This window comes from Mesoplodon bidens (genome assembly GCF_964165515.1).
Source record: "Mesoplodon bidens genome assembly, chromosome: 15".
NCBI classification, from domain to species: domain Eukaryota; kingdom Metazoa; phylum Chordata; class Mammalia; order Artiodactyla; family Ziphiidae; genus Mesoplodon; species Mesoplodon bidens.
The window spans coordinates 12,806,228-13,091,921 of NC_138171.1; the positions used below are offsets into that span (position 1 = coordinate 12,806,228).

At 49.9% G+C, this 285,694-nt stretch overlaps 1 protein-coding gene and 1 pseudogene across 3 annotated transcripts; one reads left to right on the top strand and one right to left on the bottom strand.

Annotated features, from left to right (window-relative positions):
• The first annotated feature begins 6,226 nt into the window (after positions 1–6,226).
• PREX1 (phosphatidylinositol-3,4,5-trisphosphate dependent Rac exchange factor 1) lies at positions 6,227–200,721 on the top strand. Of its 2 annotated transcripts, XM_081255328.1 has the most exons (40): positions 6,228–6,579; positions 84,599–84,670; positions 90,797–90,919; positions 99,919–100,023; positions 106,047–106,148; positions 123,912–124,073; positions 132,081–132,214; positions 138,265–138,383; positions 139,909–140,058; positions 142,239–142,386; positions 149,354–149,454; positions 149,989–150,092; positions 150,286–150,335; positions 152,587–152,662; positions 158,342–158,414; positions 163,439–163,581; positions 165,317–165,409; positions 166,473–166,621; positions 168,325–168,410; positions 170,198–170,334; positions 171,029–171,140; positions 174,638–174,825; positions 175,116–175,277; positions 175,963–176,173; positions 176,618–176,894; positions 179,690–179,896; positions 181,250–181,338; positions 182,632–182,714; positions 182,875–182,965; positions 184,854–184,982; positions 186,830–186,871; positions 188,074–188,291; positions 190,362–190,461; positions 192,244–192,387; positions 192,482–192,596; positions 194,053–194,119; positions 195,666–195,838; positions 196,274–196,376; positions 196,635–196,702; positions 199,000–200,721. In XM_081255328.1, exons 1-40 carry the CDS (start codon positions 6,367–6,369, stop codon positions 199,040–199,042), a joined length of 4,962 nt encoding a protein of 1,653 aa, XP_081111454.1. In that variant the 5' UTR covers positions 6,228–6,366; the 3' UTR covers positions 199,043–200,721. The 2 variants fall into 2 exon arrangements, with proteins under 2 accessions (XP_081111455.1, XP_081111454.1); XM_081255329.1 differs by lacking the exon at positions 84,599–84,670 and having other exon boundaries at positions 6,227–6,579.
• LOC308628444 (ADP-ribosylation factor 1-like) lies at positions 37,920–39,148 on the bottom strand (annotated as a pseudogene). Its single transcript has one exon. The product of its transcript is annotated as an ADP-ribosylation factor 1-like (transcript).
• Positions 200,722–285,694: the final 84,973 nt, after the last annotated feature.

Below are 285,694 nucleotides of genomic sequence, written 5' to 3' on the forward strand. Positions count from 1 at the left end.
GTCTTGTCACAATGTCTATCTTTATCCTAACTAATATAGCCACCTTGATCAGGTTCCTTTCTGAGCCTCAGTTTTCTCATCTGTAAAAAAGGGACAATAATAACTACCACAAAGGGCAGTTGTGAAAATTTGATGTCACTTCTTAGTAGTGCCTGGTACATAGTGAGTGCTCAAAAAATGGTAACAGTTGGTATTAGAACTTTCTCCCTTTCAACAAAGGCTCCAAGAATGGAATTTGCCCAGGAAATTTGGAAGGCAGGCTGCAGTATAAATGGCATTGGAGAGGGTGTGGCTGCTTGTGTTTCTGCTGGCTAAAGAGGAAACCATAAGTTTTCAGTAAAAGTTACTACTGGGATTGCCAGGTGTCTGGAATTGGACTGGGTAGCCCTATTCTTGAGCTTTCAGTCCAGGAAAGAACCTGAAAAAAAAAAGAACCCAGACATATAAATGTGTGTCCAGTATGTCTGCTAAAACCATCTGGCATCCCTCGCTGCAGAATTTCAAGATACACCATCCAGGTCAATTTCCAGGCTTGACTAAGTTGTAGAATTTACCCTTTATGCACCAATCTCTTCCTGAACCTTTTTCTTAACTTTTACCCCCAGTCCAGGCTTCATGTTACAAATCTTAGACCTTTGCTTCATTGGGAAAGCAATATGGTGGAGAGCAGTCCTCTCTGGGGCATCTGCATTTTAAGAGAGAAGTAGGAAGTGGGCAATGCTTATTTCAAAGGATTGGGTGACCATAATCATCCAAACGGGGATCTTATTAATAATAGTTATCCTGGGACAACAGGTACAAACTGGGACTGTCCCATGCAAACTGGGGTGTTTGGTCATCCTATGAACAGAAGATTCAGGTCATCCTAGTGGGGAGAAATCTAGGGGAAGGGAAGCATGTCAATTAGGATGCTTTTGGCTTCAAATAAAGGAAACTTAACTGGCTTAAACAATAAGGAAATTTTATTATCTTATAATACAAGAAATGCAGAGGTAGGATGGCTCTACAGTTGGTTAAGTTTGGAGCACACTGGCATCAAAGATCCAGGTTCTTTCCATCTGTCATTTTTGCCATCTTCAGCTGGTCAGCAATGTCCTCCCTCATGGTGTCAAGATGGCTGCCACACCTCCAAACATCATGGCCTCACCCAATTATAATAGCTAACACTCAGTTGAATATCAGGCAGCATCCTAAGCACTTTGGAGCTATTAAGTATTTTAATCCGCACAATAACCCTGTGAGATAGGAACTCTTATTGGCTCCATTTTACAGATAGATACATCAAAGCCGGAAGAGATTAAGTCACTTGCACAAAGTAACACAATGGGAAATGGTGGGGCTGGGATTTGAATCCAGGCAGCTGGTCTCTAGAGCTACAACAATGTCCAAAGGCTGGAAAAAAAGAAGGTACCATGTCAGTGGCCAAGCCAGGATTGGAACCAAGGGTCCTAAGCATTTCCTTCTCTCTTTCCTCTGGGCTTTCTGGTGGGAATATGATTTGGCAAAGCTCTGGAGCCCTGACTTAATCTGATATCTATTATGTTCAAATCAGACCTTGAACCAGAGCCTTCTGGGGGTATCTGCTTCTAAGAGCAAGGCTTTCTTTGGAGAAGTTTTGACTTGGGGAGTTGTGGGTGGCTCCACCAAGAGTAGCAGGAAGAGAATTGTATTTTGGTCTGAAGAAATGAACCCTGGCCTGCATGTCCAGCCTTGTGTCGGGTTGTCGAGCTGTTCTGTCCAATACCAAGGGTGGAGACGCCTCTCTCCTCTTCTCAGAAAGCTGCTCTTGGTGCTTAGAACGGGGAAAAGACTCTCTGGGCAGCTGGCCTGGCTTACTGAGAACGTATTTGCATTTGAGAAATGATTGGCTGTCCTGGGCAGTCCGATAACTCAGTTCTCACCTGGCTCGTTCAACTTGGGATGGAAAAAACCACCCCTTGTTTTCCCTTGCTTTATCTTAATTCTTATTATCATTTTAAAAAGCAGAGCTTGGGAAGGGGGCGCCTTCAAATCCTGAGCCTGCAGAATCTGAGAGAGTCTCATCAGAGAATAAGGAACTATCTGTCTAATGATTTCAAACAGCATTAACTTCTTCCTCACAATTGTGAAACTTATGCAACAGAAATGAAATGGTATTTCCCGCTATTTGCAAAGTACGTGGTAACAGAAACTCTAAAATTGTCCCTGTAGAAGAGAATTTCCCTATCATTACCATTGCTTTTTTTTTTTCTTGCTGAACTGAGAGCCTTTATTTTTTTTTTCCTCCTTTTTCTCTGTTCTTTTGGTGAATGTTTCCCAGCTATAGCCTATTTTAGGCCCTGCCCTGGAGATAGACAGGGATCTAAGGGCTCCCCACTGAAGATCCTGGAGGGTGGGGATGGAAGTGATGAGGAGGAAGGGAGAAGAGGTCAGGATGACACCAGGATAGATAAAGGAAATCTCCCTGAGCTTTTGATTCCTTAGTCATGTTTGGTTCAGTGAGTTGCTCTGTGCCAGGATTAGCTGGGAGGCAGCCAGCCCTGGACCAAGGGAGTCCCCATTGATCACACCAGTGCTGAGGTCTCTATCTGAGTAATGAGACCTGGGTAGGCAGTGACCTGAGGCAGAGGCCTGGAGGTGCCACCAAACAACCCTGGAGAAGCTGAAAGGATCTCGTTTATTTGTTTGCTTGTTTATTTTATTTTATTTTTTAATAAATTTATTTATTTAATTTATTTATTTTTGGCTGAGTTGGGTCTTGTTGCTGCGTGCAGGCTTTCTCTAGTTGCAGCGAGTGGGGGCTACTCTTCGTTGCGGTGCGCAGGCTTCTCATTGCGGTGGCTTCTCTTGTTGTGGAGCATGGACTCTAAGCACGTGGGCTTCAGCAGTTGTGGCACGCGGGCTCAGTAGTTGTGGCTTGCGGGCTCTAGAGCACAGGCTCAGTAGTTGTGGTGCATGGGCTTAGTTGCTCTGTGGCATGTGGGATCTTCCCGGACCAGGGCACGAACCCATGTCCCCTACATTGTTGATTTGGTTATTGTTTTTCTCCTCCTGCTCTGGATTGGAAGCACCAGGAGGGCAGGAACCTTACCTGCTGTGGTCACTGCTGTATCCCAGCCTGGCACATAGTAGGCCTTCAATAAACACTCATTGAATGAATGACAGAAGGAACTTGCTGTCTTTAATTCATCACTGTCTGCTCCCCCTGCTGGAATGATGCCAGCTCCAGGAGGGCCTGAATGGTGTTAATCTTGTTCACTTCTGCAGTCCCAGAACCTCACCCCATGCCTGGCACATAGTAGGTGCTTGTGGTAGACGGTTCTCTCTTAACAACAAAAGCCTAAGTTGTTCAGGCAGCCATGTCCCAGGAGATGGAGCAGGACTATTCTAAGTTGATGGTGACAACCCTGCTCTTGGTCAGGGAGTATTTAAAGGTGGCCACGTGACCCAGTCTGCCTGTGAAGTGTAAGGGAGAATCTGCTTGCTGCGGGCTTTGGGGCAAGTTTTCTCCCTCTGATAAGAGAGAGGCACAGAGGAGCACCCCCTTTACCCTCTTCTTTCCTGCTTTGGAGTTGTGTTAGCAGGTGATGTGGCCAGTGCAGCAGCCATCTTGTGTCTCTGAGGTCCCAAACTTTGGGAGAAAAGCCACCATGATGAGGATAGCAGGGTCGCAGGTGCCTTGATCCTTGATGATGTCACCAAGCGCTCAACCAGCCTGAGGAGCCAGCCTCCTCTGGACCTCTTGTTAAATAAATGACGTCCTATGGTTTAACCCATCAGTAGCCCGTTTTTCTCCTCCTTGCAGCCAAATGCATACCAGTGGATTCAGCACTCAGTCCACAAGTTGACTGATACTGACTGATACTGACTGACTGATACTGATACTTTGTATCAGTGGTTCTCAACTGGGGGTGATTCTGTCCCTCTGGGGATGTTTGGCAATGTCGAGACACTTTTGGTTGTCACATCTGGGGAGGGAGTGCTACTGGTATCTAGTGGGTACAGTATGACTCTAAATGTCCTACAGTGCACAGGATGGTCCCTCACAACTAAGAATTATCTGGCCCCAAATGTCAATATTCTGAGGTTGAGAAACACTGCTTTACATACATTTTTCTCTTACAAAGATTCCCATTTTACAGAACAGGCAACAGGCTCAGAGAGGTGAAGTGTTTTTTTTTTGTGTGTGTGTGTGTGTGTGTGTGTTGGTACTCGGGCCTTTCACTGTTGTGGCCTCTCCCGTTGCGGAGCACAGGCTCCGGACGCGCAGGCTCAGCGGCCATGGCTCACGGGCCCAGCCGCTCCGTGGCATGTGGGATCTTCCTGGATCAGGGCACGAACCCGTGTCCCCTGCATCGGCAGGTGGACTCTCAACCACTGCACCACCAGGGAAGCCCAGGTGAAGTGTTTTGACCAAGGTCACCCCAGCCAGTTAGATTTGGAACTGGGAAACAAATGCAAGCCAGTTTCATTCCACAGCCAGGATGCTCCCACTATGCTCTCCCCTTGTGGTGGATAGGATTAATTTAAGGACAAGGCAAGTGAGGGTCAGAGAGTTGCTGTGACCAGTTGAAGGTCACAGAGCAGAGTTACACCAGAGCCCTCTTTCCGAGAACCTTGGGAGCCAATCACCTTTTGGACACAATTGATTCCACTACCCAAACCTGGCAGGCTCATCTACCTCACACCCTTGACTACCTGTCCAGGGGAACTTCAGTCACCCAAGGCCCAGATCAAATGTCATCTTGTCCAAGATCACAAAGAAACAGAGCTCTGAGAGGGCAGAAGACACCCCACTCTCTCCTTGTGTCCTTATGCACTTGCAATATTTACCCAGAGGCCATTGGGAGAATAACCCTGGGTGTTCGGAACGGCCTAAAGGATGATTACAGTCTACAGGGGGACATTACATGAATCAGCCAATCCACTGCAGAGACACAATCTCTGGCCCTTGAACAGGGGCAGGTTAGGAACTGTGTGGACAGTATGGAGAGTGGGGCTGGGCTTAGAGGGCTGTTCATACATGCAATATTAATTAATAATAAACATCTATAGAGAAATTTCTAGGTGCTGGGCACTGTTCCAAGTACCCCTATGGATTAACACATAACCCTGTAGGACCCCATTAGCTAGGTACCATGATTATTCCCCCTGTAATGATAACACTGAGGGTCTTGAGGTAAGGATACCAGGGCAAGGTCACCCAAGGAAACTAGCAAGCGCGGGAGCTGGGATTTTAACCTGAACAGGCCCCAGAGGGATCTTTCCTTCACACCTTCTAGTGCGGCAGGTGAAGACATTTGTCTAGCAGTTTGCTGATTATCAAGGTCACACAGAGCAGCCTAGACTAGAAGCCGGGTTTCCAAAGGCCTTATGAGGGCTCGGGGTGTATGGAAGGAGGCACGCGCAGAGCAGCTGCCACTTGATTAGTGACTGGAGAGCAAAGAATAATTTCCTCTGGGAAAGGTTGTAAAGGGCAGGCTCATCTCATGGGGGGCGTAGAAGTTATAAAGAAAAAGAGAAGAAGGAAAGAAAAAGGAAGGGGAAAGAGAAAAGAGAGGGTAAGAGAGAGAACGAGAGAGCCGTGCGTCTTCCTTCCCAAGGTCGTGGCAGCGCCCGAGGGCACCCAAAGGCCTGGGTGTCCCAAAGGCAGGGGCTGGGGTCACCGCTTTCTTCCTGGGGCCGGCGGGGGCGCGCGTGGTGGGGAGGGCTTGCTCCTGCGCGGCTCCGCTGCCAGCTTTTCCAACAGGGTGTTGACTCAGCCCGAGCAGCGGCTGCCGGCGACCGGACCTGCGTGTTTGTGCTGCGCGCGGTGGGTGTCGCGTGTGTCAGGGTGGGAGTGGCGTAGCCCGCGGCGGACGGGGGGGCGCCACGCGTCCGGGCGCGGAGTTGGTGCGTTGGCCGCGGAGGCCGCACTGCTTCGGACTCTCGGGTCTCCGCGGGGCGCCTCGCGGAAGACTCTCGCCCAAGAGCCCCGGGCGCCCAGCTCTGGCCGGGCCGAGCTTCCGACGTAGCAGCCCAGGGCCGCGGCACGTCTCCAAGGGGCCCAGTGAGCGCGCGGAGCGCCTCTGCGGCCCGAGCGCGGCGTGGCACTTGGCAGACGCTCCCTTGGCGGCGGGGAAGGCGGCGGCCTGGCCAGCCGTCTGGGAGCCCCGAGGGCCGGCCCCCTCCCGCCCCTTGTCCAGCCTCCGCGCGCTGCCTCCGCCCCCGGACCGGGCCGCCCGCCCCCAGTCCCGCCTGCTCGCCCGCCGCGCCATGCGCCGGGCCCGCCGCTGAGCCCGGCCCGCCGGCGCGCCCCGTCCGGGATGGGGTGCCTGGACGCCTGAGTCGCTGCTCGGCGCGACCTCCGCGCGGGGGAAGGAGCCGGTGCCGCGCGGCCGCGCTAGGATGGAGGTGCCCGGCGGCAGCGGTCCCAGCGGCGACGGGGCTGGGGACGGTGCCCACCTGGACCCCCGGGCACCCGGCGCCGCTGCACCCATCTCCGGCCAGTGCGCGGCCGCCCGGGAGTCGGAGCGCCAGCTGCGCCTCCGCCTCTGCGTCCTCAACGAGATCTTGGGTACCGAGAGGGACTACGTGGGCACCTTGCGCTTCTTGCAGTCGGTGAGTGTAGCCCGAGGAGCGCGGGGCCAGCCTCCGCTCCGGCCGCCAGCCCCGCTGCGGAGCGCAGGGGCCTCCGGCGCGGGGTGGTCCCCACAACCTGTGGCCATGGCCCCCGGGCGGCGCGAGAATCGCCTCAGACGTGGGGAGGGCGGCCTCCTCCAGAGCTGGGCTGTCGCCTCCCTGGCCGGCCCCGACCCGGGGTCTCCCTGACTCCGTTTCTCCCCACGGCATGCTGCCCTTTTGTCTTTTTCTTTCCCCCTCTCCGCCTTTCAAATAGTTTTAAAATTAGTTACATCCGTGAGGCAGGGTCTCTGGGAGCCAGGCGCCGGGAGCTTGGGCTTGCGGTTTTTTCCCCCGGGGATTTCTTCGACACCTAGTGCATCACAGACTACTCATCTAGGACGGACCCTAGAAATCCCAGAGTCCCTAAGCGCCCAGTAGAATAGGATAAAACCCAAAGCCCGGAGTAGGGACAGAGATCGACAAAACCCCGGGGTAGGACCCCTCTTTCCCGCGCACACGCTTTTGCTGGAGCTTGGGGACAGTGGGTTTCGAACTCACGACTCCGAGGTTCAGTCCCATCCTCCCCATCCCCAACTCCAAGTTGCAAAACCACAGCGTCAGATTCTGTAAAATAACTGAGCGCTTATTATGTGCCAGGCGCTTACGTTTGTCATGAGAAGGTTGAACCTTCACAAGTGGCCCATGATGTAGGGACGAATATTTCCCTCATTTTTTAGATGGGAGAGTTTAGCTCCAGAGAGGTTGAGTAACTTGCCCAGAATCAAACAACTGGTTAATTGGGGATACCGGATTTTGAACCAGGGCAGTCCGAGCCAGTGCTCCAAACCCCTATTCTCGGCTGCATTTCTTTTTTTGTTTCTTCTTCTTCTTCTTTTTTTTCTCTGTGAGAGGGAGGAAGGGGCCACTTCCCTACTCTCCTAGGAAGTGAGAAAAGTGGCTAGGGGGTGGGAGTGGGGTGAGCCTTGCTGGAAATTAGGAGACTCCGAGGGCTTTAATCTCCAAGCCTCCTGCTGGGACCTCATTTACTCCCTTCTCTGCTCTAGGAAGTCTTTTAATCCTGGTTCAGGAAGGGCTGGTTGTGGGGGGGTGGTGGCGGGGGCGGTTGGTGTTTCCTTCAGAAACCCCAGAGCCAGGCTCTACAGCTCTCTGTCTCCGGGGGAAAGAGGGAGACTCTGGCATCCTCTGGGGTCCCCCGTGGCTTGGGGGCGCAGCTGAGGCTGTGTGAGGTCCGAGTTTTAACTCAAGGAGTACAGAGCCCTTCTCTCTGTGAAAAGAGGTGTGTGTGTTGCGGGGTGGATGGGCGGGGAGGAGAGTTGTGCAGAGGCATTGAAAACCATTTGGCTAAGGACCCTTCTAGAAAGGCCTGTGAGAATGAGGCAGGGTTGGCCTTTCTTTCCCATCCCTCCCTCTCTCACAGTTAAAAAAAAGAAAAGAAAAGAAAAGAAAAGAATCTGCTCAGTTTGAAGCTGGCAGTTTCTGAATTAAAGATGTAGACAGCCCTGGTATCTCTGAGCAACGTCAGATTCTAGGGAACTCCTCACTTCTCCTTCTAGCCACTCCCTGCTTCTCAGTCTGGAAGGGAAAGAGGAAAGACGAGCCGATTTTTATATTAATAGGAAAGAAAATATATGTCTTCCTCCCACGTCCTTGCTCTGGATGGTGTGGTGCCTTTCAGAACAGATAGAGATGGCATTTGGGTTAACTGTGGTTTTAAATTGTTCACGTGTAGGGTCTGAGGAAGCTGGAATGATGGAAATTGATTGGAATCAACCATCCTTATTATTAAAGAAACAGGAAAAAAAGATTTCTCTACTTCCATATTATCTCCTTGACACTTTGAATTTGATGAGCTCATCAGTTTTTTTTTTTTTGTTTGTTTGTTTTGTATTGACCTGTCAGTTTTGAGATGAGCTGGTTCCAACTTGGACGTCTTGGATCAGTCGTGCACATGTCCTGGCCTCAGTTTCCCCACTTGTCAAATGAGGGAAGGGGAATCCAGGCTTTCTTTCTGCCTTGTCCTTTTGGGTGTCCCCAAGCTGGTGCCAGAAACAGACTGGTTGTGTAACCTGACTAGCGGTACCTCGTTTGTGAGCTGTAGGAGACCTCTTCTCTCTTGTTTGGCTCCATCAGAAACGGTCCCTAAACAACCCAAGATCTTTCAGTTTTGAAAACCCAGGGCTTAGAGCTTCACGAACTGCTAATTACCAAGGCTTTCCATGGCAGCGAGGCTGGCAGCTTGCAGGTTGTGATTCTCTCCTGTCTTCCCACTCTCTCCTCCCAGCCTTTATACTTACTAAGGGCTTGTTCCCGCTCGGAAGAATGCTGGGTAATCCCTCCCTGCTTTTAATTCCATGTGGCAGAGGCAGGTCTCGAAGGGTTGCCTTGGCCTCCTTGTGTCCCTTGTTTTAAGGTCCTGTCGCCAGTAGAAATGAAGCCTTTGGGGTAGACTGAGCATTGTGCAAAATGCAGAAAAGCCAGTTCTAAGTTCCTGCTCTCGAGGAGGGCCAGGTTCTAGTCAAGGGTGGCAAAATGGGTGTTTACAGAAATCCAAGTAAGAGGCTGGCCTCGAGCCAGACTGCTTGGGGTCGGGTCCTTGGGCTGTGTGACCTTAGGCAAGTGGCTTGACCTTTCTGAACCTCACTTTCCTCATCTGTGAAATGGAGAATGATAATAGATCTTATAGGGTTTTTTTTTTTTTTTTTTTTGCGGTATGCGGGCCTCTCACTGCTGTGGCCTCTCCCGTCGTGGAGCACAGGCTCCGGACGCGCAGGCCCAGCGGCCACGGCCCACGGGCCCAGCTGCTCCACAGCACGCGGGATCCTCCCGGACTGGGGCACGAACCTGCGTCCCCTGCATCGGCAGGTGGACTCTCAACCACTGCGCCACCAGGGAAGCCCCCTTATAGGGTTTTTAAGAGGATAAGTGAGTTATATAAATATATATAAAGCACTTAGAACAGTGTCTAGCAGGTAGTAAGGCATTTCTAAATATTAGTTATTATCATTAATTGTTATATGATAATTAAATATTACAGATGATTAAGATGATAGGATTCTAGCATCTAGCAAGCAGGAGTAGTCAGGGAGGGCTGCCTGGAGGAAGTGAGATGTGAGTCAGCACTGAAAGGAGGACAGGAACTCTGAGTGAATTTCCTTTTGACCATCTACACTCCAGAACCAGTGGCTTTGTTTGGTTCCAGGCCTGGGGCTCTCTGGTTCCGCTAGAATCTCCCCATCATTGCCCACCTCCTTCAGGATCTGGACTGCACCTCCTCCCCTATCTCCGATGGGGACTGATGACTTTGGTGCTGTATTTTGTGTGTTTATTGAAGAGTCATGGAAAGGCAAGGACAGCCCTCTTGTATGGATGCTGGATCTCTCTTGGGGGACCCCATAGAGATTGTGGGAGAAAATGCCCCGGGTTTTGGCTGAACCTTGGATCTCAACATCTGGAAGCCCCGGCTGTGTTGGGTGCACCATGTGTACTCTTGGGCAGTGTTAACAATGATAATAACAATGACAGTCATTACTGTGTAGGAGCTGACACTGATTCATCGTTTACCCTTCTATTGATTCATTTGATCTTTCCAACACCCCTATGAAGGAAGTGCTGTCCTTATCCCCATTGGCAGATGAGGAAACTGAGGCATAGATAGTTTAAGTGAGCTGCCCTGGGTCATGTAGACAGCTGCCAACCCCAGAACTCATGTCCCTAGCCACTTCGCAGACTACCTCTTGCTTATAAAGGGCTTGACACCTGCCTTATTAGGGTGGCAAAACTGGGATTCGAACCCAGGTCTCTGTGACCCTTACCCTCTGCCTATGCTTCCTCTGGTTACTTCCCCTCTGTGACTCCTGTTCTCTCTTCCGCACAACGGGCAGAACTTAGAAGAATGGAAACATCAGGCTGCTGGGTTCCTCCTTTGCACTCTGTGTCTGTTCATCGCGTGAGGGTTGAATGTGGGGCTCTGGAGCCAGGCTGCTGGTGTTCAAATCCTGGCTTTACTCCACACCGCCTGTAGGTGGCCCTGGGCAGGTCACAGCCTACTCTGTGCCTCAGTTTCCCCATCTGTACAATGGGCATAGTATAGCACCTGCTGCATCATAGGGGTGTTGTTGAATTCTCAGTGAGCCTGAGGTTAATGCTCTTAGCACTGTACCAGGCACAAGTAGGTGCCCAGAATGCTGTGCCCAGAATGCTGTGGTGGCTTTTGGGGGGATGTGCAGCAATGGGGGGCAGTTGAGATTGTCTCTTTGGGGCTCAAAGTCTTCCCCCTTAAAGAGAGGCCGGGTGAGCCTTGAACCCACTTGCCTCTTGGTTGGATTGGTTTGGGGTCTCTGCCTGCAAGGGGGGTGGGGGTTCTGATGCCAGGGGTAGGTGCCAGTGGGTCCCCTGATGGGTGTGCTATCCAGCCTGGGCTGATGAGCTGAGAGACTCCTGTGTGGGGAGTGAGTAGTCAGCAGCCCCCCCGAAGGGCTCCCCTTGGCTGAGGACAGAGACCTGTCACTCTCAGGCACCCAGAGGGTCTGCCTGAGCTGGCTGGGCCAGGGTCCCTGAGGATCAGGGGGGTGTGGGCAGAAAGCTCCCAGAATATTTTCTGTGGTTCTGCTTTTGGGGTTAGGAGATGAAAGCTTTTCTTTTCATTGGAGCTCTGCTTGCCAAAACAAGAAACTGTGTGGTTTTGTGTTGTCACTATTTTTTTTTTTTTTAAGATTTTGTAGTGCTAGTCTGACACTAGGGAGCAGTGCTGGGGAGTGGGGCCGGGGGGGGTACGTTTTAAATTCCACGGTCACTGAAACAGAATGACCTAACCAGTGATGTGGGGGGTTTTCACAAGCTTGTGTTGTGCAAAGTAGGATGCTAAGAAGTTCCGTCTTGGGAAAAACACTAACCATAATATGATGTACGTTGTATGTATAACATTACAGGAGTTTGGAGAAAAAGATGGAAAGACGTGTATCTTGTGAAGAAAGGCAAGCAGAAAGATGAAAAAGGAACAAATGTTCTAAGAAAGGCTGTTTGTAATGCCCTTTCCACGTAAAATTATGCATATGTATGAGAATATATTTTTTACAAATCGCCGATGGAAGTAATTGTATTTTCAGCATGATTATTAGATGAATGCAAAGCGATAGTAATAATAATTTTGCTAACATTTATGTAGTGCTAGATGTTTGTAAGCCCCGTATAAAGCATTCTCTGTGTATCAGCTCAAAAGTTCCAGGTATTATTGTGCTTACCATTTTACAAATGAAACAGAGGCACAGAGAAGCCAAGTCAGTTTCCCAAGGTCACACAGCCTGACCCAGCTGGGATTCAAACCCGGGTAGTCTGGCTGCATAGTCCCCATTCTTTACCACTACCCTTAACTGCCCCAACATGGTGCTGTGTTCATGACCCAAATTACTGTCTTTGTGAGGCCTCTGGGCTGCCCAGGTGGGCAAGAATTAAGCCAAAAGGTCCAAATTATCTGAGCTCAGGATGCTAGAGGGCCAGGACCAGGCCACTTTGTATTGGGCTGAACATTTTCAGGAAGCAAGTGAAAATTTTGTGCTGATAAAAACCTAAGCATCAGTAAGAGTTAGATGAGGCCCATCTTTTGTGTATTGCAAACAGAGCTACGTATAGGTAAAGCCATAAAGAAATTAGACTGTTTTTCTCAGCATGTACGTGTATAGGGAGCACCTGCTGTATATTCCGGGCAGTGTTTTAGGCCACAAAGATGCAGCCATCAACAGGGCAAACGTGGTCCTTGTCCTTATGAGAAAGATGACTCAGGGAGGCTAGAACTCGTGCATTTGAATGAGAGCGCTCTTCAAATAAGCATCCCGGACATCCATTCACTATTATTTTGGTGTTTGCTCTTGTGACCATTTCTCTGTCACTTTAAGAAGAGGTGGATGGGGTTGGTGTCCCTGGCTTCTGGAGGCTTCAAGGGGCATCTCTTTCTTAGAGGGTATCCCCCCTTTATCAGGCCAGTGAGCAGAAGAGCTGTTGGGCTTGGGGCCACACCCTCAGGTTAAGAAACCCACATCCTTTCTGTTTTACAGCCGCTCCTGTCTTAAAGCTTTTGCAAGAGTTGAGTCTTTGAAGTAAGCCATGCCTTGCTGCAGAACTTTACCTCCCAGATTTTTGTGATTTCTCTTCTTTTTTCCAATAGACACAGGTTCTCTGGCTGGAACCCCAGTGAGAGGTGGGCAACCAGAGTATGGTGTCCCACTGGCTTTGTTTCGCAGGCACCAGGTGAGGTCAGAGCTGGTTCTTGCCCCAGAATTTAGGAGACATAGAACTTGCGAGCAAGCCAGGGGGTGGAAGGTCTGAGACCCGCCTGGAGGGACCCCCTGAAGCAGTTGCGGCCCCAAGGGGGAGGTGAGCCCTGGTGAAGTGTGGTAACTCTGCAGCTGGTCAGGGTTCCAACCTGAGAGTTCTGGGGAGAGAGGGCTTGGGGGCCTTCTCTGGGGATTTGTGTTTTAGCCTGGATTCAACATCCTCCTTAAACAGGTTCTACAGGGGGCATTTCCAGCCCTAGTACCTGGTCTGGGGTGAATCCCCCCATCTTCCAACCTTCGGCACTATTGACATACTGGGCAGGATTATTCCTTGTTGTGGGGCTGTCCTGTGCATTGCAGGATGTTTAATAGCAGCCTTGGCTTCTACCCACCAGATGCCAGTAGCATCCCCTTCCCCCAGTTGGGACAATCAGAAGTGTCTCTAAACATTGCCACATGTCCCCTGGGGACAAAATAGCCCCGGGCTGGGAATCACAGGCTAAAACCTCCTTTGACCACCAGCTCTGCTTTCAGACCATTTTAGGGCATTTACAGGCCTACATAGCCATGTATAGCATTGATGTGTATGTGTAAATGTGAATGTGTTTACATAAATGGCATGGTACGGTTTGTTCTTTTCACTCCGCAGTGTGTCTTGGGTTCATGGTTAAGAGCACAGACTCTAGAGACAAATGGCCTGGGTTTGAAACCCAGCCCTGTGACCTTGGACAAGTCCTTTTGCCTCTATGAGCCCTGGTTTCCCCATCTGTAAGATGGTCGTAGCCCTCCTAGGGTGGCTGCAGGGATTGAGTGTGGTCATCCACGCACCTGGCACAGCTGAGTGCTGAGGCAGGGTCAGCCTCCCTGAAGTCCTTGCCACAGAAGGAAGCCCTGAGGAAGGAGGGGAGCCCTCCAGCCTCCCAGCCGAGTGTGGAGTTTTAGGTTTATTTTTATTTTCTCGGCTCCTGGAGGACCAGGAGAGGATCTGCCTGCCCGCCCCTCTTTTGTCTTGTGGTCAGACACACAATCGGTGTTTACCCGCCTGGTTCCTTCCCCAGGGTGGAGCTGACAGCCGATCCCTTGTTTCTGGGCCAGGGGAGGTGAGGCTATTTCAGGCTGGCGGGACTAGGGCCACTGAAGGTTGGTAGAGGCAGGTGGCCAGTTGCCACGGAGATCTGAGGTCTTTCCTCCCCTCGCTGGAGAGGGTGGGTGACTTCTGCAAGGGGCTACTCTCAGGAGGGGTAAGGCCAGGGTCAGAGCGCGGTGTGGGCAGTCAGTGCTTACATTCACAAATTCACTTGTTCACTCAATAAACAGACGTTAAGCACCTACTAAGTGCCAGACACTGGGCTAGGTGTTGGCATGTGGCCAGTACAAGATGGACAAGGTTCTTGCCCTCATAGAATCTTCGGACCGTACAAAAAGAGGTCACTTGGGAAAGTGACAAGAGGTGTAATAACGATAAACTAATCCACTGAGGCCCTGCTGTGTGCCAGGTACTATGTGAATTATCTCTTTGGACCCTTGCAACAACCCTCTGAAGTAGACACCACCATTACACCTATTTTGCAGGTGGGGAAACTAAGGCCCAGAGAGGTTGAGTGACTTGCTCAAGTCCACACAGTTTGAGAGTGGGTGCACCAAGGAGAAAATAAAATGGGGATATGTTGGTGACAGGGACGGTGGCATCTATTTAGATGGGGTGGTCAAGAGAGGCCTCTCTGAAGAGGTGGCATCTGAGCTGAGTCCTGTGGCAGAGAAGGAACCAGCTGTGGAAAGAGTCGAGAGAAGTGTGTTCCAGGTAGAGGGAATGGCATGTGCCAAGGCCCTGAGGCAGGACCATGTTTGGCTTGTTTGAGGAATAGCAAGAGGCCAGGGTGACTGGAGGGGAGGTGAGGTTGGCATGGGCAGCGGGGGCCTGGTGGCATGGGCCTCACATACATGGTGAGCAGTTTGGGTTTGAGTCTTAGTGGGCTGAGGAGCCCCTGGGGGGTGAGATGGCTTCCTGCTTCCCGGGAGGGAGGGGGCACCCCTTGTTTTCTGTTCAAGAAACTGCTTTGTATGATTAAAAACTGTTAGGTGGCACCTTGGACTCCACCCTCACTTACAGCCATCATAACAGCACTTTGTCTGGTGTCAGCTCTCACCCCTGCCCTTGGGGGAAATGTCTTTTTCAGACCCACTTCACAGATGAGGAAAACTGAGGCACAGAGGGTAACTTGCCCAGGGACACACCATCTGGAACTGGCCGTCGCCTCCTCTGCTCTCACCCTTGCCTCCCATGGTCTGTTCACCATACACAGCCTGAGGAGTCTACTTAGCACTTAAGTTAGGTTGTGCCGCTGCACCGCTCAAAGCCCTCCCGTAGCTGCCACCGCCCTCAGAGTAAAAGCCACGTCCTTAGAGTGGCCTGGAAGGTTCTGCATGTTCTGCCCCTGTCCCTTCTCCCATCCCTCTCCTAGTCATCTTTTTTTCTCAATACAGTTTTTTTTCTTTAATTGAGATGTGATTCATACATGGTAAATTTTACCCCCTAAAGCGTACAATTCTGTGGTTTGGGGTGTATTCACAAGTTGTGCAATCATCACCGCCATCTAATTCCAGAATCTCCTGTTGGCCCTTTCTCAGATGCACCTGGCATGCTCCTGCTTCAGGGTCTTCTCACTTGTTCTTTCTGGAATGCTCTTCCTCCAGTATCCCTGTGGCTCACTCCTTCAGGCCTCTGCTCAAACGTCATGGTCTCCATGAGGTCTTTTCTGACCACCTCCCCCCAACTTCTAATTTGAAATTGTACTCCACCCCCACTCACCACTTCCTGTCTCCTTTTCTCTGGGTGGTTTTTAATTTATCCTGTCTCTCCAGCACCAAGAACAATGCCTAGCACATAGTAGGTCCTTATTAAATATTTGTTGAATGAAGGGAAAAAAAAGCCTCTCCTCTGTATACATGTTAATATATTTTTTAAATAATGTGATTATCTTGATTTATATAACTGCTAAATATTTTTGTGTGGACTTTTGGGGTCCAGGGTCTGGCCCAGACTGTCTGGGTCTGAATTGTGTCTCTGCCCCTCAGTGGTTGTGTGGCCCTAGGCAAGGATCTTCCCCTCTCTGGGCCTCAGTTTCCTCATCTGTAAATGGGTTGGGACACTTTGCTCAGTGTCTGGGACATGGCCAGGCTCCAGTCAATGGTGGTCGTTCTTTCATTAAAATTATTATTATATTTTAAATTCTTAGTATTTCCCTATTTTTTGTACAAGGACAGTTACAGGGCCTCATCTTGAAAAAAGTGCCTCAGATCATTCCTGGGGCTTGAAATAAGCAACTGAATTCATTTTGACCAAGTGGCCCCTTGCCCCGGACTCCTGGTCTCTGTACTCTGAAGGCAGTTGGGAACAAGGGCATCTCTGGGATGACTGGCATTTGGAGCTAGAAGAGAATAGCCATCTCCTTCCCTAAGGAACCCACTCAAGGATAGAAAGAAAATGGTCAACTTCTCAAAAATGCGTTAAGGCCCCCCCAGCACCCCACTCTGAGGTCCCTCCACAGATTTGAGTAGACATGGAATAAACCATTCCCTACTTCCTGGGTGAGGCTGTTACACATCCTGCTTCCTCTGCATTCTCACAGTTGTGCAGATGAAGAAACTGAGGCCCAGAAATGTGAGGCCACTTGCCCAGGATCACAAAAGAAGACGTATCCGTTATCTATTGCTGCGTAACAAATTACTCCACAGTTGGTCGTTTGAAGCAGCCCTATTGATAATCACCTTGCAGTTTCTGTGGTCAGAATTCCGGGCATGATGTAATTGGATTTTCTGCTCCAGGTCTCACGCGGCTGCAGTCATGGTATTGGCCAGTGCTGTGGTCTTGTCTGAGTCTTGGGGGCCTCTGCTTAGGTTCTTGGTCGAATTTAGTTTCTTGTGGCTGTAGGACTGAAGTCCCCATTTTCCTGCAGGCTATTTGCTTGTGATGACTCTCACCTCCTAGAGGCTGCCCTCGGGTCCTTGTCATGTGCCCCCTTAAACATGGCCCCTTCCCATAACCTAATCACAGGAATGAACTCAGCTGCATGGTCCCACCTATTCAAAAGGAGAACAGATGCTCCAGGGCATGTACACAAGGGGGCAGGACACCTGGGGGCCATCTCAGGCTTCTGCTTACCACCATGGTAGGTGGTGGATTTGAACTCAGATTGATTCCAAAGTTCATGTTCTTGACTACTGTATGTTGTTTTTTCCCCCAGAATGGACCCGAGTGAGGTGGATTGATTGGTTGGTGGAGTCATTGGGTTCATTTTAAGCGAGATGGCTTAAGTGGGATGTCGGTGGGATGCCACTTCCCTCCCTGGCAGGACCTGGTCTCTCTAACACAGACCCCTGGTATGTCTTGAAGTGATTTGCTGATTGGGTTGTTGAGGATGAGCCCGGAGCATCTGCTCCCCTAGGTCCCCTCCCCCCTCCTAGTGGGGGTTTAGGCTCAGACCTGGCCATGGGGCAAGTGCCTGATGGCTCCCTCCTTTAGGAGACATTTGTGTCATATGTTGTCACCCTAAGGGTGGAACAGGGATTGCGGCAGCCATGCTGGTTGGTATTGATTTCTAAATATTGGGGCTTTTTCAGATAACTTACTATTTAGTGATTTTTAATTTAATTCTGTTGTGCTCAGAGGATATGCTCTGTGGATTTCCAGCCCTTTGAAATGCTGGTTTACAACCCAGCATACGTCTGCCTTAGTGACCATTCCCTGTGCACTGGAAACGAATGTGTGTAGGCAGACCTCAGAGATATTGTGGGTTTGGTTCTAGACCACCGTAATAAAGTGAATATCGCAATTCAGGGAATCACACTAAATTTTTGGTTTCCCAGTGCATATAAAAGTTATGTTTAGGGCTTCCCTGGTGGCGCGGTGGTTGAGAGTCCGCCTGCCGATGCAGGGGACACGGGTTCGTGCCCTGGTCCAGGAAGATCCCACATGCTGCGGAGTGGCTGGGCCCGTGAGCCATGGCCGCTGAGCCTGTGCGTCCGGAGCCTGTGCTCCGCAGTGGGAGAGGCCACAACAGTGAGAGGCCCGTGTACCGCAAAAAAAAAAAAAAAAAAAAAGTTATGTTTACACTATACTGTAGTCTATTAAGTGTGCAATAACATTATGTCTAAAAAAACAATGTACATACCTTAATTAAAAAATACTTTATTGCTAAAAAACGCCAAAACAATTGCAATAGTAACATCAGAGATCACTGATCACAGGTCACCATAACAAATATAATAATGAAAAGGTTTGAAATATTGTAAGAATTACTAAAAGTGACCCAGAGACATGAAGTAAGCAAATACTGTTGGAAAAATGGTGCCTACAGACTTGTTCGACACAGGATTGCCACAAACCTTCAATTTGTAAAAAACACAATATTTGCGAAGCATGATAAAGTGAAGCATGATAAAACGAGGTCTGCCTGGACTCCTCTGTTGTTGGGTAGAATGTTCAGCAAATGTCGTTTAGATCAGGGTGGTTTATAGTGTTGTTCAGGTCTTCTGTGTCCTTACCGACTTTTGGTCCCCTTGTTCTACCAGTTACTGGTAGAAGTCTCCAACTATGGTTGTAGGCCTGTGTATCTCTTCCTTGAATTCTTTCAGTTTTACTTTAAAGTCCTTTTGTTAGAACATACACGCTTATGATTATGTCTTCCTGATGAATTGAGTCTTTTATCATCATGAAATACTGCTCTTCACCCCGATAATGCTCATTGTCTTGAAGTCTCTTTAGTCTGATATTAATATAGCCACGCCAGCTCACTTATGCTTTCTGCTTTCCGTCTCTTTCCTGTTAGCCTCTTTGTGTCTTTATATTTCAAGTCCATCTCTTACAGGCATCACAGAGCTGAATCTTGCTTTTTTATCCATACTGACAGTCTGTGCCTTTTAATTGGACTATTTAGCTCACATACATTTAATGTAATTACTGACAGGGTTGGGTTTAGGTCTAATATCCTGCCATTTCATTCTGGTTTGTTTGATGAGGCAATGGCAATCAAAAAGGATCTCCTTCTTCCCCGTCCCCATTGTGCTAAAGGTAAGGGGACCAGGAAATTGAGGTTGATTGAATCCAGACTCCTTGCTGTGGCTTACAAGGCCTCTGTGATCTGGACTCTGCTCACCATGCCAACCTCATCTCTCCCTACATTCACTATGTCCTGGTCCCATCAGCTTTCTTTCTGTTCTTGAACTTGCTAGGCTGGTGAACCTTTTCATTTGCTGTTCCTCTTGCCTGCATCACCTTTAACTGTGCCATGCATAAGGGGTCCTTCCCTCTTGTTCAGCTGTAACTCCGGTGTCACTTCCTCAGAGAGCCTTCAAGTCACGGTCTCTGTATCACCACACCTGTTTTCTTCTTGGTACCTGTCACTCCCTGAAATAATCTTGTCTGTTTACTTGATTAGTGTCTGTCTACTCCCCTAGGATATGTCATATGGTCTGCTGTGTTCACTGACACCCCTCCAGCACCTAACACATAATGGGTGCTCTGTTAGTATGAGTCGAGGGAGTGAATGTGTGAGTGAAAGGGATCGAATGTATATATATATGTCCATGCCTCTCTTTCGCTTTGTCACAGCTTACCCTTCCCCCTCCCCATATCCTCAAGTCCATTCTCAAGTAGGTCTGTGTCTCTATTCCTGTTTTACCCCTAGGTTTTCATGACTTTTTTCCCTTAAATTCCATATATATGTGTTAGCATATGGTATTTGTCTTTCTCTTTCTGACTTCCTTCACTCTGTATGACAGACTCTCGGTCTACCCACCTCATTACAAATAGCTCAATTTCGTTTCTTTTTATGGCTGAGTAATATTCCATTGTATATATGTGCCATATCTTCTTTATCCATTCATCCGATGATGGATACTTAGGTTGTTTCCATCCCCGGGCTATTGTAAATAGAGCTGCAATGAACATTTTGGTACATGACTCTTTTTGAATTATGGTTTTCTCAGGGTATATTAGGCAGCTGAGTTTGAGATGCATCTTGTAGTTTGTGGGTGGTCCTTCTATTCTCTGAGGTGAGTAGAGGGGGAGAAGGTTGTTGTCTCTTAGAGAGGGTGACTCTCTTATCCTGACTTCCATTTCCTGTGGCCTGTGGGCACTCATTCTCTTTTCCTTTGCAACATCAGCTGTTGAACTGGAGGTTGCCACATTCATCTGTCCTACTTCCTGAATCTTGTTCTGTACTTATGCTCCTTTGGGAGATCCTGGGGTGCAAACCCCAGAGAGGAAGCAGTGAGCTCCTACAAGGGTGTTAGGGGTTCCCTCAGCTACCCAGTAGCTCAGCTACTGGGGCCTCCTCTTGGACTTCAGGATCCTGGTACCATCCCAGTCGGGCTTGGTGTCTTCCTGCGCTTGTGCAGCCCCGTGGAAACCTCTCCCCTGCTTTGTTTCTCCCAAATCTAGAAGATTTTAAAACAACAACAGTAATAGCAACAACTATAACAACAACAGTAATAGCACTGCTCTTGCTCACAAGATGAGCAAATGCTGGTTGTCAAGATTCTTTGGTTGCAGGTGACAGAAAACCCAGCTTAAACTGCCTTCAGCCGAGACGGGAATTGCTTGGCTTGTGTTAAGGGAGGGTCTGTCTGTTGTCCTGGGGTGGCCTCTGATTGGCTGCCTTGAGTCATGTGCCCATCACTGAGACTGACTGGCCAGGTCTGGGTGAGGGGCCCACCTGTACCACATGGCAGTGGGGGAGCCATGGTTCCTGGAAGGAAGACTCCAGGGTGCTGGGACCAGAAGAAGGGGAGGGATGCCAGCTGGGAGCATCTCTCCTCCTCTGTGCTGGTACCATCATCCCAGATTGGAAGCCTTTACCTTCTCCCGAGTCTTGGGTCGCAGGGAACCCTGTTGTCACTTGGGCTGCCTGCAGTCCCCCGTGGCTTTTCCACATCCTACCTCAAAGCCTTGCTCATATGCTGCTTCCTCAAGAGGTCCTCCCTGACTGTTCTGGCTCTTTCCATGGATCTAATAATAGCATCAGCATCCACATGTGTGAGATGTCTTCAGTGGACATGTCTCAAGCAGCATAACCTCCCAGGAATCTGGCGGGGAAGATGTTCCAACGTTGCCTATTTTATGGATGAGGAAACAGAGGCTCAGAGAGGTTCAGCAACCAGAAAGGCTTGAGGGTCACACAGCATCCTTTTCTCTCATTGGAGGCTCCATCGTGTGTGTTTTGTCTTCTCTAAGGCCATACAACCTGGATTTGAATCCAGGTTCTGCCCCTTCTAGGTGTTGTCACCTTAGGAAAATGGCTTAACCTCTGTGTCTGGGGGAAGAACATTCCAGGCACAGGGAACAGCAAGTGCAAAGGCTCTGAGGCAGGAGCATGTTTCAGGAACAGCAAGGAGGCCAGAGTGGCTGGAGTAGAGTGAGCCAGGTGAAGCGTGAATCGGAGGTGAAGTCAGGGAGGTAACGGAAGGATGGGGGAGGCTGGTGGGCAGCTCGTACAGGGTCTTATGGGCCATTGTAAGGACTTTGCATTTTACTTTGAGTGAGGTGGGAGCCCTTGGAGCTTTTGAGCAGAGGAGGGACAGAATCTCACTTAGTTGTCACAGGATCCCTCTGGCTACCAGTGGAGAATGGACTGCAGCGGGGCAGGGTGGAGGCAGAGGAGGCTGCATGGTAGCCCAGGTGGAACAACATGGCAGCTGGGGTCTGGGGTGTTCCACAGGTGGCTAGAGGTTAGTTAATTGCCCCTCCTTTGTGTTCCTGTGTTGTTCGTTAGCTGTGTGACCTTGGGTCCTGGCTTTATCTCCTTGAGCCTCAGTTTTCACATCTGTAAAATGGGGTTAATGGTGTTACTTCTCTTATCAGGCTGTGGGCATGAGTTACACGCGATGATAAATGTAAAGTGTTTCCCGGAGTGCCTGGCACGTTGTAAGCTCTCAGCAGACATTTGTGGAATAAACCAGTGAGTGAACGCCAGGGAGTTTGGGGCTGCTCCAGCTCTGCTCAAGGCATCTACCCATGAGGTAGCCCCAGAGCGGGAAGCATCCCGTCCCCCTGCCCAACTCTACCCTCCTCCTCCCCACACAAACGGAGATTTGAATGAACAGAACCCAGAATGTTCTGGCAACAGTCGCTCCCTCTTTCCTAGTGACAAAGACATCTTTGTTATGCCTGGGTGTGAAATCCATCTCAGAAATGAGGATGGTGCAGGCTCAGGAGGCAGCTCGCGAGGAAGGGGAGGAGCTTGGGAGGAAGGCATCTCAGGGCCCTGTAGAGGGACAGCCTGCCCCCGCACAGTCATCTAGCCTCGTGTGGGTCCAGAATGCTCTTGAACTGGTAGTGCTTTGTGGAACGAGCACTATGTGGGGCCACATTTCTGCTGAGTAACCACGTCAGTCGGCATTACCTTCTGTAGCATTACCATTATCTCTCACACACAGAAAAAGTGATAATACCTAGTGCTGGTGTGCCTGCTGGGAAGTGCACAGTTCCATAGGATTGCTGTCAGGAGTATTAATGCTGCTGTCTTTTGGGAAAAATAGTCTGGCCATGTTTTCTTATTTACTTATTTTCCTTCTCGTTTCATTGAGATATAATTCACATACAGCACTATGTAAGTTTAAGGTGTACAGTGTAATGACGTGACTTACGTCATGAAATGATGATCCCAGTAAGTTTAGCGAACATCCGTCAGCTCACAGATCTACAAAATAAGAGAAGTAGAAAACATTGTCCTGGTGATGAGAACTCTTAGGATTTACTCTCTTGACAATTTTCATATCTAAAGTACAGCCGTGTTAAGGATATTTATCATGTTGTAGTCTGGCAGTGTTTTCAAAAGTGAAAACCCAGGATACCCTTTGAATCAGTTCCTTTGGGAATCTCTCCTGTAGAACCAAGAAGAAAAAGTATGTAAAGATGTCAGAAAGTTGTTTGTTCCGGTTTTGTTTATCATGGCCCTCCCCCGCACAAAAGGCAACCACTTGGGTATTCATTCGCGGAGAAAAGGCTAAGGTTTTTGCTCACCCATGGTTGGGATGTTGGGTAACTGTTTAAGAGAATGAACTAGATCTCTTCTCTTGATGTGAAGGGCTATACCTGCTGTACTGTTGAGCAAGAAAGGTTAAGTTGCGAGTCAAGTGTAGAGGGTGATCCCAGTTTTGTAGGAGAAAACCCAACAGACAAAAGACCCTCTGGATGGGTATTTACGAATGTCAAGAGAGGCACTGTAGGATGCATCCCAGGGTATTAACATGGGTGGCCTTGGGCTGAGAATGGGGAGGGTTTTAGAGAAAGATATTTTGTTTATCTTTGTATTTTTTTTTGCATTGTTCACTAGTTATAATGAACACATTATTTTTCAAATTAAGATAAACTGACAATTAAAAAAAGACAGTTCCTGGCTTCTCACTCATGTGTGGCGGACCCGTACATAACATTGGGTCATATAAACCCTCCCATGGTCCTTTGAGAATCAGGACAAAGGGGTGGTTGAACAAGATTCTGAATCCAGGCCCCTTATGTTAAATCTGGGACCCAGATTTGACCAATGGACAAAGATCTTTGCCCTTGTGGAGCTGACATCCTGGTCAGTGTAGAACTGTGCCTAGAACAGGGGTTTCCAAACAAGGGCACGTTTTGCTCCCCAGGGGACATTTGGCAAAGTGTGCAGATGTTTTTAGTTGTCATAACTGCAGAGGAAGGATGCTACTGGCATCTGGTGGGTAGAAGCCAAGGATGTTGCTAAATAACCTACAGTGCCCTAGGACCACCTCCGTGGCATGAATTACCTGGGCCTGAATATCAGTAGTGCTGAGACTGAGAACCATGGGCTAGATCAGAGTGTCTGGCACACATTAAAAGCTCAACAAATAATTAGCTGCTGTGATGAAAAGATGACATAAACAAGTCTTTGTTTGCCGCCCATCTTACAGACAAGGAAATCAAGGCTTGGAGAGGTGAGGTGCCATCACCGAGGTGGGAGTGGGATGCCCCATCCCTGGGGGAGGGAGGTGGAGTTCGGGGCTCGGGGCTGGCCTGTAGGTCCAAGAAGTGGGAGACATCGATGCTGGGGAGACTCTGGAGACCCAGGCCTGAGCTGGGTGCTGGCCACCCCTCCTGACTCCCTAGCTTGGTGCCAGCACTGTCGTCTGCCAGTCACCACGATGTCTCGGGCCAAGGTATGTTCTCAGCCCCCTCCCCATGTGTCAGTCTTTGTCACGTCCTCTGTGCTGGCAGTCCTGGAAGGTGGGGCGGGAGGGGGGGAATCCTTTTTATTTCCCCTCAGGAAAAGCTGTGTTTAGTAGCAGCACGTGGTGTCAACAGCCAGGGGCCTGATTCGGGCAGCTCTGCCAGGTGACAGCCTTTGGATTACCTTGCGACAGCCTTGTCCCTCCCCGAGCCTCAGATTCCTCAGCTGGGTGATGGAGTGGAGCGGGCAGTGCTGTATCCTCCCCTGCCTCTTTCTTGGACACAGGTGAGATGCTGGATGTGCAGCTCCTTTGTCCACAGCAGGTCATTCTAGAAGGAGGAGCTGACGTCATTATTACTCTTTATCACCTGTGGGGGTGGGAGCCCAGTGTCAGGGGGCTGGGATGGCTCCTTCCTTCTCTCCCTCTGTCATTTTATCCTCATTCTGTGATTGAGTTCGTCTTGTTCAATCACTTTAACTGCCATCCCTTTGCTGACATTTCCCAAATTTATATTTCCTACTCTGACCTCTGCCCTGACCTCCAAGCATCTGTATCCAGATGATGAGGACATCTCTCCTTGGGTGTCTAGCGGGCATGGCCAACACCCCATCTTCACCAGCTCGCCCCGCTCACAGCCCCTTCTGTCTAGGTGATGGTCCCTCCATCCTTCCACCTGCTGAGACTCATCCCTGGGGCCATCTCGATTCTGTTCTTCCTCTTACATCCCGCATCCAAACGATCAGAAAGTCCAGTTGGCGCCACTTTCAACAAGCATCCAGAGTATGGTTACTCCTCACCCCTCCGCGGCTGCCACCATGGTCTCGGCCACCATCGTTTCCTGCCGGGACTGTTGTGGTCACCTCCTCCCTGGTCTCTTGCTTTGCCCTTGCCCCGGACAGGTGGTTCTCCACACACATTGTCTGTAAGTCAGGTTACGTTCCTCCTCTGCTCAGAACCCTCCTATGACTCCCACCTCACTTGCTGTAAATGTCAAGGCATTGATGATGACCTAGGAGGCCCTTCAGCATCTGTTTTTCCTGCTCCACGTGTCTGTCTCTCTGACTTCATCTCCAAACATACCTGACACATTCCTGCCTCAGGGCCTTGGCACTTACTGTCTGCTTGCTCTAGAACACTCTCCAGGTATTCTTGTGGCTTGTTACCTCTTTGGGTCTCTGCTCTGATATCCCACTTTCTCAGTGCGACCTTCCCTGACCTTCCCATCTAAAAGCACACCTCTTCCCCATGTTCCCCCTCCCCCTTCTCCATTGCACTTGGATTTTACTTACTTGTTTGATAATTGTCTGCTCTCCCCTCACTAGAATTTAAACTCCTGGAGGGCAGGGATTTTTGTCCCTCTTGTTCCTTGCTGCTTCCAGACCTAGAACAATGTCTGGCGTACAGAGGGTGCTCAGTGAATATTTGTAGAGTGAAGGAAGGAAGAGCCACCCATGCATTGTCCCATATCTCTTGAGATTATTTTTGTATGTCAGGCTTTCTTCTAGGCATCAGGGACAGCACTAAATCAAACAATGGTTTGTGTCCTCAAGGAGTTCTAATCCAGGCGAGAGAATGGACACAAGTAATGACATTACAGTGTGGTAAGTGCTTTAACAGATATATTAGTCAGGACTCTTTGGGTTGTGAATGACAGAAACTCCAAGTCAGAGTCTTAAGGAAAAAAAAAAAAAGGCTATTATGGACTCAGTTGACTCACTAAAAATGGCTTCAGGCATAGCTGGATCCAGGTGCTCTCTGGCCTGACCCTTAGGCCATGTACCCATCCATGAACCAAGTATTGCTTATCTAGGAGCCCAGAACTCGGATTGCCTGGCTTGGGTCACGTGTTCATCCTTATCGATGGAGGTGAGGGATCAGCTTCTCCACAGGTACATGTACCAAGAGCAGGGCTCAGGGCTGACTTTCAGGAGGTCACATCTCCGGGAGCTGCGGAAAGGGTGGATTCACATAGATTCTAAGCAGTTTTTGGGGTGTGTGGCCCTGTCTGTTGCAGATGGCTGGGAGGTGGAGGAGGGGGTGCTGCAGGTTGCCTGGTGACAGGTGGCCCCCTGCCTCTCCCTGCACTTACCTCCTTTGCCCCCTTGCCCCATGCTTTGTAAGTATTTCTGGCTCGCTGCCTCTCCACTGTCCTCCCTTCCCTGTATCACAAAGGGGCTCCAGATGGTGTGGCTCTCGGGGAGTCTGCCACACAAATCTGTTGGGTTCTAATCCCCCTTCTCCCACCCCACCCACATATGCAAGGCTCTGGGCTTCTCGGATCCTATTTCGGGCCTGAGGGAGGAAGGATGCTCAGGGACCCTGATGGGCCTCACCACTCTTTCTGGCCTCTGGTGCTGGGAGGCCACTTTTTATATGAGGGTGGCTTCATAGGCCTGCCCTGGCTCTTTTGGTTCCCGGGGACACCCTGAACCAGACATGCCTGCTATTGCCTACTCTTCCTGGGGTCTAACCCAGGATGTCTCAAGTTTTACTATACATAGAACTGCCTGGGGTAGGTCTAATTAAAATGCAGATTCTGGATCAGCAGGTCTGGGGTGGGGTCTGAGATGCTGCATTTGTAACAAGCTCCCAGGAAATGAGATGCCGGTGCTGTTGGTCCAGGGACCACACTCTGAGGGGCGAGGGTCTAAAGTACTTTCTACTCCTTGGCTCGTCCCTCCCCCTCCCCAGGCTGGGTCAGATTCCCCATTGCTCTCTGCACTGCCTGTCTTCTCTCAGAGCCCTTGTCACACAGGGAATAGGTGATCTACTGATTTAGATACATTTTAAGCTCCAGGAATCTTATTTTCTAATGTCTTCATACTGTCAGGAAATACTGATTAAGGTCCTACTAGGTGCCAGGCATTGGAGAAGCAACAGAGAGCAAAGCAGACAAAATCCTTGCCCTCAAAGACCTGGCATCAAAATAGGAGGAGATGGACAATAAACAAGAAAAATCCTGCAAGTGACAAGTGCTACAAATACCGTAATACAGGGATATAAATTAGATAGTGTTGGGGGCTGTTTTGGATCTGATGATCAGAGAAAGCCTGTCTGGTGAGATGACTTTTGAACTGGGACCTCGTTGCCAAGAAGCCAGCCATGGGAGGAAGGGCAGGAGGAATTGTGTTCCAGGCGGAGGGAGCAGCCTGTGCAAAGGCCCTGGGGCAGGGATGAGCTTGGCCAGTTTTAGGATCAGCAGGGAGGCCGGTGTGGGGCTGGGGTGGAGTGAGTGAGGGGACAGTGGGTGGGGGAGGAGGTCTGAACAGCGTTGTGGGGTCTGCATCACATGGAGCCCAGGGGAGGAGCTGGGCTTTTATTCTAAGAGCAGCAGAGGGTTTTTGGCCAGGTTGTCACAGTGAATGAGTTATCTTAGAAGAATCCCTCTGGCTGCTGTGAAGAAACTAGATGGGTGGGGAGAAGGGGAGAGGAGTGGCCAAGTTCAGGATTTGGGCTGGTTTCTGAGCAGAAAGCCAGTTTCCATGTGGTGGAAACTGTTGTCTTGGCTCTCACCTACTAAAGGATCGTGCTTTGGCCAGAACGGATCCCATTAATGGACGGTTTTAGGAGCCTTCTGGGTGCTGCTGAGTGGTGGGCCGGTCTGGACTTGCTTCTGTGGAGATGGCTATTGCTGGGTGGGCGGCTGGGAGGGTCTCATCTCAACGCTTGTCAGCGAGGGGGAGGGCCCGGCTGGGCCTGGCCTCTCACAGTTTGACATCATTTATCCACACAGACATGGAGAGTTGCTGAAAGAGGGAGTGTGCCTTATCTTGCTTACATGGTTTCCATAAAACTACGCTGCATGTGATGTCAATACATAGTGATACCAATACTACTACAGCCATTAATAATAATAGCTGATACTTATTGTTTCCTTTGTAGATCATGTTCTAAGCCCTGCAGTGTGATCTCACTGATGCTCACTGTCATCTGTGAGGAGAGGACTCTTATTATCCCCATTTTACAAATGAGGGAACTGAGGCCCAGAGAAGTACAGGAACTCGCCCAAAGGCCACCCAGTTTTTAAGTGGCACATTGTAAGTTCATATTTTTAGAAAGCCTGTGACGATCTGCAGCCACAATAGTTTTGTCCCATGTCATGTATGTTAAAGGCATCGCTCTCATAAAGGTCAGTGCTAAAAGTGGACCATGGTTCCTGGGGTTGTTTTGGCCCACTCCAAGAGCCTCAGGACGTGGCGAGTGGGACCCTTCTGCCATCCGAGAGGCTCTGTGCCCTCTACTTGGTGCTGACCGTGGGCAAGTTGTGCAGCCTCCCCATCCTCAGTTTCCTCATCTGTGAAATGGGGGAGGAGGGGAGGCGAGCAAAAGCCCTGCCTCCAGGCCTGTATGGTGAGGAGTCTTTGGGGGTTTGGACAGAGGCTGGCATATGTAAGTGCTCAGTGGTTTTCAGCTGCTGTTACTTTCACTGTTACTATTATCTTTATTTTTATTGATGGGTAGAGTGGTAAATAGAGTGACCAGCTGCCTTGGTTTGCTTGAGACTGTCCTGGTTTTAAAACTGAAAGTCCCAGGCTTCCCTGTGGCGCAGTGGTTGAGAACCCGCCTGCCAATGCAGGGAACACAGGTTTGATCCCTGGCCCGGGAGGATCCCACATGCCGCAGAGCCACTAGGCCCGTGCACCACAACTACTGAGGCCACGTGCCACAACTACTGAAGCCTGGGTGCCTAGAGCCCGTGCTCTGCAACAAGAGAAGCCACGACAATGAGAAGCCCGTGCACCGCAGTGAAGAGTAGCCCCCGCTTGCCTCAACTAGAGAAAGTCCATGTGCAGCAACGAAGACCCAACACAGTTAAAAATAAAACAAACAAACAAGTAAATTAAAACAAAAAAAACAAAAAAAAACCCAAGAAAAAACCCCTAAAAGTCCCTCATCCCAGGAAGCCCCTCAGTCTTAGATAAACCAGGATGGTTGGTCACCCTCTGGTTAAAGTGCTTATAAATAAGTTTAGGCCTGCCCTGGCATCAGCTGAGCCTAGATTTGAATCCAGCTCTGCCACTTGAGCAGGTCACTTAGCCTCTCTGTGCCTCAGTTTCCCCACCTCTAAAATGGGGAGTGATTGTTGTACCTAACTCGAAGGATTTTTGTGAGGTTTAAATGTGGTCAGGAGTAAAAGGGTTTGGTGGAACAGTTACACTGAAACTACCTGGGGGGCCCAAGTGGACTGGAGAGAGGCTGAGACCACGTTGAAGGCTGGGTGTGGGTCTTCCCCTCCCCCACAGCTGGCCCCGGCTTCTGAGTCAGGCCGGCTCCATCCTCCACCACATCAAAGTTCTCCCAGGGCCCCTTTATGGCAGGGGCTGCTGGGCCCCTGGTGCAGCGGCTGATGAGAGCAAGATCCTATCTGCATGGGTGGAGGTGCCCGGCAGCGGGGAGGCAGCCCCTGCCCCTCCCACACAGGCCCTCACTGGTCCTCTTGGGGTGGACAGAAGCCTGCACGCCAGCAGGACCCCAGACAAGCTGGTCAATCTCTCTGCTCCTCATTTTCCTCCTGTCTAAATGGCGATGCTAGAGTCTCCCCATGGGGTGCACGGGGGTGCCCCTCCAGTCTTGGGCTGTGTTAACAGAATGCATCTTGGACTGAACTGGGTCCCAGATGGTGGCGTTTGAAATACCTTACTGTGAACCAACTGATGCTTTGAAAGCACACCAGCTCCAGGGCAGTGGTGGGACTGTGCTGCTCAGAGAAGGGTTACAGGGTTTATAGAAGCTGCTCTTTATTCTTAGGAGGCTACAGACAGTGTGTTGGGGAGCATCTTAAACTCGGTGGTTGCGAGGGTCTCTGTGCAGTGAGCCCCTGCCACCCCCAGCCCAGTGTGCAGGGGAGTGTTGAGAATTAAATGGAGGAAAATAAGTGGCTTCTCAATAAATGGTAGCTGCTAAGCTTTTTAAAATTAAACTTTTTGGGCTTCCCTGGTGGCGCAGTGGTTGAGAGTCCGCCTGCCGATGCAGGGGACACGGGTTCGTGCCCCGGTCCGGGAAGATCCCACATGCCGCGGAGCGACTAGGCCCGTGAGCCATGGCCGCTGAGCCTGTGCGTCCGGAGCCTGTGCTCCGTAACAGGAGAGGCCACAACAGTGAGAGGCCCGCATACCGCAAAAAACAAAAACAAAACAAAAACAACTTTTATTTATTTATGTTTACAGATTGAAGTCAGAGATCTGAAAAGATTCCAACGTAATCCCAGTAGGAGGACAGACACACAGCCCTCTGCAGACTCATTTAGTCAGATGACAGTGACTACAGGAGATACGTTTTACTGAGCACGTACTGTATGTGAAAGCCCCAAAGTCCTTTCTCTCCTCTGGGTTTGCTCCAGGGACCGACAGCATCCACAAGGGAGTTGGGACCTACTCCAGCTCCACCGTATCAGAATCTGCTCCTAACAGGCCCCCCGATGATTTCCAAGCACGCTGCAGTTTGAGAAGTGTTGGTTTGGCTGTTTTTCCCTCCTTCAGTCCCTCTGACTACCCTGTGAGGTAGAGCTCCTTAAAAAAGGGGAAACTGAGGCACAGAGAGGCTCAGTAACCTGCCCAGGCTCACGCAGCCAGTAGAGTTTCTAAGAGTCTATGACAAGAGGCAGAGGCAGGATTCGAACTCAGGCCTCCCTGCCCCAGAACCCTGCTGTTGACCATCATGTTACTGCTCAGCGGTGCAGCAGCTGAGAATGTGGGAAAGGAGTGGGTGATTCTGGCGGGGGAAGGATTGGCCTCTGGGGCACCCTGATTGAGTTGGACCTGCAGAGAGGAAGAGGTCTTGGCCAGCAGAGGGGTGGGGTGATCAGTCCCCAGAGCGAGCCTTCATTTGCCCGTCCCCGCCCGGCACCTGGTAGGAGGCCCCCGCCCCTTCTCTCTGCTCCAGCTTCAGGAGCTGTACGGAAACCCTGAAATGCAGACCCTCCTCATACTGCAGGAAGATCTTGGCTGGTCCAGTTAGTAGCCCAAGAGCTGGTCAGTAGCAGTTGGTTAGTAGTGCCTGCTTACTGTAACAGAGCATGAGGCAGCTCTTGAATTAAATGCAGTTAAAGAAGAATAGGAGCAATCTTTTGCTAATTAATCAAATCCCCCATCTTTATTGAGCACCTCCTATTTTCAAAAAATAAATTTATTTATTTTATTTATTTATCCTTGGCCTCCCTGGTTCCCCATCGCTGGGCGCGGCCCTCTCCAGTTGCGGTGAGCTGGGGCCACTGCTCGCCGCGGTGCGCGGGCTTCTCATCGCGGTGGCCTCTCCTGTTACGGAGCATGGGCTCTAGGCTTGCGGGCCTCAGCAGGTGTGGCTCGCAGACTCCAGAGCGCAGGCTCAGCAGTTGTGATGCACGGTCCTAGTTGCCCCGCGGCATGTGGGATCCTCCCGGACCAGGGCTCGAACCCGTGTCCCCTGCATTGGCAGGCGGACTCTTAACCGCTGTGCCACCAGGGAAGCCCTGTTGAGCACCTCCTGTGTGTCAGATGCTGTACTAGGTGCTGGGGACACAAGAGTGAACAAAACAAAGTCCCTGCCCTGGTGGAGCTGATGTTCTAACAGGGGGGTGACAGAGAAATAACAAGTGCAAAGGAGCTGGACCATTCCAGATTTTAACGCCTGCACGCTGGGATGGAATCAGGGTAGGGAGGATGGTGGGTGTGATGAAGAGCGACCTGGAGGAGGTTCTGCCTTCCGCTGGGCGCTCAGGAAAGGCCTGACCTAGGAGCAAAGCCATGAATGATGCACGGGAGCCAGGTATGTGACACTTTGGGGGGAAGAGAGTTCCAGGAGGAAACAGCAAGTGCAGAGACTGGGAGGTGAGAGCGAACTTGGTGAGTTTGAAGTGCAGCAGGTGCTGGAGTGGAGGGAGGGAGGGGAGGAGATCAGGTGAGGAAGGTAATGGGCACTTGGGCAGAGCCTGGCAGGTAAAGGTGAGCGGGGGTCGGGGAGGCCCTTCCTCCTGGCGCGGCGGGCAGACCTGGAGGGCTGTAAGCTGGCGGGAGTATGGTCTGATTTATGTTTTAAAAGGGACTGCTCGGGTCAGAGTGTGGAGGCTGGGCTGTAGGACCAGCAAGACTGATTGGGTGGCAGTAACTGGCAAAGGATGGTGGCAGCTTGCACCAGGAGGTGGTACAAAGAGAGGGCGACAAATTCAGGATGGTGATAGAGCTGGCTCAGACTTGAATGGGTGGCGGAGGAATGTGGGAGGTGAGGCTTTTCAGCAGAGGGGAAGTTAGACCTTGACTGGCGTAACCTGGAAGGCTTCCTGGAGGAGGTGTAGGCGGTCAGGATGGGCGTTACAGGCTAGGGGACATTCTGGCAGTAGAAATCCATGAGCAGGGGCCAAAGTGGGTTCATGTGAAGGGCAGTGGGTTCATATGGCTTATGTAACCTCCTTCCCACCCTTAAAGGTCACCGGCTCAGAGTTGTCCCTGGGGTTTCCAAGCTAGAGAAGGGATTAAGGGTCAGAGGTTTAGGTCGCCCCCTTGAGGGCAGGCAAGAAGACAGCTAAGGGAAAATCAGGACACCCAGGCAGTGGAGTTTTGAGGCTCTTAGCCCTGGCCCTGGCTGGACGGCAGGCCTGTCACCCACTGTTCCTGGGCCTCGGTTTCCTCAAGCATCAAGTGGGGTACCAGGGAGGTGCAAAGCGAGCCTGCGGCAGCCTGGCAGGTTGGAACAGAGGTTGCCATTCCAGGGCCTGCCGCCCCCGTGCCAGGGCCCAGAGCAGCTTGGTTTGCAAGGCGGCACTTTCTGGGTGAGAACAGAGTTTTTGAGGAGGTTGTGGAGGGGGGAGGAAGGGGGGCCCTTTCTTTTTTCTCTCTGGACAGATCATTGAGGAGGAGCGGGCACACAGAGGGGCAGTGAACAGAGACAGCGCTGTGGGCCTCTTTTTTGGGGGGCGGGGAGGGGAGAGGGAGCTAGGTCAGCTGTATGGGCCACTTAATACCCATGAACTTGCAATTAAATGCGGAAGTGGGAGACAAGGGGGTGGTCAAAGGGGATATTGTTCCGGCTCCGGAGAGGAGGGCGGCTGGAGCCCTGGGGAAATGGCCAGCTTCCAACATGAATGGGCTTCAGTGTCCTAGGGGGGCTGGAGGGGGCAGGGGGCCGTCATTTGGCCCTTTGTCCTGTTCTGCTGGACCCGGCCACAAAGACCAGCTTGATTCCCGTCTGGTTTCTTTTGGGGGGCTGAGGGGGAGGGGGTGCCTCGACCCCAGCTTGGCCCCCTCCCAGGACCCCAAGCAAAGTGTCCCTCTAGCCATGAGGGGCTCTCTAGAAATCCCCCTCACTGTGATTGAACTTTGTTTTTTCCTGAAAATTTTTTAATTTTAATTTTTTTAGGCATGTCTTACATGCAAATGTTTTTAGGCATGCAAAAATTAGGCACCTAATTTTTTTAGGTACAATATTAAGTGTACAGCTTGATGAATTTTTACATGCAATTTATCTGTGTAACCTTCACCCACATCAGCTAGTAAATATTGCCAGCACCCCAGAGGGTGTTCCCTCCCAAGTCAGTATCCCTCAAAGTAACTACTGTTCTGATTTCAGTCATCACAGATTAGTTTTGCCTGCTTTTGAACTTTATGTAAAGTAGAATCATACAGTATATGCTCTTTTGTGCCTTTTAATTTTTAAAATATTATAAATATACATGTATACATAACTATATATGTATATATGTGTGTACCTAAAAATTATATATATGTATACTATATATTATTTTTATATGTATTGTATGTAATCATTTCCATGATTCAAATTAAAAAGGCATAAGTAATGCAGATTAAAAAGTCAGCCTCCCAGAACTATGGAGACAGTGAAAAAATCAATAGTTGCAAGGGGTTGGGGTATGTGGAGGAGTGAAAAGGTGGAGCACAGAGGAGCACAGTGGAACTGCTCTGTGTAGTGGCATAGTGATGGTTGCATGTCATTATGCATTTGTCCAAACCTGTAGAATGTACACAACATAATGTAAGCTATGGATTCTGGGTGATTCTCGGTAATGTATCAGTGCACGTTCATTGATTGTAACAAATGCACCGCTCTGGTGGGGGACGCTGATAATGGGGAGGCTGTGTGTGTGTGGGGCAGTGGGTAGAGGGGACATTTCTGTACCTTCTGCTCCATTTTGCTGTGAACCCAAAACTACTCTAAAAAAATAAGTCAAAAAATAAAAGTCAGCCTCCCCAAAGCTAGCCGCTGACCTTGGGCCCTTCAGATAGTCTGGACACACCCCTTTTGTTACACGAAAGTGATGGCTTGTTGTACTCACATTTCTGCACTTGGCTTTGTCCCCCTTTTCACCCTGTATCCTGGAGGTTGTTCTATAATAGCACATAGAATTCCGCTGGATGGATGCGTGGTGGATTTTTTTAAGCTGGTCTCCTCTTGATAGACACTGAGGTGGTTCCCATCTTTCGCCATTACAAACGATGGTATGACAGATGCAGACTACTTCACACCTGTAAGTTCATTCATTTCTGGGAAGGGAACTTCTGGGTTAAAGGGTATATACATCTGTTTTAGTATTTATTTATTTAATTTTCCCTTCCAGTTTTATTGAGATGTAATTGACCTACAGCACTGTGTGTTAGGTGTGCAGCATAATGATTTGACTTACATCCATCATGAAATGATGACCAGAATAAGTTTAGTGAACACCCATCATCTCCGGCAGATACAAAACAAAAGAAACTGAAAAAAATGTTTTTCCTTGTGGTGAGAGCTCAGGATTTACTGTCTTAACAACTTTTATGAATAACATACAGTGGTGCTCATTGTACTCATCATGTCGTTCATTACATCCCTAGTATTTGTATATCTTATAAGTGGAAGTTTGTACCTTTTGACCCAATTTTCTCTCTTACCCCCTGCCTCTGGTAACTATGAATCTGATCTGTTTTTCTGTGAGTTCCCTTTTTGAAGTATAATCGACCTGCAGCACTATGTTAGTTCCTGGTGCACATCGTAGTGATTCAGTATTTCTGTACATTACCAAGTGATCACACCAAAGGGTCTGTCCATGTGTAATTTATCACTCATCTTTAATTACATGACAGATATGAATGCAAAATCTCCTTGTAGAAAATTACAGACAAGGGAACCTTTTCCTTCCTATCCCTGGTTGCCCCCACCTCCAGTGTCTCTTGTTACTAGTCTACGGTGCAGCGTTCCAGATCTTTCCCTGTGTGTTTGTGTCGTTGACGTACATAAACATGAACCTGTGGAAAAGACAGGGTGTGTTTTTAAGTGTGTGCATTTGTTTAAGTAAAAGGCCTCAAACCGAGGCCATGTTTAAAGCTGTAGGCTCCGGAGCCAGGCTCCTGGTTTAAATTCTAGCTCCGTCCCTTTACCTCCTCCCTGAGGGTAATCTTTTGCGATCACCCAGTATTCCGCAGCCTTGTTCACTGTCTGGGGGATCTTTTTATGTTGTTTTGCACACTTCCAGCTCATTCCTTCTAACTTCTGCCTACTCTTTCACAGGACGATTATACTGGAGTTTATACATCCGTTCCCCTCTTAATAGGTATCTAGGTGGTTCTTTTTCTTTTATATTAGGAATTCTCAACCTTCACGTAATTGATGGTTTGGGCTGCGTAATTGTTTGGTGTGGGGGGCTCTCCTGTGCACTGTAGGGTGTTTAGCAGCATCCCCGGCCTCTACCCACTAGATGCCAGTAGCAACCCCGCCCCCCCCGAGTTGTGACAACTGAAAATGTCTCCAGACATTGCCAAGTGTAGTGCTGAGAAGTGCTACAGGGAGCATCGTTCTTCAAGCCTCCCTGTATGCCTGGGCAATGGCATCATTATTGTATTGCTATCTCACAGATAAGGAAATGGAGGCCCAGAGAGGTTGAGTCATTTGCTTAAGGTCACACAGCAAATACATGGCAGAACCAGGATTTGAGTTCATGCTTCTTCCCATTTTGAGGGCACCCACAAAGTGCCAGGCATGGTTCTAGGCTGAGCTGGGTGTTTAATGGGTGCCAGCACCGACCCAAGCCCCTGCCCTCATAGAGCTAGCATTCTTGTGGGAACAGCAGACAGTAAGCTAGTCATCTTAACAGATACCTGACTCATCTGGTGGTGGTTGATGGGTGAGGGTGAGGAGATAGAGAGTCACAATAACAATGCCACATGACATTTAATGATATTTTACAGTAATAACTGATGTTTAGTGAGGGTTTAAATACAGTTACCATTCTAAAGAGTTTCACAGGATTGACTCATTGAATCCCCACCAAAAACCCCTATGACATACCATTAGTCTTATTCTCTTATTGCAGATAGGGGAACTGAGGCACAGAGGTATTGAAGTCCTTTGCCAGGAAGTGGCAGGGCCGGTACAAGGACCTGGGCTGCTAGAACTCTTAACCATTGGGCAGGCCGCCCTCATGCCTACTCTAGGACCTACTTCCTGGGTGGTCGTGAGGGTCACCTGCCCTAAGAGTGTGACTCAGTGTGGTTTGCATGGAGATAAGGACAGAAACTGAGAGTAAACGTTTAAAGTTTTATAGCAATTTCACAGAGTAATTTTATGCCAGTTTAGTCCAGTACTAGAAAAATTAGGCATGTAGTCTGCCTTTTTACTTTGTTTTTCTAGTAATTCACTTTTATTGCAATTTTCGGAAGTATTAGTCTCAAACGGATTAGAAATTAAAGACAAAAATAGTTCTTCCCAACAGATAGTTGGAGGAATGCTGTGTTAGGATGGGGAAAGTGCTAAGAGCAGGCCCTGGCCCATGGTATGACCTCCATAAATGTGAGCTTTATTATTAATCTGTTGTTCTGACATTTGGTTCTCTCCATATAAGCTCCTTACCGCTGGGAGCTAGAATGAGCTGAGGGATCTTCTTCCCATTTAATGGATGAAAAAATTGAGGCCCAGGCAGGTTAGGTGTTTAGGATTGGCTGGCAGGGTCTAGATGCTTGGGGATGTTTTCTTTGCCGACCCTGCCTGGGCCATGATTTTCATGCCCCTCTCCAACCCAGGCAGCTGGATAGGCCCTGACCTGCAGGCTTCCCCGTGGACGTGCAGTTGGCCAACAGCCTGGAGCCCTGGTTAAGCAGGTCCTAGAGAGAGACTGGGCTTCTCTGGGGACTGTAGGCGGCTGGGGCCCCTCATCAGCCCCTCTCTTTGTCTCCGTGGCCATGACAACCTGGCTGGACGCTTGGCACATCCAAGCCCAGCCCCCAGCCTGACCAGCCGGCTTCCTCCTTGGCTGAGGCTGCCCTGGCAGGCTGCTGCCTGGCTGGGGGAGCCTCCCCTCAACCCCCATTCCCCTCTCTCCCACTGATGGGGGCTCCTGGGCAGGCCTGATGTTGCCATTTCTTTTTTTGTTTTTTGTTTTTTGTTTTTTTTGATTACTAATTGTGTATTGAAAGCAGTAAGAGGTTCCACGACACCAAATAAACCTGTTCTGAGGTTTTCCCCAAGATAAAGTTTAACAGCTTGAGCTTCTTCAGTGTTTATCAAAATACAAAAGAAAAAAGTAGAGGTTATCATTTTTCGATGGCAAATCTGACCCTCGCAGGCTGAGGGAGTGAAAGCACACGTAGACAGGGGCTCCGAGGGACTGGGGCTCAAGGATGACCACCGCGCTCCTGCTGGTGAGACTCCAGAGAGCCCGGAGCAGGCAAGCAAGGGGACTGCAGGGCTCCCGCTCAAACCAGAGCGTTCCAGCCAAAGTGCCCATGCTGACCCCAGAAAAGGCTGGGGTTCCTCCAAGGGGTCTGAGAGCGGTGGCCCATCTCCTGGGCAGCCACATAAGCACAGATAGAAGCACAAACGTTATGGGGTGTGGGATGACCCAAGACAGAGCAAATCACAGGGACCCTATTGTGACCATGCAAAATGGATCATAGCCCCGTTTCACGTTCCCAACGGGAAACAGACCACTGGTGGACTGGACTCAGGCCATTACTGCAGAACCTACACTAGACACATTTCTCCTTTCTGTGTGTTCACGTGTTCTCCTTATCTTGTATTTGTAACTATTTTTAAAAAATGCACTGAGTTTGGGTTAAAAACCAACCACCAAAATGGATCTCAACACAGATGTAAAGCCCAGAAGAGGAACATGGGGCTTTTCTGACACAGCGACTCCTGGATGACCCGTGTGCCTAAAATCCCTCTCAGTACTAAATAGTGGGTTGATTTTCTTTTTACAAAAAAAAAAAAAGCTGAGTAATATTGCATAGGAGTACCAGAAACTGCCTCATTGGAAACAAACACTATTTACATTAAATAAAAACCCAGTTGCAGGCTGCGTCTGCACATTTACAGCATGGTGAAGCACACTGTGACCGACCATGGAGACAGCTTCTGGCACTCACACCCCAGGGGCACGTTTGCCACATGGGAGTAAAGCGAGAGCAGAAGGAGGGAGTGTGAGGGGAGGAGAGAGGAGTTCAGCTCACTTCTGGTTCCGGAGCTGACTGGACAGTCGGTCCAGTCCCTCATAGAGCCCGTCCCCGCTGGTGGCACAGGTGGCCTGAATGTACCAGTTCCTGTGGCACAGAGAGTGCAGACCCAGCTTGTCCGTGACCTCAGCTGCATTCACGGCATTGGGGAGGTCCTGTTTGTTAGCAAGCTCTGAGCAGAACGGCGTCCCTGAGCGCGTCTTCTGCCAGCAGCCTCCTAAGCTCCGCTCGAGCCTCATTCACACGTTCTCTGTCATTGCCGTCGACCACGAAGATGAGACCTTGTGTGTTCTGGAAGGAGCGGTGCCACAGAAGCCGGATCTTGTCCTGGCCGCCCGCGTCCCACACAGTGCAGCTGATAGTCTTGTATTCCACGGTTTCCACGTTGAAGCCTATAGTGGGAATGGTGGTCACGATTTCACCCAGCTTCAGTTTGTCCAGGGTGGCGGTCTTTCCCACAGCATCTAGGCCCACCGTGAGAATGCGCATTTGTTTTTTGCCGAAAAGGCCCTTGAAGAGGTTTGCAGAGGTATGCCCCACGCTGTAGACCTGTGGGAGCAACACTGGCCAGAGAAACCCTCGGCGGCCGCGGCGCTGGTGCTTCCATGTCACGTGGGAGGGACCCCCAAACTCAGGCCTCTGGGGGGTCCTCCCTCTGCACCCGGGCCTCTTGGCTGCTGGCTTCGAGCACACTGCTGCTGGCTTTGTGTTCATTCTCCCCATCTGCTTTCTGTCCCCAGCCCCGCCTCCAGCTTCCTCCTGAGCTCTCTGTCAACCCGGGTCTGTCCCTTCCAGCCCCTTCCTTCTGCTTTTCCTCCTCGGTCATATCCTCTGTTTCTTTCTCTTTGTCTCTCCCTCTCTCTGTCTGGCTTCTAATGCATCATCATGTGCACATTGGTCCCTGCATCTGAGAATGGGGCTGCCTCAGAGACCCCCAATGCAAGGGCATCCTTGGGGACCCTTCTGTGCTCAGAGAAAGGACTGCACTTTCTAGGTGCTTGTTTGCAGAAAAGCTGCAGCTCCAGCCGGCACCAGCCCAGTGAGATCCTGCTGCCCCAGATGGGGTAAGGATGGTCTTCCCATCTTGCGAGGGAGGAGTTTCTGTTGTCCCATGGAGGGGTCTTCCAGGTGAGGGAGGGGTGGTCCTCCCACCCTGTGAACAAGAGGCTTCTCTTGTCTCGTGGGGTTTCCTCCTGCTGAGGGAGGTGATCCTCTAACCCGGTGAGGTAGTCTTCCTGCCTGGTGAGTAAGGCATCCTCCTCTAATGGGACGGTCCTCCTGGTCAGACCCTCTTAGGAGGAGGTGGGCTGCTGAGCCCCCTTGCTCTGACATTTGAGCCAGCCGTGTGAAGGGCTTGGACTCAGAAAACCCAGAATGTTTTCTTCCCGTGCACCTGGGAGAGGGCCACTTCCCACTGTGGGTCGTTAAAGTCATCATTTATTAATGGCCACAGCTGTCCCTATAGATATGAATAAATAATGTTCCACTACAATGCCCTCGTCTTGTAGGATCCTTGAAGACCTTAGAGGGATCTAGATAAGAGTCATCTCAGTCTGGCCTTTGACTGGAGCTCAGAGAGAGGAAATGATTTGCCTGTGTGAGGTTACAAACCCAGATGCCCATGGGTTGACAGGTAGAGTAGCCAGGTATAGGAAAAATTATGTCACCTCACCATCTGTCTTTTTGTTTCTCTTGTTTCAGCATCAGCCTGGATATCTTTAATCTCCGTGTGCCTTGGTTTTTTCATGTATAAAACAGAGATAAGAATATTTGTCTCATAGATGTTTCTTAAAAATTTTTTAAAATTGAGATACAACTCATACACTGCAAAATTTACCGTTAACAGTGTCCATACCACCGGCTTTTATATAGTCACAAGGTTGTGCACCATCACTGCTTTCTAATTTCAGAACATTCCATCACCCCAAGAAGAAACCCCAAACCCATTAGCAGACCCCCTCCATTCTTTCCCTCCCCCATCCCTGGCAACCATCGATCTATTTTCTGTCTCTACAGATTTGGAATTACACAATGTGTGGCCTTTTGTATGCGGCTTCTTTCACTTAGCATGACTTTTTCAAGGTTCATCCATGTTGTAGATGTGTCAGAATTTCATTCCTTTTTATGGCTGAATATTAGTCCATTATTGGATATATCACCTTTTTTTATCCATTCATTAGTGGATGGACATTTGGGTTGTTTCCACTGTCTGGCTATTATGAATAATGCTGCTATGAACATTCGTGTACAAGTTTTTGTACAGACATAGGTTTTCACTTTTCTTGAGTATGTATACACCTAGAAGTGGCCTCATGGGTTTCTTGGGAAGATTAAATGAGCCCTTAAAAATACAACTCTTGGGACTTCCCTGGTGGTGCAGTGGTTAGGAATCTGCCTGCCAATGCAGGGGACACAGGTTCAAGCCCTGGTCCAGGAAGATCCCACGTGCCATGGAGCAGCTAACCCCTGTGCCACAATTACTGAGACTGCACTCTAGAGCCCGTGAACTACAACTGCTGAGCCCACGTGCCACAACTACTGAAGCCCACACACCAAGAGCCTGTGCTCTGCAGCGAGAGAAGCCACCGAATGAGAAGCCCACGCACCACAACGAAGAGTAGCCCCCACTTGCTGCAACTAGAGAAAGCCCGCGTGCAGCAATGAAGACCCAATGCAGCCCAAAATAAATAAATAAATTTATAAAAAAAGGAAAAAAAAAGTACGACTCTTTGGACAGGTCCGGGCAATAGCAAGTGCTGTATGTGTACTAGCTCTTAGTATTACAAAACAGTACCTCAAGCCTTTGGCCTTGATGTTGGAGAGACAGCGATGCTATTGAACACTTATTGAGTGCTTACTGGGTTCCAGGCACCTGTCCTATTGGGTGGCTGCTCTTTTACAGATGAGGAAACTGAGGCACAGAAGCAGTAATTGGCCCACGATCACACAGTGAGGACATGGCAGAGCTCAGATAGCAGTGAGCCTGGCGGGCGAGCTCCAGAGACCATGCTACTGACCCCATGCCTCCTGGAGGACCGGAGGTCCCGTGTCCCACGTCCCGTGTAAAGGGGCAGCTGCTCCTTATCCCCGAGCAGCAGTTCCCGTGTGGGAACACAAGCCCAGTGTTGCCAGATCTCCTGACTTTTTAAAGATGTTTTCCAACAGCCGGAAATGTGGAGCTTTGTGTATGAAATCACTCGAGTTTTAAAAGTTGGCAACTCAGTCATATTTTTAACAAACACTATGTTGGCCAAACAAAACACGTCTGTGGGCCAAGCCCATGGGTTGCCAGTTTGCACACTCTGCCCTTGGGGCAACTTGTTGGGTGGGGAGGGGGCGTCGCTGGGCCCCCGACCTTGACTGCGGCCATTTCTGGACCTTCCCTGGGGGTTTCGGGCTCATGTCTGTGCCAGTCGTGTTTAAATCTGGCCCCTCACTGGCATGGTGGGCTTGGTGAGGGCCCCAATGGCATCTGGTCATTTGGGATCCCTGCCTCTCACCCGCAGGGTCATGAAACCATGGCTCGCTCGTAACGGGTGCTCGCTGTACAGCCGCTGCCTTTGACTTCAGGAGTTAACTACCTTTCTACAGCTGGAAGCCCCCTGGCGCATCAGGGCCTGGGATCTAGAGTCAATCTCTGGTTCCAACCCCAGCCCTGCCCCTTCCCAGCTGTGACCTTGGGCAAGTTGTTTAACCTCTTGGTGCCTCCGTTCTCTAATCTGTACATCCACAAAATGGGGCTAATCCATTATTTCAGGAATTAATACATTGCTGGTATCAGGGTGCATGTGGAGCCTGGCTGGTTGCAGCAGCATAAAGTAGTGACGTGGGTGTAGGCTTGGGAGCCGGACTCCCTGGGTTCGAATTCCAGCTCTGCCACTCACCAGCCGCATGATCTCGGGGCAAGTGACTGCCTCCGTGTTTCAGTTTCCTCATCTGTCAAATAGGGGTAATAATACCTACGTTATGGGGTTGATGTAGCACGTAGGACAGTGCCTGGTGCATGGCAGGAACCCAGTAACATCAGCCATCGTTAATATTACACACACACACAATCTCAGACAGACGTGCAGACAGATGCAGTAACCACCAAGCCTCTGCCATCTGGCAGAAACAGCGCGAAGGTGCCTATTTCCGCGTGCGTTTCTCTGTGTGTTTACTGCAGGGAGTGATGTTAGCGTGTGATGCGCAGGCGTGAATCTGCATGGGCCTGAGCTAGTTAGCGGGGGCGCTGTTTTCTGCATAGGCATCGCCATGCATTAGTAGAGGGTGTACATTATGTGTGCATGTGCTCGCTCTCTCCTTGGCACCTTTCCGGAAATAAACACACGCTGGGGTTCTCGGGCAGTGAACCCAGCCACCTGAGCAGCCAGTGATGTTTGAGCTGATTGGGGAGGGCAGGTGGCCACAGGTGGTGGGTGGATGGAGGAAGTGTTTGCTGCTCCTGAGGTCGGGATGTGGCAGGGAAAGTGTTGGGGGTGCTGAGGGCCGGGCTGTGGGCCGTGGGTGTGACCCTGCTGGCCGTGGCCTTGGGGGAAGGCTCCACGATTTGACTTTGACCCTTTGGGCAGTCAGCGCAGGTTTGGCAGGCCCAGCCGACTCTGAGTCTTTCTCTGCTTCTCCTCACCTTCCCTTTCTTCTCTGCGGCATATTGCAGGCACTAATTTAGGCAAAAGCCCCTTGGAGGCTAAGAAAAGCTGAAGCACGCAGAAGTCGCAGAGCAGAATTTAGCTATCTGGAGAGGCAGCCTGGGCTCCTGAATTTAGCCTCTTTTTCTCCCCCAGCCCATGTTCTTTTTTCCCTGTTAAACCTCTCAAATTACCTTGCTGCCCACTGCCCTCCTTTTCCCATCGAGCCTGGGGGCTGTGGAGGCCTTTGTTCACCTCTTTTCTCTTTCATTCTTGGAAAACTTTCTGGGGAGGCCAGTGGGACTTCAGGCTGCTTTTGAAAAGGTGAAGTGGTGAGATTTGGGGTCATTTTCCTGTCCTGGTCTGAGGATGGATTCAGTTAGTTTTTCTTACTATTAGCTGATACATATCAAGCTGTGTGCTGGGCATTCGACACCCATGAGCTCGCTTATTCCTTCTGACACCTTAATGGAGGTAATTCTTATTGTTTCATTTTACAGATGAGGAAACTGAGGCACAGAGGGGTTATGTCACTTGCCCAGGGCCCCACAGGGAGGAGAGGCTGAACCAGGATGTGGCCCAGCAGTGTGGTTCTAGGGCTCTGGCTACTCACCACAGCACTGTGCTTCCTTTGCTGACGGGTTAATTCAGTATATTTTTTGAGCCCCTACTATGTGTGTGGCCCATTTTTCTCCTTCTTTCCTCCCTTTCACTTCATTCTTTTTCTCCTTCCCTCCCTCCTGTTCATGCATCCATCCACCTATCCATCCATCCACCTATCCATCCATCCACCTATCCATCACTCCAGCCACCCATCAATCCATCCATCCATCCATATATATCTATCCACCCGTCCATCCATCCATCCATATATATCTATCCACCCATCCATCCATCCATCCATCCACCCACCCATCCATCTACCCATCCATCCACCCACCCATCCATCCATATCCATCCATCTACCCATCCATCCATCCATCCACCCATCCATCACTCCACCCATCCATCCATCCATCCATCCGTCCATATCCATCCATTCATCCATTTATCCATCCACCCATCCATCCGTCCATATCCATCCTCTGTCCTATCCGTCCATCCACCCATCCATCCATCCATCCATCCATCCACCCACCCATATCCATCCATCCATGTCCATCCATCCATCCCCCTATCCATCGCCCTATCCATCCATCCACCCACCCATCCATCCATATCCATCCATCCATCCATCCATCCTTCCATCAATCCATCCATCCATTAGTGTTTCCTAAGACTTACTGCAATATCAGTCTCATGATTTTTGTCATATTCATATACCGGCTACAACATGGTTTATATAATATTTTTACTTAATCTGACCCTCCTTCCTTTTTTAAAACTTCAGTCTCCTCTTTTTTTTTTTTAAATAGTTTTAAAATATATTTATTTATTTGGCTGTGCCAGGTCTTAGTTGCAGCATGCGGGATCCTTGATCTTTGTTGCGGCATGTGGGATCCCCAGTTGTGGCACACAGGATCTTTTAGTTGTGTCATGCAGCTTCTTCGTTGTGGCATGCGAACTCTTAGTTGCGGCATGTGGGATCTAGTTCCCTGACCAGGGATCAAACTCGGGCCCCCCCACATTGGGAGCGTGGAGCCCCTGCCACTGGCCCACCAGGGAAGTCCCTAAAACTTCAGTCTGCTCTTAAGCAAGGGTGTTCATGACTCATGGATTTGATAGGAGAGTCATAGTTACTAAGATCAAGATAAAAAGTATTCTTGAGTGCTGCCCCTAGGTCACCTCTCCCCACCCTTGCTGGGCCCACCGGGAGAATCCTGTCACGAGGTGAGACAAAGCTCGCAGCTCCACGCCAGGCCCAGGGTGGCTGGGTGTCTTTCTGACCAGAACTTCCCAGCTGGAGGACAGCGGGGAGGGTGCCATGCTGTGGTAAAGAACTCTGGGAGGCCACCAGAGATCACCTCTGGCTGGAGCGTCAGGGAGAGGTGACATTTGAGCTGGAACCCAACATAAGAGTTTAGATTTTGATTCTTTAAATATTTTTCTAGTTCCTGGTATGAGTGTGTGCTGGGCATACGTGGTTAACGGGAGCGTTATTCCTGACCTTGTCGGTCTCACAGCTGGGGTGCTTGGGGTGGGTGGGAGACAGACAGAAACTGAAAGAATGAGTCACAGATCACCTCAGACTGTGTCAGGGCTGTGAAAACTGTAATGCAGGGGGTGGGGTTGATAGCATCAGGGGTGGGTCTGGATGGTCTGTGTTAGGAGGGCAGGCAGGGAGGCCCAGCAAGGAGGTGGCATTGTCACTGAGCCTTGGGAGGGAGCAGCAGAGTACCTAGAGTTGTTTGGGCAAAAGGAATAGCAAGTGCAAAGGCCCTGGGGTGTGAGGTGGGGGTGAGGAGCAGTGTGAGTGGGGAGGTGTCTGGGGCCACATCTTTCCTGGCGAGGTAAGGAATTGGGATTTGTTTCCAGGTGCTTGGGAAGCCGGCCTTTGGCGGGGTGAGAGCAGGGGAGGAACACGAGTGGGTCCTGTTTTTATAGGATCCCTCAGTTGCTGTGTGGGCTGGAGCAGGAGGGGCAGCAGGCTGACCAGGGAAGAGGCAGTGCCGTAGTCCAGGTGGGAGATGGTGGTGGCCCTGACCAGGGAGGTGGCAGAGAGGGGACAGGCGCTTAGACGGTGGTGCCGACAGGATTTGCTGGTGGTTGGATGTGCAGGGAGACCCAGGAGACGAGGGTGAAGCAAGGGGGATGTACCTTTAGGGGCTGACCCTACCTTGCAGGGCCCTGAGGGTGAGCCCCTCCTCACCCACCTCCCTCTTCCCCCATAGCTGCCCCGAAGATGACTCCAGGGTTTGTCTGAGTGTCTGAGTTGGAGACTTCAGGAGGGAGAGAGATCTTCCAGCCAGAGCTCCATGAGGGAGGAGTCACAGGGCATTTGTGGTTCCCACGGCGGCCCGGGGACCCCCTTCTCTGAGCTCCTCAAAGGAGGGTCTTTGTGGGGCCTCCTCCTTCCATTCATCTGTGGACTAATGCTGTGGCTCTTTTTTCTCTCATGGACAAGGGTTGTCTTCCTATGACTGATCCGTGCATGAGAGAGGCTGAGTTTGAGACAGCCCAAAATGGATTGTGAGGCCGCAGAGATGCTCATGCATGCATGCATTCATTCATTCACAGACCTGCCTACCACCCTAGGTGCTATGATAGTGAACAAGGCCAGGAGTTCCTCACCCTCCTGGAGCTTGCATATGGGTGGAAGGACAGACAGTGAACAAATAAACAAGTAAATACACAGAGTGCCAGCTAGTGATACATGCTAGTGAGAAAAACAAGGCAGAGACGGGGATAAAGGGGTGGGAGTGAGTTGCTCTTCTTAGGTAGGCTGAGTGGGGATGGCTTCACAGAGGTAGTGATGTTTGAACAGGGGACTTTAAGAAGTTAGCCATTGTAGCATCCAGGGAAAGCATTCCAGGCTGAGGGAACAGTAAGTGCAAAGGCCCTGGGGCGGGGGGGGGGGTCATGCTGGTGTGGTGAAGGCTCATGTGGCTGGAGCAGCTTGCATGGAGAGTGGCAGGAGGTGAGGGCTGGTGAGGATGTTGGACTTGATTCTCAGTGGGGTGGAAGCCACTTGGAGCAGAGAAGGGACATGATCTAAGACTCAGAGAGGCTGAGGCTGCTTGACTGGACAGCAGAGAAGTAACTGATAAGAACAGAGTGAAAGCAGAGGAGCTCTCAGCTGTTGAGGGCTGGAGCGCTCCACGCAGGCATGGGTCTGGGCAAGGGGAGGGGTGGGCAGTTCCTGGCAGTGGACAGGTCAGCGTTTGGGGTGGCTGGGTGTGGGCTGGCTGATAGCCTGGCCCTGCCACGGACAGGCTGTGTGACCCTGGCAAGTGACTTACCCTTCTGCAGCTCAGTTTCCTTATCTGGAGCATGAGGATGATAACAATACCTACCTCTGAGGGTTTTGTGAGGATTAAATGAGATACTACATCAAAGTGCTTATGCCTTATGCTTGTGGCTGCTCAGCCCACCCTGAGCTCTCAGGAAGAGCTTCCTGTTGATATTCCCCTCTTCACCCCCTCCCCTCCCCCTCCTCCCCTCCTTCACCTTCCCTCTCCCTTCTCCCCCTCTTCTTCTTCATCTCTTTTCCTTCCCCTTCCCCCTCCTTTTCCAGAAAAGCACTGTGGTGAGGACTAGGGTCACGGTCTGAGACTCAGTAGGTTGTCCTGGCAGTGAAAGTGGGTGCAGACATTGAGGAAGCCGTTGCCAGATTTCATCGTGATGCTGGATGAAGCTGGACACTTCACCCATGACACATAAAGGACTTGTTTCATTCTGAATTGGTGGTTATTTGGAAGGAGTGGGCATAGCTAGACTTCGAGTTCGTAGATAAGGTCAGGGTTTTATTTAGTCAGTGGATGGTGGACTCTCTGTGTGAGTGACTGAAAAGGGAAACCAAACTGATTTAAACAAGAGAGGAATGTAATAGCTTATGCACCTGGGATGTCAGCTTCAGGTATAGTTCCATCCAGGTGCTCAGCATCTGTCTCTGTTCCACTGCCCTTCCCATTGCATTCATTCTTATGCCCTGTGTGGCTCAGGTGGAGGTCAGGTAACCCCCGCTTAAGCTGCATTGGGGTGCTTTACTACAAAAAGGGGAAACAGAAGCTGATGGCAAAAGGCGAGATGCTTGAAAGAGGGGAGAGCCCTGTGTGAGGTGGGTGTGGGTGGGTCTCTGGGTCTAAGCCCAGTGTTCTGCAACTGAGATTTCTGAAGGATATTTGAGGACTGCTTTCATGACTCATTCTTGGATGAATTCACTTTACCCAGGTTACATCATATCCTCAAACATCTGCCCTCCATCCTGCAAAAGGCTCTAGGACACTGCCTGCTTGGTCCTTGGGTGGTGAACCAGGGCTTCATGGTGGGTGCAGTCTTAACAGTAAAATGTTCTCGGCTTACAGAACACTTCCCATGGGTCCTTTAAACACATCAAGTGAATTGCAAGTTCCATCTGGGTTTGCACACGACCTCTCGTGGTCCCCTCTCCAGCTGTAGAGGTTTGGGTCTGGGTGCGTTCACCGTGAAGCCTCTGGCAGTCCGCAAGTTAAGTTTAGTCACCACGTTGGCAATTTTCTGAGTTTTTCTTTCCCTGGGTATTTGTGACTTCCCTAATTTTTAGGTTTCTTAAAAACAAAGAAAATAAAACAAACCACAGTCATATTTCCAGACCCCAGCATCTGGTGGCCACTTATAATTTGGGATGTTTGGGGAAAAAAAGTGTTTTGATCATTCTTCAAAATTAGACTTTAAAAATGTATCATTGGGTATTTCTATATTAAAAGGTTTTTTTTTTCTTTTTAAAAACATTTTGCAACCAGGCTTCTTTAGGGATTTTCTTAGTCCTTCCCCTACTCTGCAGATCTGCTTATAAAATTCCTTGCAAAAATGGGTTTTTCTTTTTTGCAAGAGTTTTTTTTTTTTCTTTTAACCTTTGTATAAATCTATAATGTTGTAAGCAGCAGAAAGAGGAAATGAACTAGAAAAGTGCTCAGGTCTTTGAAGCAGTCTCTCGTGGACCCTGGTTGGCCAGAGGCTCTGCTGCCAGTGGGTATTTGGGCATCCGTTGCCCCTTCAAACACTTGTTACGTGTGATGTTTTGGAATCAGCCTTTTTTCTTTTTTTTTTTAAAAAGGATCTTTATGATGCCTTTTAATAGAACTCATTGGAACCGTTTCTCCTGGTTAGAAGATTGGTATGTTCAGAGGTGACGTGTAGTCCTGTGGGCTAGGCAAGCAGATGCAGCTGTCAGTGTTTCCAGGGTTAAAAGAATTCTCTCTGCCCTTCTTCAGGACGCTGGTGCACTGCCCACAACCATGGTGGGGAAGGAGGGCGTCCTGAATGGCCCACCCAGCTTTGCGAGACTTGCTGGCCACCAGTGAGGCCCAAGGAGTGAATCCCCAGGGGGTCATCAGCATGCTGTGCTCAAGGGGGTTTCTGAGATGTTCCCGGAGTATGGGGGGGGGAGGGGCGGCTGGGAGGGTCATGGGTCATCGGCCAGAGATGCTCTGACCCATCCCAGTGACCTCTTGCCCTTCCCACCCCTCCCCTCCCCCCTCCCCCACTCCCTTTCCTCTCTTTCTTTTCCCCTCCCCCTCCCATCTCCCTCCTCCTCTCCCCGCCTCTCTCCCTGCGCTCTGCCTTCAGAATCCTTGCTCTTCACGCCTTGGCTCTCTGCCTCTTTGCATGTAATGTCTTGGGTCACAGGTGCTGGGTGGTCTCTGTAGGATTGATTCCAGAAGGGGATTGGTTTGCTTCTTCTGAGGACACATGGATTTTAGATTTTGGTAGTTGTTGCTCATTTGTCCTGCAAAGGGGTCTCACCACTTGCCCTCCCCCTTCCAACGTAGCACCAAGGTCCCTTTTCCAGGGAACTTTGTGCAAACCTAGATTCCTGGGTCTGCCGAGTGGCGCTCCCCTCCCCCCATCCTCCCCTCTGTCTGGGGGCACCCCAGGCACAGTCCTGCCTCACCCTCTTTCTGCTGCTAACACCCTCCCCCAGGATCCACCGAACCGTCCTCCTGTAGGCCTCTCTCCCCTCAAATACCCTCTGCAGAGAGGCCCTCCCTGGCCACCCTGTCTGAGAAAACCCGCCTTCCCCAGCTTTATCCTTCCGGGTAGCGCCTCTCCTCTGGGTCCCTCGGGATGTTTGTCGGCTGGTTGATCATGTGTCTCCTTTTACTAGAAGTCAGCTCGGGGTTTCTCTTGTTCCTGCAACTCCATTGCCTGGCCCGTGGTAGGAGGCTGATAAATATTTGTGGAAATAATTTGGGGGAATGTCCTCAAACTTTTTTCTCCTGCTGGGACATTGGGGGATCAAAAACCTCAGAGGTACACAGGCTTAAAGGGGGAGAGAAGAGGGGCCACTGGCCGGGGCTTATTGGAGGAGGTGAAATCTTGAAAGTTGGCCGTAAAAACCCAGAGAGGCTGGCCAGTTGGGGTGAGTCCTCGTGGCCGAGGTGCTGTGACCATGGGGTGAGAGGAGGAGCCCCAGAGTTTGTATCTCAGCAGTGATTCCTGAGCTTGAAACTGGCTGGGACAGCTCTCCTGCCCTGGTGCCAGGCCCCCTGGAAGGAGTTTTGGGAGCCCTGGGTGGCACAGTGGCTGGAGCTAAGCCTGAGCACCACCAAGGGAGGTAGGACAGCAGTGGAAGACCAGTGGCTCTTAGCGTCCTTTGCATTTTTATGAATGAATCTTAATGGTGCTCCTTGGGGCTGTTAGCCCTCATCGATTACTGGTGGGGGGCTGTTACAGGAGACCCCAGGCAGGGTGCTCACAGGCAGATCAACACTTCTTAAATATATAAACTTTATTGAGATACAATTTACGTAAAATAAAATGTACCCATTTAAAGGCATATGCCTCTATCAGATTTCACCAGGCTGGGCCCACTGGCTACAGGCAGGGAGGGGCTGCTGGGGGTCAGATGGGTTCAGGAGAGGCGCTGGGCACTTGTCACTCAAGGTTTCACACCCGAAGGTCCACTAGGCTTTCTCTTCTGGTGGGTTTGTGGTTCCCGTGGGCAAATCAGCTTCTTGCCCCTGGTGACAAGGTTTCTCCAGGGAAGGCGGGGAGGCCTTTAGGTCCAGGAGGGCCCAGCAATCTGCATATCTAGGACAACCTCACTGTCCTAGAACGATTTGCACCAGGAAGAGGACTGTGACCACGAATCCACTGGAAATAGACCCTAACATAGCAATATTGGGAGTGGGGGGGGGTGAAGGGCTAGATGAGGACTTTACCTGGTGGAGGTATCCTAAAAATAAGTTGAATTTTATCCTTTCATTAAGTAGGATATAGGATTTAGGATACAGTAGCAACTTTGCATGAATTCTTAGATCAGTAAAGAGGGACTCAAGTGTTGGTTTTTTTCCTCCATTGGGGGATGCATAATTTTTCTGATGAAATTAAATGGTCTGATATGATGTCATTTCACGTGAAGTTGCCCTTTTCAGTGTGATGGTAAAGAGTCATTCTGCAAAAGCGTTAGAGGGTTTTGGGTGCTCACGCCTGCCTCCCTTTGATGGTCTGACCGTCTCCTGGAACTCTGCTGTCTTGCCTCCTTCCTTTCTGTGTGAAGTGGTCTACCTGCTAGGTCTTTATGTGTTTACAGCTTTGTCTGGCACCAGGTGCTGTTTGCCAACATCACTTTCATCGACGTCATGAAATCTAGCATCTTTTGCAAAACTTGCAGTTTCACTTTGCAACTGATTTGCTTTCATTTTGCCTCGTATTTTGACTGTGGCATATTCGGGACCGCAGGAGCTGCAAAGATACGGAAGGGATGCTAAGTAGAGTTTGCTGTTTGGGGGATAATTTTAGAAGTGGTCAGCTTGTTTGGAATATTTGGAATACAGGGTGACCGTTCTCCCTGGGAGGACTTGGACGATGGGCGAATTGGAGTGGACCTTGGAGCATTTTAGGATGTGTCTCTGTTGCGGAGAAGTTGCAGAGTGGTCCAGGGGACCAGTCTCATTCCTGAAACGAGCGGGGATGATTAAGGGGCGGTGCCAGGATGCCGTGGGTTCCTGCTTTTCCTTCTGTGCTACTGCTCAGTCTGTTTGCTGAATCCTTCTCTTCCTCCTGGCCTCTGATTGTTGGGGTTTGCCAGGCTCAGCCCGTGGACCTCTTTCCATCCCACTACTCTCATCTCTCCTGTGGATTTCACATTCGTGTGGTTACTGCCTCCTTACCGTTGCCACGCACGTGGATATCTTATAACACCTTACGCTAAACCCGTACCAAACCGAGTTCCTCATCTTGCCCGTGAAACCAGCTCCCCTCTGTCTTTCTATCCCAGTTAACGTCAGCTCCATCCTTCCAGGTGCTGAGGCCACAACACTCCCAGGGCTTGTGAATACCAGGAGAGGGCTTTCACTGGGGTCCATCTCAGAAGCTGCTGACCTCACGGCTCTCTTGAGCAACGTTGCTGTGAACCTTGTTGAAACATCTCCTGGTGCCTATGTGCCGGAGGGGTGGAGGTGCTGGGTTGTGAGGCCCCCTTTGCTTGTCTTTGTCTTATTAATGTACCTTGGAGCTTGCTCTCTATCAGTACATAAAGAGCTTCCTCATTCTTTTTCACAGCTGCACAGTTTTCTGTGTCTTAAATGGACCATGATCTGTTTAGAACTGTTTAAATTGTCCTGTAGTTAATATCCTTTTTAACAGCATTTTTGTGCCTGTGTGTGAGGATGTCCCCACTAGGAACTGGGCTGGGTCGCCTTCAGCTGTCAACAGGAGATCATTGCTCTGCCTTGCATCCTTGCCTTGCAGAGTTCTGATGCTCATGGAAAGTGCTGCAGGCGAAGTGGGATGTGACTGTGCCTGTGTTCAATTTGAATTTCCTTTTCCTCTCATAAATCATAGATGAAATGTACCCGTCCTTTAGCCCCTGTATGTGTTGATGTAATGAGAAAATTAACAACACCCAACATTAGTGGACTGTAGCTTTCATAGCAACTTCATAGCCAGGCACTTTTCATCTGAGCTTCATGATAACCCCTGAAGGTTGACCCCCTGCCCCATTTTCAGAAGAAGAAGGGGAGTCCCTTATCCAGGATCCCCCAGTGAGTGTGTAGCGAGGCCTGGGTTTGAACCCAGATCTTATTTGTAGGCCACTGCCCTTTTTGCTACATCCTCTAAGTCTGGCCATAAAAAGCCAATTGAGAGGATGGAGCTGGGGAACCTGACTTGGGGATTCTTCTCTGCACAAGTTCAGAGAGTTCTATCTTGGGCCTCCCTGGGAGAATGGTGGTGTCAGCCATAGACCAGTGTATTAGTCTGCTCAGGCTGCTATGACAAAACACACAGGCTGGTGGCTTAAACATGACGTCTGTTTTCTCACAGTCTGGAGTCTGGGAAGTCCAAGATCAAAGTGTGTGCAGATTTGGTCCTTGGTGAGGGCTCTTTTCCTGGTTTGTAGATGGCTGCCTTTAGGCTGTGTCCTCACCTGGCAAAGAGAGAGCTCTGTTGTCTCTTCCTCTTATAAGGACACTAAACCTGTGTTGAGAACCCCATCCTCATGGCCCTATCTAAACCTAATTACCTCTGAGTGCCCCACCTCTAGATACCATCACACTGGGGAGTAGGACTTAAGCATATGAATTGGGGGGCAGGACACAAACATTCAGTCCCTAAGAACCAGGATTGCAAACCTGTGGTTTCTCGGGCTGCATTTGTTGTGTAGATGTGTGTTATTTGGCCAGTAGACGATTTAGCGTGGTCAGCACAGGGTTTTTTTTTTTTTTAATATCTTAAAATTTTTTTAAAAATATCTGTATTGGAGTATAATTGCTTTACAAAGGTATGTTAGTTTCTGCTGTATAACAAAGTGAATCAGCTATACATATACATATATCCCCATATCTCCTCCCTCTTGCGTCTCCCTCCCACCCTCCCTATCCCACCCCTCTAGGTGGTCACAAAGCACCGAGCTGATCTCCCTGTGCTATGTGGCTGCTTCCCACTAGCTATCTGTTTTACATTTGGTAGTGTATATATGTCCATGCCACTCTCTCACTTTGTCCCAGCTTACCTGTCCCCCTCCCCGTGTCCTCAAGTCCATTCTCTACGTCTGCGTCTTTATTCCTGTCCTGCCCCTAGGTTCTTCAGAACCTTTTTTTTTTTTTTTTTTAGATTCCATATTTGAGCACAGGGTTTTTTAACTTTTGATTTTGAGATAATTTTAGATGTCTAGCAAAGTTGCAAATATAGTAGAGTTCCTGTATATCCTTCACCCAACATCCTCTTATGTTAACATTTTATAAAAATGTAGTGCAATAAGCAAAACTAAGAAATCAGTCTTGATATAATACTGTTAACTAAACTACAGAATTTATTTGGATTGCGCTCATTTTCCTACTGATGTCTTTTTTCTTTCCAGGATCCAAGCCAGGTCACCACGTTGTAGTTACATATCAGGTCTCCTTAGTCTTCTCCGAATCTGTGATGGTTCCCCAGTCTTTCCTTATCTTCATGATCTTGACACTCCTGAAGAGCACTGGCCAGGTGTTCTGTAGATTGTCCCTCATTTGTGTTTGAGGTGGTGCGTTATTGGGAGGAATACCTCAGGGTGATGTGTCCTTCTCGGTTCGTCCTATCAGAGGCACATGGTGTCAGTATTTACTGCTGCGGATGTTAACCTGATCACTTGGCTAAGATGCTGAAAGTCAGGATTCTCCAGGGCAGTTACTATCTTTTCCTTTGTGATGGCTAGGTATTTTGGGGGAAGACTGAGACTATGGAGATATCCAAATTAGCTTAAAGTTTCACCCACAAAGTTTAGTATCCATCAGTGTATCTTGCCTGTGTCAGTTCTTACTGGAGTGTTCTAATGGTGACTTTTTTTTTTTTTTTTTTTTTTCGGTACGCGGGCCTCTCACTGTTGTGGCCTCTCCCGTTGCGGAGCACAACAGGCTCCGCGGCATGTGGGATCTTCCCGGACCGGGGCACGAACCCGTGTCCCCTGCATCGGCAGGCGGACTCTCAACCACTGCGCCACCAGGGAAGCCCTAATGGTGACTTTTTATTTCCTTCCTTCCTTCCTTCTGCTTTTATTAACTGGAGTTCTTCTGGAAGGAAGAATTCTCCCCTGTTTACTTATTTATTCATTCAGTTATTTATATCAGTATGGGCTCATACACCAGTGCTGTCATTATTTATTCTGTTCAAATTGTTTCGACTTTGGCCATTGGGAGTTCTCTCTGGTTGGCCCCTGTGCTCTTTTGATATGCCTCCATCCTTTTCTTTTTTCTTTCTCTTTCTTTTGAGCATTTCTTTACTTGCTGGTACTGTGTGATATTCCAGGTTCATCTTGTATTTCCCCTGTTAAGATAGGGCTAAGGCTAAGGCCCTGGAATCAACTGCTATCTGAGGAGCTCTGGTTCCTTTTATTGGAAGATGGTATTTAGAAACCGAGGTCTGGGGGCCAGGTGTGCTTGTTGCTACTCTGACTGCATGTCACTGCTTCTGGGCCCTGTTGGTGGATAGAGCTAGGAAATGTACATATATGTACTATGCACACATGTGCACACATCTGTATTTCTATAGCATTCTCTCTGTATATAGTCATCCCTTGGTATCCAGGAGGCATTGACTCCAGGACCCCCGCAGATAGCAAAATCCGAGGATGCTCAAGTCCCTTATATGAAACGTCATAGTATTTGTGTGTAACCTTTGCACATCCTCCCATATACTTTAAATCATATCTAGGTTACTTATAATACCTAATACAATGTAAATGCTATGTAAATAGTTGCCAGTGCATGGCAAATTCAAGTTTTGCTTTTTAGAATTTTCTGGAATTTTGGGGGAATATTTTTGATCCATAGTTGGTTGAATCCCCAGATGCAGAACCAGTGGCAATGGAGGAGTGACTGTACATTAAAAAACCCCTCCAAGTTCGTATTGATACCTAATGCAAGTCTTCTGAAGATTTAATTTAAAAAATTTATATACAATAAAAATGACTTTGGGGGTGTAGAGTTTTATGAGTTTTAACACACTTAGAGAATCATGTTACTACTGGATATAGAACAGTTCCGTCACCGCCAAAAAACTCTCTCGTGCTGCCACCCAGAGGTCACCCCCTCCACACACCTACACCCCTTGAAAAACACTCATCTGGTTTCTATCCCTATAGTTTTGCCTTTTCCAGAACGTATATCTTCCATATAAACGGAAGCACACAGCATGTAGCATTTTGAGACTGGCTTCTTTCACTTAACGTTCCTTTTCATTGCTGCGTCATGTTCCATTGTTTGGATAGTCCACAGTTTGTTTATCCATTCATCTGTCGAAGGACATATTATTTGTTTCCAGTTTTTGACAATTATAAATAGAGCTGCTATAAACATTTGTGTACAGGTTTTGATGTGAACGGAAGTCTTCATTTCTCAAGGGTGAATGCCCAGGAGTGGGGCTATATGCTAAGTGGATGTTTAACTTTATGAGAAACTGCCAAACTGTTTTCCAAAGTTGCTGTGCCGTTTCACATTCCCAATGGCAATATCTGAGAGGTCCTGTGGTTTTACATCCTTGCCAGCACTTGGTATTGTCAGGTTTTTGGGTTTTTTTTCTTTAAGCCATTCCCATAGAAGATAGTGGTATCTTATTGTGGTTTTAATCTGCATTTCCCTAATGGCTAATGATGTTGAATATCTTTTCATGTGCAAATATACCATCCATATATCCTCTCTGGGAACGTGTACCCATTTTTTTTGGCGGGGGGTTGTTTGTTTTCTTACTGTAGAATTTAGAGTTATATTCTGGATACAGATCTTTTGTCAGATAATGTCATTTGCAAATGTTTTCTCCCAGTCTGTAGCTTGTTTCTTCATTCTCTGTTTTAACGGTATCTTTGGCATAGCAAACGTTTTAAATTTTAATGTATCATTTATTTTCTTTTATAGATCTTGCTTTTAATGTCATATCTAAGAACTTTTTGCCTGACCTTGGGGCACAAAGATTTTCTCTTATGTCCTCTTTTAAAAGTTCTGTAGTTTTACATTTTGATCCCCCTGATCCATTTTGAGTTAACTTGCATATAAAGTATGTAGCTTAGGTTGAGATTAATTAATTTGCATTTAATGTCAGTTGTTCCAGCACCATCTGTTGAAAAGACTATCCCTTCTGCACTGAATTGCCTTTGCACCTTCATCAGAATTCAAATGGTCGTATTTGTGTGGGTCTGTTTTTGGACTGTATTCCATTCCTTTGATCTATGTGTCTGAACTTCACCAGTACCGTACTGTCTTGACAACTGTAACTTTATAGTAATTCTCAAAATTTAGATAGTGTGAACCCTCCAACATTGTTCTTCTTTTTCAAAATTGTTTTGGCTATTCTAGTTTCTTTGCCTTTCCATGTACATTTTATTTTTTTAATTTATTTTTTTGAAAATTTATTTATTTTAATTATTTTTGGCTGCATTGGGTCTTTGTTGCTGCATGCGGGCTTTCTCCAGTTGCTGCAAGGGGGGGCTTCTCTTCATTGCAGTGCATGGGCTTCTCCTTGCGGTGGCTTCTCTTGTTGCCAAGCACGGGCTCTAGGCACGCAGGCTCAGTAGTTGTGGTGTGCGGTCTTAGTTGCTCCGAGGCATGCAGGATCTTCCCGGACAAAGAATCGAACCCGTGTCCCCTGCATTGGCAGGCAGATTCTTAACCACTGCGCCACCAGGGAAGCCCCGTTTTAGATTTAGCTAGTACAGGGTTTTAAAAGTTGGAAAAATTGTTACAAATATGTAGATTTCCAATTTCTCTTGGAAACCAGAGAGATCTACCTCTATTTCTGCCTGGTGACAGCCGATTGGAGCAGAATAGTGGTCGCCCTTTTAGATGAGCATCTGCTGTCCAGTTTGCCACAGTCCCTACCCTCTCCCTTTTGTCCTTCACCTGGCCAGCTTCACTTGTGCACCCTTCTTGCATGGTTTCTGGTATTTGCAGTCCCTGGTGTAGACTTCTTGGGCACCTCTGGCTGTGGGATGTGACCTACTGGTAATCCTGCTGCTGATGATGGAGCAACAGAAGTTCCTCTCAGAGCTTTGTTTTTTTTTTTTTTTTTTGCGGTAGGCGGGCCTCTCACTGTTGTGGCCTCTCCCCTTGCGGAGCACAGGCTCCGGACGCGCAGGCTCAGCAGCCATGGCTCACGGGCCTAGCCGCTCCGCGGCATGTGGGATCTTCCCAGACCGGGGCACGAACCCGTGTCCCCTGCATCGGCAGGCGGACTCTCAACCACTGCGCCACCAGGGAAGCCCTCAGAGCTTTGTTTTTGGTGCTATTCTGAGCCCCTGGTCCGTGATCTCTCCTCAGATCTTTGCCACTATAGGGTACCACTCTCATTATGCCCATTTTACAGATGTGGAAGCTGAGTCTCAGAGAGGTAGGTGAGGCTGCTGGCCCCAAGCCATAACAGCTTGGGTTTGCTGTGACCTCAAGCCTATGTTACATCAGAGTTCATTGTTTGTGGTTCTGGCTGCCTGGAGGCTGAGGGCGGAGACCTCGTCAGCATCTCGGTTCTCACTTCCCCACCCGGCTCTACACTGTCAAGGTTTGTTCTCAGATATTTGTAACGTGACATTAAGGGGCCATTCATTTCCTCATAGTAGCTATCTGTAGATAATTCTGGGTCCCTCATAGTAGCTATCTGTAGATAATTCTGGGTCGCAGGAGTGGGATGAATATCCAGCCTAGTGGCCAGCCCCGAGGGACACTTGGGTTAGCAGCCTTCTGCGTGGCTTCTTTTTTTTTTTTTTTTTTTTTTGTGGTACGCAGGCCTCTCACTGTTGTGGCCTCTCCCGTTGCGGAGCACAGGCTCCGGATGCGCAGGCTCAGTGGCCATGGCTCACGGGCCCAGCCGCTCCATGGCATGTGGGATCCTCCCAGACCAGGGCACGAACCCGTGTCCCCTGCATCGGCAGGCGGACCCTCAACCACTGCGCCACCAGGGAAACCCTGCATGGCTTTTTGAGGTTGGGGTCCACTGAAAGTATAATGGTGGGGTGTGGCCAGGGTCCCTGGGCCTCAGGCTGGAATCAGGAGAGTCAGAGAACTGAGTACTTGGAGACTTTTCCAAATTCAGACCCAGATTGTGATTATTGAACACCTGCTAAGTGCCTAGTGTCGTCTGGCAGGTTTTGGTGTCTGAGTGCCTGCCTTTTTGCTGCAGTTTCACCGCTTCTTAGTGAACCTTCTTAGGCAGGTTCTTTACCTCCCTGGGCCTCAGTTTGCTCCTCTGTAAAAAGGGCTGTTCATAACGGCCACCTCGCAAGTCTGTGAGGATAAAGTGAGCCAGTGCAGTCGAGTGCTTAGAAGAGTGCTTGGACCATACAACATGCTCAATAAACATTAGCAACTATTATTACCATCATTATTAATGCTGTAGAAATTCTTGCTGACTGGACTAGTGGGTGAGGGAAGCACCCCGGGCCCTTTACACACCAGAGACAGGATGGTGGCATGGGAGAGAGGCCTGGCGTGGAGGTCAACCTCGCTGACGCTGCCCCTCCCTAATTGCGTGTGATGCTGTCCTTCTCTGTGCCTCAGTGTTCTCATCTGTGAAATAGGATTAATCAGAATACCACCTACCTCGGGAGAATTAAATGAGATAGCGGCACATAAAATACATAGCCCGGAACCTGGCACACAGGCCGTGCTCCCTATAAATGCTTGCTGTTCTTATCTGTATTTATTAATGCTGAATTCTCACATGTCCCCATGGGGTAGGTGTTGGTCTTCCTTCTGGAGACAAGCAAAGTGAACCACTCTGGGATCCAGTGCTAGGCAGGTGAGTGAAGCCTGGGCCTCCAGTCCTGCAAGCCGTGCCTGCTGGCTTTTCTGAAGGCCCATGAGTCACGCTGCTTTAGAGAGGAGCCTGGGAACCCTCCCTTCCCCATTGACTCCCCCTCTGAAGCAGTGCCCAGCCTCAGGCCCCAGCTGCCGGTTGCCATGGAGTCCGGCTGCCATTCCAGCGCACCGTTGCTAGGCAGGCGCCTGGTTGCCAGGCACCACCTCTTTGGACACCTTAGCTCTCAGAGAGCCTATTTCAGGCTGTCTGAGGGGGGTTGGGTCCCTGGGGATCCAGCATTTCTGTTACACACTGAAACCTGGGAGGTTTGTTCTAGGGGGCAAAGGGGTCAGAGCAGCTGTGAGGCTGGGGTCTGGGAAGCCCCAGCCTCCAGTGCCAATGTCTCAGCATGTTCCTCATTGGGCCCCTACAGGAGGCTGGGCAGGGCTTGCATCTCTGTTTTACAGATGGGGACAATGAGGCTTGTGGCAGGGAGGGGAGGGCCCCAAGGGGGCTGTGGAGCCCTCTGCACTGTCCTAGGGGATGAGGCATTGCTCTCCCCCCAGCACTGAGGAGTAGGGTCTTTCCCCTGCTTGTCCAAGGTGCTGGGTGACCTTCTTCCTCAGGGCCTCGCCCATCATGCTTAGAGCACAGTCCGTCTCCTTAGCCTGCATGGTCCGGCTCCTGCTTACCTTTCTGCCTGAGTCCATGGCCCACCCCCGCCTAGGTCACCTTGCCTAGTCCTCCTACTCACCTGTTTGCTCTGTTCCAGCCACAGCGGTTTCCTTGCTGTTCCTCAGACACACCAGGCAGGCCCCTGCCTCAGGGCCTTTGCACTTGCTGTCCCTACTGCCTAGGCCATGCTCTCCCCTGGTATCCCACGGCTCACTCCCTCATTTCCTCAGGGTCTCAACTGGACGTCCCCTGATCAGGGAGGCCTTCCCTGGCCACTGCATTTAAAATAGCACCCATCCCCCCGCTTTATATCTCCCTTTGCTGCTGAGTTTTCTTTGTAATGCTTAGTATATTGTTTATTGCCTGTGCCTCATCTATCAGCTCTCTGACAGTGGAAGCATCCTCTTTGGTTTATTGTTCTATCCCCAGGACCCAGAACAGTGCCTGGCCCTTAGTAGGTGCTAAATGTGTTATTTGCTGAGTGAGTGCATGAATGACTTCGTAGGGTTATCAAGGATGCAGAAGCAGTGTGTTCTGGGCTGCAGAGTGGGTGTGAGCCAGAGTGTGGCAGCTGGCTTGCAGAGGAGCTGGCCCGCGGGTATCCCGTGCCCCCAAAGCTGAGAAGACATTGGGTTCTGGTTGCCCACTGACCAGTCCCCCTCCTCTTCCCCAAAGGGCAGTGGCCCCTGCTGCCCTGCACAGCAGTTTAAGACTAGATTCAGCCTCACTGGAAAAAACGCCCCAGCCCCAAGGAAGCTGTGCATTTTCAGAGAGTCCCATTTTTTTTTTTTTTACGGTATGTGGGCCCCTCATTGTTGTGGCCTCTCCCGTTGCGAAGCACAGACTCCGGACGCGCAGGCTCAGCAGCCATGGCTCACGGGCCCAGCCGCTCCACGGCATGTGGGATCTTCCCAGACCGGGGCACGAACCCGTGTCCCCTGCATCGGCAGGCGGACTCTCAACCACTGCACCACCAGGGAAGCCCAGAGAGTCCCATTTTGAACTGACGGAAAATCCCAATAGGACCTGCCAGGGCCGCGGGGGGGCGGGAGGCTCCCCTGGAGCCAGTGCTCCGGGCTGTGGTTTTAGCCCTGCAGGTCCCGCAGCCTCCCTGACAAAGAAGCTTTCACTGAGGCTAGGGGGAGGCACGCCGTGTGGTGGTGCAGGGGGCTGGCAACCCTCTCTGGGTTTCCAGAGCTTCACACCGCACCCCCTCCGCAAGCAGGGACAATCACCCCCTTTCAGAAATGAGGAAACTGAAGCCTAGGGGGGTGAAGTTGCCAGCTCAAGGCCACACAACAAGAAAGAGGTGAGTCTGGGATTTGACCTCACTCATCTGACCCCACAGCTCAGCCACAGAAGCCATGTTGCCTTCGTCTGTGGACTCTTTCCCCACCGGGTGAGAAGTGGGAGGTGAAGCGATGGGGAAAGTGGAGAACACACGGAGGTAGCAGCTTTCACCGCCTCCCTCGCATCCCCGGCTCCTCAACCCTCTTGCCTTAGCTCTGATTGTGCCTCCTCCAGGCAGCCTTCCCTGAATGCCCCTGCCTAGGTCACTTCTCCCAGTCCTGCTTCCTGGCACTCAGCACGATTGCCGTTGAGTCCCCGCTGTGCAATGTTTTGCTGACCATCTGTCTCTCTTGCCAGACTGGCTTGCATGACAGACACTTAAAATGTCCCCAGTCCAACTCTTGTGCTGCATGCTCCCCCCGCGCCCAAACCACAGTATTTCCTGTCTCAGTAAGAGTGACCTCCATCCTGTCCGTGTCGCAGGCCAGACACCAGGGAGTCAGCCTCTTCTCCCCTCTCTCACCTCTCATATCCCATCCATTAGCACAGTCCTATGGGATCTGCCTTCAAAGTGCATCTAGAATCTGACCGTTTCTCCCACCCCCACATCACCACCCTGGTCGAGTCCACCATCATCTTCCACCTGGACTCATGCCGGCGCCCCCCTCCCTGGGCTCCCTTTGTCCGCCCCACCCCCTGACAACTGCAGTCCACCAGGATGAAAAACTTGAACTTATGAGGGACATTTGTGGAGCACATGCTGTGTGTTGGGCCCTGGGCCGGTAAGTGCTTTACAGGTATTGTCTTATTTAAATCGTCATCGTAGCCCTGGCGCATAGGCACCATTTGACTCGTTTTATAGATGAGTAAAACCGAGGCCACTGAAGGTAGCGAGTGACCTGCCTATGGACACAGTCTCTGAGTAGACTTGTTTGATTTCTCCAGACAGGTTCTCCACCTGCCCTGGCGCGCTGCCACGTGGTCATCCCTGGCTGGACGATGGCGGCCAGAGGAGCCCTCGGCCAGTCCGAGCAGCCTCTTCCTCTTTCCTCAGCAGATGTGAAATGATTTGTGTTGCCGTCACCGTTCCTCCCGGTGGGAAGCTGACTTCCTTTTTAGCTTGATGCAGCGGGAAGTTCCGCAAAGAGAAAAAGGGAACTGGAATGTTTGTGTGCAGCTGAGTACAGGCTTCTGGGTCTGTGTCGCATGGCTTGCAGCTGGTGGTCGGGGTGAGGTTCGGGGCACTGGGGCGCTCTTCTCCAGGGGCGCCGCCTTGCCCGCTGCCGTCTCTGCAGACTCGTGCCTTCCTTCAGTCATTCGTTCTCTGCCATCCTGAGCACTTGGCCCCAGGCCCTGGGCCACGGGCTTGGGCATCTCTTCAGCAGGCAGAGTCCAGCCATACCCATGGATACATGTCACCCAGTGTCACAGGGACCAGGGCTGGCTTGTCACCAGCAATGGCTCTGCCACAGGTTGTAGACTGATGACCTCTTGTCCCTTCTCGGGGGTGTGGGTGCCCTGCCAGGCCATCTCCTGTGCCACCTGAGAAACCCAGCCAGCTTCCTGGAACCCTGATCTTGCTCAACAATGTGGTTGGACAAATCATTTTTTTTCCATTTATTTAATTTTTATTGGAGTACAGTTGCTTTACAATGTTGTATTAGTTTCTACCGTACAGCAGAGTGAATCAGCTGTACTTATTGGCAAAGCAGAAACAGAGACACAGATGTAGAGAACAAACGTATGGATACCAAGGGGAAAGGGGGGGTGGGATGAATTGGGAGATTGGGATTGACATACATACACTATTGATACTATGTGTAAAATAGATAACTAATGAGAACCTACTGTATAGCACAGGGAACTCTACTCAATACTCTGTCGTGACCTAAATGGGAAGGAAACCCAGAAAAGTGGACAAATCATTTTTATAGGAAAATTGAGTACAGGTGATGATGATGGTGATGAAACATGCTTACTGAGTGCTCACTGCAGGCCAGGACGTGGTCGTCAGCCCCAGCCCACAGGGTTGTGGTGAGGGTCACAGGAATTCACGTTGGTGAATCACTCAGAACTGCATCCAGCATAAAGTCAGTTTCCAGAGAGCGTTAGCCACGGACACTTTGCTCTCTGGGCCTCGGTTCCTCCTCTGTAAGGTGGTGGGGCTGCACCTCTGATAAGGCTCTACCTTGTGGCCTTGGGCATCATTTGGGGGCAGTAAATTGGTGCAAACTCCTTGGTGAAACATTTAGCAGAGTTTGCAGGAACCTCCCAAACATAATGCCCTGGGATCCCTGGATCTCATACTGAAAATGGAGTCCGAGAAAAAGTCCTAAGCATGGGGGAAACCCCAAGACACTTATGTGCCACGATGTTCATCAGAGCACCTTGTGTGAGAACTCGACGTTGGAAACAACCTAAAGGTCCCCACATGGGGAAATGGTAAGGTGACCAGGCACGCCCCCTTCTCTAGCTGCCGCAGACTGAGGAGAAGGTGACACGCCTGATTGTGTACAGTCTGTGATGGCTTCTGTGCTTTCAAAAGTGCACAGAAAGAACCATTGAAAGTGACACACCAAAGTATGAGCGGTGGGTGTGGTTGGAATGCATGATTTCCAGTTTTCTTATTGTGATTTTATTAAGTTTCGCCTTGAAAGGCAACTGTACATATTCAAACCAGAAGATTAGACTCAACTCCTAAACGTCAGTGCCTGCCCCAGGCACCTGGGAAAGTGTATTACAAATGCAGATGCCCGGGCTCCATCCATCCCACTGCATTGGAGTCTGTGAGTAGCAGTGCCCAGGAATCGGCTTAGTCTGATTTTGGCTGTTTGTCAGGATCCTCTCTGTCCTCCTCCTCTGAGCAGCCCTCCTTGACTGCCTGCCTGCTCCTGAGTTCCCCATGCTCCCTTGATCCCTGCAGGGTATCTGGGAGCTTCTACAAAGGTACAAGTTCCCTGGCTTTCCCATATCTCTTGAATCAGATTAGCACTTCCTGGACAAATGTGTCTTTTGAAAAGCTCCCTGGGTCATTTTTACACCACCCTTTGGACATCAGACCCCCTGACCTAGGGATTGCCCCCACTTGGCTTTTACAACCAGACTTCTAAGGCTACCCTGGTGGCGCAGTGGTTGAGAGTCCGCCTGCCGATCCAGGGGACACGGGTTCGTGCCCCAGTCCGGGAAGATCCCACATGCCGCGGAGCAGCTGGGCCCATGAGCCGTGGCCGCTGAGCCTGCGCGTCCGGAGCCTGTGCTCCGCAACGGGAGAGGCCACAACAGTGAGAGGCCCACGTACCGCAAAAAAAAACCCACAAAAAACCCCCCCAGACTTCTAGTTGTGCCTTAATTTTAAATTGTAGAGATAACACGTGCTCATAACATTGAAAAGGATTGAAATGAGGCAGAAAATTATAGGAAAGTCAATCCTGTGATAAGCCTCTGGTTTATCTCCTTGTGCCTGTAAGCAATCTATTGGGCATGTACTATGTACCAGGTGCTGGGGATGCTGCAGTACACAAGACAGACAAAAGCCCTCATCCCCATTGAGTTTATAGTGAAGCTAGACCACGAAGATATTAAGGAAGAAAAGTCTGTAGGGTTAGTAGGTGATAAGTGCTGTGGAAAAAAATGAAGCAAGGTAAGGGCAGTGGGGTACTGGGAAGGAGTGGTCAGGGTGGGCCTCCCTGAGGAGGAGATGTGGAGATGTTTGAGCAAAGACCTGAAGGAGGGGAGGAAATGAGTGTGTGGCTACCGGGGGACAGGTGTTCCAGGCAGAGGGGACAGCCAGTGCAAAGGCGCTGTGGTGGGAGGCTGCTGGGTATGTTCCTGGAGCATCATGGGGGCCCGTGTGGGAGGAGAGGAGGGAGAAGGAAGTCAAGAGGGGTTAGGAAGCGAAGTTGTGTCAGGCCTTGAAGGCTGCCGTTGGGAGTGTGGTTTTATTCTGAGAGTGGTAGGCGCGGTGGGAGGGTTTTAAACAGGGAAGCACCATGCGGTGGCTTGTGATAGACTGTGATGCACGGGGCGTGCCCACATCTGGGGCTCCTGGAGGTGCCCCCTCAGCAGTGGTACAGCAAACGTTTGTGGATGTCTCTCTGCCCATGGTGGGTGGGGGACACCTGTCAAATACCTGGATAGGATCCTCCTACAGTGTTCAAGGCACTTCTCATTCAGTGGGGACCCCTCCCTGCTCCCAGCTCCCCCCTCCCCTGCACTACCACCCTGAGCTTTTTGCTTCAGGACCTCAGAGCAGACAGTCTTCCTGTTCGTGCATCTTCTCGGAAGCTGGGCCGTGGGGGGCAGTGAAGGGGTGTGTGTGTGGGGCGGCTTGTCCCTTTGGCAACAGGCCCCACCGAAGCCAGGGCCGCGTGGGTGAGGGCCCGGTCTGCCTGAAGCCAGAGGGACGTGTTGGCTGCCAGAGCCTGGGAGACCCACGTGTGGGCAGGTGGATGAACCAGAGTGGATGGGAACAGTCTCCTTTCCATCCGTTTGCTAAAAAAAAAATGTTTGGAATAATTTTTAGAGCAGTATAATTACATCCATTAAAGTACACAGTCTTAAGTGCACATCTCCATGACTTTTTACTTGTGCGTCACCAAGTGAAGTTCTAGAACGTGTACTCACCCCTGAGGTCACTTCATGCCCCTTGCCAGTCAGCACCTGGAGAGAAAAAGTAATGTCTGTGGTTTTTTGATGAGAAAAATAACCATTTTGGTAACCTCTGTCATCAAAGATGCATTTTGCCAGTTTTTTGGCTTTTGTAGAAGTGCAATCCCACAGGATACACCCTTCTGTGTCTGGCTTCTTTGGCTCGGGCAGTGTTTTTAGGACACACCCATGTCGTCGTGTGTGTCAGCAGTTTTTCTTTTGATTGCGGAGTTGGATTCCACTGTATGAATGCACTACAATTTGTGATCCATTCGCCTGTTGATGGGCATCTGTGATTTTTTCAACTCTGAGTTTTTATTGTGTTCTCTTCCCCATGCTAAGCACTTTATGTTAAACGTAATGTTTCCTTTAATCCTCCAAAGAAACCTAAGAGAAAAAGGCTCTTATTTATCCTGTAGAAATGAAGGCTCGGGGGCTTATGTAACTTCCCTTCCTTTCTTCTCTTAATAAGTATTTTTTCAGCATCTTATATCTACCTTGTACCAGTCTAAGTGCCGTGGAGACAGTAGTGAACCAGACACACAGAAATCCCAGCCCTCGTGGAGCTGGCGTCCCATGGAGAGAAGGACCACTCGTCAGTGTATAAAATAACATGTAGATTGTGATAACTGCCTTATAGAGAATTAAAGCAAGGTGTGGTGGCAGAGAGTGTCCTATGCTGTAATAACCTGGAGGAGGCGCCTTCCAGACTGAGAGAACAGCACATGCAAAGGCCCTGAGGTGGGAATAAGCCTGGCGTGTCCTAAGAAAAGGCAGATTAACCAATATGGTTGGAGTGGAGTGAGACACCCCGTTTTGGGGAGATCTGAGGAAAATACATTGTGGTCTGTGTGTTGGGGGTGGGGGTTCTTCTCTCATCACGCACTGACAGATAAAAATAACATCAGTGATGGGGATGTAGGTGCTGGCATTTCACGAGGCCTCACTCTGGCACGATGCTGAAGTTGAGGTCCATTACTGTTTCATCTCCTGAGGTAGGTGTTTGAATCTCTGTTTACAGAAGAGGAAGCTGAAGTTAGCACTTTGGCACCTTCTCCCACTGGTAGGTGGGGTCTTGAACCACAGCCTCCCCCTCCCATCCTCTCCCCTCCCTCTCGGGGTCTCTGGGTGGTGGTTGAGTCCCCCAGGAAAGGAGCTGTCGAAAGACTCACTTGGAAAAATCTCTGGTGACCTGTCGGACCTGTCGGTCTGCGGTGGGGCTTGTTTTACTGGCAGGGTGTGGGGTGATTAAAGTATGTGGGTCTGACCCCCAGTTCCAGATCTGGGGGGTCCTTAGGGAGCCTCTCGTCCAACCCCTGCTATCCCCATTTCACAGAAGAGGGAATAGAGGATGGAATATGGGAATGGCTTCCCCAGGGTCACACAGTGAGTCCATGGCAGGGTCGCATTTGGAAACCAAGTCAGAGGGTCCTGAGCAGTGGGCACTGTGTGGTCCCCATTGTGCGGAGGGGGAAACTGAGGCCCAGAGAGGAGTCAGTCTCCCCAAATCACCTAGCTAGTGTGCATCATTTCTTATAATCCTCATGGCGATCATTGTGGTTGGCACTATTACTCTTCATGTTTTATAGATGAGGAAACTGAGCCCCAGAGAAAGGGATGTCTCATTCATTCATTCATTCATTCATTATCACCTATTCATTCATCAGAAATGTATTGAGTGCCAGGCACTAAGTGCTGGGGCTGTAGCTATGAATAAAACAGAGTGAATGAAACAGGAATAAAAGTGTGACTAAGCAAGACCTCTAGGAGTTCTGGTGAGGAAGACAGGCATGAATTGAATAATCTTTTAGGTTATTAGAGCTACGAGGGCTCTAAGAAGGGTTTACGGAGCTGCTGGAGCCTGTATGTGGGCTTTGACCTGGTTGGGAGGGCAGGGAAGGTGAATCAATGTTAACTGGGTAAAGGGAGGGCAGTGAGCCTTGTGGTTGGAGGGAACTGCATGTGCAAAGGCCCAGGGGCAGGAGCAAGCTTGGTGTCTTTTTGGAACAGCCTGAAGAGCCTAAAGGCTTGGTGCTGGTGGCGAGGTGGGGTCCTGCATGGCCTTTTTGGTTGTTATCCTTGGAACAGTGGGGAGCCATTGGTAAGTGTGGCAGGGCAATGGTGGACCACATTTGCATTTTGTAAAGATTCCCCTTGTCACTTGCCTAGGGTCACTCCAGCCAGGGATGCCTAACTGACCTAGGCCTCCCGACTCCTGGTCATCCCACCAGACCACACCACTCCCCCACCCCCAAGTAAATTCTCCCCCCTTTTGAACCCAAGAGGCCACCTAGTCCCACGGGAAAGACCCTTGACTCTGGAGCTCCATGGGCCTGGGCTCAGTACTGGCTCCGTCCCTTTCTCCCTGCATGACCTTGAGCAAATGACCTGAGATCCCATTTCCTTGTCTGTGAACAGGGCTACAGCAGTCACCTCCTCATAGACTCTTGGCGTTGGCATACAGTAAGCACTTAATTCATGGTGCTGCTGGTTCTTGTGTCCTACTCCACTGGAAACGTGAGCATCATATAGTTCAGATATCTCGGCATCCTGAGGTCTCCCACATCTGATCTTACTAAATGGCTTCTTGCGTTCTAAATTCAGGAACTGAATAGAGCTGGGTAGTTAAGGAGAGTTGACATTATTATAATTATTATGATAATTTTTGTTTTCAGACCACCGGTCCTTAATGAATATTTGTTAATAGAGACCATCAGTGGTAGGGAAAGAAGACATTTCACAGCTTACTAATTATAAGACTAAGTGGAAACGTATGAACTGTGTAGCTGTACTACGTACTAGTATCTGTTGTGTATTCGTAATAATTAACAGTGGAGTATTAGGATTGTGTCAGGCTATTGATGGAGATGTGATGGAGGTTTTGTTTTCTTTTGTATATGTGTCTCCAGGTGGGTGGTTGTATCAGTTTCCCTTTGCTGCTGTAGCAAATTGCTACCAAATTGGTGACTTAAAGCAACACAGATTTATTATCTTAGATTTCTGGAGGTCACATGTCTGCAGTGGGACTTACAGGGCTAAAATTAAGTTGCTGGCAGGGCCTTGTTCCCTCTGGAGGCTCTAGGGGAGCATTCATTTACTTGCCTTTTCATTTGCTGGAGGCTGCCCACATTCCTTGGCTCCAGGCCCCCATCCATCTTCACAGCCAGGGATAGCAGGTCTTTCCCACACTGTATCACCTGACACTCACTCTCCGGCTTCCTTCTTTCTCTTTTAAGGACCCTATGTCCTCAAAGGGCCCAGTTGGGTCATCTGCCATGATTTCCCCATCTCAAGATCATTACCCAGATCACATCTGCAAGGTCCCTTTTGCCATGTAAGGTCACATATTCATAGGTTTGGGGATTACGATGTGAACATCTTTGGGGGGGTCTTTATTCAGCCGACCTTGGTGGTCAAGGGCAGCAGGGGCCTCTCTGCCCCCTGGCGTCCTCAGGCTCCCCTTGCAACATCTCCCTCCCTTTATCTCCTGGACCTGGAAGGCCAGAGGCTGTGCTGGACCATGGGGACAAAGGTGATGGCCCTTGTGGAGCTAGGAGGGAGAGGACTTCAACAAAGTGGCCCCATCACAAGTGGGATGTGGGTGGGTAGTCAGTCAGGGAAGCTAACAGCACAAGACTAGGTCAGCAGATGCAGCAGAAGGCCAGTGTTCGGACTCTGGTGGCCCAGAGGTCAGATCCCAGCTCTGTCCACTTAGCTGTGTGCTTCATCCACTGAGAACCTCGGTCTCCTTTTCTGAAAGACGGGGGTGAGGTTGTCTGGGATAAGGCAGTGTGTGGGAAGCAGTGGGAACAGAGCTGACACTCCCTAAATTTAAGACCCCAAATCCATCTGAGCAGTAAATGTCAGTGCTCTTGAGACTGGCACGGCTGTCAGCAGCCTCTTCGAGCGCCCGGATTCCTTCCCTGGGGCCTGAGCAGGCGCTGGGAAAAATAAACCGGAGGAAACCTCCACGCTGAGACCCCTCCCCGGCCAGTCGCTGAGTGCCACTATTTTTACATTCTCTCACTTTTGTGCATTGTTTCCTGACTCTCCAAAGACAATTCTTCACAAGCCCGGGGGGGGGACCGCTCCCCCACCAGCCCGAGGAACAATTGTTTAGGGAAATGGAAAAAAAAGCCGGCCGAGGAAAAAACAAAACCTCTTGAAGGTCATTGTCCTCAGATGTCAAGTGTCAGCTCCGTGGAGAGGAGACCACATTCCACCCATTGTCCTGCCACAGACAGGCACAGGGACCCCAGGACGTCCAGCCGCCCCACCCTGCATCCTGGGGCCCCCGAGTGACTTGGTTTGCTTTGTCTGGGACATTCCGGCGGGAAATACCACCCAAAGTGGAGCCCTTTCCCAGACACCACTGTCTCAGTCATTGCGGGCTTTTCCTCGAAGCTGCCTGCCCATCTGCATCCCCTGATCAATGTGGGCTGATGCTGATAATATGGGCTAAGTCTCATTTTGCGCTTACTAAGGCACTTTATCCTAAATCATCAAATTCTCACAATACCCCTGTGAGGTAAATACCATATGTGTGTGTGTGTGTGTGTGTGTGTAACAGCTTACTGAGATACAATTCACGCAGCATATAATTTACCCACTTAAAGTGTGTAATTCAGTGGTTTTTGTATATTCACAGAATTGTGTGACCATCAACTACCCATCTAATTTAAGGACATTTTCATCACTCACAAAAGAAACTCCATACTCATTAGCAGTCAGGTACCATTTTTGTTTCTGCATTTTGCAGAGAAAGAAACTGAGACAGAGAGGCTGCCCAGAGTCACACAGCCAGTAAATGACAGAGCCAGGATTGGCTTGGCTCTAGAAACATTTTCTTAACTATGATGTAATACAGTGGTTCTTGGCTGGGGGAGATTCCCCCTTTGTCCCCACAGGAGATTGAGCAATGTTTGGAGACATTTCTGGTTGTCACAACTGAGGGTGGGATTTGCTACCAGTTTCTAGAGGGTAGAGGCCAGGGATGCTGCTAACTATCCTATAATACACAGGACAGCCCACACAGCAAAGAATTATCTGCTCAAATACCAGTGGTTCCAGGGTTGAGATACCCTGCTCTAATCCCACTCTGATGAGCCCATTCTTCAGGAAAAAAAGCTGAGGGGCCCAAAGGAGAAGGGGGAGAAGTTGAGGTTAGAATAGGAAGAATCTCAGATCATGTTATGGGTGTGGGTGATAACAGTGAGGGGAGAGAGATTCTCAACAGTGTAGAGAAGACTCAGCAGGAAAGAGATCTGTGCTCCATCAGTGATGTCTGCTCTGGGTACCGGTATGGGGAGAATCGGTAGGCGTCACATTTGCCAGGTCTAGGATCGGGGTCTCACATTCAAATGCCCACAGGGCCAGGTAGGAAGATGACTGTAGCAAGAAGTTGGGTAGTGGAAAAGGAGCAGCACCTGCCCTGGGTAAATTTGGTAGCTGCCACTCTCCTACAGCCAGCTGTGGCTCTGTGGGCTTTGGAGACCTGTGGTCAGCTTTTTCAGGAGAAGCTGAGATTTTCGTGGGAAATCTGATATTCAAATTTAGGCCTGAATTTCCTCAAAGCCCATTGCTGGTCAAACTAAACATGCCTGTGGGCCACCAATTTGAGACCCATGAGAGTAAATTATAGCTTGGTAGCATGTTGGGGGCACTGGGTGTATTATTGCTGAAGGAATGACGGGTCACGGGGGAATTCAGGGAGATTGCAGGACAAGCCCCAGCCCCTGGAGTGGGATCTGTGTGGGGAAGAGTGTTGGCTTCCCCTCTATGGCCCCTCTCCCCACTCTATTGCATCAGACCTGTTCACAACGGGTTGTAGCAACTCAGTTTTTGCTTTAACTTCCTGCATGGTGGGGAATGGGATGGGGCTCCAGAGCTCGTGGGCACCTTTTTTCAGGGCCTAGAAGCTGTGTGGTGGGTAGCAGGAGTCTTTTCCAGATGATTAGTTGATTAGTCAATAAAACACGTATTTGTCAAGGGTATTCTGTGTGCTGGGCCCAATCCCAGACTCTGGGGATACAATAGTGACATAGACAAAAACATCATTGCCTTTCTGGAACCCATATTCTGGTGGGCTAGAGGGACAATAGACAGATAAATGGACACACATAGTGTCCACAGTGACCGGTGTTGTGAAGAAAACAGGCCAGGAGTAGGGACAGATATTTTATTTTATTTATTTATTTATTTATTTATTTATTGCTGTACGCAGGCCTCTCACTGCTGTGGCCCCTCCCATTGCAGAGCACAGGCTCCGGACGCACAGGCTTAGCGGCCATGGCTCACGGGCCCAGCCGCTCCGCAGCATGTGGGATCCTCCCGGTCCGGGGCACGAACCCGTGTCCCCTGCATCGGCAGGCGGACTCTCAACCACTGCGCCACCAGGGAAGCCCGGGACAGGTATTTTAGTTAGGCTGTTCTTAGATGGATTGAATATGCCTCAGGGACTTTGCACTGACTGTTCCCTCTACCTAGAATGCCCTTCCCTCGGATGCCTGCAGAGCTGCTTCTTCACCTCAGTCCCCGAGTATCTGCTCAAATGCTAGCCCCTCAGAGAGGCTTTCCTTGAACATCTCTGTGAAATACCTCCCTCACTTGATCCCTCTCTGTTGCCTCATCTTGCTTTATTTTTCTTCATAGCGCTCATCCCCACCTGCCATTTAATTTTAAAACCTATTTATGGTCAGTCTTGCCACTGCTCCATGAGGGCAGATTTGGTCTGATTTGTTCATTTACCGATGTGTCGTTGGCTGGCAGTGCCTGGCTCACAGTAGGTGTGCAGTGAGCGTTGAGTAAACAGGTGAGCGCAGGAGTAATCGATCCCCCCGTGGCAAGGTCATGTCTGTGTCTCCAGCGCCCAGCTCCATGTTTGGCACACAGTACGCCCCAGGTCATGCTTGTTGGCGTGGGTGGTCCTTGGTGACAGCCTTCTCCCCCGAGAATACAATTATAAGCAAGTTCCTGTTTCCTTGCATAGTCCAGCCCACCTCTCTCTGCCCCGCTTCTGTGCCACTTCTTCCAGGAAGTCTTCGTAGTTAGTTTTTACCTGCGTCATCTTGCTTACGCCTCAGCAACTGCCTCTTTTCCTTGGACGAAGGAACAGGCTCCAAGGAAGTTCAGTGACTCTGAGGCCACGCGGTTGGCAGGCGGATGGAGCAGGGTGGCGAGGTGCCGTGGCAGCAGCGGACGGCTTTGCATGGTGCCAGGCAGATGCGGTGGCACAGTACAGTCTGTCAAGCCTTCCATCTCATCTCACCCCGGAGCCGGGGAAGCCGTTGATAATAGGACTGTTTTTAGGGTGAAAAAGACAAATAACAAGTCAACATAACGTAGGATAAATGGAAAAGTCTCTGGCGCATAGTAGGAAGTCTATAGATGGGGTTGCTCCAATTCCAGAAGCTTCCTTAAGAAACACAGGGTATTCATGTCTATCTCCCTATCAGCTCGAGATGGGGCTGCGGAGGTTATAGCAGCTGATGCTTGATTGAGCACTTACGGTGTATCAGGCACCTTTCAAAGTGCCTGCTGTGTGTGTTAGGGTCTGTAATCCTCGTTGGAGTCCTGTGTACTCATTTTACAGAGGTGGAAACTGAGGCAGAGAGAGGTTAAGTGAGTTGCTTAAGGTCACACAGCCTGTCAGTGGCAGAGCTGGTGTTTGAGCACTTTGTCTGTAGTATTTCATTTTAACCTCATGGTAGCCTGTGGTGTCAGTAACTTTAGTATCCCCATCCATTTCATAGATGGGGCACAGAGAGGTGGGGTCACTAGTCTAAGTCACACAGCGGTAGGTGACAAAGGCAGGATCTGAACCAGATGGCTGGTTCCAACCTCTGAAGCTCAGCCCTTCTCATATATACTGCTTCCTTAAGAGATGCAGGACCCTTCTGTCATTTGAGAAGGGAGAGTTTCTCAGAGCTGGAGGAGACCTTGGGATGCTGTGGCCTCATGGCGGGTATGTGCAGATGCCCTGTGACACAGCCGCTGTGTGAAGTCCCCTCCAGGTCTGACTGGGCTTGCCCGCGGCTTCTCAGCTACCTCCTCTGACCTCAGCTCCCGCACACTGAGAGATGTTGCCAGTCACCAAGGTATTTCACAACCAGGAGGGTCATCCTGGAGCAGACCAAGAGAACATCAGTTTGACCTGGGAGGCCCTCTGTCACAATAACCAGCTGGTGCAGCCTTCATTTTTCAGAGTCTGACCTTGTGCCTTGGAGCAGACACAGCTGCTCCCCGACCCTCGGCGGCCCTAAACCCTCTTTCTTCTGGAGGCTCCTTTTGGCTCCCCAGCCACTCAGGGCACTCCAGCTGGACTTCCCCCTGCCAGTACCTGCAGTCCTCCACCTGGTGGCTTTATCTGGCCAACCGAGCTGCTTCCACACTTACGGTGCAGGCTGGAAGTGCCAGTGAGTTAGTACCCTGCCTCCTGCCCTCCGTCCAGTGACCAACAGGATGGGTGTATAAATGCCCTGCCCCAGCTCCCTCGGCCCCCTCTCGCCCCACCCCGGGGATCACTCAGAGGTGACCACTCTGGTTCTCAGGGGGCCTCAAAGGGATTGAGCCCCCATGGTCCACCCTGGCCACTTGCTTGATCTCATACCCTATATCGGCTGCCCTCTCTTCCTGGGCCCACTTCTCCCTTCTCCTGCCTGCGTTTGCCAAGGTCACCTCCCAGATCAACTACTTGTCTCAGATCTTTGTCTCAGGGTCTGCTCCTGGCGAGCCAGCCCAGGACTCCCGTCGTGGTAAAGCTACTAAGACATGCCCGTGCTCCCCGTACGTGCAGCTATGAGGGGAACTGATTGGTACTTGATGCGCTGACGCAGGTTATGCTTTGCAGACATTTAAATCAAGATTTAATAATTTTGACAGCAGAGTTTTCTTTCTGTATTTGGGGCCAACACCTGTATTTTTAAAGGGCCCCAGTGTTTTTGTAGGTCCAAGCAATGGTACTGCCTGTGGCCAGAGGCTGGCGGGAAGGGGCCTCTTCTTGTTCAGGGGCGACATGGAATTAAAAGTGCCCACCCCTTCCATGCTCATCTATTCACCAGGCACCTCCTGTGAGCCTGGCACCGAGCCTGATTGGGGGGTCCCTGCGTGGGGTGGGGAGAGACCCTAGGCAACGGATTGACCTGCAGTGTGGCATTTAATCCTTACTTCAGCACCTGGCAGGGTGGGGCTCCAGGCACAAAGCTTGACCGGCGGACTTCAGAGCCCCGTTGGTGATTCATGTCCTGGTTTCCTTTTTCCTAAAAAGGGGCTACTCACAACATACCTCATGGGATTGTTACCACGGATAGGCAGGCTGGTCACCAGTCGCCCGCTGAAGCCCTTTTTACTGAGCACCTGCTCTGTGCCAGGCATTGGTCAGGCCCGCGAGGTGGATGCTGTATGAACAAGCCACTGCTCTGCTGGAGCTGATGTTGCAGGGGACACGTAGCAACAAGCAGAGATGTAGATCCGTGTAGGTGGAGGCCAGTGCTATAGCGGGGCTAGAGAAGGATAAGAGGGGGAGGGGGGAGGGGGGGCTTCTGCTTTAAAGCGGGTGGTGGGAGAAGGCCTCTCGGAAATGAGCAAGGGGCCCTGCAGATTTCTGGAGAGAGTCTTCCAGGAAAAGGGAACAGCACATGCAAAGGCCCTGAGGTGGGATGGTAAGGACGGTGCCTGGGATGTTCACAGAATGGTCGAGAGGCCTCAATTGTAGCTCATTTTTAGTGCTGAAACGGAAGTCTGTTGAAGACACAATACAAGGCAGCGTATTTGTGCTATTACTATAAAATATCATGATCTATCGATACATAACGTGCTATGTGAGATGTGAGGCAAAGGAGGAAGTCTGAAGTTGTAACAGAAACGTTATCTTCTCTCAATCCTCTTAGGTAGGACTGTGGGTGAATAGGTAACCTTCCTTGGGGATGACGTCTCAATTCTGAAATTTGGGTCTCTTGGGAAAGCTAGTTCTGGGCCAGTGGCTCTGTGCTCCTGGCATAGGCCTGATGAAAGGGGGTGCTTGTGGAGAATTCAGTGGAGAGGTTTTTAATCTCTGCCTGGGTGGTGGTAGTGGCTGCGGGTGGGGGAAGCTCTTATGTTCTGCTCCAGGCCAGCTCCTGGGGGGCTCGGCCAGTGTGGGCACCTTCCTGGGGAGCCTGGTAGTTTCCAGAGTCTACACGGAGAAGGAGGGGTGGGCAGCTCAGGGGCCCCACTGTGGAAGGAAAGCCTTCTCATCTCACATGTGTCTGGTTTCGTCTCTGCCAGTGGGCACTACCCTTTCCACCCCAGGACACATGCCCTCCAGGAGGAAAATGCAGACTAGTCTTCCTGATGCTGAAGAAGTGATAATTGGGGTGAGAGCCTGGTACGTGTAGTAACCCCTCCTGTCCAAAATTAAAAAAGGAAACCATACATTTATGTTACAAAATGACTTTTGGTTTGAAAGTAGAAATTTGGAAAAAAAAACAGAAATGAAGAAAGGAGAAAATTTAAATGACTTCTAATTCCACTCTCAGAGTTAGGTTCCATGGCTAGTGATAAAACCCAACCAACAGTGCCTTAAATGATATGGAATTTTCTTTCTTACTGAATTATAGGCTGCCCAGGATAGATATGTTGGCTCCACTGTCATTAGGGACATAAGCTCCTTCTGTATTGCTGCTCCATCTTCTTCAACCCCTGGCTTTTACTTCGTGGTATAAGATAGCTGCCTGACCTCCAGGCATCACATTTGCTATCCAAGCAGCAGGAAGGAGGAATAGCAAGAGAGAATCCCTGCCCGTTCCTCTCATCATCTCCAAGGATACTTCCATGATGTTGTGTGTAATACATCCACTTATACCTCCCTAGTCCAAATTTAGTAATGGGACCACACCTAGTTGCAAGGGAAGCTGGGAAATACAGTCTTTATTCTAAAATCTGGAAAAGGAGAGACCAGATATTGGGCAACAGCTAGTAATCTTGGCCATACTCTCACACAGTTCAGGGTATTTCATTCCATACTTCTTTTGTCTATGCTTACGTAGAAATAATTTATTTAATAAAAAATGAGACTATATTTTATGTACTCTTCTGTAACTTGGCTTTTTTCCCCCTAGAGATACATTAACAGTCTTTTTCTGTATCATTATATGGATTTCTGCAAACCATTTTTAGCACGATATCCTTTTGTCAAGATGGACAATAACTAAACCCCAAGTATTAGAATTTTAAATCAGATACTAAAGTTAAATCTTGATGCCACATGTGAGATTTAGTTTTTCCTGTAGGATAAATGCTGAGAACTTAAATGGATGGAGCATAGCACTTGGGCTTTGTAGGAGTCACTGCGCGTTTGGGGGTCTTCCCAAACTCTGGCCTGTGTGGGGCTGCTTAGTGCAGGCTCTCAGAAAGCCCCTTCTGCTATTGTTATTGTTACTTTATTATTATTACTTGGATTCAAGGCTATTCTGTGACACTCTGCTTCCCTGGACCCTGGGCCACCCAGATCACATAGGGGTTTGGGGTCTTCAGGGCACCGCCTTTCCTCTGTCCTTGTTATGGTCTGGGGGCTGCCCTGCCCCCACCTCCCCTACTTCTAGCCATTCCCCTGGCCCTCTCAGGTTTCGCCATATGTCTGATGAGGTCACCCCAGCCGAGGCGGGGGTGTCCTTGGGGGCAGGCGGGCCCTCTCCTCTTAGTGATCAGGTTGCTGGCATCCGTCTCAGAGAGTACCTTCGAGGCCTCTTTCCCTCCTTTTTATCTCCAGGGAGAGAATTATCCTCCCAAGGCTGTGGCTACAGGTTCCAGACAGATGGAGCCTCCCCAGGGGCACCCCAAAGGGCAGCTGCTACCTGTCTTATGCTTATGTGGTTTATTGTGTACAGTTACTCACTGCGGATGCATGTTGGAAATGGATTGGAGACTCATCCTCGGGCCAGACTGCCTGGGTTTGAGGCCCAGCTCTGCTACTTACTAGCTGTGTGGCTTTGGGTAATCTCTTCACTACACTGGGCTTCAGTTCCCTCCTCTGTAAAATGGGCACAGTAATAATAGTACCTACCTCCTAGGATTGTTTGAGGAATAAAACACTTAGAGTAGCACCTGTCACATAATAAGGTCCAAAGGCGTAAGGTATGATAATAATTGCTAAAAAATAGTAAATCTGTTATTATTATTAATGTACTTTTCAATTCTGTACCTGTTACTTCTGGAGCCTATTCTGGGGCTCCTTCCTCAGTTTTTCTCCCTCTCTCCCACCTTTCCTCCACATGTTTCTTGAGCACCTACTATGTGTCAGACAGTGTTCTGGATGCAAGGGGACAGCAGTGAACGAAACCATCTTCCACTGTGAGAGGGTGGACACTCTCTGGGGAAGATGTTACCGAACAATCAGATATATACAAAACTTAGCTGATAAGAGCGCTGCCAATAGTGATGAATTCTGTGAAGGGTAACAGAGTTCAGACGGCTGTGAGGAGTGAGGTGAGACCCTCCTTTATACGGAGTCTGAGAGGGAGACCTCCTTGACGAGGGGCCTCCCCTGCCACTTGAACATCTTGCAGCAGTGGCTTTATAGGCAGAGAGCTGCAACGGCAAAGGCCTGGGCGGGAGGACAGGGCCAGTGTGTTCAGGAAACAAAAAGGAGCCAGCACGGCTGCACCTGAAAGAGTAAGCCCGAGTGGGGTGGGAAGGGCCCTTATCCTACTGGATCTTGTTGGCTGTAGAAGGGAGCGGATTGTTTCCTAGGTTTTAGTAAGAGCCACTTGTAAGGCAAGGGTTTCTCTGCACTGGCACTATGCACGTTTGGGACCAGATACATCTTCGTGGAGGCCGTCCTGGGCATTGTAGGATATTTAGCAGTATCCTTGTCCTCTACCCTTGAAATGCCAGCAGCACCCACATCCCCAATTGTGACAACTAAACATGTCTTCAGACATTGTCACATCTCTTCTGGGGGATAAAATCACCCACCCTGGTCAAGGACCACTGCTCTAAGGCAAAGTGGGGCAGGGACAAGGCTGGCCTGGCATCAGGAGACCTGGTTCTGAACTGTGGCTTATCACCAACTTTTTGTTTGAACTCAGACCTGTGTCTCTCACCCTCTGGGTTTCTCAGTCAAGTTGGAGCTCGCTAGACATGGCAAACGCACAACCCCGCTACTCTTCTCCTTCCCATGGCCGTGGCAGACATCACTAATCAATTATGCTGTGTCTTCCTGTTCAGCTCAGAGCTCTGGGGACCATGAAGGCACTTGGGTTAGGAGCTCTAGTCCCCTCCTCCCAAGCAGCAAGCAGGAACCAGACAGTCCTGGGCTCAGGTTCGGCTCTCTTGGTTTCTGGCTGCGTGACTTCTGTTAGGTTACTTCACTTATGAGCCTCGGTTTTTCTTATCTATAGAGTGGGACCAAAATAGCTACCCAGAAAGCTGATCATGGGGGTTGCAATGAACTCATGTCGGGACTTTGCAGGTCTCAGCAAATGTTTGTTGCATGAACGAATGAGAACATGTGGGTCTTGTTCTGGGTGTGGAATGGTGGGAACTCTCATCCGCAGCTGGTTGCAGTGGAGGTTGGTACAGTCACGTTGGAGAGCCACTTGTCATTAACTAGTCAAGTTGAACATGTCTCTAATCTACGGCCAACCATTCCACACCTAGGTGGACACTTGGAGGAACTTGCACACCTGTGCTCAGGAGACTTAGGTGCGCCTAGAGGATCTTGAGCACCTGAGCCCCAGTGGGCCTCTTCATCATAGCATCATTTATAGAGAGAACATTTGAAACAACTTAAACATCTGCAGCCTGGTAGTGGTTACTTACATCTGCTCAGCAATGAAATGGACAGCTTGAGGTCTTTGTGTGGGGCTCCCCGGAAACAGGTCCTGAGACTGATTCAAGGGCGAGCAGTTTCCTTGGGAATTCACCCCAGGAAGCACCAATAGCAGAGTCGGGGAGTGAGGCAGGGAAGGGAAGGCAGCTGAGAAAGGTGTGTCATCAAGCAGGTGACCAGTGCGGGCCCCTGGGGCCCTCGGGGAAGCAGGCCCTCATGTGCCTCAGTCCTCGTCTGTCTTTGCAGCCTGCTCTGCATGTGAGAGAGGGTCCTCATGCCAAGAGACGTGGGTGCTGGTGGCTGAAGTGGTGCTGGGGCGCACCCCAGGGCTAAGAACCAAGGGATGTGGGTGGGGTTTGGGTGGCAGGCGTTGCCAAGTGCACGTATCGATGTGGGTAAAGGTGGAAGATGTGATGTTGAGTGAGAAAAGGAAGTTGCTGAAAGGACGTCATTTATTAAAATGTCGTAAAAGCACGCAGAACGGTGTTCTTCACTGCTTGTCAACTCACACGTGCCTGGTAAGCGGGCGAAGGCACGTGTGGGAGTGAGGACTGCATATCCAGGGCAGTGGGTGCCTTGCAGGATGGGCAGGTGCACAGGTAGCTCACCTCTCTCTGTAATGATGCCTTTCTTCCCGTGTCTCCATTGAGGTTTAATATTTACAAGGTACATGGGTAAAGTGCACTGATCTTAGGTGCGCACTGATTAGGCTTTGCATACGCATTTGCCTATGTAACCGCCACTCAGATCAAGAAGTAGAATATTTCCAGCCCACGCCCTGAGGGCTTCCTCGTGGCCCTTCCCTGTCTGCACCTCCTCCAGACTTGATGAATTTCTTTTTGAAAATGGTTTAAAGCAAATTTGACATAATGCTAATAAGATTTGCTGAAACTGGGTAGCGATGCGTTTGTGGGTGTTTGTTAAATTTTCCTCTGTCCTTTTCTGGCTCCTTGACGTATTTCATCATCATCATAAAGAGAAGAGGCGGACTTGGCCAGATGCAGGGAAGCAGCCCAGGCAGGGGTGCGGCATGGACACGGCATGGACAAAGATTCCAAGGCCGGAGGAGGGTTTCAGGCAGCCCTGGAAACCCTGAGAACGGGCTTGTCTCTAAGGGAGGTTTCCAAGATGAGAGCTGCTTTTGGCCGAGTGTTTCAAAGCTGTCAAGGTTTGGACACGGAGTCACCCCGGAGGGTCCCTTTCACCATCCTGCCTGCACAGAGGGCATTGGCGCCGCCTGGAAAAGCCAATCATGCCGTGGGCAGCACGAGGGCTGGGCCCAGAGCCCCTGCCTGCCCATTCTTTCTGGGTCACGAGCTGCCCATTATGCCCATCACACCAGCCTGTTTGCGGCTCCTCCGTGGGTGGCCCAAGCCTCGCATTGTCCCAGCACAATAGTGGTGGCCGTGCTCTTGTGGAGAAAGTGGGACAGGAAGCTGTGATCTAGGCCAGCCGAGCTGCGCTCCCAGCTTCCTGCTCTCCCTGGCAGTGCTGGGTGAGGCTGCCTTTGTCGCTCTCCTGTCTGAGGAGGCTGGAGGCTGGAGGCTGGACTTGCCGGCAGCATCACAGCCCCTGTTAAAACATCCTCTAGGAACTCCTGTCTCCTGACCCCTCTACCTGTTGTCCTTTAAAGAGAAAGATCATCAGGCTTCCAAGTAGCTCGAGTTGAGGTTCCTGCCATGTGTCGGTCACTGTGTCAGGCACATTTTATCCTTCCTTTGATTTGTGAGGTTACTGTGTTCCAGGCACTAGTCTAGGCCCTGGGGGTACAGCTGGGAAGCAGACCCTGCCCTCATGGAGCTCCCATTCACTTTAACCTAGTACATTCTGAAAGGTAGGACGACAGTATCACTGTGATCTATGTATTTGCGAAGAGTAAACTGAGACTCAGAGAGGCCAATGCACTTTCCTGAGGTCACCCCACACGAAGGAGGAGGAATGCAGTTTAAACCCAAATCATTAGTCTCCAAAGCTGGCCTCTGTTGTTGGATTGGGATAAATGTTTCATTCCAGCCACGCTCCCTTCTTATTTTGGTCTTTCCCTCAGGCGCTGGTGTAGACTGCTTAATCTTAGTCTTTTTATCTGACAAATGGGCTCTTAATGCAAGATGAGAAGGTGATACGTGCATGAAGACAAGGAGGGCATCCTGGAGAAGGGGACATTTGAGCTAAGGTCTGATGAATGAGAAAAAGCTGGCTCAGGACAGAGCTGGGAGAGAATATCCTTGCAGGTAGGAACAGCATGTGCAAAGGTCCTGAGGTAGGGATGTGCCTGGCAGGTGGAAGGAATAGAGGGGTTGAAGATGTGGCTGAAGATTATTGAGGTGTGGGGTGGGGGTGGAATGCTGGAAGGTGAGTTCAAAGAGATTAACTAGTATAGGTCATGGGGACCTGTAGCTGTGGATTTTTTTTTTTTTTTAAGTGTATTGAGTAGCCATGGAGAGTTTCAAGCCATGGATTGATAGGATGTGATTTACATATTTAAAAGGATCCCTCTGGTTGTGTATGTGGAGAAAGGAATAGGGATGAGGTGATCGCATTAGTCCAGGCAGGAGGTGTTGGTGACTTGGACCAGGTGGGTGGCTGAGGAGGTGGGGAGAAGTGGTCCAGTGTTTAATACATGTTGAAGGTGAAGCTGATAGCATTTGCTGATGGATGGAAACGGAGTGTCAGAGAAAGAGGGGGGTCGAGGACGACACGGCCGGGTTTTGGCTGGAGCACTTGGAAGGCAGAGGTGCCATTCCTCAGGCTGGGAAGGGCTTGGTTGTGTGTGGATTTGGAGGGAAGTTCAGGAACTAGGTTTTGGATGCGTTAATTTGAGATGCCCCTTGGACATCCAGGTGGAGTTGTCGAGTTGTCAGAAATCCAGCTGAGTCCAGGCTGGGGATATACACTTGGGCTGTAGGGACTGGTCGAGAACACGCTGCGGTGAGTGTGGACAGAGAGGCAGGGCCACTTTGCTCTGTGTCCCTGACTTTCCTCTCTGTGACCTGCCATGTGGAGTGTCAGCGCACCTCTGCCTAGGAGAGCAGAGTCTGCAGGTGGCCGGCTCCCCATAACATCCATGGATGTCCCTTCTCATGATGGGAAAGGGTCCAGCACCCTCCTCTCGGCTGGCCTGCCCCTGCGTCCCTCCATCCTGGGCTGTCCCTTCCACCTCCCCCCCACTCAGAGCTCTCCCCTTTGCTCTGACCACCCATGGCAGGGAAGGTGACTGACAGGCCACCGTGCCTCATCGTGGCCAGTGGACCGTGAAGTCATTTTCGCAGGGGACTCCATGTGGTCAACCTGGGGACAAGCCCTAGGGTCGGGGCAAACCCGGCAGAGTTTGCTGTCAGCGGGGCTGGCCTCAGTCTCCCTCCGATGCTCCCATGTCTTCCTGCCCACGCCCATGTCTGTTCTGTCTCCCCGGCCTGTCCTCGGGATCTCGCAGTGGCTTGTCCTCTGCCTGCTCTGTCCCACCCATACCAGTGCCAGGCCGCTGTCGTTGCTCGTCAGTGGAGAGGCTGCACCCCTCCACTCTGGTCCGTCCACTTTCATGCTTGACCCCTAAAACCTAGTTCCTCACAAAAACACATGGCTCTTTTGCCACCATTTAAAAGCTGGGAGACTTTGCTTAAAAAAAAAATCCTAGGGCTTCCCTGGTGGCGCAGTGGTTGAGAATCTGCCTGCTAATGCAGGGGACACGGGTTCGAGCCCTGGTCTGGGACGATCCCACATGCCACGGAGCAACTAGGCCCGTGAGCCCCAGCTACAGAGCCTGCGTGTCTGGAGCCTGTGCTCCGCAGCAAGAGAGGCCGCGACAGTGAGAGGCCCGCGCACCGTGATGAAGAGTGGCGCCTGCTTGCCACAACTAGAGAAAGCCCTCGCACAGAAACGAAGACCCAACACAGCCAAAAATAAATAAATAAATAATAAATAAATAAATAAATAAAGACTCCTGTTCTCTGTTTAAAAAATAAATAAAAAGGGGGGAAAATAAGAATATATGTGTATGTGTATATATGTATATGTATATACATAAATATATTTGTGTTTTTTTCCTCAGCTTCATTGAGATACAATTGACATGTAACACTGTGTACGTTTAAGGTGTGCAGCTTGCTTTAGTGCATTTATATATTGCTAAATGATTACCACCATAGTGCAACTTTAAGTATATAATAGAGTATAATTAACCATAGTCACTATGCTGTACATTAGATCCCCGGAACTTATTCATCCAGTAACTGGAACTTTGTACTCTTTGGTCAACCTGTGTATGTTTATTTGGAATGATACATAAGCCACTAGGAGCTGTGGTTCCCATGGGGGATGGGAAGGACTGGATGGATGGGGCCTGCGGTATAGGAGACTTTTCATATTTTTGACGTTTTATATTTTTGATTTTTGAGCCACGTGAATGGTTATTATTTAGAAGTTAAGTTTTTAAGCAAGAGGAAAAAAAAGGCAAATGAATTGTAGTCTGAGAGGGTCCTGCGGGTGATGAAGCAGGTGTGAGTGCAGCTCACGAGGGCAGGGTTTGTGTTGGTCTCTGCAGAGCCTGGTGGAGTAGGTGCTCCATAAACACATGTTGGCTGAAGGGCAGAGTAGGTTTTTGCTTATTTCCTGCCCACGTCCGTGGATCGTGGTGCCTCCCAGGGCCTAGTTGGCATTTGAACTTGTAACCCTTTTTTCGGGCCACCTCCGGGGGACTGGAGGCGTGGACGCTCACCTCTCCCTGCTTCTCTCCTCCAGGCATTCCTGCATCGCATCCGGCAGAACACCGCGGACTCGGTGGAGAAGGGCCTGACGGAGGAGAACGTCAAGGTGTGGACCCGGGGCTGGCCCCTTTCCCGACTGTCCCTGCCGCTGTTGTGTGGAGCTGCCTATTCCTCCCGGGTGATGCTCAGAGGGTGCCCGGGTCCACCCCGCGGGCAGCTGCCTTTGGCCTCCCAATGGCTTGCTCCCTGCAGCCCCTGGAGGGCTCTGGGTCCCGCGAGCAGACAGTGCTTGGGGGATGTGAGGAGGAATCAGCCTCAGGGCCCCACTCCCTACCTCGAGGCTCTCCCCTTGCTCAATGCAGCCATCCTGTCTTCCAGCCTCCTCATGCCAGGGACCCTGGCTTGGAGCCAGTGGAAAATCCCTTCCCAAGTGCCGCTGGGAGCCTGGCACCTCCATCTGCCCTCCTGGCAGCCCTGCCCCCTGCCCTGCCCTGGGTGTTGAGTGTCGAGGCTGGGCGGATGAATAATTGGGTCCAGGCTAAGTCTTGGCTGTGGCTCTGGGGAGTTTTGAAAGGAAGTCAGAAGACCTTCTGTGTGCATGGTGGAGGCCCCAGCGGTCCCCAGGCCTGGCTTTCTAATGTGGCCTCACTCTCTGGGAAGCCACCTCCAGTCCTTGGGGCTCCAGGGTCCTGGTCCTCAGAGAGAGGGGAGACGGGGCAGGGTCGGGGTCAGAGGTGCCAGCATGTACAGCATATAAAGGGCTTGGTCAAGCAGGACCCTTGTGTATGTCCTGGTTAATAAGGATACCTTGTACATTGGCAACTCTGAGTTCAGTATTTTGGGTAAGAAAGCTGAGGCTTAGAGATGTAAAGCGACCTACACAGGGCCAGTGCATGGCAGGTCCCTGGTAGGGCTGGGATCAAAGCTTTTCATTCATTCTTTGGGCAAATACTTACTGAGTACCTACTGTTTATTAGGTCTGTTTATTACAAACTATTTATTACAACTTAAAAACTATTATAATTAAAATTTATAATTTATTACAGTTTGAAAAAATTACCTTTTTTATGAGGTATAATTCACATACAGTAAAGGGTACAATCCTAAGTGCAGGCTCCTCTGTGCCCCCCCAGTACATGCCCCCACCCCAAAGACAACCACTGACTTCTAGTGGCGTTGATTAGCTTTGCCTGTTCTTGAACTATATATAAAAATGAGCTCTTTCGTCATGGCCAGCATCTTTTGCTCACTGTTATGTCTCTGAGATTCACCCATGTTGTTGTATGTAGCCGGAAGTCATTCTTTTTCATTGCTGTGTAGTATCCCGTAGTATGACTGTGCCGCAATTGACTCATTCATTCTCCCGTGGGTGGATATGTGTGCAATTTCCAGTTTTTGGCTGTGATGACTGTTCTTGTCTATGTCTTTTGGGGGATACAAGCTCTAATTTCTTTGGGGTATACACTCAGGTGACAGATATTTATTTTGAAATTCTGTAGCCATTCCTTGAAGTAAGGATAACAATAGGATCTATCCTATGTGTCTTTACCATAAGCAGATTTAACCATGTGAGCTGGACAGAAGAAGAGAGAGAAAAATAATCCAACAGTGTGGGTGATTCTTCCAGCCACTTCATGTGACAAGTGTCCCTCAGGGCGAGTTTGAGGAGGACAAAGAGGGACCCTGACCTTCTGGGACTGCAGCTTTGACGAGTGGTCTCCTGCCCCTCGGCCTTCCCTGCCCACTTTCAGGGCTCTCCCCCTGCAGACTGTCTGGTGCCTCCATAGGGTCCATGGAGTTGGTCTTCATTCCTTGGGACCTTAACTCAAATGTCACCTTCTCAGAGCGGTTGTCCCTGGCCTTTGTTGTGTTTATTTATTTAGTTATTGATTGATTGATTGATTGTTTTTTAATAACATCTTTATTGGAGTATAATTGCTTTACAATGGTGTGTTAGTTTCTGCTTTATAACAAAGTGAATCAGCTATACATATACATATATCCCCATATCCCCTCCCTCTTGCATCTCCCTCCCACCCTCCCTATCCCACCCCTCTAGGTGGTCACAAAGCACCGAGCTGATCTCCCTGTGCTTCCCACTAGCTATCTATTTTACATTTGGTAGTGTATATATGTCCATGCCACTCTCTCACTTTGTCCCAGCTTACCCTTCCCCTCCCTGTGTCCTCAACTCCATTCTCTATGTCTGTGTCATTATTCCTGTCCTACCCCTAGGTTCATCAGAACCATTTTTTCCACATATATGTGGATTCAACATATATGTGTTAGCATACAGTATTTGTTTTTCTCTTTCTGACTTACTTCACGCTGTATGACAGTCTCTAGGTCCATCCACCTCACTACAAATAACTCAGTTTCATTTCTTTTTATGTCCGAGTAATATTCCATTGTATGTATGTGTCACATCTTCTTTATCCATTCATCTGTCGATGGACACTTAGGTTGTTTCCATGTCCTGGCTACTGTAAATAGAGCTGCAATGAACATTGTGGTACATGACTCTTTTTTTTTTAATCTTTTTTATCTTTATTGGAGTATAATTGCTTTACAATGGTGTGTTAGTTTCTGCTTCATAACAAAGTGAATCAGTCACACACACACATATGTTCCCATATCCCTTCCCCCTTGCGTCTCCCTCCCACCCTCCCTATCCCACCCCTCTAGGTGGTCACAAAGCACCGAGCTGATCTCCCCGTGCTATGCGGCTGCTTCCCACTAGCTATCTACCTTACGTTTGGTAGTGTATATATGTCCATGCCACTCTCTCACTTTGTCACAGCTTACCCTTCCCCCTCTCCATATCCTCAAGTCCATTCTCTAGTAGGTCTGTGTCTTTATTCCTGTCTTACCCCTGGGTTCTTCATGACATTTTTTTTTCTTAGATTCCATATGTATGTGTTAGCATACGGTATTTGTCTTTCTCTTTCTGACTTACTTCACTCTGTATGACAGACTCGAGGTCCATCCACCTCACTACAAATAACTCAATTTCGTTTCTGTTTATGGCTGAGTAATATTCCATTGTATATGTGTGCCACATCTTCTTTATCCATTCATCCGATGATGGACACTTAGGTTGTTTTCATCTCCTGGCTATTGTAAATAGAGCTGCAATGAACATTTTAGTACATGACTCTTTTTGAATTATGGTTTTCTCAGGGTATATGCCCAGTAGTGGGATTGCTGGGTCATATGGTATTTCTATTTTTAGTTTTTTAAGGAACCTCCATACTGTTCTCCATAGTGGCTGTATCAATTTACATTCCCACCAACAGTGCAAGAGGGTTCCCTTTTCTCCACACCCTCTCCAGCATTTATTGTTTGTAGATTTTTTGATGATGGCCATTCCGACTGGTGTGAGGTGATACCTCATTGTAGTTTTGATTTGCATTTCTCTAATGATTAGTGATGTTGAGCATCCTTTCATGTGTTTGTTGCCCATCTGTATATCTTCTTTGGAGAAATGTCTATTTAGGTCTTCTGCCCATTTTTGGATTGGCTTGTTTGTTTTTTTGATATTGAGCTGCATGAGCTGCTTGTATATTTTGGAGATTAATCCTTTGTCAGTTGCTTCATTTGCAAATATTTTCTCCCACTCTGAGGGCTGTCTTTTCGTCTTGTTTATGGTTTCCTTTGCTGTGCAAAAGCTTTTAAGTTTCATTAGGTCCCATGTGTTTATTTTTGTCTTTATTTCCATTTCTCTAGGAGGTGGGTCAAAAAGGATCTTGCTGTGATTTATATCATAGAGCGTTCTGCCTATGTTTTCTTCTAAGAGTTTGATAGTGTCTGGCCTGACACTTTTGGCCTCCGTGTTTAAATGTCCAAATTCTTCCTCCTGCTCCACCCTGGGACTCCCTTCCTGTTTTATGTTTGTCTTTAGTGCTTCTTTTCACCTAGAAAACTATAGTTATTTGTTGGTTGTCTGTCCCCTTCGTAGAACGCCACCTCCGTGGAGGCAGGCATGTCGTTGTTCCCTGTTGTGTCCCCAGGGCCTGGCACACAGTAGGGGCTCAGTTAGTACTTGCTGAATGAATGAATGGTGAGAAACCCTAGAGGGAACCGTAGCCATAACGACACTGGTGACCCCTGGCTGCCAGCTGCTGTGGGTGGTGAGTGGGGGGATGGGTGGGAGAGGGACTCCGTACCATATTTATTTTACTGTTTTGATTTTTGAACCCTGTGAATGCCTTCTTCAAAATTAAATTTAAAATGCACCTGTTTAGGGAATTCCCTGGTGGTCCAGTAGTTAGGAATCGGCGCTTTCACTGCCAGGGCTTGGGTTTGATCCCTGGTTGGGGAACTGAGATTCTGCAAGCCACGCCGTGTGGCCAAATTAAAAAGAAAAAATGCACCTGTTTAAAAAAAAAAAAAAACCAGAAAAAGTAATTCATGCCGTTCAAAGGGCCTCAAGTCAGTGAAAATCTCCTCTAGTTCTTCTTCTTAGAGGCCCTGACCGTTAGCAGGTTGTGTTATTGTCCAGGGGGGGTCTCCGCTTCTGCCAGCATAGAGAGGAGTGGCCTTTGCGTGTGTTATTTTACACAAATGGACCCATATTGGAATCCCATGTGGCACCATGATTCCCCCCCCCTCCCCCCGCAGTATATATCAAGGATCATTGCAGGGCTCCAGATCCATTTCTACAGACCTGCAGATTCTTTTCACAGGCTCAAAGTATTTCAGGATATGGCATGTGTTTAAACATAGCCAATCCACTTTATTTAACTATTTGACGAGTCCCCATTAATGGATATTTGGCTTTTGTCTAATCTTTTACTAGTGCAGATAAGGCTGCAGTATATGGTCTTCCGCCATCCACCCAGTGCTCAGCCTCGGGGCAATGAACAAGTTGGGCTGGATGATTCTTTGCCACGGGGGCTGTCCTGTGTATTATAGGATGGGTAGTGGCGTCGCTGGCCTCTACCTATGAGACACCGGTAGGATCCTTCTCCCCAGTTTGTGACAACTGAAAATGTCCCCAAATATTGGCAGATGTCCACTGGGAGGCAACACTAGCCCTGGTTGGAAATGACTGGTCAAAAGGTTAAATTCTGAAATGTAGAACTGTGGGTCAGATTGTGCATTTCAAACCATATAGGTTCCCGTGGGGAAACAGGCACTCATATATTGTTTGTGAGAGTTTAAATGGCACATTTGGAATGTCCTTCCCTATTGTACTTTCTGTTGTCAGGTCATTTTATTAGATGCCTGGAAGTACCCTCGTCGTTTTAAAAATCAGTCCTATGTGTATGCATATGGCTGATTCACTTCGCTGTACGGCAGAACGTAACACAACCTTGTAAAGCCATTATCCTCCAATAAAAAAAAAATCAGTCCTATGGTTGGACATACCAGGTGTGTCTGGCCGCGATGAAGATTGTGATGGATGTCTTGGTATATATACTCCTCTGCAGGCTGAGTGTGAAGTTCAGTTCTGCTGCTTCACTGGACCATGTGACCTTGGGAATGTTAATTCTCTTCTCTGAGCGTCTGTTCTTCATCTATGAATTGGGGATGATAATAGCTCCTGCCTCGTGGAGTTATAGTGAGGATTAGATGCCATAAGTGCATGTAAAGTTATTGGCACAAGATTAGGCATTAATCCTGTTTAGTAAATGTTGGCAGTATTTTTGTTAGTATCATGATCTCTGTTAGCTCCAGCGTATGAGAGTGCCCGTTTTCCTACACCCTCCTCGCCTGCACCGGGGGCTTATGTATTTTTTTTTTTTAAGATTTATTTATTATTTATTTAATTAATTAATTTATTTTGGGCTGTATCAGGTCTTAGTTGCGGCACGTGGGATCTTTGTTGAGGCATACAGGATCTTTTGTTGTGGTGCGCGGGCTTCTCTCTAGTTGTGGCATGCGGGTTTTCTCTTCTCTAGTTGTGGCGTGCAGCCTGGGCGGGTGGGCTCTGTAGCTGTGGCACACGGGTTCCAGAGCGCATGGGCTCTGTAGTTTGCGGCACGCAGGCTCTCTAGTAGAGGTGCACGAGCTCAGTAGTTGTGGCGCGTGGGCATAGTTGCCCTGCGACATGTGAGGTCTTAGTTCCCTGATCAGGGATCAAACCCACGTCCCCTGCATTGCAAGGTGCATTCTTCACCACTGGACCATGAGGGAAGTCCCTATGTATTTTTTTTTTTTTTAATGCTTCATTTTGGTCTCCTCTACGCCTCGATTAATGTTCTCCTTGGGCCTCATTTTTCCCTCGCAGATCCTGTTCTCAAATATTGAAGACATCCTGGAAGTTCATAAGGATTTCCTGGCTGCCTTGGAGTTTTGTTTACATCCGGAGCCTCAGTCTCAGCATGAACTTGGAAATGTTTTCTTAAAATTCGTGAGTACGATGCCCCAGCCCCTATCGGAGCCTGCAGCTTTTGGGGAGTGGGCTTCTCCCCGGGTCCCCATTCTGTCCACCCTTGGCCAGCTTCGTCTGCAGGTCTGTCTGGGAGGGAGAGAGGCAGGTGGGCAGGCGGGTCCAGCCTCCACCCCCCGGGAACAATGGGCAGAGGGTTGGACCCAGCAGACGGGGGCTCTTTTTAGTTGGCTCTCCCTCCCTTTAATGTCATGTAGAGTGTGGTCCCCTTTTCCTCAGAGCTCTTTGCTGAATGACTGTGTCCTGGGGCTCCTGTGACCTCCTGGCCTGGTGGGGCCCCTCTGCTGCAGCATGACCAAGAGGGTGGACTTGGGTCAGACACACCTGCATTTGACTCCCGGTCTGGCCACCCACTGGCCACCAAGGATGTCTGACCCTTGGGTGCCCCCTTGGGCTGCTGGACAGGGAGACTGATGCTTGTTGTAATAGCCACTCTCTTCCCAAGTCACTTAGAATTGTGAGGGGACAGCTGGAGGAAGGGGGGCAGCCTAGCCCACAGGAGGCAACTGCTTTTCTCCACCCGTGCTGCGTGGGACCCTCCCCACTGGGAGGAAACCCTCACTGGCCTCACAGGCATGAGGCCTGGGCCAGACTCCTGTACTCGCTGAGCCTCAGTTTCCTCCTCTGATGGAGCAGTAGGGATAGTGGTGCCTCCTTGGGTTGATGGAAGGACTCAAAGAGGTAAAGCAACAAAGTGTGTAGCCAAGAGGAGCAGTTCTCAACCAAGGGGTGATTTTGCCCCCAGGGGACATTTGGCCACATCTGGAGACATTTTTGGTTGTCACAGGTTGGGGAGGGGGCCATGCTACTGGCTTCTAGTGCGTGGAGGCCAGCGATGCTACCAAGCAGCCCATAACCTGCAGGACGGTCCCCACAGCAGAGGATTATCCGACCTCAAGTGTCAGCGGTGCTGAGATGAGAGACCTTGGCCTGGAGCAAGCACTTGGTCCATGTCGGTGCTTACTTTCGTTGTCATTGTCATCGTTACTAACTCCCTTCTCCAGGGAATCACATCTGTATGGTCCGAGATTAGCATGGCAGAGCTGGGCTGCTCATGGGCTGTGTCACCCTTGGCAAGTTGTTTTAACTTGTCTGTGCCTCGGTGTCCTCACCTGTAAAATGGGTAAAAAACTAGACCTGACCCTTGATGTCCTTGAGGATCGAGTGAGCTAATACAAGGAAGGAGAGGGCCCCGAACAGCTCCTGGCCCACAGTAAGTGCTCACTAAACGTTGGCTATTAGCTCTTCATGTGGCCACCATTCCTCAGCATTTGAAATAGGATGAATGTGAGAGCAGACAGGTGAGATGGGCACTAATGGAGGGCGTGATGCAGGGCAGGGATGTGATCTGCTTTGCATTTAATGGGCTGCTGTTGGGGAAGTGGGGAAACCAGGAAGAGGTCACTGCACGTCTGAGATGGTGGTGCCCATCGGGCAGGGTGGTAGCCGTGCATGTGGTGAGAGGGGCTAGTAGCAGTACTGGTTAAGGACACATCTTTTTTTTGTTTGTTTTTCTCTTGCTGAGCCACGAGGCCGGCAGGATCTTAGTTCCCCAACCAGGGATTGAACCCAGGCCCTAGCAGTGAAAGCACTGAGTCCTAACCACTGGACCGCCAGGGAATTCCCCAGGACAAGTATCTTGAATAGGAAAATAGACAGGGTGGGAGGGACAGTCTTCCCTTTGGGTTCAGAGGAAGGAGTGAGCCCCCATTTCTCTGGAGCCAGGCTGCTTAGGTTCCATTCCCTGTTCCATCGCTGAAAAGCTGAGTGACCTTGGGCAAGTCACTTCACCTCTCCAGGCCTCAGTCTCCAACTCTGTAAAATGGGAGTAATGATAGTACCTGCTGTATGGTGCTGTCATGAGGATGAAATGAGTTAATTCGAGTAAAGCAGTGAGATCTGGCCTGGCTCCAAGCTGGTGCTGCATGAGTGTCAGCAGTGGGTGTTATTCCAGCTGGGACACCAAGGAAGGCTTTTGGGAGGTGGTGGCATAGTTGGGGATGCCTGTGAAGTGATGACATCTGAGCTGAAAGTGGAATAATCCATACTTTAGACGAAGTGGGGAAGGGGTCCTCAGGGTGCATTTTCCAGCTTGCCAATAACTCCAGGCCCCATGTGTCCCCCGACTTCTCTGCCTGAGCCGCAGAGGTGTGGTAAGCAGGTTTAGTGCACTGGCCAGTGAGGGTCTCCGGCTCCTGAGTCCCCACTTGGGCTAATTTGCTCAGAGATGCAGGGGACGGCTGGAGGAAGGAAGGTGGGGGTTTTAGAGCCCAGGAGGCAGCCTCTTTTCCATACCCTCTCCTGTGCTGCCCGGAACCCTCCTCATGTAGCCTCATCAAACTGGACATCCGTGAGGGCAGTGCCTACCCTCAGAATCCTGATGTGCCAACGGTGGATGTTCAGGCCTTCGTGGGGAGTCAAAAAAACTGATTTAAAAGGGAAATTTGCATCATTATTGGACGTGGAAAATGAGTGTCTCTTGCTATTAAAAATAAATGCAATAGAAACCAAGCTATGTTACAGCATTCCGTCTAGAAACTCTTGCCCACCTGAGTCTCTGAGGCTGAGACCTGCGCTGGGTTTGATCAAAAGGAAGATGAACAGTGTCAGACTGGCTTTGGTGTCACAGCACACCTTGCTGAGACCCTTCCTTGAGGTAATTGGAACAGCTGAAAAAGGAGTCAGCTTTCTCCACGTATGATTCAGTGTTTTTAATTTAAAGTCATCTTTTTCATTTAACATTTGCAGTCATCACCTGGCCCCCACCCCCGGCTCATGGAAGACGGTGCTGAGTTCTTTTTAAAAGCGGCCGCTGCTGTAGGTTGGTTTTCAGGAGCTGGAGGCCTGCGTACGGGTGGCCTGTTGGAAGCAGCTGAAGAAGGTTGCACAGTCTCCACCTGGCCTGACCCCACCTGGGGTTGAGGGAACTCTGGAGCTGGCGTGCCTCTTCCTTCAGGTCGCCCTGAATTGCCATGAGGTGGCGGGGCCTTTGCACCCCCATTGGACATGGGCTGTCCCGGGGAGTGGGTGGACAGCCTCGGGCCGGCCAGGCAGCTGTCTCAGGCTGAGGACGGTCCCTGGGGAGGGACTCACGGATAGGACACACTCACCACAGCATCCCCCGACAGCCCCAAAGGGAGGGGGCACCAGGGCCAGCCAGACAGCCTCGGGGTTGTAAGGTGGTGACTGGGAACAGAGCTCTGTGGACAAGCTCTCCAGGAGAGGAAGGGGCACGTCAGACCCTGTGAGGGGCCCTGGCTTACAGCCCAGCCCACCGCTGCTGCCCAGCCAGTGGGGGACTCCCTCACCCCCTCACCCCCCAACCCAACCACGAACTACTGAGGTGATTGCAGACTAGCACTCAGTGAACCTTCTCTTTGTGCCGGGTGCTGGTCTGAGTGCTTTACATGTATTAATTCATTACAACGTCACAACAACCTTTAATGGTGGGTGCTGTTATTATACCCACTCTACAGATGAGGAAACTGAGGCTCAGAGAGGGTAAGTCAGTGCGCAAGCTCACCCAGGCAGTGAGTGTTGGAGCCGGGATTTGAGCCAGTGTCGCCTGACTCCTGGACTTGTGTTTTTCACCGTCTTACATGATAAAGTCTCTTTATATCATTATTAAGCACCTACTGTGAACCAGGCACTGTACTTGGCCCTGAGGATGGTGCCCTAAATAAGACAGACTTGCTTTTTGCTGCCATGAGGCTCCATGAGGAGGGTTAGTCAGTTGACAGAGGAGGTTATTTCAGATGTGGATGTGGGTTTGTGAAGAATATAAAATGCAGATGTGAGGAGTGACTCTCCTTGAGGTTGTCTGAAGTTGGGAAGTCAGGGACAGGGTTGCTAGACTGAGCAAATAACAACACCCAGAACGGTGGGTGTTTGGGTGAATTTGAATTTCAGGTAAGTGACAAATAATATTTCAGCATAAGTATGTCCCATAAAATGTTCGGGGCATACTTCTACTGAAACACGATTTGTTGTTTATCTGACATGAGCACTCAGCTGAGTGTCTTGTGTTTTATCTGGCGATCCTGGTCAGGGAAGGCCTCTGTGAGGTGGTGACGTAGGGGATCTTGGAGAAGGATATGCCACATGGAGAGGAAGCCAGGGCAGGGGCCCTGGATGGAGCAGGCTTGGTCCACTGGAGGAAGGCAGGGAGGCCAGAGTGGTTGAAGCAGAGTCAGTGATGGAGGGAATCCAGGGATGTCATGGGGACCCTGTCCTGCAGGGACTGCATGATGAGAGTTGGAGGGTTTAGCAAGAATTGCTGTGGTCTGTGTTAGGTTTTAGCCTCTTCTCCCCACAGCTGTGTGGACAGGCGGAGGATAGCTTGCGGAAAGTGACCTGAATCTCATACTCCCCTCCCCACCAGAGAGGTCTACATGGCCAGCTCCTTCCCTTCTCCAAGTCTCAGTCTTTGTGGGTGTGAAACGAGTGGTGCGGAGCAGATGGTCTCCGTGGAGCTAGCGTCACCCCCTGGGTACTGTGGACGGCAGCCACCACTTCTGACAATCCTCGAGCTCTCTCTGGGAGCTAGAGCCTCTCCCCCAGCTGTCCCCAGCTGGCAGCTGTCCCCTTCTCCTCCTTCACAGCCCAAATCCACGGCCACACACCCCCTACCCCCACGTCTGTGTGTGCACAACGGTTTGTCCATTTCCTCCAAGCCAAACAAGCAAAGCCCCATGGGGCGCCCCTAGGAGGAAGTTGAACACTTGGCCTCTTAGCTGTCAAGGGTAGCATTTCCACGTTTGCTGCATCTTCGGCCTGCGATGCAGCTGGGGTTGAGCTCAATGAAAGGAGATGGGAGTGATGAAACTCGGCATGGTTTTGAAGAGGGGTGTTGCCATTTGCTAAATTTAACTTCTCCAAGTCTCAAGTCTTCTCCCCTGCCCTTTTCACAGGCCGAAGGAGAGGATGACATTGCACAGTGTGTCAGAGAAGGGGCTCAGGGAATGAGGAATGACGAACCTGTGGTGATCTTGTGACTTATTCCCCTCTCCTGCATCCATGGCAGACATTGCTAGTCAATCACAGCGTTATCCATGGGGTTCCAGAATTCTTCTCACTAGTGTTCCAGATAGCAGTACTTATTGATTGGGGTTGGCATGTGAGAATGAACAGATTTGGCTGTGCTTTTTGGTCCAACCCCTTGATGGTACAGATGGAGATGAACAGGGAGACGGTCATCACACCAGACTTGGGTCCATTTTTTTCATTTTCTTCCCCTTTTAAGAGTGTGCATATATTAGTACTGTCTTCACTGCGAGTGACAAAAACTCAAATAGGCTTAAACAAGAAAAGGACTTTATTGGCTCCTACAAATGAAATATTCAGGGTGTGTTGACATCAGGTATAGCTGGATCCAGGATCCCATATGATGTCTTCAAAACTTGGTTTTTCTTTATCTCTAGGCTCTGCTTTCCTCTGTTTTGGCTTAATCCTTAGCGTGGTGGCAGAGGTGACCCTCAGCAGTTTCAGGGTGACAGTCTGCTAGCTTAGTAACAAAAGTTCAAAGAGAGCTTCTCTTCACAGCAGTTCCAACCTGAGTCCTTAAGGGCTCTCACTGGCCCAGTTTGGATCGCATGGCCATTGCTGCCAGGACCGGGAGCTCTTTGATTGGTTTGGCCTGGGTCACACGCTCACCCATGGTGCCTGGGAGTGGAGTGGAGTCAGTGGGGTCAGAGTGTAGGAGGCAGATTCCCCAGGGGAAAAACTGGGGGCTGTGATCAGAACAAGGGGGAGTGGATGCTGGGTGGGTGAAACAACACACGGGCCAGCGAAAAGCCGAGGCTGCATTGTGGTGCACCAGGGTTGTCCGGAAGAAACGTGGGGCTGGTGTGAGGGTCTCGGGCACCACTCAGTTCTTCCCTCTGCTCTCTTGCTTCATTCATCAAATAGTCATGAGGCCTGCACTCTGTCTGGGACTTCAGTCCCCACTGGCCATAGCCGTGACCTCATCAGTTTGCAAAGCCTGCCTCCATGGAGCTCATGGTCCAGGGGGTGGTTGTGGGGTGGTGGACAGTGCAAGAATGAGAAATCAAATATACTGGGAGGCGAGAGCCACCACAGTCCTCAAAATCTGCCTGGTGCCTTCCCTGGTGGCCTTCCCCAGACCTGTGAGTCCATTTAGTTCCCTTCCTCCTGACTCTGCCTGTCTCTTTTTTGCCATCAAAACCTACCCATCCGGGCTTCCCTGGTGGCGCAGTGGTTGAGAGTTGGCCTGCCGATGCAGGGGACACGGGTTCGTGCCCTGGTCCAGGAGGATCCCACATGCCGCGGAGTGGCTAGGCCCGTGAGCCGTGGCCGCTGAGCCTGCGCGTCCGGAGCCTGTGCTCCGCAACGGGAGAGGCCACAACAGTGAGAGGCCCGCGTACCGCAAAAAAAAAAAAGTGTTCTTGGGGCTTCCCTGGTGGCGCAGTGGTTGAGAGTCCGCCTGCCGATGCAGGGGACACGGGTTTGCGCCCCGGCCTGGGAAGATCCCACATGCCGCGGAGCGGCTAGGCCCGTGAGCCATGGCCGCTGAGCCTGCGCGTCCGGAGCCTGTGCTCCGCAACGGGAGAGGCCACAACAGTGAGAGGCCCGTGTACTGCAAAAAAAAAAAAAAAAAGAGACAAAAAAAACCTACCCATCCACTGTCCCACCTGTCATAGATGGATTCACCAATGGGATGATGAATTTGCTGAAATAGTAACCATGGTAATAATAGCAACATCGACAACAGCAATAACAATAGCGGCTAATAGTTAAGGAGCCCTTACTATGCACTGTTTTACGCACCTGGTAACCCTCACAGCGACCTTATGACGGGGAGGTCATGACTGTCTATAATTTATAGGCTCGAATGCAGAGGCTCTGAAACATTACATGCCTTGCCCAAGGTCACAGAGCTGGCGAGCTGGGGAGCCGGGCTGTGAACCTGGGTGGCCTGGCTGTAGAACCTGGACTTGCACTTAGGAGGCTGATGCTGATCGTAGCCATGGGGGCTTTGGTGTCTTTTCTTGGAGCTGTGCTAATAGCAGGGCCTCTAGGCTCTTGGCTGCAGAGCCGGACATCAGCATGCGGGTTAAGAGAGGTCAGATCCTCCTCTGCCACGTCGCTAGGTGTGAGACCCTGGACTCATGACTTTCATCGGTTTCCCATGTGTGAATGGGTTGAATACAGTGATGACCGTGTCAGGTTACTGGGAGGTGTGAGTGAGTCCACCCGCATTCCAGGAGAGCAGAGGGTGGCATGTCCTAACTGCTCAGTACATACTACATGTTGGCCGTCGGCTCTGGCTGTGGACACTTCACTGCTCAGGGCATCTGCTCAGATGGTGTACACGGAGCCCCAGGGGGAGCTGGGCCGGGTTGGGGTGGTTTACTGATTCTGAAACCCATTCTCTCTCCTTGTTGGTTTCCTCTTTCCTGCAGCCACCCACTGGCAGGATGACTGGGGGCTTGTGCAGAAGCAAGACGAGCTGCTTACTTTGCAGACCCACCTTTTCCTTCCTTAGCTTCTTGGGGTCTCCTGGCCACCCCCCAGCCCAAGGTCAAGGCCCTTCAGCCACCTTCAGCCCTCCCTGTCCTGCAGCCTTCCCCAGGACATCCTTGTTTGGGGTTTGGGGGGTTGGAAGGAGGTGTTCTGTGAGCCTTTGGGAACCGAGTATGCTCGGTGGAGAGCTTCCTGCTAACTAAGACGGCTCCTGTCCCTTTCAGTCCCGGAAACCCTGACTGATGGTTACAGGCCTGGTGACTCACAGGTGACCTCTAGGCTGGAAAGAGTCCAGCTTTGGGCTCAGGGGTATCTGGAGGTCAAGAGAGCTATTCCCCTGCCTCAGCAGTGCCACTGCTGTGTGGCAGTGACCAGAGATCTACTTGTTCCCCCAAATTCCTGAGTCTTATTTAGACTCTTCTGGTTCATATATACAGGGCATTTCACCTAGTAGGTGTGTAGAGTTCATTCATTTAGTAAGTATTTATTGAGGGCTTACTGTGTGCCAGGCATTGTGCTAGGACCTGGGGACACCTCAGTGAACAAGAGGATGTGGTCACTGCCTTCAGGGAGCCGACTGCCAAGTGGGAAAAGCCAGATGATGAACAAATAATCTGGATAATTCCAGATTGTGAGAATGCTATAAAGAAAATGAAGACGGGGGTGGGAGTGGTGATAGAGTACACCTGAGTGGCCACTTCAGCTAGGGTAGTCCAGGGGTCATTTGAGGAGGTGGCATTTGAGTTGAGACCCGAATGCTGGGGAGTAGCCAGGCTTTGGGCAAAAGTATTCCAGGTAGAAAGAACAGCAAGAGCAAGAGCCCTGAGGTAGGAACAGGCTTGGCAAATTCAAGGAGCAGATAGAAGGCCAGTGAGATGAGATCAGAGAAACTCAGGGTCACATTGTCTCGCCCTTGAAAGGTATAATAAAGTGTTGGATTTCATTCCTAGTGTAATAGAACACCATTGGAGGGTTTTAAGCAGTGGGGTGACACAATCTGACTTGTGTTTTGATTCTAAAGACATCTATTGAGCACTTCTTGTATGCTGAAACCTCACCTATTAAATCATTTAATTTCAGTAACGATCCTATGAGTTAGGGACTATAATTAACTCCACCTTACCAGATGAGGAAACCAAGGCATAGAGAGGTCAGATAACTTGCCCAAGTTCACAGCTGGAAATGCACAGCCAGGGTTCAAGCCCAGGCTGCCTGGCTTGAGTCTGTGTACTTGACCCTGGGTCCTGCTGCTTCCTGAGAGGTTACTGGGTACAGAACTGGGGCAAGAGTGGAGGCAGAGAGGCCTGTAGCGAGTGGGAGCGACTTCATCCGAAATCCCGCCTGCTGGGTATGTCTCAGGGTCAGGGTGTGGGGTAGGCCTTTCCTCCCGGGCCTGCTGGCCCGGCCGTCCGTACATCTCAGAGCGTCTGCCTTCCTGCCGTGACCTGTCTCCCACAGGCTCTGTCCTTGTCTTGCAGAAGGACAAGTTCTGCGTATATGAAGAGTACTGCAGCAACCACGAGAAGGCCCTGCGTCTGCTTGTGGAGCTGAACAAGATCCCCACCGTGCGGGCCTTCCTTCTGGTGAGTTAACTGTCACCCCTGCTTCTCTCTTCCTTTCTGCCTCAGCCTTGCGAATCCACACAGACCCACGGTACCTGATCCCTTCCTCAGCTAGGGCAGTCTGTGTACAGCAGGTATCGCAAATGTTTTCTGTAAAGGGCTAGATAATGAATAATTTTTGCCTTTTTGCGTCATACGGCCGTGTCATCACGACTCGACTCTGCTGCTGTAGCGTGAAAACAGCCATAAGTAATATGTAAGAAATGAGCATGGCTGTATTCCAATAAAACTTTATTTATAAAAATAGGCATAGAGGGCTGAATTGGCTCTAGGGCCAAATTTGCCAATTCCTGTTCTAAAGTAATGATCCTGATAAGACTGATAACAATAGTATTAATAACTGTATTCAATATTATTAGTATTATTTAATTATAAGTGAAAGAAAATCTGGTTAAAATTGGCTTAAGGAAAAAAAAAGATTTACTGGTTCACTTTCTTGGAAAGTTTAAGACCTGAGAGAGCTTCAGGTACAGCAGAATCTGGGTGTTCCAGTGACATCACCAGGAGTGTGTCTCTTGGTTCTGCTTTTCTCACCTTGGCTCCATTCCCAGGCAGGCTCTCCGCATGTGGCGGCAACGTAGCCTGCAGTGGCTCCATGCTTATACCTCTCATAGCCGAGCAACTCCAGGATAAAGAGGGCTCCTCTTTTCTAATGGTAACAGCAAAAATTCTGGGTCTGGTGCTCATTGGCTCAGCTTGGCTCAAGACCATATCTGTGAACCAGTTGCTGTAGACAGAGGGATTGGCTGGTGCTCGGATTGGTCACTTCTGGAGCTGGAGGGCGGGGTCAACTCCATTCATAGTACAGGCCCTAAGGCTGTGGGTGGATCCCTAAAGGATGTTGGTTTGCACTTGTGGAAGTAAGTGGGGAACGGACGTTGGTCAGGCAAAACCACAGACACCCATGATGGTCTTTCCTACAATCTCACGATTCACTTGTGTATAAAACGGGTTCTCATTTGTGATCTCCTTGGAGCTTTACCGGCTGCTGTCTGTTGTGTATGAGTTGAGGTATACATTTGTCTGCCTTACAGACATCCCAAGTAACAGTGGTCTAAACAAGGCAGACATTTATTTCTCTCCCATGTTAAGAATGTGGAAGTAGGGTGGTATGGGGGTCCCAGTGTCAGGGGCCAGTGCCCTAGTATGTGCCCTCATCGACATAGTCTAAGACGACTTCTCACCACTTCCACACTCCAGGTGGTGGGATGCAGGAAGGTTGGGAAGGAGGGCCTGCCCCTCCCCTTTTAAGGGCACAGTAGGAAGCTGCACACATCTGCTCACATCCCATTGGCCAGAACTTAGTCACGTGGCCACACCTAGCTGCAAGGGAGGCTGGGAAATGTAGGCTTTATTCTGGGCAGCCCTGTGCCCAGCTGAAAATTCTGTCTCTTTGGAAGAAGAATACATTCAGGGACACCGCATAGCCTTTGCCACAGGTGGTTCTGATGACTCCAAAATATTAAGTGACTTCCTGAGAGTACATACTTGAAAAGTGATTGAGCTTCTCGTGGGTTCCAGTCTTCCTCTTTTGCCTCTAAATTCGCTGCTCATTCAGTCACAGACCACCCACCCCCTGAGCCCCCATGCTGTTTTATTTCCCAGTGGCACACACAGAATTCAGCACACAAAAGTAGAACAGTTAACTGCCATGGCATAAGGAGTCTTAACCGTGTGCCCAGAGAGCTAAACTATATAGTATAATTCTTAATTGCACTTCTCCCTAATGCACAGTCTCCAAGAAAATACTTCCAGGATTTTGATTCAAAATGTGTGTTTCCTTCACCAGTGAGTTCGTGTTGCTTGGCCCGCTTCCAGTAAGCATCTGAGGCAGGGGAGCTTGGCCAGCTGATTGCCACTTTTGTCTCAAGCATCTTAGGTGTTCAGAACTGGTACATTTTGTTGTTGGTATCTGCATCTTTACATTTCTGGTTTTTCACTTATATTCTTAAGAGTCTGGGGACAAAGCAAAGATAAGTCAGGTAGTATAAGGTCACACACGCGGCCACGTTTCTGTGGTTGGCCCGGGACTTTGATGCAGCACCGCTCTGCAGTGGTCCTGCTGCCCAGGCTTGGGCTCCCTGAGTCCCACCGTCTGGACTCAGCTGTGTCTTGGGAGGCAGGAAGATGCCCAGGAGGTGTTTGCAGGGGTGTGGGAAGGAAGCGCTTCACTTCTTCTTTTTTCCTTCCTCTCTCTCCTGCAGTCTTCCTGGTAGGCCAGGCTGCCCTTTTCCTGGCAGCAGCTGGGCTGGGCCAGATTGGACAGGGGGAGGAGGTGTGGGGCGCCAGCACACACGCCATCTGTCTCCCTCCTTGCTGGCATCTCCCAGCTTCTGGCCACCTGCAGAAGAGCCGTCTCGAGTCTATTATGGGATGTTAAGACATTGGGAACAGACACAATCTGGCTTTCCATTCATGATGTGTACTGTACACTAGCAGAGAGATGGGGCGGGGACTTCGTCTTTCTGTGCCTCAGTTTCTTATCTATAAAATGGGGATAATTGATTCATGTATTCATTCAACAACTTTGTTTTGAGCACCTACCAAGTGGTGGGGATCATTCTAAGTACTGGCGATATAACAGTGACCAAGGAAAGAAAAGTCCCTGCTCTCATGGAGTGGCCATTCTCGTAGGGGGGACTTCCATGGTATGTCACATGGCATTTCGTTCTCTGCAGGGAATAACGTGAGTTAAGGATGGCAGGAGATTTGAGCAAGTTTGGGTGGTGGCTGCTATTTTAGATGGGTCTTTGGGAACACCGTGTCTTAGGGGACCTTCGAGCAGAGACCTGGATAAAGTTAAGTGAGAGAGGCAAGGAGTATCTGGAGGGAAAGCATTCTAGGTAGAGGACCTGCAAGTGCAAAGGTCCTGAGGTCCTAGTGTGTTTGAGGAATAGCAAGAAGGCCAGGATGGCTGGCTTGGAGAGTGTGAGAGGAAAAGTAGAAGGACAAGGGGTCAGAAAGATTGAAAGAGGCCAGATAATGAAGGAGCATTTAGACAATGGGACGAATCTGAGAGTTTTAGAAAGCTTTGTTATTGCCGTGTAGCGTACTTGTGATGAGTGTACTCACAGCATGATGAATATTTGCATATGTGTGCACCCATGGAACCACCCCCTGAGATCAAGATTTAGAACACTCCACTGCAGAAGGTTCGCTCCAGAAGGTTCCCTGTGCCCTTTCCCAGGCATGCCCCTCTGTGCAGCCAGAGGTGACCTCTATGCCGATTTCTCTCACTAAAGGTTAGGTTTGCCCGGTCTAGAACGTTTCACGAATGGAATCACATAGGAGGCTTTTGTGTCCGCTTCTTTCGCTCAACATAATGTCTATGAGGTTCGTCCAGGTTGGAGCATGTGGCAGTACTTTCAATAGAATATTCAATTTTAGTCTGAGTGGGATGGCAAACTGTGGGATGGTTTCGAGCAGAGAGGAATGATGTGAGCCAATTTGCATTTTGAGCGGCTCCCCTTGGCCGTGCGAGGGTAGGAGCAAGGAGACCAGGGTGGAGGCTTGTGTGAGTTTCCCAGGGCTGCTGTGACAATGACCACAAGCCGGGTGGCTTAAAACAAAACGTATTCTCTCACAGTTCTGAGGCCCGAAGTCTGAGATCAAGGTGTCAGCAGGGCTCTGCTTCCTCCGAAGGCTCCAGGGAAGGGTCCTGCCTTTCCTCTTCCAGCTTTGGGTGGCCTCACGTGTTTCTTGCCTTGTGGAACCAGAGCTCCAGTCTCCACCTCCCTCTTCACACAGCTGCCTTCTCTGTGTCCTGTCCTCTTCTTATAAGGACCCGGAGCCTGTTGATTTCAGGCCCACCCTAATCCAGACTGAGAATGACCTCATCTTAATTGGACTAATTATATCTGTAAAGACCTTATTTCCAAATAAGGTCACATTCTGAGTTTCCGGGTGGACATGGCATTTGGGGGGACACTATTCAACCCACTCTGGGGCTGCTGCAGTGGTCCAGGCAGGAGATGACGGTGGTGAGGGTGGGGCGGTAGTGCTTGGAGAGATGGTTGGATTTACACAGAGTCCGATTGTCCAGCTGACACGATGTGCCACATGGTTGGCTTTGGGGTATTAACGAATGAGAAGAATCAAAGATGTCTCCAGGGCTTAGGGCCCAAACAGCTGGAAGAATGGAGGTATAGTTTCCTGAAATGGTGAAGGTTGGGTAGGAGCAGGTAGGAGAGGTAAATTAAAAAATTCCCTTTTGGGGAATTCCCTGGCAGTCTGGTGGTTGGGAGTCAGCGCTTTCACTGCCGAGGCCGGGTTCGATCCCTGGTTGGGGAACTAAGATTTCGCAAGCTGCGGGGTGTGGCCAAAAAAAACACAAATTCCCTTTTGGATGTGTGAGGTTTAAGGATGCCTGTTAGATGTCCAGGTGGGGATTTGGGCCTAGAATCAGAGATGTGAGTCTCGGGTTTGGGGAAGGGAGGGGCCAGGCTAGGCCTGGAGCTGACATCATCAGGGCAGCTTGTGGGGAGCGCTGGCTTGGAGGACAAAGGCCTGAGTGTGAGCAGTGTGGGACCTGGCACATCCCAGCTGCTGCAGCCCTCATCCCCCATCTGTGCCAGGGCTGGATGTGGGGCTGGGAGCCATGCAGCTCCTGCTAGAGCAGGGACCCAGGGTCCCTGGGACTATTCCTCTAAGGAGAGGGTCCCCAAAGATCCCCGAGAGGCAGAGGACTTAGTTCTGAGACTTGGGCCAGTGCTTCTGGCTCTGAGTGCCAGTTTGCCCATCTGGAATAGGGATCTTGCTTATTCTAGGGCTGTGAGGATGAACTTTACTTATGGGTGAAACACAAGGCACAGAGCCTTAGGCATGGTAAGCACACGGTAAATGTTCTCTGGTCTTATTTTACCTTGACTATAAGCAGGGAAATTGTCTGCTTTGTTGGGCAGTTCCCCAGTGCTTGGAACTGTGCCCGGCACATGGTAAGCATACAGTGTGTATTTGGAGGATGAATGAATGAATAAATGATTGGATGGGAATCCATTTTCCCAAGAGTCCCGTTCCATTTCCATTCTGCTAGCATGGTGTTGAGGCGGAAGGCTGAGACCCCTTCATTGCTGGATGTGCTGGCAGTTTGTTCATTCATTCATTAGTCCATTCATTCCTTCATTAGTCTGTTCATTCATTCATTCATTCGTACATTGGGCACACAGTGAGCCCTAGGGACCCAGGACTGTGAGGGGCGTGGTGGGAGACCACAGACATGTAACTTGGTACACTTCGTTCCCATGCATGACTTTCTCCTTTACTACCGATAGGTTCTCCATAAACAGTGCCTCGTTTTGTTTTGTGTGTCATTAAAGGCTTTATGTAAATGGGTTCACACCATACATATCCTTTTGTTTTCCTTTTTTGCTTAAGAGCATGTTTTCGAGGTTCACCCACATTGCTATACATAGCTTTAGTTCTCCCATTTTCACCACTGCGTAGTGTACCATTGTGGAAATCTGCTGCGAACATTTTTCATTCTCCAACTGACGGATATTTAGGTTGCTTTCCACTTCTGGCTGTTTCAAACAAGGCAGTTTTGAGTGTCCATGGTCCTGTGCCCTGTGCGTGTGTGTGAGTTTCTGTAGAATGAGGGTTGGCAGACTTTTCTGTAAAAGGCCAGATAGTAAATATTTTAGGTTTTGCAACTCTAAGGTCTTTGTTACAACTACTCAGCTCTCAGACGCAGCCATGGACATTATGTAAACAAATGGGTATGGCTGTGTTCCAGTAAAAATTTAATTGCCAAAACAGGGAGTGGGCAGGATTTGGCCCACGGGCAATAGTTTGCCGGCCTCTGATCTAGGCTTTGTGCTGGGTTGTAGAATATACACATTTCTTCCTCCCTTAGGTATTGTTAAGTTGCTTCCAAAGTGCTTTTCTGTAGCTGCATTTTGAGAGTGCTTCCCATGATTATTTGAGGGTGGCCAAATTCCTTTGCTGCCCTTGGTGAGTTCTAACGAAGGTCTCCTGTCCCTTTTCAGAGCTGCATGCTCCTGGGAGGCCGGAAGACCACGGACATCCCTCTGGAGGGCTACCTGTTATCCCCTATTCAGAGAATCTGCAAGTACCCCCTCCTCCTCAAGGTGAGACGTTCCCCCTGTTCCCTTCCCCAGTTATGAAGTGACAGAAAATTCAGCTTCGCCTGGCTTTAATCAAAACAAAATAAAACTTGTTAGTTCAGGTAGCTGAGAAGCTTAGGGGCAGCATCGGTTTGGGGCCAGGCTGCATCCAGGCCAGGACCCTGCCTCTTTCTCCCTGGTTCAGTTCTGCTTCCCACCTTTCCGCTCTTATTTTCAGCATGGTAGCAGATGGCTGTAGTTACTGTGGCTTTGCACCCTCTCAAGTTCAAAGACAATGGGAAAGAGCGAGCCTCTCTTCCAGTAGCTCTGACAAAAGTCCCAAGAGTCACTCAGGCTTTGGTTATCTGTGGCCAGGAGAATGCAATATTAGGAATGCTTTGGGCCTGAGTCACGTGCTTTAATGTGAACCAATTACAGGAAGCCTTTGCTTGTGCTGTTTGCCCTCCTCTCATATGCTTGGACTTGCACTCTACCCCTGACCCAGTCACTGTGAGCTGGGTAGTGTTGTGCTTTGATTGGCTGAGATATGGTCCAGTGACAGTGAGCAGGGCAGTGTCGTGTTCTGGTTGGCTGAGACCACAGTCGGGTGCTCCACCCCTGAACCAATCAACCCTGAGCAAGCCAGCTCTGATGGGCACAGACTTGTGTCATGCGCTCCCACCAGTCACTGGATCCCACAGGCCAAAAGTCCAGTGATGGAGAGAGAGGGACCCCCTCACCCAAATCTGGGCTCTTGGTGGAAGAGGGGTGCGGGTGCAGATGCGGGGGGCACAAACCAGAGCCATCGACACACCTGCTCTCTCCCTCCCCGCCCAGCCACATTTGACTTAGTCTTGGTCAGGCAGACCAAGGGAAGATGTGCTGCTTGTGGGAGGGCCCAAGAAGTCTGGATCCTCAACTTCCGAGTCAGCTTCCAGTCAGATCTCCAGCTGGGTGAATGGCTCTGCCGCCATCCACTGCTTTCAGCCCAGACTTTTCTGCCCTTGGAGATGGTGGCCGTTGGCCTGAGCCTGCCCTGGCTCCATCCTGAAGGCCTTCTGTCTGACAGCTGTTTCCTGGGGTCCCTGCTGGTGGATTAATTTGGCTGGTGGTGCCTCATTCATGCACCTGCGCACTGGGGCCACGTGCATCTTTGCTCCATGAGCTGAAAGGGAGAGGGGAGGGGAAAGGTACTAGGGATTCTTGAACTTGCCTTTCTGCTGGAGACAGTGTTTGACAAGACCCTCTTGGGGGCCATCAGCTCTGCCTGTGAACACAGGCCTTTAACGTGCGTATCCGTGGGTGGTGGGACCCAGCTCTCCCTGCGCCTCCTCTGGCCTGCTGCTGTTTATGCCTCCCGGGGAGCTGAAAGAACCATCTGCAGTTGTTCTTGCAGCTGCTTGGATCCCCAGACAGGTGTTGGAAATGCCATAAGTAGCTCAGCTCTTCATCTTGGTGCTGAAGGTGGAACTTGTACATGGGTAACCTGTGGACTGCAGTGGACCTGCACATGTGCTTCACTTGATTTGTTTGGTGTGTTTTCCAAACTTGAATCAGTTGCCGGCATTTAAGAGGTAGTATTCTGCCGTGGTTTAGGCCAGGGGTTGGCAAAACTGTGGCCTGTGAGCCAAATCCAGCCAAATCCAGCCCATGGGCTGTTTTTGTAAATCCATGGGCTAAGAATGGTGTTTACATGTTTTTAAGGGTTAAAAAAGCCCCCAAAACAAGGAAAGAAGAATATGTGACAGAGACCGGATGTGGCCAGCAAAGCCTAAAATATTTACAGTCTGGCCATTTACAGAAAAAATTTGCTGACCCCTGGATTAGAGCCAGTCTTTGCAGTCACAGGCTGTCTGGGTTTGAATTCTAGCTCTGCCATTTACTGGCTGCTTAACCTTGGGAAAGTCACTTCCCTGGGCCTCAGTTTCCCTGTCTGTAATACAGTGTTTGTATTAATAGTACCGATAGGGTTGATATGATGATTAAAGATTTATTTACTTAATTCCTATAGCAACTCAATGAAGTAGGCACTGTGGTCAGCCCCATTTTAGAGATGAGGCACAGAGGCACAGACAAGGGAAGTGGCCCGTTTAAGGTCTCACATTAGGTCAGTGGGAGGAACCATGATTGGAACCTGGGCAGAGTCTGATTCTAGAGTTCTGCACCCGAACCATCAAGCTACACTGCCTGTCGAGAAGCACTTTGGAGAGTTAAGCCGCCGTAGTGCTGGGGTGTCGGGGATGCTGACCTTCTCAGCTCCCTAGGTGGGGGTGTGGGAAGGTTGGTGGCCTTGTGTTTTGTGGCTTGGTGGCTAGTTTGCTCCTTCTTTCCTGGGTTTCAAAACCTTGAATATCTGACCCATTGGAAGAATCGCCAGCTACAGCCCCAGACCCCAGCCAAGGTTCCCTAGGTATGAACACTTAGGTTTCTGGATCTTGGGAAAGCCTGGTATCCCAGTGGCCACTTGGAGTGGCAGTTTCTGTAATGTATTTTAACAACCAGTGGGGCTGGACCTGTATGTCCTGGTGGACTCTAAGCTCTCGATGTGAAGTCCAGGTGTTTCTGAGGCCTGCTCAGCCCCAGGGGCCACAGTCCGGCCCGGTGAGATTCCTGGGCTCTGGATTCCCAGGAGAGCAGAGAAGGAGAGAGACAGAACCCACTGGCAATTGATGGAGGAATAACTGCCCGCAGGAAACAATGAGGAAATGGAGCTGTGGGTTTTCCTCCAAACCAAATGGCTGTTTACACGTCCCGTTTCCTCCATCTCCAGCTGTGTTTATCCGGGGCTCAGAGAGCACTGGGGCACCTGCCAGCAGGGCCTGAGATTCCTGTGGGGACATGCCATGCTCCCCGCCCGACAGAATTGCTCAGAGTGTCCTGGCCTTTGGCACCCACAGCTGGAATGTTTGCATCAGAAAACAGCTGGGATTGAGGGGAACGCTACGTACCCCTCCTGAGTTCCTTTTTTCTGTCACATTTTCCAGTGGATTTTCAAAGATGATCCTATGAGCTTGGGGCAGCTGAGCCCGGACCCTCAGTCCTGCCCACACCCCCTCCGATGCTGACGCCCTCGCAGATGTCCCTGTGGCCTTCTGAGCGCCCTTGTTTGAGCTGAACTTTGAATTGAGTAGGCGAACAGGGTTGAGGAGCCTGGGTGGGGAGGGGGACGGGGCGAAAATGAAAGTCTCTTTGGGAATAGCCCCGAAAAGCTGAACTTGAAACATTGCCTAAGAATAACCGGAACATTCTATTTCAGCCTTCAGCCCAGGTCTGGGATAGCCAGTTGGCATTTTCAGGCTTTGCTGAGTTTTCCGTCAACGTTTCCCAGAAAATGATTCAGGTTTGGGGTGATGCCCCTGGTGCTCAAATGGCAAGTGCCCGAGGGGAGACCCACTGTCACGGACCCTTTTAGTTACTGCCTGGCGACATGCAGATCTTACTGGCACGCGCACCAGCTGCTGGCATGGCTCAGGGCCACAGTCGTGAGCAAGACAGACCCAGTGCCTGTCCCTTGGAGCTTCAGTCTCGGACTGGACCCACAAGGGCCTGGTATGTAATGGAAGCAGGTTGAGGCCGGCAGGGGGCAAACAGGAGGGGTACATCTGTCTAAAGGGGCAGCTTCCCCTCCAGTCCCCTGTTCCCTTTGTCTCCTGCCTCTCTGACCCCTTCCTTTCAGTCTCCTTTGCTGATTCCTCACCTTCCAGGCCTCCAAGTGTAGGTGGGCTCAGTCCGTGGGCCATTTTTCTATCCAGATTTGCACCTGCGGTGGCCTCATCCATTCCATGCCCCACCCCGCTTTTAAAGTATATTCCCAAGTTGTGCAACCGTCACCACAATAATTTTAGAACATTTGCATCACCCCCAAGAGAAACTCTGGATCCACGAACAGCCACTTCCCTTTTCCCTCCTCCCTGCAGCCCCCGGCAAGCACTCATCTACTTTCTGTCTCTGTGAATTTGCCTACTCTGGGCATTTCATATGAGTGGAATCATGTAATGTGTAGCTTTTTGTGTCTGGCTTCTTTCACTTAGCACAGTGTTTTCAAGGTTCATCCATGTTGTAGTATACATCACCACTTTATTCCTTTTTGTGGCGGAATAATATTCCATTGTGTGGGTGGGTATACCATGTTTTGTTTATCCGTTCATCACTTGATGGGTGCTTGGGTTGTTTCCACTTTCTGGAGATTAGGAATAATGCTGCTGTGAACATCTTTGTAGAAGTTTCTAGGTGGACATTCCCATGGCTTTAGACCCCGTCTCTGTCCGATGACTTCCGGCCTGGACCTCTCACCTAAACCTGGTCTTGTTCTCCTGCCCACTTGACTTCTCCGCTTGAAAGTCTCACAGGCACCTTCCACCTACCATGTCCCAAACCAAACGCTTGGCTCTCCCCTTCCCCCAGACCTGTCTCCCTCCCACCTACCGCCTCGTCCTCATCTCCGTAAACGGCCAGATCAGACATTCTGCGCCCAAACTGGGCACGTCCTGGGAGCCATCTTCTGGGACAGCAGCTGCAGAGGGGTTGTGTCAGGGATGCTCTTGCGGGATCTCTGCTCAGGGTGTCTTCTGCACCTCCCATGTCTGTCTATGGGTGATGCAGCCGTCACCTACACACAGTGCGAGGACCTTGCCATTTGGTTGTTACCTCTGTCTCCTTGGCCGTCAGGAGTGTGGTGCTCCTGGGGATGGCCCGTGGTCCATCACTAAGGAGGTGTCGGCATCAGTTCTTGGTGCAGGGGGATGACTGGGGAGTGGTGTGTTTCCCAGAGAGTGGGGCGTGTACCGCTCACAGCTCACTGAAGGATTTTAGGTGGCACAGGAGGAAACTTTACACAGGGTGGGTGGTGGAAGAGGGGAGAAGGTAACACCAAGCACAGTCAATCACACCGTGAGACTAGTACTTTCTTAACAAATCTCTTTCAGTCTTCCTGATTATCTCCAGGAGGGGAGCCACAGTGGGTGCTGCAGTGTCTAGGGTTTTTGGAGCCGTTCATTCATTTACCAACCATTGAGCAGCTATTATATGTCAGGCATTATAGTAGGTGCTGGAGATACAAAGTGAACAAAAACTGCCCAAACCCCTTCTTCTGTGGTCTGACATTCTACTGGCGGGGGGCGGGGGGTAGAAACAGACAACAAATGAATGAATAGGAAATGTATATACTTGTTTAGATGGCATGAATACTATGGAAAAAAAAATATCAGGGTTAGTAAGGTCCAGGAGTGATGGATGGAGAAAGTGACATTTGTGCCAAGACCTCAAGGAGGTGAGGAAGGGGGCCATACAGGTACCTGGGGGAAGAGTCTTCCAGACAGAGGGAAGAGCCAGTGCAAAGGCCCTGAGGCAGGAGTGCATCTGAGGAACAGCGAGGAGGCCTGTGTGACCAGAGGGGAGGACCTGAGGGAGAGAGTCGGGGAGTGAGGCTGGAGAGGTGATGGGCCCGGATTATGTGGGGCCTTGTGGGGTCTTTGTCTGCTCTGAGTGGGAAGGTTTTGAGCAGAGGAGGGACAGGATCTTAGTTCTCACGGGATCCCTCAGGCTGTTTGTGGAGAAGGGACTGTGGGGTGATGAGGGTGGAGGCGAGGGGCGGGGAGACCAGGGAGGCGTTGATACGAGTGGTCCAGGCAGGAGGTGACTGGACCAGGGTGGTGGCAGTGGAGACAGAGGCATTTTATGAGAACTGCCTCTTCATGTCATTTGCTCATTTTCTGTTGGATAGCTGTCTTTTGTGTTGATTTGCCAGAGTTCTTTCTCTTCATTCTGGCTACCTCGGGTCATCTCTTTGGAATTCTTCTCTGACCCTGATGTTACGAAGTGAGTTCCTAATCGGCTGGGGATCTGGCGTTGTTACCGTCTTGCCGAGAAGGCACAGGAAGTCACAGGTCTCTTTTCTGTGGCCCCCTTTGCCCCCGCTCTCGTCTTCCCCCCAACCACAGTGCCCGCCCTGCATCTTGCCTCTTGGGCTGAGCGCTGACGCCTTGCCCACAGATGCTTCACACCTCTGACTGCACCAGCCCCAATTCAGGCTCTTTCCGTGTGGTGAGCAACGATAGCCTCGGGCTGCTGGACTCCCTCAGGGTGGGGGACCTGCTCTCTCCTCTCCCTTCCAAAGCCAAGCTCCGACTCCTGATCTTACTAGGGGCCCTCCCAGACCACTCTTCCTCGGAGTCCTGCCTGCATTCTGCTTTCTGCCATGCTCTGCGTGATGGTTAAGAGCCTAAGTTTGAAAATCCAGCTCCACCTCTTCTTAGCTGTGTGACTGAGGGCAAGTTGCTGAACCTCTCTGTGCCCCCATTACCCTGTCTGTAAAGTCGCTACCTCCCAGGCTTGCTGCAAAGATCAATGAGACAATGCCTGAGAAAACCCATGAGAGCACTTTGCATTTTACTAGGTGTAGTCAGTCATGCTTGGTAAATGTTAGCTACTCTAATAATGCAGTGATTTTTATTTTTATTGATTCCCACCTCCTCCTCTTATTAGTATTACCTCTTTGAGAAATGACTAACTCTCTGTGCCTCAGTTTGCGCCTCTGTCAAATAGCGCCTTATCATTGGTTATTGTGAAGATTAAATGAAATAACACCTATAAAGGGCTTATAAGTGCCTAGTAAGTATGAGCTATTTTTATTGTCTCAAAGTCTGTTTTGTTCAATATTAATAAGCTACCATAGGTTTCTTTTGATTAGTCTTTTCATGATATATCTTATTTCATCCTCTTACTATTAACAATTCTGTACCCTTAGATTTTTTTAAAATTAATTTTTATTGGAGTATAGTTGCTTTCCAATGTTGTGTTAGTTTGTGCTGTACAGCAAAGAGAATCAGCTATATGCATACATATATCCCCTCTTTTTTGGATTTCCTTCCCATTTAGGTCACCACAGAGCACTGAGTAGAGTTCCCTGTGCTATACAGTAGGTTCTCATTAGTTATTTATTTTATACATAGTATCAATAGTGTACATATGTCAATCCCCATCTCCCAATTCATCCCACCCCTCCTTCCCCCCTGCCACCCCCATCCCCATCCCCGTACATCTGTTCTCTACGTCTGTGTCTCTATTTCTGCTTTGCAGATAAGTTCATCTCTGTCATTTTTCTAGATTCCACATACAAGCGATATTGTACGATATTTGTTTTTCTCCTGACTTACTTCACTCTGCACGACAGTCTCGAGGTCCATCCACGTCTCTGCAAATTGCACAATTTCGTTCCTCGTTATGGCTAATATTCCACTGTATATATGTACCACATCTTCTTTATTCATTCTTCTGTTGATGCACACTTAGGTTGCTTCCATGTCCTGGCTATTGTAAATAGTGCTGCAGTGAACACTGGGGTGCATGTATCTTTTTTTTTTTTTTTGCGGTACACGGGCCTCTCACTGTTGTGGCCTCTCCCGTTGCGGAGCACAGGCTCCGGACGCGCAGGCTCAGCGGCCATGGCTCACGGGCCCAGCCGCTCCGCGGCATGTGGGATCCTCCCGGACCGGGGCACAAACCCTTGTCCCCTGCATCAGCAGGAGGACTGTCAACCGCTGTGCCACCAGGGAAGCCCGCGTGTATCTTTTTGAGTTACGTTTTTCTCCAGGTACATGCCGAGGAGTGGGATTACTGGGTCATACAGTAGTTCTGGTCGTTCTGTCTTTAGTTTTTTAACGAACCTCCATACTGTTCTCCTTAGTGGCTGTATCGATTTGCATTCCCACCAACAGCGTAAGAGGTTTCCCTTTTCTCCACACCGTCTCCAGCATTTATTTTTTGTAGATTTTTTGATGATGGCCATTCTGACTGGTATGAGGTGATACCTCATTATAATTTTATGTGCATTTCTCTAATAATTAGTGACGTTGAGCATCTTTTCATGTGTTTTTTGGCCATTTGTATTGTACCCTTAGAGTTTAGATACTTCTTTTGTAAGCAGTGTGAAGTTAAAGTTTTAAAATCTGTCCTGTCAGTCTCTGTCTTTGAACAGGAGAGTTTATTTAGTCTACTTATACTTATTGATATATTTGATCTTGTTTCTACCACCTTTATAAAATTTTTTAATTTGTCCTCTTTTTTTTAATGCTTCTTTTCCCCCCCTTTCTTGCTTTATTTTGGCAAGTTTTAGTTTTTTTGGTTTAGTTACTCTTGTTTTCTTCCTTCCTTTCTCCTTGCCTCACCCTCTTCCTTCCTTCCTTTCTTTTTTTTCTTCTACTAAATTGGAATTTAAAACTACCGCTACCACCATCATCATCTCTCCCAATTTTACCCTCTCTTCTATAGAACCTGGAATTGGGGGTGCAGGGTGTAGACTTTTGCAGTAAGGCGTGCTAGGATCTCCTTTGGAAGTTGGATCTAGAGTCACTGCATGTTGGAGACCCACCACTGAATGTCAGTAGACACCAACCCAGGGTGTCAAACACAGGTGCCTGCAGGGCAGGTGAAAGAAGTGAGTGAGTAGATTGGATGTAACCCAGTGGGTTGGGATGGGGATTGTGACAGACTATATAGCACACATGTCCCGTCTGTGGGGGTGGCCACCAGTCGGGTCAGCCAATTGCTGTTGTCCGGTGGAAACACAGACCAAAGGTGGCTAGAACTTCTGCTTTGCTGAGAGAGCCTGGCAATAGCAATTGGCCTGCAGCGTCTGGATTGTGACCCAGGCTCTGATCCAGTCGTGCATTGCGTAGCCAGGAGACCAAGGCTCGGAAAGGGGATGAGACTCGCCCAAGGTCACTTAGCATGTCCTCCTCAAGACAGAACGCGAGCTCCCAGAACTGAGCCCTCTTCCCGCCATCTCTGCAAGTGGAAGGAAGGAGTTTTTAAGACCCATGAGCATTATTTCCTTTCCCCCATTAATTCCTAATCCAAGGGGCTACAGTTTTCAACCTGCAGCAGGGGCTGGAATTGTTAAAATTGAAAATATATTGTCATGAAATATATTTCATGTAGTTGGCATGCATGGAGGTTTTCTTTACCACGCCAGGCAGCTTTTCAGTTCTGGGTTTTCGTGGACTTGCAGATGTTTTTCGTTTCTTGTTTTTTTTTTTTTCTTTTCTTTTCTTTTTTCTCTTTCTTCTTCTTTCAAGTGGTGGTGGGTTTTGCTAGTGCCTCTTCATTTGCATCTTGCTGTCACCCTAGACAGGGCATGCAGGGACCCAGAACTGAAATACCGGGAAGTCTTGATAATGAGATCAGAGCTTGGCTTCCTGAGCTTTGATGGTGGTGCCTTGGGCAGAGGTCTGTGGACAGAGCCACAGCTGGCGCAGGATCAGCCCCTCCTGGAGCTGGGTGAGGTGTCCCCAGAAAGTGGGTGTGCTCCATGGGATCCAGCCCCCATGGGTGACGTTCCCATCCTCAAGGCTGCCTTTTTCTCTTTGTAGAGAAGACAACATGACTTTCTAACCCCATGTCTCCTTTTGAGCCTCCAGGAACCCCAAGTCACAGCAAGTAATGGGTATTGTCACTCCTTCCAGTGACAAATCCAGCTGTGTTTTCACTCTGTGGTTTTATGGATCCGTCTTCTTATGGCTGCATCCAGGAGCTCAAATGATGCCATCGAGCATCAGGCCCTTCCCGTCTCCTGGCTCAGATTTCCTCTGTGTCAGCTTTATTCCTGGGAGGCTCCCTTCTCCTGGTGGCAACATGGGCCTCCAGCAACCTCAGGCCTGTGTCTGATCAGCACGGCTACCAAGGGAGAAGAGAACATGTCTTTCCCCAATGTCCCAGGGCTCGTTGGGTCAGCTCGGGTCCCACAGGGATCAAACCCGCAGCCGTAGCAGTGAAAGCATGGAGTCCTAACCACTGGACTGCCAGGGAGTTCTCCACTATGCTCTCCTTGAGATGGTAGCTACGGCTGGGAGATGGAAGGCTCTCGAACACGCCCTGGGAGCTGGCCGGGAGTGGCCCCTCTTGGGCTCCAGGACGGGAGAGAGGACAGGGGAAAACCGGGGTCCCATCGCCTCCCCGTCTCGTGTCCTCTGCACCCCGTCTTCCTCTGCCTCTGGGCCCTGTGTTTTTCTCCTGATCCTTTTCTGAATCTCAAGCAAAGCTGAGCAAGAAAGGGGGAGTTGGCTGCAGCCATGTTTCCTCGATGCCCGGTTTGGCCTGGAGTTTGAGGCCCAGTGCCCGCACCTCTGGGGACACGATGGGGCCGCACAGAGCGGACACCAGCGGGCACCCTTTTGGTAAATGTGATGGGAGGGGAGCGGAAGTGGTGGGTTCCTCTGCTCTGACATCCTCTCTTCCAGGAAGCCCTCACCTCGAGCCCTGCTTGCAAAACCACACGGGGCTGGCAGGACGGATGTTGGGGAAAGGTTACCCAGCCTGGCTCTAGAGGGGTTTCCGCTGCTGATTCGCTGGGTGACCCCCGCACACCCCCTCCCTTCTCTGCCCTCAGTGTTTTTAAGGAATACCCAGGGCCTGCCCCTGCTCAGACATTTCGTGTTTGTTCTAAGAGCCTACTTTTGGGGGTGTTCACGCCCTACTGGTACTGTTTCTGGAGAGGCCTGTGGATGTGGTGAGGTGTCTACCAGGTCCTGCTTTCTGGCTCTGTGGCCTTGGGCAAGAGGCCTTGCTTCTTTGTGCCTCAGTCTCCTCACCTGTAGAGTGAAGATAAAAACAGTACCTACCTCTTTGGGATGATTTGAGGATGAAATGATTTAAGAAACTGAAGTTTGGAACAGTGCTTGGTACACTTAGTAAGTGCTCAAGCACTAGCTATTATGATTACTACTATGACTACAATTTTTACTGTTATTATTACTAGAAATAATAGTAAATGTAACAGCTATGATTAGTATGGAAATAATTATGATGATGATAAGTATTGTGTCCTTACTGATTACCGACACTTTTACATTCATCATTCCATTCGATCCACACAACAACCTTAGGATCTGATTGTGATCCCATTTCACAGATGTGCACACTTGGTCCACTTGGACCCTCTGAGGTCTTGTAGATCCAGAGGGTTTCCTCTTAGTTATGTGGTTCTCCCAAGATTCTTAACAAGCAGCTTTTGGGTTCCTTCCAGAAATACTGTTCTCAGGGCCAAGCCCTATAAGTTCATGTAGCTATTCCACTTTGGATGTGGATTCCAGGGTTTTCAACACCATAGTCTGTCTCTTTTGAACTTGACTCTGTTGTAACTTATTAAGACAGTGTGTTAAGTTCTGCACTGGGCAGGAGCCTCCTCACCTCCCTCCTTTTGCATGTGAGGCTTTTGTTAGTGCAGCTCAAGCTTCCATTAATTTTGAAGATACCTATATTTTATGCTTGTCTGGGGCTGACTGGGGACACCTTTGGGATTCCGAATCCTTGCAGTCTCTCTGGGATTGTGAAGCAGTAGAGACTCTTTCAAATACAAGGAATGGAAAAACTAGCTCAAACAGGCTTAATTAAAAAAAAAAAAAAAAAAGACCCCATGTAACTGAAAAGTATGTGGCTAGATGGTTTCGGGTGTGGCTAAATCCATGTGTCATTAGGGAATTGCCAAACTCTTTTCCAAAGCTGCTGCACCATTTTATATCTTCTCCTGCAATGTATGAGGATTCCAGTTTCTCTACATCCTCAAGAACACTTGTTATTGTTTGTCTTTTTGATGATAGCCATTTTGGGGGTGTGAAGTGGTGTCTCATTGTGGTTTTGTTTTGCATTTCTGTAATGACGAATGATATTGAGCATCTTTTCTGAGCTGATTGGCCATTTGTGTATCGTCTTTGGAGAAATGTCTGTTTAAATCCTTTGCTTATTTTTTAATTGAGTTGTCTTTTTTTTTTTAGTCAATCAATCAATCAATTAATTAATTATTTTTTTGGCTGCGTTGGGTCCTCCTTGCTGTGTGTGGACTTTGTTTTAGTTGCGGCGAGAGAGGGCTACCCTTTGTTATGGTACGCAGGCTTCTCATTGCGGTGGCTTCTCTTGTTGTGGAGCACGGGCTCTAGGCGCGTGGGCTCAGTAGTTGCAGCACATGGGCTCAGTAGTTGTGGCTCGCGGGCTCTAGAGTGCAGGCTCAGTAGTTGCGGCGCACAGGCTTAGTTGCTCCGTGGCATATGGGATCTTCCCGGACCAGGGATCGAACCTGTGTCCCCTGCATTGGCAGGTGGATTCTTAACCACTGTGCCACCAGGGAAGCCCTGAGTTGTCTTTTTGTTAAGTTGTGAGAGTTCTTTGTATATACTGGATGCAAGTCCCTTGTCATATATATAATTCACATATTCTGTAGATTGTCTTTTCACTTTCTTTATAGTCTTTGAAGCACAATGTTTTAAATTTTGCTGAAGTTCAGTTTATCTAATTTATTTTTAGTTGCCTATATATTTGGTATCATATCTAGTAATGCTTTGCCTAACCCAAGGTCAAAAAGATTTACACCTTTGTTTTCTTCTAACAGTTTTATAGTTTCAGCCCTTACATTTAGTATTTATTTTTGTCTGTGTTGAGTCTCGTTGCTGCACGCGGGCTTTCTCTAGTTGCGGCGAGCAGGGGCTACTTTTTTTTTTTTTTGCGGTATGCGGGCCTCTCACTGTTGTGGCCTCTCCCGTTGCGGAGCACAGGCTCCGGACGCGCAGGCTCAGCGGCCATGGCTCACGGGCCAGCCGCTCCGCGGCATGTTGGATCTTCCCAGACCGGGACACGAACCCGTGTCCCCTGCATCGGCAGGCGGATTCTCAACCACTGCGCCACCAGGGAAGCCCCCAGGGGCTACTTTTCATTGTGGTGCACGGGCTTCTCATTGTGATGGCTTCTCTTGTGTGGAACACGGATTCTAGGCGTGTGGGCATCAGGAGTTGTGGCACGCGGGCTCAGTAGTTGTGGCACACAGGCTTAGTTGCTCCATGGCATGTGGGATCTTCCCGGACCAGGGATCAAACCTGTGTCCCCTGCATTGGCAGGCGGATTCTTAACCACTACGCCACCAGGGAAGTCCCTATGATCCACTTTGAGTTAATTTTTATGTGTAGTGTGAGGAAGGGGTCCAAATTTATTTTTTTGCATGTGGATACCCAGTTTTCCCAGCAGCATTTGTTGAAAAGACTGCCCTTTCCCCATTTAATTGTCTTAGCACCTTGTTAAAAATTTATTGACTATAAATGTAAGGATTTCTTTCTGGACTCTCACTTCTTTTCCATTGACCTATATGCCTATCCTTATGCCAGTACTATACCACCTCTTACGATCTGGAAAAAGAGTGTGCCAGTAAAGGGCACAGCAGGTGCAAAGGCCCCGAGGCAGGAATGGGCCCTGAGTTTGTGGCTGGGCAGAGTGGAGTCAACGCTCCCTTGTGAACCAAGACACCAAAGCCAATACCTTCCCCTCAGTTTTGGCCCAGCCAGGAACCTAGCCAGAAGGTCCTGCTCACTTTCAATTCTCCATGCCCAGCAGTGATCTCAGGCAGGAGGAGAGGTGGGAGCAGCCAGACGGAAGAGGGAAATAACCTTTTTCTCATTTTTACTAGCTAGTGGGTGTTGGCAGCCCCTCAGGGAACCCATCAGTGGAGGATCGCTGAAATTCCAACTTCCAGGGGTTTGGGATGTGGTGGCAGTGCCTCCCAGGGTGTGACAGGCCCTAAAGCTCTTAGTCTTAAGACTAAGAGAACCGAGGCTTTGCACTTGTGGAGGGAGGTGGGAGGAGGGAGGATCCCAGGGACACAGGCTGGAGAAGCATGGAGTAGTGGTTAAAAACGTGGGCTCTGGACTTCAATTGCATGGGTTTGAATTTTGGCTCCACCCCTTAGCAATCTTCGACCTTGGACAAGTGACCTCGCCTCTGGGTCCACCTCAGCTTCCTCATCTGTCACATGTATCAGGATATATTTTAGCTACAGTGACGGAGACCCGAAATAACAGTGACTTAACGTGTAATTTTATTTCTGTACAAAGCAGTCCAGGGTTTATGTTCTTCCACCCCTGGGTTCTCAGATGTTCACACCGTGTCCACGTTCCAGCCCAGGGAAAGGGGAGATGGGCAAGGAAAACGGAAGCTGCACACACCCCAGTGATCAGAACCTGTGTCCAGGTGGACGGGAATGTTGCCTTTATTCCGGGTGGCCTTGTGCTCAGCTAAGAATCTGTTCTGTTGCTTTTGACCAGAGATCGGCAAGCTTTTCCTTTAAAGGACCAGATAGTAAATATTACAGGCTTCACAGGCCGTATGGTCTCTGCCGCGACGATTCCACTCTGATGATGTGGCTACAAAGAAGTGAGGACAGCGGGGAAATGACTGAGCGTAAAGCTTCGCTTATTGCAACAGGTGGTGGGTTGGACTTGGTTCGCAGGCTTTCATTTGACCCCCTGCTTTTTAGAAGGAGAGGATGCTGGATCTGCTTTGGCGGGTTGAGCCTCTGTCACTGCTCACTCGGAGGAAACAGGGAGCTGGCTGGGTACACTCCCCTTTCGTGCCTTGGCTGGCTTGACAGAGGTTCAGATGCTCAAAATTACTTACATTGGAGCATGGGGCTGGGGGTGCTTTGCGGAGTTCAGCTGAATTCCCCATCATAGGTCACAGGCTTCGATCGTAGTTTTATCTGTGGACATGTCTACAAGCAGGCTGTCAGCTCCAGGAGAGTTGGGGCAGTGTCTGTGTCATCTGTGGCCTCAGCAGAGGGCCCAGCCTGAGGCCAGGTACACAGGAGGCCTCACTGGATGGATGAAAGGGGCACAGAGCTTCCTGGTTCCAGCCTTGAGCATCTCTTGCCTGGACCATTGCAGTAGCCACTAGCCCGTCTTCCTGCTTTTACATTCACTTTATGTTCCCTCCTGTGCATCTTCCACTTGGCGGTCAGAGGGGTTTTTTAAAAGCTAAATAAATTGGATGGTGTTAGGCCTCAGCTTATAACCCCCCATCACCTCCCCATGGCTCTTGGAATGAAACCCAGAGACCACACCCAGGCCTTACCTGATCTGTGTTTGGTGTGTGCGTCTGACCTCAGCACCCGTCCTTCTCCTTGCTCACTCTGCTGCAGCTTCCCTGGCCTCCTTGCTGTTTCTCACTGCCTCAGGGCCTTTGCTTGTGCTCTTCTCTTGCCTCGAGTGCTGTTCCCACAGATGTTTGTATAGCCTGTGCCCTTACTTCATTCAGGTCTCCACCCTGAGGCCCTTCTCCTCAGAGAGACCTTCACGGACCAGTGCACCTCCCTCACTCTCTGCGCCTTCACTTGCCTGATGTTTCACCTGGCACTTAATCGATAATATAAATTATATTTACCAGAGAGGAAAGTATTCCTATTTAACTATCTGAAAGGTTATAAATAGTATAGACGTTCAGAGCACTAACCTCAGAGCCAGACTGGTTAGGCTCAAGTCTGCTCCGTGACCTCAGACAGATGACCTGACCTCTCTGTGCCTCAGTTTTCAAATCTGTCAAATGAGGATAATAATAACTACCTCATAGGGTTGATGGGAGGATTGAGGGAGCTCAAAAAGAGTGTAAGCACTCACTAAACGCTAGCTCTTATTGTTACTGTTAGTGGTAATACTCAACTTCTGGACTGTTCTCTTGACTGTGAGCTCCCTGAGGGCCGTCTCAGTCTCTGTCCAGACCTCGGTGCTCTGGCACATACCTGTTGCTCAGTCTGTGTTTGTTGAGTGAGGAGTGAATGGAAATACGTCCCCTTTGTACAAAAAGCTCAACCCTCAGTGACCCGCCTGCCTCTCTCTTACTTCCTCCTTGAAGCCTTTCCGGCCACACTGTCCTTCCCCTTCTCTGATTTATCACGAGCGCTTTCACCACTTGGGGCTGTTGTTTGTGCCCCCTCCCCCCTTCCTCCCTTCCTTCCTCCCTCCATCCCTCCCTCCCCCTTCCCTGGGAGCACCTTTCCCAGCTCAGTTGCCTCCAGAGAGAGGGCTCCATCCTTCCCCACCCCTTGCTTCCTTTCTGGTCTGTCCCTGGGCCCAAGGCAGGTGCTCAGCAAACCCACAGGGTCCTGATGTTACAGAACATCTGGTCCTCGGGCCATTAGGATCCGCTCTCCAGAAAAGAGGCTGTTCATGTTCAGGCAAAGAAGAAATGAAGTGACTAGAGAAGACCTATTTTTTTTTTTTGCGGTGTGCGGGCCTCTCATTGCTGTGGCTTCTCCCGCTGCGGAGCACAGGCTCTGGACGCGCAGGCTCAGCGGCCATGGCTCACGGGCCCAGCCGCTCCGCGGCATGTGGGATCTTCCCGGACCGGGGCACGAACCCATGTCCCCTGCATCGGCAAGTGGACTCTCAACCACTGCGCCACCAGGGAAGCCCGAGAAGGCCTATTTTTGGAGCTGGTGCTCCGCAGGGCGTTCTCAGAACAACACCTGCCTGGCCCATTGCTGCTTGCGGGCCCTGCTAACGTGTATTGTCCTACGGAAGCAGGACTGATAATGGCCAGCGTAGACTGAGTGCTCACTGAGGCTGTACTTTCCCCCGGAGCTGCTTTTCCTGCAGTGTCTGATTTACCCCTCACCATGACCATGAGCAGAACCAGATGGCCGGGTTCAAATCCACATTCCTCCTCCTACTTCTTGGAGCCTTTGGACCATCCCACTGAGCCTCCATCTCCTCCTCTGTTAAATGGATAATAACAGAACCTCCCTCCCAGGCACAGGGTAAAGGCTCATCATCACCATCCTCCCCCACATCACTGGTTTTCAGTCGATGAACCTGAGGCTTGGCATGGAGGGCATCTGGCCCAAGGTCACCCAGCCGCCCAGGGGCGGAGCTAGCCCTGGAACCCATGTGGGACTGTACTGGGAACCAGCCCACTGGAGTGTCATATCTGTGATTTTTGAGGGAGCAGAGAGATGGAGAGATACTGGAACATCTGGGCATGTCAGGGCCAGATGATTAGAGAAACTTATCTCTGCCGGCGCGGTCCTGTGGGTTGAGTGACGCGTGGCCTGAAAATCTTCCCTGATATCTTGAGACCCAGCTGGTCTCTGCCGTCTCAGTTCCTTTCTCATCACGCTTACTATGGGGCTGAAACCCTTTGATTAAGACCGGCCTGACCTTTAGAGTGTCCCAGCCTGTGCCGGTGGTGAGATGTGAGATCAGAGTGAGAAACAGTGGGGGAGGGGCTTGCAGATTAAGCCCCCGACTGTCCTCTTTACATGTTTCCTCCACGTCCCTGTGAAGGCAAGGGATTCTTTATACCCATTTTACAGATGAGAAAAACTGGGGGCTAGGGAGGGGCAGTGTCTATGGCTACCTCTCTGGCCAACCGGTCTCTCTCTGTCTCTGTCTCTGTCTCTTTCTTTCTCCTTCTCTCTCGCATTTACTCTCCTCCAGCCACACTGCCTCCTGGCTGTTTCTCTTACAGACCCCATACACTCCCACCATGCCCCTTTGCATTTGCTGTTCCCGTTACCAGGCATGCCCTTCCCCCAGATTTTTGCAGGACTCTCTCCCTTGCTTTAACCAGACTCTCTGTTCAGATGTCACCCCCTCAGAGGGGCTTCCTTGACCTCCCTATTTGAAAGAACATCTCCTTTCCCAAGACCTTCTAGCCCCTTGTTCTGATGTGTCTTTGTAATATCTGTCACTGATTTTTCTTTATTTTGGCCACCTCCTTTATTAGAATGTAATAGCCACCAGATGAGGAATTTTTCTGTTTTATTAACAAATTTGTCCGCAGACTCTAGAACACTGCCTGTGGTGGAGGAGCTGCTCAGGGGGCATTTATTAAATGAATGAATGAGTGATGTTCTCCAGCTCCAGATCACACCGTTTGTCCAGAGTAGAGCTGGGACTTGGTTCAGGCCCGGGTGTCCTGGAGGCTGTTTGGTGCCCTCTGGGTTGATGTCCCTCATTCCTGCCCTCTCCTCTACCCTAGGAACTCGCCAAGAGGACCCCCGGCAAGCACCCCGACCACCCCGCAGTCCAGAGTGCCCTGCAGGCCATGAAGACTGTCTGTTCCAACATCAACGAGACCAAGAGGCAGATGGAGAAGCTGGAGGCCCTGGAGCAGCTGCAGTCGCACATCGAAGGCTGGGAGGTGTGTCTGGGGCAGGAGGAACCTTCTGGGCTGGGGACGGGCCCGGGGTGTGCACAACTTGGGTTCAGACTGTGGTCTGGGCACCAGATTTGGCCTGTAGCATATTTTGTTTGGCCTCCATGGTGTTTGCAAAAAAAAAAAAAAAAAAAAAAAGTTTAATTATTTTTCAATCAGGTTCACATAAAATTCTAGATTTAAAGTTTCTCTTAAAAAATTGGTAACGCTGGGCCCCATTTTCCATGGCAAGAGCCTCTGGAGCCTCTAGTTTTCCTCCATCCCCACCACTCCCCAGTCACCCTCCTTCACATGTTGCCTGTCTGCCTGGTGTCCCTTGAGCTTTTGACGCCAAGGTCAAGGGTAGCTTTTCTTTTTTGCGTTATGTGGGCCTCTCACTGTTGTGGGCTCTCCCGTTGTGGAGCACAGGCTCTGGACGCGCAGGCTCAGCGGCCATGGCTCACGGGCCCAGCCGCTCTGCGGCATGTGGGATCCTCCCGGACCAGGGCACGAACCCGTGTCCCCTGCATCGGCAGGTGCACTCTCAACCACTGCGCCACCAGGGAAGCCCTCAAGGGTAGCTTTTTAAGGGTTCACTCCAGGATAGAATTCTGGCTTTGACACTCCCTTACTCGGTGACTGTAGGCAAATGTCTTAACTTCTCTGAACTTCGGTTTCCTTATCTATACCTGCATATAGTCGGTACTCAATAAGTGATAGGTATGGATATTACTATGATGATGATTATTAAGGGATGGGATTCTCGAGATCTTCTGTTGTGTCTTCCTTAAATTATTAGAGCTGTTCTAAAAAATCTGTAGAAAGAAATGGGAAAATCTGAATAAATAAAAAAGTCAATATCCGAGTAAGTACAGCTAGAATGGGAGATGAAGACTAAAGAGGAAAGACTCTTGGACACAGATAATTCTCTAAATCATCTGCCTTAGACCCTTTGGATTTTCTGGCACTTGCTACATTTGGGATTTCCACTTCGTCTCCCTGTGTTGGGGAGTCCTAAATGAGACTGTATAGCTACGAGGTTGAGGGTATGACTGCAGAGGGGAGGGACCTGTGTTCTGGAGGAGGTGGGTGTTGTGGATTAGTGTTTGTCATGTACCCACTCTCCTCTGCCTGGCCTCCCTGCCCGGCTGGAGAACAAATAGTTGCATTTCTCAGACTCCTTTGTAGCTCAGGTTTGGGATATGATTGGCCAAGATCAGATCCAGCTGCTTGAGATTTGGAAAGCGGGAGTGGGACGGAGGCCACCCTTGTGCTGTTTGTGCAGCAAAGCACAGCCCTGGTTGTGTCTGACTTTCTGTGATAGCATTTGCAGAGGGCCCGGTTTCCAGCTTCTGAGTGTCAAGAGGAAGGGCATCCATTGTGTTGTTGTTGGTGTGTATCTAGCAGGATGAGGTGGCTTTGTAGCTGATAGTTGAGGCAACAGCTTCTGAGGGCCTGGAAGCAGCTTGGGCAGCATTTCCCTAGAATATCAGCTTGGGCAGGTGGTGGTCTGATTCTCCTTTTCCCCAGTTGGAGCAGGGGCAGTGGCTTCCCTGGAGGGCCAGTTCTACAGTGTTCTTGGTTTTCTGGCAGCTGTGATTCTAGGCTCTTCTAACCCCTCCAAGGATTGGATAAGGCCCTCATTTCTTTCTGCTTAAAATGCATAGCTTGGTTTCTGTTCCTGCACCTGAAAATTGTGTCAGGATGTGTCCTCTAAGGAATCACATTTCACCTTCATGATGTCAGAGCTCTGATTTGGTTTCTTGTGATCCTCTCAGCCTTCCCCTCTATGGTTCCATGATGGCAGCAGCTCCAGGCATCATGTGTTCCAAAGCAGGAGGAGACAGGGGCTTGGCCAGGGCAGTGAGGGGGAGCCCTCCTCCCTAGTGGAGGAAAACCTTTCCTAGAAGCCCCTTTCCAACTCATTGGCCAGAAGTGCGTCACTTGGCTACTTTCAGCAAATATGCTAACCTAAAGAGCACATAGAGTGGACACGTTTAAACATCTGCCTGTTTGGGCTTCGAGCTTCCTGGCAGCCAAGGTAAAAATAGCAGGACACCTAAGTTACTTAACATTCATTGTCAAAAAAGGAACAAGCTGAGCAGTTCTTCTGGGTGACAGAGAGTTTCCTGGCATCCAGCTAGAAGGGAAATTTCTCACGTGAGCCTCTGTGGAGAGAGTATTAAGCAAGCAATTTGGCAGCCAGAGCAGAAGTGATTTCCAGATGCCTCCTGGTAAGGGCCTAGGGAAATAGGAACTAAGGGTCTTTGGGGTCCTTATTGACCCTGAAATATCTGCAGTTTGAGAATGGCCCTTATTTTGATCTCTGTCACTGGGTACAGTAGGAAATAAAGTGACCTAGAATAAAAATTGCTGGCAATTTACTGAGCACCTATGACACATTTTCAACACTAGAAGAGAGGGCAGTTGTTATCCCTGTTTTACAGATGAGAAAACTGAGGTGCAGGGTCTTGGCTTTGGGGCCCACCCTTTTATTTTTTTTAAATTTAATTAATTAATTAATTAATTTTTGGCTGCATTGGGTCTTCGTTGCTGCACGTGGGCTTTCTCTAGTTGCGGCGAGCAGGGGCTACTCTTTGTGGCGGTGCACAGGCTTCTCTTTGCAGTGGCTTCTCTTGTTGTGGAGCACAGATTCGAGGCACGCAGGCTTCAGTAGTTGTGGCACATGGGCTCAGCAGTTGTGGCTTGTAGGCTCTAGAGCACAGGCTCAGTAGTTGTGGTGCACAGGCTTAGTTGCTCCACGGCATGTGAGATCTTCCCGGACCAGGGCTCGAACCTGTGTCCCCTGCATTGGTAGGCAGATTCTTAACCACTGGGCCACCAGGGAAGCCCCCAGCCTTTTAACTTACAGATTATCCTGCCTTACGCAAGTTTGTCCTACTCTCCTGGCCTCATTTTCCCCTACTTGTCTAATTTCAGAAATAACATCTCTGAAGTTACCTCCTGGCATCACTGTGAGGGTCAAGCGAAGGGTAGAACACGAATGTTCTTTGGAAAATGTGAAATGGTTTTCTGTATAGTAGAAAGGTTTTTAAGTTTAATCCTCAAGGTGACTTGGGAAAATAATACGTTCTAGCTAGAAAAAATAATGTTTAACAGTGAAGCTGCTTGTAATAGCTTCATGCCCTCAGTAGTTAGAACCTCAGGGGACAGTATGACTTACAGGTGTAGTTCACAGTGAACGATGGTGGTTGCAAATCCTGATTTCTGATTCTCTCCTTGATCCTTTCTAATCTTTTTTTTTTTTGCGGTACGCGGACCTCTCACTGTTGTGGCCTCTCCTGCTGCGGAGCACAGGCTCCGGACGCGCAGGCTCAGCGGCCATGGCTCACGGGCCCAGCCGCTCCGCAGGCATGTGGGATACTCCCGGACCGGGGCACGAACCCTGTCCCCTGCATCGGCAGGCGGACTCTCCACCACTGCGCCACCAGGGAAACCCCGTTTCTAATCTTTTTGTTTGACCTCTTGCCAATCTGATTAGAGGCCTGTCATCTCTCTTGGAATATGGCTGACAAGGGAATTATTTCTGGAGGAGGGCGAGTCTTTTCTTGGCCAGTTTCTTGCTGTGCGCTTGGGCTTGCATCATTAGTTTGATCTGAATCTCTGGGTTTTTTTTTTTTTTTTTTTTTTGGCCTGATCCTCTGTAAGCCAATTGTCCTTTTTAGCTGTGGGACTGGTTTAGTTAAAACCGGATAAGTTAATCCATAAATCCATTTTACTGAGCACAGGTAAATGGGAGTATGTCGCAACACTGTGGATGTGAGTGTATGAGCCCCCCCGCTCTGCTTGGTGGGGTACCTTTGCCTCAGTTTCCTCATCTGTACAGTCTGGCTAATGGCAGGATGCCCCACGGGTCACTTGAGGATTCAGGGAGTGGATACATGCAAAGCGCTCAGAACGGTGCTTTCTTTATTGGATCAGAGTAAACGCTCAATAAATGTCAGGAGGAGCCGTGGCAGCAAAGCAGGATTTCTTTCTTCATTTTTTTTAGATGGGAAAACATCATGCAACTTTGCCTAGGGCTCATACCAGTGTGGGCTGACCCTCCTGCAGAGGGACACTCCAGACGTGGGCCCCGCAGACTTTCGTGAGAAGCTCACGGTCATAAAAAGAAGTGCATGTTCTTAATAAGAAAGAAATAGAACACACCACTCTTGCTGGCTCTGGAAGCCCTGCTTTAAGAGACCACCAACTGCACTCACCCACGAGGGACAGAAGGAAATAGGGGTGAGGAAACATAAGACCATTAAAAAGAAGGACCATAGGGCTTCCCTGGTGGCGCAGTGGTTGAGAGTCCGCCTGTCGATGCAGGGGACATGGGTTCGTGCCCCGGTCTGGGAATATCCCACGTGCCGCAGAGCGGCTGGGCCCGTTAGCCGTGGCCGCTGAGCCTGCGCTTCCGGAGCCTGTGCTCCGCAACTATGGGAGAGGCCACAACAGTGAGAGGCCCGCGTACCGCAAAAAAAAAAGAAGGACCATAAATAGAAGTTCTCGTATGTTCTTCCCACCCTCCCCGGGATGCCTTGTGCTCTCGCCCCTTCGAAGACCCCTGCTCTAGACCAACAACTGCATAAAAAAACCTTCAGGTTACCTTCTAGGAGGCAGCACAGGGTAGTAGAGGTGAGTGGATAGGATGGTGGGACCACCTGTCTGGGTTCAGGTCCCAGCTCACTCACTGACCAACTGTATGACCTTGAACAAGTCACTTCACTGCTCTGTGCCTCAGCTTCCTCATCTGTAAAGTGAGAGTCGTAAGGATGAACGGAGTTTTGTAAGATCCTTAGAACTGGAGTTGGTGGGTGGGAAGCCCTATGCCTGTGTTAGCTTTTGTCCTCTTCTCTGAATGTCACCACTTCAGTTCTGCACTGTCTGGAAGAGGACTCCAGCCCTGACGGGTGGACACCTTGATGCTCAGCCTCTTCCCTGTGTATCTGATCCTTAGCACCACCCCTGACCTGGGTTCAAGGATTCCGGGGAAACCGAGTGTCAGCTGGGCTTCTTAGCAGGCCTGGGGTGGAAGGGGCCTCCTCCTGTAGTGTCCTTGGCATTTCAGATGCAGTTTGCTGGGTGGTCCTTGGCCAAGGCCAGGGAGGCAGCTTCCCAGGCGGGGTGTGCTTCTTCTCTGCCGTCCCCTGACATTGGTCTAGGTCTGTGTGACCTCCAGGCTCTTGGGCCCTACAGCTGGGCCAGGTACTAGGTTCACATACAGTAAGTCTCCTATATACGAACGAGTTCCATTCCAAGAGTGCGTTTGTAAGTCCAGTTTGTTCACGAGTCCAACAAAGTTAGCCTAGGTACCCAACTTTTTTTTTCTTTAATTTATTTATTTTTGGCTGCGTTGGGTCTTCATTGCTGCACACGGGCTTTCTCTAGTTGCAGAGAATGGGGGCTACTCTTCCTTGCGGTGCGCGGGCTTCTCATTGCGGTGGCTTCTCTTGTTGCGGAGCATGGGCTCTAGAGCGCAGGCTCAGTAGTTGTGGTACACAGGCTCAGCAGTTGTGGCTCACGGGTTCTAGAGCGCAGGCTCAGTAGTTGTGGCACACGGGCTTAGTTGCTCCGCTGCAAGTGGGATCTTCCCAGACCAGGGCTCGAACCCGCATCCCCTGCATTGGCAGGTGGATTCCTAACCACTGCGCCACCAGGGAAGCCCGGTACCCAACTTTTACAGATAACGCCAGACACGAAAACTAAGTTACGTGATTGGACATGCAAACACATGTTCGCATCTTTGAAAGCTCACAACTTGAAGGTTCGTACCTAGGAGACTTACTGTACAAGCAGCCAAAATCTCCCTTTGGAGCCTGGAAGGGCTGGTGGGTGGACATGAGTGAGGTGGAGGAGACAGGAAGCACATGGTCTCGAAGGAACTGTTGAGTTGCTCTGTGCTCTGAGCTGGCCCATGGGCCACTGATGGAGTCTCATCAGCCAGGGAGTCACACTCTCCCTGTTTGCAAGGATGCTGGGGCTCCAAGGGGCTCTTCATCCCCTAGCCCCAGGGCAGCAGGGGTGCTACCTCGCTGGGTCGCTGTGCTGTGGGCATCACATATCTGCCTGTGGCACACAAGCGTCCAGGCTCTGATTTCTGTTAACGGGTGTATGCTTCTGTCCTGGGCTGCACAGCTCTTGATGGCAAAGAAGCTGGTTTCCCAGGACCCCGAGTGGGCCCCAGAGGGGGTCTCTGGCACCAATGGGCAAATGGATTTGCTGCTTCTAGCCGGCCCGTGGGCACAGAGCAAACCGACTCTGACAGCAGTTGGGGAGACTGCAGTGGGCAGTTAGAAAACAGCCTGATTTCTGAGTAGCCAAAACCAGTTTCCCATACTGGGTATCAGAAATAATTGAGTTAACAGATCTTTCTGGGGTATGAACTCCTTGTCAGTTCTGGGCATTGAGTGTCTGGGGAAGGAGATTCTATGAAGAATTCTCCTCCTTTCCTCCCCAAGTTCATTTCCAGGCAGAGATAGCATCACGTCTCTTTGTTTCTCCCTTCACCGTGATCTGCAGGTTGGTGAAATGAATTTCCCCTAAAATACCCCTTTGGCATAATATCCCCTGAGCGTAAATGTCAGAGGCACCCCCTTGCCCACCTATTGATGGGGCCTCCAACCTTATCTTGATGTATTTAAAAGTACATCAAGTATTTAAAGTTGGCGGCTGTAAGAAAGAGAGACTTCAGTGGCTTAAATGAGATAAACGTTTATTGCTCAGTAGTGACGCAGGCTTGGGGTGGGGCATCTCTGCTCCATTCGGACCCTGGTCCCTTCCAACGCCTTCCTCCGTCCTTTGCTATGGTGTATTCCACTACCGTGGCCATCTTGCAGCCTATGGCAAGAGGAGGGAAGAGAGGAAAGGGAGGGAGGCAGTTTTCTCAGGGGAATGATGTAAAAGTGAGGCATACTGGCCATAATGTAGTCACGTGACCACGCCTGGCACAAGGGATGCTGGGAAGTGGAGTCTGTGGTTGGGCAGCCATGTGCCAGCTGAAACTCCATGCCTGTGACGGAAGAGGAGCACGGATTTGGGGACCCTCCGGGGGCTTCCTTAGCCGGCATTCTGTGCCCTCCAAGGTCTCTTTCCAGCTTCCTCTCTGTTAGCACTTTGGGATCTCTCTGCCCCTGCCTTGGTCCCCCAGAGTTCCAGATGGACCTGCGTGGTCCCTGGCTCTGAGGACTCCTCCCAGCAGGGACCCTGCCTATCCCTATCCTCATCCTCTTTATCTTCGCCGTCCTCCCAGGCCCATCTTGCTTCTCCCTGGTCCTTTCCTGACCACATCACCCTGAACCCCGTGGAGGTTCAGTGAACCTCATGCACACCTAACATCTTGGTCATTTAGCATAGATGACCAGGTAGCATTTGGGAACTGTTCCCATCTATTCTCACATCCTGAGCTAGAGAGGGTGCTCTCAGAATCCTCTGCCCCTGGTGGAGCTCACATTGCATTGGTCACCTGTTCTGCAAGCATTTACTGAGCACCTACTGTGTGCCAGAGAGTGCAGTAGGTGCTGGGAATACCGTGGCAAATGCTTGATAGATGCTTGATCAAACGCTTCCTGTCCTTACGGAAGTGGCATTCTTGTGGAGGAGATAAAGTAACAACTCAAGACACAAATAAATAAGGGGGGGAGGAGAGAGGCAAAAACCCAACCAAACAAAAAACCAACAAAACCCATAACAAAACCAGATGTCAGCTAGGGCCATGTGAGCTGAGTGAGTCCTTTTCACCTCGCTGAGCCCCAAGCCCCTGTTCTGTGAAATGGTCATCTGTGTGTGCTCCTGCCAGCCTTGTTCTGGCACACTCGCCAGAGGGAAGCCATCGACCAGGTTGTGTTGGGTTTCTGTCTGCTCACAGATGTGCCTCCAGTGGTGCATTGAGATTTTGGGGGTGCGAGGGAGGCAGGTGCAGGTTCTGTCTGTGGGAAGGAAGGGGGGCGTTCCCAAGGTAGCTCCCGCATTTGCCAGCTCACGCACCACAACCCCCCATCGCTCTCCCAGGGCTCCAACCTCACGGACATCTGCACCCAGCTCCTCCTGCAAGGGACTTTGTTAAAAATCTCTGCGGGCAATATCCAGGAGAGAGCCTTCTTCCTCTTTGACAACCTCCTTGTCTATTGCAAGCGGAAATCCAGGTGAGTTGCTGGGGAGACTGGGACGGGGCTGCCCGGGTGGGCTGGGAGGCCGGGACAGGGCTGCCTGGGTGGGCCAGGAGGCTGGGATTGGGTTGAACTCTTGACATAGGCTTGTCACTTCCCTCTCTAGGCCTCCCTCTTCTCTTCTGAGTTGAGGGATTTGTTCTAGATCAGCACTATCCAAGAACATAGGTTATTTAAAATTTTCTGGTAGTCACATTAAAAAGAGCAAAAGAAATAGGTGGAATGAATTTAAATAACGTATTTCATTTACCCCAATATATCCCCAAATATTATTATTTCAACTTAATCAACTTAAAAAATTTATTAAGTAGGTATTTTGCATTCTTTTTTTTTTTTTTTTTAAATTTATGGCTGTGTTGGCTCTTCATTTCTGTGTGAGGGCTTTCTCTAGTTGTGGCAAGTGGGAGCCACTCCTCATCGCGGTGCGTGGGCCTCTCACTATCACGGCCCCTCCTGTTGCGGAGCACAGGCTCCAGATGCGCAGGCTCAGTAATTGTGGCTCACGGGGCTAGTTGCTCCGCGGCATGTGGGACCTTCCCAGACCAGGGCTCGAACCCATGTCCCCTGCATTGGCAGGCAGATGCTCAACCACTGCGCCACCAGGGAAGCCCTGCATTCTTTTTAAAAATTTACACTAAAGCTTCAAAATCTGGTGTGTATGTTACACTTAGAGCACATCTCAATTTGTACTAGGCACCTTTTAAGTGCTCAGTAGCCACCTGTGGCTTGTGGCTGCCACAGTGGACAGTGTAGGTCGAGACGGTCCTGGAAGTTTGGAGAGTCTTTGTGCCACCAGAATCCTGTGATTCTAAGATCCAAAGGTAGATCGTTTGAGGGGAGGGAAGTCCTCACCTGTTAAGTTTTTTGAGGGAAAGATAGTATCTTTGTCATCTTTGTGTCTTTCACTGGAGCTTCTTAAACTTTGTAGAGTGAATGGATGGGTGGAGGAGTGGTAGACTGATGCGGATGTATGTATGGTTGGATGTGTGGGCAAATGGGAGGAGGGATAGATGGGTAGTTGCAGATTTGGGAGATGAATGGGAGTGATTGTGGATGTGTGTATGAATTGATTCGTGGATGGATGAACGAGTAGATGAATGAGTGAGCAGTCAAGTGGTTGGAGGTTTAGGAGATGGCTGGATGGAGGGGTAGATGGAAAGTTGGGGGAATCTGTGAATGTTTGGGTAGTTGGAGAAATGGAAATGAAGACGAGCTGGCAGAGGTTGTATTTATTTATTTATTTAAATATTTATTTATTTATTTTTATTTGGTTGTGCCGGGTCTTAGTTATGGCTCGCGGGCTCCTTAGTTGTGGGATCTAGTTCCCTGACCAGGGATTGCACCCAGGCCCCCTGCATTGGGAGCGCAGAGTCTTAACCACTGCACTACCATGGAAGTCCCTAGGCGAGGTGTATTTAAATGGAAGGTGTGTTGGGGTCTTTCTGTATGGTTTGTTGAGTGAATGGGTGGATGGGTGGATGGATGGATGGTTGGATGGTGATAAAATTGGGGGGCTGAGTGGGTGGTGGAGATTTGGAGATTAGTGGATGGATGATCAGTTGGATGGGTGTGTTGAAGGATGATTGGTTGATAGTTGCCAGGGTGGTTGGACTCTGGTATGGGAGGTTGGTTGATAGGATGGTTGAGTTGATGGATAGGTGGATGAATGATTGGAGAGATGGAAAGTTAGGAGACGGAGGGGTAGGGGCACGAGTGGATGGTTGGATGCACGAGTGGGTGGGTAGATTGGTGGACCAAGAGAATTCTTGCCTTTCAGTTTTCTCGCTGGGGAGGTAGAGGATGACGGACCGGTGCAGCCCTTTTTGAATCAAGCTTCCTGTTATTTTGTTTTAGGGGTGAAATGGTGACTTTCCAGAGGCTTCTTTACTCTTTTATCTAGCAAAAGTTAGGGCTGAGGGGAGGTCCAGATCCTGGGTCCTACTGTCAGCATCACCTCCAACTTCCATTGTGGCTCTGGGCTTCTCACTTACTGTCTGTCTGAGCCTCGTTTTCCTTGTCTGATTCTGCTGGCCTCCTAAGGTGGTGGTGAGGAAACTTTCCACAGGATGAATGAGGGCTTTCTGTGTGAGTGTGAGGAAGCTTCTCCTTGTCTTCCTCCTCCAGCCTGACCTCTCTGAGCCTCCGTTTTCTCTTCTGTAAAATGGGGTTGATAAACCCCTTCTTACAGTAGCGTTTGCTTAAGAGCCAAGCTCCTTACTGTTGAATCCCTGCGCAGCCATTTCTCTAGCTCTGTGACTTTGCCTCTCTTTGCTTCAGTTTCCTCATCTGTAAACTAGGATGAATTATCATGTATCTTGTACCATGTACAAAGGCAAACATGTTAAGTGTGCCTGGCACATAGTAAGTGTCCAGAATAAGGAGTAGCTGCTATTACTGTTAACTTACCTCCACATGTGATGTGTTCCTATTCAGTGCAATCCCATGGGTGCAGCACCTGGCACGTAGTAGGTGCTTTAGCCACAGGCCCCTCCCCTTCCCCCCTTTCCTCCCTGTTCTGGGACTTGGTCCTTCTGCTCAGAGGCCTCCATTTCCCTCTTTCACCATCTCTGAGTGGCTGGGTCAGTGTGTCTCTTTCTCATTTGATATTTTATTCCCGTTAGTCTGTCTGCATCTGTCTCATGTCCTCCTATCCCCCCATCAATGCCCCCTTCTCCTTCCTCCTTGCTTCCTGCCTGTTCTCACTGGAGCCATCCTGAGAGTCCTTCTTCGGCAATGCCAAGGCCACTGCCAGCGTCCACCCCTAGCCCTTCCCCACCACCCGCCGTGGGCTGTCTGAAGCAGGCACTTTTCCCAGAACACTGGGGTTTAGAAAGCAGAATGTCCCTTCAGGCCTCTGTGACCTCCCAGCCTGGGACATGTTTGCTCAGCCTTCAGCCACCCTGTCGTGGGCCCTTCCTCCATTGGAGCAGTAGCAGCTGATGCCGATTGTACTGGACACGCAGTGGGTCGTCTAGGGCGCACGCACTCTTGTAAGGCCGTTTCCTGCCTCAGGCCTGCAAATGAGCTGGGCTGGCTAGAAGGAGAGGGCACCTCTGTCACCTGGGAGAACCTGGCAGGCGGCCTCCGTCCCTGCTCTGGGTCAGGAGCCAGAGGGCTGGGCTCTGAGAGGTCTCAGAGGGATTGGGCAATGGTGGATGGAACTCCCAGCCTGGCTCTGATGTAGTCACAGGAAACGCCTGACGCTGGTAGGTGTCTGTCTACGGTCGTGTCTTTGCCTGGGTCATGCCAGGCACTGCCTGTCCGGGTTGTGGGTCAGGGGAGGTCTCTGACTCAGAGTGCTTCTGGTCTGATTCAAAAGCAGAGACTCCTTGGATGTCAGAAGTGAAAGGGAGAGTTTTAAAAACACACCTCCCCGTTCTTCAGAAGGCGAAACTGAGACACAGAAGAGCTAAGTCTCATGTATCTCGACTGCTTGTTTAACATCTTAGAGGCGTCAGCAACGAGTAGTGGTTAAAGACTCAGAGACGCTGCTGCTTGCAAGCTGTGTGATCTTGGGCAAGTTTTGTCAGCTCTTTGTGCCTCTGTTGTCCTGTCTGTTTAATGGGGATGAAAGCAGTCTCCATCTCATGAGGTGGTTTTTATAGATTAAGATAAAACATGTAACATAGTTAGAATGATGCCTGGCACATGGTATGTAAGGTAGCAGAAATCTAAATCTGTATCTTCCCTTGGGTGTGTCACAGACAGCTTACACTTAACTTGGGTCTAAAACAAGACTCTTCATTTTCATTGTAACTCCTGCTCCAAACCTTTTCCTCCTTGAGTCGTCGTCATTCCCAGTAAATGGCACCATCATTTACCTAGGATCTCAGGCCAGAATCTTAGTTGTCCTTGACTCTGACCTGCCTCACCCCCCATCACCAGCAAGTGCTTTGCATTCTCTCATCACACGTTGGTCAGAACCTCAATGTAATTACGATAAAAATTCCACGAGGGAGGTTGTGTGTATATGTACGTAAATGATTTTAAAATTTATATGGAAACAGAAAGAGACAAAAATAGCTAAGACAGTTTTGAAGAAGAACAAAGCTGGAGGACTTTTATTACTGATACCACGGCTTACTATAAAGCTATAGTAATTAAGACAACGTAGTATTGGTGTAGAAACAGACAAAAAGATGAATGGAGTAGTGAGTCCAGAAGCAGACATACATGGAAGCAGTCATTTGAATTTCAACAGAAGCACAATAAATGAAGTTCAATAAATGGTGCTTGGTCAGTTCGATATCCAGTGGGAAAAATGAGTCTTGACCCCTTACTTCACACAGTATACAAAAGTCATCCTCAGATGGATTATTGATTTAACTGTGAAAGATAAAACAATAAAGCTTCTAGAAGAAGGCATAGGAGGCTATCTTCATGATCTGGGGGTAAGCAAAGATTTCTTAAATTGGACAGAAAGTATAATTATAAAGGAAAAATAGATTTATCAGACTACCTTAAAATTAAGAACTTCTGTTCATCAAAAGACACCAAGATGAGAGTAAAAAGGCAAGGCACAGAGGAGAAGATCTTTGCAATCCACTTTGCAAAGGACTCATATCCAAAATATATAGGCCAAATTTGGCCCTCTGCCTATTTTTATAAATAAAGTTTTATTGGCACACAGCCATGCCGATTCATTTTTGTGTTGTCTGTGGATGCTCTCATGCCTCAAGGGCTGAGTTAAGTAGTTGTAACAGAGACCATATGGCCCACACAATTGAAAATGTTTACTCTCTGGCCCTTTTTCAGACAAAGTTTGCTGAGCCCTGCTATAAATCATTAAGAAAAAGACAGACAACCCAACAGAAAAATGGTCAAGGGACAGTCATTTCACAAGTGGAAGACACCAGATGGCCAATAAACATGAAAAAGTGCTCGACCTCATTGCTCATCAGGGAAATACAGATGAAATCTTTATTAGAGACACTCCTCTCTGCCTCCAGAATGGCCAAAATGAGCAATTCAATACCAGTTATGGAGGATGTGGAGCAACTGGAATGTCCCTATGCTGCTAGGGGTGGGAGAATTGATACGGCTTGGCGGTATCTACCAAAGCCGATCGTATGCATTCCTTATAACTGAGCAATTCAACTCCTAGGTAGATAACCGGAAGAAATGCACACACATGTTCTTCATAAGACATGTGCCAGAACATTCACAGCAGCACCAAACTGGAAGCAACCCAAATGTCTATCACCGTCACCCTGTGTGATTCCATGTATGTGAAGTTCCAAAACAGGCAGAGTGAATCCATGAGTTTAGACGTCAGGGTAGTGGTTACCCTTGCAGGGGGTAGTGACCAGAAGGGGGCGTGATGAAGGGCTTTGGGGGTACCTTCTGCCCTCCTGTATTGGACGGTATATTCTCAGAGACTTTGTTTTGTTCCCTGCTGCAGCCCTAGCACCTAGAATAGTGCTTGGTGCCCAGTAGGTATTTTCTTGAGTGCCTGTTGAATGCATGGGTGAGTGACTCCCGTGGTCCCAACTTGGTATCCTTCCCATATGAAGCACTGGTCAGATTGTTTGTTGAATGACTAAATGGGTGAGCAAGAGAATTCACCTGAATGAATGAATGAATGGTGGGTAGGTAGGTGTAAGTGGATGGATGGATGGACTTCCTACTCCACATTCCTTTCCATTCTGGTTTTATTTCAGGAAGTTCCTGTTTGTTAGACACCCTGAGAGTCTCTACCCATTTTCTAGCCTAGAAGAGTGGGTTTCTGTAGCTTCTTGTTGGTTTCACATCCACATCTCCTGTTGGCTCAGAAGTAGCTCTGGGAGGTCAGCAAAGGCTATTAGCCCATTTTCCACATGAGGAAGCTGTGGCTGAGAGTGGAAAAGTGACTTGCTCAAGTCACCCAACCACCAGCCAAAATGCCATACTTCTGACCTGGTTCCCGCACTTCTCCTGTCCCCGGGCGCCCTTCTGTGTTACTGCCTTGCTTCCCTTTGCTCTGTTGAAGACGGTTGAGCCCCAAGGAGAGGAGGCATAGGGGACATTGACTTCCCACTGTCTTTCAGGGTCACTGGGAGCAAGAAATCCACCAAGAGGACCAAATCCATCAACGGCTCCCTGTATATCTTCCGGGGTCGAATCAACACTGAAGTCATGGAGGTGGAGAACGTGGAGGATGGGACAGGTAGGTCCCCACCTGTGTCCTGCCTGAGCCCAGCCCCCCTGCTCCACAGCACAGTCTCTGCTGCGGTTCACCGGTGTTTTCCTTTGATCGGGAAAGATAACCTGTCCACAGAAAAGTGCCTAAAACATATGCACATAAAGCAAACCCCTGGGTGGTCACCATTCAGGTTAAGAAATAAACTGCTGCCTGCACCCCAGAAGCCCCTCACACGCCCCTCCCTGGCCACAGTGCCTCCTTCCCCCCAGAAGTAACAACTCTCTGAATTTTGTGATGATTATTTTCTTGCTTTTTAAACATATTTTTACCTCCTAAATGTGCATTGCTAAACATTTAAGTTAAATTTTCTGTTTTTGAACCTTATTTAAATGGTTATATGATTACAAATACATATAAAAGTATATATATGTGTTTATTATTATTATTGCTTCTCACTGTGTTTCTCTGGGTAGCACTGGCCCAGAATGTGGATTCTTTTTTTTTTTTTAATTGAGGTTTAGTTGATTTACAACATTCTATTAGTTTCAGGTGTACAACATAGTGATTCAATATTTGTATAGATTGTACTCCATTTAGTTACTGCAAAATAGTGGCTGTATTCCCCTGCGCTGTACAATATATCCGTGTTGCTTATCTATTTTATACATAGTAGTTTGTATCTCTTAATCCCATACCCCTATTTTGTCCCTTCCCCCTTCCCTCTCCCCACTGGTAACCACTAGTTTGTTCTCTATATTATGTAAATGGTCATAAAATATACTGTATATTCTTTCGCATCTTGCTTCTTTCACTTAACCCCATGGTGGTGAGTGTCATCCGTGTTTCTGCATGTAGCTCTCTGTAGCTTGTCGGTTTCCATTGCTGTGTAGTTTTCTCTTGCACAGATAGTCCCCAGTTTACCCATTCCTTTTGTGAGGGACATTTGGGTTGTTTCTGTTGTTCACCATTATAAACAGTGATCCTGTGAGTATTCTTGTGTGTACACCTCTTGGTGTATTTGTCCTTGAGCTTGTCCAGGACAGGGGTTCTGAATTGGTTTTAAGCCACAGACCCCTTTGGCAGTCTCACAAAACCTGTGGACCCCTCCTCAGATTCAGGGTATAGCTGGCTGCAACATTCCTGGATAATGTCAGCCTGTTTTCAGAGAGGTCTGCCAATTCCCATCCCAGCCAACACTTTGTAAGGGCCCGTGACTTGGCATCATCAGGCTTACACTAGGGTTTTATGTAGCCCAAGTGCCAGAATGAGATGGGCAGGGAGGCATCAGGTGTCTCCCTTTGCAATTGAGGGGTTGGGAGGTTCTTTGCTTGAGGTCTTCGTTGCCCACCAGAGAATAGATAGGAGAGGGAGCATCTGGAGGATAGTAAGTTCACCTCCCAAATCCTGAGGCCATTGATGCCTCTGCCGCCCTGTCTTTCTGGAGGAGGAAGGGCTGGTCCTGTGACCTCACTCGTAAGCATATAATGATGAATGTTGGGCTGTACGGCTGAGCTCTTGCTGACCCCGCTTTGCCTCCTTCCCTTGCCAGCGGATTATCACAGCAATGGCTACACCGTCACCAACGGCTGGAAGATCCACAACACGGCCAAGAACAAGTGGTTTGTCTGCATGGCCAAGACAGCGGAGGAGAAGCAGAAGTGGCTGGATGCCATTATCCGTGAGCGGGAGCAGCGCGAGAGTGAGTGGCTGGGGGCTTTGCCCGGATCCCTGGAGCATGTATGGCTTCCTGCAGTCTGGTCCCTTCTGTAGAGTGAGCTGTGTCTAGGGGAGGGCGGGTAGGATCCTTTCCAGAAAGGTCAGAGCTACAGAAAGCAGGTCTTTGAAGCGGCAGGGAGCTCTGGGACTGTTATAAATTGACGGGATCTCAGCTCATCTGGTTTAGCCCACCAGACAGATGGGGAAACTGAGGCCCCGTGGAAGGGAATTGCCCAAGGTCATGCCAATGTAGTTGATCGTCCTGAGAGTCTTTGCTTCCTCCACCCTTGAGGGTTAGTAGTCAAGATGCTCCCTATGAGCCTCTGTCCCCTCCACGCTTCTGTTCCCTTCACCTGGGGTTCTTTTTGTTTGACATTCACCAAGTCATTGGGAGGAGGGTCCGTGGGGGCTGCCCCTAACTGTCGTCATGAATGCTTGGGCCCAGGCACTTCTGAGGCCCCTTGCGTTAGGAAGTGCAGAGCTGGGTGATAGTTGGGTGCAGTTTGGGGGTGGGAAACTCTGAACTGCTGTACAGAGACCGCCGTGCTTGGAAGGGGAGGCCGTGATGTGTTTGGGGGTGAGTTGCTTCAGCTTTCCAGACCTCAGTGATGTGGCCTGGTAAATGGGGATAAAGCTCCTGCTGCAGAGGGTTGTAATGCTGCTAAATGAGGTTCGGATTTGATTATAAATACTTGCAGATTTGACTCATGATCCTAAAAATGGTACCTACCTCCCAGCTTTACAGAGGAGAAAACAGAGGCCCAGCTTCCTCCATATCTATATTCTGTTCTCTTGAAATCACTACTTGGATGAGTCGTGGACATCTCACACTTACCATATCTAATCAGAATTCTTAATTTCCACCCTGTCTTCTGCCCCAAACCCACTCATTCCCTTGACTTCCCCATCTCAGTAAGTGGCTCCTTCAGTCATCCAGGAGCTCAGATTGAAACTGTCGGTGTCACCCTGATGTCTCCCGACTCCCCACACTCAGCAGATCAAGTCCCTTCAAGTCCACTTACATGCCAAGTCCATCCGCTTCTGTCCTCTCCCTGCCTCCATCCACCCAAGTACAAGTCACCATCATCTCTCAGGAATGAGTATGGGCCCAGCATGGCCAGGTCCATTGAATTTTTTTTTTTGAGAAGTTAGACATCAGGATTTTTAGGTGACATGTCTTGATTTTAAATGTTGCATCAAAATTTATTAAAATGCCATTAGGCCAGGTAAACAACTGAACTTAGTCCCTGCTGGGGCAGGTTTATGACTTCTGACACGGATCAGGGCTGGGAGTGTGGTCAGGACTGGGGGTGGGGATCAGGGGTGTGTCCTGGCCTGGGTGGGGCTGATCAGTATCTTTGTGGTTGGAATGGATGGCTGTGGTCAGGGCTGGACATATGTGATCGTGAGTGGAATGTGGCCTGAGTAGGCCTTGGTTGTCAGAATCGGGGTATCACCCAAACTCTGAGCTCAGGGCTGAGTTTCCAGGGGTGGTACATGCTGTGGTCAAGAGCGCAGATCTGGAGCCAAGCTTGAGGGTCTAAATCCTGGTTCCACTGCTTCTAGACGGGCAACCTTGGACAGGAACTTCATTTCTATGGACCTCAGTTTCTTCAGCTGTAAAATGGGGATAATGGAACTTGCCTTGTAGGTTTCCTGTGAGGACTAAGTGGCATAGAGTAGGCACTATAAAAGCATTTGCTATTATTATTTGTCATTGTTCTTATTGTCAGGGTTGGATGGGGTCCAGGTAGAAAATATGGGGCAGTGATTGGGATCATAGTTCTGTGTAAATTGTCTAGAGAAACGGGCAAATTTCCATCCCTGGCCTGGAAGGAAGGTCTCCATAGGTTTTCTGATAACCTCAGAATTTGGAAACCCATTCTCAGGTTGAAGGGTCGACTGCTTATTACCCTGGGACTTAGCCTCTCTGGACCTCAGCTTTGCAATCTGTGAGATGGGGGACTTACCCACCCTCCTCTACAAGGTCTTGTGTGGGGTCACTGGCAGGTGCCTAGAACAGTGTCCGACATGCAGGGAGTGCTCTCTGGGTGACCGCTGGCCGTGGCGGTAGTTGGGGGCAGCGGGGGGAAAGGCTTTCAGGAACCACATGCCCGCCTACTCTGCTTCCCAGCGCTGGGGCTGACCGTGTCCCCTCCGCAGGCCTGAAGCTGGGCATGGAACGCGATGCCTACGTCATGATCGCGGAGAAGGGCGAGAAGCTTTACCACATGATGACGAACAAGAAGGCGAACCTGATCAAGGACCGTCGGAGAAAGCTGAGCACCATCCCCAAGTGCTTCCTTGGCAAGTGAGTGACCCCATCCTGGCCTCCGCTGTGTCCCTGGGTCTCGGCTGGAGGCTGGAGGTGGGCGGGCCATCTGCACCCACATGGCTTTTCCCAGCCCTGCCCCTTCCGCCATGAGCCCTCCTGGGCAGAGCCTCTAAAGCACCTCGAATCCTTGTGGAACAGCCCTTGGAGATCAAGGATAGTGGGGTGCCCATATCAGGGCTTTCAAATGTTTTGACCACAACTCACTGCAAAATGTAAGTTTTATATTGTGACCTGGTACACACATTCATGTAATATATGACTGAAGCCAAAGTTTCACAAAATTTACTGTGCTTGTTACACTCTGAAAATACCTGTCTATTCTGTTCTATTCTATTCTACTCATTTCTTCATTCATTTCAAAAATAGTGCTGAGTGAAACCCATGAAACTGATTTCACAAACTGTGAGCGGGTTTTCCACCATGGATTGAAAAACGCTGCTCTAGCATTTTAGCAAAGAGAAGCCCCTATAGATATGTCAAGCAGAAAGGTATTTAATGCAGGGAGTTGATTTCAAAGGTTCTGGAAGAGCAAATGTAGACCTTTGAATTAGCCTTTTTGGACTGTCATAACAAAGTATCACAGTCTTGGCAGCTTAAACAACAGAAATTTATTTTCTCATAGTTCTAGAGGCTAGAAGTCTGAGATCAAGATGTTGGCTGGGTTGGTGTCTGGTGAGGCCTCCCTTCCTGAGATACACAAGGGGAAGGGGAGGTCCATATGGTTTCAGTACTTAGGGCTTCCAATATCTCTGTCTGGGAATTACATTATTTCCTAATAATAAAACATTATTACCCCCGCCCCTATTTTATAACCAAGGATCAAAGGGTCAGAGCACAGGTGAGATGGGATTGGATCCTAAACCCAGGTTTAAATCTCATTCACCTGGGGGAGGGGGCTGGGGATTGGGAGAAGCAGGAGAAATGCATTTCTTGTAAAACCATCAGGCTGTTTCCAGGCCCTACTGTGTGTTAGACCTAGTGGTCGGTGCTCTGGAGAGGGTAGAGGAATGCCCAGGGCTCCTGACCGCACAAAGCTTGTGGAGAGAGAAGCTCGCCTGTGAGGCTGGGATTTTGTTGAGAATTTATTAACTTACACCCCACCCGCTTCCCAAAAGATTTTGAAGAGTCCTGGGGTAAAAGCGGCTGTAATTATTATATTGCCATAGACCAGGTGAGAGGTGCCATGGATTAGGGTAGTCACCGTGGAGATGGGGGCAAATAGTTGCATTCTGGGTCATGTGGAAGGTAACAGCATTGCCTGATGGGGTGGAGAAAAAGGGAATTAAGGATCTTGAGCACCTGGAAGGGCTGGAGTGCTGATTGCTGCCAAAGGGGAGACAGAGGCAGGTTTCAGAGGGTGGAAGTAGAGCCCAGAGGCTCCATTTGGATGCTTACACTGAGACAGGCTCCCGGACAGAGATGTCGACTTGTTAGTTGGATATGAAATCTTGACTCGGGGAGAAAAGTCTGGCTTGGAGACCTAAGTGCAGGGGACGTGGGCATTTAGATGGTTTTCAGAGCCATGAGACTGAATGAAATCTGCAGGGGGATGGGTAGAGAGATGGATGAGGCAGGGACTGGGCTCTGGGGAGGAGGAGGAAGCAGCAAAGGAGACAGAGAGGGAGTGGGCAGAGAGGTGGGAGGCATGCTGGCGAGTGCAGTGATCTGGCAGCCAGCTGAGGGAAGATGAGGTCGAGATGCCCAGGAGACGTTCGCATATTGAACAGATGTTGGATGGACAGCTGGAGAGCAGTGTGAAGCCGGGGGCAGGGGGCCAGGGGGAGCTGATTGGTCATGGCTTGGGGCAGCAGGCAGGGGATTTGGGGGTGGTTGGGCCCCTGGAGTTGGCCTGGATGCCTTGGAGTCAGGCTGCCCTTTTGCCCTCAGGGTTAGTTGACCCCAGCTCCATGTTCCCTGGGAGGGTCCGTGGAGGGGAGGGTGTGGGCCCCAGACCTGTGGGAAGCAGGAAGGGGGCAGCCGGGCTGGTCTCCATCAGCTAATTCCTAATCCCTGGGCAGAAAGGAGGTTTCTCTCGAGGAGGGGTTTGCTTCTGGCCCCCCAGGGTCAGAGGACCTCCCCGCCTCTTGCCAAGCCCTTTGGAGAGCTTAGTCCAGCTGGATGGGCTAACCTGTCTGTGATTAGGGCTTCAGCAGGGTGTTCTGTCTCCTCAGGAAGGATTAGGGGAGATTTCTTTGACTGCCCATTTGAAACAGGGCCAGGATTGAAGCTTGTTTGGCAATCATTGGGCCCTTAAGGACCAGACTTTCTGCAGGAGATCGTGCTGATAAAAACTCTCCTTGGGAGGCTTTGCTCTGCACACAGCCCCGGGCTCGTGGTCCCCCTCCTTCCTGGTCAGGACCCAGCCTCCTCCAGGAGCACCCGGGCCCCCTCTGATGGAAGGAACCAGCAGCCACAGAGACACAATTGTGGAGCCTTTCTCTGCTCCAGGTGCTGCCCTGTGGCCGTGCCTTTTAATCTGTGTGCGACACTGGGAGGCAGTTTACTGCCACTGTTCCCATTTTAAGGGTGAGGACACTGAGGCACAGAGAGGGAAAAGGTCCTGCACAAGGTCACATGGGCACAAATTGGGGGCTGGGATTTGAACCCAGTACATTCTCTCACCACGCTCTGCTGCGTTTACCCATTTTAATCTCTATTCACATTTCATTTTTCCTTGATCATTACCTGTCTCTACAACTAGATGGGGGACCCCAGGAATACAAAAAGTGTCTGATTTATCTTTATAACCTTCAAGGGTTAGGCTTTGAATCAGACTTGGACTCCAAGTCCTGCTTCCCCCGCCTTCTAGCTGTGTGACTTTGGGTAAGTTTCTTAACCTCTCTGAGCCTCAGTAAATGACCAGTTAATGAGAGAGAATGAAATGTTTGCCTTGCCGGGTTGTCGGAGGATACAGAGAGAAAACACATGCGACGTGCTCAGCACATTGTGGGCAAGAGTGCTGGAAATGTGATGGAGCTTAAGGAGCGGCCTGTTTCTGCCCTCATCGGAGACAAAACTCATGGATGCCACGTGAAGAAAAACCAAGGAATAAAATCTGTGTATTTTTGTGGAGGCTTCACAGGAGGAACTTGGCGTTTGCCCTCTAGGATCCTCGGATTCTGGGGTGACAAAATTGATTCCTTCATCTATCCCAGTCATTGTTTATTGAGCCCTTACTGTGTGCAAGCAGTGAACAGGACAGAGGGAGGCCCTGCCCTCGTGGAGATAACAGGCCAGTAGGGGAATCAGAAAGTAGATAAATACAAATAAGGAAGGGAATTTCAGTGACTTGATGAGTGCTTTAAGGAAATAAGTAGGTTGATGGGAGGAGGTGAGGAAAGGGGGTGTGATTTCAGCCAGGGTGGTCAGGAAGGGCCTCTTGGGGGAGGTGACATTTTAACCAAGATCTGGATGACAAGCAAGAGGCAACCATGAGAAGATGTGGGGGAACAGCATTCCTGGCAGAGGGAACAGCAGGTGCAAAAGCCCCAAGGCTGCAATGAGCCCTGAGTAAAATTGAGGAACAGCGAGGAGGCCAGCGTGGCTGGAGGGAGGGAGTGGCTGGGGGGTGTTGAGATGAGGCCACAGTGGGTAGCAGGGGCCAAATCAGGCAGGTAAGGGGTGAGGGGGTTCAGATTCTGGGAATCCACTGAAAGAGCTTGTGCGGGAAAGTGAGGCGAGTGAGGATGAACTCATTATACAGGCCCGGGATGAGGGCAGTGTCAGAGCTTTAAGAACTCAGGGCGCAAGGTGTGATGGTCTGTCTGGCAGGGCAGTCAGGGAAGGCTTCCTGGAAGGAGAAGGCCTTTGGTTATACTCTAGACAGAGTTAGATGTCATTCATTCATTGAAGTCTGCCAGAATGGGAGCACCCAGGTGCAAGAGGCCGCACTGTTTCATCCACCTGTGGGCATAGGTACACGGTATTAGTGCGTAATAGCTGATCAATAATGATTCGTCAGGCATTGCTGCAGACACCAGCTGGAAGCATCTCAGGCAGTGGAGTCACAGGGATGAACATAACACCCCCAGTTCCTGCCCTTGTGGAGCTCAAGGCCGTGGAGGAGACGGGCAAGAGAAATGGGATTCTTGTATTGGGGATGAGTGGACATTGGATCTCAGCTTGGGGGCTTTCCCGGGAAGACTGCCAGGGTGTACCTGTGTGTCCCCTGTGCCTAGCCTTGGACTTGACACTTAAAATTCATGTTTACTGGGTGCACGATACTGGGGGGCAGGAAGGAAGAGGGATGCTGCCGTTAGCTGACAAACGCTAACTCTCAACCAGTCCCCCATTCCCTGAATCTCAGACTCCCCGCCAAAGCAGGCTGACCTGCTCCCTGTGTCCGCAGCGTACCGCACCCTGCTCCCGGTTAGGTCTTTCTGGAAGACTGGATCTTGCTTCTCTCTGCCCCCACCCCCGCCAACTGGCAGATGGCTGGTTCCCTAACCTTACTTCTTACTCAGGGCCTTTGTATGTGCTGACCCTCCTGCCTGTAACACATTTCCTTGCACCCAGCGGTAGCACATGGCGCCCCACTAACACAGTGTGGTTCGCAGATGTGTTTTCCCTGGGCCACACGGTGCTTTCAGAAAATTTTGGATTCAATATCAACATTTAACAGTTGGGAGATTTCACAGGAAATGCTGGGTTTCCAGCTTCTCTTGAAAAGTCGTAAGATGCTTTAGTCTTCCCATGCGGCCACAATTGGCCGCAGTGAGTGGCTGCCGTCTTCAGAAACGCTGGCTGGTTCAGCAGTGTTTCCACCTGGCCCCTTTTACTCATTTATGAGAGTTTAAGGTCCCTGCATTAGAGGTGAATTTTGTCTGGTTTTGTAGGCTGGATCCCAGCTTAGGACTCAACATGATTTGAAAGTTACCGACTAAATCCAGAAGACCCCTGAATGAACCACTTGCCAGATGGACCCGGCTGAGGCCCAGAGAGGGACAGCAGTTTGCCCAAATTTGCCCAGTAAATTGATCCTCAAAAATGCTCAAGACTCAGCTCAGGGCAGAAACCTGGGTCACAGTTGCTGTCCTCTGGGCTGCATTTTTCTGCCCTTGCAGCTGCTGTGGGCAACTTCCTGTTCCCCCACCCTGGCCACAGGGCTGCCAGTCCGTGCCAGAGGTGGCCCCCGATGGGACAGCTGGTGGGCAGCCAGAGGCTGAGTCTCCAGCTTCCGAGAGTGGGCACTCAACATCTGTTCACCTCCCCCAGCTGCCGGCAGCTTTCTTTCTGCCTCTGATTTTTGGGACTTCAAGAATAGACCTGGGGGAAGACAGGACCCAGAACAATCTCTTCCCCACTCGGGGCTCCCGCTCCACAGAATAGATCCGTTTCTTCTACGCCCCCCAGCCCGGCTCTCACTGGGGTTCCCTGAATGCCTCGGCACACACTACTACCTTCGCACAGGGCAGGTCTTTGCTCAGCCAAACACTGCAAAGCTAAAAATAGCCCTGCCCCCCTCTGGCCCTGTAATTGGAGGCAGGACAGCTGGTTTTGATAAGCTCCCCACTCTGGCCCGCTGCCACCCGCTTTCATTGAGTACAGAATGACCACATCCCCAGCTCTCCCCTGGCCCGCTGACTTCCAGTGGGTTGAGCTCTGCGTGGAGCCCAAACTCGACTCCGAGAACGAGGACCTGGGCTCTGGCTGAGCCTCTGCCCCTCTGGGTAGTCACGTTGGATTTGCCTCATATCCTCTGGGCTTTTGAGCACTTCTTTCTTGCTGAGACATTCCTGCTTACCGCAGAACATTCCTTCTTGTTTGATGGTTCATTCCTTTATTTGTTCAAAAGATTACTGACCCTTGCTGTGCTTTGGACCATCTTCCAGGTGTGGGGGGTGTAGAGCTGTGAATCAGACAAAGCTCCCCATCAGCATGGAGGTGACATTCTGGTTCGGGGAGATGGTTGATAAACACATAAATAAATCTGTAAATAGTATAATACAACTCCAGTGATCAGTGCTAAAAAGGAAGTAAAACGGAAAGATGGGGATGGTTTGTGTGGGTGTGGGGTGTCTTGATGAGGTGGTCAGGGAAGGCTTCTCCGAGGAGGTGATATTTGAGCTGAGACCTAAAAATGAAAGAGAAAGACTGTGTGAAGAGCTGGGGAAGGGTGTTTCTAGGCAGTGGGAACAGCAAGTGCAAAGGCCCTGAGGCAGGCAGAGGTCTGGCAGTTTTTTTAAGCAGGGGAAGATGGTGGGTGAGCCTAAAGCAGAATAAGTGAAAGGTATAGGAGATGAGGAGGGGGCACTTCATGTCAGGGCCTTCTCATCATGTGGGCAGAGTTTGGATGTTTTTCTGAGAGTAACCAGGAAGCCCGCCGGAGGGTTTTAAGTGGGAGAATGATATGACTTGATCACCCTTAGCTCTTCTGACTCTCCACAATCATCTTTCTGGGTCCTTATTTCTTCCTGCTTATTGGTTTCTTCATTCCTTCTCTCTGTTCATCCAGCCAGCCAGCCATAATCCATCTCCCCACTCATCTATCCAGTACTCTCTCCACTTATCACCCACCCATCTGTTCCCCTCCCCACCCACCTACCCACTAATTTTCCCAGCCACCTAGTCATTTATCTGTCTGATCATCCAGTCATCTGCTCACTTTTCATTCATTTATCCACTCATGTGTCCATCCTCTCTCTGTCTCTCTCATCCATCCTCCCGTCCGTCCGTCCATCCATCCATCCATCCATCCATCCATCCAGTGAGCCTGAGGCGGGGCCTGGGGTCTGTTCACACCCACCTCTCTGCCATTGGTCTTGGGGAAAAGAATCTGGCCTCAGCACGACCCCCAGGCCTGTGGTGTCCTAAGCTCTGCTTTCCTGTGGGCAGTTCTGGCTGTCACTCCTGGGAGTTGGGGGGGGACAGGCCAGTTCAGTGCTGGCCCCTGTGGTCTCAGGACTGGGGAGGTCCTCTCAACCGCATGTTATGTTCCTGGCAGTGAGTTTGTTGCCTGGCTCCTGGAAATTGGCGAAATCAGCAAGACGGAAGAAGGCGTGAACCTGGGCCAAGCCTTGCTGGAGAATGGTATTATCCACCACGGTGAGTGCGGGCTAGGCCTGGGGGGCCGAGCAGTAGGACCAGGTCAGACCTCAACAGTGCTGTGCTTCCACTAACTCAGAGGCCATTTCTACACTTCTGTGTGGCCACCTGTTCCTTCATGATTTGAAGGAAGAGCCTACAGGATCGGCTAATGGATCCAAAGTGGGGAGTGAGAGAGAGAAGCACTAAGGGCGACTCGGGGCCGTTGTGTAGAGATGGGTCCATAAATCTTGACAGTGGGGTCTCACACCCCAGCCTGCTTCGTGATCTAGCTCCAGGGAGATGCTGGGCAGGTGGGCCTCAGGGCAGACTGGAGTGGGCATTTCTGGGCCTCTCATGAGACTGGCAGATGCCCCAGCCCCCAGCTGTGGGTCTCAGCAGGGCCCTGGTAGCAGGAGGACCTGGAGTGTGTGCAGGGGCTTTGGTGAAATTGCACTTGGCATGGAGCCTGGCCGAGTGGAGGGTGAGGATGGTGGGCGTGGGTCAGGAGGGGCCGAGGGGGCGCCCAGCCTCACCAGCCCTGGGTCCCTCCAGTCTCTGACAAGCACCAGTTCAAGAACGAGCAGGTGATGTACCGCTTCCGCTACGACGACGGTACCTACAAGGCCCGGAGTGAACTGGAGGACATCATGTCCAAGGTGGGAACCCCTCCACCCTGACCCCATGATCTTGACCCCACAGTCACCACGGAGCAGGCCTCTGCCCCAGTGGCCTGTTCTCCACTGCCCTCACCAGTCTCCCCTCTCCCCCCACCCCCTCTCCCAGCAGCCTGGATTTGGAGGCCCCTGAAGGATGTGGCCTGATCCCAGACTCCCGTTTTTTCTCTTTCAGGGTGTGAGGCTTTACTGCCGTCTTCACAGCCTCTACACCCCTGTGATCAAGTAAGTTACTCTCTCCAAGCTTCAGTTTCACCTCTGTCTCTTCTCAGCTGTGTGGCCTTGGGCCAATAACTTAACCTCTCTGAGCCTCAGTCTCCTTCTCCATCAAATGGGGCTAATAACTGTACCTACCCTGTAGGTTTGTCATGAGGGTCAAATGCGTTAATTTGTGGGAAACACTGCATTGTGGTGGTGAAGGGTGTTAGTTCTGGATCTCAGCCTGCTAGTCAGCAGCTATGTGCTCTTGGGCAGTTATTTAACCTGCTGGGGCCTCAACTTTTCCCTCTGTGGAATGGGGATAATAATAGGATACACCTCAGGGCCTTTGCACTTGCTGTTTCCTCTGCCTGGGGTGTTCTTCCCCTACATATTTGCTTCCTTACTTACTTCAAATGTCTCCAAGTCAGAGGGGCCCTCCCTGACCATGTGTCTAAAACATCACCATGTGGAACACGCTACCCTCCTTACTTCACTTTGGTTTTCTTCTTGAAGCTTGTCAGTAGCTGACATGGTTTTCTTCTTGAAGCTTGTCAGTAGCTGACATAGTATATATTTATTTCTTAGTCTGTATACTGTCTGTACCCCAGGGAATTGTACACTGACCAAGGGCAGGGAATTTGCTTACTGCTGTGTCCCCAGACCCTTGACAACACCTAGAGCAGTGCTGGCCAGTAGAACTTCCCGCACTGATAGAGATGCTCTGTGCCTGTGCTGTCCAATACAGTAGCCACTAGTCACATGTGGGTTTCACACTCTTGAGACTGAAGAGTGTAATCTTAACTCTGATTTAACATTAATTGGTTGAAAAACCGCCATGTACTGGAGAATGCAGTCCAGGGCAAAGGAGCCCTCAGTAAATGTTTGTTGAGTGATTGTTGAAAGGTAATTAACTTCTTTTGCCTCAGTTTCTGCATCTGTGAAATGGGCATAAGAATAGCTCACACCCCTTGGCTGGTCATGAAGATTGAATTTGACTGGTGCCTGGCACACAGTGAAGGCTCTATCAGTGCCAGTGATTGGTGGTTGTCTTTACCGTGAAGCTTGTGGCTGTGGATGAAGGGACAGGGAGGGTGACCTGGTCCTTACCAGCTGCAGAGGCCTCTGCCCTCTGTCTTGACAGCTCTTGTCACCTCTCAGGAGCGGAGAGGAAGGGTCTTTTCCCAGCATTCGCTGGAGGCCAGGCCCAGGGAGCCCCTTTCACCTCCAGACCTGCCCCGTTGGCTCCTCCCCTGCTGCCTTTGTGCAGGCCCAGAAGGCAGGCGGGGCCGTCCCGGTCCAGCCTTGGCCCTTGCAGGAGAGGCCTCTCTATCAGCCCCCAGAGGAGGAAGTGGCTGGGCTGGCAGCGGGTCCCCAGTTACCGCACACGTGACCTGCTGGGCTCCTCAGTTCCTGAAAGCCTGAGAAGAACTCCACAACCGGCCTTTCTCAGCCCCGAGAGGGGCTGGCCGCAGAAACTCACTTTTGTCAGCTTCAAAGGCTGAGAAACTGTTGCAGTTTGGCGGCAAGGTCCGCACAACCCTTTGTACCAAGACTTGGCAGGAATTAGATGCTACAACAGGTCAAAGCAAAGAACCAGGACCGTCACAGCCCCCTGCCTTCTGCTCTGTCCTGATTGCCCACAGCAGCCCACGGAGAAGCATTTCCGTGTCGGTATAGTTTTGTTACCTTTAGACACATGAACGTTAACGGCAAAACAAAAGAAAAAAGGAAAGAATTGGAAGTTTTTCTCATTACTCAGAGTAAATCAGGGTTCTGCAGGCTCAGCGTTTTTGACGTTTTGGTCTGGATAATTGTTTGGGGGCTGTTCTGGGCAGTTTTGAACGTTTAACAGCATCCTGGTGTCTATCTGCTGGTTGCTGGCAGTACCTCTGCACTCCACCCCCCAGCCCAGTCATGGCAGCCAAAAATGTCACTAGACACAGCCAAGTGTTCCTTGGGGGGCATAGCCATCCCTGCTTGAGAACCCCAGGCTGGGGAAAGCTTCCAGAGCCTTCAAGCCACCTACTCCTGCCCCTTGACGCTGTTGGTGAGGATGGGGTCCTGGGTTGGGACAGACCTGCCCTCAGTGACACTGTGAGTGAGGTGTGGCATCAGGGCTGGACTCCCTGTCTGGTGCTCTCCCCGGCCCCCCTGCCTCTGACCCATGGCTGGAGAGCCTAGAAATCCTCGGACCCCGAGCTCTTTGAGTAGGGACATTGGAACTGTTTCCCCTCCCTCCTCCCTGATCCGCTCATGGCCTGCTTCCTCTCCACAGGGACCGCGATTACCACCTGAAGACGTACAAGTCGGTGCTGCCCGGGAGCAAGCTGGTGGACTGGCTGCTGGCCCAGGTGAGAGCCCCTCCGAGCAAGTGTGACCCGTCGTCCCCCTCTGCTGGGAAGGGGTCACGGATGGGTCCTGGGGTTTTGGCGCGGTGGGTTTTCCCTTCGTTCACAGTGATGGGAAGGCGGGTGCAGGGGGGAGAAGTTGAGCGTTCTCCTTGGCCGTGGGGAGGTGCTGCCTTTGGGGTGCCCACTGTACTCTCCGGTGGAGTGGAGGAGGTGGGCGGGGGAGGGGCAGGCTTTGCACACCTGCTGCTCAGAAGGCGTCTCTACCGCAGATCTCTGTTCCTGGTCAGCTCCTGGGTGGTATTTACAAGGAGCGGGCACAAGAGAGCGTAGAAAAATCCGACAAGAGGGCTCAGGGGCTCATCCCTTTTTTCCTCCTGACACCTGCTGTGTATAAGGCACTGTTTTAGGTTCTGGGGGGACAGCAGTGGACAAGACAGACAACGCTCCTGCCCTCGTGGGTGTTAAATTCCGGTGAGGGGTAGGAGAGGCGTTTAATAAACAAGGAAAAGTAGTGAAATACTTTGTTAGCTGGTGCCAGGTCGGTGGGAGCTACGGGCGGGAGTCGACCTTTCACGTGGGTGGGTGGGGATGTGGTTGTTCACAGGGGGCAGAGAAGGTGGTGTTTTGAGCAGGGACATTTGAATAGAGACCGGAGGGAGGTGGGGAACGAGCCAGGGGGCCGTCTGGGGCCGGAGCTTTCTCTGAGCGGACAACAGCTCGGAGGCTCTGTGTGGGGTGAGCTTGGAGGGTCTGGGGGTGGGGAGAGGCCAGTGTGGCTGGAATGGCCTGAGCGAGAGGGAGGGTGATGGGGAAGCTGGTGGGCAGCCAGCACCAAGGGGCCTGGTGAGCTCTTGGGAGGATTTGGGCCACTGCAGGGCTCTGAGCACAGATGGACAGCATCTGACTTCGGTGGGATAAGATGCTCGGGCTGTCGGGGGACGAGGTTGGCAATCGGGAGACCAGCAAGGAGGCGGCTTCAGAGCTGCAGGTGGGGAGCGTGGTGGCTGAGAACTGGGTGGCTGCGGGGGAGGGGGAGGAGTGGTCAGGTTTGGGATTTTTTGAAGGTGGACCTAACAGAGTCTGCTGTTGAATGGACGGAGTGGGCAGCAGTGGTGAGAGACACAGGAGTCTTGAATGACTGCAAGGCCCTTGGCTGAGCTGGGGAGGCTCAGGAGTGCGCCCTGGAGCACCCTGGCGAGGAGGAGAACCGGCCAGAGCAACGGCCTCTCTTGGTTTCTCTTTATGATCGGTGTTGGGCACGGCAGGGGCCTGCTTGTGGCCGGTGCTGTCAGATTAGCTGTGATCCTGGCCGAAGGCCCCCTGGAGTAGCCTGAGTCATTGTCAGTTGGTCCAGAGGACCCCCCCCGCCCCCCTGCCGCCATCCCCCAGCATTCAGTCGCAGTGGAGGCAGGGGGCGGACGGTGGAGTGAAGGTTGCAGCTGACCCTCTGTCCACTTCAGCAGGCCTCGCATGGCTTGGCCTGGTCTGGGGACACAGGGAAGCTAATCGGAGTTGACATAGGATGGCTTCCATGAGATGGACCGAACGACAGCTGGCATCTGACTCTGGGTCAGGGAAAGGGGGGGACGGTGTGCGTGTGGGTCTCTCTGTGGGGGAGAGGTTGGTGATGAGGATGTGACCTTGAAGACTGCTTACAGCAAGTCTTGATCTCAAGAATCATCCCCACCTTCACTTTAGCAGGAAAGTCAAGAAGAAAACATATAATTGTGTAGTTCAGCAGGGTTATTTTGCTTTGAACACATCTTCATTTCTAACTCTAGGTCATTCTGCTCCTTGAAATAAAATGTTGATTGAAACCCCTTAGATCAGCTAGAAATACTTTTGGCTGCACATACTAGGAAACCTGACTTACACAGGCAAGACAGTTTTCTTTCACATAATAAGAAATCTAAATTATACAGTAAAGGCATTTTTTGCTCATATAACTAGGCGTCCAGAGTTCATGGTCCTAGAGCTCAACAATGCCATTTATACCCATGCTCTTTCCATCTTTTTGTTCCGCCATCTTGCCAGCTGCCTCATTGTCATAAGGCAGCTGCCACAGCTCCAGCTATCACATCTATGTAGACCTATGGCCAAAGGCAGGCAGCAGGGGCAGTTGGAAAGAGCTTTCTCACTATGTTTATTAGGAGAGGAAACTTCCCCCAGTCCCCTCTCTTGCCCAGTGGTCTTCCCCTTAGGTCGCATGGCCAGGTGGGTCCCTCATGTACCCCTAAACCACTCCCTGGGGAAAACAATAAGGATGGCTGAGAGTGCCTTAGAATTCCTCAGAATTCATCCCTTGAGGCTGGGGGAAGGGCTCCCTACCAACTACTCAGATGAATGAGAGTTCTTTTAGCTCAGAGGATAAGGAGGGTATTAGTCCTTTGATTGACAAGCTATGTACTGTATCACTTCTGATCTTCTGTGTGTATTATCTCATTTAATCTTCATAAAACAGTTGTTATCCCCATTGTACTGATGAGGAAACTGAGGCTCAGGTTATGTAACTTGCCTCAGGACACACAGAAACGAGGTACTCCTATAAGATTGTGTGTGGGGGGGCCTTCATGATGCCTTGGTAGTCAATAATAATAGAAATTGTAATAATAATCCTCTGTATTGACTATAGCTTGTACTGTGGAGTCTGAGTGGGGAATACCACTGAGAGGTGGCAGAGGCCTTGGGAAGTCAAGGGCAAATCTGGGGATAAAAAGTACAAATAAGGAAATGAAAGTCAGAGAGGTTAAGGAATTGCCCACGGTCACGGCTTGGCCAAACAGGGGTTTGAACCCGGGGGATCCAGCTCCAGAGTTTGCTCTCCTCACCTCTCTGCTCATGGTTTTTTGGTCTGTGCTGCCTGGGCTCCAGGATGACCTAGGCTGTGGCCGTCAAAAGGAGAGCGGGGGTCGGTGGGCTGGGGCAGGAGAGAGCAGGGACAGGCCAGGAGCCAGGTGCGGGAGGGCTCATATCTGCTGGCTCCTGTGCTGGCTCCGCCGAAATGTGCCCTGAGCACCCGCTACGCTGACCCCCATGCTCAGGCAGATGGCAGTGCTGACGGTGGCGGGGTTTCTAGCACCCGGGGTGGGGTGGCAAGGCTGGGGTGGGTCATCAGGCAAAGGGCCAGGCCAACAGCTCAAGGCACCAGCAGAGGAAACAAAAGATAAACAAGGACAGGAGCCCTGGCCGTAATGCTGGGTAACTCTCCTCCCCTCTTGGAGCCTCAGTTTCCCTATTTGTAACTTGGAGGGAAGGTCCGGCTGTAAAAGGATTCCATTCTCATGCTGTAAACTTGGGCAATTGCCAAGCCTGTCTGTGCCTCAATTTCTTCATCTGTCAAATGGGGTTAATAAGAGCGATTGCCTCTGGGTTGACCGTCTAGGCAGTTAGGAGGAGCTGACATGGGCACTGAGACCTGAAAAGCCAGGGCAGGGCATTCCAGGGGGAGGAAGGAGTAGGTGCGAAGGCCCTGAGGTGGGGTCACATGTCGTGTGTGGAAGGAGCAGCAAGGAGGCCGTCGTGGATGGAGCCCCCAGTGAGGGGGGCTGGTGGGTGAGTGGGGGATGAAGGGGAAGTGTGCTGCTGAGGTTGATTGCACGGGGCTGTGTGTGCCTGTGCCTTCCTCTGGGAGGGGAGAAAATGGGGGCTGGATGACTTTCGGTTTCCCCACTGCTGGCAGGATGTGGGGTGGGGGCTTGCTTTTCAGGCGGTGGACACATCCAGGGTTAGCGTATTTCACTCTTGACCAGAGAATCCCTGTGCTGTTCTCACTTTGGGAGCTACCACATGGGTCACCCCAGGGCCCTTTGGAGAGAAGAGGCCAGGACGGGCTGGGATGGGCTGGGAGCCCAGGTTGTGAGAGCTTCGGAAAGCTAGGTGGGCTCCAGATGCCTGCCCGGGCCCCCTGGGCTGCAGAGCTGGGCCTGCCCGCCTCCTGGGCCCCTCACAGCTGGGGGCGGCTGCTCCGGATGCGGCCTCTTGCATGGCTGGCTGCTATGCTGGCAGGGCTGTGAGCGTGCTGGCTCTCCAGCTGCTGGCCTGCAGTCCCACAGGACAGATTTGTCATCTCTGAGTCAGCCTGGGGCAGCTAGAGCAGCTGAGGCCAGTGGCTCCCCCAGGCTCTGCTCTGGGACCTTGGCAGGCTGAGGCCTGCAGCTCTGAATTCATTTCTCCTGTAGCTGAGGAATTCCCTCCCTGGCCCCTCCACTGCTGGCAGGGGCCTGGGAGGGGATACACCAACAGTGGAGTCTTCTGGCCTGGCTCTGTCGGGCCAGTGCCTCTTGGAATAACTTCTCACTTGGGCAGTATTTTAAACGAGAGGCCGGCTGAGCGGAGCGAAGCTCATTGACCTGGCTACAGACTAATGCATGAGTTAGTCCCTGCTGACAATGTCTTTATTCAGCAAGTATGTACTGAGCACCTACTGCATGCCAGGCTCTGTTCTAAGCACTTAGGATTCAGCAGGGAACACAATAGATCAAAGGCCTTTTCCTTAAAGAGCTGACGTTCTCACTCACCCTGCTTTTGCCGGCCATGTTATTTTCTGTACTCTAAGCTTTGCACCTCTGGACCTTTGTCCGTGCTGTTTCCTTTGCCTGTCACTTCCCCTGCGTACACACACAACTCACATACTTTGCCTGGATATACTGAGATTATTTGGGTTGCAAGAAACAGAAACAGTATCTGGTTAACTTAAGGAAAGTAAAAAAGAGAAGATGACTTATTGAGAAGGCCATGGAGCACCCACAGAGTCAGGGGGAGACCCAGGAGCCAGGTCCTAGGAGGAACTGGCACCAGGAGACTTCCAGCTTCTCGGGAGCAGACGCGGAGGGGCACCGGCTCCAGGGCACACTCTCTGGGAGAATCGGCACCAGCTGTCCCCTGACCTTGGGTTCCTCTGCTCAGGGAGGAGCCAGGTCAGTTAGGAGTTGAACCTGATTTCTAGTATCAGAGAGTCAACTACTGAGGCTGGAACAAATTAGGAGTTTATTTTTCTTTGGTATGAGAGAAGCCCGGAGGTTGGTGGTCCAGAGCTGCGAGTACGATCTCATGAGATCTTTGAAGACCACCCCTGCTCTTTCTGTTTGCTCTGCCATCCTTAGTATGTTTCTATTTTTGAGGTCACACTGTGCTCTAGGATGACTGCAGGAGCTCCAGCCATCACACCTTTGTTCCAGGCAGGAGGAAGAGAGAGGAAGAACCGGGGACAAAGAGTGTTTTGCCAGAGCTCCCTATCAGTGGTTTCTGCTTATATCTCATTGGCCACCTCTAGCTGTAAAGGAGGCTGGGATCTGTGGTTGTCTAGGTAGATGAATTGCTGTCTGTAAGAGTGAGGGTTTCAGTACTAGGGCGGGATGGGGCCGGGGAGGGTTGTCGCTGGGCAACCAGCAGTGTCTGCCACATAAAATCGCCATTTCTCGTTTGTGGTGTTTATGGCATGGTACAGCATGCATTTCTCACATGTAAATAATTAACATGCAATTAAATACTTTTCTTGTTTGGGGTTTATTAATAACAATCACAGACATGGTTGGGGGATACTACAGTAAACAAGACAGACACACATCCCTGCCCTCGTGGAGTCTCCGTTCCCGGTGGTGGTGGGCTTTTCCCCAGCCTGGCTCAGCCCCTTGGCTCAGCGGGTCCACCTAACACCCTCTGCTTCTTGTTCTGTTCCAGGGCGATTGCCAGACACGCGAGGAGGCGGTGGCGCTTGGCGTGGGCCTGTGTAACAACGGCTTCATGCACCACGGTAATCCGCCCCTTCCCCTTCAGCCCAGCCTCCCCGGGGTGGGGTGGGGGTCCTGTCCTGGAACAGAAGAGCTGGCAGGGACCCTGGTCCCCGGTGCATTTTACGGCGGGGGGAAACTGAGGCCCAGAGGGAGCAAGTGGTGGGCTGGCGGCTGCCCAGCGTGCCCGTGGGTGAACTCGGGCTGGATGCCGAGTGGGCCTGTGCTGCAGCTCGTGGATTGCACCCTTCCCCACCCCACCCGCCCCGTTCTGCACTGATGGGGACATCACTTCAGGTGGCCAGTGGGGATCAAGGTGGCTGGTAAAGATTGGCTGCAAAACAGACCAGATGTGAGGTCAAATCCATGGGCTTCCTAAGCCCTTCCTCCCTCACGGGATGTGGCCTCCCAGGGTGGGCAGTGAGGGTGGACGACGCGGACCTGGCCCACGAGCTTCCGGGGAGGAGAGGAGAGGAGAGGAGAGGAGAGGGGTCCGTGGGGACAGAGGACAGGCGGGTTGTGAGCATGAGAGAAGGGAGGCCAGGCGGGGCCTCGCCCCTCAGACGCCTCACCCCTCCCCGCACAGGGAGAAGCACCTAAGAGGGGAGAGAGGCAGACGGTCGGAGATGGTCCTGGGGCAGGAAGCTGGGGAGAGGGAGGGAGAAAATGCTTCCACTGACGCCATTGTCAGTTAACACAGAAGTGATACTCTGCGTGCCCGGCCTCCTCCTAAGAACTCTCCATGTAGCAATGAGTTTGGTCCTTGGGACGATCGATCCTTTGATGTTGGTATGAATGTCTGTAAACGAGGAATGGAAGCTCAGGCAGCTGGGACACTTGCTCAAGGTCACCTGACAAGGAGGGGCTGGGATGTGAACCCAGGCAGGCTGGCGTCGCAGGCCACATGTCAACCACTGAGCTCTGTGGCCTGTCCTTGTGGCCCCGCCCTGGGGGAGCCCCGAGGCTCCCACCCTTTTGGGACGAGTGGACTTTGAACCTCCACTGGGGAGCCTTTCTCCTGTTTCCAGAACACTCCCCAGGGCCTTGTCACTTGCAGTTTCTCTCTCCCGGGTGTCCCTCCCTCCCTGCCTCACCCCCTCACTTATTCAGTGTTTCTGCTCAATTCGTGCCTCCCCAGTGAGGTCACCTGGCCACCTGCTAGGATGGCTCCTCTCTTTCCTCACCCCCTGGACCAGCTCAGATTCACTTTTCTTCCTGGAGCTGCTCTGTCGCTGTGAGACTGATTCCACACCTCCCCTCCGTCTTTGCTCATCCTGCTGTCTTCCAGAGGCTGCCTTCTGCGTGCAGGCACCGTGCTAGGCTCTGGGGACCAGGGTGAGCAAGATGGATGCAAGTCTTGCCCTCGTGTGCCTGTACGCGCGTGTGTGCGTGTGTGAATCACACGACAGTAAATAAGTACATTTTCTGGACTATTATGAGCATGTGAGGAGGACTTTGGCTCTTACTCCAGTGAGCTGGGCGTCCCGGGAGGGTTCGGAGCAGGGGAAGGACGTGCCTGACTGGGCTTCTTACAGGTGCCCTCTGGCTGCCTGCGGACAGTGTCTGTGAGGGTGAGGGCGGAAGCAGGGAGGCCAGGGAGAAGGCGGCTGTCATCGTCCAGAGGAGGGACCATGCTGCCTGGATGCATGTGGTGGCAGCGGAGGCCTGAGACTCGGGAAGGGCTTCTGGTCATTCCTCCTCCCAGCACCTGCTCTGTGCTCCAGCTCAGGGGTTGGCAAACTCTGTCTGCAGAGGGTCAGACAGTAAATATCTTAGTCCTTGTGGGCCACACGGTCTCTGTCACAGCCCAGCTCTGCCCCCTGTAGCCTAAAAGCAGCTGCAGGGGGATGTGTAAACAAGTGGGTGTGGCTCTGAGCCAGTAAAACTTCATTTAGAAAAACAAGTTTTCTACCCCTGGTCTAGCTGCTGGATTTACTCTCCCTTCAGCAGGGAGAGAGAGGCGCCCCTGGGGTGACAGGTCATCGGATTTGCCCCCTGCCTCGTAGCCGGCAGGCCCGGTTTTGGGCCTGACTCGGCGGACTGCCGGCAAAGCCCTGCTCCTCCCCGGCCTCAGTTTCCCCATCTTTCCCCTTCCCATCTGAGCTCAACGTGGCCACGGCTCTGTGGGGTTGGGACTCACTCTGGCTCAGGGCGGGAGCCCGGCAGCCTCGGTCATTCCCGAAAGCCGCTCTGTTCCCTGCGGGGGGCCCTCGCAGCTCCATCCCCCGCCTCCCGTCAGCTGGGCAGAGCCTCTCATTTGTGGGTAAGAGTAATTAGGGGTCCACCCCAGCTACTATTTTGGGAAGGTGGCCGGCTGAGGACGTCGTGGAGGGGGTGATCCCGGGCAACAGCAACACCCTCAGGGTCGCTCAGGGAGAGAAATTGCAGGGCGCGGTCCTCGCTCCCTTGTTCCTGCCACGAACTCAAAAATAGGCTGAAAGTTAGTCAGAAAGAGAAAGACAAATACCGTATGCTAACACATATATACGGAATTAAAAAAAAAAATGTCATGAAGAACCTAGGGGCAAAACGGGAATAAAGACACAGACCTACTTGAGAATGGACTTGAGGATATGGGGAGGGGGAAGGGTAAGCTGTGACAAAGCGAAAGAGAGGCATGGACATATATACACTACCAAACGTAAGGTAGATAGATAGTGGGAAGCAGCCGCAGAGCACAGGGAGATCAGCTCGGTGCTTTGTGACCGCCTGGAGAGGTGGGATGGGGAGGGTGGGAGGGAGGGAGATGCATGAGGGAAGGGATGTGGGAACAGATGTATATGTATGACTGATTCACTTTGTTATAAAGCAGAAACTAATTAAAAAAATAAATAAATAAACTTAAAAAAAAAATAGGCTGAAAGAGGAAAGGGCCAGATGCTAGGGTTGTGGCCGCTGCAGAATGCAGGTTAGGGTGCAGGGTGGAGCGTGGGGCGGGGCCTGTGTGGCGCCTCCCGTGGTGTCGGACCGGAGCTCCCGGGGCTCTGAGGTGTCCCCGGGGAGGGACGCAGAGGCCAGCGGTCCAGTGCCTTAGGCACATACAGGGAAACTGAGGCTCACCATTTAATCCTCGCAGCCATCCCGGGAAGTTGGTGCCGTTATTATCCCCACAGATGAGGAACCTGAGGCTCAGAGAGGCTAAACGGCCGTGAAGTTGGGAAGGGCCGGGCAGGGATTTGAACGTCGATCTGTGCCCGTCTCATGAAGCCTGGCCAGTGGCCTCGACTGGAAGTTGGGAGTGGTTGGCTCTCACCTGGCTGAGCTCCCGGACTCTGGGATTCCAGATGTTTCCCCACATATTTCAGCCGAGACACGAGACACAACACGGTGCTTCCTCTTCCCACTCCCTGAGTCTTTTAGCCTCGTGTTTACAGTGGAGGGGAAGCCAGCCGGCCTCCTGGGGCCTGGCTCCCAGCTCTGGGGAAAGCAGCAATTTGTGTGTCTGTTGTCTCCAAGGAGGTAATAGAGGTGGCCTGAGCACGATGCTCACAAACAGCTAGCTGTCCCGGGAAAGGAAGGAGACAGGAAGGAAGGGCTCCTGATGCTTTTCATGTCACCAGAGGTCTTCTGGGATGGCGGGGACATCGCGAAGCTAAGGCAGCTCCTTGTCCTTCTTTCAGGGGCCTGCTGACTTCAGATGACTGCCTCGATTTCTCCCCTTTATTTAATTTGTCCTCGCCCCATCTATCAGGCCAGGCTGGGCAGTATGGTGAAGAGGAGGAGCCTGGGCTCTGTGACCTTGGGCAGTTTATTTAGCTCCTCTGGGCTTCAGTCTTCCTATCTTTAAAAGGGGTGCAGCAGGTCCTTCTTTGTCTGTGGAGTAAGTGAACTTAAGCCTGTATCCCCGGCGTGCCCTGCACGAGAAGGTATTTAGTTAAATTGTAATCCACAGGGACCACATCACATGCTGATTGTTACTGGTTCTTTGTATTCATTTTCCTGCCTTGTCTTAGAACAGAGGTCAGAAGACTTTTTCTGTAAAGGCCCAGATAGTAAATATTTTAGATTTTGTGGACCATACAGTCTCTTGCAATTATTTAATTCTGTCATTGTGGCCCCAAAGCATCCCCAGACAAAATGTAAATAAATGGGTGTGGCTGTGTCCCGATAAAACGATTCATAAAAAGCAGGAGTGGGCCACATTTGGCCCACAGGGACTGAGTGTGTTAGTCCCTGGTCTAAAGGGTTTCACTGTGGTCTCTTTCTGCTTATCAGTGAGGGTGAGTTCCTTTTCATACAATTGCTGCCCGCTTAGATTTTCCCATATGTTAATTGCCCATTCATATCCTTTGCCCTTTTATCTATGAGTTTCCCAGCTTTCTCTGGCTGATTTGTTGGAGTTTCCTATATATTCTAGGTATTTATTCTTTGTTGGTTTTAGACAGTACAATTAGTTTTGAATCTGCGGCCTGCCTATGGCCTTCCTACTGAATGGAAGTCCTTAATTTTATCATAGTGCTTTTTGGGGGGTCTTGTATATGAACTCCTTTTCTGCTCTAGGACAGAGATATTCTCCTGCATTTTGTTTGGTGAGCTTTAGCTTTTCTGTTCCTATTTAGGTCTTTAATCCAAGAGGAGTTTATTGTTATATATGGTATGAGGTAGGGATCTGGTTTTATTTTTTTTCCCCATGAGTCAGTTTTCCCTGTACCATCTGTGGAATACTCCACGTGATCGTTCAGCATCCATCACATGCTGAGTTCCCGTAAACACAGTGTCCTCTTACGTGATTGCTGTTCTCTTCTGCTGGCTTTTAATCTGCTTCTGCTGTGGTTCCACACAGGTTTTGTTACCATGGCTTTGTAATATGCCTTTATAGCAGGTGGGGCGAGTTCAGATTTTTCAAGGGAAGTCAGAAAGCCAGGCTTTTATGTTGAATATCCTAATATGTTAGTATTGGCACAGGATTTTACTTAATAGAGCACCGTGCTGGCCAAACCAAACTTGTCCAGGGGCTGGTTCCGGCCCGTGGCTGCCAGTTGGCAGATGCTCCTGAAAGCTTCCCGTGTGAGCCTGACCTTGTGCTTGCATGTCTGTGGGTTCCCAGTGCTGGAGAAGAGCGAGTTCAAGGATGAGTCCCAGTACTTCCGTTTCCACGCAGACGAGGAGATGGAGGGAACCAGCAGCAAGAACAAACAGCTTCGCAGCGACTTCAAGCTGGTGGAGAACATTCTGGCCAAGCGCCTGCTGGTAGGAGCAGAGATGTGCTGCTGCATCTTCCTTCCCAGACCCGTCTGCAGCCCCGGGAACTGGGCAACCTTCAGATTGTGGCTGGAGAAGTTGAGGTCAACTTGGAATACCCAAGAGTATGGGGGATTCTAGGTGGTGGCTGGCAACACTGCCCAGAGGCCAGGTTGCTTTACTGGACAGACTACCCTCTTGACAGATGAGATTGGGCTTGCTGGGCTCCTTTTCTTTTCCTTCCCATCTCCCCTTGTCTGCCCCACACCCCAGCCTAGCCTTGTGCAGGGAGGAGGGCCTCCTGGGTCCTGCAGGACTCCTCCTTCACACGAAAACCTTGTATCTTCTGGGCTGTCACCCTGTCCTTGTTCAGCTGCCGTAAATAGCCTTGCAGTTAAGGTAGAACATTTACCAGCCTGTTCAGATATTTTACTAGCCCAGCCCACCAAATCCTGCTTCTCTCCCACTGGTGAGCAGCGGCCTCCATCTTAAGACCTGGCCCACAGCAGGCAACCAGGAGAGAGGCTTGGAGAGGTTAGGTCTCCTGTCATTGCCAGAGTTGAGGCCGAAGTTCACCTGATGAGAAGGCAGCTCCATTAACTTCTTTCCTGTAGTACTTATGGGGGCTGCTGTTCCAATTCCCATTTATTGCACAACAAAGCCCTCCAGTGCTCCCCATCACACTTAGGATAAATCCAGTCTCTCACCGTGGCCTTCAAGACTCATCATGCCTCTCCAGCTTCTCATTATGCCTCTCCAGCTTCATCTCCTGTGCTCTCCCCTTCCTCATCCCACCCACCCCAGCCACTCCAGCCACCCTGATCTTCTTTCTCATCCTCCAGTACCTTGGAGCCTGACTCAGGGCCTTTGCACATGCTGTGCCCTCCGCCTGAAGCACTTTTCTCCACCCTTTATAAACTTCTGTTCCTCACTTCATTCAGGTCTCAGCTCAGATATCCCCTTCTCTGGCCCCACTGCCACACCACTTCCTGTCCCTTTAAGTCATTTGTTTTAATTCAAACTACATACACTCCCTGCACCACATTCTATAGTTCTTTATTTGTTTGTAGTCTGTCTCCCCCAGTAGATAGTCAGCTGCACGAGGGCAGGAACCGTCTGTCTTGTTCAGTGCTGTTTCTGGAACAGTAAAGTACCTGGCCCATATAATAGGCAGCAGCTCAGCACATATTTATTGAACGAATAAACGCATTTCCCTGTATCCTCACCACCACTGACGCCCCCGAACCCACCAACCTGCCTGTCATCCTGTGATGGGGAGGGACGGCTCCTCCCTAAACTCCCTTCCTGTCCCCAAGTTCTTGGTGGCTGGATACCTTTGGATCTATTTTATTCATTAAGTCAGTAAGTTGTTATTGAGCACCTACTGTATGCCAGCAGATGGGGGGACAGTGGTACATAAATAAGGAGGCTCTGTCCTCAGGTTGGGGAGAGGAAGGTGAGACAGGCAATGAAAAGTAAACAAATACGTGTGGTCAGCAGCAGGCTGAAGCACGAGCCCAGTGGCGGGTCTTCACGTGACAGGTACATATTGAGCATCTTCTGCGTCCTGGGTGCTGCCAGCGTTTAAATCCATCCTGCCGCACCCCACCCCCCAATCTGTACCCTGAGTAGATCTGGGGCATGAAGAGCTGGCAGGATCACGGTTCTCACCATGGGGGCCAAGGTGGGGTTGGCTCCAGGCCCCCCTCCCTGCCTCACCATCTCTCCTGCCTCGGACCCTCAGATCCTGCCCCAGGAGGACGACTATGGCTTCGACATTGAGGAGAAGAACAAGGCCGTGGTGGTGAAGTCGGTCCAGAGGGGCTCGCTGGCGGAGGTGAGGCCGCTCAGAGGGGCCACCCTGGCTCGGGCTGGGTGCGGATGGGAAAGTGGGGCATCTCTCCTCGTTTCTTGAGGCAGGCTAGCTCAGAAAGCCCTGGGATGTCAGTGGTCCCTCCTTGTTCATTGCCCTGGTGGGGAAACTGAGGGTGGGGTGGTCTTGTCTGCAGAATCCATGGCTTGGGGCTGCCCTCCCAGCATGTGCCACCAGGTCCCCCTGCTGGCCGTACGGGGTGGTGCATGAAAACGACCCGAGGGTCTGAATCAGCTCCGATTATGGAAAAAATATCCGGGGTTGCTGTGACATGGATACAAGGTCTGGAGGAGGACAGCCAAGGATTCAGCCCCGGGTCCTCTCAGCTGTTCCCAGGGGGTGTGCAGGTGGGTGGGAGAGAGGCACCTGCCGCTTCGTCCAGGTGCTCTGGTTGCTTCCTCGTAGCGATTAGCAATGTGTACGGCTGCAGGTAGCCACATGCTGGCCTCACAGTGGCAAGAACCGTGGGGCTTCATTTTTCTAATAACATAAGCAGTGAGAAGGAGGTGGTTGTGCCTTGGTTCGGGGTCGATGTCTCTTTGACTTTCCTGGCCAAGCCCTCGTGGTCACAAGGTGGCCGCCCCAGGTTCATGCCTCGTGTCCTCTCACAGCTGGGTGGGAAGCACGGGCGGACTGACAGCTCCTCCTCAGGGGAAAAACGTCTTTCCCGTTAGCGCCCCCTGTAGGCCTCCCTCCATAGCTCGTTGGCCAGAACGGGTCTCCCCAGCGCCCTAGCTGCTTACCACAGAGGGGAGCGGGGTTGCCCCGGGGGCCTCCCGCTGGTTGTACTTGGTGCCTGGTGCTGGCTCTGCGCTGCCTGAATGCATTCAAGACCAATGAGAAACTAACAGAGTTAGAATATGTCAAAGGAAAACAAAAGGTACACTATAGGAAGGTTTTTGCAGTTGTTAGAATAAAGTAATAAAGGATTTGTAAAAAAAAAAAAAAAGGCTCCTTAGTGAGGAGGAGAAGGGAGGGGAGGGGCCAGTTACCCGGTGTGCTTGTCTCCCGCTCCACCCCCGCCCAGATGGCCGGCCTGCAGGTGGGGAGGAAGATCTACTCCGTCAACGAGGACCTGGTGTTCCTGCGGCCCTTCGCAGAGGTGGAGTCCATCCTCAGCCAGTCCTTCTGTTCCCGCCGCCCGCTGCGTCTCCTGGTAGCCACCAAGGCCAAAGAGTGAGTGTCCCCCCCGGGTGGGGTGTCTGGTGACCTTCCTCTCAGGCTTAGGAGTTGCCCGAGTCCTAGAGGTGTTGGTGGGGGCCCCAAGCCGTCCCGATTCCCCGTGGTTCGGGTTCCTTCTGCAGGCACGTGACACAGTGCTGCTGCCTTTGTTCAGTTGACAGATGTTTGAGCGCCTGCTGTGTGCCCACTGGTGTTTCAGGCTCTGAGGATGCAGCCCCGTCTGGATAGATTCACTTCTACCCTCATAGATCTCAGTCTGTTTGGAGGGTAGATCAGGAGACAGACAAAAAACAAAGCAGAAAAGTAAGAGACATACATACTGAGCCAGGTAGTTCAGGTAGTCGTGAGTGTGGACCAATAGATAAAACTGGGACAGGAGATGGGCTGTGGGGAGGGGTGGTGGTCAGGGAGATGCCACTGAGAACTGAGGTGAAGACCTGAAGGAGGTAAGGGAGCGAGTCAAGGGGACTTCTGGAGGAGGAGGGTTCCAGGCAGAGGAAACAGCGAGTGCAAAGGTCCTGGGGTGGAACTCTGGCTGGTGTGTTTGAAGAACAATGCGGAAGCTGATGGGGCTGGAAGAGAGTGAATGAGAAAGAGGGGTGGGCAGTGAGGTCAGCCAGGCCCTATAGGGCCTGTGCCCACGGTAAGGAGCGTGGAGCTACTGGAAGGTTCTGAGCAGAGGGGCGGCATGATCTGATGTAGGTTCTGCCCGAATCTCTCTGGCTGCAGGTGGAGACTAGATTGTCAGGGGCAGAGGTGGAAGCAGGGGGAGTGGTAAGGAGGCTGGTGGCCCAGCCCCGCGTGGCAATGGTGGGGTGGTGAGAAGTGGTCGGGTACCAGACACAGGTACAGGGAGAAGCACTTTCTATTTTATAACCTGTGGATTTGGTTTTCATTTCTCCCTTCTATTTAAGGCAGATGCTCCTGGTTTTCTATTGATGAGAGTGATGGAAAGTTTTAAATAGGATTATTTCAGTAAAAAGACGTGTCAATTTAGAGAAAATGATTGATAGTTTGGTTGGTATGTAGAAGTGGCAGAAATCACCAAGGTGGAACGTTCCTGCTTCAAGTTCCAGAAATACCTGGGGTTTGAGAACAGGCTCTCAAGACGGCTTTATCTGGCGGGCGGGGACGATCCAAGGCCCAATGTAGGGGGCACGCCCTTGGTAGGGAAGCCCCTGGATTAATGATACCTGCTGTATGACCCTGGAAAGGTGTTGCCCACTCTGCCCTGGTGACCCATCGCAGAATGGCCAACACCTGGGTTTTCAAATCATGCTCTCTGGGGGACACGTGGGCATTTTTCTAGAGTCAGCACCAAGATGTGCTGGGTCACTTGTCAGTCTCCCAAATCTGTGATTATTGAATAAAATGTTCACTGGCCAAGGTGCTGGTCTGGCTGGCACGAGGCCTCCTCTCACCAAGAGAATGATGGAGAAAGGGGAAGGGGGGTGAGTGGGAATTTCTGTGCATGGACTGAATCTCCAAGGGTGGGCCAGCTAGTTCTGATCAATCAAAGATCCTGCTACCGTGGGCTTTGGTTAGACGAGGTTTCTCTATACATTTGGACAGCGCGGTGCTGCTGCTATGTGGGGTTTGATTTCCCAAAAGCCTGGGGGGCAGGGGCTCCCAGGGTGACCCCCTGGGCTGTCGGGAGTGGTACTGCTTTACCTTATGGCTGCTTTTGCTTGGTGCAGGATCATCAAAGTCCCCGATCGTCCAGAGGCTCTGTGCTTCCAGATCCGTGGAGCTGCCCCACCGTATGTCTATGCTGTGGGGAGAGGTGAGCGGGAGCCTAAGAGGTGGAGAGGGGAGCTTTGGGAGATGGGTCTGTGTGTGTGTGGAAGGGGTTCAGAGGCCCCCAAACCATTACCTCCAGGCCTGTGCTTCTTAGTGCACCATTAGCACTTACCTTCTTTGCTTGAAGCCAAGGCTTGCAAACGCTTATGGAGGGGGGTCAGGCAGGTACAAATGGACAACTAAAATGAAGGCACTAGGGAGTGGTGAGGACTGTGGCAAAGTGAGAAAAATACATGTTCACTCGAAAAGGGGCAGCTTTTCTTCAGCTGAAGCTCATTATTGCCAGGCAGGAATGTGGACCTCCTCCTGCCAGATTTGATTTTTTTAAAGAAACCAGAAATAGGAATTTGGCCACACTTCTGTGGCCAGATAGATCCAGGCCATAGGCCAGCAGTTTGAGACCTCTGATTTCTTATTGCCTTCTCCCTGTGTGCTGTTTAAGAGGTTACTCTGTCCAGGAGATGAAACCAAATTGACCTGAGATACGGGATTCCCAGCCCTCTTTGCATCTGAGGGCCCCGTTTTTAAAGTTTAAACATTCATTGCCCACTCTTGTGGTCATAGTTGTACTTTTAATATGTATTGATCGAAAATGCACGTCACGATAGAAAGCTCCTGAGAATTTGTTAATATCTTAAAGTAGGTTTTAATGTTATTTATCCCTAAAGCAGTGGTTCTCAGCTGGGGGCAGTTTCACTCTCCAGAGACGTCTGACAATGTCTGGAGACATCTTTGATGGTTATAACTTGGGGTGCGGGTGCTACTGGTATCTCATGGGTAGAGACCAGGGATGCTGCTGAACATCCTACAGTGCCCAGGACAGTCCCCACAGCAGAGAATTATGCAGCCTGGGATGTCAGTAGTGTTGAGGTGAGAAACCCTGCCTTAGAGCAGAATAGGTGTTTATAGGCAAAAATAGTAAGACAGCTGATATTTCTTGAGTCCTTACTAAGAGCCAGGCACGGGGCTAAATGTTTAACATGTTTCAACTCACTGAATCTCTCAAGAACCCTATGAGTAGATATTATTAGTGTCTTCATTTTACAGATGAGGCAGCCAAGGCACAGAGAGGTTATGGAACTTGCCTGAGGTCACACAGTTGGTCAATGACAGAGCCAGAATTTGAACCCGGGCTCCTGGGGTCCAGGCCTGTACTTGTCCCCATCACACCATGCAGGCCTGATTTTTTTCCTGTGTACAAAGCTTGACATTCACTTGCATTTCTAGACCTTTCATATTAACCACACAAAACCCTGGGGTCCAAGCCCTGCAGTTTGGGAGTTGTGGTATAGCTGAGAAAACATGCCCTTAGAGTCTGGTAGACCTGGGTTCGAAACCTGCCTTATCCTAGGCACGTGACCTTGAGAGAGTCACTTTGCCTCTCTGAGCCTCTGTCTCCCTGTCTGCAAAATGGGGCTGATCCTGGCCCCAGTATCGTGGGTTGTAGTGGGACTTTAAAGGAGATGAAGCTCTAGAGTGAAGCGTTTCTGGATTCAAGTCCATCCTCCCTTGCTGCGTGACCTTGGACTAGCTGCTACTTCTCTGAACCTCAGTCTCTTCTTCTGCAAAATGGGAACGCCAGTCCCTGTCCTGCCCACTGGCATGGGGTGGAGAGTGGCTGCAGGGTGCGGGGGATGGAGGTGGCGTTTGGGGGAGTTGGGGTGGTGGGTGGGACGGGGGACAGGTTCATCTGGTTACTTGCTCTTGCCTGGCACTGCCCCGGGCTCTCTTCGCCTGGCATCCAGCCTCGAGCCCTCTTGTCCCCCTTAGGCTCTGAGGCTGTGGCCGCAGGCCTCTGTGCTGGTCAGTGCATCCTGAAGGTCAATGGCAACAACGTGATGAACGATGGAGCCCCAGAGGTCCTGGAGCACTTCCAGGCTTTCCGGAGCCACCGAGAAGAGGCCCTGGTGAGCCACCCGGCAGCTAAGGGGATCAGGGAAGCCCTGCTCATTGGGGTAGGGGCTGAGGACCACGTTCCCTTCTCTGGGGAAAAGCCTGAAGGCACCACAGTGTTTTGGGTGGGGTGGGGCTGCCTACCTGGCAGGGCTGAGCTGGGCTTGGGCTCTAGGACCTCTCTGCTTCCTAAACCTCATGGCCTCAGTTTTCACAACTGTGAAATGGGTGTGGTAAGACCCTCTTTTCTTACCACATGGGCACGTTGGGCAAATAGTCATGTCAGCGGTAAAAAATTGATGTTATACTTGGGTTGGGGACCAGAGTTTTGTGGAGGGTGATCCTAATTCATTGGTTCATTTAATAAGTGTTTATTGAGCACCTGCTGTGTGCCTGGCATGTTTCGAGGCCCTGGGGCCACGGGAGAGACAAGGTTTCTGCTCCCATGGAGCTGATGTACATTTCCTAAGGCTCCTCCTTCCTGGCTTCTGTGTGGAGCATAGACTATAGACAGTGAGGGCTGAGTGTGACTGCAGGTCCCTCAGGAAGGTTCCAGAGTGAAGTCTGGGAGGGCTCTCTGAAGGTGGTGTTGCCGACAGGCTAAAAGCCTGAGCTTGAAATTAGGCAACAGTGTGCACCTCGGCCCCTTCCCTTCCTCCCTGGGCTCCTGGCGTCGTGGCCGCCCCTCTTACTCTGCTCCCTGCACAGGGCCTGTACCAGTGGGTCTACCACACCCACGAGGATGCCCAGGAGGCCCGGGAGGCCCCCAGCGAGGACCCTAGTGGCGAGGGGGCCCGAGAGGAAGACCAGTCCAACTCAGGTAACAGGACAGGTGGGCCGTGTGACGGAGGTGCCAGCAGGGGCTGGGTCCTCCTCTGTGTGCACAGTCCTCCCGATCCCGTCCAGTCCATCTCGACGCCATGGGTTCTGTGTTAGTCTCTGACTGCTGCTGTAACAAAGTACCGCAAACCTGGTGGTTTAAAACAACACACATTGGGGGCTTCCCTGATGGCGCAGCGGTTGAGAGTCCACCTGCTGATGCAGGGGACACGGGTTCGTGCCCCGGTCCGGGAAGATCCCACATGCCGCGGAGCGGCTGAGCCCATGAGCCATGGCCTCTGAGCCTGCGCTTCCGGAGCCTGTGCTCTGCAACAGGAGAGGCCACAACAGTGAGAGGCCCGCGTACCGCAAAAAAACACCCCAACCCCCCCACCACACACATTTATTATGTTACAGTTCTGGAGGTCAGGAGTCCGAAGTGAGACTCACCAGGGTATAATCAAGGTGTCAGCAGGGCTGCATTCCTTTCTGTGGCTCTATGGGAGAATCCATTCACTTGCCTGTTTCAGGTTCTAGAAGCTTGGCTCATGGCCCCCTTCCTCCATCTTCAGAGCCAGCAGTGTTGGCCTGCGTCCTCACACTGCCATCTCCCTAATTCTAACTCTGCTGATTCCATCTTCCCCATTTAAGAACCCTTGTGATTACACTGGGTTCACCTGGATTATCTGGAATAATCTTACTGTAAAGTCACCTGATTAGCAGCCCTATTTCCAGCTGCAACCCCAATTCCTCCTTGCCGGGTAACATAGCGTAGCACCGGGCCCAGGGATGGGATGTGGGTATTTTTTTAGGGGTTGTTATTCTTTTTCTTTTAATATTTTGTTGCAGTGTTTTGTTTTATAAATTTATTTATTTTATTTTTGGCTGCATTGGGTCTTCGTTGCTGCGCGCAGGCTTTCTCTAGTTGCGGCGAGCGGGGGCTACTCTTTGTTGTGGTGCACAGGCTTCTCATTGTGGTGGCTTCTCTTGTTGCGGAGCACGGACTCTAGGCACGCGGGCTTCAGTAGTTGTGGCTCGTGGACTCTAGAGTGCAGGATCAGTAGTTGTGGCGCACGGACTTAGTTGCTCCACAGCATGTGGGATCTTCCTGGACCAGGGCTCAAACCCATGTCCCCTGCATTGGCAGGCAGATTCTTAACCACTGCGCCACCAGGGAAGCCCCAGGGGCTGTTATTCTGTCCACTATCAGCTCCCATGTTTTTCTCTCTGCCCAGCCTTAACCCTGGACCCCCAGACCTGTCATTCTACCTGACATCCCCGGATGTCTAACAGGCATCATGGCCAAAATTGAACTCCTGACCTTCCTCTGAAGCCTGTTCCTCCCCTCAGGGTCCCCTCTCCATCCTTCCAGATTTGCAGGCCCCAAGCTCAGAGTTCTCCCTGACTGTTCTTTTCTCCTGTATCCTGCCACCTTGCTTCCAGCATCCAGGCTCATTGCCTGTACCTTCCCCCTGCAACCAGAATCACCACCTCCATCGCTGCCTGGTCCGAGCCACCATCATTTCTCACCAGGACTATTGTAGTAGCCTGCTCACTCTTCTCCCTGCCCTGCCTTACCTCTCCTCCTGTAGGCTAGTCTCACAAAATAGAACAGAACCTTCCAGTGGCTTCCACCCTATGCATATGCAGGGCAAAGACCAAGTCCTTGTCATGGTCTTCCAGGCCCAGCCTTGCTCCCCAGCCTCACCTCTCATCACTTTCCTGCTTGCCCTCGCTGCTCCATCCACTCCAGCCTCTTGTTCTTAAATACCAAATGGACTCCTGCCCCAGGGCCTTTGCACTTGCAGTTCCCTCCGCCTGGAAGGCTTTCCCCCTGAGTACTTCTTACCTCATGCTCCTCACCTCACTCAGCTCTCTGCTCAAATGTCACCTCCTCAGAGAGGCCACCTTGAGTGCTGTAATTAAATAAGCCCTTTCTGTCCCTCAGTGTCTCCTTATTCTGTTTTATTTTTCTTCACCATGTGTATTAGTTGACATATATCATACAGTTATTTATTGCTTTTCTCTGTTTTCCCCACTAGCGTAAGCTCCCCGAGGGCAGGGATTTTGTTTGTTTTATTCCTTGCTGTATGCTCCGAGCCTTGAACTGTGTCTGGCGCATAGTAGACGCTGAGTGAATACTTGTAGTTTGAATAATAACCCCTCCTCTCCGGTTGCTTCTCTGGACTCTGCCCTGTACTTCTGCTGGGCTGGCGGTGGGGGCAGACGCCATGGGTAGACCAGGGGCTTTGGGTGCCTGTATGTCCAACAGCTCTGGGCTCCTGGCTGGTGACTTCGGGGTCAAAAAAGAACCAGGGTTTATGGGGTTGGCTGGGGAGCTGTCCCGCACTGCTGAAACACCCACAGCCTGGCAGAGGGGTCCTAAAGGGGACAGGCTGATGGGGAGGGGGGAGAGGCCAGCTGGCAGGTGTGAGCTCAGTTTGTGCCCCTCTGAGAGGAAAGGGCTGTGGGCCTCCTTCCCCAACATGTGGGCGACCCCTGATGATGACTGTAAACCACACTGAGAGGAGTTGGCAGTTTCTACTCTTCTGTTCAACAAGTAGAAGCACCTACTATGTGCCAGGTTCTGTTCTAGGAGCTGGGGAGACACGAGTGAGCAAGGCAGACAGGGTCCCTGCCCTCAGGACACTGATGTGAGGGGAGCCAGACAGTGAACAAAAGAACAAAAAAACTGACAAGTGGTGACACAGTATGAGGGTGAGGGCAGAAAGAGTGATGGGGTGTGTGTTGAGAGGTCCTCTTTGGAGCAGGTGGGGAGGAAAGCAGTTCACTCCAATAGTGTCTACTTTCTCCTTAGATACATCGCTACGTAGCTGTGTGGCTCTGAGGAGTCACAGCCTCTCTGGGCCCATATTAATCAGGACTGAAACTGAGCTACATAAAAACATTGGCTCAGCAAACTAAAAAGTCTGAGTAGGGTCAGCAAGCTTCAGGTCTGGCTCAATCCAGCACTTTATATAGTGAGGAGGCTCTTTCTTTTTCTCCAGTTCTCAGCTCTGGTCCCTCTGTGTTGGTTTCCCTCTTACATGCTGTTTTTCCCACCTGGTGGCTCTAGTAACTTGGAATCCAGTTGAAAAAGAGAATGTCTCTTTCTCTTTGTAGATCCAACAAAAGTGCCAGACTTTACTCTCATTGACTCAGCTTGGGTCACATGCTCACTCCTGAACCAATCACTATGAATAGAGGAAATCAAACATGCTGATTGGCCAGGCCTTTGCCTCTGGGGGAGGGTGTAGTTGGTGGGGGTCCCTTATCTGAGCCACATAGACTGAGAAAGGGGCTCAAGGGTAGATTCCTAGAAGGACAATCTTCTAGAACAAGAGGTGAACAATAGCAGGCTGGCAAAAATGAACAGAGCTGCAGCACTTTAGTCCCCCCATCCGTCCAACACAAGCCATCTGCGGTGCTGGGTCAGGAGGCTGGCTTGGTGTGGGGTGGTGCCCCCTCCTCAGGGTTGCCTGTCCCTCTGGCTTCCAGCCTTCCCCCTGCTGTCCCTGGGTCCCCAGCTGAGCCTGCACGAGGACAGCCCTGTGGTCAGCCTGACGGTGGACAACGTGCACCTGGAGCATGGCGTGGTGTATGAGTATGTGAGCACAGCAGGCATCAAGTGCCACGTGCTGGAGAAGATCGTGGAGCCCCGTGGCTGCTTCGGCCTCACTGCCAAGGTCTTGCTGGGTGCTGCCCTGCCCTGGGAGGTGGGGCAGCCTGATTCCCATGTCCTCAGAGTTAGCCTGGAGCCCTGCATCCTAGTTCCTCCCCCTCCACTCGGTAGCTGTGGGGCTTAGGAGACTGACTTGTTCTCTCTTAGCCTCAGTTTACTCATCTGCTAAATGGGCCAGTAATAGAGCTGACCTCACACACATATTATGAGGCATATAGTAGTCACCCCAGATAAACCCATTAAGACCCTCCCAGGTGCACAGCGAGTGCTCAGTAGCTGTTAATATTTCTGCAGATCCTTGAGGCCTTTGCCACCGATGACAGTGTCTTTGTGCAGAACTGTGGGCGGCTTATGGCCCTGAGCAACAACATAAGGACCATGTCCCACTATGAGTTCCACAACATCTGTGACACCAAGCTGGAGAGCATCGGCCAGAGGATCGCCTTATACCAGGAGGTGCCTGCACCCTACAGGGTCTCAACTCGGGGTATTTTGGTTGTAAATGTCCAAACCCAACCCAACTTCGCTTAAACAAACAGGAGAATTTATTGGTTTATATTACTGAAGCATCCAGAGGTGAGCTTCAGGCATGGTTGTATCCAGGCACTCAAACAAATATCACACTATTACAAGAACAGGGCCTCTCTCTTTTTCTTGACTTTATTTTTCTGTATTGGCTTTGCTCTCAGGCAGTTCCTTTTCATGTGGTGACAAAATGGCCCCCAATGGCTCTAGCCTTAGCAACCCCAGTAGAAAAGGAACTCGAAGAGAGCTTTTGTTGACTTGGCTTGGGTCCCTTGCCTAGGCCTGTACCAGTCTCTTCAAGGATGGGGAGGTAGCCTTACCTGAACGTCACGGACTGTGGGTCAGGGCGAGATGTTCCTCAAGGACAGCTCAGGTGCAGCTAAAATGGAGAAGTGAACGTGGGTAGGTACTTGGAGGCCTCACGTTTCTCCAGGCCTTCCCTGAAATCTGGGTCCAGTAAAAGGCACTGCAGGGGAATTTACTTTTCCATTTGGAACTATTGACATTTTGTCCAATTTTGGATTGTCTGACCTAGGCCAGGATAAAGTGGGTGCTGGTGGTGGGCCAGAATTTCCAGACCCCTGGATCACGACTCCATGTCCCCTACCTTTCTCAGTTTGCAGCTCAGCTAAAGAGCAGGGTCAGCCCGCCCTTCAAACAAGCACCCCTGGAACCCCATCCGCTGTGTGGCCTGGACTTTTGCCCCACCAATTGCCACGTCAACCTCATGGAAGTGTCCTACCCCAAGACTACTCCCTCGGTTGGCCGGTCCTTCAGCATCCGCTTTGGTCGCAAACCCTCCCTCATCGGCCTTGACCCAGAGCAAGGTAACTGTGTGTGTCTGTCAAAAACTGTGTCCAGATCTCACACTACAGACACTTAAACAGAAGCATGTCTGAAGGCCAGCAGTCCAGAGCTGGAATGATAGCTCCACGGTCATCAGGGATCCAGGCTCCTTCTATCTTTCTGTGCCACCATCTCTAGATGTTGCTTTTATCCTGAAGGATGCCTCATGGTGTATAGAGTGGCTGCTGGAGGACCAGCCATCATGTCTACATTCCAGGCAGGAAAAAGATCACAGTAGTTAAAAGCATATTAGCACCAAACTGGAACTTTCTTATTGAAGTAATTCAGTGTATTAAAAGAATATTTAAAAGAGAAATACTTCTCATTCATTGGGATCCTTAAAATGAGTTTGTATACCTCTGTCTAAGGGGCTTGTGGGTGTCTGGGGGCTGTTTCCAAGTGAACTCTCCCTCCCTCCACTGTAGGTCACCTGAACCCCATGTCCTACACCCAACACTGCATCACCACCATGGCTGCCCCATCCTGGAAGTGCCTACCTGCTGCGGATGGGGACCCCCAAAGCCAGGGTCCCAACGACAGCAGCTTTGGGTCAGCCAATGGAACCCTTGGCCAGGAGGACCGGGGTTTGAGCTTCCTACTCAAGCAGGAGGACCGTGAGATCCAGGATGCCTACCTGCAGCTCTTTACCAGACTGGATGTGGCCCTGAAGGAGATGAAGCAATATGTTACCCAGATCAACAGGTGAGCCCTGGGCCCAGGAGGGAATGGCCCGAGTGTCAGGGTCAGGATTTCTCAACATCAGCGGCATCAACATTTTGGGTAGGATCATTCTTCGGAGTTGGGTGCCGTCCTGTACATTATAGGCTATTAGGTGGCATCCCTGGCTTCTACCCACTAGATGCCAGTAGCACCCCCTTCCCCAGTTGTGACAATCACAGATGTCTTCAGACATTGTCAGATGCCCTCTGGGGGGCAACATCACCCCTGATTGAGAACCACTGATCTAATGAAAGGATGGATGTAGGCAGCATCATCAGTAGAGGCTAAAACTATTTGTTGAGAGGTTTGGGGGGAACTTTATCACTTTAATGTTGCAGAAAGAGAGACGGCTAGACATGATGTCCCTTTTGGTGCGAAGCAGCAGGACACACACACCGCACCACCTACAAAGTGTGCTTGCCAACACAAGTCGCGCCGTTCTCTGATCAGAGTTCTAGGTCTCACTACTCAGCTAGAGAACTGGGTTATAAGGAGGATGAAATGCCACCTCAGGGACGCAGTTGGCTAAATTCAGAGGGTGGGTGATTCTAGATGACAAATGACCCAGTTTCTTTTTTTTTTTGCGGTACGCGGGCCTCTCACTGCTGTGGCCTCTCCCGTTGCGGAGCACAGGCTCCGGACGCGCAGGCTCAGCAGCCATGGCTCACGGGCCCAGCCGCTCCGCGGTATGTGGGATCCTCCCGGACCGGGGCACGAACCCGCGTCCCCTGCATCGGCAGGCGGACTCCCAACCACTGCGCCACTAGGGAAGCCCGACCCAGTTTCTTTAACAAATAAATGATTGGAGGGGAAGCAGGTACAGGGAGGGGGAGGAGGAATTCTTAGGGAAGAGACTTGAGAGACACATCAACCAAATACAGTGTCTGGACCTGGTTCGGGTTCTGTTTCTAACATACCATCTGTGAGAAGACACTTTGGGGAGCATCAGGGATCCCGTGGACTGGGAACTAGATGGTATTATGGAATGACTGATTTTGTTAGGTGTGGTAATAGTGACTGGTTACGTTTACAACAGTGTTTCTCAGCCTCAGTACTGTTGACATTTTGGGCCCCATAATTCTTTGCTGTGGGGTACTTAGTGGCATTCCTGGCCTCTACTCCTTGGATGCCAGTAGCTAGCCCACCCCTCCCTGCCCTGCTTCAGCTGTGACAACTAAAAATGTCTCTGGACGTTGCTAAATGTTTGCGCCTGAGGAAACTTGCTAATTGCTAACCGTTTCCTGGGGTGGGGGAGTGGGGGACAGAAAGCACCCTCAGTTGAGAACCGTTGCTTTAAAAATAAATCCTTATGTGCTAGAGACACATATGGAAGTGTTTATAGGGGAAATTATATGATATCTTAGGTTTGTTTTAAACACTCCAGAAAAAGAAAAAGCAACAGGAAAGATGGAGGAAAGAAAAGTGGATCCTGAGTTGCCACTGTTGAAGCTGGCAGCTGGTTACCTGGGGTCCATCATACTCCTCCCTCGCCTTTTGTGTATGATAGAAATTGTCAATGAGAATACGAAAAATAATGTAGGGTCTGGAGGCAGGAGGCCTGGGTTTGATCCTGGCCCTGCCACTTATTAGCTGTGTGACCTTAGGCAAGTCACTTAACCTCTCTGAGCCTTGATGGTCTCACCTGTTAAAATGGGGCTAATCATAATACTGACCTCATTGAGATGTAGTAGGATTATATCAGCCAGGGTTTACTGATCACTTACAAGGCACCAGACACTCTTCTAAGCACTTTACATATTTTAACTCCCTTAATCTTTACAGCAGCTTAGGACATAGATAGTGATATTACTCCAGATGAGGAAATTTAGTCTCAGAGAGGTTTAATAATTAGCTTTACGTCTCTGAACTAGGAAATGGTAGCATCAGGATTTGAACCTGGGGTCTGTCTGTCTTAAAAACCTATAGTCTTAACAATTATACTCTATGCCAGGGATTGACACACTAGGGCCTATGGGCCAAGTCCAGCCCACTGCTTTTTTTAACAAAAATAAAGGTTTATTGGAACACAGCCATGCCCATTTCTTTGCATGTTGTCTATGGGACTGTCACAGTACAGCACCAGAATTGAGTGTATAGTTGTAACTGAAACCATATGACCCTTATAGACCACGTTTCCCAGTTGCCTTCTTTTCTCTGGAGCCTGTGTGTAGCTTGGCTGTGAAATAAAGAGTATCCATATGTCATGCCCCCTACAGGAGGGACAGTGTATTCACATCTGCAGAGTTGCTGGTGGGATTTTCTTGTTAATTAATTAATTAATTAATTAATTATTTTTGGCTGCGTTGGGTCTTTGTTGCTGCACGCGGGCTTTCTCTAGTTGCGGCGAGCGGGGGCTACTCTTCATTGTGGTGCTCAGGCTTCTCATTGTGGTGGCTTCTCTTGTTACAGAGCACGGGCTCTAGGCGTGTGGGCTTCAGTAGTCGTGGCATAAGGGCTCAGTGGTTGTGGCTCGCAGGCTCTAGAGCGCAGGCTCAGTAGTTGTGGCGCACGGGCTTAGTTGCTCCGCGGCATGTGGGATTTTCCCGGACCAGGGATCGAACCCACGTCCCCTGCATTGGCAGGCGGATTCTTAACCACTGCACTACCAGGGAAGTCCTGCTGGTGGGATTTTCAGGGAAGGGACACAGAGCATTTGATGGCTCCCTCTGCTTAGGATCAAAGGTGAGGCCTGAGGTCAGAGCCTTGCCTGGGGCCTCCATGGAGGCAAGTGGAGCCACGGGCCTCTGCCTTTAAGTTCAAAGTCTTTGCTCCTGCAGGCTGCTGTCCACCATCACGGAGCCCACCTCGGGTGGGTCCTGCGATCCGCCCTCGGCCGAGGAGGCCTCATCCCCCCAGCTGGTCAGCGAAGAGAGCGAGATGGACAGGACCGACCACGGGGGCAGCAAGAAAGTGTGCTTCAAGGTGTCTGAGGAGGATCAGGAGGACTCGGGTCATGACACCATGAGCTACCGGGACTCCTACAGGTGGGGGAAAGCTGGGGGGTCTCGTGGAGTTTGGTGTGAATGGCCGGTGGCACAGTTGAGGCCCCCGCCGTGGGAAGGTCAGAATCAGAGGACATTTCCCAGGAAGCAGTGGGACGGGGCGCTGTTGCCTAGCCATGTGGTTCTGGGGGGTTAGGCCAAGCCCCACAGCATGCCCCAGATGCCCCCTTCGGCTGCCCTGCTCCTGCGCTAATGTTGCAGGGCCCGTACCCTGGTGGACACCACCCATCCTTTCTGCCTTGGTTCCACTCCACACACGTTGATGGAATGTGGTCCAAGGAAAAGTCAAGATCTGCAGTGTGTTTTAAAATCAACGTTAAGACCTCTGGTTTCTGCAACAAACACTATTTTAACTTGATCCAGGGAGTAAGACCATTTTTTTCCCTGCTGACTCAGAGGATCTGAATTGTTTTCTCCCGGTTAAGTTAATTATTGACAAGATCAGTGAAGTTTTAATTAGTGGGTTAAATAGACTAAAACCCCAATTTCCTGTAATAAACCGTAGAGTGAGTGAATGGAATTCCTTACCACAAGCACCAGAGCCTCCAGTGAAAGGTTATATAACATCTGACCATTGTGGTTAAAGTAGAATCTTGGAGGGGCACTTCAGTTGTTTGTGGGCAAAATACAGAACTGATAGAATTTGGCAAGAAAGGCCTTGGGCCCCATCCTCCCAGCTTTTATATCCTTTCAGTCTTCAAGGGACCGAATTGGTCGGTGTTTCTTGGTGTCTGTATTACGAGATGGTCTGGCTGACTGGGTACCGTGTGTTCTTGGGGCCTCTTGTCCACAGATCAAGATCTCTCCATCTCTCTGGGTTTCCATTCTGACATTTTTGGGTCCTCCGATTTTTCCTTTAATTGTCAGAAAGGTGGAGGAAAGAATTTCAGGGTTGTGGTTTTTCATTCCCCTTACCTTCTGAGCTCCTGGGTTACAAGCCCAGCAAACACAGTCCTTGTTCTTAGGAGGTTTCTAGCCAGGCTGGGGAGACAAAACATGCAGCCATGTGGCCAATTGTGGCGAATGCAGGTGTGTCCAGGGACAAGGCTGTCCCACGAAGACAGTGACAGGAGTTACACCCAAACGAAAATGATTCATTGTCCACCTACCACTTCTGTACTGAGGCCTGGAAATGTTTCCCCAGCGTCAGACCTAGAAAACGCACCAGGACAACCCTGCCCGTCTATGGCTCTGGCGGTTGGCCCATGGTGCCTTCTCTGGGCCAGTCGTCCACCCAAGGGTTTTGTCTACCCTCCAGAAAGTGGGTTCTGGGTGCTGGGACCAGAGGCTGTGAGTGGGAGGGTGACTCATGCCTTCGTCTCTGCTGCTTTGCAGTGAGTGTAACAGTAATCGCGACTCCGTCCTGTCCTACACCAGCGTGAGAAGTAACAGCTCCTACCTGGGCAGCGACGAGATGGGGTCTGGTGAGTGCACAGGCTCGTGCTCCAGGAGAGGGGTCCCCCAGCGCGGTTCTGTTTTGTTTATTTTTATTTTGTTATGCTTTACTCCATGTTATATTGTCTTCTATTACTTTGCATGGTGTGGTAGTGGTTTTCCTTCAGTCCTTTAGCAAACATTTATTGTGCGTCGGTTACGTGCTGGGACCACAGCAGTGAATGAAAAGACAGAGATCCCGGCCCTCACGTTCTCCGTGAATGCCACGGACATGGGACAAATAAAAACATACACGATGCAGTTACATGTTGTGGTGAGGGCTCCAACATTACTAAAATAGGGCGACCTGATGGTTTCCGTGAATGACGCGTGCTCAAACCAAAAATTCAAATGACACAGGAAAGTTCCAAAGAAGTACATGAAAATAAGTCAGAATCTCAGCCTCTCCCCCGGAAATGACTATTGATTATATTTGGGGATTGCTGGTGAACGTGTATTTCTGCACAGATGTGGAGAAATGTGGGTGGATGGCTGGAGGGACAGACAGACATAAATAAGATTTTATAAACTAGATTCTATGGTACTTGGAACTTTTACTGAAAGACTGAAATTTGTTTTGATTTTAGTTTTATTGATTCCAGCCTTTAAAAATTTTATTTTGTAAATAGGACAGACAGCCACATGGTTCATAATTCAAAAGGCATGAGAGGGTGGGTGGTGACAGACCTCCCTCCCACCCTTGTTACCCGGCCTCCCGGTTCCCAAGCTCCCACTGTCACTACTGCCGTATGTGTCCTTCCAGAGGTAGTATCTGTGCATAAAAATTTAATTTTAATTATACTTCAGTTTAACAGAAGAAAAAGAAGTTCAAGTAAAGTCAGAGATATTTCTGAACTTTAGATAAATATTTCATCACATAAGATATTCAGCTGCAAAAACTATCCCTGGGGAGGTTTTAGGAAGGCGCTTACATGTGGCAGCTGATTTAAATGAAATGGCTGGCGGACGAATCAGGAGACTGGGATCCGGTTCCTTATCTCTGGCGTTCTGTCTCCTCGACTGCAGAGTGAGAACTAATAACACTGACTTCCAATTGTGTAATGTTTTAGTTCCTGTCGCCCATTTTGCAGATGAAGAAACAGAGGTGCAGAGAGGTCAAGTGATTTGTGCAGTGTCACCCAGCCAGGACCTGGGTCTGTCAGACTCCAAGTCCACTGTGGGTTTTGGAGCTCTGTAGCTACACTGCTTTCTTGAGAAAGAGTCTGGGAAGGTGTGAGATGGGGCAGGAATAGTTGATGGCTGTGGTTTCTTCCTTCTGCAAGGGGACGAGCTGCCCTGTGACATGAGGATCCCGTCAGACAAGCAGGACAAGCTTCATGGCTGCCTGGAGCACCTCTTTAACCAGGTAGGGCCTTTGTCCCAACCCCGGCCTGACCTTGAATTCTTCCCATCACCCCTGGTAAGAACCCATAAGCCAGGAGCCGGGTCAGGGGCTATGAGTAATGGGTCCCTGCAACTTGGAGGGCCCTGTGGGCCAAACTAACCCAGAGCTTCCTGCCACCCAGGTGGACTCCATCCATGCACTCCTCAAGGGGCCAGTCATGAGCAGAGCTTTTGAAGAGACCAGGCATTTCCCCATGGACCACAGCTTACAAGGTGAGCAGAGAAGAGTCCCCAGGCAGGGCGAGGGATGACATCCAGCATCCGTCAGGGAGACAGGCTGCAATGGGTGACGTGTGCTGGACAGGCGGCAGGCCACCTGGGCCACGTTCTCAGCTTTGCCCCTCACCTGTTGAATGGCTGTGGGTCAGTCCAGGGGCAGTCAGCAGGTTCAGCCCGTGGGCCAAATCCAACCCACGGCCTGTTTTTGTGCAGACTGTGAGCTGAGAATGATTTTTCATTTATAATGGATTGTCAAAATGGAACAAAAGAAAGATAGAATATGTGACAGAGACTGTATGCCCTGCAAAGCCTAAATCAGTTCCTATCTGACTCTTTACAGAAAAAGTGTGTGGACCACTGGGCTGGTCCCTGAGCCTTTCTGGGCCTCCGTCTGCCTGTTTATAACATGAGGGGAAGGACTGGAGCACAATTTGCCAAACCTCAGACACCCCCAGCCCCTTCATCATTTTAGACATATTCATAGAATCTGCCAACATCTTTACATTTTTTAAACCAAATTCATTTGCTGCCCGTATTATTGATAGATCCAACTGTCTCCCTTTAAAAAATTCAATTTTGAAAGGAACTTATTTAACTGCCCGTAAATGGAAAGCCAGTATATAAAATGTTATAAAATAATGATAAATCCAATGGAAACAGCAACAAAAAATGTCATTGTACTGTAGTTAGGCACTGTTGCCTGCCCAGAGCTCTTTGTTCTTTATTCCTGAGGGGGATTAGTGAGTTAAAGAAGTGTTAAGGACTTACCAGCACCAAATTGAGACCTTCTTCTTGAAATGATTGAGAGAAAAAGATTGACTTTTATGTCCCTCTATTTACTTCTCCTCCCATTTACCCATCCACCCACCTATTTATCTGTCCACCCATCTGTCCATCCATCCATCCATCCATCATCCATCCATCCATTCATCCATCCATCCATCCATCCATCCACCCATCCACCTACCCCACTCAGCCACCCATCTGTCTACTCCATGCATCCATGCATTCATACATCCAGTAAATAATTTCCAAGAACCAGCTTGTGTCAGGCCTTGTGCTGGGCCCTGGGGCCCATTAGATGAAAGTGACACTGCCTCTGACCTCAAGGAGCTTCCAGTAGAGCTCAGGAGATAGGAAAGGAAACAGGCAGTTGCTCCTAAGTGAGGGTCGGACGTGGTGAGGAGGTGGGGTGCCCTAGCTCAGCTCTCCCTTCTGCTGTCTCAGGATCTTCTCTCCCTGGGATGGACCTTAGAAAGAAGAAATGTCAGACTCAGAGGAAACAAAACCACAGATATCTCAGAAACCTGGGACTTTGGAGCAGGGAAGAGGCCAAAGGAGCGGGGACCTGTGTTTGCTTGTCTGGGGCCAGGTTCAAGTCCCTTTTCTGTCACTACCCTGCTGTGTGACTTGAGGCAAGTCACTTTTCCACTCTGTGCCTGGACTTCCTCCTCTGTGTAGGGAAAAGGTTATGCTAGGTTACAACTCATGTGCCAGCTCGGTTGGTTGTGGCAGTGAGGAGGTAGTACCCGAGAATCCTTCCGTGACTACATCCAGGCTTAGGAGACAAGAATGCCCTGATTGATTTGTCATGTCTGCATTGGATTTGTTGCACCTGTGAGGAGTCACAGCCTCAGACGAGCGGGAAGGAGTGCTGAGATTGATCAGCAATGTCTGCCATGAGTGTGATACTATGAATTCGTAGCACACTTACCATGTATTTGCCTTCCATGGACCAGACAGTACACTAGAGTCCTGCCAGCATCCTTGACCTAAGATTCTGAGCTTTGGAATCTAGTGATGGTACAGAGGCCTTTGTGCCACCATTTTCCAAAGCTATCTAATTGTCCCTTTCCTGCCCTCATGTCACTTTCTGCCCCAGAGTTCAAACAGAAAGAGGAGTGTACAATTCGTGGCCGCAGCTTGATCCAGATCAGCATCCAGGAGGACCCCTGGAACCTCCCCAATTCCATCAAGACCCTGGTGGACAACATTCAGAGATACGTGGAAGGTCAGTTGGGCAGGGAAGGCTGTAATGTGGAGGTTTTGTGGCCTTTGGTTCTTGATGTGGAATGTGGAGGGATCAGGAATGGGTCCATCTCCGTGCCCCGTGTCTCTCCAGGCCCAGGGAGAGGACAGGAAGAGCGAGTGTCCCTTTCTCAGCTGTGTCCTGCCCTAGGCAAGGCCCTGGGACAGTACGCACTTGATCAAGGAACCGCTGATTTGGGGTGCCTGGGGCTTCCTTGCAGAGTCAGGAGGCTAACAAGGCTGAACTTGTTGCTTCTCAGCTTCCAAAATTGTGAATGTAGTTCAGTTCCTTTTGTTTATTAATCAGGTTACAAGTTGGGGAGTGGGTGGGTCCTGATCAGACTTGGGCCCCCAGGTAATTTTTGATGCTACAGCATTAAAAAATGTGAATCTGCTGCCAGCATTTATAATCTGAGACCCCACGTACAAATCTAGATTTCTGGCTGTTCTTTTTTTTTTTTTTTTTTTTTTTTTTGCGGTACGCGGGCCTCTCACTGTTGTGGCCTCTCCCATTGCGGAGCACAGGCTCTGGACGCTCAGCGGCCATAGCTCACGGGCCCAGCCGCTCCACAGCACGTGGGATCCTCCCAGACTGGGGCACGAACCTGCATCCCCTGCATCGGCAGGCGGACTCTCAACCGCTGCGCCACCAGGGAAGCCCCTGGCTATTCTTGAACAATCAGAAGATCTGGCAATAACAGGCCTGCAATTCCGCTTTCACACTTGGCTGGAGATGAGTGGTGGCCACCCTTGTTAGGTGGGGGAGGGGTGCCTTCCAGTGCACATGGATCCCACCATGCCCTGTGGCCTGGGGTCTGCTTCATGCACCTTGTGTTACCTGCCTGGCCCTTGGCAGCATTTGAGCCTGGGACTCCTGGGTTACAAGGATCCCAGGCCAGGGAGACATCTGACCAGGACAGCCGGAGGTGCTTGGCCCCAGGGTCATGACCCCAGGAGCAGCACCCTCTGAGTTGGAAGTCTGTGTTGGCCCTGAGCTGTCCTGTCTTCCAAAACTGTCACTGGTGAAGAGCGTGGACTCTGGAGCCAGATGGCCAGTGCTCAGACCCCAGCTCTCCCACTTACTGGCTGTGCAACCTTAGCAAGTTCCTTGGCTTCTCTGTGCTTCAGTCTCTTCATGTATAAAATGGGTTCATAGTGTTGTTGAGAGGGATAAATGAGTCAGTACAAACAAGGCACCTAGTACAGTGCCTGGCACACAGTAAGTCCTCAGTAAGCATTTGCTGGTGCTATTACCACACCCTGCCCTGCATCTTAGTGCCTCCCCAGGACAGAATGTATCACAAGAGGGCAAATCCAGGGGCCTTTCAGATTTTTCTTTTAAGCCCCGTCTGGGCCCAAGAGCCTTTATTTGACAGAAAGAGACCAGGGTGTCGGGCCTGTGTCTGGAAGGTCTGGGCTTTGTCTACACGTGGGCAGGGCTTGGCTGTGTAGGACGATGTGAATAAGTACCTGAGTACACGTGTGAGTGTACGTGGTCTGAGTGTGCTCCCACATGGACATACACGCGTGTGTCAGGGTGTGCCACGCACAGGTACAAGGTGTGGGCTGGGGGCTCTGGCCCATTAGTTGGAGGGGCTGGTTGGAGTCTCTGTATAGACAGTTGGGGTGCAGCTAACAGTTGGGGTTTCATCCCCTGCATGTCCAAGGGTTTCTGGAATCTGCTCAACATTCAGTCAAAGCTTGTCGAGCACGGCTCTGTGTACCCAGAGCTTCACTGCGAGAAGGGGTCAGGCACGTGGGCTGTGGGGAGGCCTGGCTCGGCTTGCTTCTTCTGCTAACCCCTCTCAGCCCATCTCCTTCTCCTTCCAGATGGGAAGAACCAGCTGCTCCTGGCCTTGCTGAAATGCACAGGTGAGGGCTTTGAAGGGGCAGCTGTCTGTGATGTGCACACACCCAGGTGCATCCGGGAGGCGCCCCCCTGGCAGCCAGTGCCCATGACCGCAGCCCGGGGAAGGCCTCTTCTGCCGGCCAAGGTTGACTTTCCCCTGGTCATCAGGTCTGCACAGGGGGAGGTAACACCATGGCCTCTAGCCGCTCCAAGAACTACTCAGACCTCACTTCTTCCTCTTGTGTCCAGGGGACAAGTCTCAGGGCCCTGGAGCCAGGAGCACTGTCTCTTGCCACTTCCCAGACCTGGGCTGATCTTGACGAGGACACGGGATAGAGCGCCGGCAATTAGGGAGGCTCTTTGCCGGTAGAGCCCTCAGCCCAGCCTGGGGCTTCCTACCCCGAAGACGGTGGGGAGGAGGAGGGGCTGACGGGGGCCTAGGGGAATCTTGGAGGTGTTCTCTGTCCCTCCCTTCCTTCCAGAAATTCTCAGCCAAGGGGCAGCTAGAATAGGATCTGGGTCAGAATTGGTCACTGAAAACCCATTGGCTAGAGCCAGTCATCAAAAATAATCCCTTCCAGGGAATTCCCTGGCGGTCCGGTGGTTAGGACTCGGTGCTTTCACTGCTGGGGCCTGGGTTCGATCCCTGGTCAGGGAACTAAGATCCCGAAAGCTGCGTGGCACAGCCAAAAGAAAAAAAAAATCCCTTTCAGGATATTAGGACCCTGAATGACTGATTGCCCCAAATTGGCCAGTTCTGCAAATCACATCACAAGCAGGGGGCAAGGCAGTGGTGGTGGGGGAATGATAAGAAGAAGGCATACTTCTCAAAAATAGAGAAAATGGTAAACTGCATCTTAAAACATGGAGCTGGCATCATCACTCTCAATCAATGCCGAGAAATTTCCTAATAAATGAACAGCTGAGGGTAAGGGTTTGGGGAAAGCCTATGGAAAATCACAAGTTGTTTTGTTGTTTTACATAGGGAGATGGGTCATTGAGAGGGCTGAGTTTTTCCACGGATTGGCTTGGCTTTTGGAGAGTTGAGTTTTGTGGAGTTGCCTTTGGTGCCTGGGATGAATGAATTCTGTCTGCCAAGTTGGCCCCGGATGGGTGGTCACGTCGGGGAGAGGAGGCTGGTCCCGGGCCCCGGGTTGTGGGGTACAGGCCTGCTGATGGCACAGGAGCCCCCCGCCCAGCACGGCCCCACCCCCTCTGCCCACAGACACGGAGCTGCAGCTGCGGAGGGACAGCATCTTCTGCCAGGCACTGGTGGCCGCCGTGTGCACCTTCTCCGAGCAGCTGCTGGCGGCCCTGAGCTACCGCTACAACAACAACGGCGAGTACGAGGAGAGCAGCCGGGACGCCAGCCGCAAGTGGCTGGAGCAGGTGGCGGCCACTGGCGTCCTCCTGCACTGCCAGTCCCTGCTCTCTCCGGCCACGGTGAGTGGGGAGCGGGGGAGGTCTTGCTCAGGCTGTCGCTCACCCCGTTCATTCATTCAGCGGCTGTTTATCGAGCACCTACTTTGTGTCACTGTTACAGGCACTGGGGACCCAGCAGTGGACAAAACAGAGAGTTCATTTACTCATGGACCTTATACCCTGATTTTGGGGAGATAGACGTAAACAACTAAGGACCAGGGATGGTACAGACCAGTGGTTCTCACCAGGGCAGGTTTGCCCCCAGGGTACACTTGGCAATCTCTGGAGACATTTTTGGTTGTCACAACTGAGGGAAGAGGAAGTACTACTGGCATCTGGTGTGTAGAGGCCAGGGAGACTGCTAAACCTCCTACAACACACAGAATGCTCACCCCCGTCCCCACCCCCCAGTAGAGAATTATCTGGCCCCAAGTGTCAGTAGTGCTGCAGTTGAGAAACCCTCATTTATAGTGTTAAGGGCTAAGGGGAAGGTCTGGGGTGGTGGCAGTTGAAAGTTTTTTTTTTTTTTTTTTTTTTTTTGCGGTATGCGGGCCTCTCACTGTTGTGGCCTCTCCCGTTGCGGAGCACAGGCTCCGGATGCGCAGGCCCAGCGGCCATGGCTCACGGGCCCAGCCGCTCCGCGGCATATGGGATCCTCCCAGACCGGGGCACGAACCCGTATCCCCTGCATCGGCAGGCGGACTCTCAACCACTGCGCCACCAGGGAGGCCCAGTTGAAAGTTTTGATAAGGCAGCCACTGAGGGCCTCAGTGAGAGGTGACATCTGACCTAAGAACCAAAGGAGGGGAGGGGGTGAGCCATGAGGACACTGGGGAGGAGCCCTCCAGGCAGAGAGAACAGCAGGTGCAAAGGTCCTGAGGCAGGAGGACGCACTCAGTGTTTGAGCTACAACGAGGTACCCAGTGTGGCTGGAATAGAGTGAGTGAGCCAGGGGAAGGTGGGGGAGGTGAGTCCTGAGAATTAACTGGGGTCTGACTGTTCGGGGTCTTGCAGGCTGTTGTAGGACTTTGGCTGTTACTCTGAGTGGGTGGCAGTCAGGGGAGGGTTTTGAGAAGAGGAGGGACAGGATCTGACTTCGATACTTAAAGGATCACCCAGGCTGCGGGGTGGGGAAGAGTGGAGAGGGGCAAGGGCAGAAACTGGGAGACCAGTGAGCAGGCTTTGTTGATGCAAATAGCACCTTGTTTAGTCCTTGCAGTAGCCCCCAGGCAGGTCCTTTACCACCCGCTTTTTAAGGATGAGAACACTGAGGCCCAGGGAACTTGTGTGAACCTGGGAGTCTGACTCTCGGCCTGGTTCCCCCGGACTGCCCTGCCTTCTCCACATCTCTTTTATCTCTGAGTGCCCTGTGCATCCACTCGCGGGGCTCAGAATCAGGATGGGTCTGTCTACCAGCTCCGGGAGGAGGTAGAGCCAGTGACTCAGCGTTTCGGGGTACTGGTACCCAGAGCCGATGCCCCCCAGAAATCCAGCCGGCAGCAGCACTTGCTCTGGGCTGTTTGCCCCTCCACCCATGTGTCCAGGCCTGAGCTCCCCACACCTTGCAGCCCTGAGCCTCCTAGACATTTTCCCAGGCCGGACAGGAAGCCACAGCTGCGGCCGTTTGGGAAAGAGCGGCCGTGGTGCGCCCTCTGCTGGCCGATGTTGCAGACAGGTGCCTGCCTGGTGGGAGACACCCTCTCATTGGTTTCTGGAACTGAGCACCCAGCCCTCACTTTCTTCTTCTCTGATGAGGACACCGGGACCCAGTGTGTTAATTCAGCAGTTGCCAGGATATGCGGGCTCTGAGCTGGGTGCTGCGTTGGAATGGCTCAGTGGGATTGGTGGGTTGACCCGGGTAGGAGGGCCACCCAGCATGTTAGAGCAGAGATGGGCTCTGACCTGGGAGGTGCAGGACAGGCCTGGAGCAAACGCGATCTCATGTCGAGCCCCAGAGAGACCTGCGCAAGACCTCATGCCTGGTAGCGCCACAGCCTGGTGTGTCAACTAGAGTTGAAGCACAGCATCTTGAAGTGAAACCTGGGGCAGGGGTGGCACCTGTGACTCCTCCACTCTGTCTTGCTTTTGCAGAAAGAAGAACGGACCATGTTGGAGGACATCTGGGTGACCCTGTCGGAGCTGGACAATGTCACCTTCTCCTTCAAGCAGCTGGACGAGAACTACGTGGCCAGTGAGTGATTCCTTCCACCCCCACCGTGAGAGTCGGGGTTCTGGGGTGGAAGGGACTGCTCTGGGGTCACCCTGTCCCTCCCCCTGCCACCAGGCCAGCTGCCTAAAGTTGACCCAGGACCCGGTGCTTTCAAACTTCATGCTCCCAACATACAGGGAAGGAAAGGGTCTCTTTTTTAATAAACCCAGCCGTCTCCAACAGCGCTTAAGAGGGAAAAAGAGCCAGTACCCAGTTCTTATTAAAAGTCCTAGAGATAACCTTCTGTAGGATGAAGACGTGTTAAGATTTTCTAAGAACTTACAGCATAATTTTCTTCTTTCCTTTCTTTCTCCCTCCCTCCCACCCATCTTTCCACTCGCCTACCCACTCATCCGCTCATTCATCTACTCATCCATCCACCCATCCATTTATCCATCCATCCATCTATCCATCACCCATCCACCCACACACTCATCCATCTATCCACATACCCGTAATTTCGAGCACATGATACGTGTCAGGCTCAGTTTTAGGTTCTGGGCCACAGTGGAGAGATATACGGCCATGGTTTCTGCCCTCCTGGAGCTCACATTGTGGTCCAGTGGGTCTCAGCCCTGACTGCACTGGGATTGCCCAGGGAGCGATACTGATGCCTCAGTCCCAGTCCCAGTCCCAGCCCTGGTGATTTGGATTCAGTCTGTGTGGTGGATCCTGGGCATTGGGATCCAAGATAAGCTTTCCAGGTGACTTTGATGTATAGCCAGGACTGAGAATCACTGCGCTCGGTTCTAGAGCCATGGTTCTCTGAGTGTGATCCCTGGACCAGCGGCACCTGGAAGCTTGTTAGCCTAATTCTCAGGGCCCATCCCAGACCTGCTGAATCCAAAACTGGAAGCAGAGCCCAGAAATGTGTGTCAGCAAGCCCTCCCGGTGATTTTGAAGCACGCTAGTTGAGAACCCCTGCTTTTGTTGTTGTTGTTTTTTATTATCACCTCCCTAAGGAGCTTGTTTAGACAATTTTTTCCTACTCGCCACACCCCCATGAAATTTTTATATCATGGATATACTATATATCTGTTTATGTACTATATGTATATATGTGCTTTACATATAAAAAGAGTAAGGTTTTATTTTTGCCTTTGCCCCCAAAACCAATTTTTACCTCCTTGGAGGTGATATCACCCTGTTGAGAATGTGTAAACTAGAGTCTAGAAGCACAATGGGTTTCATTTCGGGTACCAATTGGAATTGGTTGGCAGTGGCTGCCTGTCTGTAGGCCAGCTTGGGCTCAGGGAGAATTATCCATCAATTAGTGATGTCTGCTATGGGTGCAGGATGGGGTGTTAGTGCCACCCCTGCCACAAGCTCTTCGCTATGGGTGTAAATAAGATGCAGGTGCTGTTTGAGGGTAGCTTTTGCCAGGTAGAGGCCCTGGGCTACCAGGTGAGGGGTAAAAGGAGCATTGGTGAGGCTCTGAAGATAAACACGGACACCTCCGCAGCTGGGCAGAATCCATGTCCGGTGTAAGAATTAAGCAGTAGAAACTGGGACCTGTCAAGGGAGGTGAAAAGGGAGGTCAGAGGCTGCTCCTCTGAGTGGTAGGGGGACGGGGCTATCTGAGGTGCCCCGAGGCTGTGGGAGGGCAGGGAGGTCTGAAGCCGCGGCTCTGGGGTGGGCAGACAGCGGGGTCCTGGGACATCACGGTGGCGAGCTGAAGGAGGTCTGTAGCTGCCCTCGCGGAGGTGGGGCAGGGCCCCTCCGGCCTTGATGGTGGACCCTCTGCCCCACCGCGTCCCCCACCAGACACCAACGTCTTCTACCACATCGAGGGCAGCCGGCAGGCACTGAAGGTCATCTTCTACCTGGATAGCTATCACTTCTCCAAGCTGCCCTCCCGCCTGGAGAGCGGGGCCAGTCTAAGGCTGCACACCGTGCTCTTCACGAAAGGTGAGCCGCGGGGACGGGCGGGGTGGGGCCCACTGCGGGGAATGGCCGTGCACACCGGAGCCAAGCAGCCGCCCTCGCTCTTCTTCCTTCACAGCTCTGGAGAACATGGAGGCGCCGCCTCCTCCAGGCAGCCCGACGGTGGAAGATTTGCAGCAGGAGATCAATGCCCAGTCCCTGGAGAAGGCTCAGCAGTATTACCGCAAACTCAGGTATCTGCACGGGCTACGTGATGGGGGCAGGATTCTGAGCACCGTCACGGGGAGTGAGCAGTAGCGTGTAAGGCACCAGACAGGCCCCCAGTGCGGGGGCGGGCAATGCCGTTTCTTGAGCATCTACTGTGCGCCAGGCCCTCTGCCTACACGAGCTCATCAGATTCTCACAGCAGTCACTGGCAGCCATTCTAACTCAGCCATTCTTACCCACTTTGAAGATGAGGAAACTGATGTCCAGAGAGCACACCCAGCTTGGCCAAGTCATGCAGCTAGACTGGGTCTGCTTGGCTTCAAAGCAGGTCCCTCCATCTGGGAGGAGATGCCTGTTTCATTCTGCATGGGGGTGGGAGCTGGGACAGGGGCCCTGGGATCCTTGAGCCTGTGAGTGAGAGACATGACCCCAGAGCCTCGGCCCTGCTCAGGGGAGACCCCCAGAGAGAAGAGAAGAGCAGGGGTCACATCCGCCAGGAGGAAGCCTGGGGCCCAAAGAGGCAGCTCCCACTACTGCTGCCCCCACCCCAGCCCGTTCCTACTTCTGTCTTACCTTCTCCCTCCGTGAAGAAGGTGGGCTGAGAATTAGGAGACCAGGGCTTCAGGGTGTGGCAAGGGCTTTACTATTGGAAATGGGAGAATGATGCTTTCATATGTCTGTTCAGGGAAGACATCTACCTGTATTATTCTAACTGGCATCTCTTTGGATCATTCGATTCCATCAATCTGTTCTGTGCCGTTCGCTGAATATTTAAAAAATTGCCACTGTAATCATTCCTTCATCTCTTCTTTCATTCAGCACCTGTCACTCAGGGCCTTCCATAGGCCAGGTTCTGTTCTGGGTGCTCGCTTAGGAGTCAACAGTGACCAAACAAAGCCTGTTCTTCATGGAGGGTAGATTCTAGAGCTGCTGTGGTCTGGCCCACCCCCTGTTTTGTCCATAAAGTTTTATTAGCACACAGCCACATTCATCCGTGTGTGTATCGTCTCTGGCTGCTTTTGTGTGGCAACAGCAGAGCTGAGTAGCATCTTGATAGAGACTGGTCTACACAGCCTAAAATATTTACTCTTTGGCCCTTTACAAAAAAAGTTGGCCGAGCGCTGTTCTAGAAGGGGAGATAAGCAATAACCCAGTAAACAGAGCAGTGTGACGTGTCAAGTGATGAGGGTGCTCAGAGGAGAGACACAGCAGGATGGGAGAGAGAGTGGAGTGTCGGTGCTGATTCTGACAGCCAGTCGGGGGGACGTGGCATTTGAGGAGTGCCCGGGAGGCCCCTTCCTGCTTCCCCCAGGGCTGTTGGAGGAACAGGTGACTGTGGGTGTGGAAAGCTGTGCCTGCCGCTCTTAATGATTTGTTTCCTCCAGTTGTTGGAGGGCAAAGAGGCTGCGGCTGCAGTGGGGCAGGGGCTGGGAGGATGGTGGGCGTGGCGGCCCCACCCTCACCCCCGTCTTTCTCTCTCAGGGCATTTTACCTGGAACGGTCTAACCTGCCCACGGACGCCAGCACCACAGCGGTGAAGATAGACCAGGTGTGCCCTCCTTCCCCTCACCTGCCGTGGAGCTTGGGCAGGGCTGGGGATTCGTGCGGTCAGACAGGGCCCAGGGTCACACCCCAGCCAGAATCCTGGCCGAGACGCCCCAGAGGCCTCTGCCGTCCCTCCTCCAGGAAGTCTTCTGGGATAACTCCTTCTCCATTCGAGAAACCCTGACATCTTCCCCACCCGCTTCAGAATTCCTTAGATGATGTATTCTCACTGGCACCCACTCACCTGTGCCTCTTGCATCTCCCTTGTTCATCGCAGCATCTCTCTGAGGCTGGAGCCTCACACCAGATGCGGCCATACAGTGCTCTTTTTGTGTGTTTCCAATTTGTTGCCAGCATTTAAAAGTCAAAAGGTTTCCCGCAAAATGGAGGCTTCTAGTTTATCTTGAGCAGTGGAAATACCTGGCTGTCTGGGCCACATTCCTGCCTGTTGCACTTGGCCTTGTGGGGGCTGTGCCCCACCCCCCCGCCGCATGCTGCAGGCCTTTCCCCCTCTGCCCAGGCTCTATCAGGCCTCGATTTCTTATTTTTAAAAATTTATTTATTTATTTGGCTGCATTGGGTCTTCGCTGCGGCACACGGGATCTTCGTTGCAGCGCTTGTTGCTGTGCGCGGGCTTCTCTCTAGTTGTGGTGTGTGGGTTTTCTCTTCTCTCATTGTGGCGTGGGTTCCAGAGCGCGTGGGCTCTGTAGTTTGCAGCACGCGGGCTCCAGTTGAGGCGTGCGAGCTCAGTAGTTGTGGCGTGCGGGCTGAGTTGCCCAGCGACGTGTGGGATCTTAGTTCCCCAACCAGGGATCGAACCTGCGTCCCCTGCATTGGAAGGCAGATTCTTTACCACTGGACCACCAGGGAAGTCCCTATCAGGCCTTGATTTTTTTTTTTTTTTTTTTGTGGTATGCGGGCCTCTCACTGCTGTGGCCTCTCCTGTTGCGGAGCACAGGCTCCGGATGCACAGGCTCAGCGGCCATGGCTCACGGGCCCAGCCGCTCCGCGGCATGTGGGATCCTCCCAGAGTGGGGCACGAACGCATGTCCCCTGCATCGGCAGGCGAACTCTCAACCACTGCGCCACCAGCGAAGCCCCCAGGCCTTGATTTTGACAGTGGTTTTGGGGCTCTTGGCCTCAGACCGTGAGGCTGGGCTCTGAGAGAAGGGCTGGGCACAGCCCTTTGGGAGTTTGTATAATAGTCTGGCTGGCAGAGTCCTGAGCCGACACAGGAAGCACTGGCCAGTGTTCTGTGCCTGCACAGGTGACGCAGGAAAGGGGAGGTGGCGCAGAGCAGAAGGGAAGGCTGATCCTGGGGAGGTGCCACTATTTGGAGAGGACAGGAGTGGGTATTCGCTGAGGCTTGGTCGTGGGCTCACCTGGGCAGGTGAAGAGAATTAGATGGGAGGGTTAGGCCTGAAATACATCGTGAGCATAGGAGGTGAGCCGAGAGGACAGCTGCTGTAACGGAGCTGGATTGGAGGTGATGACGGGAGGAAGGACAGGTGGGGGCCTCCTCCGACCGTCCGGGTGTGTGTGCCTCGCAGCTGATCCGCCCCATCAATGCCCTGGACGAGCTCTGCCGCCTCATGAAGTCCTTCGTCTACCCCAAGCCTGGTGCCGCTGGGAGCTTGGGCGCCGGCCTCATCCCCATCTCCTCCGAGCTCTGCTACCGCCTGGGGGCCTGCCAGGTCACCATGTGCGGCACGGGCATGCAGAGGTGCGCGGGCCCTGAGCGGGGCGGGCCTCTGGGCCATTTGGGGGCCCGGGACGGGAGGACGAAGGCCAGGTTTGAATCCCGATTCTGCCGCTGCCTGTTGAGCCCAGAAGAGGCCGTGGCTGCCCCCGCCCCCCACCGAGCCTCAGTTTGTCTGCTGTGAAATGGGATCTCGGGAGGAGGTGGTCCTCGGAGGGCTGCTGAGCTTCCCGGTTCTCTCACCCTGGTTGGTGTGACTGAGCGTCTCTGCAGCCTGGTTCTGCTGGAGCATCCATTCAACATAAGCAGGAATGATCGTGCCTCTTGGTTGGGGCAGATCTGGACACTTTCCCACTTCTGTCCTCTGTCCCTGCTGCTCTGACTGGGGCCTTGGGGGCCGTGGCGGGGCAGGCAGTCACCCCCGTCTCACCTGCCACCCCTGTTGCCGCCCCCCTGCAGGAGCACCCTGAGCCTCTCCCTGGAGCAGGCGGCCATCCTGGCGCGGAGCCACGGGCTGCTGCCCAAGTGCATCATGCAGGCCACGGACATCATGCGGAAGCAGGTGAGGGGCCCCATCCCCCGGGGCCCCACCAGGCTGCGTGCAGGGCACCCAGATCCGGGCCCGGTGGGCACAGGGAGAGGTGGACTCACAGCCCGGGTGGGATGAGGGGCCATCTGGGGACTGGGCTGATGCCCGTCTTCCCAACTAGAGGGCTGAGGATTTCAGCTCCCATTACGCCCACCCACACCCACGTGCTTCCTCAAGCGCCCTGGACTCCGTGCAGAGGCAGCCCAGGGCCTCACCGTTCTTTCTTCCCAGGGCCCCAGGGTGGAGATTCTGGCCAAAAACCTCCGAGTCAAGGACCAGATGCCCCAGGGTGCACCGCGGTGAGTGGCTGTCCCTCCCCGTCTCCTTCCCTCTCCTCCCTTCCGTGGAGACCAGGACTCGGGCTGGGCTTCACCCCAGACAGACCCGCTGGTGTTCAGATGGGGCTTCCCCTCTCATTTACGGGACCCCGTTTGGGAAACAACAAACACGACTCAGTCTGTGACCTCCCAGAGCTCCCACTTCGGCTGGGACAGTGAGGCAGGGCCCCCACCGTGAGCCATGGGGCAGTAATTTGTGTGCCCACCCCCGGCTCACCCACCGCCCTTCTGTGCCGCCCTGCTGCCCTCAGAGCCCTCAGCCCGCCTGCTTCATCCTGTCCTCAGGGCCGATCGTCTCCACGTTGATGTCAGACCTCGTGGTACTGTGTGCAGCCCCCTTTCCCAGGAACAACTCATTTTTGTGTGGCCTCCCTCTCCATGCACACTGCCCTGCTTTGCTGTTGACGTAGGCCCACAATTTTTAAACAACTTTTTAATTTTGAAATAGTTTGACTATCTGACTATTTGGAAATAGCTTGACTCACAGGAAGTTGCAAAAATTGTACAGGGAGTTTCCACGTGGTCCTTCACTCAGCTCCCCCCGCCAAGAACCATGTCTCACGTAACCACAGGACATAGTCAAGACCAGGAAACGTGTTGGAGCAATACAAGAACTCACAGATCTTATGTACGTTTCACTAGTTTTTGCATGCACTCTCTTAGCCCTCGTTATTATTATTATTTTTAGGCCACGTGGCATGGCTTGTGGGATCTTAGTTCCCCGGCCAGGGATTGAACCCCGGGCCCTCAGCAGTGGAAGTGTGGAGTCCTAACCACTGGACTGCGAGGGAATTCCCCTCATTACTTTTACTATTTTATTTTATTTTATTTTATTTTATTGATTGATTGATTGATTGATTGATTGATTGCCGTACACGGGCCTCTCACTGCTGTGGCCTCTCCCGCCGTGGAGCACAGGCTCCGGACGCGCAGGCCTAGCAGCCACGGCTCACGGGCCCAGCGTCTCCGCGGCATGCGGGATCCTCCCAGACCGGGGCACGAACCCACGTCCCCTGCATCGGCAGGTGGACTCTCAACCACTGCGCCACCAGGGAAGCCCCTACTTTTTTATTTTTAATTTTTATTTTTTGGCCTCACCGTTTGGCACGCGAGATCTTAGTTCCCTGACCAAACCCGTGCCCCTTGCAGTGGAAGCGTGGACGCTTAACCACTGGAGCGCCAGGGAGGTCCCTCCCCTCATTACTTTTTTTTTTTTTTTTTTTCTTTTTTTTTTTTTCTTTTTGCGGTATGTGGGCCTCTCACTGTTGTGGCCTCTCCCGTTGCGGAGCACAGGCTCCGGATGCGCAGGCCCAGCGGCCATGGCTCACGGGCCCAGCCGCTCCGCGGCATATGGGATCCTCCCAGACCGGGGCACGAACCCGTATCCCCTGCATCGGCAGGCGGACTCTCAACCACTGCGCCACCAGGGAGGCCCCCTCATTACTTTTAAATACTTTTATATGTCGCTTCCCCCGCTCCAGGCACCATTCTAGTATCTTTACCTATATTAACTTATTTGCTCTAAACAACAACTCTGAGCAAGGTACTATTACTATCCGCCATTGGCAGGTGGGGACACTGAGGCCCAGAGAGGTTAAGTATCTTGTCCAAGGTCACACAGCACACAGAATCACAGAGTTGCGCTTCTGAACCCAGGCATTCTAGGCCCAGAGGCCACGCTCCTGACCACTGTGCCACCTTGCTTCCCTGTCTTGTCCGTGTCACCACAGCAGCCTCCTGTCCGGTCCCCCTGCCATCATTCTCCCCACAGCAGATCTACCGTCTCCCCTGCTTGAAACCCATTAGTGGCTCCTTCTTACTTGAGGGTAGAGCTCAGAATCCTCCCAATGCAGAAAGAAAACCAAGGTAGCTCCCCACGTGCTGCAGGGAGAGGTCCCCAAGATATATTAAGTAAAAGACTCCAGTGGCAGAGTGCTGGGTCTACTTTGCCACCATTAGCGTGGAAAAATGCACACACACCCACACAAGTATCTTAACACAAACATGCGCACGTATATGTGTCTGTTTTTGTAAACCCCTTGGCAGTCTGGAGGGAGCAGGACTCCTGTGGGGTGGGGACTGTACCACTAGGGGAAAGTGGGTGGCATCAATAATTTTTCACTCTGCATTTTTTTACACCTATTGAGTTTTGTTTTCTGGGCATGGATTACACGTTCACATAGATCATATGTTGCAATAATAATAATAGGCCTTGGCCTGCCTGGCTGGTCCTCATCCTCTTCACCTCCATCCATCAGGCTCTACCGCCTCTGCCAGCCGCCGGTGGATGGAGACCTCTAGACACTGAGGTGCCTGGTGCTTGGCTGCGTCCTCTGGAGCTGGGATTTGGGAGGACACGGGGCCGTGTGGCCTTCTCCAGAGCTGGCCCAAGACCTCCTCTCCCGCCTGCTTGAAGATCTGTCCGGCCTCCTCCATCACCTCCTGGGAGGATAAGCAGTGCCCCCACTCTTGGATGAGCTGGTGGATCGGCCCTGGGCTGGCATGTTCTTCACACTTCTGCCAGAAGCCCGAGGTGTGCTGGGGACCCACAGAACGGATGGGTGCAGCCAGGGCCTGGGCTCCGGCCTGCAGGTCCCTAGAACACAGGGGAGAAGTCATGGGCACTGCAGCTGGAGGCCCGCGGCCCCAGCTCCCTCGGGATGGCTCAACCTGCACTTTGGAAACCTCTGGTTTCCTTCTATGTCCACATTCCAGGCGACCACACGTGTCTGCTCCTCTTTCTCACCTTAGCTTCCAGATTCCCCCCTAACCCTGTACTAATCTGCCCGATGGACTCGGAAAAGCCAGGCCTCTGCCAGTAAAGACAGAGGGACAGGGCACAACGCCTGTTACCAAGAAAACGGTCGAAAGCCACACTGGCTTCCGCCATCAGTGCCATTGGAACTGGAGCCATCAGCCCTGGGCACGAGATTTGCTCTGACTTTATTTATATGGCGTGAACTCTCTGTGGTTTATTTTGGGGTTTTTATGTTGTCATTGGTATCGCTGAGATTTTTTTCCCCCCAGGTTGTGTGATTATATATTTGACATTTTAAATTTCAAAGAAAGCTATATTGTCTAACAGGGGACCAGCATAAGGTAGTATTGACAACTTTTCCCAGTTCTACTAAAAAAAAAAAAAAAAGAAAAAAAAAGAAAAACTAAATTATTGAAAATTCAAAAGATGTCATTATTTCATCTTTTTAATATTAGGGTCTTAAGATATGGCTTACAGGTATCGACTAGGGTTCCTTTTCCCACCCACCCTTGGTTCTCCAGCAGTTGGTCTGTATCAGGGTGAATTACTTTGTTCTTTGAATGACTGGCTACAAGGGTTTGAGAGGTGGCTGGGCCAGGCCTGGGGGCTGGAGGGGGTTGAACCGTCCATTGGAGAGGCAGTCCCACACTGGTGTCTGTCCTCTGCAGGTAAAAGGGCCGCTGGGAAACACTGAGTGGTACCTTCTGTAATTTATTTTTTGATGTTAACTCAGAACAGGACATCTGGGACTTCTCAGCCAGCTAGAGAGACAGGACGCTACCCTGCCCACCTGGGCACAGGGACCCACACAGGATCCCCCCTCTGCCCCCACCCCAGCAGTTTGTCCCCTCTAGGTTCTGTTGCCAAAAGGGAAATGTCACAGCTGGGACAGAAGGGAGGAGTCTTTCCAGCCTTGGCTGATGGGTGAAATCAGGTGTGGGTTTCCCGCTGCCCTGGAGGCTTGAAGACCCATCAGCATCTTGGCCCCCTGCACCCCCAGGGGCCGCCTTCCCTCTCTTGCCACCCTGCACCAGATTGCAAGAGGTGGGCTTGTTGCAGGACAGAGGTGGCACAGATACAAACGAGGACCCCATGGCAGAAACAGAGAGGGGCCCCCGAGGGCAAGGGCGTCGTGCACTGGTTTACTTTGAAATGTACAGATCTTCTCATTCAATTCATGGTAGATTTTTTATTATTATTAAAAGTCGGTTTATAATACAAAGATCTTGATCTGTGGCGAGTTCCTTTGGGGCCAACCCTGGTCGCGTGGAGGTGGCTAGGCCGGCCAGCATCACAGGCGGAGTGAGCAACGGTTTTGAAGATGGCACGGAGGAGGATCGCTTTGATACCGTCAGGGTCCTTGAGGCAGCGACCCCTGCTCAGTGAGTTACCACTCTGAACCACAGTTTCCTTCTCTAAAATGGCAGTATATATATTCCCTTGCAGGGGACTGATGAGGAATACCCAAGATTGTACCGCGGGTCTGCCATTCAGGTGTGCCAGGAAAATTACCGTCTTTATATGTATTTCACCTTTATTTTGGATTCTCAGTTCCTATCTCACTGTGATGGTGGAAAAATGTGACTGTTCTTCCAGGCATTCCCTCGCCTCCTTCTGATGTCATGCTAGGACTCTCTGTCTCACATGTGCCCACGGATCAGGGTGGGTCTGAGGGATGAGCCATCCTCCGCCCCAACTTGCAAGGCCTGTTTGGTCTGGAATCCGCTGGAGTGGAGTTCCAAGTACTCAACACGTGGTTGGGCTGGTTCCTGGCCAATCAGAATACACGCTGGCTGCAAACGGACCAATCAGAACAGACGCCAGCACAGACGCTGTTCCTGCACACCGGGACCTGTGGTCTCGGTCCCATGCTGAGAGCGCCTTATCACCGGCCCGAGCCATGTTTATGAAGCTGCCTGAGTCCGTCTGCCGAGTCAGAGAAATCTCATTCCCTGGCCCGAACTGGCCTGCAGACCTGTTTTGCCAGGCCTGCCCCATGCCTGTCTTTCTCCGTCTCCCTCCCTCCTTTCTTCCCCACCCCTTCATCCCGACCTCTTCCCTCCTTCATTTCTTTCCCTCCTTTCCCACGCTTTGGAAAACACTGACCTCTATGAAAAGCTTCTTTCGGGTGCCTTCCTCTTGAAGGCCCCCCACTATACTATCATGGCCACACTTGGGCCTCCCCTAAGTCCTGCCATTTTGGAAGAGAGCCCCTTCTCTTTTAATCTCTTTTCCTTCTAAACTACCTGTCCCAGAGCTCATTCTCTCCAGGCCCAGACTGGGAGCCTCCCAGAGAGAGAGCCTTGTGTCTTTCAATTACACGTTTCAAAAGACTCAATACTGTAATTGACGAGAGTGGATCCTGGTGGGATTTCGGGCACGGTGATGGAGTGATTTTTTGGATTGTCTGAAGCCATGTTTGGATACAGGGAAAATCACTCTAAGGGGACAGCCATCACCTCGATATGTATTTGGGGTCAAACAGGATTTGGATTTGATGCCTTCCTCCAGGCAGACACTTTTACAGGAAGCAGGAATGTCTGCCTGTTCTGCACCCTGAGATGAGAGTCTGCAATGAGAAAAGTGAGTTCTCCTGCGGTGATGGACAGGGACAGCTTTGGTTTAGGAGCTGAGAAGTGGGGTCTCTGCGGCCTTGAGTGAGTCACATTCCTTCTTAGACAACAGAGCTGCATCAGCAAACAGGGTGAAAGCCCAGGGCTGTTTCTTTCTCTGGAAGGCCTTTCTCTCAGTACAAAGTGGAGTATGAAGGGCTGCTTACAGCAGGGCGGTGTTTTGTAAGAGACAAGTGGTCTCAAACTGGCAGCCAGTGGACTGAAACTTGGAAATGGATGTGGGTTTTGTTTTTGTTTTCCCGATATGGTGTTTTTATAATTTTGAATTAGACACTCATACTTAAGAACCAGCAGCTTTCACTTCCAAATTCTGATTTGGGGGTTGTCTTGAAAATTCAGAAGCTCTGGTCCCAGTGACCCTTGTGGTACCACGTGTCCTGCCTGGTCACATATCCACTGGAGCTGAGGAGTGGCCACTGCCTTTGGGCAATGTGCCAGCTTTCCATCCCCCACCTGGCCCAACACACTCCTTTACCTCACCTGCTCGGCTCCAGAATGGCCCTGCCGGCGCTGGCCTCTTGACCATTCAGATCTTCATCTCTGGAGTTGCCATGGTGATGTTGGCTAAGAGAGGAGCTGGTGACCAGGAGTTGCAGTGCTGACCAGTGGAGCATCAAGAGGTGGGTGAATCCCCACAGCTGATGAGTCTCTTGAACCCTGGTTCTCTGCTCCCTTTGAGCCTCAGAGCTGACTCGGATAAGGTCCTTTGGTGTAGGTTGTGTTAGGGGCCACTCAGGAAACCAAAGGTGGGATGGAGTGTGCTGGCCACTTTGTGATTTTATCTAAATTTAACTTTATATATTTACCATCTTCCTTTTCTATCATTGAAGCACCCTGAGAGAAGGAGTCACATCAATCCTGTCTGCTGGGTGCCAGTGTCTGGCCCAGTACCAGGCATCAGTGAACCATGGCTAAATAAAAGAAAGAAGGCTCATAACTGTTAGAGCCAAGAACCCACACCCTAGCTGTGTGCGGCCAAGGCACATGCCTCCAACCACATGCTCTGCACCTGGCTTTGTTCCGGGACTGGGCTGGATTGTTGACAACTGGGAAGGCCTGGGCTGAGACCTTTGAAGTCAGATACCCTCGCCTGCCCCCTGACCTGGCAGGCTGCTGTACTTGCGGGAAGTCACCATCTCTCTCAGAGCCTCGGTTTCCTTCTCTGAGAAATGGAGACGTTCACACCCAAATTTAACTTTCAGGGGATAAGTGCCATGCCCTATCTTTCCAGCAGATGGCGCTAGGAACCGTGTAGTGCCCAGAGCTTGCGGTTAACTGGGTTTGAGTCCAGCCGAGTCCCGCCTACCTGCCTACCTGAACCAAACACTTGTTCCTGGGTGCCCACATTTGGGACAGAGGCAGCCTGGAGGCAGGGGCTGGGACTGTCTAGATGATGGGTACCACCCTGCCCTTCTGGGCTGGCCTTGGCCTAACTTGGTGTGGGTATTTTCTTTTTCTCTATTAAACACTTTTTTTTTTTTTTTTTTTTTTTTTTGCGTTACATGGGCCTCTCACTGTTGTGGCCTCTCCCGTTGCGGAGCACAGGCTCCGGACGCACAGGCTCAACAGCCATGGCTCACGGGCCCAGCTGCTCCGCGGCATGTGGGATCTTCCCAGACCGGGGCACGAACCCGTGTCCCCTGCATCGGCAGGCGGACTCTCACCCACTGCGCCACCAGGGAAGCCCTAAACACTTTTTTTCTTTATTTCTCTTTCTTGTTTTTATCTCTTTCCTCTCCATTTTCTTTCCTTCCTAACTTTTTAGTTTTGTTTTTCTTTGTCCTGTAACATATGTCGGTGAGCTGCGCTCTTTATATTCTCTTCCCTTGTGTGCTTTTCCTTCTCCCTTCTTTCTTCCCTTGCAACTGGATGTATGAGAAGGATGTGAAAGACCCTTGTAAACTGTAAAGAGAGGTGCTCATGAGGGCTGTGACCAGGAACCTGCAGTTACTAATGTCCACCCCTCCACTGCCGTGAGCCCTGACCTGCCTGGAATCGCTGATCACCAGGTAGCGCTTTGGGCCAGGCTGTCCTGACCGAGCCTCTGAGAGCAACTGCAGGGGCTTCGGTTTTAAGTCCCCAGGGTTTCGGGGCTTTGAGGGGAGGTGAATCAGAAAGCCTAGCAAAAAGCTGCCCCTCTCTGGGCACTAGTAACATCCCTGGAGGGTTGGGAGGAGGAGAGGACAGCAGGACCCAAGTTAGAGTCCCCTGATGAGCTATGTGACCTTGAGCAGGGCCCTGTCCTTCTCTGTGCCTCAGTTCTCCCACCTACGATGAGAGGACATACAATGCAGTTCCTCAAAAGGGACTTCTGGTCTTCTAGCCAGCCTGTCCTAGACTTCTCTGAAGGACCAATAGCAATGTTCAGAATCTCTCACGTGTTTTTTGTTGTTTTTTTTTGAATTTTATTTTCTTGTATTTTTTAATACAGCAGGTTCTTATTAGTTACCTATTTTATACATATTAGTGTAAATATGTCAATCCCAATCTCCCACTTCATCCCACCTCACCCCCTTCCACTTTCCCCCCTTGGTGTCCCTATGTTTGTTCTCTACATCTGTGTCTCTATTTCTGCCTTGCAAACTGGTTCATCTGTACCATTTTTCTAGATTCCACATATATGCGTTAATATATGATATTTGTTTTTCTCCTTCTGACTTACTTCAGTCTGTATGACAGTCTCTAGGTCCATCCACATCTCTACAAATGACCCAATCTCGTTCCTTTTTATGGCAGAGTAATATTCCATTGTATACATGTACCACATCTTCTTTATCCGTTTGTCTGTCGATGGGCATTTAGGTTGCTTCCATGACCTGGCTATTGTAAATAGTGCTGCAATGAACATTGGGGTGACTGTGTCTTTTTTTTAAATTAAATTTAATTTTTTTTATACAGCAGGTTCTTATTAGTCATCCATTTTATACACATCAGTCTATACATGTCAATCCCAATCTCCCAATTCATCACACCACCACCACCACCCCCCACCGCCTTCCCCCCTTGGTGTCCATACGTTTGTTCTCTACATCTGTGTGTCAATTTCTGCCCTGCAAACCGATTCATCTGTACCATTTTTCTAGGTTCCACATATATGCGTTAATATGTGATATTTGTTTTTCTCTTTCTGACTTACTTCACTCTGTATGACAGTCTCTAGCTCCATCCATGTCTCTACAAATGACCCAATTTCGTTCCTTTTTATGGCTGAGTAGTATTCCATTGTATATATGTACCACATCTTCTTTATCCATTCGTCTGTCAGTGGGCATCTAGGTTGCTTCCATGACCTGGCTATTGTAAATAGTGCTGCAATGAACATTGGGGTGCATGTGTCTTTTTGAATTATGGTTTTCTCTGGGTATGTGCCCAGTAATGGGATTGCTGGGTCATATGGTGATTCTATTTTTAGTTTTTTAAGGAACCTCCATACTGTTCTCCATAGTGGCTGTATCAATTTATATTCCCACAAACAGTGCAAGAGGGTTCCCTTTTCTTCACACCCTCTCCAGCATTTATTGTTTATAGATTTTCTGATGATGCCCATTCTAACTGGTGTGAGGTGATACCTCATTGTAGTTTTGATTTGCATTTCTCTAATAATTAGTGACGTTGAGCAGCTTTTCATGTGCTTCTTGGCCATCTGTATGTCTTCTTTAGAGAAATGTCTATTTAGGTCTTCTGCCCATTTTTTGATTGGTTTTTTTTTTTTTTAATACTGAGCTGCATGAGCTGTTTATATATTTTGGAGATTCTTTGTCCATTGATTCATTTGCAAATATTCTCTCCCATTCTGAGGGTTGTCTTTTCATCTTGTTTATAGTTTCCTTTGCTGTGCAAAAGCTTTTAAGTTTCATTAGGTCCAATTTATTTATTTTTCTTTTTATTTCCATTATTCTAGAAGGTGGGTCACAAAAGATTTTGCTGTGATTTATGTCAAAGAGTGTTCTTCCTATGTTTTCCTCTAAGTGTTTTATTATTTTTGTGTACGGTGTTAGGGGGTGTTCTAATTTCATTCTTTTACATGTAGCTGTCCAGTTTTCCAGCACCACTTATTGAAGAGACTGTCTTTTCTCCATTGTATATCCTTGCCTCCATTGTCATAGATTAGTTGACCATAGATGCGTGGGTTTGTCTCTGGGCTTTCTATCCTGTTCCTTTGATCTATATTTCTGGTTTTGTGCCAGTACCATATTGTCTTGATTACTGTAGCTTTGTAGTATAGTCTGAAGTCAGGGAGTCTGATTCCTCTAGCTCTCTTTTTTTCCCCTCAAGATTGCTTTGGCTATTCGGAGTCTTTTGTGTCTCCATACAAATTTTAAGATTTTTTTTTCTACTTCTGTAAAAAATGCCATTGGTAGTTTGATAGGGATTGCATTGAATCTATAGATTGCTTTGGGTAGTATAGTCATTTTCACAATATTGATTCTTCCAGTCCAAGAACATATATCTCTCCATCTGTTTGTGTCATCTTTGATTTCTTTCGGCATTGTCTTATAGTTTTCTGAGTACAGGCCTTTTACCTCCTTAGGTAGGTTTATTCCTAGGTATTTTATTCCTTTTATTGTAGTGGTGAATGGGATTGTTTCCTTAATTTCTCTTTCTAATCTTTTGTTGTTAGTGTATAGGAATGCAAAGGATTTCTGTGCATTAATTTTGTATCCTGCAACTTTACCACATTCATTGATTAGCTCTAGTAGTTTTCTGGTGGCATCTTTAGGATTGTCTATGTATAGTATCATGTCATCTGCAAACAGTGACAGTGTTACTTCTTCTTTTCCAATTTGTATTCCTTTTATTTCTTTTTCTTCTCTGATTGCCGTGGCTAGGACTTCCAAAACTATGTTGAATAATAGTGGTGAGAGTAGACATCCTTGTCTTGTTCCTGATCTTAGAGGAAATGCTTTCAGTTTTTCACCATTGAGAATGATGTTTGCCGTGGGTTTGTTGTTTATGGTCCTTATTATGTTTAGATAAGTTCCTTCTATGCCCACTTTCTGGAGAGTTTTTATCACAAATGGGTGTTGAATTTTGTCAAAAGCTTTTTCTGCATCTATTGAGATGATCAGATGGTTTTTCTTCAGTTTGTTAATATGGTGTATCACATTGATTGATTTGTGTATATTGAAGAATACTTGCATCCCTGGGATAAATCCCACTTGATCATGGTGTATGATCCTTTTAATGTGTTGTTGGATTCTGTTTGCTAGTATTTTGAGGATTTTTGCATGTATATTCATCAGTGATATTGGTCTGTAATTTTCTTTTTTTGTAGTATCTTTGTCTGGTTTTGGTATCAGGGTGATGGTGGCCTTGTAGAATGACTTTGGGAGTGTTCCCTCCTCTGCAATTTTTTGGAAGAGTTTGAGAAGGATGGGTGTTAGCTCTTCTCTAAATGTTTGATAGAATTCACCTGTGAAGCCATCTGGTCCTGGACTTTTGTTTGTTGGAAGATTTTTAATCACAGTTTCAATTTCATTACGTGTGATTGGTCTGTTCATTTTTTCTATTTCTTCTTGGTTCAGTCTTGCAAGGTTGTACCTATCTAAGAATTTGTCCATTTCTTCCAGGTTGTCCATTTTATTGACATAGAGTTGCTTGTAGTAGTCTCTTAGGATGCTTTGTATTTCTGCAGTGTCCATTGTAGCTTCTCCCTTTTCATTTCTAATTTTATTGGTTTGAGTCTTCTCCCTCTTTTTCTTGATGAGTCTGGCTAAAGGTTTATCAATTTTGTTTATCTTTGCAAAGAACCAGCTTTTAGTTTTATTGATCTTTGTTACTGTTTTCTTTGCTTCTATTTCATTTATTTCTGCTCTGATCTTTCATTTATTTCTGTTCTGATCTTTATGGTTTCTTTCCTTCTACTAACTTTGGGTTATGTTTGTTCTTCTTTCTCTAGTTCCTTTAGGTGTAAGGTTAGATTGTTCATTTGAGATGTTTGTTGTTTATTGAGGTAGGATTGTATTGCTATAAACTTCCCTCTTAGAACTGCTTTTGCTGCATCCCATAGGTTTTGGATCGTCGTGCTTTCATTGTCATTTGTCTCTAGGTATTTTTTGATTTTCTCTTAGATTTCTTCAGTGATCTCTTGGTTATTTAGTAACATATCATTTAGCCTCCATGTGTTTCTGTTTTTTATGTTTTTTTCCCTGTAATTTATTTCTAATCTCATAGCATTGTGGTCGGAAAATATGCTTGATATGATTTCAATCATACCAAGAGAGCCATGCGGGCTCTGGGCTGCCGCCAACAGGTGTCCCAAATGATGTGCCTGTCGCCAAGATGGAGGGAGAGGAAACCCACTTGAGGCCTGGCAGAGTGGGAAGGGGCACAGACACTGACAGCAGCTGTGCCATGAGCACCTATTGTGAACCTGCTGCTGTGCTGGGTGTGTTAGCACAGTGCCTGGTCAGTACTTGTTGTAGGTGCTCAAGCAGTACATGTTGGCCTTAGGGGAATGAATCAGTGAATGAGTGGCCGTGTCTGGGAGAACAGCTCAGCCCCACAGACAAGGATTCTGATCACTAAACCTCACCAGTTCTCATGGTGACTGTGAGAAGAAGACAATTATTAGTCCCATTTTACAGATGAGAAAACAGAGACCAAGAGTGTAAATGACCTGCTTAAAGTCATGTAGCCTTGGGGGTTGAACCGAGAGTGACTGACTCCAATGCCCCAGCTGTTTCAACACCACCAAGGCCTCCTGGGCCCGCCGAACAGCCAGCAGGCAACGCTGACTTCCCAGCCTTACCCCTCACCCTCTGCCTCGCTGCCTCACTGGTCTGGCTGTTATCTGCCAGGGCCTTGTTTCTGTTCCTCAAGCTCTCTGGCCTCGTTACTTGTTCCACCGCAGGAGTTTTGCCCTTGCCGTATTTTCTGCCTGGAACCCTCTTCCCACCTGACTCTCCCATGGCTGCCTCCTTCCTGCAATTCAGGTCTCAGTTGGAACCACCTCCTCTGAGAAGCCTTCCTTACTGAGTAAAAATAGCATCACTTATTGACTCTCTAATACAGCATGCTGTTTCCTTCTGCCATGGCACAGATCCCAGTCTTTAGTTTACTTTTGTATTTTTAACCCCATGTATTGTCCGTCTATTCCAACCAGACTGCAGGTTCCATCAGGGCAGGGGCCCAGCCTGCCTTGCTCCCAGCCATATTGCAGTTCCTAGCACAGCAGCTGGCGCATAGTAGGGGCTCAGTCAATCCCTGCTGACTTTGGTGGAGTGAATCAGTGCGTGAGGGAGGATTCCGATCAATATACCGCCACCCCCTGCCCCACCCACGAGAGGTGTTGATCCTAGTTTTATCTTCAGGTTTTGGAAAGTCCATGATTATGTCTCTACTGGCTGCAACAGTTTGGGCCCTCACCCACCTTCCTTGAAGTCTTTCTGCTCTGTTTCCCTCACTGGTGATTGACAGCTGAGCTGCCACCGTGACCGGGGCCTCAAGGCCCTTGCAGGAAACCAAGATGGAGCTGAGTGTCCCCACAAGAATATTCCTCCATCAAGCTGGGTCTGAGTCACTGAGTGCTGCGTCTAATTTGGCAGGAGGGCACAGCTGATGGTGCAAAGCCACTTGGGCTGAGGACACCCACTGTGGGCCGAGGACACCCACTGTGTCCGGAATGTGTTTGCAGAAACCTATACAGGCTTGCCTCATTTTATCGAGCTCTGCTTTATTGCACTTGGCAGATACTGCGTTTTTTACAAATGGAAGGTTTGTGGCAACCCAGCATTGTCAGATGATGGTTAGCACTTTTTATCAATAGAGTATTTTTAACTTAAGGCCCATGCATTTTTTTTAGACATAATGCTATTGCACACTTAATAGACTGCAATATAGGATAAATACAACTGTTCTATACACTGGGAAACCAAAAATTCACGTGACTCACATTATTGCGATGGTCTGGAACCCAACCCACAGTATCTCTGAGGTTTGCCTGTATGTCATTCTAGGTCTGGTACAGCAGCTCATTTGGGCTCACCTCTTACCCTCATCGGCATCATTAAAAAATATTTATTGAGGGCCTACTGAGTGCCAGGCACTGTTCTAGGCCCACAGTCACATCAGTGAAGAGTTTATGGAGTTTATTTTCTGCTGGAAGGAGACAGACAAAACAGCCAATGGACACATGAGTGTGTAATATGTCAGATGGCATAAATGCCAATAAGATAAGTCAGGCAAGGGGAAAGACGGGGGCACATGTGGGAGCTATTTTAATAGATGGTCAGGGAAGGCCTCTCTGGGGCAGACCCGTGCATGCAGACGTAAGGAGCAGATAGCTTGTTCCAGGCAGAAGAAACAGCAGGTGTAAAGGCCCGGAGGTGGGAATGCTCCTGGTGAGTTGGAGGAGGAGTGAGAAGGCCACTGGAGCAGGGAGGCTGGTGAGGAGGATATGACAGAGCAGGCAGGGACCAGGGCACATAGGTGGCCGGTGCTTTTGGAGTTCACGTCTAGAATCGGGAAGGCATGGGGGGTTTTGAGCAAAGGACAAGCCGTTTTCTCATATGAAAACAGCAATCATAGCTCCCCGCCTACCAGGCCTGTCCATTTGAGTGCTTTCAAAAGTAAGCCGAGGGGCTTCCCTGGTGGCGCAGTGGTTGAGAGTCCGCCTGCCGATGCAGGGGACACGGGTTCGTGCCCCTATCCCGGAAGATCCCACATGCCGCGGAGCGGCTGGGCCCGCGAGCCATGGCCGCGGAGCCTGTGTGTCCGGAGCCTGTGCTCCGCAACGGGAGAGGCCACAGCAGTGAGAGGCCCGCGTACAGAAAAAAAAAAAAAAAAAAAGTAAGCCGAGAGTACCCTCCAGAGTGAAAGTTTTATTATAACATTTTATTTCTATAATATGTTGTGCTTTTCCTATTGTGTTTTATGAAATATGTATCATTATGGTGACATATAATTATATATCTGTCTATTCTCTGCGGCCACCTCTCTGATGAACTCCAAAGCAGGGGCTTCAAGGCTCTTCTGGAGATGACGTACGTGACTGATTGGGGAGTTGCAGGCACTCAGGCTGGTGGTGGGGTGGGGAAGAGAAATTCTTCTGGAGTCCTGGGGTTACAACTGACTGACACCAATAGGCTGGGAACGAGGCGGACCTCGTCCCTAGAGGTAACGAAAATAATAAGTGACACTGTTCTAAACACTTGATATGTGTCGCTTACGTCTTCCCAGCAGCTCCCTGGGCCATTACCCCATTATAGGGACCAGCAAAGCCGGGCACAGTAACTCATGTACCCGGATCTCATGCTGCTGAGGCTGCAGCCAACACGGGCGCCACCTCCCCCTGCCCTCCCCCCTGCAGTCTGTCTCGGGGCGGGTGGGGGGGCGCCCATGCTCAGCCCAGGGGGTGCATCATGGGGTCAGGGCTGCCTTCACGGGTGTGTGACCTAGGCGGTTCCACAGGGATCTGTGCTTAGAAGAGCCCGAGATTGGCTTAAGGCTCTGCTGTCACAGTCTTCAAATTCGTAATAATTTTTGAACAAGCAGCTCTACATTTTTTAAATTAATTAATTAATTACTTTTTGGCTGCGTTGGGTCTTCGTTGCTGCGCGCGGGCTTTCTCTAGTCGTGGTGAGCGGGGGCTACTCTTCGTTGCGGTGCGCGGGCTTCTCATTGCGGTGGCTTCTCTTGTTGCGGACCACGGGGTCTAGTCGTGTAGGCTTCAGTAGTTGTGGCATTCGGGCTCAGTAGTTGTGGCTCGTGGGCTCTAGAGCGCAGGCTCAGTAGTTGTGGTGCATGGGCTTAGTTGCTCCGCAGCATGTGGGATCTTCCTGGACCAGGGATCGAACCTGTGTCCCCTGCATTGGCAGGCAGATTCTTAACCACTGCACCACCAGGGAAGTCCCAGGGGCTCTACATTTTTATTTTGCATTGGACCCCACAAATTATGAAGGTGGTCTTGCATGAGGATACAAGCCAATTATAGGATCCCGCCCCTTTGCTGGGATTGGTGGATGTTAACCCACGTCTGACCAATGAGATGTAAGCATTGAGCTCTGGGGGATTCTGGGAAAGTCTTTTCTCCCTGGGAAGAGATGGCTCGTGAGGAGCATTCCTTTTATCTCTGTGCCCCATGTCTTTCTGCTTTGGATTATGGACACTTGGATACTTCTGTGCACACCTACTGCTACTACCCTGATCCAGATAATCGCCCTTGGCCTAGAATGTCCTGGTCTTCTCACTGGTATCCCTGCGGCCACGTTCACCCATCACCCCCACTGCAGCCAGAGGGATCCTGTCAAATCTAAGTCAGGCCATGTCCCTCCTCACTCAGACCCTTCAAGGACTTCCCATCTCACTCTGAGTGAGAGCCCAACCCCCATCCCCTACAAGACCCCACTCGAACCCTGTCCCACCCCCTCCCTGACCTCCTGCCCTGCTTCTCTCCCCCTCACTCACTCTGTTCCAGCTACCTGGCCTCACTGAAATCACCAGGAAGCTGTCTCAGGGCCTTTGCATAAGCTGCTCCCTGTGCTGGGAAAGCTCTTCCCCAGGAATCCCCTCGACTTCCTCCCCCGCTCCTGCAGGTCTCTGTTCACCAGTCAGGCAGAGCTGAACGGGGAGCCTGGGCGGGGACCCCGATGACTCAACAAAGCTCCTGCCAGCCATGGCCCTCCTGTTCCAGATTCTCCTTGACGGAGGTGAGGAAGTGCAGGGGGTCAGCACCTTCACCAGTTTCATCTCTTGTTATTGCAGCTGAAATCATCTCACAGGGACAGTGGCTGGCATATGAGCCCAGGGTTCCAGTTGGGGTGTGGCCTAGGGGCAGGTCCTGTGGTGAAAGGGTTGGGGAGGTCGAAGGCTCCGCTCCCTGAATCCCTGCGGCAGTGGTCGGCCCTTCTCGCTTCCTGCCCAGGAGTCGCGAGGGCCCGCAGTGAGGGGCCTGGTCCCACAAGTCAGTCCCCTCCTGGGCAGGCCTTAGCCTCTGCCCAGCATGTGGGGAGGGCACTGCCCTGTCCTCCCTGCTGTTCGCCTTCCAGCAGTTTCCAGGCCCAGGTTCCCAGGACACAGCTGCCCCAGAATCCCCACCATGGGGTCCATCCCTGCTGACCTGGGTTTGGCCTCCAGATCTTTCCAGATCCTTTTGGCCATGTCACCCTGTCTCCAATCAAAGCCTATCCATCCTCTGTCCCCCTCTCTCTGGCCCTGCTGAGGGACATGGACATCCCAGTGCACGGGGGCCCATGGGTAACGGGGAGCTGCCCCCAGTTACCTATCTGTTCTCCACCAGAGCCCCCCCTTGACTGTGGGAGTGACAAGTGGGGGTCTTTCAGACACCATGACAGGGCAGGGGATGGGCTGTCCCAGAACAGGAGCACTGCAGGCCAGCAGGCTGGAGGAGGGCCAGCCCTGGGGGCCTGCCCAGACTTGCTGCTCTCTTTCTTGGCTTTTGGCCCAAACAGCTCTTAGGAAAAGAACGCGGGGTGACCGTAGCAGGTGGGACTCGTTTCCATGGTGTGTGGCTGACACCGGAGGACGATGGAGCTACAGGCTCCTGGGGACCAGCCCGCCAGGAGCCGGGGGTGGGGGAGCTCAGGTGCGGGTGGCAGGGCCGCCCCTCCATCCATCATGCCACCCGCTGTCAGGGAGCTGGCAGGGGTCCTGGCTGCTGTCGCCTGGGGGCCGTGGGAAGGGCTGCCAAGTCTGTGACCTGGCAGGGGCCAAGCCAGACCAGGGTCCTGTGTGCAGAGCCTCGGCTGTAAAAAGGGGCCCAGGTCACGGTGCCTCCCTCCCCCATGAACTGCTTCTCTGTTCCAACTGGGTCCGACTCAGTGGCGGCGGCCCAGAAGGTCTGACCCTGCCTGCTGGGCATCAGAGGAAATCTAGCCTCTCTCCTCCTGATTGATAAAGGAGTGGGATCCCCGTACCTGTCTGGGACAGGAGAGTCGATGTGATATGCAGTGATATTTAATTACCTACTGTGTGCTGGGCTTGGTGTTCACATGTGCGTGTCACTTCCTTGATTCCTCCCAAGGAAGGGGCACTGTGATCACCAGCTTGCTGTTGTGCAGGCGGAGGTGATGGAGGAGGTGGGCCGGAGGGTTCGCTCAGCCTCACAAGGTTCCGGAGCATCAGAGCCGAAGTTTGAGAGCATGGCGTCTGGTCCCAGGACCTTGCTCCCAGTCCCCGGGCCTGCCGGCCACTCGTGGAATGAGAGATGCTGCTGCTGAGCACAGGGTCCATCAGAGAGGGGAGCCTCAGGGTGGTTCTCTCCTGGGGGCCTCCTGGTATATAAAAAATGAAGAAATGGCAAAACAGGGCTGTGAAAACCACGGGCTGTCTGAAATGTTGAGAAGGAGAAATGAACACTTTGAGTGGTGCTGTTCACAGAGTAAGAACTACATTGATTAAAAACAACCACACCAATTCCAGGTGCGCTCAGGCATGAGGACGGGGATGGAGGGACATGTGAAGACGGAGAGATGGGTGAAGACGTAGGGGATTTAGCGCTTGAACTCTGCGGCTGGACTTCCTGGGTTCAAATTCCTGGGTAAGTGACTTGACTTTCTGTGCCTCAGTCTCCCCATCTGTAGCATGGGCTCACAGCAGCATGTTCCTCACGGGGCTGGTTTGGGGCTTGGCTGAGCGAGCACAGGTAAAGCCTCAGCAGCGCTGGGTCACAGGAACTGCTCAGGTTGCTGCGATGGTTATTCGACCACACAGCCCACTGTTTGTTTCTCTTTGACTCAAGACACAGCCTCATTTAGAGGCAACTCCAAAAGTCTAAGATTCACGCCTTTTGTGAAAGTGAAGCCCAGGGCCTGGGATAGGCTTGGGCCCTGGGGACGAATTGCATTCATTTATTTTACAAAGAGGTGTGTTTATCTGCATTTTCCACCTGAATGCTCCAGGGAAACCTTTGTGAGGTTGCTGTTCCCAAAATAACCCATGATTTCCTTTGAGGAGCTAATGAGGAGGAATCAATGAGGCTAGCTCACAGGAGGGGCCCATCCCAACCAAGAGGCCTGGAGGTAGTGGAGGAGCACCGCTGGGCTGAACGCAGCGTGGGTGAAGGGTTGTGCTGACCACGCAGCCCCCCTGCCCACGGGTGTCACCTCCGTCCAGTCGCCAGGAACTGCAAGATTCAAGCCTGTGCTGCTCCGGGTGGGCACCCTCAGGGTCGGATGTGGCAGAGGGTGTAGAACACGCAGCCCCTGGGCATCTGCGCCCTACAGCCTGTCCTCGCCCTCAGGTCACCTCCAGCGCCCCAGGGTGACTTCAGCAGGAACCAGAAATGAGGAGTCAGATGGGCCTTGGTTCAGATTCCAGCTCTGCTGCTTACTGGCTCTGTGGTCCTGGGTACATGCATGACCATTCTGAGCCTCAGTTTCCTCCTCTGTAAAATGGGAATAAATAAAAGCACTTCCCTTCCAGGCCTGTTGTGAGGCTTGAAGAAGTTCTGTTAAAGTGCGTAGCAAGTCCCTGCCACGTCGTCACTGTTCAGTGGATGTGGGCTGTTACTGTTATTTCCTCCTTTGTAAAATGGAGAAGACTAATTACCACGCCAATATTTGTCATACATATTACATCCATTATGTGACCGAGCACGGTGTCTGCACCATGTGGAGGGCTCAGCAAATGGGGACAGTTCTCCTCTTGGGGGGTGGATCCATCTGAACACCGATACCCAGTCAGGTGGGCTGGGTTATGCCGCATAACAAACAGCCTCCCGAGCTGGAAGGCCTGAACCATCAAGGCTGATTTCTTGCTCAAACTGCAGGTCCCCAGAGGGGCGGCTGGGACCGTGCTCAATCTCCTCCTCGTGACCCAGGGTGAGGGGGCAGCTGCCCTCTCCAGCGTCACCGCTGCCTTGGCGGGAGGAAGGCGAGCTTGGGGGACGAGTCTCCCCCTGGCAGTTAAGCGCCCCCGCCTGTGGGTGACCTGATCACTGCTCACAGCTCACTGGCCAGAAGGAGTCACCTGGCCACAGTCACAGGGGACCAGGAAGTGCAGCCCTGTGTGTGCCCGGAATGGGGACAGCACCACTGACTTCCAGATTCCCTGGGAACGAGAACTCGGTAACTTCCTCCAGGAGCATGACCAGCGGTAGGCGGCGCGGTCCTGCTCCATCAGGCGAGCAGAGGGGGGCGGCAGGGGCTCCACATCCTTCTCCTCATTCGTGACGCAGGTTCAACAGACCCCTCAGTGGAGAACAGCGTGGCCTGTAGCTAATTCTCCCTCAGGTCTGCCCTCCTGGATAATCCCTTTAATGTCAAAAAACGAACCTTGTGAGGAGGTAAAAACAGGATTTGTTTGATTCTGCAGGAATCATGCTCCGTCTACATGTCAGTTCCCGAAGAGAAGTGTTTGCTGCAGAAAGAGCTTCTGTCTTAATTACAGCGATTAATCAATAGTCTCACTCATGGCTCTGTGTGTGTGTGTGTGTGTGTGTGTGTGTGTGTGTACATATGGCAGTGTGTTGAGACTCTCACAAGCCTTCCGAGCTGGCACAACCCCTGCCTCTCATCAGTGCGCCTGGCTCTCAGAGGCCCGATTAGACAAACACAGGAGCCCCGAGAGCAGACGTGGTAAAGGAGCCCCGTGCAGATGCTTCTTGTTCCTCCTCACTTTGGACAGTGAATCTCCAGCTCCACTCTGCACACTGGAGATGCCAGCTTGGGTGCAGAAAATTCCAGAGCAAAGACAGTTGAGCCTGGCTCTGGGTTGCTCTGGTGCTCCTTCCTGGCCCCTCAGTGCTTCCAAATGTCAAGCCCCTCGTGGAAGTGTAGATGAGGGGCTCATCTCTGGCCTCCTGGGTCACCCTTTATATCTGGCTTCCCCCTCTGCCTGGCATCACCCGTTCATTCCTCAGGCCAGGCTCCCTGGGCACAAGGGGCCATTCTCAGAGGCCCACCTTGACATGGGAGAGGGGCCTGCCCATTAGGTGGGTCTTAGCCCCTCCAGCTGGGGTCTCCCTGACCACCTTGTCTAAGGAAGCCGGTCTCCTGTGGAGTCTCTTCCTGTTCTGTCACACTGTACGTGGGGTTTATCAAATCTGTGATCCTACTCACGTGACTCTTGACCATCTCCCACCTGAAGGCCAGCTCTGTGAGGGCGGGACAGTGGCTGGCCGAAGGCTGGAACTCCAGGACATAGAAGGCACTTAATAACTTTTCACTGAATGAGTGAGTGTAGGAATGAATGAATGAATGAAATCTTACCCTGATACTATAAGTAGATTCAGCTCAAAACTTACCTGTCCCATGTCCTGTTTCTTTCAAAGCTTGCCACATCTGAGAACTAATGAAGAACTCATTTGTGCTAATAAATATGTATTAGTTCTTTCAAGATCAAATGTGCATATTTTAATGAGAACTGTCTAGAGACTCGGGTTTTTAATCCAGGGAAGTTTCCCCACTAATGAGAATGTAAAGTGATTATGATGAGGGGATGTGGATATTTAGGGCATGGAGGCCTGGAAGACACATCAAATCATAGGACTGAGGAAGCCCCCTGGATGCAGTGTGAGCTCTGTAGTGGGACTCAGCACGGGACCAGAGCAAATCCCAGCTCAGCCTCTGCCTGTGTGTCTGACTTCCTTGGCCTCAACATTCCTACCTATAAATGGGGATCATAAGCCACACCTCACAGAGTGATAGGAATGTAATTCTGGTGCTTTGTAAATTACAGTCTTTGCTCAGCAAACAGAAGGGATTATGGTAATGAGCAGAAGTGGCCCTACCTATCACTGATGGGATATTTTTGGCTTCAAGGAACAGAGAACTCCCAGACAAGTAGCTAAATAATAAGGACAATTTATTACACCATAAACCAAGGAATCCAGGGGGCATTCCAGGTAGCTCTGGGTTTGGCTGGCTCAGAGGCCATGTCTCAAGTACCCAGGCTCTTTCCAGCTTCCGGCTGTCTGTCTTCCTTACGTTGGCTAGATTCTCAGGCTTTCCCGCTGATCATTGCAGGAAGATTCCACAGCTCCACGTATCACAACCTCCTGCGACAGTGTCCAGAAGCAGAAAGAGAAGAAGAATGTGTTTCTTTTTACTGCTTCTTTATAAGACTCAGGACACCTGTCCCAGAAGCCCTCAGCAGGTTTTTTCTCAGGTTTCTTCAGCCCAACTTGCATCCTGTGCTTATTCCTAGACCAGCTGCTGGCAAAAGGAATGGACTGAGCACGATTGGACAGTGGTTTTCTACCAGAGAGGTAACCCCCCCGAGGACGTGTTAGAAATAGGGGGTGTTTTGGCTGGTGTCAATGATTGGTGACGTTGCTGGCATTTAGGAGGGTGGGGCTAGGAATGCTGGGTGTCCTACAATGTGTACAACAGTCTACACAGGACAGACTGGTCATTCACCTGTGTGAAGAGCCACTTTAATCATCTTAGCCTAGAACCTGTGTCAACTTTATATCCAAACAAAATATTTTTGCAAGATTTTAATATATACGGAATATGCTATTTATATTCTAGTATCTCTTGCATTTTCCCACCCTTCTGTTGCGGGGTGACTCCTGATCTTAACTTCTCTTACATCCAAACTTATTCTCCAGATGTCGGCAAGGATCCAACTATTCATCGTGTGTTTTTGTGTGTCTGTGCCTGTTCATTTGCATACTGAAGTATGATTTATTTTATTACAAATTATTTTCCTTTTATTTCTTTTTTATAATCCACTTAGAGCATTATAATTGGTTTTTAAGTTCTTGTGATGTTGTAGGTTAATTATTTATGACTTTCATTTCAAGGAGGTAGAAAGGTCATTAAGTACATTTCTTCTTTGGAGAGGTCATTGGGTCTGGTGGGATTGAGAACCACTGGCTTGAATCCATCAAGATTCACATCCTGGGGCTGGGAGGGGAGTCTGTGTTCTGAAACTCGTGGCTTCCTGGTACCTGAACCATGTCAGAGTTGGGTTGAGGTTGGAGGCTGGGAGTAGCTGTTGGCTTGGCACCCATGGTGTCAGACCTTATCACCCATGTACAGCCCCTTAGCTGCCACTGAGTCACAGTACGTGTCTGAGAGGGAGTGCCATGGAGAGGCTTCAGGATGCCAAAAGGGCCACTGAGGCAGGTCTGGGTTTGTGTTAAGCCCTGAGACCTGACAGTGGAAACCCATCACGCTCATGGCCTGCCAGCTGTTGATCGTAGAACTGCAACAGTTTACACCTAGGAGAGAACTTGCTGGTTGAAATGAAAGATTAGTTTATTTCTTTGAGTACAACCCAAAGAAGACAGGGCAGCAAAGGTGTGACCAATACCCAGCAGAGATGGATGGTTCAGGAAGAGGCCTCTGGAAGCAATCCCCCACATTCATTCACTCAGCCATTACTGAGGATCTATAGGTGCCAAGAAGGATGTTCCCAGATGTGAACGTTTGGGAGGCACCAGGTCCGAGCCTGCCCTATAGGGGCTTCTTATTAGTCAGAGAGAGGACCTCTGAGGAGCTGGACAGTTTGGGGTTCTGTTTAAAGGAGGTTTAACTAGAGGAAAAGGCTAAGTTTTGATAGTTGCTTTATTACAAATTAAAAATAAAGTAGAATTTCAAATGCTTGACTCTTACCTTAAAATGTTATTAATCCATCCAAACAATATTTATTGTGTACCTACCAAGTGCCTGCCCTTGTAGTGAGCGCTGGAAATCACACAAACATTGAAAAGAAGGAACAGGGACCAAATAGAAGCAGGTAGAACTAAGTAGAAGCATCCTCCTTCCCAGGTCTCCCTACAAGGTTGTTACAAGGTTTTCTTGCAAGCAACTGCCTACTCCCATCAAGCCCCACCCCCAACTACCCTTGTGGTTCCTAAACTAGGGTCAGAGGTCAGCCTGTTCCAGGGGGACAAGTACAAAGTCTTGCCTGGGAGGAAACAATATATACACCAAAGTGATTGCAAGATTGGCTGATTCACGCTGGCATAAACCTGGGGAGTATGTCTACGAATTATAAGACCGTTAGACTAAGGAGGACAGCTAATAACATTGGATCAAGGGAAATTTTTGATATGGATACACTTAGTAGAGATTCTAAATTCAATGGTTAGCTCATGAAGCTGAAAATTGCCTCTGTTTATTTTGGTGGCGGCGAACCTCGGTTTCAATGGTGGCTGTCATTTAACGGGGTTGGGATGACAATATTCCTTGCATGACGTAAAGGAAGAAATGCAAAGGCTTGGGGATACAAGGATGCTGGAGGGACTTCATCGTGAATGACATGCACAGCCATTCCCCCAGCCCACTGTATGCCCCCAAGGCTCTGGCGGACACTCGATTCACTAAGGCATTAAGGAGTACAGAGCAGGGGGGCACCTGCATCCTTGAGAGTCTCCCTTTGTCTGTTCTCAGGAGGCCGGATGTAATGGTGGAGATGCCAGAGGGAAATGCCAGATGGGAGATGTAGGGATGAGGACAAGTGACAGCATTTGTCCCCCAGACACAAGATGGGCACGCTTAACCATATTTTCCAGAAGAAAAGAAGTGGTAATCAGAATGTCTCAGGACATCTTCTCACGGCTTACTCATCATGGTGTCCTTAGAAATGACATAGATGGGCAGTGAATCAAAATATAATTTGAACTATATAATAGAAAAAGATCTGGTGGCCAGAAACCACTACAGTGGAGAGTCATGACCTCTTGTCTAATTTTTTTTTGAGAGATCAGGTAATAAATTGAATTTTGACTCACGTTCAAATCCCAGTGGCCCCAGCAGGTCTGCAGATCCACCCTGTGCCATGTCCCGAGCTTCTTGGCAACTAGAAGGACTCATGGAGTAAAGTCCATGATAGTAATAAGACTCAAGTGAAACCCTTTGGTAATTTTCTTCCTAACCAGGATAGCATTTTGGGGTGAATTGCAGAGATTAGTGCCACCCTCAAAGACTTGAAAGATGCAGGGGTGGGGAATCCAATCACGTCTCCATTTCACTTGCCTGTGTGGCCTATCCAGAGGCAGATGGTCCCTGGAGAATGACCGTGGATTACCATAAACCTAGTCAGGTGGTGACTTCAGTTGCAGCTGCTGTTGCAGACATATTATCTTTGTCTGAGTAGATCAACAACCCCCCTGACACCTCCTATGCAGCTATTGACCTGGCAGATGCTTTACTTTTTCTAGACCAGTTTGCCAGGACCTAAGAAGCAGTTTGCTTTTATTGCTCAGAGCCAGCAGTACACATTCAAAATCTTGCCCCTGATCTATGGCAACTCTCCTGCTTTTGCCACAGTATTGTCTTCAGAGATTCTTTTTTTTTTTTTTTTGCGGTACGCGGGCCTTTCACTGCTGTGGCCTCTCCCGTTGCGGAGCACAGGCTCTGGACGCGCAGGCTCAGCGGCCATGGCGCACGGGCCCAGCCGCTCCGCGGCATGTGGGATCCTCCCGGATCGGGGCACGAACCCGCGTCCCCTGCATCGGCAGGTGGACTCTCAACCACTGCACCACCAGGGAAGCCCCAGAGATTCTTTTCATTGTACCAAACATCACACTGCTCCACTACATTGTTGGCATTCTGCTGTTTGGACTCAATGGGCAGAAAGTAGCAAGCACATTAAATGCCTTATTTAGTAAGTCAATTATGAACCCTAATCTTGTTTCCAGTATCTGTAGGAGGAAGAGTCCAGTCAGGAGACAGAAACCATGCCAGTTATTTTAAGAACAATTAAAATAGTATATTTGTATAATTGTTAACCAGGTGTTGAAGGATTACAATGCAAAGAGAGGCAGGGATCAGCAAACCACTGGTCACGGGTGAGCAGTCTGCCTTTGTAAATAAAGTTTTATTGGCACACAGCCACGCCCACATATTGTCTGTGGTATGTAAAGTATTTACTATATGACTCTTAAAAAAACTTGCCACCCTTACACTGAGGTGTCACAGAGGTGGCAACTGCAGGAATCAGCTACTGCTTTAGGGCTGGGGAACCAAAGGAAGAGCTGTAATGAGTGAAACAGAAGCTTGGAAGAGGAACCTTGCAGAACTAGAACTGTGGGGCTCAGAATCATCTAGCTTTGGCTGGTTGGTGCTGGTATGCCTGAGGGTGCTAAGGTGATATTAACAAGGACAGTAAAACACACAGGAAGAAGCAGCAAAACAGGGACAGGAAGCAGACAGGAAAGAGCACATCCTTTCTTCCTGTCCAGTCTCCAGGTCTTCCTCTAGCCCTCCCTGCTGGAGCCCTAACAAAGCCGAAACATGGTTTGCAGAGACAACCCCAGTATCCCAGAGTAACACATAGAAGGGAGGGTTCTCAGCTGAGACAATAGTTTACGAACTGGTAAAAGGAGAAAGGCATTCCTCTCCTTAGTCGTCCAGGCAAATGAATTTAGAGATGGAAGATAGGCATGTATCAAATAGGAATGTCTTGCTGGTTATAGATTCCACAGTAGGTCTCAGTTTCCTCATCTGTAAAATGGTCATGAAAATAGTAACGATAATAATATATCTGTTAATGAATATATTTGGTAGCATTTGGTCCTGACACCCAAGAACAGAACCCAGCACACCCATAGCTGGCAGCTGCTGGAGACCAGATCTGCATGGATTTATGGCTCTAGTAGGCTCTGACGACCTGAGCTAGAATAGAGGGCTGTTCTCACCCACACTCACTGTCACAGTCCTGGGTCTGACGAGTTATCTGGCTAATGTTACTGTCCCTCTCCCTAGTCACTGTCACAGGTCCTGTTGCACTCACTTCCCAGACCTTATCACTGTCTGTGCTTCCCCAGGCAGCAGTCTTCTTTCTTTGTCTCTTCTCTCCAAGCACCCTGAGGTCAGGGGCCTTGTCCATCCTGGTGTCTCCTGCTTCCCCAGAGGATAGATAGATCAGGGCCTGACACAGAGAAAGTGCCTAACAACGATTCCATTCAGAACTGCAGTTAACCCTCCACCACCTGTTTTGGTAGGTTTTGTTGTCCCCAGTGGCAGGTGAGGAAACCCAAGCCCAGAGGGGTTAAGTCACCTGCCTGATGTCACAAAGCAATGAACGTGCACAGCTGGTCTACAAAGCCGTATCATACTGTGCTCTTGCTACAACCCTGAGCTTTCCCCTTTCCTGTCTTACCTTCCAGAGACCTTTCTAACTGAACGAAGGCCGTAAATCCAGCAATATGTGTGTGGTCAGCTGCCCCATTTTTTCCCCTAAGAAGCAGATTTATAGGGCATCCACACTCAGGGATGATTATTCCCCAATAGTTTATAGTATCAAGGCTCCTTTATTTTCCCCCAATAAATCTAATTTATATGGACTGGCAGATTAAGCCATGCGTTTCCTGAAGTCAGAAGGCCGTGAATCATTCACGGTGCTTTTAGAAACTTGAGATTAAGGTTTTGCATAATGCAAATTGGGAAGAGAAGATGATTGCTCTGACTCACTGTGGATGCAACTAGAGCAGGAGAAGTTCATTTTCCAGGGACAGAGAAAGGTCTGCTTGGTATGCAAAAGAGCAGAGTTATTTGCGACACAGGAGCCTGGAACTTGGTGAGCAAAGCACCCAGTGACTGTTTGATTTGCAGCTTTAAAGAATTTAAGGATGAATAAAACACTGAATAAATTTTCAAAGAACTGTTGTCAGACAGCATAAGATCTAAGCATCTGAGGGGGGACAAAAAGGAAGTCTGTACCTGTGATATCCCAGCTCCAGGCCCTGGGGAAACTGCGTTTGGTTTTGAATCCTTTATGCTGCCTGGAATTTTCTCCCACCAACTTTATGCCTTTCCTAATCCCATCAGTCCCAACTAAAGTCCCCTCTTCCAGGAAGTCCTCTCTGTTTACTCCAACCTACTTACCCCAGCTCCTTTGTCTGGCCTCGAGTTCACTCATTCATGTGGCAAGTTTTTACTGACCGTCTACTGTGTTCAAAGAGTATGGGATAGAACAGCCAATAAAACAGACAGAAGTCCCTTCCTTCTTGGAGCTGATGTTCTCATGGAGAGTGAGAAGCAATAAAGTATGAAGTTATTATTACATTGGAAGGTGCTAAGTCCTATGGAGAAAAGAAAGCCGAAGTGGGGGTAGGAGGGTAGGAAATGCCAGAAGTTGGGGGTCCTTCACAATTTTAGGCAAGGTGGTCAGAGAGGGCCTGAGATGATGACAGTTAAACAGACACCTGAAGGAGGTAAGGATTGGGGCTTGAATATATCTGGGAAAGAGTGTTCCCGGAGCAGGAAAAGCAGGTGTTCCTGGGTGGTCCTGAGGCAGGGGTAAGTGAGGGGGCGGGAGAAGGGTGTGTGCTGAGTCCAGGTCAGGAGCACGGCCAAGCTTGTATAAAGCCCTTCATTCATTCATTTATTCATTCATTTACTTAATCATTCCTTCAACAAATACCTTTGTAGCCTCACGATGTACCAGGACTTGCTGTTCTAGAGCCTGGAAATCCAACACTAGACACAACAGACAAGGTCCCTGCTCTCAGGGGGCTCATTCTGGTGGGAAAATAGAGAATAAGCAAATAAATAAGGTAATTTCAGGGAGTGACAAGCTACAGAAGATAGATAGGGGAATCCAATCACCATCGGCTTCCAGGAGAGCTCGGGCCTGCGAGGACACACTAGCGACCTCGCCCTCTGAGCCAGGCCCTGCCAGGGGCTCCCAGCACCTTCGAGTTAATCCTCCAACTGCCTTTCCATGGGGACTGTTGTCATCCTCACCTTCTGGTTGGGGAACCCCCATAGCACTTGTTGAATGAATGAATGATAGAATGAATGAATGAACGAATGAACAGTGGGGTGACCCCCTTCCCCGCTGCCCCGGGGTCTTGTGAGGGAGCGGAGCAGGGGCTTGTGACGAGCTCGGGTGGGGCCCCTCCTTGGGGGCTGCTTCTGCTCCAGCAGAGACGCCCGCCCTGCTCTTCACTATGTCGGGGGGCACTGGGTATCCCCTCAAAATGGGAGGCCCTGCCCACACTCACCGGGCCCCAGGCAGTCCAGCCCACTGGGCGATCCCGTCCTGTGGCCTCAGAGGCAGGGCTGGGGTTGGGGGAGGGGGAGGAAACCGGTGTGAATTTCTGGGTAGAGGGTGGACAGGGCTGGGAGGGAGCGAGGCCTCGGGCAGGAGGAGCAGCGACCAGAGGCCGTTTGTCCAGGGGCCCCTCCAGGCACCACGTCCTGGTGTGGATGTGGCCTCGGGTCCCCACTGCCCGGCCAGGCCAGCTTGGTGGACATCTGTCTGGCTGTCTCCCCCCATTTTCATGTGAAAGGCAGGCGGGACATGACACGGGGACTGGGGGCCGCCATCTGCTCGTGGAGCACATTGTGCTGGGACCCCAGGCCCCACCACAAGGGCGGAGGGTCGAGGATGAGCAGGAAGCCGACAGAAGGCGCTTTCAGGGACGAGGGTGGCTCTGAGGGGCAGGGCCACTTGGGGTTGATGTCACCATCTGTGCCTGTCCCTCCCAGGTGGTTCTGGGCTAGCTCCTCTCAGATGTCCCCTCCCCGCCCAGGGCCAGGCTGCTCTGATGCAGGGGCTGCTCAACCCTTCCCAGTGGGCAGCCACGGAGCCAGGATCTGCACAGGCTCCCTCTGGCTGCAGGGTCTGCCCACCAGGCCATCCTGCTTCAAACACCTGGCGGCCAGAGCTGGGGACAGTCCCCAGGAAGCACTTGCTGGCTGCCCCCCTGGGAGTCTCCCTTCAGCACTGACCTGGCCTGGAGCCTGGACACTCCAGCCAGGGGCGGCCCAGGTCAAGGGTGCAGGCAGGGGCTGTCCCAGGGAGCGAGCAGGAGGGGACGGTCCGTCCTCTGCCAACGCCACTGCAGACCCGCGTCTCCAGGAAGGAAGGTCTGCAGTCCCTCCGTCTGCAGGGACTCGGCACACTGGGGCCGGCTCTCCACTGGCTTCAGACGCCCCTGGGTCAGGATGACCCGTTCCCTCATTGCAGACGCCCCTCTGGGCCGGAGCCTGAGCCCATCTGACAGCGCTGACCTCAGAGTGATTGCTTTTCCCTGTTTTGGCTGAAACTCGGCGGTGCTCCCTGTGGAGCTGTTGCAGGCCTTAGGAGGGGGCGGGCTGAGGGGCGGATGTGCTGCCCACGGGGGGCAGAGCCCGAGGGCAGATCTGAGGGGTGTGACTGGTGACCGGGCAGGAGGGGCACCTGGACACGCTCACGACCTTCAGACACGACGGAGGAAGGGACCATCTTCGCTGGGCCCCAGCAGGGCGGCCCGTGTTGATTCTGACGTGCGGGAAATGCCAGCCTGGCCCCTTCCTGCTTAGCTGTCTTCATTTCTCTCCCCTCCACACCCGCCTGAGCCCGCTCAGGGGAATGCACACATATTCTGTTTGGAATTAAAAAGTAATTTCATTATCTGCTGAAAATGAGGCTCCAGAATTCGTCTTGAAATGAATTCTAGCTGTGCTCTCCAACAGCTTTCCTCCCTGCTTGTTAGAAAATAGGGGGGATGCAGGGAGAAGAGCCCCGGGGGGAAGCGTGCGGGGTCCTCCGCTCCTTCCCGGCAGCTGCTGCAGCGCCCCAGAGCTGGGGAGGGGGGAGACGCAGCCCAGGACACCCCCAGACCTGGAGCACCCCGAGGGTCTGAGGGAGACGGCGGAGGAGCAGTCACAGCCAGTCTGCAGGGGCCGGAACCGGCTCCATCCCTCAGCGGCTGTGTGGCTGTGGGGTAGTCGCTGACCCCCTCTGAGCCTCACTTTCCTCACGTGGAAACTAAGGATGACTGTGGTCTCTGCCTCCTAGGGTTGTGGGAAGGAGCCAACAGCCTCCTTGAGGTCTTGACTCAAAAATCACTTCTGAGTGAGACTGTCCCTGGCCACCCCATTTAAAGTCCCAAACCTGCCCCTTGATACTTCCCCCCCTCCCCCCCTCAGTTCTCTCCACGGCCCTGACCCCCATCGGACACACTGTGCGTTGTACTTCTCTCTCTCTTGCTCTTTGTCTGGCTTCCACCACCAATGTAAAGGGATTTTTGTCTATTTTGCTCATTGTTTTAACTCTAGAACCAATAATAATTGCTGGCATGTAATAGGTGCTCAGTAAAGACTTGTTTGGGTGAAATAATGAATGCATAGTGAATGAATGAATAAGATGTAGAGGCCTCAGAGAGGTGCCTGCATGTAATAGGCTCCATAGGAGTGTTACCCAGAGTGCCATCCATATCCTGCTCCCTCTCTATTCATTTTCCTCCCTTCATTTATTCCATTATTGCCTGCTGACCTACTAAGTGCCAGGTGCTGATTCTAGGCACTGTGTGAATACAGCAGTGGGGAAAAAAGCCTTATATTCCTGCTCCAGCAGCATGAGATCCAGGCCCTGCGAGTTCCTGTCCCTGGACTCCAGGCATTTGTAAAGCACAGAGAGTAAATTGCTGCTCCTATTCATTACTTATAATAAAGATTGAAAAGTAAGAATGCCAACCTTTGGGGCCCAGACGGTGGCAGGGCAGAGCCCCTGGTCTTGACTCCCCTGGGGTCCTCTTCCTGTGCCCACCTGCCTCCTACAGAAGCCTCCAGAATGCTCCCCTGGCCCTGAGAGGACGGTCTCCTGGAGCAGAGGATCACAGAGGTCTAGCAGGAAGCCTGGGCAGTTCAAGGGTCCCATCGACCAGGACTCTGATCAATACTCTGTCAGCTGAAGCTTCCCGGCAGGGGACTGCTTCCCAGAACTGGGCACTTAGGGCAAGGGCTGTGACAGGCAGGGACACTGGGGACCTGGCTTCCTGGATGCCTTGGCAGGTGGGCGGACACAGGTCTCTGAAAGTGGCTCTGACAAGGGCCTCATCAGTTACAACTAGAGGGTCCCAGAATCTGCAGGCAAATGAGGGCAGGACCACAGGGCATAAGGCAGAGCAGGTACTTAACACGGTGGGCACCCGCTGGGCAGTGCCACTTATTTAGGACTGCTGTCCATCTTGATTTACCTGTTGTCTGAGTGTTGAACACCCTCTACCCCTCACACACCCGAGGGCTAGATTTGCCCCTGGGATGCCCAGCCGTGGCCCCTGCACATAGGGAATTCGGTAAGTGTAATTGAGTTGATGGTGAGGCCTGTCAGGGGGCACCACGGGCCCCAACACCTGCCGAAGAGGGGCCTTCCCCAGGGCCTCCGAGGATTTTCTGCCCGTCTTCTCTTTCTGACTCTGCCGTCCCCCACCTCCCTCTCTGATCAGGCACAACTGACACTTGAGCCCCCAAAGGTCAGGGATTGTGGAGTCTGGGCAGACACATGCCTGGGGCTGAGGAATTACCTGGCAGCTGTTGGGCCCCAGGCAGCTGCCGGGGGTGGGGTGGCGCCACCTCTCAGTCTTGGGGTTGGGGGGATGTGGCCTGCAGACCCGTCACTGGGATGTGCCACGTGGAGACAGTGTGTGTGCACCCCGGGGCTGGGGCTGGGGCTGGGCTGGGTGCTGGGGACGCAAGGAAGAAAGGGACTCTGTCCCCACCCTAGTGACATTCCTGTCCCACAGGTATGAGCGTAAGTCAGGCTGTGGGTTGAACGCAGGTCCATACAGCTGGGTGAGCAGGAAATGCATGCTGTTCCCCTCCCTACCTCAATTTAATTTCTTATTCCAAGCCACTATTCCAGTGGAAGTGAGAGAACTTTATAGTTTTCTGTTTTACATTTAGATCCATGATCCATTTTGAGTCAATTTTTATACAGGATGTGAGACAGACTGAGGTCCGTTTTTTTTTCCCCATACGTATGACCAGTTGTTCCAACACTAATTGTGGAATGAACTGTCTGTTCTCCATTGACTTGTTTTTGTACTTTGTCAGATAACAATTGGTGATATTTATGTTGGACTGATCTGAACTCTCTATTCTCTTTCATGGATCTGTGTGTCCGTTCCTTCATCAATACCACACTATAGCTTTATAGTTAGTCTTAAAATGGAGTAGTGAGTCTTCAAACCTTATTATTCCTTTTTTCAAAATTGTTTTAGCTTGTCTAGTTCCTTTGCATCTGCCTATACATTTCATGATTAGCTTATCTATATGTATAAAAACCCTGCTGCATTTTGATTGATATTATGTTAAATCTGTAAATAAATTTGGGAGAATTGACATTTTACTATGTCACATCTTCCCATCCATGAATGTGGTATATCTTTTCATTTATCTAGGTCTTCTTTAATTTCTTTCATCAGTGTTTTGTAGTTTAAAGCATAAAATTTTGTACATGTTTGTTAGATTTATACCTAATATTCCATTTTTGGAGAGTTTTGTAAATAGTATTTAAATTGTATTTTAATTGTATATTGCTATTGTACAGAAATGTGATTGATATTTGTGTGCTGGCCTTGCTAACCTCACTATCAACTTGTAGGAGATTTGTGTGTGTGTGTGTGTATACATTTTTTGGTATTGTTTATATAAGCAATCATATGACTGCAAATAAGGACAGTTTTTTTTTTTTTTCTTTTGCGGTACGCGGGCCTCTCCCTGTTGTGGCCTCTCCCATTGCAGAGCACAGGCTCCGGACGCGCAGGCTCAGCGGCCATGGCTCACGGGCCCAGCCGTTCCGCGGCATGCGGGATCTTCCCAGACCGGGGCACGAACCCGTGTCCCCTGCATCGGCAGGCGGACTCTCAACCACTGCACCACCAGGGAAGCCCTCCCTTCATTTCTTTACTCCAGGAGCATCTGGAGAAGATTTATGGAAGAAATAACAGAGTGAAACCTGAGTTCCTGAGAGCTCAGGGACGTCAACCAGAGCATCTTGGGAGGGAAGGAAACCTTTCTACGATGGCAACTGTCACATGGATAATGTCACATGGTTCCCTGGGGAAGCTCTGCCCCCAGCTCCTCTGTCTCCTGAGGCCCCACTTGCCCTTCAAGGCCTGGCCCAGTGCTGCCTCTTCCCCCTAACCTGCTCTGCAGTTCCTGGTTCACAGGAACGGGGGTCTTCTCTGAGCCCCGAGGCAGCCCTGCTGGCCCACTCACTGGGCTTTATTTCCACTTAAATGTCCTCCCTCCTCCCCATGCTCTGCCCTTGGACACTGCCTCCCTCCAGGGTCATCAGAACACTACTCACGCCCACCAAAGGCCCAAGGTTCTTCTTGGAGGTTGTTTTCTAACCAAGGGCTTAGCATCAAACAAGTCGCAGATAGGACCACGTTGTGTCACAATTTGCCTTAAAGGCAAAACTACAACTTTGAAGCTCTGTAAATATTGAAAAGTAATGAAATTACCTTTCAGGGTTTATAAACACCGTCATAAATCAGGAGTTCATGTTGATTATATGTGGGTCCTCCAACGTAATAAAAATGTACACATCATACATTATAAATGTACCTCTCTAGGTCCATAAATTTGATGTAAAACTAACATATGTGCTATAACAGGCATTACACATTTCATTAACACTAGCTTTACTTGTCTTCTTAGAAATTAGGATGTCTATTTTGGAATAACTAGGTGGCGCAAGACTGTGATAAAAAGCTGATATGGGAAGGTGTGTGAGTTTAGCCAGCAGGGAGGTATAAAATTCCTGTTGTTGACCTTGGAATGTTGTTGATTTGAAAAAATAGCCTGCAGCCCCTCCCACCCGTTTTCTTCTCACTGGCAAACTCACGTGTGAGTCTCATGTGGGAGGTGAGCAACAAATATGGAGGACCTACTGTGTGCTGTGTTCTCACATTTAGTTATAACATGTGTCTGTGAAGCCATTTGTCCATGAAGAATCATGGAGATTGCCACTTGCTTTAGAGTGTTGTAGTCTCTATAGTAGACAGAGGTTTTTTGATTGAAAGGATATAAGCCAATTCAAACTGACTTAAGCTAAAATGGGAAGTTACTGGCCCAGCCATGGGCAAGTGCAGGGGTTTCAGGAGGGGCTGGATCCAGGAGCCTGAATGGGACTATAAAGTGTTTGTCTCCATCTCTCATCCTTCATTCCCTGGAAGGCTCTTCCCTCACAGTGATAGAGATGGTCCCCATTAACTGAAGCATGCTAGCCCACCAGCTCAGCAACCCCGGTGGAAAGATACTTTCTCCTTTGTGAGAGTTCCAGCAATATCCCAGACTGACTCTCACTGGACTATAGTGAGAATCACTCACTCTGGCTAAAGGATTGTCTCCTCTGCTTGGCCAGGCTTAGGTCACATGCCCATCCTTACATAGGGTGCAGGAGTCATCTCCTCCAAAATACATGGACCAGCTGAGGGAGATGAGCTATCCATTTGGTTTCCTTGTTTTCCAGTAACAGAAACTGAATTCAGCTAACTGAGGCAAAAATGGGAATTTACTGGATGCAAAAAAGTTGTTCAGATGATCAGAGATGGCTGAGAAATAGACTTAGAACAGGTGAAAATCAGGAGTGTTCCAGAACAACCCTGCAGCAGAAATTCCCTAAGTGGGTGACCTTGAGACCAATACACAATGGAATGAGCTCAGTGAGTATTTGTTGGTTGAATGAATGACTAATGAATTAAAAGGAGGGGGCTTAGGGCTTCCCTGGTGGTGCAGTGGTTGAGAATTTGCCTGCTAATGCAGGGGACACGGGTTCGAGCCCTGGTCTGGGAAGATCCCACATGCCGCAGAGCAACTAGGCCCGTGAGCCACAACTACTGAGCCTGCGCGTCTGGAGCCTGTGCTCCACAACAAGAGAGGCCACGATAGCGAGAGGCCCGCGCACTGCGATTAAGAGTGGCCCCCGCTTGCCACAACTAGAGAAAGCCCTTGCACAGAAACGAAGACCCAACACAGCCAAAAATAAAAATAAATTAATTAAAAGAAGGCTCAACATTTAAAAAAAAAAAAAAAAAAAGGAGGAGGCTTAGAAACTGCTCAGACAATACCACAGATATCCATTTCTTCCCAAATTCTTTCCCCATCACTTATTTTGGACTGTCTCGCAGGATCCAACCCTGGTAATGACCTCCAACTTCCTAATGCCCATTACTCTCCTGGCTTCCAAGATCCTGATGTCAGGATTTTCCTCCTTCCTCTCTCGCTTTCTCCCTCCTCCCTCCCCTAACATCAGCATGTCCCAGGATTCTGCCTCCCCCTCTCCTCCCTCCACCTGCTCCCTTGGGCAGCTCCTCTTTGCTCACAGCTTCAAGTGTCACCTCATTTCTGGTCTCTCAAATTCTAATCCTAGGTTTCCACAAACTCAGATTCCGATTCCATTTATTAGGCACCTACTATATGCTGAATCCTTTGCTAAGCATATAAGTGTCTCATTTAACCTCCGTGACAACCCAGAGAAGAAAATTCTTGGGCCCATTTTACAGATGGGTGACAGGAAACTCAGAGAGGTAAGGAGTCTTGCCCAAGGCTGCTCTGCCAAGTGGTCACAGATTCAGGATTCAAACCCCAAAGTCTAAAACTTTAGCCCTGCATTAGTACTTCCAACTAAGTCAACTGAGACTTAACTCTTCACTCAACTTCTTTAAGGTGAACAAACCATTTCTTTAGATACCAGGGTCAAAATTTGGTCACATTTCCTAATTGCCTCCCTTTGTCCACCATGTCCAAGCAAACACTTAGTCCTACTCTGTTACTCTTCATGGGCCCCTTCTTCCTAAAATAAATAAATAAAAATGATGTTTTATGACTATGTTAGTATAAAGATGAATATATTCCAGGATGGATTACATTCATTTTTTTCTTCATGGTTTTCAAAGAAATTAGAATATTTTAATGGGTTTTCAGGAGTATCATGAGCTCTAGGCACTGTCCCCACTCTGCCTTGTTCATCTCTCCACTGGCCTATGGCATAGCTGACTTTTCATCTGCAGCCCATCCCGAACACGCTGGCAGAGCAGTCCTTCAGCAGTGGTCACCTGATGTAGGTGCCCATCAAGCATCCATCCCTCCTTTGTCTTCTGGAGACAGTGACCCGGGTTTCCTCTGGGGAATCCCCCCTCCACACTCTCAGGCTGATTCTACTCTGGCTCCAGGGGAGGGCATGTGACCAAGGTCTGGCCAGTCAGAGTACTGCATTCCTGCAGCCTTAGTGATTAGCTCAGGAGGTGGAGCTCCTGGAACCAGTTGGAAAGAGGCCCTCCGTTTCCTTGAGGATAGTGAGAGGGTATGAGGGAGACTGGGGGCTTCCTGTGGCGCTACTCAGAGTGGGCTTGTGGGGAATAAAGCTAATAGAAAGGAAGATAGAGCCAAAAGGAGTGAGAGAGAGAGAGTGAAAGAGAGGGAGAGGGAGGAGGAGGAGAAGAAGAAAAACAAGAAAGAATAGGAGAAGGAAGAGGAAGAAGAGAGAGAAGAGGAGGAAGACCAGGTCTGATGGTATCACTGGAACCCCTGGATCCAGCCATGCCTGAAGCAGTACAATTCTTGGACTCTTCAGTTCCATAAGCCAAAAATCTACCCCTTTTGCTTTGGGTTTCTGTGACTTGTCACTGAATAACAACATACTTCCTAACAAATAGCTCCTCACACCCCAGCTGCCCCTTCATTTAGACTCTGCTCTGACTGCACAGGTTGACAGGGTCAAGCCCCAACTTTCCATCTTGGCACTCCAGCTCCTCACAGCCAGGCCCATCTTCCTTTACCTCTGACAGAGCTTAAAAAAACGAGAAAGAAACCACCCAGATGTCCTCCATAGGTGAATGTTTAAACAAACTCTAGAAGATCCATGTCATGGAACATGGAATACAACTGAACCGTAAAATGGAGTGAATTATTGATACGTGCCACTGCCCCGATGGATCTCAAGGGCATTATACTGAATGAAAAAGACAATTGTAAAGGGTTACGAACTGTGAGATTCCATTACATGGCACTCTTGAAATGACAAAACTATAGAGACAGAATAGATTAGTGGTTGCCAGATGATAGAGATGGGAGTGGGGTTTTGAGTGGAGTGGGTGTAAATATAAAGGGGCAGCAGAAGGGATTTCCTTTGTCATGAAGTGACCGTCCTGTATCTTGATGGCTGTCGTGGTTACATGAACCTATATGTGCAATAAAATTGCGTAGGACTATATGCACATGCATGCATACACACACACACACAAATGAGTGAACATAATGATGAAACTGCATAAGGTTTGTAGTCTATTTAACAGTTGTGTATCAAGGTCAATTTCCTGGCTCTGCTATAGAATTACAGCTATATAAAATGTCACCATGGGGGAAGGGTACACAGGACTCGATGTAATATTATTTGCAGCTTCCTGTGAATCTATAATTATTTCAAAATTAAAAATTAAAAAATTCCAATGAAATATGGCTACTTCCCATTCCTCAAGCATTCCCATCTCCCTTTCTGAGATCCTTGTCCCTATTCATGTGTTTATACCTCCTGGGAAACCCTTACTAACCCCCTTGTTTGCTTTCCCAAAAAAGGCCGTTTAACCTTGTGGTTCAAAGTATGGGCATTGTTTTGGGTGACAACAGTCCTAGGTTTTCTGGGGCTCAAGGGGTTTCCAGGATGTGGAACTTTCAGTTGTCAAGATGGGACGGTTCTGGGCAAACTGGGACAAGTTGATCACTCTAGCTTTAGATAAGTCATGTGGACCTGGGTTTAAGTCCGAACTCCGCTGCTTAAGAGCTGTGTCACCTTGTGAGAAGTGCTAGACTTCTCTGTTCTTCTGTTCCCTTATTTGTAAAATGGAAATAATAATGAGACTCGGCAGAATGGGGTCGTCCTGAGGAGCCAATGAAATCACACATGTGAGCGCTGACACGGGACCCGGCATGTAGTATGTGCTCATTAAATCAGAAGACTTCGTTGCTATTTGGCTACCCAGCAGACCATCCCTCTGCCACCCCATGGAGCACCCCCAGTGCCCCGGACTCTGCTGAATTCTCCGGGTGCAGAGACCCCACGCTGTACCTCCATCTCCATCAATAGTTAAAACAATGAACATACGAACTGGGACTTACTAAAACATATTGATTACACAAATTTATTTTATGTAATAAAACACATACACACAGCACTTTAAAATACAGCTCTCTCTGGCCCATAAATTTGACCTACAGCTTGCACATGAGCTGGAGCAGACATCAAACGTTTCAGTAACACTTGTTTGCCCTCTTAGAATTCAGAAGAAGGTCTGGTGACACTTGTCACTTTCTGCTGGGCGATTCAGTTCCCTGTAGGCAGTCTGTCGCTCCTGTCTTTGATCTGCGTTTCTGGAATTTGGCGTTTATCCCAGGCTCCTCTCCAGTCAACCCAAGGGGCTTTCCATCTGCTCAGGACTCAGAGGATTCACCCTTCGATAAATTTTTTTGGAGAACTTGCTGGTTTTCTTATCCACCCCATTCCCCAGACCAGAACGTAGCTCCACTAGGCAGGGTTTTTATCTGTCTTGTTTATTGCTGTATCCCCAGAGCCTAGAATGTGGCTGGCGCACAAAAGATGTTCAACAGATTTTTGTGGACTGAATGAATGTGAAGGAGATAAAAGCAGTGACATTAGCCTGCAGGGGGTGGGGTGGGGGAGTCACATTTGAGCTGAGATATGCACAATAAGAAAGGGCCAACAGGAAAAGATGTGGGCAAACAGCAGGTGCAAAGGGCCTGGGGTAGGATTGAGCTTAGTGAGTTGGAAGAACAATAAAGAGGTTGGTGTGGCTGCAGTGGACTGAGTCAGGGGAGACTGGAGGGAGATGAGTCTGAGAGATGGTCAGACCATGCAGGGCCTTGGAGGCCAGGATCTGGAGTTTAGATTTTATTCTAAGAGCAATGGGGAGCCATTGAAGGTTTCAGAGCAGAGGGTGACATTATTTAATTTAGATTTCTAAACCTTGCCCTGACTGCAATACGTGTTGAATGACTGGGGGTTTGGATTAAAGGGAGCTGGGTGGAAGCCAGGAAACCAGGGAGGAGGCTGTTATAATTATCCAGGAAGAAAAAAAATTATACAGGAAGGCCATGATGGATGATGGGGCTCAACCCAGGGAGGCAGTGGCCATGGAGAAACGTGGGTGGACAGAGAACATGCTTTGGAGATAGACTCAGCATTCCAGCTTGGCTGAGCTGAAATTTGGGAACAGTGAGGTGTGGCTTTGCCTGGAAATTCTCTTGATTCCTGAAAATATTCACCTCGGGACCTCGTGGGATGGAGAGGGGATGAGATGTAATTTTAATAGCACCCTCAAATCCCCACTTCCTCCAAGAGGCTCCAGGGATCTTAATTCTTGGGCTTCCCTGCTGGGCTTCATGCTTCTAAGGTGGTTCTTTATTCCGAGTTTGCACAAAGCTTATGTTTATTTTTGCTAATTGATATAAATGACTTGTCTTCGCTGTCGTACTTCAGTGCTGTGCACTTTCATATTAATTGGTTTGGAGGAGGAAAATTAAGTGCTTCAGTCTGCCATCTTTCCAGATGACAAAATGGGAAAAAAGAAAATTACTCGGCCAAAAGAGAGGAGCTGTGAGTACCTGAAATTCCCTTTGGAGGAGGAAGCAGTGGCTGCCCTGGGGAAGGGTCTGGACTCCTGAAGAGAGCAACCTGGGGGGAGAGGAGGGATGGTGGGGATGAAGTCTATGTCTGCCAGCACCTCCAGTTGCCCTTCTTATATATGAAGTGCTTAAAATAGACAAAGTGCTTTTCAAGGACTGGGTCTCATTTAACCACACACTTGCCCTGCAGGGTATCATTGCCCCACCTCCTGGGTCACATAGAAAGGTTTCTAGCAGATGTCAGTGATATAAAATCCAGTGCCAACAGATGTGAGCAAAAAGGGAATGGATGATTGGGCTCATAGAACTGAAAAGGCCCGAGGATAGTTCTGGCCTCAGGTAGCGCTGGATCCAAGGGCTCTAGTCAGTTTCGTCCTTCCTCTTCCCTCGCTGGGTGAAGAAGCCCCCACCAGTGCAGCAACCCTAGAAGGAAGATGTTTTCTTTCTTCCACCCTCCTGGGTCCATTCCGAACAAGGGTCCTCCTGCCCCGTGTTGTTTGAGCCGACAGAAGGAGCCAGAGTTCAGTTCAGAAGCAAAGGAAAGCTTTATTCTTTTTTTTTTTTTGCGGTACGCAGGCTTCTCACTGTTGTGGCCTCTCCCGTTGCGGAGCACAGGCTCTGGACGCGCAGGCTCAGCAGCCATGGCTCACGGGCCCAGCCGCTCCGTGGCATGTGGGATCTTCCCGGACCGGGGCACGAACCCGTGTGCACTGCATCGGCAGGGGGACTCTCAACCACTGCGCCACCAGGGAAGCCCGAAAGCTTTACTCTTTGATCCAAGAATGGAGAGGTGCCAGCTCCCGCTCCAGAGCACACGCTCTCCCACAACCTCCCACAGGCCGTGGGCGGGCCTGCCTTGTAGTGTTTCCTCAGTGCGGCGGGGAGGGGCAGAGTTTTCCCAGGGCGGGCGCAGGCGCAGCTGTGTTCACGCTCCAGCTCTCAGGGCTCTGCAGAGCGTGTCTGCACACCGCCTGCCGCCGCCATCTTGGACTGCGTGTCAGGGGCGGCGTTTCTGCGCACCGTCCGGGGCTGAGGTACCTGCACAGCCGTTTCCCACCAGCAGCTCTGGTCTGAAGGGCCGGGCGTGAGCCCTCTGCATGCGGCACCCTGTAAACAAGCAAAACCAGACGAAGCACACAGGAAAAGAAAAAGGTTAGATTTTATTTTGTTGCTCCAGATTTTTATTTCCCAGGAATTTTTAATAGGCTCTGCCAGTAACAGTGGCACCTGCGGAGTTCTCAGGATTCATCTGATTGGCGCAACCAGGTCACATGACCCCAAACACTGGGGTCAAGGTGGTAGGATTACCTCATGGCCAGGGCTACCCCTTGAGGTGCCTTGGTGTCAGAAAATGTGCCCTTTTCTCCTGGGAGAAGCAGCCCTGTGCCAGGACACCGGCTTGGGGGGGGGCGGGCGGGGCGCAGGGATTTCAGCCACTTGTGCGGGTACCACCTGCCCAGGTGTAGCCAGCGGTCCTGGTTATGCCAATTGCCAGGCCTGGGTCATGGACCCGCATGCAGTGGGTGTGGGGCTCCCCACCTCATAGCTCGTGAGCCAAGAGTGCAGGACAGAGATTCCCCAAAGGACAATTGGGGTGCTGTGCCCAGAAGGGAGAGTTCATTCCTCCTGTGAACATATTTCCATAAAGCTCCCACTATGTGCCAGGGCTGTGCAGTGAAGACCGTGGATGGAGGTCCCTGCCCTCATGGAACTTCCAGCCTAGTTTGGGGGAAGAGACAAAACATGTAATCATGACTGCAGAGCTGGTCATGTAATTTACTAGTTACATGTAATCATGTGTTAATTACATGCTTTATTTATTGATTACATGTAATCATGACCACAGAGCTGTGGAGAAAAGAAAGCAGGACAGAGGACGGTGGCAGCGTCAGATGGGGCAGCCATCCGTTCTTCAAGCGGGCACGTGTCCCATGTACCTCTCCTCCCTCATCCCACTCAGATTCTGCTCTCCAGGAAGCCTCCTCTGACTCTCTTTGTCCAGAGCCACCTGACTGGGCCTGGCGGAGTCAACTGGGCAGGACCCGTGTGGTCCATGGAAAGAGGGCTGTGAGCTGGGCGCTCAGCTCCCCATGGTCCCCTGAGCCCGGGGCCATCCTGGGGTGGGGGAGAGAACTCAGCACTGCCCCATCCTCATGCCTGGTCCCAGACACCCAGGACACAGCCTTCCTGAAGCAGCCCCCTTCTGAGGGTCTGCTTGGACCCACCACTTAGACGTCCCCAGGGCAAACTCTGGGTTCTAGTAGCTGGAATTCTTCTGGTTGCCAGTGGCAGAACTCAATCCAAACAGGCTTAAGTTAAAAAAGAAAATTTAGTCTCAGGTAATAAAAGTCAGGTGTATTGGGCTTCTGACCCAGCTGGATCCAGGGACTCCAACAATTCAGTCATGACTCAGTCTCTCTCCGTGTCTGGACTCTGCTTTCCTCTGGGTTGGCTTCACTCTCAAGCAGGTTGTCTCCATGGAGTGACCAAGGTGACCGTCAGCAGCTCCCAGCTTCCGTCCCACCAGCCCAGCAGCCCCATCGCACAGAGAGAGTCTCTTCCCACCAGATCAAGCAAAAGCCCCAGGGCAGGCCCTCATTGGCCCATTTTGGGTCACACGTCCATCCCACAGCCAATCCGAGTGTCCAAGAGGCTGGATGGGTCTACTTGGCCACTCCTAGGTCACATACCCACCCCAGTGTTGGGGTTTGGGGTCAGCCCTGCCCAGTTCACACAGTGGCTCAGTGTGAGGGAGGCCTGGTCCACAGAGGGAAATCAAAGGTGGACAGGAATGGACACATAGACACAGAAATCATGGATGTCACTGAGGTTCCTTATCTCAAAGCAGGAGAGTGAGTCTGAGAGGTGTGACATGCCTCAGCCAAGGTCAAGATGCTCCAACCATCCAGAGGAGGGTTTTCAGCTTAGGATTTCACATGCAGTGGTGCCTGGGGGAGTGGCATCCCCATTCTTTTCCATCCATGACACCTGTGAAGTTCCCAGGAGGCACGGGGTCTTGGGTGGAGGCCTCTCTCCAGAACCGCACCCCTTGTCTCATGAGGGCAAGCCTTCTGTGCACACCCCGAAATGCAACCTGTGACATATGAGCAACCCCAGGAAGCCCGCCCTCCTCCCCAGGGGTTTCTGACACCCCACCAGTGCTCCACCCCCAGCTTGGCGAATACAAACGAGCGGCATCTAATGCAGACTCATCTGTCAGGCTGCCTTTCTCCTCCGCAGCTGAGAGCACCGACAGGGACACAGTGGGAAGAGGAGGAGAAGCTGCAGGGCAAGGAGTGTGGGGAGGTGGGTGGGGCTGAGGGAAGGGAGGATGTTGGCTTCCCTCCGAGCTCCTCCAGGGCCCTGAGATCGCTCCATCACGCCTGGGTGCAAATCCACACCTTGCTCCGTGCCTGCCTGAGCACACACCCACAGGGACGCTGTGGATACACACGTGTGAGCACATACCCACCTTTGTACAAAGCCTGTCTACAGCACATGCATGTGTTTGCATACATGTATACTCCCATGTATGCACACATCCATGGAGCCATGCATGTGTGCACACACACTCACACAAAGCATTTTCCCACCATCTCATACACACGTGGACATATTGCCTGTACCAGTTGTATGCATAGCGCCCTACTGTGTACATACACTCTCACATATAAGGAGTTGAATCACTGATTCTGAGGCCAGACTATTGGGTCCAGATCCCAGCACCAAACTGTGTGACTTGGCTCAGCGATTTAACCCCTCTGTGCCTCGGTTTCTTTTTTTTTTTTTTTTTGCGGTACGCGGGCCTCTCACTGTTGTGGCCTCTGCCGTTGCGGAGCACAGCCTCCGGATGTGCAGGCTCAGCAGCCATAACTCACGGGACCAGCCGCTCCACGGTATGTGGGATCCTCCCGGACCGGGGCACAAACCCGTGTCCACTGCATCGGCAGGCGGACTCTCAACCACTGTGCCACCAGGGAAGCCCCAGTGCCTCGGTTTCTTAAAACTAAGAACCTGTCTCAGATAAAGCTGTTGTGAGGATCACATGAGTCCATACGTGGAAAGTACTTAGAAGAATGTCTGGCAAACAGTGGGCACTTTACAGACATCAGTCATAATCACAGTCCCATGTACAGGTCCACACATTCACTTCCGCACATGTGCCCCTTGCAAGCACCTACCTGCATGCACCTGCACTTACCACACCTGAACCAATACCAGCCTTGGTGGCACACACATGGAGATGCATGTTCATATGTGCACAAACATAGCAAGCCCAGGCTGCAAGCTTGCACATGACTCCTGCAAATCATCACACACACACATACCACGTGCACCATACATATGTGTTCGCATGAGTACATATACCCATGCACCTCCATGCATACATGCATACCGTAATCTGTGTCCCCCATGCACACATGTACTCATGAGCGCCATACTCCCCATGCACACCACATCCCTCCTCTCCCCAGCAGGGCCAATTCCTCCATCCCCTCCCTCTTGGACTCAACATGATGCCCTGCAGGTCTGAGTCTCACCAGGAGCCCCACGCAGAGGTAGATCTTCATCTCTGAAAACGTCAGGTGTGTGTATCCCATGACCTAGCTAGTCTGCCCTCAGTCATAGTTTGTCCTTGGGAAAATTTCACCCACATGGACATGGAGCTATGTCTGAGGATGCTCATTGCAGCAGTGCTCATAATAGCAAAAAATTGCAGTTGACCTGAATGTCCCTCAGCAGAAGAACAGCTAAGTAAATATGATTTTCTCCCAATTAAAGAATGCAGAGATTGAACAGGATTTTTAGATCTTTATTACTGTCATGGAAACATCGTCAAGACATGGTGTTCAGATGTAAAATAGATAGCTAGTGGGAAGCAGCTGCATAGCACAAGGAGATCAGCTCAGTGCTTTGTGACCACCTAGAGGGGTGGGATAGGAAGGGTGGGAAGGAGACACAAGAGGGAGGAGATATGAGGATATGTGTGTATGTACAGCTGATTCACTTTGTTATACAGCAGAAACTAACATAACATTGTAAAGCAATTATACTCCAATAAGGATGTTAAAACAAAAATTTTAAAAATTGAAAAAAAGACATGGTGTTGAGTGAAAGCGAGTTGAAGAGTGAAACAAGTTGAAGAATGATAACACAGTTTGATACCATTTGCATGAAATAAGATAAAATATGTCCTTTTTGTGGGCCCGTATTTATGTGGGAAAAATATATGAAAAATGATCTAGAAAGATGCATTTAACAGATCACAGAGTTTACTTCCAAGGAGGGGACCAAGGCTGGATAACAGAGACATTTGTCCTAAAGTGTCAGCAAAATAACTGACAAGAAGTAATAAGCAAATTTAGAAAGATCACAGGATAGAAGATCAATAGAAAAAATCAATTTAAATTCTGTATACTAGCAATGAACAGCTGGAAAATGAAATTTTAAAATGCCATTTGCAATAGCATCAGAAAATGTTAAAATACCTTGGGATATATTTAACCAAATATACACAAGACCTGTGTTCTAAAAACTACAAACAGAAATTAAACACTGAAATAAATGGAAGGATATACCTAGTTCCTGGATTAGCAGACTCAATATCATCATTAAGATGGCAATGCTCCCCAAACTGATTTCTAGATTTAACGGAATACCAACTGAAATTCCAGGAGGCATTTTGAGAAATGGATGAGCTGATTATAAGGTTTAAATGAAAACACAAAGGACCTGGAATAGTAAAAAAAAAAAAAAATTGAATATAACTAAGTGTGGAGACTTACACTATCTGATTTCAAGACTTACTATAAAGCTACAATAATCAAGATAGGGTGGTATTGGTGTAAGGAAAGATGTAGAGATCAGTGGAACAGAAGAGACACTCCACAAATACACCACTCATGTATATTCAATTGGTGTTCAACAGGGGTGCCCAGGTAATTCAGTGTGGAAAAGAAAGTCTGTTTGACAAATGGTTCAGAAATAAATGAATATTTATATGGGGAAAAATGAACTTCAACCACTAACTCATACCATATAAAAATTAACTTCAAATGGATCATAGACTTAAACATAAGAGCTAAAAGTCTAGAAGAAAACAGAGGTGGAAATCTTTGAGATATTGAGGAAAGCAAATATTTCTTAGACAGGACAGACATAGTAATAACAATCACAAATAAAGATAAACTGGACTTCATAAAAATTAAAACCTTTTTCCCCCTCCCCCCAATATATCTGGGAAAGGACTTGCAGTGCAGAGGTTGGCAAAGGCTGAGTTTCTCTTCCTTCCTTTGCTCGTGTCAGGCTACCCTCTCCTGTAACCACAACCCTCCCTGGGCTCCATATCAGCTTCTGCCTTCAGGCCTGGGGAGGTAATAGTTTCCTTCAGATGCTAATCCTCGGGGCCCTCACCACCCCTTCTTGGTTCCCTTCACCTGCCGTCACCTTGTCAACACTCCCTGCCTCACACCCTGCTCAGTCTCCCTCTTGAGATTTGCCGTCTGTTTCCTGCTAGGACCCAGGCTTGGACAGAGACTGTTGCAGCCGCTGGTATGAGGTCTGTCTGGAGACGCAGGCACAGGTAAGCCAGCAGAGGAAACTCAACTTCATACACGGTGGAGACAGAATAAGCGTCAGAGGAAAGTTTGCCCCTGGGAGTATTGCCCCCTCCACCCCCGGCTCAGCTGCGGTTAAGCCCTCAGGATAACAATACTGAGAAACCTCAGATGACTGGAATGGACAGAAATGGGGGCGTCCCCATGATATGAGCTTCTGTAGGTCGCCCCTCTGTGCTCTGTGCTATGTTGTCAGAAGAAGAATTTTCGAAGTTTTTTTTTTTTTTTTTTGCGGTACGCGGGCCTCTCACTGTTGTGGCCTCTCCCGTTGCGGAGCACAGGCTCTGGACGCGCAGGCTCAGCGGCCATGGCTCACGGGCCCAGCCACTCCGCGGCATGTGGAATCTTCCCGGACCGGGGCACGAACCCGTGTCCCCTGCATCGGCAGGCGGACTCTCAACCACTGCGCCACCAGGGAAGCCCCTTTAAGTTTGTTTTGTGCCTTCTGTTTCAAGGGGAGATCACCTGGTCCTTGGACTATCACAGATGGACATCTCCCCATCCAGGGCTTACTACTCCATGTCTGGGTTGACAACTTGCTCTATAGGACAGTTTTTCTCTTTGTCTAACCTGTGGCTCACATGCTGCAGCTTGATGCCTTCCCACTTATTCAGCCTTTGAGAGAATTGAAATGAGCTTTTCCAAAGTGAATCAAAAATTTCAATCCTGGGCCTCCCTGGTGGCGCAGTGGTTGAGAGTCCGCCTGCCGATGCAGGGGATACGGGTTCGTGCCCCGGTCTGGGAGGATCCCATATGCCGCGGAGCGGCTGGGCCCGTGAGCCATGGCCGCTGGGCCTGCGCGTCCGGAGCCTGTGCTCCGCAACGGGAGAGGCCACAACAGTGAGAGGCCCGCATACCGCAAAAAGAAAAAAAAAAAAAAAAAAAAATTTCAATCCTTATGACAGTTTTTGACATGTCAAGACAACAGGATATTACGTATTGGATATCATTTTTTTCTTTCTTTCTATTCATGTTTTTAACATCCATGATGAATTCAGAGCCAAACTCATACATTTTGGAAATGCTAGGTTAACCACACGTGTGTCTTGGATGCAGGGCTCTTCAGAGCCTTTAACATGCTAATATTCTAAAGAGGAGGCTAGAGGGCGCAGCTTTTCCCTGACCCATTGACCCTGGAACCTTTCTATAGCAGAGCTTTACATGGTACTGACACCACAGGGAACATCCTTGGGAACAAACTGATAGAACCCAGCTCAGTTATTGCATAGATGGAGAACTGAGGCTTGGAAGGATGTGACTTGCAATACCTCACTGTGAGTTAGTGTCACACTGGGGTTTGCAGCCCAGCTTAATAACATTAAATAAAGCAACAAGAGAGTAGATTGAAAGTAGCAGATAATAACCATCAGTTCCTTCTCTTTTCCTGTCTTCTGCTTGCAGCCTTAGTTTTATCACCTGTCAAATGGGAGCACTAATGTTTTCCCTACAGTATCTGTCATGACACTTTTGGTTACAAGTGATGGAAAAACTGACTTTAAATGGCTTAAGCACAAAGGGAATTTATTGGGTTATATAAAGTTCAGCTTAATCCCGATACTGACAGTGTCATCTGGACTCTTTTTATCTCCATAGTGGCTTTATGCTAAGGCAGGCCTTCCTCTGGAAGCATCAGGGATGATCCCCAGCAGCTCTGGGCTGATATCCTCCTAGCTTAGCTACCCCAGAAGATGGAGAACACCTCTTTCCCAACATCACTGAAAAGTCCCAGGCTAACTGTATCTGGAGCAACTTGGGTCACATCCAGAGCCAGTCGCCAGAGTCTGGAGAATGGGGTGCTCTGGTTGGTCAGATCTTGATCACATGATAACATTGACCCAGCTCCCATTAGTTGCTCATTGACAACAAGTGGGTTGCTTAGCAGCCAGCTCCTGTCTCTTTTCTGCCATACAGGACTGGCGAAATCCTGCCAGGGTCCTGATTATTGAATTTCAGTGCTCAGCATCTGTTTTTTAGCCATTGCATTTCCTTGGAGAAGAGGCAAGATGGCAGAGTGATTAAAATAGACTGTGAAATTCAATGAACTATGGTTCAAATTCTGACCGTGCCGTTTACTCGCTAGATTAAATTACTTAATGTCTATGTGCCTCAGTTCCCTTGCCTATAAAATGAAGTTATTAATGCTGTGCACCTCTTGGGTTGTGAGGGTTAAATAAAGTGATTCATATAGGTAGATGACTTAGAGCCATGCCTCACCTACTGTGGGGGACAGGGCTCCGTAAAAGTGAGCTAAATGTTAGCTACTTATTGGAGGGGGCAGGAGTCGTGGCAACCACTGGACCCGCCTTATCATGTCCACTGTACCCCTCTATCTCCCAGGGACCACCCTGCAGCCAGGGGCGATTTCAGTCCATGTTACCTCTCTCTCCACTAAAAGCCCTTAGTGACCTGGTCAAGTACAGTGCTTGGCACATAGTAGGTGCTCAATGAATATTTGTTGACTGCAGAATACGGGGCACCTCAGGCAGAATCAACCTTTTGCCTGCTGTTCACAAGTAATGATGAAGTAGTTTGTGCGGAGAACTCGTCCTCTGTGGGTCTCTAGAGGCTACCGCAGAAGCAAAAAGAGCAAAAGCTGGCTGCCCATCCACCTGTTAGACCCGTCTCCTGAGCGCAGGGGAAGCCGCCACCTGGTGAATAATTCACCTGCTCCAGTCAGCAGCTCCAAATGCTGTGTTGGCAAAAAGCAAGCAGCCTGCAGAACCGTTTCTTATTTTTACCAGACGTACAACCAGGGTCTTGGGCGCTTATGTTTCCATCCTACTCATTTCAGAGGCAATTAGCTGTTGGGTACTTTTGCCTGTAAGCTCCTCTGCACAGTTACTTGTTAGATGCACTCATCCCTGTCCACATAGGCCAGTGGAAGATTGATGTCGACGCACTGTTAAAGTACAATTTATCAGTCCTTTTAAACGACAGCAGCATCGATGCATAAGTAACGCTGTGTTAAGCCTCCCCTCGGGGACCTGCTTCATTAAAACAGCTGTTAATGAAGAGGCTTTATAAACCAGCCTCTTTTACACAAAAACATATGATCTAAACCCTTTCTGCAGCCCCTCCCTGCCACAGACACACAACCCAGAAGGGAGGTAAGCACCTGGGAGGCATCGCCATGAAGGGCAAAAGAAGCCAGTTTGAAATATTTTAAGGGAAGCCAGGCCAGCCAACTAAAATTTTTCTCCAGTGTTAGCTTGGGGATGTGTGGAGAAAAACAGACCCAATTTCTTTCCATGACCAAACCTTCTTACCTCACTGGGCTGGGGTGAGGTCACCCTGACACCTCTCTCTGGGACTTTAATGGGGTGGGGATGGGACTTGAACTCCAGTGCCCAGACACCAGGCTGCCAGCAACTCAGCAGCTCTGGAGCGGCACCCATTCCCACTCCATGTCAAGATTGTTGTTCTGGACCATCTCAGTGCACTGCCTGTACTACTATTTAATATTCTTCTTTAAATTGACTTCTTTTAAACTAAACCTCAGTCCATGCAGTTATGGCTGTGAAATCATGGAGCTCATGTCCATGTTTTCTATTTTTTCCTAATATACATGGAAATAAATGCATTCCTTAAAAATAGATAATGTTTATGGACATGGCCTGTAAAATTACCTTGTGTACTCCAGTGTCACCACAGGGCACCTACTTTTGGAAATGCTGAATTAACTCAGTATTCCCAAGGGCTGGGTCCAAACAACCACTGTTTACTGGGATTTAGCATTTGCTAGACATTATGATGATTAAGACCTAATTTGCCAGTCCAGAGACTTCTGTCCAAGAGACCTGCTTTGCCTGGGTAGCTGATACACACAAGGCTACCTCCACACCAATTCTGGACTTGGGGGACCCAGGAGGACTGTGAGTGATAGAGAACTAATGTGATGATGTCTTTAATATATAGATAAGTAGTTTATGTGATGGCAGGAACTTTGTGGGTAAGTCAAGGGAGGGAGAATAATGAAGCTGGAGTTGGTAGACCCAGGGTCTTGACTTAAATCTGTGCAAACAGCTGTCATCCCTTGCCTGGACTGTTACGAGTCTCCTAATTGGTCTTCTGGCATCCACCCTACGCCTTCACCCTGTGTGTTCCACTTGACAGCCAGTGGTCCTTTTAATACATTAAGTCAGATAATCATATTTTATCATGAAAAAATCCTGCATTGACTTCCGCTCTTGCTTAGAATAGAGGCCAAAGTCTTCACCAAGGCCTACAAGGCTCTATGTGATCTGACCACCCATTCTCTCTTCAACCCCAACTCCTATCACTCCCCTGCCTTACTCACTCAGCTCCAGCCCCACTGGCCTCCTTGCTGTTCTTCAAACACATTGAAAATGCTCCGGCCTCAGGGCCTTTGCACATGTTGCACATGTTCATCCCAGGACTTCTCTTCCCTCAGATATTTGTATAACTCGTTCTGTTATTTCATTCTCTGCAGATGTAACCTCCTCAGAGAGGCTCTCCCATTATCTAATGGTCCCATTATCTAAGAGATCACCCTGTTACTCTCTGCCTTCCTCTCTTTATTTTTCTTTGTGTGTGTGTATTTCTGTATACTTTTTTTTTTTTTTTTTTTTTTTTGCGGTAGGCGGGCCTCTCACTGTTGTGGCCTCTCCCCCTGCAGAGCACAGGCTCCGGACGTGCAGGCTCAGCAGCCATGGCTCACGGGCCCAGCCGCTCCGCGGCATGTGGGATCCTCCCAGACCGGGGCACGAACCCGCGTCCCCTGCATCGGCAGGCGGACTCTCAACCACTGCGCCACCAGGGAAGCCCCTTTCTGTATACTTTTAGAGGATACATGTCACACTGAAAATGATAGTGGCCTGGGGTGACAAGTTGAGAAGTGGGTGGGGAGGGAGGTGCTACTTTTGAATTTTAAAAATTACAATGATATTATTTATGTAATTAAGATCACTTGGCAAAGTAAAGAAAGAAGAGAGCTGTCTAGAAACAACCAAGTCTGGATAAGAACCAAGATGTCTGGGAATTCTCCATTCCCTCCCTCCACCCCAACATCATCTCACACCTGAGGAAAGGACACTATAAATGGCATAGTCTGGAATGTTTAGTGGAGACCCTGGAGCAAGAACCCACCTCTCTCTGCAGATGAATACTAAACCACACAGTCCACAGGCCAGATCTGGGTTCCATCTCCCTGATTCATTCAGAGTTCACCAGGGGACCAAGCCAGGCCAAATGAGACTCAATTTGGGGGCTTTTCCTGCCATAATGGGAATGAGTAACCATCATCCCTATGGGATGGCTTGCTGTACAGGTGCCACCACATGGAGAGTTGGCCTGAGCATGAAGCCATGAAGGGGAAAGCTGAGATCAGAGAGATGAGGACTCAGGAGATACAGCTTGAGCTCCTGGATCCAGCCATACCTGAAGCAAGCTATATTTGAACTTTTAATTTTCATGAGACAAACTTTTTTTTTTTGTTTGCTCAGTCTTGCTTGAGTTGAATTTCTGTCCCTTCTAACTGAGAAAATTCAGAGTGATGGGGAGGCAAAGGGAGAAGAATTCAAATGGTGATGTGTCAGATTCTCCAGAAGAGGCTCTTCAAGTAGAGTAAGCCAGGCCCAGAAAGCCTCTTCTCTCTAAGCGGCTGAAGTGCCCCAACTATGTATGAGGCATCCCTGTAAATCCTCACCACCTGCTTGAGGACATGTGAACCTGTGAGACGCCAGGCGTAGTGATCCTTGATAAAGTCACGTGCGTGTGCACGTAGGAAGTTATGTTCTCTCTCTGTCCTTACTCCTGTCCCCAGGGAGTAAACGATGGCTCTTGTTGTGGTTCACCTTCCCTGGAGCGGAGGCAGTCCTGGGAAAAGCAGACCCAGATCCAGGAATGCATCTGGATTCCTCACTCTGGAAATGACCTTTGTTAACTGTGGGCTCAGACTTTGGAGTGTGTTCTCAGAGTCTAGGACTTACCTGCCTGCACAGGTGGACCTCCCTCACCTGTGCTGTGAAAAGCTGTACGTCCTCAGGATACATTCGCTCTGCTTTTCTGACCTGGGCAAGGCTTTTCATGACGAGACTGACGTTTCACACTGTCATCTCTCAGATGCTGAACCCCAGGCTGTTACAGAAGGGGAGACGGGCCTTCGTGATGCTGTGATCCACACTTCTAACTATAGGGTCAGAGAGGCTGAGGCCCAAGTGGGAAAATGTCTTGGCCGAGGTTGTAAAATTGCCCAGGGCACAGTCCAGATGAGAAGCGAGCAGTGCTTGTCCTGCTCTCCCAAGAGACTCCTGCTTTGCTTAGTCACAGAAGCACCCCTGCCCTTGCAGGCCAGGCTCGTGGGCACCCCAGGAAAAGGGGCACAGCGCACTGCATGTCAGCAAGCATCCTTTGTTCTCAGATGTCACTGGAATGCTGCAAAATCAAGAGGCCGTAGATGGGTGACTGGTGCTGGTAGGACCCTGAGCTGGATAATTCTCTCCTCAAGGTAAAGGCCATACTTACCTGGGTGTCCCCCAGGGCCTGGGAAAGCCCTGTACCCAGAGAGTCTCACCACAGTTTGTCTGGATTGAATTAAGCCAGTAACCCTTGGACAGTGTCCATGGCTGCCACGCCTCCTTGAACAAAGGTCTCAGCATCCACGCTTTCCTTCCTTTCTTAACCTCCTGGTGACAAAAGCCTAAGGTCTCCAAGTGTCACCCAAACATAAGGATTTTTGTAATTGATTTGAAAATGTGGTAACAATGAGGCCTCTGATTGACCAATAAGCTCATAGACTGGATCCTCTGAGCTTTCGATACTTCCAAGTGACAATTCAGGGAGGCATGACCACTCCATGGAGGGAAAGGCAAAGACGTTCATGGTTTACAATCCCCAGACCGCCACCTCGTGAAAAGGAAACAGGACAAGTCCTTCTTCTTGCTGCTGTGTCTTGGAAGCAGTCCTCTCAACCAGACCCTAATTAGGATGGACGGCTGTTCTCCACCCTGGGACTGGAAGGGAGCCCGGGATTATCTCAGCCAAGAAATCTCCAGCCCAGAGAAATGTCAGAGGCACCACATGGATGAATAGAAAAGAAATGATACATTTTTTAGGAGCCCCTTTGTGCCTTGGCTGTAGCCGACGATGAGATAGTGTGCTGGGCTTTGGGGGTGGGCAGCATTGATCTGGCTGTATTTGGGGGTTCAGAAGACTCATCCTGCCCATCCCCCCACCTTCTGTGAGGTACTCAGCCACCTTCCGGGGCCAGTTCAACCACTGGGGAGAAGTCCCGGCTCCTTTGTAGAAGGAAAGACTTTCAGGCACTGATCTAAGCATGGAGAGTCACCAGGATGGGGGTCAAGAGATGCCACAGAATGTGAGGGACCCTAAGACCACCTCATCTACTCTCTGGAACTCATCTTCAGAAATGCTTGCTCAAGGGTGCAAAGAAACTAGTATAGAGACGTTCCTAGCAATATTATTGGTAACAGTGAAAAATAACCTTTCAAATTGGAACAACTCAATATCCCCTACCAGGACACTGGTTAAATAGTGCAGTGGTTAAGAACATGGGCTCTGGGTTCAAATCTTAGCTTTACTACTTACTGGCTGTGTGACCTAGAACAAGTTTCTTAGCCTCACTGTGCCCCAGGGTCTCCATTTTTATAAAGGAGAGAAAAACTATCAATATGTTTTAAGGCTTTCATGGTTTTCTTTGCTCAGCTCTCCCCTCTGTCCCCATGACACTTCCTTAAGCCAGGACATTCTCTTGGTTTTCATCAAGAGTCACTGATGCACAATTACAATCAGAGCCTGATATTAAGCTTATTGGAACCACAGATCCTACAGTAAATGTTTATTGCTTCCAAGAGAGAAGAGCTGGTGCTCAGTCAGCAACCTGGTGGTTCAGGTTAAAAGATGGGTGTTGTCCTTGTTCTGCTCTTTGCCTCAATTCCTATCTCCAGTCCCCCAAATACAGACGGAGTCTGTACAATGATGCGTCTCACCACCTGCACTGCACATCCTGGTCCAGACTTCGTTAGTTCTGGCCTGACAAAGACACCGGCTTCTTATGTAGGATCTCTGCCTCCACCCTTGTCCCCATAGTCTGTTCTTCACAAGGACCCTGCTGGAACCTATGTCAGCTCACGTCCCTCCCCCTTTGAAGCCCCTTCCCCCCATTTTCACCCATTTAGAATAAAATCTAAATGAATGAAAGCCTAAATAAATAAAAAATATATATCTAGGGACTTCCCTGGCCGTCCAGTGGTTAAGACTTTGCCTTCCAATGCAGGGGGTGCGGGTTCGATCCCTGGTTTGGGAGCTAAGATCCCACATGCCTCGTGGCCAAAAAACCAAAACATAAAACAGAAGCCATATTGTAACAAATTCAAAAAAGACTTTAAAAATGGTCCACATCAAAAAAAAAATCTCTTTTAAAAAATTTTATTTTAATTAATTAATTAATTAATTTTTATTTTTGGCTGCGTTGGATCTTTGTTGCTGCACACAGGCTTCCTCTAGCTGCAGAGAGCAGGGGCTACTCTTCGTTGCAGTGGGTGAGCTTCTCATTGAGGTGGCTTCTCTAGTTGCGGAGCACGGGCTCTAGGCGCGTGGGCTTCAGCAGTTGCAGCACGTGGGCTCAGTAGTTTTGGCTTGCGGGCTCTAGAGCAAAGACTCAGTAGTTGTGGCACACAGGCTTAGTTGCTCCGCGGCATGTGGGATCTTCCCAGACCAGGGTTAGAACCCGTGTCCCCTTCATTGGCAGGCAGATTCTTAACCACGGTGCCACCAGGGCAGTACCCACCCCCCCAAAAAAAATCTTAAAAAAAAAAAACTAAATAGAATAAGATCCTCACCATGGCCTTGCTTAATCTTTCCAGATTGTCCATCTACAGCCGCCTCCCCGACACTTGCTATCTGACATTCCTCCCTCCCTTTATTTCCTACTTAGCATTTTTTTTCTCTTTGAAATTATTGCATGTATTCATTTTCTAATGTGATTGTCTGTCTCCTCCACTCTTTGAGAGTAGGGATTGTGTCTGTCTTATTCACTACTGTAGCCCCAGGCCCTGGAATATTGCCGGGCAAAGGAAGTACTCGAAAGATATTTGTTGGAAGCATGATTTGCTCTTAACATCTATTCTGCTTAAGGTTTGGGGGCAAGAACAATTTTGTATTAGAAAAGGGATGGAGGTGATGATCCTTGTGAATCCAGCTGCAATTCCCATGTCTTGGTCTAAATCCACTTACCAGCCTGCCGTACATGTTGATACCAGTCTTCTTGCACCAGGAGCTCAAGGCCCAGCTTCGTGACCCTGAGTAGACACCGGCACGTGTGGAAGCACATAATCTTCCTGAGAGTCCTGTGCCTCTGTTTCCCCATTTGTCAAAAACAAATATAAAAATGGGCCTGTGTCCTTCAAGAGACTTTCTAGCCCTGGGTTCTGTGATTCTCAGGAAGGAGAGCTGGAGCTGCAGCTCATGTCTGCCGCCCTGGGCCAGGTGGGATGGAGCCAGGGAGAGGGTTATGCTGTGCCCTGTCCCTGGTGCCCTGTCCCCGGTGCCCTGTCCCCACTGCCAGCCCTCTCAGAGCACTCCCAGGCATTAATGATCAGCCAGCTGAGTTTCTCTGGGATCAGCCTTGTTTCCTGCTCTGTGAGCAGGGGCTAGAGAGAAAACAGAGAGAATTATTCCATCAGATGGAGCCATCAGTGGGCTGGTTTCTACGGAAATCCTTCAGCTCCTTCTCCTCCTGGCCTGGGGCCAGTGTTCTCTCCAGATGCTGAGGAAATTGTTGGAAGGATATGAGACAAACAGATATAGTAATAGCAATTATAGTAAAATGCTCATGGTGGAATGTAGCTGGTGGGTATAATGTGTTCACTGTAAAATTCGTTTAGAATTTTTCAAAATAAAATGTCAGGGAAAAGTGACATGAAAAAAATTTTTTTTTTCTTTTAGTAAAAGACTTAAAGTAGCTGAGCCAAGAGTGTGTCCAGGGCACGGCCGATCTGACATCCTGTCTACAGCATGGATGGACACCCATCTTGGTCCCCATTCCCTGCTCATGGCCGCAGCACTCTTTCTCTTCGTCTTCTCATGGACCTTGGCAGCCGTCTCCGAAAACAGCTCATTAGTCCGGAGTGTTCAGAAACATCACTCTTGCTTCTGGATTTTTCTGCTGAATCTGCAAAGAGGAACTGATCCTCAGGTGACCAAGGAGCCCTAGCCTCACACACCACAGCTGTGGAGAAATGGTTGGGACCTCACTCAGGTCCAGCTGGAAAGACCCAAATGGATGTTTCCCTCTGAGGATTCCCAAACCCGACAAGAGGAGGGAAGAGGAATTTGCAAGAGGAAAAAGTGGCCAGAGAGAGAGCAAGGGAGCTGGTGGGATGCGAAAACTTCCACGAGAGGCGTGAAGAAAGGAAATTGTGGTAGTGGGAGGGGTGTGTGTGGAGACCCCCCCCCCCCATGTGCTGCAGTCAGAGATCCTGTGACAGAGGCGAGGATCCTTCCAGGGAGGTGAGTAAGCCCCACCTCTGTGTCTTCCTTCATTTTGCGGGTATTTATTGATGGTCTGTTATGTACCAGGCAGGGCAGTGGGCGCTGGGAAGAGGTTCCTGTCCAGATGACCACTGTCACTTTTCTCCCTTAAAATCCCTTTCTGCACCCAACAGCCAGGGTGAGCCAGTTAAAAGCCCATCTGACCTCAGGGCCTTTGCACTTGCTGTTCCCCGTGCCTGGACTGCTCTTCTCCCAGCTGTCTGTGTGGCTCACTCCCTTACCTCCTTCAGGTCTCTCCTCAGATGTTACCTTCTCAGTAAGGCCCTCCTTGGCTGCTCTATTTAAAATTGTAGACTCCCTCCCATCCCTGCCCATTCCCTGTCCTCCCTGCCGACACTTACCACTATCTGACATGATACGTATTTTATGTGTTTATTGATCTTACCTCATGAGAACGTCTGTCTCAGAAGCACTGTGTAGGCTTTGTTCATGGCTATATCCCAGGCACTAAAATAGTGCCTGGCATACAGTAGGCGCTCATGTATATTTAAGGAATGAGAAAAAAAATCCTTTCCCTCTGTTTTAAAGTATAGTGTATTAACACAAAATTGAGGTATGGTAAGGCCAACAGAAGATCGCTGCCATTGAAGAGGTAGTTTCTTTACAGTTCCCAAGAGAAGCATGCCACCCACCGGGAAGTATCTGGTGGGGCAGAGGTGGGGCGGGAGGGAAACTGTGGGCAAGAGCCTTGTTGTGTCGTTTCCGTTGAAAAGAATAGAAGAAGCAGGGCAAGCAGGCTTAGGATTGGCTAGTTTGAATGGTTTTAGGGGGCTCTGGGGCAGAGGGTCTGTCTCTGGTGGTCTGATACGGGCCCTAGGGTGATTAGGGCAGATGGATAGTGGCCTGGAGTGTGAGGGCCTGAAAAAGGAGGCGGTTGGGATGTGGGCTCTGGATTGGTCAGTTTGTAGTTGAAAAGTACACTCACAGGCAAGCTGTTTACTGTCTCTAGGAATTGGCCATCCCTGGGAGGGGCAGTCCCTCCAGGGTCAGCAAGGCCCAAGAATATAGAAAATAAAAGACAGGGTTAGTTCACCCTTCTACTGCTGATAGCACGCCAGCTGTGTTTGGGGGCACGGCTTCTCCCTTATTCCCATTATATTACATTTGTGAAGGGTGGAATATGTGAGCCAAGCAAAGCCAATCAACCTGTTCCACTCCTCTAGCCCAGCAATTGACTGAGAGACAGACATGTGACCCAGATCTGGTCACTGAGAGAGAAGTACTCAGGCTGAGAAAAGGATATAGGGATGGGTCATTGGGGACGGGGTGGTTGGGGTGGGGGGCTGGAGGCTAAACTAAGCATGATAATCCTATTTCCCTTGGTCAGTGATTGGTTAATGGTTGGGTGCGTACTTAGGGCCAGATAAAATACAGGGTGTCCAGTTATATTCGAATTTCTGACAATGAATAGTTTTTTAGTATAAATATGTCACAACTTAAATTCATGACTGAATGTAGGTTTATTTGCTAAATCTGGCAACCCTAGCATAACCCACTCTGGGCCAAAAAGACATAAGGGGATGTATAAGGGGGTATGGGTAGTGCAGCTGGCAGCTGGGTTCCATGAAGGACTTTAATCCCTGCTTAAGAGAGAGACAGCAAAGAGTCTGACATTCATTTCTTCCCTCTGTGGGGATGTGATGTTTGGAATGGTGCAGCCATCTTGAAACCATTAGGCATTAAGTTTGAGGACAGATGAAGATGTTTGAGCAGAGGGACAGGAAGATTCCAGCTCCTTAATGACAACATTGTACTTCCAAACCCAGCCCCAGGAATGCCCCTCTCTGTACTTACTTTTATATGAGATAATTAAATGTCTCTCTTGCTTAAGCCAGCAGTTCTCAATCTTGGCTGCGTATTAGAAGCACTTGGGGAGATTTTAAATACATGGATGCCAATGCCATACTCCACAGCAATTGTCAGAATTTCTGAGGACAGGACTCAGGCATTAGTGGGTTTTTAAAGCTCCCCAGGTGATTGTAATGTACAGCCCCTTGCTACCCAAAGTGTGGTCCCTGGACTTCGCCAGGGAGAATGTTATAGCCATGAACCTAGACCTAATGAATTAGAAGCTGCTGTTTAACAACCCAGGAGATTTGCATGCACATTAAAGTTTGGAAAGCACTGTCTTAAACCACTGGTAATTATTTACTCTATGCCTTGCAGCTGAATGAATCTTGATTCCCATTCAAATAGTCAGGACTCCAAGGCACTAAGGATTCCAGCCCCACAAGTGTTCCCTGTTCTCTGAAACAGCCAGATACACTGCCTTCAGAGGTTTGGTGTCTTCGGGACAGTGTCCATCTCTAGTGCAGGCCACATGCGGCTTTTCTGGTGATCTGATTTTCACCAGAGCATGAACATCTCCTGAACTTCTGTACATGAATAGTTTTCTCAACCTTTTAGCCAAAAAGCTCCCCTCCTGTGGCCACTGAGGTGGGTCAAGTCACCCCTGGGATCCTGGCTGGGAGCCAGTGAGGAAGGCTGTTGGCCACCCTAACACATCTGGCTTCCACCTGGCCACATGCTACTTGGGTACTGCTCTTGGTCTCCAGGGGATGGCCCTGCTCATCAACTCACACACATGGGAGCTGCTCATAAAATGATTCTGGGCTGGGATAGAATTTAACTAAGTCTCAAGCTGAGTCACGGTAGGCAAAGCAATGGGCCAGGTTTTTCATAAGATGAAGCTATAGGTCAGAAGGCGGGGCCACTGAGGGATGTGGACTCGTGTTTCAGACTTATTAAGAGAGCATGAAGCATTCAAGACAGAGTGGTCTCTAGGTGAAGAGAAGTCCCTGCTTCTGTGGGAAATGATGTCTAAGAAAAGGTAATGTCTGCCCTTGGACAGGATGGGCTGAGAATATTCCCCATCCAGCCTAAATCAAGAGACTGGAAACCATCCTTGTGATGCAGGTCTCAGCACTTAATTCACCAATTCCAGACCAGTGGAGAGAAAAATTATCCCCAAATCAAGGTGACTGACCTCCAAATATCAGTGGACATCCTCTGTATTTAATTGTCTTTGTAAATACATTAACTGTACCTTTAAGATCATTGAATGTGAACCACATTCTGGGCAGACAGACACACAAAAGCTCATATGGGATTGGTTCAAGATGGCGGAGTAGAAGGACGTGCTCTCACTCCCTCTTGCAAGAGCACCAGAATCACAACTAACTGCTGAACGATCATCGACAGGAAGACACTGGAACTCACCAAAAAAGATACCCCACATCCAAAGACAAAGGACAAGCCACAATGAGACGGTAGGAGGGGCACAATCACAGTAAATTCAAATCCCATAACTGCTGGGTGGGTGACTCACAAACTGGAGAATACTTATACCACAGAAGTCCACCCACTGGAGTGAAGGTTCAGAGCCCCACGTCACGCTTCCCAACCTGGGGGTCCGGCAACGGGAGGAGGAATTCCTAGAGAATCAGACTTTGAAGGCTAGTGGGATTTGATTGCAGGACTTTGACAGGACTGGGGGAAAAAGACTCCACTCTTGGAGGGCACACACAAAGTAGTGTGAGCATCGGGACCCAGGGGAAGGAGGAGTGACCCCATAGAGACTGAAGCAGACCTACCTGCTGGTGTTGGAGGGTCTCCTGCAGAGGCAGGAGGTGGCTGTGTCTCACCGTGAGGACAAGGACACTGGCAGCAGAAGATCTGGGAAGTAGTCCGTGGCGGGAGCCCTCTCAGAGTCCACCATTAGCCCCACCAAAGAGCCCAGGTAGACTCCAGTGTTGGGTTGCCTCAGGCCAAACAGCCAACAGGGAGGGAACCCAACCCCACCCATCAGCAGACAAATAGATTAAAGTTTTACTGAGCTCTGCCCACCAAAGCAACAGCCAGCTCTACCCTCCACCAGTCCCTCCCATCAGGAAACTTGCACAGGCCTCATAGATAGCCTCATCCACCAGAGGGCAGACAGCAGAAGCAAGAAGAACTACAATCCTGCAACCTGTGGAACAAAAACCACATTCACAGAAAGATAGACAAGATGAAAAGGCAGAGGGCTATGTACCAGATGAAGGAACAAGATAAAAAACCAGAAAAACAACTAAATGAAGTGGAGATAGGAAACCTTCCAGAAAAAGAATTCAGAATAATGATAGAGAAGATGATCCAGGACCTCAGAAAAAGAATGGAGGCAAAGATCGAGAAGATGGCAAGAAATGTTTAACAAAGACCTAGAAGAATTAAAGGACAAACAAACAGAGATGAACAACGCAATAACTGAAGTGAAAAATACACCAGAAGGAATCAGTAGCAGAATAACTGAGGCAGAAGAACGGATAAGTGACCTGGAAGACAGAATGGTGGCATTCACTGCTGTGGAACAGAATAAAGAAAAAAGAATGAAAAGAAATGAAGACAGCCTAAGAGACCTCTGGGACAACATTAAACGCAACAATGTTCACATTACAGGGGTCCCAGAAGGAGAAGAGAGAGAGGGAAAGGACCTAAGAAAATATTTGAAGAGATTATAGTCGAAAAGTTCGCTAACATGGGAAAGGAAATAGCCACCCAAGTCCAGGAAGTGCAGACAGTCCCATACAGGAAAAACCCAGGGAGAAACACACCAAGACACATAGTAATCAAATTGGCAAAAATTAAAGAGAAAGAAAAATTATTGAAAGCGGCAAGGGAAAAATGACAAATAACATACAAGGGAACTCCCATAAGGTTAACAGCTGATGTCTCAGCAGAAACTCTACAAGCCAGAAGGGATATACTTAAAGTGATGGAAGGGAAGAACCTACAACCAAGATTACTCTACCTGACAAAAATCTCATTCAGATTCGATGGAGAAATCAAAAGCTTTACAGACAAGCAAAAGCTAAGAGAATTCAGCACCACCAAACCAGCTCTACAACAAATGCTAAAGGAACTTCTCTAAGTGGGAAACACAAGAGAAGAAAAGGACCTACAAAAACAAACCCAAAACAATTAAGAAAATGGTAAGAGGAACATACATATCAATAATTACCTTAAACGTGAATGGATTAAATGCTCCAACCAAAAGACACAGGCTTGCTGAATGGATACAAAAACAAGACCCATCTATATGCTGTCTACAAGAGACCCCATTCAGACCTAGGGACACATTCAGACTGAAAGTGAGGGGATGGAAAAAGATATCCCATGCAAGTGGAAATCAAAAGAAAGCTGGAGTAGCAATAATCATATCACATAAAATAGACTTTAAAATAAAGAATATTTCAAGAGACAAAGAAGGACACTACAGAATGATCAAGGGACCAATCCAAGAAGAAGATATAACAATTATAAATATATATGCACCCAACATAGGAGCAAATCAATAATAAGGCAACTGCTAACAGCTTTAAAAGAGGAAATTGACAGCAACACAATAATAGTGGGGGACTTTAACACCTCACTTGCACCAATGGACAGATCATCCAAACAGAAAAGTAATAAGGAAACACAAGCTTAAAATGACACAATAGACCAGATAGATTTAATTGATATTTCTAGGACACTCCATCCAAAAATAGCAGATTACACTTTCTTCTCCAGTGCACACAGAACATTCTCCAGGATAGATCACATCTTGGGTCACAAATCAAGCCTCAGTAAATTTAAGAAAATTGAAATCATTATCAAGCATCTTTTCTGACCACAATGCTATGAAATTAGAAATCAGTTACAGGGAAAAAAAACGTAAGAAACACAGACACATGGAGGCTAAACAATATGTTACTAAATAGCCAAGAGATCACTGAAGAAATCAAAGAGGAAATCAAAAAATGCCTAGAGACAAATGATAATGAAAACACGATGATGCAAAACCTATTGGATGCAGCAAAAGCAGTTCTAAGAGGGAAGTTTATAGCTATACAAGCCTACGTCAAGAAACAAGAAAAATCTCAAATAAACAATCTAACCTTACACCTGAAGTAACTAGAGAAAGAAGAACAAACAAAACCCACAGTTAGCAGAAGGAAAGAAATCATAAAGATCAGAGCATAAATAAATGAAATAGAAACAAAGAAAACAATAGCAAAAATATTAAAACTAAATAAATAAACTAAAAGCTGGTTCTTTGAGAAGATAAACAAAATTGATAAACCATTAGCCAGGCTCATCAAGAAAAAGAGGGAGGGCTTCCCTGGTGGCGCAGTGGTTGAGAGTCCGCCTGCTGATGCAGGGGACATGGGTTCGTGCCCCAGTCCGGGAAGATCCCACATGCTGCGGAGCGGCTGGGCCCGTGAGCCATGGCTGCTGAGCCTGCGCGTCCGGAGCCTGTGCTTTGCAATGGGAGAGGCCACAACAGTGAGACGCCCGAGTACTGCAAAAAAAAAAAGAAAAAAAAAGAGGGAGAGGACTCAAACCAATAAAATTAGAAATGAAAAAGGAGAAGTTACAACAGACACCGCAGAAATACAGAGCATCCTAAGAGACTACTATAAGCAACTCTATGCCAATAAATGGACAACCTGGAAGAAATGGACTAATTGTTAGAAAGGTATAACCCTCCAAGACTGAACCAGGAAGAAACAGAAAATATGAACAGACCAATCACAAGTAATGAAATTGAAACTGTGATTAAAAATCTTCCAACAAACAAAAGTCCAGGACCAGATGGCTTCACAGGTGAATTCTATCAAATATTTAGAGAAGAGCTAACACCCATCCTTCTCAAACTCTTCCAAAAAATTGCAGAGGAGGGAACACTCCCAAACTCATTCTATGAGGCCACCATCATCCTGATACCACAACCAGGCAAAGATACTACAAAAAAAGAAAATTACAGACCAATATCACTGATGAATATGATGCAAAAATCCTCAACAAAATACTAGCAAACAGAATCCAACAACACATTAAAAGGATCATACACCATGATCAAGTGGGATTTATCCCAGGGATGCAAGTATTCTTCAATATACACAAATCAATCAATGTGATACACCATATTAACAAACTGAAGAAAAACCATCTGATCATCTCAATAGATGCAGAAAAAGCTTTTGACAAAATTCAACACCCATTTGTGATAAAAACTCTCCAGAAAGTGGGCATAGAAGGAACTTATCTAAACATAATAAGGACCATAAACAACAAACCCACAGCAAACATCATTCTCAATGGTGAAAAACTGAAAGCATTTCCTCTAAGATCAGGAACAAGACAAGGATGTCTACTCTCACCACTATTATTCAACATAGTTTTGGAAGTCCTAGCCACGGCAATCAGAGAAGAAAAAGAAATAAAAGGAATACAAATTGGAAAAGAAGAAGTAACACTGTCACTGTTTGCAGATGACATGATACTATACATAGACAATCCTAAAGATGCCACCAGAAAACTACTAGAGCTAATCAATGAATGTGGTAAAGTTGCAGGATACAAAATTAATGCACAGAAATCCTTTGCATTCCTATACACTAACAACAAAAGATTAGAAAGAGAAATTAAGGAAACAATCCCATTCACCACTACAATAAAAGGAATAAAATACCTAGGAATAAACCTACCTAGGGAGACAAAAGACCTGAATGGAGTAAACTATAAGACACTGATGAAAGAAATTAAAGATGATACAAACAGATGGAGAGATATACCATGTTCTTGGATTGGAAGAATCAATATTGTGAAAATGACTATACTACCCAAAGCAATCTACAGATTCAGTGCAATCCCTATCAAATTACCAATGGCATGTTTTTACAGAACTAGAAAAAAAAATCTTAAAATTTGTATGGAGACACAAAAGACCCCAAATAGCCAAAGCAGTCTTGAGGGAAGAAAACGGAGCTGGAGATATCAGATTCCCTGACTTCAGACTATACTACAAAGCTACAGTAATCAAGACAATATGGTGCTGGCACAAAAACAGAGATATAGATCAATGGAACAGGATAGAAAGCCCAGAGATAAACCCACACACCTATGGTCAACTAATCTATGACACAGGAGGCAAGGATATACAATGGAGAGAAGACAGTCTCTTCAATAAGTGGTGCTGGGAAAACTGGACAGGGACATGTAAAAGAATGAAATTAGGGCACTCCCTAACACCATACACAAAAGTAAACTCAAAATGGATTAGAGACCTAAATGTAAGACCAGACACTATAAAACTCTTAGAGGAAAACACAGGAAAAACACTCTTTGACATAAACCACAGCAAGATCTTTTTGGACCCACCTCCTAGAGTAATGGAAATAAAAACAAAAATAAACAAATGGGACCTAATGAAACTTAAAAGCTTTTGCAAAGCAAAGTAAACTACAAACAAGACAAAAAGACAACCCTCAGAATGGGAAAAAATATTTGCAAATGAATCAATGGACAAAGGCTTAATCTCCAAAAAATATAAACAGCTCATGAAGCTGAATATTAAAAAAACAAACAACCCAATCCAAAAATGGGCAGAAGACCTAAATAGACATTTCTCCAAGGAAGACATACAGATGGCCAAGAAGCACATGAAAAGCTGCTCAACATCACTGATTATTAGAGAAATGCAAATCAAAACTACAGTGAGGTATCACCTCACACCAGTTAGAATGGGCATCATCAGAAAATCTACAAGCAACAAATGCTGGAGAGGGTGTCGAGAAAAGGGAACCCTCTTGCACTGTTTGTGGGAATGTAAATTGATACAGCCACTATGGATGACAGTATGGAGGTTCCTTAAAAAACTAAAAACAGAATTTCCGTATGACCTAGTAATCCCACTGCTGGGCATATACCCAGAGAAAACTGTAATTCAAAAAGACACATGCACACCAGTGTTCATTGCAGCACTATTTACAATAGCCTGGTCATGGAAGCAACCTAAATGCCCATCGACAGACGAATGGATAAAGAAGATGTGGTACATATATACAGTGAATATTACTCAGCCATTAAAAAGAACAAAACTGGGTCATTTGTAGAGACGTGGATGAATCTAGAGACTGTCATACAGAGTGAAGTAAGTCAGAAAGAGAAAAACAAATATCGCTTATTAACGCATATATGTGGAACCTAGAAAAATGGTACAGATGAACTGGTTTGCAGGGCAGAAATTGAGACACAGATGTAGAGAACAAACGTATGGACACCAAGAGGGGAAAGCTGTGGGTGGTGGGGTTGGTGTGATGAATTGGGAGATTGGGATTGACATGTATACACTGATGTGTATAAAATGCATGACTAATAAGAACCTGCTGTATAAAAATAAAATGCAAAAAAAAAAAGCTCATATGGGCAAACACACACAAATACACACATGTACACTCATCCTCCAAGCCAGGCTTTTTATAGTTAACTCATCATTTAACCAGTAAGTTAAAACCACTTAATGTGGTTTTGCTTCTTTTTTTAGTTTATTTTTTATTGAGGTAACATTGCTTTATAACACTATATAAGTTTCACGTGTATAGTATTATATATCTAATTCTGTATAACCTACAATGTGCTAACCATCAAAAATTTAGTTTCCATCCATTACCATACATTTGATTTCCTTTACGCAATTCACTCTGCCCCCATTCCTTCCTCTCTGGTAACCACTACTGTTCTCTGTATCTATGTGTTTGTTTTTGTTTGGTTTGGTGGTTCATTTATTTTGTTTTTGATTTTTTAAAATATTCCACATATGAGTGAAATCATATAGTGTTTGTCTTTCTCTGACTTATTTCAAGTAGCATAATGCCTTCAAGGTCCATCCATGTTGTAGCAAATGGGAAGATTTCATTTTATTTGGCTAAGTAATATTCCATTGTATATATTTCATGTTCTCCTTTATCCATTCATCCACTGATTGGCACTTAGGTTGCTTCCATATCTTGGTATCGTAAGTCATGCTGTGATGAACATAGTGGTGCATATATCTTTTCAAAGTAGTGTTTTTGTATTCTTTGGGTAAATACCCAGAAGTGGGATAGCTGGATCATATGGTAGTTCTAGTCTTAATTTTTTGAGGAATCGTCATACTGTTTTCCATAGTGGCTGCACCAATTTACATTCCCACCAACAGTGTATGAGAGTTCCCTTTTCTTCACATCCTAACCAACAGGTGTTATTTCTTGCCTTTTTGACAATAGCTCTTCTAACAGGCATCAGGTGATAACTCATCATGGTTTTGATGTGCATTTCCCTGATGGTTAGTGATGTTGCACATATTTTCATGTTCCTATTGGCCATCTGTATGTCTTCTTTGGAAAAATGTCTATTCAGCTCTTCTGCCCATTTTTAAATTGTGTTGTGGTTTTTTGTTGTTGACTTCTATCAGTTTTTTAGATATTTTGGATATTAACCCCTTATCAGTTATACCATTTGCAAATATCTTCTCCCATTCAGTAGGTTGTCTTTTCATTTGTTGATGGTTTCCTTTGCTGTGCAGAGTTTGTAGTTTGACATAGTCCCAGTTATTTATTTTTGCTTTTGTTTCCCTTGCCTGAGGAGACATACCTAGAAAGATATTGCTAAGACTTATGTCAAAGAGCATGCTGCCTATGTTTTCTTCTAGGAGTTTTATGGTTTCAGGTCTTACCTTCAAGTCTAATCCATCTTGAATTGAATTTTGTATGTGGTCTGTGATAGTGGTCATTTCATTTTTTGCATGTAGTTGTCCAGTTTTCTCAACATCGTTTATTGAAGAGGCTGTCCCTTCTCCATTGTTCTTTGCTCCTTTTCCATAAATTAGTTGTCCATAGGTGTGTGGGTCTATTTCTGGGGTCTCAGTTCTGTTCCATTGATCTATGTATCTGTTTTTCTACTAATATCATGCTGTTTTGATTTCTATGACTAATACAGTTTGAAATCAGGGAGTATGATACCTCCAGCTTTGTTCTTTTTTCTCAGTATTGCTTGGCTATTTGGGTTCTTCCATGGTTCCATATAAATTTTAGAATTTTTTTGTTCTATTTTTGTGAAGAATGTTCTTGAGATTTTGATAGGGATTGTGCTGAATCTGTAGATTGCTTTAGGTAATATGGACATTTTAACAATGTTATTTCTTCCAATCCATGAGAGTGGAATATCTTTCCACTGATTTGTGTCTTCAGTTTCTTTAAAAAATGTCTTATAGTTTTCAGTGTACAGGTCTTTCACCTACTTGGTTAAATTTATTCCTAGGTATTTTATTCTTTTTGTTGTGATTGTAAATGGGCTTGTTTTCTTAATTTATCTTTCTGATAGTTTATTACTAGTGTATAGGAAAACAACAATTTCTGCATATTTTAATCTTGCATTCTGCAACTTTACTGTATTCATTTATTATTTCTAATAGTTTTTGGTAGAGTCTTTGGTGTTTTCTATATATAAAATCATGTCATCTGTAAATAGTGACAGTTTTACTACTTCCTTTTCAATTTGGATGCCTTCTATTTCTTTTTCTTGCTCAATTGCTCCTACTAGGACTTCCAATACTATGTTAGATAAGTGTGTTGTAAATGAACATCCTTGTCTTGTTCCTGATATTAGAGAGATAGCTTTCAATTTTTCCCCATTGAGTATGATGTTAGCTATGGGTTTGTCATATATGTCCCTTATTATGTTGAGGTATGTTCCTTCTATACCCACTTTATTGAGAGTTTTTTTTAAAATCATAAATGAGTGTTGAATCTTGTCAAATGCTTTTTTGCATCTATTGAGATGACCATATCTCTATCCTTCATTTTGTTAACGTGGTGTATCACATTGATTGATTAGCACATGTTAAACCATCCTTAAATCTCTGGAATAAATCCCATTTGATCATGGTGTATGATCCTTTTAATGTATTGTTGTATTTGGTTTGCTAATATTTTGTTAAGAATTTTTGCATCTATGTTCATCAGAGATATTGGCCTATGCTTTTTTTGTGTGTTCTTTTTGTTTGGTTTTAGAATCAGGGTGATGTTGGCCTCATAAAATGAGTTAGAAAGCATCCCCTTCTCTTCAGTTTTTTGGAACAATATGAGAAGGATAGGTATTAAATCTTTTTTGAATGTTTGGTAGAGTTTACCTGTGAAGCCGTCTAGTCCTGGACTTTTGTTTTTTGGGCGCTTTTTGACTACTGTTTCATTCTCTGTATTAGTTATCAGTCTAGTCAGATTTTCTGTTACTTCATGATTCAGTCTTAGAAGGTTGTATGATTCTAAGAATTTGTCCATTTCTTCTAGGTCATCCAGTTTGTTGGCATATAGCTGTTCATGATATTCTCTTACTATCCTTTGTGTTTCGGTAGTATCCATTTTTATTTCTCCTCTTTAGTTTCTGATTTTATTTATTGGAGCCTTCTCTCTTTTTCCCTTAGTGACTTTAAGTAAAGGTTTGTCGATTTTGTTTATCTTTTCAGAGATCCATCTCTTAGTTTCATTGATCTTTGTTATTGTCTTTTTAGTCTCTATTTCATTTATTTCCACTCTGATCTTTATTATTTCCTTCTTCCTAATGACTTTGGGATTCATTTCTTTTTCTTTCTCTAGTTCCTTTAGGTGTAAGCTTAGATTTATTTGAGCTTTTTCTTGTTTCTCTAGGTACTCCTGTATTGCTAGATACTTCCCTCTTAGTACCACTTTTGCTGTAGCCTATAGATTTTGGTTTGTTTTGTTTTCATTTTTGTTTGTCTTTGGGTAATTTTCAGTTCCTCCTTTGATTTCTTTGTTGACCGAATAGCTTTCAATAGCATGTTGATCAGTCTCCACACATTTGTGATTTTTCCAGCTTTCCTCTTGGAGTTGATTTCTAGTTTCATACCATTCCGATTAGAAAAGATGCTTGATTTGATTTCAACATACTTAATATATTGAGATTTGTTTTGTGTTCCAAAATATGGTCTATCCTTAAGAAAGTTCTATGTGCACTTAGGAAGAATGTGTATTTTGCTGCATTTGGATGCAATGTTCTGTACAAATTTATCAAATCCATCTGGTTTAATGTTTCATTTAAGGCCACTCTTTCCTTGTTTACTTTCTGTCTGAATGATCTATCCATTGATGTTAAAGTGAGATATTAAAAGTCCCCTACTATTCTTGTGTTGCTGTCAGTTTCTCCCTTTAGGTCTGTTAATAACTGTTTATATACATCGGTGCTCCTCTGTTAGGTGCATATATATTTATAACTGTTATGTCTTCTTGATGAATTGTCCCCTTTATCATTATGTACTGTCCATTTTTGTCTCTTATTACCTTTTTGGGCTTGAAGTGTATTTTTTCTGATATGAGTATGACTATACCCCCTTTCTTTCGGCTGCTGTTTTCTTGAAGTATCATTTTCCATCCCTTCACTTTGAACCTATGTTTGTCTTTAGAGTTGAGGTGGGTCTTCTGGAGGCAGCATATAGTTGGGTCTTGTTTTTTTATCCAGCCAGCCACTCTGTGTCTTTTGATTGGTGAGTTCAACCCATTTACATTTAGGGTGATTATTGAGAGATGGGGACTTAGTACTGCCATTGTATTTGTTTTCTGGTTGCTCTGCATTGTTTCTTTTTTCTTGTGTTTCTGCCTACCATTTTGGTTTGGTGGTTTTCTATGATATTTTTCTTAGTTTCCTCTTTCTTTAATGTTTTGTTTCTCTAGATTTATGTTGTATGTTTACCATGAGGTTTGTATAAAGTGTCTTATAGATAAAATAGTCCTTTCTCTGCTGATAGCATCTTATCTTCATGTATCTATACAAATTCTATCCTTTTCCTCTTCCCCTTTTGTTTTTTTGTTGTCTCAACGTGTTCCTTCTTATAGTGGGAGTTTGTTGCCAAATTGAAATGGCTATAGATATTTTTTCCTGCCTTTCCCCTCCTTTAACCTTTATGTTATCATAAAGTGTTCAAAACCCTATTTTGTTTCAGAGTTGCAATTTTCTGATTCTGTCTACTTACCACCTGACTCAGAGTTTTGTGTAATATTACCTTTTTGTTTCAGGTAGAAGAGCTCCTTTCAACATTCCTTGTAAGGCGGGTCTAGTGTTAATGAACTCCCTCAGCTTTTGTTTGTCTGGGAAAGTCTTTATTTCTCCTTCCTATCTGATTGATAACTTTGCTGGATAGAGTATTCTTGGGTGATAATTTTTATCTTTCAGTATTTTGAAAATGTCATTCCACTTCTTCCTGGTCTGTAGAGTTTCTGCTGTGAAATCTGCTGATAGCCTAAAGTAGTGTGGTTTTTGTGTTTTTTTTTTGTATTGTAGGTTACCATTCTTTTTTCCCTGGCTGCCTTTAAAATTCTTTCTTTGTTATCAACTTTTGACAATTTTAATATCATGTGTCTTGGGGAAGATCTTTTTGCATTGAGGTAAAAGGCGTTCTCTTAGCTTCGTGGACTTGTATATCCAGTTCCTTCCCCAGGTTTGGGAACTGCCTACCTATGATTTCTTTAGATAAACTCTGTTCCTTTCTCCCCCTCTTCCCCTTCTGGGATACCCATTACCCTAATGTTGTCCTTCCTAAAAGAGTCAGATAGTTCTCATAGAATTTCCTCTTTTTAAAACTATTTTGTTTCTCTTTCCTCTTCTACCCGTATCATTTCTAGATTTCTGTCTTTGAGCTTGCTAATTCTCTCTTCCATATGGTCTGCCCTATTTCCAATGCTTTGTAATGCATTCTTTATCTAATTTATTGAGTTCTTTAGTGCCAGAATTTCTGTTTGGTTCTTTTTCAGGGCTTTAATCTCTTTGGTAAATGCTTTAGTAAAGTATTCCTTCTGTTCATTAATTTGATGCTTTTCTGAGTTTTCTTATAGCTCATTGAGTTTCTTTACGACAGCTATTTTGAATTCTCTTGTCAGTTAGTTCACAGTATTCTGTGACTTTAAGTTTGGTTTCTGGAGAACTGTTATTTTATTTTTGTGGTGCATTGTTACTGTGGTTCTTCATGGTCCTCAATGAGTTGTCCCTCTACCAGTGCATTTGAAGCAGTGGACCACTTTCTGCTTGTTTCTGAGCTGCCTCTGCTTATCTCTGAGAGTTGGCACTTCCCTACTCCACCGTCTCTGGCAGAGGTGTCATCCCGTGGCCCCATGCCCTCATTATTGCTTCTTGTAACTCTGGGTCGTTGGCGCCTTCCTGCTGCCAGTGTTGCTGACATTGTCGCCTGGGGCACTGGGATGGTGGGCTCTTCCATCGTGTCCCTGAGTCGCAGGGGATTTTGCCGCTGCAGGAGGAGGGTAGGGTGGGGGAAAGCCAGAGTCACCCAGGGGCCTCTGCCATGTCCAGTGTTGTAGGGTTTGTGGGCTCCACCACTTGGGCGGGGGGCAGTGAAGGGCTGGAGTCATGGACACCTCAGTGGCTGGAGGGATGGGGCCCCAGGCCCCACTGCTGCTGCTGCCCAGTTACCTGTGTCCACAGGTGCCACTGTGGTTGGGAGGCTGGAGTTGTATGCGCCGCCCCCCCGCCACTACTGGGTTCTCTGGGGCTGCAGACTCAGCTGCTGTGGCCAGAGGGCTGGAATTGCAGGCACCACGTCCACTGTTCCCCCAGTTCTGCCTTCTCTATGTGTTCTAGTCCACCCACCTTTAGATGTACAGATGTGTGGAATTCTCTGGTGCCCTAGTGTGTTGGGCAGAGGTGCCTGGTTGCACTGTGGCTATCTTCCTGGGTGTAGATTGAAGGGGAGAGACAACAGTGAGGTCTCCTTCCGCCATGTTGCTGACGTCAGTCCTCAAACGTAACATATTACTAATGTTCCAGAAGAACTCCTAGATTGAAAAAGAGGAAACCAAAGTGAAACAACAAATATACCCAGAGCCTAAACCTCACACCCGCCCCTCAGCTGTGGGATGTCCATAAACTCGGCCTCATGAAGGAAGTCCCTCATGTGCAAACGTCCAGCATGTCATTACTCAGGTCCTCCTGCTACCATTGCCCTTTGAGCTGCTTATTAGGACACTAAATCACACACCTGGACAGGCTGTTGTGATGACTTTTCGCTCCTTTATGACAGAAGAGGACAAGCCACAGGGTCAGGGATCTTCCAGTCTGTCCCCCTCACAACCCTTCCTATATGTATGAATGGCTTTAATTTAATTAAAACCCTCCAGTGGTTCTATAATGTCAGGTGGAATTACAGTAAGAAATCCTCTTCACTATTAATCACAAGATGAACAGATCTGGAAAGAGACACTGGGTGTCCTCCAGGGAAAGCCCATCCTCCCTGCTTCTCTGGCCCCCAGAGAACCTGCCCAAGAGCAGCCTCCCTCCTCTGCCCCAGAGGAAGGGAGAGCGGCACTGTGGGAAAGAGGCAGGGGACAGATGGAGGGGCACGCGGGAGGGCCTCCCGACATGCACAGGTGTGCAAATACCCAGAGACAAATGTAAGCTGAATCTTATGAGCAAACCGGCACTCAGAGAGGTAACAGGTCTTGTCCAAGGTCACAAGGGTGACAGGTGGGGTTTGGACCCAGATGAAGCTGTGCCCGGCTTTGGGACACAAAGCCATCCCACTGTACCAGTGACTTTTCTAACTGGGCCCTCAGAGGCCATGGAGGTGCCTCAAGGCCATGGGGATTGGCCAGGGGTAGGATCTAACTTTTAACTATTTTTTATGTTGGGTTGTAGATAAGACTTCATTGGGATAAAAGTGTGTGAGTGCGTGTGCGTGTGTGGAAGGGGAGTGGAGGGTAGTAGGGTTGCCAGATACCATACAGGAATCCCAGTTAAATTTGAGTTTCAGATAATCACCAATAGTTTTTTAGTATAACCATGTCTCTTGTAATTATTGGTACATATTTATGCTAAAAAGTATTCTTTGTTTATCTGAAATGCAACTTTCTCCCCCTATATCTGGCAGCCTGTGTTTGTGTATGTATAGGGGCAAAAAAGTTTTGAAAACCACTGTATTACCACACTGCCTTCCTTCAGGCCTCAAGCTCGTGAGGCCTCACTTCCCCAGGCTGAGCCCTGCCCACAGTTTTCTGCTCCACCTCTTTCTCCCCATCCAGGAGACACAATAGTAGAGGCAGGGCAAATAGACTCACAGTAGAAATGGGGGCTGTGGGCTGGACTGGTGGGCTGGGCTGAGTTGGTGTTACTTGATTACTATTCCCACTGTTGCTGTTCAGAGACCAAACATGGTGATGTCTGTGTTTTGCTCCTTTTCTTTTGTTAGGGAGGAGGGGGAAGATCTCTTTCTTGAGTGCAGCCGTGTGTTCTTGTGTTTGTGCATGCTTGTATATATGCGTGTGTGTTTGTATGTGAGCGTCTGTGGGTATGCACATGTGTGCCTGTGTGCATGTGTAAGCTCGTGTGTGTGTCCACTGCAGGCAGATGCTGTGGAACGGGCTTCAGGTCAGGACGTAACTCATCAGCTCAGACACTCACAGGTCGCAGGGTCTGCAAAGTTCCCTCTGGCCATGTTTCTTTCCTATAGCTCATGCCACAGTTCTTTGGGTCTGAGGCCTCAGCCTAAGTTTTCCAGGTTCTCTCCAGGCAGGTGGGAACTCCTGGCCCCATTCAGGAGTTCAGGGTCCGCCTGGGAAACACAAGGGGCCTCAGGGGCTCAGATGCCCCCCCCAGCCTGGGAAGTCACTCAGCCATGACTGTGTAGGAACCTGGGTGGGGCCTCTGGAATTCTCAGAACTTTCCACCTCCTGATTCTGCAGCCCCTGCGGGTCTCCAGCCCCACCAGCCTTTCTCCCCCGTGTCCCTCCTCACCCTGGTGGCACCTCTCGCAGTGATTGTCCTGGTCCTGGCTGGATAATCAGGCTTTTCACGCCACTCCCCACCTCCTTGTTGGTTTAACCTCAGGGGGACCTTTCCCTTGATTTGCATAAACCTCATTTCTTCCTTCTGCCATCCTTCTTGGAGGCATTTTGTGGAGAAAACCTGACTTACACCCAGTGACAAAAGTAATTGCTGTTGCTGTGTGTATATCTTTGCCTAAGAGGCTGAAGTACAATCTGAGCCATTTTTGTCCTAGTACTTTCTGGCTGAGTGTGGGTTGGAGCTTTGAGCAGATGGGATTTTATCAGGGTTATAAAAGTCGAGCTTTTGATGCGTCTCAAACAAATCGATGTGTAAAGGAGAAATGTTAAAAGTAGGAAAAATGTGGCCTGGGATGCATCTGGAAGCTCCAGAGCCCAAGGGCATAGAACTAGAGCAAGGGGCTTTAATGGTTCACAAAATGGGGCCAAAACTTATTTCCAGGAGAACAGAAGCGGCTGCAGGGTCTCCCTCGGGGGGCTGTGATCAACTTCTCAGCTCCTGAATGGGGACAGTCCTGCATGGGTTTCATAACAAAATTCTAGCCTCATCCATAGAATACACACGTGTGGTTAATTCTGCCCGAACTTTCAGTTAAACCCAAGGTGTCTTGTTGGTAGAAATGCAATTACATTGGAGAAAAACTGTTTATGTGTCTCGAGCTATTACGATTATGAAAAACAGCAACATAAACTTCCATTAAGTCAGATGAAAGTTAATCGTGTTTCCCGCCGCCTCCCTGGGCCAGTGCTCTGGCACAGACATGATTAACTTCAGCCGAGTAGGGCTCATCTTTGCAGCACAGTACATATTTTCTCCCTTAATTACAAAGAATTGTAAAGTGTAATTTATACTAGTGCCCGATGCCTGAAAGTGTGTGTTCAGGAATAAAGGGTTAGTTTGGGAGGTGGAAAATTATAAACAGGGATAACTGCAGCCTCCTGGGAGCTGGAGACCAGTGAGGTTTAATCAGACTTCTTATCAATGAAAGACAGTGGGGCAGCACCCAGTTAAGACACTGTTCTAAGAACACAGATAACAGTGACGCTCTGTCTAGCTGCTTAACTGTCCACCAATAGTTCGCTTTTGTAAGCGGACATGAAAGATTAAACACACGAATTTTACTGTGTGATGAAACAGACACCAAGTGGCGTTAGTCCCCAAGTAACTGAGTATTAAAATGAGTACTACAGGGGCTTCCCTGGTGGCGCAGTGGTTGAGAGTCCGCCTGCCGATGCAGGGGAAGCGGGTTCGTGCCCCGGTCTGGGAGGATCCCACATGCCGCGGAGCGGCTGGGCCCGTGAGCCATGGCCGCTGAGCCTGTGCGTCTGGAGCCTGTGCTCCGCAACGGGAGAGGCCACAACAGTGAGAGGCCCACATACAACAACAACAACAACAAAAAAAAAAATGAGTACTACAGCCCCCGGCAGCACAGCTGCAGATCTCCGTGGACAAGGCAGAGCTTGTGGGTCTCTGGTGGATGATAGTTTTCTAAAGGGGAAAGCAGGATCCATATGACCGTAAATGCAATTCAATTTAGTCTGTCTTGAGAGCACACCTCGTTTTACAATCACCTTTCAGAAAGTGCACTTGTGAGATGATTAATGTTCGTGGTGTTTAGTAAAAGCAGAGCAGTCCCAGGGCTGACGTTTGTCACTAACCTGGACTCTGATCCTACTGACTGGTGACTCCTTAGCTGACCTCCCTGGGCCTCAGTTTCCTCATCTTGAGAATGGGATGATATTGAGGGTATTGCAGGTTGTCATGTGGGCTAGGTGAGATTAACAAGGATAAAATGCACGCAGGATGCCTGGGTCACAGAAGGTGTACAACGAGTGTTCATTGAATCAGAATTGGAAACAGAAAAAAAAAAAAAAAAGAATCAGAAACAGATTGTTATGGGCCCTGAGAGACTCCTTGCGAGTCTGCAAAACTGGACTGAAAATCTGGGGCAGTTGGTCCACAAATCTAAATCCCTGCTATCAACCTTCTAAAAGTTTCCCCTGTGGATAAGGAATCAGTGTGGCCTGAGTATAGCTGCATTCACTCAGGCTTGTAAGGAATCATAAGCCAGACCACAAGCCCCAGGCCAGGGGCTCTTGGTGTTGTCTGTTTAGACAGTAAGTGGGTTGAGGGCTTGTTTCTTTTCTTTGAACAGGGACCACACCCCCAGGGGCCACTAACAGACACCATTTTGGACCAAAGGCCACAGGCTGTCTGCCTCAGCCTGGATGTAGGCAACAGTGAAAGCCCCCCAAGCAGGCATTGTTGTTAGGTTACCCACTGGCTGAGTTCTGCTCTAGCAGTGCATTTCAGAACAGGAAGCCAGGACTTCCCTGGGGGGAGAGGTTGAGAGGGAAGCCACTTGAGCTGCTTTGCGGGGGTTGGGGGGTGGCGCAGGGAGCCTCATCGCTGAGCCCAGTGGGGAGGGGCTGGCCCTGTGCCTTGGAGCTGCTGAGGAAAATGCTTTGATCAGGGTTATCAGAGCATGCAGCGGCCTTGCTCATCTTTGGTGAGATGCTCATTCATTTGACAAATGTTTATTAAGTTGTTCAGTACCAGGCCTTAGCAAACATGGTGGTATGGGTTATGGTCCTCTTCTAGGGTTGCCAGATACAATACAGGACACCCAGTTAAATTTACACTTCAGATAAACAATGAATACTTTTTTAGTATAAACACAAGTGTGTCCTCTGCTAAATCTGCCAACCCTATCCTGCTCGCAAGGGGTTAGATCAGTCTCCCAGCCTTGATACCGTTGACATTTAGGGCCAGATAACTCTTTGTTGTGGGGCTGGTCCTATGATTTGTAAGATGTTTAACAGCATCCCTGGCTTCTACCCACTAGATGCTAGTAGCAACATCTCCCTAGCTGTGATAACCAAATATGACTCCAGATATTGCCAGTGTGTTTTTTAGGGGACATAGTCATCCCTGGCTGAGAACTACTGGGCTAAAGTCTGGTAGGTAAAATGGATATAACCAGTGAGCATGACAAAGTGTTTGTAGCAGCAACTACTGGTCACTGCCCCAATATCCAGTTCCCCCTCTTCTTTGGAAATAGAAATCTGCTTTTTGGGGGTGCATGTTGAACTTTCAAAACCTTTTTGAGACTCAAACTGCAATGGAATGGATGCTGCAATGAAACCAGATTGGCAGAGTGTCAGCTGCACCTTGGTGGGTTCTGACCAGACAGGTATTGTAATCCTGTAGAAAGGGACTTTCTTGTGAAGTGGCCAGACTCTGTCCACTATATCCTGTTCTCAGAATCACTGACTTAAAGAAGGAATTCAGAGGGTGGAGGTTAGTCTCTCAGGACCTGGGATCATGGAAGTAAGCTCAGAGCAGAACATTTGGTCATTTCCTTCCCCCAGACAACAATGGCTCCTGCTTAAGGAAATAGGTCATCACCGCTCTAAGCCAATCAGTACAATCCCAGGATGAGCGTGTGAGCAGTTCTGGCCAAGGAGGTGGAAAAGGAAGTCTCCCGAGGCTTCGCAGAAAGACTTTTCTCTCCATTAAATCAAGAGGTCCTCAAAATGTGGAGACCCCGGCCTCCTGTCCCCTTCTTTGCTTTAGAGGCTGTCATCTGAGGTCATGATGCTTGGGGTCACGACAGCCCTATTTTAATTCTGGGCAGAGACTTTACTAACCTGAAGGCTGAGAAGGAGGCAAATAGCCTGAGCCGCTGAACCAGTCCCAGAAACTCTTGTTAAGTAAACAGTAAATGTCCTCAGAACATTGTTATTTATGGCCAGAAGAACCCCAGCAGAGCCAAGCTCATGTGGTCAACTGTAATATAAATTCAACTGTATCAGTTTCCCGAGGCAGCTGTAGCTAATGACCACAAACTTAGTGACTTACAAATTTACTCTCCTATAGTTCTAGAGGGCAGAAGTTGGAAATAAGTCTTAGGGGACTAAAATCGAGGTGTCTTGGGGCTGGTTCCTTCTGAAGGTTCCAGGAGAGAATCTGTTCCTTGCCTCTTGCAGCTTCTGGAGGCTGCCTGCGTTCCTTGGCTGCATCAGTCTAATCTCTGCACCCCTCCTCACACTGCCTTCTCCCTCTTACAAGGACCCATTGATTACACTGGGCCCACCCGGATAACCTAGGATCATCTCCCCAACTCGAGATCCTTCGCTTGATCATATCTGCAAAGTCCTTTTTTACCCTGTAAGGAAATGTTGACAAAATCTGTGGATTAGGATATGAACATCTTTAGAGGGTCATCATTCAGCCTACCAAAACAAAGATACTGTGCTGCTAACCTACCGGTAGTGTGAACCTTGCCAAATCTCTTTCCCGTTCTGTGCCTCAGTTTCCCCATCTGTAATTAAAGGTTCTCTTCCTTCATTTACCATCTCTAGGCAGGCGGTCTCAATAACTCACACCTCTTCTCTGGGTTCCAGACCCCTGGACCTAGTTAGGGACGGTGAGTTAGGCTTTCTGACATTTCCACTAGGATGTTCCAAATGCAGCTCAACTCAGCCTAAGACGCAACCCATGACCTCCTGCCCCCTGTCCCATTCATGCTCCTCTCCTGTGTTTGTCTTCTCAGAGAATGGCACCTTCACCCATCTATTTGCCTAAGTCAGAAATATCCTCTTCCTCCTTTCCATCATGTTATCCATTACACATGCCTGTTGATTTCACGTCCTATGTGTGATGTGTTTAGAAAACAACGGCCACCAATTCTCCAACTGGGTGGCCAACAATTCAGTTCAATTCGGATACTAACTACCCAGAGTTGGCACTGACCCTCTGGGTTAAGGGCTCAGTCTCACAAGACTGTCCCCACTTCAGATGCCAGTTGCAAGTCCTGAGTCACCCATACTTCTGACCCACTGGCTATGAAGTGGGGCTTCCCACAACCCCCTCCGCGGGTCTGATAATTTACAAGCACAGCTTCATAGAACTCAGGAAAACACTTTCTTTGCATTTACAGTATATGATAAAGGATAAAACTCAGGAGTAACCAAATGGAAGAGATACATAGGACAAGGCATGGGGAGAGGGGTGTGGACCTGCCCTGCCCTCTCCTGGGACACCACCCTCCCAGCACTTCAATGTGATCATTGACCGGACACTCCTGGACATCTTTGTTTGAGAGTGTTTATAACCCAGCTGCACACTCCCCTCCCCAAATTCCCAGAGGTCAGAGGATGGGGCTGAGTTTCCACCCTCTAATCCTGTTTTGTTTTTCTGGTGACCAGCCTGCCTCATGAGGCTCTCTGGGGACCCCACCCTAAGTCACCTCATTGGCATAAAATCAGGTGCACTCAAAAGGGGATTCTTATGAATAGCAAAACACTCCCAAGAGCTGTTGGGTCTCTGGGCCAGTAACGGGGGACAAAGACAAAATACACTTTTTATTATGTCACGCTCTGTATCACCCACAATGGTCCCTCCATCTTCGCCACCACCTCCCTTGTCCAAGCTGGCCCCACCTCTCACCTGGACCTTTGCATCAACCTCCTGATTGGGCTCCAGGCATCTCACTGACATTGCTCAAGTCCACCCTCTATAGCAGCAGCTGGAGTGGGCTTCTCAGACTGCAAATCAGATCAAAGCCATTCCCATTTTTTTCCCTCAGTAATTGATGCCATGTAACGATATTTCATGGACAGCAATCAGCCCCTTCCAGAGGAAATCTCCAGGCAGGCCCTTGCGTACCCCTGGTTTTCACAGTCAGGTGCCTTCAGGGCTTTTCTGGACTGAATCTCACAGGACTGGGGTCTGACATTGGGGGTGGGGGAGGGAAAAGCCAGGAAAGACCCTTCAGTTTGTGTGGGGAGAACGATGTTCTTGGTGGGAATGGTAGGGTTATGATACATTTCCTAAACCCACTGTACCTAAAAGATTCTCTTTTGTAGACCTTGGAAGGTGCAAGTTGAAAGTCCTTACCTCAGAGTAAAGCAGTGGCCCAGGTCAAGAACCTCCCCAGAGGGAGAAAATCAGAAAATCACACTGGGTTTGGTTCTTGGTTAGTTATTTACACACCAACTCCTAAGAGTCATTGGTTGGAAGGTGGTGGTGGTGGTTGGTGGGGTTTTTAATTCTCAGTGATTTCCAGCCAGCTGTGTGTGTGTGTGTGTGTGTGTGTGTGTGTGTGTGTGTGTGGCACTGCCATCGTCTCCATCTGCAGAGGGCAGTTGGTGACCCTCCCGGGGTCTTAGAGGCAGCAAGTGGAGGGGCTGGTGGATTGACTGGACGTCTGGTTCCAGAGTCAGGCTCCTCCCCATGGTGATGCCTGGGCTTCCTCATGCTCATAAAAAGCCACAGGTCAATTATGCTTATTACCCATTTTACAGATGGAAAAACCAAGGCACCCAGAGGTTAGCAATTTCTCAGCTTCAAAGTGGCCGAGCCGGCACCCAGCCCAGGCCGCTGGCTCAGGCCCACACTGTAACCACCTGTAATTGCCCCTCAGTAATGAGCCCTTTGAAGAAAGGTGAATCACTTGCCTTGGCCATACCTCAGTTTCCTCTTTTGCCAAGTTGGGCTCTAGTAATCCTGTCCTTCTGACTCACCAGCAGTGGTGAGGGAAGGGATCAGGGCCAAGGCTCCCAGAAACTTCCATCAGGAAGGAGCCCTGGCCTGGGAGGAAGCAGGAATTTCAACTTTCTGGGAAAGCCCGAGGCAAACGTGGACAAGTTGTTTGCTCTACATGATACAGAACTTTGGATTATATTCTGATGAAGTAGGACAGGACTGAAGGGTTTTGGATGGAGGGCTTGATGATGGCTCCCTCTGGCTGTGGGCAGAGGATTAACTGTACAGAGAGCAGGCGTGGAAGCCGGGACCAGTGAGGAGGCACCTGTAGTAGTAGTTCAGTGAGAGATGCCAGATGTTTGGACCATGGTGTTTGCGGTGGATGTGGCTGGACCACTGGAAGTGGGGTTGCCCTTTACTGTGATGAGGAAGACTATGGGAGGGGAAGGCTTTGGGGGGAGATGGAGCTTTCGGAAACCTGCAGTGGCGTTTCGTGGTCCTGATGCTGAGTGCTGTCCCCGCCCTTGGTTCCCATGGCCTCTTTCCATCTGCATGGTGGGTCCTGGCATGTCCACTCATCATGGCCCTTCCTGAATTCCCAGCTCCAAGGTTGCCCAGGGAGCCCAGCCTGGACTGTATCCTGGAAGTCGAGGTTTATTCCTGATAAGGATGAATAGCCCTCACAGTTAGTGAGCGGATGAATTGTTGAAACTCATTGGTGGTCCCAAGTCCCTTGGGCCCATTGTGGAGCTTTATCTCTGTAGCCACCTGTCCAGATGTGTTTGTCAGAATGTGCTACATCTGTTAAAGGGAGTGTGAACTTTAAAGAGGGGTATTGGCTGGAAGGAGAGTCCTGCATCTTCAAATGCTATCACCTGGGAGAAAAGAGGGCAGGGCTTTTATAGACATGTAGCTTATCACATTAAATAAAACATCTTAATATCCATTGCTATTGGATAAATCTTGCTGTACAATCTGAAAGAGCAGTTTATGTGACAATGATGTGTTTCTTTGTGACAGTGACGTGTTTCTTTAAAAACAAAAACAAGAAAACTCATTTACCTAGCTTTTAAAATAAAAATGGAAATGCCCGTCTTCTAATTATTTGTTTATGCAATAAAATCTACAAAGCACCTACTAAGTATAGGGCCCTGGTTAAGGAGGAGAGGGATGAATCAGACTTTGTTCTCAGGGAGCCCCTGGCTGGTGGGGGACATGAACATGCATGTAAATAGCACACAGGGTGCAGTGGGTTAGTGCAGTGAAGGGTCCTGAGGTTCAGAGCAGCGAGGGATTGCTGGGGGCAGGGGGTCAGAGAAGCCTTTTTGGAGGGGATGGTGTGTCCATTAGCTTGCTTTTGGTGGCAAGTAAGAGCAACTCGTAATGAATCTGACTCACATGGTGAGGGAGTTCATCATCTCCCACGACAGAGACCAGCCATCAGGTAGACTTCAGTGTGGGTAGATTCAGCAGCTGTGCAGTTCCCGAGGGATCCAGGGTGATCTGGCCTCCCTCCAACCTGCAGGGAACCCAGGCCAGGCTCTTGGGAGGCCTCCCTCAGCTCAGGTTTCATGGCAGCCCTGGGAACATCCAGTGGGGGAGAGATGCGACACCCTCCCTGCAGCACCACAGCCTCTTCAGGTCTCTCACAGCCCCCCGTCACTCGCCCTGGGTCGAAGAGCGTCTCCTGCTGTGAATACCCTCCCGGGAATCTCCTTCCAGGTGTCCCTCTTGTCTCGTGGGGTGGTGATCACCGGCTCCCATGGATGTTTCCAGAACTCTCTTTAGAATGAGTAGGTTACAACACTTCTAGCTTTGGGACTTCAGCCAAAATTCCAAGTCCTTCAGGAAAGTCTCCTTCAAAGTCCACTGGAGGAGAGAAGTACTGTTTCTTGGAAAGAGGATTTGGGAGCAATATTGGTGTCTGCCAAGGCCCCCTCTTCCACCCACAAGGACATAGTCAGTGCTTGGCCGGCGGTCAGGGGTCAGTGCTGTGGGCCGGGGCTCTGGCTCTGTAGCCCTGCAGCCACGGGCTCCCGGGGGTGTCAACCCCGCCCAGCCTGACTCTGCCCCTGTGACCTGAGGCTCCGGATGGGGCCGTGTGACCGCGTCCAGGTGAGGATGAAGCGAGTTAATGCACAGGAGCGCTCAGGACCCAGGCCCCACGCGGTAAGTGCCTGTGAGGTCAGCCTATTGTCCTCAGCGGATCGCTAATCAGGCTCACAGATGAGTCTGGTCAAGAGGCTGCCCTGGAATCAGGGCTTTGGGTTTAGGAAGAGAGATTTCTGTAGGGATGCTTGGAGCTTTAGCCTGTAATTGGTGGCTTTGCTTCCAATAGCTCTCGAGAGACAAGCCATAAAAGGCTGCTTATCCTTAAGCCGAGAGCAGAAAGGGCTGTGGGGAGGAACGGCGGGCTGGCTCCCCGGGGCGCACCCACCCTGAGCTGCTGTCAGGCGGCCAGACACAGACGCACCTTCCAAAGCTCTGGGCTCAGGGCCTGCCGCCCTTTCTCCTCCTGCTTCCTAATTAAACAAAGAAACAACCCCAAAGCCTCCATTCCTACAGATTCCCTGACTCTCTGCTGGGGGCTAATCTTCAGGATAAAGCATAGTCTTTCTCGAGTGCTTTTGTCCTCTGGGTATCCTCTGATCTTGAGACCAGGAAGAAACACGTGTTCTCACGCAATGCTGGAAAATGCATCCCTCGCTCATTCTTAAATCTCTCCTTCCCTCCCTTTTCTGGCTAAATGTCTAGATTTGTGTTCTCTTTCCCTCTCAGGGCTGGAGGATGTTTAAGTACCTGCAGGCTGTAAAGCAGGCTGTAAACACAAGGTGATGTTGTTATTTATGACCTCCCGTTATAATAACGGCACACTGCCCCCTCCCCTCAACCTGGGCCACTGTGATTCGTCATTCGTCCATAAATGTCACTGAGCACTTACTGGGTGCTGGGGGTGCAGTGGTGACCCGTGTCCCTGTCCTCCTGGAACTTATATTTGAATGGGGGAGATAGAGCGCAAATGTGTGGACGAAGTAAGTGCAGGGTGCTGCCAGACCATGATGAGTCCCATGAAGGAAAGGAGGGGTGACGTGACACACGGGAGGCGTGGCCGACTTTGGACTGGGGAGTTGGGAGGTCTTTTGAGGAGGGGCCACTCAACCTGCCTTGTCTGATGAGAAGGAGGCAGCTGAGGGCAGGCATATTTAGGGAAGGTCTCTCCTGGTGTTGGGACCTGAAGTGGGACAAGCCTGAGGGATGTGGGATGCAACAGCGATGGGCAGGACAGCTGGGGTGCGGGGAGCGTGGGCAGAGACGGGATGTGAGAGGAGACAGCCCCATGCGAGGTGGCACTGGAGGGTTTTACTTAGAGAGCAGCCGTGACCTGATTCAGGCATTGAAAGGGTCCCTTCCACTGCCCCCCTGTGGGGGAGGGGGTGCTCGTGAGCAGGAAGGGGGAGGCAGGGCCATCGGGGATCAGCTGATGCTGGGAAGGTGAATGAGAAACCACCTGCTCTGCAAACTGTAGAGTGCCGCCATCTGAGGGATGGTGGGCTAGCACCTGCCATGGGCTCAGTGACATCTGAGGCTGTTGATGGTGATGGCGATGAGGGGGATGACCTCAGAGCATCCTTCTCAGCCAGCGTTTCTACAGGATAAAGGTCTGAACCAGGGGATGGAACTGGTCCAGCAAAAAACCACATGGAGCTGATAAGGCCAGGAATGAAGGTCACCAGAGTGTCATCAAATGCAGTTGTGATGATGATGATGATGGTGATGATGATGTCATCTAACATTTTAAGCCCTGAGTCCTATGGGCAGGCCCTGCTGAGCACTTCATTGCTACTTTCTGCTCTAATCTGTCCCATAATCCTATGCAACAGGGACTCTCATCATCCTCGTTTTTCAGGTGAGGAAACTGAGGCACAGAGAGGTTACGTAACTTGCCTGAGGTCACACGGCTAGTAAGTGGTGTGACCGGCTGGGATTTGGACCCAGAGAGTCCTCCTCCAGAGGCCGTGCTCTCAGGAAGCTAACTGTTGTGATGTGCTGTCTGCCTGCACAGAAAACACTCAGGAACGGTTTCACTCTGTGACCTTCTTAGGTCACATTTCTTGGCATTCCAACATCTGGCCTCCAAAAAGGCCAAATGGAAATACTTCACCCAGGTGTTTCCTCTTTTCCAGACTCCATGCACCCCTTCTGTGACCCCCCACTCTCTGCTCCTGTCTCATCCACCGCCCCTGCTAAGAACAGGCAAATGCTGATTCCCCAGTGCCTGCGGAGCGGGGCTGCAGAGCTGGCAGGCGGGGTCTGAGCCCTCACCTCCAGGTGAGAATGAGCAGGATCTGTAGCTTTATGACCCAAGATGGACTGTGCTCAAGTTCAGCTACACACTGGGATCCACCTGCAGTGGGGAAAGCAAGCGGCTTTGAGCTGTTATTCCTGGATTAAGAGGTTTCTCATCTCTCACGTGAGACCATAAAACCAGAGACAACAACAACGATGGCCCCTCCCAGGGGGCCAGAGAGTAGCTGAACCTGAGCCCCATTCTGTGCCTCGGAGACAGACCCACCCCCGCTGGGCTGGAGCAGCTTCCTAAGGCTTGTCTCCGACCCGCTCACAGAAATCCCTGCCAGGGACAGGAGGAGCTTGGCGGTGATTCAGTCCCAGAGCAGTAAAGATGGAAACACAGTTTCCAGGGACCAGGCCATTAAATATTCACACTAGGTGAACTCTGCATCTGAGCTGAGCAGAGTCCTGCCATCTGGACACTGCAGGCTGCTGGTGCAGTGTCTACAGGGCACAGCAAACCCTTCTGACCACACAGAGCCCAGCAGTAGCTCCCTGAGACTGAGCTGGCAGAAGAACTGGGTCCTCCTTGAGATTCTGAGAAATTTATACCTGTGGGGCCTCCCTTCTGCTGCATTCACAATGTCATACATCCTGGATCAGATCCTCAGAAGCCCATGTCCTGTGCTGAGACTCTTCCAGCTTCGGGGCTTCACTGCACACAGGTGTGGAGTGGGCCAGTGGGGGAGTTTTCTTGGCCTGGGGCATCCCCTCGGTTGCTGGGAGGGGCTCATCTGAGGGGAACTTGGGGCCCTGGAGCCATGGGTCCCTCTCTCAGGCTGCAGCCAACACTGGGTTTCCCTGCAGATCTGGAAGAAGGTTCCTCATCATAAAGGCCACACCTGTTCTTCCAACTCCCATGCCCTTTCTTAGTGCCTGGTGGTTCTGGTCTCCCACAAGCTGGTGTTTTCCTTTACTGAAATCACTGGATCATGGCATTGTTTGTTCATTTGCTTTTGGGGAAGAGGATATTGAACCCCCCATTAGAATTTTAGCTCCAGGAGGGAAGGGATTTTGTTCATTGTTGTATCCAGGGCAGTGTCTGGCTCAGTATGTGTTTGTTGGAATGTTAAATGTTAAATCCACGATGAAGGCCAGGAGACGGGGATGTTGGAATGAGATGGGGAGGGGGTCCTGAAGGCAATAAAGGTGTGGGGGGAGGGGGGAGAGGGGATTGAGAAGTTTCATTCATTCATTCACTTATTTATCTGGCAAATATTTATTGAGTCCTACTGCATGCCAGGTTCTCTGCTAGGTGCTGGGTTGAAAGGGATAGATAGGATCCCTCATTCATCTGTTTTTTTTGTTTTGGTTCTTTTGTGGGGTTTTTTGTTTTTTTTGGCTGCATTGGGTCTTTGTTGCTGCGCACGGGCTTTCTCTAGCTGCGGCGAGCGGGGGCTACTCTTCCTTGCGGTGTGCGGACTTATTGCAGTGGCTTCTCTTGTTGTGGAGCACAGGCTCTAGGCGCACAGGCTTCAGTAGTTGTGGCATGCAGCCTCACTAGTTGTGGCTTGCGGGCTCTAGAGCACAGACTCAGTAGTTGTGGCGCACGGGCTTAGCTCCTCTGCGGCATGTGGGATCTTCCCGGACTGGGGCACGAACCCGTGTCCCCTGCATCGGCAGGCGGACTCTCAACCACTGCACCACCAGGGAAGCCCTGTTTTCCCATTTTACAAACGAAGAAACTGAGGATGGTTCAGGAGAAAGGCCTTGATGGTAAGCGGGGGAATTGGGGTTTGCCTGTTTCTGTCTCACCCTACAGCCCAAGCTCCTAAGCATTGCTCAATGGTCACCCACTTTAAATCATCCCCAGGCCACATCTCCACTTTGCCACACCCACACATCACCAGGACAATCCCTCACTCCAGGGGCGGGCACATGTGCTCTGTGAAGAGTCAGAAAGTAACTCGCTTAGGCTTTGTGGGGCACCTGCTTTCTGTGGCTGCTTCTTCACTCTGCTCAGCCGGAGACAACATGTAGATGAATCAGCATGGCAGTGTTCCAGTAAAACTTGATTTACAAGAACAGGTAGTTGGCCCAAAGTTTGCTGAATATTCACTCAGTATTCTTCTTTAAATAAACCCATGTTTATTTTCACTGAAAGACTTTTATTTGAGAGGGAAACCATATCGCTGGTGTAAATGGAAAACCACCATGTCTTGCTGCAAGAGGATGGTAACCATGGAAATAAAAACAATACACCTAAACAGAGGGGCTGCATTCTGCACTAAGCTGCGGCCTGTTCTTTCTTTGTTTCAAAGGATGATGAGCACGGCTTAGAGAGGTGCTAAAGGCATATTAGCACCAAATCAAGATGTTGTCTTTGAGGTAATTGGAAGAGGTGAGGAAGAATCATTACAGGGGGCAATGTTTGTCTTGTGAAATGACCTCATACATTGCGCTTTGTGAAACTCTGAAGACAGAGAAGGGAGCTGGGAGGGTGGGAAGCCTTGCTTTCACATTGGACAGTGAGTTGGGAGACCCTATGCAGGCAGTGTGGGGTGGGGGATGCAGGACTTACAGGACAAAGGACTGTGGATGTGGCCTCAGTGCTGGCTCCCTCAGAGCTCTGTGGGGCGGCTGTGGTCCTAGCCAGAGCCGACACCTGCAGGTAGCTATCAGCTCCGGCTCCAAGGGCAGGCTGAAGGTGGCTTCTCAAGTTTTATTGTGTCAGAGGAACTCCCGCTACAACATCAAGAAATGATTAACCTTGATTTCCCTTCATTATGGGAAATCATTTCCCTTTTCCCTCTCATTCTTCCACTTCTTTATCTTTCTTCTTTATCTTGCTTACTTTCTCTGATATTTGTATATTTACACACACACACACACACACACACACACACGCATTTTGTCTCCTAAAAAAAAATCCCATATTCTAGTTACCTTTTATTTCCAGCAACTACTTCCTCATCCTCTTCCAAGAACAGCCAAACAAAGAATTAATTTAGATTTTTCTGCAATGTCAGGGCCTCTCACGAAATTACTCCCGCTCTCTCGTGGAAGCCCTGGTAACTTAGTTTAATGATCTCCTCCTCCTTACATCCTTGAAAACTGCCTCATGTGTTTTCTGGCATGGGGCAATCTTAACTCTCTTAGTAGTCCTAGGTGTCCTTACGTTGCCCGGAACTCAAAACCTCATCTCCACCTTGCCACCCCTCCCCCTCTTGGCTCTGCTGGGAGCGGCCCCTCCCTGGTGTCCCGGTTTTTTCTGCACTTCTTTGCTCCCTGACATCCCCATGTTTTCTTCCCAAGGCATCTTAGATTTGATGAAATTCTCGAGTACTTCAGGTACTAATAACTGTAGCGAAGAGGAAAAAACAGCAAGGTGTATTTCCCAGGGGACAGTAGAGGTGAGGTGGGGACCGTCCACCTGATGCTGGGACTCCAGTGCCTGTCCCAACGGTTTGGTCATTAGGATGATAGAAAGTTCTGAAAGTGTGTCCTGGATTCTGGCAGCCTTGAAATGCATTTCCATCCCAGATTCCTGGGAGAGTGTTATGGAGATGTTCCCAGCGAAATGATGAAAATTGAGTTGTTGTATGTTGGTAACACATGAGTGTGACCATGACTGAGGAAGCAAGGGCTGACTGGCTTCCTTTCCTCAGGGGCGCTGAGGGTGTAAGTCCTAAGTGAGTTAGCAGGTTATGGGGTCAGGG

Coding starts and splice junctions, on each gene's coding strand:
- PREX1 (XM_081255328.1), top strand. CDS start 6,367: ATGGAGGTGCCCGGCGGCAGCGGTCCCAGCGGCGACGGGGCTGGGGAC. Junction 106,149..123,911: donor AGTACCCCCTCCTCCTCAAG/GTGAGACGTTCC, acceptor CCTCTACCCTAG/GAACTCGCCAAGAGGACCCC. Junction 171,141..174,637: donor GGAAGACCAGTCCAACTCAG/GTAACAGGACAG, acceptor TCTGGCTTCCAG/CCTTCCCCCTGCTGTCCCTG.